Source organism: Cygnus olor, chromosome 16 (genome assembly GCF_009769625.2).
Source record: "Cygnus olor isolate bCygOlo1 chromosome 16, bCygOlo1.pri.v2, whole genome shotgun sequence".
In the NCBI taxonomy this organism is placed as follows: domain Eukaryota; kingdom Metazoa; phylum Chordata; class Aves; order Anseriformes; family Anatidae; genus Cygnus; species Cygnus olor.
The window spans coordinates 13,724,573-13,974,804 of NC_049184.1; the positions used below are offsets into that span (position 1 = coordinate 13,724,573).

The following is a 250,232-nucleotide window of genomic DNA, read 5'->3' on the forward strand; positions in this document are numbered from 1 at the left end:
GTGGTAATACTACTTCACTTATGTCAGGGACTGCAATATTAATTAGCCAAAATCAAGTTTTATTAATAGATTAGAAAGGGTGCAGGAAAGCTGTAAAAGAAGAAAATGTGAAAATGAGCATTCTTTGCTTTAAATCCTCTTCCAGAGACTTTTTTTTTTTTTCACCTAAGAAATTTCATAGCCATCATTCAAAATCATCAACTTACAAGCAAAACCACATGCTATGTAGGTTATAGCAATAAGCTTTCACTTGTGATTATTCTTCACTGCAATTATGATGCATGTATTTATGATTCTTTTTGTGAAATTGGACTTCAGTTTTCAGTGCTCTCAAATCAGACTATGCTTCACGTTTGAATGTTATCTTTTTGTAGCCAAGTAAAATCAGTTTTACTTGCAAAATCTCAGCATGGAATATAGCTCAAAGAGACTGTGCCTGCCTATTGCTTTATTATTTTATCCTACAATTTGTTTGTTATCATCGCATTTCATATGTGGTTGACTCTGGGCATAACGATTACAACAATGGCAGTTGTACTAAAAATATTTATAATTTCTGTTCAAGCTAGAACCAATTCATAACTAGTGAAAGGGAAGAATTGGGAATACAATGCGGGATGTCTCTGCAAATGTTTCTTGCTGGCATTATCTATTATCTTATAATAGATATTTGTCACACATTGCAGGGAAGGGAAGAGAGCTATGCACCCAGCCCAAATTCCGGGAACAGAGCAAACTGGAATGGCCAGCGAAAGGCGTGCATTTATTTGCTTGCTAAGAAAGGCAAGTGCCTGTGGCTTGCCTTCATTCCTGCTGAAAACCAGCCGGTCCCATCCTGCAGCCTTCGTGCGTGTAGGTAAGTTTTCTGTCTCACTGTACGTCGAGTGCTTAAAGGTGTTCAGGGCAAACTGCAATTTTGCTGCTGTTGTGAAAACAGAAGCATAAGTTGTGCTCCGTTGGTAGTAGCAGTTTTGGTCCCAGGAAGACAAAGCTGCCACTGCAAGGGTTTGCTGCCCAGAGTGCGAACATGCACATTTGGTAAATTAGGCAAGAACACAGAAGACATTGGTGGCTTAGCCCTGCATCACGATAGATGAAAAATGTTGCACAACACTGCTCCCCTGAGGCTGTGAGCACATGTATTGAATGCAGGATGCGAGCCCACCATCGCCATCACTGGACTCTCGACCAATTATACAGAAAAACTAAGATTAATATTCTCATTAGATCTTATAATTCAGTGTGTGCATAATGGGAACCTCATTGCCCATTAGTTCATGTTTACCAGAAAATAATGGTGCTTATCAGAAGAGACCACTTTGTCCTTAACTGGAAGAGCAAATTATTTCAGCAGAGTTTGCTTTATGTTTCGTACCCCTCCCTCTCTCCTTCGAATGCACACACATTTACGGGCCCATTATCTTGTTGATGCAAGGGGGTTATGTGTGTAGCTACCATTAACGGTAATGAAAATGGCTCTTGTTAATCTCCCATGCGCTGATAGTAAGATAATAGCCTACTTATTAAGTATGAAGGCCAGAATAGGAGTTGCACTGAAAATAAGCAGCATATAGTCTCCGTGGGATTCATATGTAAATGTTAAAGCCTTGCTCCGGACTGTCTACAGTTGATGATTAAAATGAAATTAGTGATTATTATCTATGTGCTCTCTGGGCACAGGCCTGCAACCATCACAAAGCACTTTCACGTTCTCTTTTCATATCTTCTGATTCCCCATCACCTTTAGAGCATCACTGGATGGCAATGAAACAAAATCTTCCTCCGGGCAATGAGGTCTGCAGGCCAGGAGTGCTCAGCCTCAGGTGCAAGCCCCCAAAGCCCCTGACCTCAACAGAATTCACTTGTGTGGCACCCACTGCCCAGAGGCCTGCAGCCCCAATATCCATTGGAACCCAAAAATTCCAGGTTTTCAGTTTGGAAGTGAACCAAACATCCAGGAAAAACAGATGCCCATGGACAAGGCTGAGCTTGGTTTTGGTTGGTTGACACAAACCTGTTTCTCTTCCCTTAGGAAAAAAATAAAATGTTAATTAAAAAAAAAAAAAATAACATTTTTAAATACCTCCTTTACCAAAAGCAGGATTTGGAAATAAAAAGTCTTGAAGTTTAATTTCGATGACCATTTTTTATTTGAAACACGCACATAAAACCTTCACATTAACACAGAAGGCCTGAAGTGAGCCCTCTGAAACAATAATTTCCCAGTATTTTCTCTAACGTTTCTTCTTCCCATTTTTTTCATCCAGTTTTCACGTCACGATTTTTACCCCAAGCCCAGCGGCGATTATTTTTTTTGCTCGAAAACCCCACGACGACGGCAGTAAGCCTCTCGCGTTTCCTTAAAACTCAACTCCAGCCCGCCCTCCCCGCTCCGGCCCACCCGGGCAGCCAGAACCGGCCGCTGCCCCCTCGCACCGGGGCCCCTCGGGGCTACCGGACCTCAGCCGAGCTCGGACCCAGCAACCCCGCTCCCGGCCCCGGCTTCCCCCCGGCTGGGTCCCGCTCCCGGTCCCGGTCCCGGCCCGGCGCGGGTTAAGGCCGGCGCCCACAATTCCTCGCGGCCCTGCAACGTCGCCGGCCGCGGCGGGGGCAGCGGCTGCGCCGTGAGGCGCCGGGCGGGACCGGGCTTACCGGGGGTGCCGGGGCCGGCTTCCCGGTGCGTTCCCCGGGCCTTCCCCGGGCCCCTTCCACAGCTCCGGGGCCGCCCAGGTCCGGCCTCGGGGCCCCGCTCCCCCGGCAGCGAGCGGCGGGCGGGCGGGGAGGCGCCGGGAGCCCGCTGGCGTGGCAGGGGGAGGTGTTGTGCTGCTGCGAGCGGCGTCCGGTTTTCATCTCTTTTATCTCTTTTATTTATTTATTTATTTTCCTAGAAAGGAGAAGCCGCGCTGTGCTCGCGGGGAACCTGGCCATGTACTGAGGCAGCTCTCCGGGACTCGCCGCGGATCCGGCTTGCTCGGTTCACGGTTAGCCTGAAAATATCCTGAAAATATCGCCAGCCCCTCGTCCTCTGGGGAGCTTATGGTAAGGTGGTGGTGGGTCTGAGAACACAGGACTGCAGGCCTTTGGTAACGGATTTATTGCCACGTCAATATATATATATACGTATATGTGAATATCTATGTAATATATATATATTAAAGTGAACTGTTAATATATAAACATAAATATATGTATGAGTGAATCGTGCCTGCACCATGGAATTTGGTTAAAAACTTCCTTCAGCCAGCAAAGCCCCTGTGGTCTTTTCCCCCGGTGGGACCCGCTGGGATCCCTGAGGCACGCGAAGTCACGCAGGCGGCATCGCACGCTTGGTGAATCACGGAGCTCGTTGCAGGCCAGCTGTGTGAATTTGCTGCTGTATCGGAGGAGCAAAGTCCCTTTACAGCTCCCTTCGACTTACGTGTATGGTGCCACTCCTGCCTTTATGCGTGCTTTTAGGGAACTAGACGTTCCTCAGATAGAAGCTCCTGTGGTGCATGTGTAATTTTGCTCTGGAATTATAGAATCGTTAAGGTTGGAAAACACCTCCAAGATCATCTGGTCCAACCATAATCAGGTTGTTTGATGGGGAAATCACAGCATGAGACCAATCGGTCTGAAGCTGGATGTTTCCACCTTGCAATCCTTAGTCCAAAATACTGATATTTTCAGTGAAAACTTATTCCTAAATTAACGTTTTGTTTACTGCTCGTGAGCATTTACATCAGATGAAAATGCTCAATACATATTTAGGCCGTCCACCAAGTTGTTACTTGGACTTTTACTGCCTGAAAGTTAAGCTGCTGTTAAGGGACGATGGGCCTGGTCATCTCTGTGGCTCAGGTCAACTGTGATAACTTGATCGCTTTCAATTTTGTGGTAAAATAAAATTGAAAGTAGGCTAGGCTCTAAAACAGTTACGTGCTCTTATAAAACTTAGAACTTGAGTGTTTTTTTTTTTCCCCCCCACATCCTTGTCCCACTTCCTTTCATTCCCAAATGATGGGGTAGAAGAAAGGTGAGAAGCTGATGGCCGTAGTTACCGTCTCCTATTCATGGATGAAGCGGTCTGGGTGAAGCTCTGCCATCCCACCAGAGACACCTGGGGGCTTGATTAGGGAAGCTCGTGTTTTAGGGATGGGCATGTGTTCAATCTGAAGTTGGCCAAAGGTCTTTTGATAAAAGGATTTCATTCAAAAAAGCAAAAAAAGCAGTTGTTTCCTCTGTCAGCTTGGAGGGTAATTTTACTGATTCATCATTAATTACAGTAACCTTTTAGGTCTAAAACAATTCTTTCACAATTTATCTGTTTTTGTTGAATAGAAGTTAATTGAAATAGAAAGGTAGCGTTATCTGAACTTCAGTGAAAGCACTGTCCCTTAAGTTATACAGAATTAACTGCTTGTCAACAAAATGTTTACAAAGGAATAAGTTCTTTAGATAGAGGCGGTGAGTTCTGCCGCAGATAACTTCCGCTTTTAATTGTAGTAATGCGTAGATAAGGTTTTGAGGATATTTCTTTCCAAACCGTGTTGTCTTAGCTGGTGATGCGTATAATTGTATTTGCGCTGTTCTATTGCACTGCTGTGGCTGGGATTCACAGGAAATCTGTTTCGCTTTAGAGATGTCTAATAAATTGACACTGTCACATTCTACAAATTTAATGGTAGTTTTCTTACTTGTACGGTTTTACTCTTTTTTTTTAAAGTCTTCCTTTTCTAAATAAAGATATATTCTCCCTCCTTCCTCTGCTGGGTTGCAGTAATTGTTTGTAACACTTAATCATTTATGTTTTAAAATTACTGCACGGTTATCAATCCTTTTTATAATTTGAGAACTAAGGACTTTAGTTAAATAGCACAGTGAACAAATGGCAAACGCTTGCGTAGAAGTGAAGATGCTTCTGCCTCTCAGACCAGGATTTGATAGAAACGCTGACCTGTTATTTTTTGCATTGTGTCTTGACTGACCAGTACGCTTGGGGTTCAGTAGTTGGTGCTGTTCCTAGTCAGCCTGGTGACTTCTGTGTGTTTTATTACATCTTAGAGGTTCCTTTATGGAGTAGAAATGGAAAAAAATCAACTGGAAGTAAAAAGGAAGGAGAGATGTTATTTAAAATTCATTTAAATATTGTACTACTGAATAGCTGGAAATGTGAATTCATTTTTTATCTTAACTTGCAGTTTGTGCTGCATCCTGCACTGCATTTCTTTCAATCATGAGTGTTTTGTGTCCTTTGTTTTTTCCAGGCTATATACTGTGAGTCGCATCTCTTTCTTAATGTGAATTTTATCTGTAGCTTACCATTGCTCCCTGCTGCTGCGTTTCATGCTTTGTAACAAATAGAGTAAGGTGATGTCTGCCAGCCAGAGATGACTTGCTGGAATTAAAATTCTGTTTTGTGTAAGAGACCCCAGTAATTGCCTTATTTTGTTAGAATTTCCTTGATAAGGAAACTCAATCCTTCTGGTAAATTAAGATTTTTTTTGTGTGTGTCTTCTAGTAGGGTGTTCTTTTAGCAATGTGTTCAGCACTATTAAGTGCAAGAGTCCCTGTTATTCTTTGCTTAGGTCAGTTTATTTGTATGCATATGATTCCATGTAATCATGAATGATAAAAAAAAAGTGCTTTCAGAAAGGGTGCTGGATGGCTCTGGAAGCAGCGTCAGTGTCTGTTTTGGTGGGACATATGCCATAGAAGGAAGAGTTTCCACGTTTATCCTCCCCCTGCCTTTTCAGCTATGGCTGAATTATAGCTTTCCAGCAAGTGAGGTAGGATGACTAAAATTCCCCAAACCGTATGAAGTAAATGGAGAAGTAGGATTGTGGGTTTTTCTTTTTTTTTCTTTTTTTTTCCTGTAATTGATTATGATTCAGTGGTTTTGTTTGTAAGCTCTTTTTCGTAGAGATCATGCTTGTGTAGCGCTGAACATCGTACCAGTATCGTACCCTTTAACATGACTCACATTTTGTTTTTTCCTTTGTAGAATCATGGCAAGTCCAAGAACAAGGAAAGTTCTTAAGGAAGTCAGAGCACAAGATGAGAATAATGTGAGAAAATTATGATTTTTAGTTTCCTAGAATTAAATTTTCTTTTTATCTACTCCAGGTGTATGTTGCTGTCCATAAGAGTTAGCCCATTTATAGCACTTGTATGTCTAACTAATGGTAACATATAGAAATGTGGCTATCTCACATTTGTTGGCTCTAGCAACTTTTATTCATCTGTATTGTAACGCATGGCTGTACATTTGGCGCAAGTCTTTCAGAGATTCTAGGAATGCTGTAACCCTTAGTTTCTGAGCAAGTGATGTCTTGGGCGTAACTTAATTAAAACTGCCTATTTCAAGTGGCTTGATAATCCCTGCCCACAGACAGGTTCATTTTTGTTTACGTATTAAATTTCGACTGGTGATTGCATTCATAAGAGCTGGAATTATTATGGTGTATGAGCAAAAAAACTATTACAAAAAAACCAAACTCCATTCTGATCTGCTATCATCTTGCAATTTACTGCCACGCTGTAGTACGTCTGAATGAATGTTTCGAACCTTAAATGTTTTATTTGTATTTTGCCAAGTAAACTTCAAGAATTCAGTTTGGTTAATTTCTTCTCCTTTAAAACAATCTGAGTATGATATCAAGATGACTTTTTTGTGCATTAATTTCAACTCTCTTATTTGTATTTCCTTACTGGTGTTTGGTACTTGGTAGAGTAATTTTACAATCCAGTTCAGGTTAAGTTAATGAGTGTTTCTTTCCATTCAGCATAAATAAATATTTAAAGAAAGCTTATACTCTAAGGAGAGGTGTTTCCAAACAAGGAACTCTCCCTTTTGAATTTATTTCCGGCGTGTGATGTTTTCATGACTTGACTTTTTGAGCTGTGCCTTGAAAACTTCACGTGGGCATGGGTCGATTACAAGGTAGAGATGACTTTATTTCCTGTTACAGGTCTGTTTTGAGTGTGGTGCATTTAACCCCCAGTGGGTGAGTGTGACCTATGGAATTTGGATCTGTCTCGAGTGCTCAGGAAAACACCGAGGCTTGGGAGTTCACCTCAGGTCAGCCCTTCAGGCTAAGTTGGGTTACCTTGGGGTGCGCTATGGCTGTGAACAGAAGGTGTGGTTTGGGAGGGGTGTACAATGTCTCAGTTTCAGTGTTCCACAGACAGTTTTGCCTTGTGCTCCTCTCCAAAGTGAGCTTTAGTCTATGGGCATTCTCTGTAATTAGTTGGAGCACACGCTGCATTGATGCAGCTGTGTTGTGCCCAGTTCTAGAACGTAACATCTCCAGCTACATCTTGAGGTTGTGCTGGGGTGTTTGACAACGTTGTGCTAGTCCTCCTTTTTTTTTCTTTTTTAAATCTTGTATAATCTTCATTAATTAAAACTGAAGTAGTACTAGAGCAGCTTGAGAGTTGTGCAAAAAAAGTCACAGTATGGTTGCAGAATGCTTCTGTAGTGTATACAAGTGTATAAAATCATTTTATTCCATTCAAGAGATTTTTTGTTAATATAAATTATTTTTTTTTCCAAGAAACATACTTTACTGAGCCTGGAAACCGTGGAATAAGAACTGTTAAGTGTTGCAGGGACTCACAATATGTAATAGGGGCAGAACGTGGCATAGCTTCCCAAACAAGAGAGATAAAGTCCAATAAGGAGACCACCAAAGCAAGGAGGCCATTCAGAGTTATGCACTTTGCTTTTCGGGGGCATGATCCTGAAGCTCATTAGTGAGTACAAATTGTGTAGGAAATGAGAGCGTGAGACACATTCCATGCGTTATGTGAAAGAAAATGCAAATTACTGAGACGAAGATATGATGAAGGGTATTTATTTTGGGACAAAAAGAAAGAAATTGGTCAACTTGCAAGTTTTAAAGAGCCTTGTTGAGGAGGATGATTCAATTTTTTTTTTCTCTGTGACTTATGTTTAACAGTAGGGTGTTTTTTTTTTTTAAATACAATTTAATGAGCAGTAAGTAGCAAGAATTTATGCCCCAAAGCAGAGTTGGTATGTTAACTGCAGTCATAAATGCCTGGGATGAGGTCATGGTAAATGTTAGTGTAGGCTGTTCGAGACAGTTGAGTTGTCAGTACCTGATGGTTATTATGAGCAGAAGCATGAAATGGGGCAGGAGGTGTTCTTGCAGATTACCTGAGTGTAACTGTGGAAACATGAAAACAGACAGGAAAAGGAAATTTAAGAATAAAGAAGTATGGGACAAGTTTTCTTTTATGTAGTGCACTAGGTTTCCAAGCTTGTTGGAGAAAGTGTTTTTTTTGTTGTTGCTTGCCTTCTACCGACAGTCTCCTTTAAGTGCCAGAAGTTTATTTTTGCTTATTTCAGTGAGGATTTGACCACCTTTTTAAGATGCTCTTTCTTTCTTTACTTTGCGAGTGTTTTATTTAACACTTCTGTACACCTAACCTTTGAGATAGGTTGCAATAAGCTCTTTTTTCTTTTTTTTTTTGTCCCGGACAACATAGCAGGAAATTATAACAATTTGTGATTTTTTTTTAAATCAATTTGCAGTTTTGTACGCTCTGTAACCATGGACAAATGGAAGGATATTGAGCTGGAGAAAATGAAGGCTGGAGGTAACAGCAAATTTCGAGAATTCTTGGAGTCTCAAGATGACTATGATCCCTGCTGGACAATGCAAGAGAAGTACAACAGCAAAGCTGCAGCTCTTTTTAGAGATCAGGTAAGTTCAGAGGTGTGTGTCCTCATCCCCTGCTATCTGAAAACCTCCAAGTATTTTGTCAGCACTTGGTCTTTAAAGGTTCCTGGTAAGTCTTCTTATGTGGGTGGTTTATAAAAAACAAACAAACAAAAAAGTTGAACTCATGAGCTTGGAGACTTACAAGGGTACTGCATTTTTATGCTGACCCTGCCAGTGAGGTGGTAGGAAGGTACATTCTGTGCTCACGGGACTACTTGTGCAGCTTTGAGGTTTGTTATGTGCATTGTCTCTCTGCTTCTTTAGAAGTTGCAAGGGATAAGAGACAGCTGTCTGAAAGTGGTGTGTCTTGGCGAAGGCAAATAATTCTGAAGTTCTGTGCTGTAGCCCTTTTAAGCATGCAAAGTGGGGGGTCTGTGGAATTTTTGTGGCAAGATCATTACTTGACAGCTATGACTCGTGTTGGGGGAGCAGTATAGGGGAAAGAAGTGAAGTCTGATTTCTTTCTTTGAAGTAGGTATAGAGAACATTTAAATTCTGCATATGTGTTCTAGCCACCCTAAAGAAGAGTGTAAATCCAACTGTGACTCCATTATTAGGAGATTGGAGCTTGATGTCTCTGAATTAACTTAGTCTTTGCTTTTCAGACCAAACAGGCCAGTTTGGAAGAAGGTGCTTGAAGTTACTTGAGATAAAACCAGTGTTCAATTTAACAATGCTAGGCTAACATTCAAAAGAAAAAAAAAATTGAGTTTCTATTGAAAACAAATTAATTGATCTCTGTAACTGGCAGTGAATCGACTTGTTCTTGCTTTATAGGACCAGTGTATATCTCTCATGAAAATTTGTACCCAGGATTTTGATTGTTTTCCTGCCCCTTTTAGGTTGCTACAGTAGCTGAAGGCAAGGAGTGGTCCATTGAAACTTCTCCAGCCAGGAACTGGACGCCACCTCAGCCTAAAACATCTCTCTCTTCCACTCATCGGTATGTATTCTTGTTATTTAATGTTGGTATAGCAACATCAGGATCAAAACCTGATGCTTGAATGTCTGCTGATTTTATTTTGTTGATAGTGTTGGCTGAACAAGCATTTCTTTGCTTCCTCATATTCCTAAACTTTAGCAAGAGCCCTAATTTCTGTAATTCCTACTCCTTCCACCTTAATCTTAAAAAAAAAATAATAAATAAAATAAAAAAAAAATGGCAGAGACAATTGAGTAAGAGAGGAGGACAAGACATACTGTTTTTCCCTTGACTTGTAGCGCACCTGAGATTCATCATTGTGTCAGTCATGCACGGTGTGTCACAGCCTTACCTTAACTACAGTTCTGCTCCAGTTCGTGATTGAGTACTGGTGACAAAGAAGCACAGGCTTTTCCTTAAGGTGCTAATTACAAAGAAGAGCATCAAAGCTGGACTGCAGTTTTGTGTTTCTGCTTCTGCATGTATGTTTGTTATTCCTTGCAGAAGGAATCAAGTTAACTGAAAAAGCAATTATAAATCAGATGGACGAGTGCTTTGTGCCTGGCCATCATCCAGCAGGTTCAGTGGGCTACAGTGGTCTGAGTAGCGTAGTCTGTGTTGCTTTATTCATTCAATACTCTAGTGGCTTTTAGTGGTTACGTTACAGTTCCCTACCTGATAGACTAAAGAAATAATCAATTTTGCGCCTGTTTTATGATGATATATGACAAGATGCAGTGCTGAGCTAGTGGTTTTTGCTTTACACAGTTTGATTCTTTTAAATCTTTCATTTCAGTAGTTCTGCTGGACAACCTCAGAATGTAACTGCCTCTTCTGACAAGGCTTTTGAAGACTGGTTAAATGATGATGTCAACTCCTATCAAGGGTAATGTAATATTTATTAACTTTTTGTGTGCCTGGTCCTGTAGTATTACAAAGAGTGGGACCTTACACTGCAGCTGGGCAACTGTGATGCTGATTCACTGGGCCATACTAGTTAACAGTTGCATCTTGTTTACTATTAAAAACATTTTGATAGTTTATAATGAGGGAAAAGAGGAAGGAAGAAGCCTTTTAATGTATTTTTTGTAACAAAAATATTTGGATAGCATTCAAGAAAGAGCTAGTAAATCCAAATATTACTGTGGTAGGCTCCAAACTAGGGCATTCTTAGTGTGTATAGCATCTTACAGTGTTTTGGGTTAAATGGGGGTATTGATAAAGCTGACACTTTTCCTCCTCTTCTTGTCCCATTTTCATATATCTTCATTAAGACTTACTCAGATTTCTGATCTGAGTGATGTGTTGGAGAAACATTAAGAAGACATTAGCTTGCATAGGAGACACCTTAATTTGCAAGGGTTCACCAGTGGACCTTTTTGGGTATTATGTCTCCATGAAGTGTGTGGTTTTGTGTTTTTGGGTGCTAGGTGACTTAGGAATTAAGTGCTCATGCAAATGTCAACGCTACAAGGGTTTTTTTTTTCCAAGTGTATTTTAAAGTCTGTTAAACAATTATTCTGTTATACTTTTGTTTAATGATTTTAATGAATGTATGCTAATATGGATCTTATGTATTCATTTTCTTATTGTAGTGGGCAAGAGAATCGCTACGTGGGGTTTGGAAACACAGTAACCCCTCCAAAAAAAGAGGATGACTTCCTGAATAATGCTATGTCTTCACTGTACTCTGTAAGGAAGTGTTTGAAGATTTCTGTGACCTGAAGTAGTATTTTATTCTGTTTCATCCTCTCTTACTGGAATATAAATGGAGAAAAACTAAAGACTGCAAGTAGATAAAGATGTAGAGGACTAGGATATTCTCAGTGTGACGAAAATACTGGAGGACTTTAAAAGGTGAAAAGAAGGGAACATTTTGAACAAAAGTTAAGCATCGTGTCTGAGATCAGTTCTTTGAAATGAGGATATAGCAATGAATTAGGAACTCATACTCAACAGCCTTTGGAGCACAGAAAAACAAATGAATAAAAGTTTAACTTGACAGGATAATAGTAGTTGGGGTGATAATGCTCCAAACAGATGAACTTTATTATGTTCAGTGGAAAACAATTGGAACGTTCATGTATATGGTGCTAAAAGCCCTGAACAGTGATGAGAACATTTGAAACACTTTTGGCAGGGCATGAAGACCTAACAGCATATGGTCGAGCAGTTGTCATGATTAAGTAGAGACGGTGAGAGATGTATTGTTGAAAGAACATGGGGAATAAAGTCAGGTGCTTTGATATGCTGGAAAGTAACAGTGCAGTACAAAATTTGGCATTTGCAATCTCTTTGAAATGTAGTAAGGTTTTCTGCCAGGATTAGTGGTCGGTAGTCTTCTGTAGAGCGTCTTCATATGATTTGGATATAGAAAGTCTCGTGTTAATGTGCTTGGAAGTTGTTATGGGTGGTTACTTATCTTTAAATTTGAGCAATTAGGCTTTGGAACACACTTCTGGTTGTCGTTAACAGTGAGGGGAAAAAAACAAGATTTTTAAAGATGTATCTGGTAAAATGTAAGGGTTTAGATGCTTGTGATAGGGGACTGAACTACCCATTGAGCACACTATAGTTCTGTCTTCCTCTGCAGCTGGGAGGCATGTGAGGAAAAACTACTAAATTCTTCTAACTGACACAAAACTTTTAAATAACTTGCTCAGAAGTCTTGACTAGTGTAGTGGAGCACAGTCTGAATATCCAGACCAGGCTCTGCTAGAACATAACAGAAAAAGATAATGCTTGAGCCTTTGAACAGTATTCCAGGTGATCCTATAGGATACTTATATGTCTGCTGAATATTTTCTACTTATGTCATAAACTGGAGGCCAGAGAGTTAAAATTAGAAACCACATCTATAATGGATTGCAGATGTGCTAAGACAGCAAGAGTTGGTACTGTGTTGTCTGAGTTACTGTCAACTATTACTTGAATACATGATCTTTTTGAAACTTACGATTAAAATGCCCTCTTGTGACCACAGATGCATACTACAGCGTAATTTTAAGACATAGTATACATCCTAGTGATGTGTATAATTATTTTTCCCCATGCATGCTACATTTACATATATACATTTATGTTCTACTGCTGTTGTATTGGAGCATTTCTGTTTTCTGTGTTTCTAATTCACACTCACTATGCTGTTCAACTCATTCTGTAACTAACAGACATAATTGCAATTTAGATTTCGTTTGTGGCCCATGTGATTGTGCTTTGCGTAAAAACTACAAGACATCGCCTTGTCTGCAAAGAAAAAATCCTGTTATGTGTTTCTGCGTTATTATAAACAAAGAGAACCACAGACGTATTAAATGTTTGTTTCTGGGTTTTGCCCATGAAATATGATTTATTTTCACTTGCTTTGCCTGTGGTGGTAGTTTTTAGATCTTCCAAGAACCAAAGAGGCATAATGAAGTTTTGCTTATTTTTAAAGCTGAAGTTTGCAAGAAATGAGCAGTTTGAAGCTTTATTTGCTGCTTCGTTTCTGATTGAGTTTGATTCTTTTTTTTGTTTTTGTTTTTCATTCAGTGCATATTGTTGAAGTGCTAATCTCTGTTTAGTAAGGTTTTAATATGTTTTTACATTCTCATACTTTTCTTGAGGGTGGAAGAATTTTTTTCATGTAGTCATTTGTAGCAGAATAACCTCGGAAACTCAGGTTCCTTCAAGTTGCAGCCATCACAGTGTTTTGGCACGAATAATGGAAGTTTGTTGGTCTGTTACAGACCAGTGTGAGACTATAATTTTTGTTCTCACTAGCAAGTAGTTCTTATGACCATGGAGCAGGGTGTATTGGAGAACATCTTGGCTTAATTTAGCATGTAATAGGCAATAACCAAGTGTTCACTATTAGTAGTATTCACATACAACTTACCACGTTCTTACTTTCTTTTAAAGGGATGGAGCAGTTTTACAACTGGAGCAAGCAAGATTGCCTCAGCTGCTAAAGAGGGTGTAAGTAAATACAAAACATTTCAGTGTAATTCTTGTAAGCTAAAAGAGGTTCCATTATTGTGATCTGACTTCTCAAAGGGATGTATCTTTAAAAGTATTACCAAGATAGATTAATAATTAATAGATTCTGCTCTATTTATCTTTGCCTATGCCATATGAAATAGATGCACAATGAATGTTCATCTCTGCCTTAAGTATTTCGCATGTTTCTGTATAATCGTTTTTCTAAATTGTAAATTTTCCATTCATCTTGGAAAGGATCACACAGCATTTCAAATGTGTGTGTTTACTAGGAATAAAACTTTTAATTTTAAAATTTGAATTTATTTACTTCTTTTCACAGGCTACCAGATTTGGATCTCAAGCAAGTCAAAAGGTGATCTTAAATTTAACTCGGTCTTATTGACAATAATTGGCTTTAAATGTCATGCATTTGCCTGTATCAATTTATTCAGATTTTTGTGTTTAGCCTTCATGGTGCACAGCAATTTTTAGGTTCTTGCTTTCATTTCCATGGGAATTGTAATCAACTACTGTGATCAAATTAAGCAGCAAACAAACACTGATAGTCTGCTGTATTTGTAGCTGTCAGGTGTATTCAGTAGGCAGTAGAATGAAATGCTTCAGTTCATGTTTGTGGATGTGAAATACCCATATTTTTGTGAAGCTTAAATGCTGTCTGTCTTAAAGTAGTTTTTTTCTCCAGGTGAACTAATGTAAAGCAAGCCATTCCTAAATCCTAATAAGATATTACGAATGTGAACTGCTTAATATTATTAAGGTAACTTGCTTGGGTGCATTTAAAAAAATTCCTAAAAACATTTCCTCTTTCAAACCAAAGTTAAAGCAGAGGCAGCTAGACTTGAATTATGCAGAGCTGTGACATAAGCAAGATCTGTTTGCACAGAAAAGATTTAAATTCAATGTGAAAATCTGGAAAATAATAGGATTCTTAAAATTCCAGTGTTCTGAGGGAGAGGGCTCATATGTATGAATATATTTTATAGGGTAGCACTTTGAACTGTGACTCCGCTTACATGTGCAGCCCTAGCCTGGCATGCTTTCTGATATGGCTAGGATGCTATTGTGCAACACGAATGTGAAACTGCAGGTGTTGGTGTTCAAACAGGAGATGTGTGCAGTAGGATATCGTTACTCTGCCAAACACGAGCATGTTTTTCAAGATTAACAAAAATGTCTCATGAATGCACCCAAACTTGATACTTAGAAGCTTCTAAAATATTTGCTGCTTGGCTTACCGAAGAAAAACTGTATAATAAGTCTGCCTTTTTCACTCCATCCAGCAGTTTCCCCTTTAGAAAACTGTTATTCTTTTGGTTTTATTAACACATGTAAATAAAACGTTAAGTGTAAAAGCTCCTCACATCTACTGACAAGAACCACAGCATTATGGTGCCCTGGAGCCTAAGCCGTGTTACTGAAGCTTAAATTTTGTTCCTGAAACATCTGTTCTGTCGCTCTGTAAAACAGATTTAACATCTTTTTGATGTAATACTTTGACTACAAGTGTATTTAGTGTGCAGTGACCAAACACATGCACTGTTTGTATTGTCAGTAGATGTTAAGTTGAAGAAGATTCGTGCTACTTAACTTGCCTAAAAAAGTGCTTCCAATTTTTTGCTAAAAGCTGCTTCTTCTACCTTCCTTGCTCTTTCTCTTTCGCTGTCTGGGTAAAGTTTTGGGGCTACAAGCAGCAGCCAGAGCCGGTAACGCCCTCACATATGTTCTTGTGCATGGACTCCTTGTCACTGTTCGTGCTGAATATGCTCATTTGCTCTTGAGCTGTCTTTTTTTTTTTTTTTTTTTTTTTTTTGCCTTGAGTCAAGTCTGTTTAGAATAATTTTGTGTGTTTCATCTGGTAATGTTTCTTCAAACCTACTTAAAATAGGTTAAAATGGGTAGAGATGTCCAGGCTCTGCGCTCTCAGAAAGCATTCTGTGCTTCTTTCCATGCTCCTCATAAACAGTGATTTCAGGATTTTCTTTTGCATGTCTGATCCAGGAATGCAGTATACACACAACTCCTCTGGGGTGTTGTTTGAAGGCAAATTCTTTAATAAATGCACCATTATGTAGTGTTTATAAGGGTGTGTAAGGTGCCATCCTATATTCAAAAACAGTAAAGATAAAGAAGTGATTCAGAAGGAAACATAACTACCTAAACCTCCCTTTGCTGTATTTATGAAATTAAGTGGTTGAGTAAATGGATTTATACGAGAATTCTTCCTGATACTAGCAATAATTTTAGTTAGCACAGCTCAACCACTGGTATGTTATACTTTTTGTTCTGTAATATAAACAGTCAGTTTGGCAGGTTCAATAGGCTCCAAGGGATTTATCATCTTTGAAAAATCCTATTCAATCCCCTTTCTTGTTTTTCTTGAATGCTTTCTTAGCCTCGCTTCCAATGTGAACAAGCCTTATGTGATCTACATTCATTTTTCTTACTAGATAAAATTGGGGTTACCTTTTTCCTTTGTCTTCTTAAATAATTTTTGAGCTGGTAAGGACCAGAAGTATTGGAGATAATATAATGGTGGCTGGGTGGTGGGAGATCCTAGCAGTGATGGGGCTAAGGGAAGGGCTTTTTAGACACCTGGGAATCGGTGGAGGAAGGATGTTCATAGCTGTTCTATCCTCAGAGAGAATATGGATGAATACTCATGTCCTAACCAATGTTTTTCAGGCATAGGATGTAAACCCGTAAGAAATTAAACATTATTAGTCTTTGCTAATGGTTGGGAATGATGTTTGTCTGGCAAGCAAGTTGGCCCTTTTGGACTAATTACTTGAATTGAGAAATTAATCTGTATAATGCAGCAATTCTGAAGAAAAGTTTAAATCAATCAAAGGCTTATTACGGTAGTAGGGAAAGGAGTGGTTTCAAATGAAACATTTGCAAGCCTTGCCGTCTTTGGCGATATCATCATTTTGTGACTTGCTCTGTGGGCTCACATTTTGTAAGATGCCTCTAAAGTGCAACATGCTTGTGCGTCTTCTTCTGGATTGGAATAGATTTCTGGAGTTCACGGTTTTCTCCCTCTGCATACCTGGAGCCTTAAAAGAGATTTTAAGTCTTTGTCACAACCTTGCCTCTTGTGTATTGCTTAGAAACAGTTGGGTTGTTATTAATAGATGACAACAGGCGCACTATGAGACAGAAGAATTGGTGAAAAATGGTCTGAAAAAATTTAATTCTACAAGTAATGTCATGGAGGGGAATGGGGAGAAAGGCAGCTGAGGTCAGTGCTTCCAAATTCTCAGCAGCAGGCAGAGAAGGGGCCCCTCTTCCAGGCTCTTGCTGGTAGAACCATTGCTTCTGCTTCCAGTGCAAAGTCAGATTTTGCTTGGGCTCTGGGCATCTCCAGCAACCTACTGCCGTGTGCATCTGTGTCTGTTCTCTGCAGCACCGTGCTGTGTGTGCTTTCAGCTCATTCTGCTTGTACAAATCAAAGCTTAAGGCTTCGTGTTCTTTTTGGAGACACTGCTGAGAAACTACTCTGCAGAAAACGTTGGCTGTGGTTTTTTGTTTTTGTTTTAAGGAAAATATAACTGACTGACTTTTTGTTTTTGCTTTTAAATAGGCATCAGAGTTAGGTCAGACATTAAATGAAAATGTTCTCAAACCCGCACAGGAAAAGGTAACTTTGGATCTAGTAAATTACTTACAGTACATGATTACAATGATTTAGGCAGTGATTGTTTCCTACTGACACAACTGCCCAAGTTGTCAGTGTCTTTTTTTTTTTCCGTATACTAGCACAGCAGTGAAGGGGAAGCATCAAATAACTCACAGCTAGTATGTCAGCAAAGAAAAGTTAATGGATGTATTTTCCCTTGGCAATATTTTCCATGTCCACAAGATTGTTGAATTCTTTACTATTAGATGTTCTTTTTTAGATTTCATGGTTTCAGTAATTGAAGATGGGCTAAGATGAAAATACACCCTAAATGGGTAGAGAAATCAGTTACTTTTTTATTATTAATATCTTTGAGTGTTAAGTTTATAGTATTTTCCCCATCTTCCTATCAGCATTTCTTTAAATTCAACTAAGCATCTTTGAGCGTCTATAGTTCATCTGCTGCCTCATCAGAGGCAATAGAGTTCAGAGCAAAGTATGTGTTTAGGATGAATGGGGACTGTTTATCAATAGAAATTAAAAATGTTTTTGCAACCTTTATTTAGTATTCGTTCAGAACCTTCTGGTAGCTAATACCAAGTTTTGCTTGTGTTCATAAGGAAAGCGTGGTCTGAAATAAAACCCTGTTTAGTTCTAGTTGTGCTGTTTCTAGGAAACTGAGATAGAGGAAAAAAAAAACCCTTCTTCAGACTATCTTCCCCTTAGAGTTGTTAGTGAGCACGAACATGTAGCTAATAGCACTTTCAACAGCAGTTATGTGGAAAGCACACATACCTGGGGAAATAAAGACAGTCAGTAGTGGGCATATTAAAAAAAAAAAAAAAAAAACAAGAAAAAAAAACAGGAAGGTCAGTCCTCATAAGTGATTAGTGATAGATGATCCTGCCATTTTTAATCAAAGATTCACCCTAGTGTCAAATGTTGCCTTCCTGTTTCATATGTTCAAAGAAAAGAAAAAAAAAAAAAAAAGATAGTGCATCTTTCCCATTTGTCATGCGTTTGTTCTGTGCTTCTAGAATTTTGGATCAGCTCCAAAATTTTGATGAAGGCTCTTCTGAGAATGTTGTGATCTACTTACCTACATACCTTTTCCCAAAATGTATCGTTTGATAAAAACAGATTCATGTTGCGTTCATAAGAGAAGTGATGCCACCACTTCAAGATGTGGATTAACTTTGAATTTGAAAAGTATGATTTAATCACATAACAAAATACTATTGCATTACCTTTATTAATTTAATATTCTTTACGTAGCATTTCAAATCACGGGAGAACACTCTAATTGGTTTTGTATTCCCTAGAATTATCCACAATTTATTTCAGAATGCTTAGAAATGTTATTTTTAGGGTGCATTTTCTTGAGCTGACTTATTTTATAGGACAATTTAATGAGGAACATTGGACTCTACATTAAAAAATAAAAAGGTGTTATTTCCTTTAGGAGGTTGTGCTGCTAGTTCTCAGTGTTACTGTCTGAAGTATGTATACAGTAGTTTCTGCCTGACGCACATAGGATTACGTGAAGTCACCTGCTTTGGAACAGCTGCCATTTATTAATTGGTGACAGACACCAGTTATATTCTGGTTAACCAAAATTCAAAGCCCTTTTAGTATTTACATAAGCATGTATAAAAGATTTTGAATAAAGTGGATCTAACAGGTTTTTAATCTCTCCAAAGTGGGTCTTCCGTTGTAAAATATACTTATAAAATGTCAAGTAGGCAGGTTTTTTGGTGTCTTTTTTTTATGCTCAGCGTTAGTGTAATGGTACCTTCCACAGGTTCAATGTATGTCAGTAATACATTCCCCCAAACTTGAAAGGACTGAGCTTTGCTCCATTGGAGATCGGTGGATTTATGTCACTTTCTTAACCTTGATAGCTTTGACTTTAAGTATATTTTGATTCACTTCAGTTTTTATTTTTTTTAAGCTTGGTTTTAGCTGTTACCACAAGTAAATTTGTTTTAAGGCTTCAACAGTACTTTGTTTTATCACTAATGACCAATACTTTGATTCGTGTAGGTGAAAGAGGGGAAAATTTTTGAGGAGGTCACCGTGGGGGTGTCACAGTTGGCCAGCAAGGTATGAAGAGGCCTTCTTCCCTTTAAGGAGGCCAGACAGCAAGCCAGTCTCCATATTCTTACGAAGTGTTTTTAGTGAAACAAAACCACGACACAACTTTAGTCTGTACTTGTGTTGAATATAGATAAATTTGGAAGATGCAACTTTCAACGTGTAGTTCAGTATTTTAACAAGTACTCCACAGGTATGATGCAGTCCTCTCCTCGTAATGGTTTCACTGAGGACGTGATGTAGAGCTATAAGACAACCAGCATCCTAAACACAAAAAGAAATGCCTGCTATAGAATATGGAGACAGCTTGCGTTATGTTTGTATGGTTAAACTTACTAATGCTCTCTACCTTTTTTCTTTGTCTTCTTTTGCAATCATTGCTTGGTAATGTGGTAAGTGCTCTGTACAACTGCTAGGTACAGAAGTCCTGCACAACCTAATGCATATTTTGATAATTTGTACAGTATTACTTAAGAAGGTTTGTCTTTCAAGCACTGGCAGCTGCATCATGTAACAGTTTAGTGTCTTGATTGTTGGGAATATGTTAATAAGATATGTTACCTGTTCTGCTTAGAGTCTGGCAACTTTAAATCTGAATTCTGGGGTTCTTCCTTCATATCTTTTGACTTAGAATGGTGACTTCCATGGATGTCACTTCAGAATTTGTGTTCCTAATCCAAAGCCACTCCAAAATAACAACCCTGGAATGATTCTCGTAGCATATTTGTTCTAGAACTCAACTTTTGGCCTGATCACATGAGCATTAAAATAATGTATGAAGGAAGTTTATAAAACATTAGAAATATAAATAATAGTTAAATGAAACATCCAAACACCACTGCTGTTATTAAACTTAATTTTATGTAAGATGTAATTTCAGCGTTTTTGTCAAGAAATTGTAGGGGAGAATTGAAAAGCTGTTACTGACAAAAGTGGGTGAAAATGCTGAATTTTAGCTGCTTCTCACAAGTTCCAGCAGCATGGTTCTGTCAAATGTGTTCTTTTCACATCAACCATGTAATTATCCATCAAAAATATTAGTAGGTTGAGGGAAATTTATCATGAAATACGTTATTTTCATCTCAACAAGTGATAGAATGTGCTGTGGCTTTTGCTGTTGGACTTGGATGTTGGCTTGGTCCAGATGAATAGTGTGTTCTTCCTCTCTAGGTTCAGGGAGTTGGGAGTAAGGGATGGCGAGATGTCACCACTTTCTTTTCTGGCAAGCCAGATGATCATTCTGAAAGGTATTTCCTTTGTTGTTATTTTCTGCATCTCTTCAAACACGTAATTTTATATTCTCTGCAACATAATAGCACTAGGTATTTTTTAAATATGAAGAAATTGTTCCGTCTTTTGGGAAAGCTTTGTACGTAGTCCTTCCGTAATGTCATTCAGGGGCACATGAAGCTCTTTTCAGTCTGAGAGCAAAACAGTGCGCTGCACTTTGATTTTTAAACGTATGCCAAATGCACCACTGTCTTTGTATTTTAGGCTTTTACCAAAATCTGTGAACTAGAATATAAGCTTATGCCATTCTGAACAGTACATCTAGTTCTTCTGCCTTTGTCTGTAGTTTTTGTTTGAGCAAAGGGCAGTAGCATTATCATTTTCCTTGTGGTCATTTCTGTTTACTGTCATGTTTGTCATAACTAATTTATTTCTCCTTTCCTTTTTGTCTCCGCCCCTGCCAATAAAAGACCAGCTGAGGGAGACAGCTACCAGAACAGTGGAGGGGAGGGCTACCAGAACAATGCTGTAGATCAAAGCTTCTGGGAGACCTTTGGCAACTCAGACCCACCGAAAGCTCATAAATCTCCAAGCAGTGAGAGCTGGACCTATGTGGACAATTCCACAGAGAAGAAGAGCTCCGATAGCTGGGACGTGTGGGGCTCAGGAACAGTCTCCAACAACAAGAACAGTAACAGCGACAGTTGGGAAAATTGGGAGACCAACTGGGAAAACACAGGAGGGGAGAGCAAGACCAAAAAACCTCCTAAGGCAACAAAAAAGGCATCTTCAGCTGATGATGGGTGGGATAACCAGAACTGGTAGAACTGTTAACCCTGTTTTGCACAGCTAGGGAAGGGAAACTGTGCTGGCTGATTGAGGGGAGAAAGTTTTACACACAGTTGGAGTATCTTCGTTGACCTTAATGATTTGTTACTTTTTGTGCTTTCCATTCATTCTCCTTTCCTTCTATCCCAGTTTAGGGGGGGAAAAAAAGTGTCTGAATCTTTTATTACATGAAGATGGTTCTTCCAGTTTTAAGGGTAGTGATTAAATATATATTCTCCTTGCACTATTGAAGCTGGGTACACTGACTTTAACAGCAACGTTCAAAAGAAAAAAAAAAATCAGTGCAAGCACACTTTCATGCCACAACCTTGCATGTGTAAGTTCACAGGTACCCATCCAGTCTTCATATAATTTGAGGTGACCTGAGGTGTTTAGTGCAAATAAAGGACAGGCTGTATCTTGAGAAGATAGCCTTTAAAAAAGCAGACTGCAGTTGAATAGATCTAGTTCAAATGCCTTATGGATTGCTGTGACAGTGTTAGGTCTGGCAATTCAAAACGGTCTTTAAGATACTTTTTATTGGAGCTTTTTTTTTAAACTTTTTGAGATTTTTAGACTTCACAAGTTATTTTCTCCCCTTAGAATTAGTAAGGAGTCTAGAGCTAGATGATTATTTGTGTAAACTCATCGTTCTGACAGCCTATCAAGGGATATTCAGAATGGCTGCTCCTTGCACTATGTAAACTCTTAACCCTTAAGCAAGAAGAGCAGCTCTCCTACACAGATATAATGCAATGGTATGTGTTCTCCTTCCTTGTCTACACCCTTCCCACAGTTTGAGTATTTTGTAGGGTCTGTCTTTTCTCTTTCTTCCTTCTACCCATCTATTTTATCTATTGTGATAAAAATGAAATCTTTCTGCTGCTCGTGGCCTTTTAGACATCTGTTTGGCAACTTGGCAGTGAAACAGCTTTATTTAAAAAAAATCTAGTAAGGAAAAAATGCATGGAAAATATGAGACCATTGAGGAGAGAGGCTGGCAGCAAGCCCCTTTCAAGATGAGTAGATGTCTGGATTTAATAGTAAAGCTTAATTTAAACAGATGTTTTCCAAATTAATCTTTAATATGTCAAACTGTGTCTCTCTCTGTCATGTACTTCTCCACGTTTTCTTCCTGGACCTTGTTATAGAAATACTATTTTGGAAACTTCAGAAACTCCTTGTCAGCATTAAGGGATGGAATAGAAGATTCAGTTGTCTCAGTTTTGACCCAGCAAACTGCTTTGCATGATACAAATCATAACATTTACAGAAGATCTGTGACTCCTTTTAACAATAATGGTGTCCTGTGTATTCCCTTTTATTTTGGGGGGTGGATTGTAAACGTGCACTGCCTGAAAATAATCAACTCACTTAAACTTTAAATCATGATATCATTACATAGTCTGTATTGGTAGCAGCATGGAGTTCTTTACTGTGGACCTTTTAAGTCTTTGTACCTATCCAAAAAGCCTTTCATTTTGTAAATTAGTTTATTGCTCAAGCAATTGATTGACCCAAGTTGTTGAAATTACCTCAAATGATGTTCCATTTTTTTCCTTGTTATAGAGGTTTTCAATCATATGATAATATCAGATGCCAAAAAGTAATAATAATCAGCAGATTAAAAAAAGCGAAAAGGTGAAAGAGAAGGGGAATCATGAATCGCCCCCAAAAGCAGCAGCTATTAAAGGCTTGCAGTCTAAGTGTCTGTAGCCTGATTCTGTATTCTTTTAGTATGATCTCTCAGATGGTCAACAAAATATTTTTCTGGTCTTCTCTAGCCCTGTCCTGTTAGGATTATTTTTCTTTCCCCCCTTGCTTCTATTGATACAGTGGTCTCCGAAGCTCGTGCAGCGGGACGTGGTGCTGCTCGTGACCCAGGCACTAGTTTAGGCTGAGCCATGCGAGTTTCCTGAGGCATCCTTGCTGACATGCCGGCCCTTTGGGAGCAGAAGAGGCGTGAGAGATCTCAGTTTACAATGCTGCTTGTGGTGCCATTGCAGAAGTTTACAGCCTTGACTATAACACAAGGATTTTGTTCAGCTTTTTCTCCCGTTATACCTTTGTTATGGCTGAATTGCATGTCAAACGTAACTCAGTATTTTTATGCGTGTACCTCTGTTGCCTACTTGTCATTTGTCTGCTGCACAGCACGGATCTGTAATGCACGTCTGTGAGGCGGTGCTGCAGGTCCTGGCTAACAGTCCAACTCTGTTAAATGACAGCAAAATGCATCTGATGGGTTGCGTTGTCTGACTGCTGCTGTCTGTCTGGAGTGATGCGAAGCTGATTCAGCTTCCCGCGTACAAATTCAGTGCGGTTTCTCTTTCATAAACCTCCTGAAATAGCTCGTAGCAGGGCAGGCTTTATTTCAGTCCAGCGGTGTTTATTTCAGTCGACAGTGGTGTGACGTGTTTGCGTATGTTGCAGCTGTGTGGTGTGCCTAGGAGAAAACTGGTTTATTTATACATCACTTGTAGCTATGATTGGTATGAGCCTTTGGTTTGTTCTTCTGGATTTATTTCTGCATTTTTGAGACTTTATCTTCTACGTTAAAGTAAATAGCCAGAGCCCTACTAAAGTATTGCTTTGGGCAGTGATTTTTCTTTCAGTTCAGGAGGCAGTGGCCAACCAGTTGCCTTCTCTCATTGTTGTCTCTCCACAGGACTGCAAAATGGTACAGCTCCCAGAAAGGTGCTAGTGGAAGAGGCTAAAAACCAATATAATGGCAGAAGGTGTAACTGCAGCCACAATGCTTATGTACCAAGTGGTTTCAGTTTGATGGGCAAATCAGTATTTTTTTATGACTTGTCTGAATCTGAATGTTTTATGATGTCTCCCAAAGAAGGGGGTGGAATGAGAGCATTTTCTGTTACAGAGCGCCCGTTTTACTGGACTTTTTTCTTCTCTTCTTGTTTAAGAGCACATAGTTCAGAAGCTTCTGCAGTTTGAAATTATGTATGGAGGGAGCATTTTTAATTGGACTTTTTAATCCCCCCTCCTCTCCCCAATTGGTTTTTTTTCTTCTTTTCTCCTGATTGCAAGCATTGTAAACAGAGGCACTGGTTACAGCTTGCTGAGGCTGCCTGTCTAACTGAAGATACAGCTGTTGAATCTGAGTGAGTACATGGATTGGAAAAGCTTTGGTGTCGCTGTGTGCACTTCACCTTTTTGGTGGGTGAGCAGCTTTGCTTTCGTTTCAATGCCACACCATTTAGTAAGAATTCTAAATCGTACAAGCAAATTGCCATGGAGAGAGTGCAGTAGGTGAAACTGATACCGGAACAACTGGACATTGCAAGGTTGGATTTAAATTTCCTAATGTTTCAAATTGTTTTATTCCTTTGTATGGCTTCATCTTTGGAAAATACAGAGCAGCTGGATTCCTGCAGGTAGACTGAAATCAGGGAAACACCAAGACATTCATACTACATGCTGCTTGCAGAGGAGTGAAAGACTGTGAGTGTTCCCAACCAGGAACTGGGGCTAATCCTGGGGGTTAGAGATTATTTTAAAATGTTTCACTGGTGTCTTGGTGCCTCTTAATAATCACTATGTTTTCAAGAAGTGCTTGGCCTACTCTTCCTGCTGGTTTAGACCTCAAGGGTAATGCTGCTGCTTTTGTTTTCCCAGCCAGACTATGTAACATTCCATGGGTTCATAATGTATTTATGAGTGTAACGATCTGTGCAATAATATAACAAATGTAGGTATAACATTTGTTGTTTAATCCAGGATACGCTTAAAGATACAGTGGTCCTCTTTGAAAATTGCAGTCAACCAAGGTATTTCAGTTCTCACCTTGTTTTGGTGATTTTAAATTCCGCTAATGCTGTCAAGGAAGGCTTGAGCCATCAGTGATTTAAAGAGAAATCAAGAAACGTTATGATGCCCCTTATCAGAGTTTGATTGTCGTGGTTCACAGTGATCTCTAGTCGTCGAGCCCTTTTTCGTTTTCATGCCAGCAGAAACCTGGTCAGTATGGAGTGCTGTATCTTTAATTTTCCTGATGTGTTTTATGTGAAGTTCACAGGAATGGCAATTTCAGTGAACACTATTCATTGTTCTGTAGAGTGGTACCAGGCTTGTACTGCAGTGTCATCTTTTAAAGAGCATTATAATAAAGCAAAAAGATACGGAGCAGAGTGGTGTTTAGCCTTTTTTCAGGAGACTTCGATTACTTTTTTAAAACCTTGGAAAACTTATCAAATTTCATTGATGTAGCTTATGTGGCCTTTTGAATGAAGCAGTTCTTAGTGTAGTTAGCATCACAAAGTCGCCTCAAAATGGGGTGCTTCACAACTAAGAAATCAGCAAAGTATTGTGCCAGTATCAGCAGGGAATTTCATGTTGGAGAGAATCATTGCTGTCATTCCACTGACACGCTGTGTCCGTTCCTGCCCTACCATCCTGCGTTGGGGCTGCTCTGAGTGCTGCATGCAAAGCGTCCAGCTGGGACTAAATCAAACAACAGGATGTGCTGGTTCTGGAGGGAGGGCTGTTTGGCCCTCTGTTCTGCAAGCGTAAGGAGGCCAATTACCTGGGAACGGGCAAAATACCATGAAAAATAATGCCTATTCTAAGCACTACCAGTAGAAGCTGATAGAAAAAGTGACGTCTGTAGACCACAAAAATGCCATGGTCATTGACCAGAGGGAAAACAGACTGCTACTGCCATTACAACGTCCAGCTCACTTCCACTGGGTGAACTTTTCTGTATCCTGTCCCAGCTGTCATTTGTGCTGTGATCCCAGCAAGGAGCAAATTCAGCTTCAAGCTGTTTTACTGGTACGTAGCTGTTTCTGTATGCTTCCACAGCAGATGCAGGCTCAGAAAGCAGCTGCCTGGGTTTCCCTGGGTCCCTACCTCACTGATGAATCAAACGTTTTGCCCTCCGAGGTGTCCGAGAGCCCGCAGCCGGGATGAGGCCTAAGCACGTTGCATCAGCAGCGGGCGGCATGGGGGGACATGGCTGTGTCCAAAGCCCCCAGCCCTGGTTAACAGCTTTGTGGCCTGGGTTTCCCTTCTCCTGTGCCGCAGCTATTCCAGTAGTTTCATCAGCAGGATCTATTCTGAGACGTGCTTTTGGCTCTTCCAGGAGTTGGCTGGGCACCTTTGCCTTCCCCAGGATGTGACCATAGGGTGAGAGCTGGAAGTCCTGTAAGGAACGTGAAGGGCAGCTGGGCTGTCCCGTTTGGAAGCGGTAAAACCCCAAGCTCCAAAAAGTGCAGCACGATCGTTCTTCATCTGTTAAGTCGCTAACTGGCAAGTGGGCCAAGACACGTTGCGGGGCTGTTTTGGCTCCAGCTGCTCGTGCTGTGTCAGCGAGAAGCTGCATCCCCTCGGTGGTGGGGGAGAAGAAAGGTTAGCCTCTTCTGATTAACGCTTGCTTTAGGTGATGGATGAAATTTTTACTGTTTTTGTTTTTTGTTTGGTTTTTGTTCTCTTTCTATCCTCAAATGATTCTCTGTCTCCTACTACCAGAACAGCCAGGTGTAAAATGGAAAGGATGAAATACCGAGAAGACCGCCAAGGAGAAACCTTGAACTTGCAGGCGCTAAGAGCCGAAGGCTGCCAAGGCTCTGGTTGTATTGCACTTCACCAGGATCGTGATCGCAGCTCAGGCAGGAAAATCCAGTGCTATCGGCTCTTGGCAGTTTGTAAAACTGCCTTTGTCTTTCCCTTTAAGCTCTGCCAAGCTGTGCGCCCTCAGGGAGGCTGCTCGGCTCTGCTGAGGCTGCTGAATTTTGCAATAGATAAATCAGCTTCTGCCAGGAAACGCAGAAAGGCTGGAGTGTGTCTTTCTGGAGGAAAAAATAATAATAAAAAAATGGTTCATTTCTGATTGAAGTGCTACTGCTTAATATCAGCAGTTCTTTATGGGATTGCTCAAGCTGCCTTAAATATGTGTTCAATTTTGGCTGTACAGGGCAAAAACTGCTTGTGTATAATTTTTCTACTCTGCTGATATGGATGTTTAATATATGTAACTGATGTGGCAGACAATATGAGGGATGTTGTGATCAAGGTCAAACCAGGAATTCTCTTCTTTACAGAAACCTGTTTTGCTCTAGTGTATGAGCTTGTTCAGTTAAGGAGCGAATTGCTGATTTAACTCTTTGCAGAACTCCTGCCACATTTGGGCTGTACCTCCGTGCAATTTGCTGAATCACAAATATATTCTGTATCCCACCTGGCCAAGGTTTAACCATTCAACGCTGGCTCCTCGGTGTCACCTCGGTACAGGCAAGTCCAGAGAGAGAGGCTGAATGTGAAAGCCCTGGCAAGTCTTAAGCTTCTTGTCCCAACCAAGTGTCTCTCCAAGTTGGTCATACGCCTCGTTGAGGCGCACAGATCCTATTCAAGTGGAATAAAAACTTGCTGTGTAGCCCAGGCTGCCAGTAATATCCAAGCTAGTTAGACAGAAGGGCTGCAAAACGCTTCTCTGGCTGCTGGGATGGAGAGGGCAATGCCCAGCCCCTGGGGAAGGCGGCCGGAGGGTGCTGCTGGGGGAGGCTCACCTCTCCTTCCTTCCTCTAGAGGGGATTGTGTCACCAGGCATGGCTTGGGGGAATCTAGCTCCAACGATGATTTGAACAGCTGGATGCGGGGCTGGAAATTTGTTTCTGCTCGTGTATCTGCTGACCCCCCATCCCAGCCTTTCCTCCACCTTTGACTTTCACGTTTCATGGTGTGCTGAGCCTACGGGGTGCGAGTTCCTCTCCCCCGACCTCACGTGCTGTGCTTTTCCCACGCGTGCTGTGATTTTTCCTTCCTGCCTCCCGACTTCGGCTCTCCCTTCTCGCCGGCAGCATTCACCACGCTGGATGCAGCACGTCCGAGCTCAGGCTGTGACAAACACCGGGCTCTAGAACGGAGTCCAAAAAGCACGAGGCTCATCCTTCCCCGCCTCCGAAGCCTGAGAATTTATGCTATGGGGAAAAAGCGGGGCCAGAATCACCCTCTGCACGTGCCGTGCTGCATTTGTCATTCCCTGACCTGACCCTGACCAGGATTTCGAAGCCATGCTGGAGAATTGCGGGGTGGCTGTGGCCGCAGCCTGGCTGCCGTGGGCAGCTCGTGGAGCTGGGGCAGCCCAACTTCATCTCATGGGGACCGGGTGGGAATTAAACTCATTTGACTTGCTGAGTGTTTTTTTCTGTTCTTGTTTTTTACAAAAATGTTGATTACTTCGTTACAAAATAAACTTTTTGGTGGTGTTTTCATTAAAGCTGCAGGTCCTGAAGCAATGCAATCATGGGAGTTGGTTTTTTTTTGTCTTTTGTTTGTTTGTTTTAGTGTGTTTGTGTTATTCTTGTTTTTCTTAATGTAAAGCTCCATTCCTTGTACATTTTGCAGAACTATAACCGAGTTGTAATTCTTCAAAATTTCAAGGGAAACAAAATTCCCCCTCCCCATTTGCTATTTTGAAGTCAGCCAGGTTTTGTTGTTGTTATTATTTTTTACAAAGTTTGATTGCTTGGGGTCAGTAGTTTTTCTTTTCTGTGGAAAGAAGCATGTATATGCCCTAACACCTCCTCATTTATTTTCTGGAACAAAACAAAGGACACTCAATGACACGAAAGCTCCATCTCAGTTTTATAACTGGCTAATGAGAAACTGTTGAATAACCCGCTCATTTTCTGCCGGTAGAAGGCAATAAATCTTCCCCCGCTTCCCAGACCCCGACAGACCTGCTGTCCGGTCCCATTACTTTACTGGTTCCAGCACGGGAACGGAGGCTGGGGCAGAGCCTTTCTACCGCAGTGCACCTCCACCACTTCCTTGGTGCATGCCGATCTCCAGGCTGGCATTAGCTCCGCACCAGGTGCCCCCAGTATTGCTGATCTGCCTTTTTTTTTTTTTTTTTTCCTTCATTTCTCCCTGCTTTTGCAGAGTTTGGAGGTGCTTGCTGTGTGCTGGCCTCCGTCCTCCAGTGGCACAGGCACTGCCACATGGAGCAGCGCTGCAGGAGCGCGGCCACAGCTTTGCAGCCAACCCCAGCTTCTTGCAGCAGAGCCCAGCTCCCGGCACCTCCCAGCCCTGCAGGCAAAGGCACCTTGCTGAGAGCTCCCTTTGGCTGCAAACCCCCTTCTTGTGAAGCTGGACTAAAATCGGGGTGGGGTGGAGGGTGGCTGAATGCCAGCTGCTGGTGTCTGTGCCAGCTCGGAGCAGGAAAAGCTGAGCCTGCCTGCAGCCGGGCTCTTCTGCCCTGCACGGGGGGTTTCTGCAGCTGTCCTGGGGAGGACAAAGTTTAGGCAAAAGACTGACAAAAGCTCCTGGTTGTTGACAGGGACGCCGGTGACAGCTGGCGGTGTCCCCCGTGCTCACTGCTGCAGAGAACTTTGCAAGTTCTTTCCCTTTTGGTAACTCGTGTGTATTTTAAATTTCTAAATGAGCTCATCGAATTTCCTCCTGTGCATTCCTCAGCCCTGCTTGGGAAAAGGAAAAAAACAAAACAAACAAAAAAAACCCAACTAGTGAGTGCTGGACCTTCTGCCAAGGTTGGGAGCTGAAAAGCAAGAGGCCTGGCTGTACCCACAGGATCCTCTCTCTTTTCTGCTCACTTAATGACTCGAGCCACTTACTGATCTATTGAAACAGAAAAATCAGGCACTACGGCTCTTCGGGAGAGGAACCAAATGGGTTGACCCCGCAGCGCTGTGTGCATATTCATGGCAGCCTTGACTCCAAAGCCTCTGTGAATAACACCTTTCCTCTGTGCATCCAGCTGATAACTGATTAAATCTAATTAATCCCTGCATGTATGGGGAGTGGGGAAGCCACGTCTGGGGATGGTTTTTCACAGCCCTGAAATGCCGTAACCTCCAGGGTGGCGGTAGCTGCAGTTTACTCACTGGGGGTTCCCTTCAGCAGCACAAAATGCTCGAGGGAAAGCATCAGATCTGCAAGGGGCAGCCCTGGGGTGCGTCACACTTGGGGCTGTGAGCGTGGGGCACGCGGGGCCTCATTTAACAGCCCCCCCACCTCCTTGCTCAGGGCTCCCCCTTGCTCCTAACACCCAGAAGATTGTGACATCCAAACTGCTGTGCTAATGGAGAGCAGAAGCTCCTCGGGGCCTGGGTCTTTGCTCCGATGCAGAGCAGTGGCAGATGCTAGGGAAGGAGCAAAGGAAACGGTGAGCAACCTCTGCACCAACACCTTGTGGCTTCCAGCAACGAAGGCAGCAGTAAGCATCTGGATTATCCTGTTCAATACCGAGGCCCGTCCTGCATGAGTGTACCTAATCCCTTTTTTAATCCCTTTAGACTTTGAGGCTTAATATCTAGCAGTGACAAATCACACAGTTTAATTTTATGCTGGTAAAGGGGGAAAAAATATCCTAGTTTCACTCAATTCTGCTGACTTGTTTCATAAGACTGGTCCTGGTCATTGGTGGGAGAATAACTACTCCATGGTCACCTTCTCTGGGACAATGACTCCATGGTCACCTTCTCTGCAATCCACACCGAGTACTCTCAGGGCTTGATAAGGGGAGAGAATATATTGTTGTAGCTTCTCTTTGCTGTTTTTGTGGCTTAAATACTAACATTAAGGTCTAATTTAAAGAAGTTTCTCCCCAGTCGAAGAGAAAAATACCAGCCCCAGGAAGAAAGCTAAAGGGGGAACCCTTCCTGTGCACCCCCATCGTGAGATGTGTGGTCATGGGAGCCATCAGAGCAACTCTCCTGGTCAGCATGCATTCGTGCCTGTGTTATAAAGGATGCTGCAGTGCTGCCTGCCCCGAGAGCACCTTCCAAGCCCACTGCACAGCCTGGGACAGGCACCCCATCATCGACGATGCTGGAGCAGCCATCTGTTAGCTGAGCCTCCCTGTGCACACAAGGGGAGCCTGTTTTCCCCGGGTGCAGGAGAGAGGATGCCTGGGAGAGCCTGCACAGAAGCAGCCTTGTTGGTGCTCCTCGGGCTACAGCCGCTGTTTGGCTTGGACGCGAGCGCCGGGGCTGAGACGTGGTCAGCCCCCCCCCCGGCTTCACCTCTGCAGCAGGGAGAGACGGAGGAAGGCCAGCTGCAGGGAGCCTTTACCCCATGTCTGCTGCTCCTTCTCGCTCTGCCCCCTGCTTCTCCATGTGCAGGTATTCCCCCATCTGCTCAGACTCAGCTCCGTGCTTGGACAGCTGGAGATGGGCAATGTGTCCCTGTGGTGGTGCCCCTGCAGGGTGCTCCCGCCCTGGTGCATGTGGTGGAATAACTTCTTGTGCAAACCAGTGAAAGCCTGAGGCAGGGCTCTGTTGTGGGGTGGGAAACCTAGAGGGCAGGTCAACCGAGTCCTTCTGCCCTGCTTGGGTGGCAGTGGTGGCCTCTAGATGGCAAAGCAGCAGCACCTGTACCCCAGCAAAGTGCCTCTGCAAACTGCAACCTGAGGAGAGAGCTGCTGGCACGTCCTCAGCCTTGTAAAGGTGGTTTAAGAACCCCCTCCAGACTTGGCAAGGATTAGTGGAGCTGTGCCTGTATCCAGAGCTGGGTGTTATGGGATGCTGTGCCCCAGCCTGAGCTCCTAAGAGCTTTCAAGACATCTGTGTCCCCCTCTGAAACCCTTCAGCACCCACCTCGTAGGAATCCGAAATCTCCCCTCTTAGGACTCGGTGACAAAAGGGAAGTGTCTCGGTGTTTGCTTTCGGGACAGAGGTCTGGAAAGGTAAGAAAGCCACTGGGGGCACAGAGAGACCAGGGCAGCTCAGCCAGCACAGGGCCTGTCCTGCCTGCATGCGGCCCTATAGCCACAGACAGCGAGCAGATTTTGGGACACTGAGCTCATTCAGGAATGTCGAGACCGTGTGGTCCCACGTGCCAGCTCGCTGCTCTTTCCAGGAAGGCGCCACACAGTTCTCCCTTTGATTTCAGACCCCGCTCCCTGCTGCGCTTCTTGAAGCGCAGACCTGAGCTTGTTTGATTTACCAATATTGTGGCGTGGGGGGGAATTTAAGCCTGGAAGGCTCTGCTTGTGCTAGTGAGGACGTGGATGCTGCTGCAGAATATGGGGTTTGTATCCTTGGGGTATTGCAGAGAGCCAGACGGTCTCTTAAGGAAAGGGAACAGACAGAGGAACTGCAGGGTGCTGCAAAGGCAGGGCTGGGAGTGCCTCCGAGTGCCCTGCCTGCTGCAGGGAGCCTGAAGACATCAGCACTGGTTTACCCCAAAACTTCCTCCTCGCTGATATCAAGGTGACTTTGTACAGAGCTTTGGCACTGACGCAGCAGTGTCAGAGGGTTTTAGTGTAAATAAATTCGTTTCCTGCAGTAACTAGCAGAGACCGCTGCGTCTCTGGTCCCAGCAGAGCGCTCCGGGCTGGTGTCTGCTGGCAGGGCTCATCCTGCTCCCCCCTGCCCAGGCTGGTGTCAGCACTGCTGAGGTGACAAGGGCAGCATCGGGGTGCTGAGAGGCAGCTTTGCTGGTTCCCTCTTCATCTTTCACTGCAGTACATTCTCTGTTCCATTCCAGCAATCTCTTGTGGACTGGGGGAACTGGTGGGGATATTGGCTAAAAGCTCCCCGCTGAGAAACTGCTGCTAGAGATGATCTAATTAATGATGGCATCGACTTTACTGATGCTTTATTACGCTTTGAATTGAAGTAGAGTTTCCTTAATTGATACAATTTCCTTTCCTTCCCTCAAACCCATCTCCTCTGCATTTTCTTTTTGTAAGGTGCCCCCCTATTTACATTGCAGGGATTTTGTCCTCTTTGCCAGCCGCTTTTTTTCCACTTTGCCTTTAACTAATGGAAATATAATTGCACATGCATCTGATGGCAATGACAGCTGTAATTAATCACCTCCATATCCCAGTTCCTCTGCTTATTGCTTTACTCAATATTATCATTGCAAGGTCAGCTTTGGCCTGCAGAGAAAGATCTCCAGTCGAGGAAAGGGCAGGCAGGAGCGGGGGCAGGTGTCGGTGCCTGGAGGCAGGCTCTAATGGCCCAAGCCAGGAGACCCATCAGCTCCAGCCCTTGCTAATTGCAGGCTGAGCTTCTCCATCCGACCTCTATGATGGTTGCTACCACGAGGAAGGAACCAGGCTGCCCTGAGCCCGCTTTTCAGCCCGCGTTGGCCATGGTGTGGGATGGAGCCGGGAGGAAAGCCCTTAGGGAAGAGGCTGGGACCAGCCTCCACTCTGGGAGTCAGCAGGAGACCTTCTTAGGGAAGGCACAGCACAAGGACGGGGTCGCTGCCTGGCTTTTCCTCACCCCCCAACCAAAAGAGCATCCTCCAAGCACAGCAGCACCCCGCACCCGTGCGGGCAGGGCGAGCACCCTGCAGGTGAGGCCAGCTCCGAGCCTCCGCGGGGCCGGCCTCGAAGGCGGCCTCGGCTGTCGGGAGGCTCCTCCTCCGGCCTCCGGAGAGGGGAGGAGAGGCCGGGAGCGGCCCCGGCGGCTCGGGGCTGCCCACCTGAGCCTCGCTTTGCAGCCGCAGGGACCGAGGGTTGGGACCGAGCATCCTCCGGCCCCGCAGCCCATGGGGGGCCCGGGGAGGGTGCGGAGCTCCTGCCCCGCTCGGGCTGCCTCCCGGCCGGCATGGAGAGCCTGGGCGGCAGCCTGAAGAAGAAAGCCTCGGAGCTGCACTACAGGGCAGAGGTGATGATCGCCGGGGAGCAGCTGAGGTAGGAGGCAGGGCTGGTGGGGGCTCGGGGCTGCACCCACCTGCGGGGGGCTCCCAGCTGTGCCCCCCGGTGCTCGGTTTGCCGAGCGCCCCCCCCCCCCCCCCCCCCCCATCTGGCACCGAGTTGCCGGAGAAGCAGGTCCTTCCCCGTGTCACCCCGTCCTGCTGCTCAGCACCGGGCAGCTCCTGCCCTCCGCCTCCGGGTGCTAGAGGATCGCCTGGTGCTTTTGGGTGGCAGCGGGTTTTCTGCTCCTCCGGCATCCTGCACCGTGTCCAGAGCCTGCTGCAGTGACACTGGCATCCCACGGGGACACTGACAGCTTGGGGACACTGACAGCATGGGGACACCAGCACTCTGGGGACAGCCCTGCCCATGGGGCTTGGACTTTTGGGGCGATGCAGGAGGGCATTCCATGGGTGCCGTGTGCCTGAATCCGAGCAACCTGAAGGGTCTTGTGAAAGTTACTTTTGGGAACTTGTGCTGTTTCAAGGTCCCGGTTCTCAAGCATCTTCTGAGCTCTCTTTTTATGAAGACGGAAATAAGTTCTGCTATGCAGGGAAACCCGTGTGTCTGAGAAGCATGCTCCTCGTGCGTCTGGGGTCGGAAAAAAAAAACCCTGCCTCTAAACATGCAGCTATAGGCTTTTCTCGCTCTCCAGCAGAGTTGGCTTGTTTGTATCTGGAGCCGTTCTGTTTTGCTTTGAAATGTGGGTGGGAACTAGGAAATATATCCTTGAATAATGTAAAGAGCCCGGAGCCCATGTCTGTTAGCACCAGAATCCTAAAAGTACCCTGTGCCACTGGGCTGTCCAGACTCAGTGTTCATGTTAGCCTTACCTTTATTAATTTGCATTGTATTAAGGACTGATAATTTCCATCTAAAGATTAGGGCTCCATTCTGGAAATACAGCCCACATCCAAGGTGGCTGGAATGTAAATGTGCAACAATGGTCAGCCACATTTCCGTTGTCTTTCCCAAATATTGACTGCATTGTAAGTGAGGTTTAGAAAATGAGCTTAACTTTCTTGTAGGGAAGAGCAGCAGCAGATCTAAGAGTGCGTTGCTTCATTTCAGTAACTCATTGCAAGTGACGCTAAATTATTGCTTTTTCCATCCCACAGGCAGGGCAGGCTTATTCATATTTATATTTCCAATGTTTTACTCATCTGGAGTGACTGTGGTCATGGGCGCTATAGCCTGGGCCAAAGGAAGGGGTCAGGTATTCAGAAAATAAATTAACTGAGCCATGTGTCAAAGCTGCAATGAGTGGGTGTGCAAGGGCAATGATGTGACTTCCTAGCTCTTTTTACAGGTCAGGAGCATGTCAAATCCTGGAGCATTTTGACATTTGTGACTGTAAAGAGGAGATGGGGGCACAATAAATCTATCTGTGAAAAGAGCTTTTCTACCATCCTGTGCACTGCCCTAGTTCTTATAAGCAAGGAAAAGATGCAGTGCAAATGGTACATTCTTCTGAAAACCCATAATACCAACTCATTTTTTCCGTCCAATATTTGTCTAGGAGCTTCAGTCCTCACTGCCAGTGCAAATGTGCCCTCAGGCTTTAAAAAAAAAAAAAAGTGCCATTTAGCTTTAAAAACACAGGACATATGTACTTTGGGGAACAAGATGCAGATACTTTTTGAGACACCCATATAAATATTTTTCCCTGTAGCTGGAGTGTCTGGGAGTTTCCTGGTTTGAGTTAGGGATCTCCCCAAATCCCAGTTTTCAGACCCCTTGCAGCAGGTTGCAGTCCTGAACTGAAACTTGCTCCTCTTGAAGACCTCGAGGTTCATAGCACAAGTCTTATGGGGAGCGGTGGAGGGAGCTGGGGTTCCTCAGCTTGGAGAAAAGGAGGCTCAAGGGAGAACTTATTGAGCTGTACAATTACCTTAAAGGAGGCTGTATTGAGGTGGGGATCGAGCTCTTCTCCCAGTCACTGATAAGACAAGGAAATGGCCTTAAATTCTGCCAGGGGAAGTCTAGGTAGGGTATTAGATAAAATTTATTTACTGCAAGGGTTGTGAAGTATTAGAACAGGCTGCCCAGGGAAGTGGTTGAGTCACCATCCCTGGAGGTCTTCAAAAAACGTGTAGACGTAGAGCTTAGGGAGATGGTTTAATGGTGGGCTTGGCAGTGCTAGGTCAAAGGTTGGACCAGATGATCTTAGAGGTCTTTTCAACCTGAATGATTCTGTGAGTCTAAGCTCTTTGTTTCCTAGAGGACAGCAGGTGGCTTTCATCCAGCACGACTGCACTGCTCTTTACTTGTGCTTTGCAGGTGATGGGTCTAAATGCTGGGGTCTTGGGCAGAGCAGTCTCATCCTTCTGCCTTGGTTTGGGCAGGAGCTTGTTCCCAGTGCAGAAAGTCTGGAGTCTGCTGCTGGGCAGGAAGGTGGAGAGCTGGACTCCAGCAACCTGCTGCCCAGTTAGTCCAGCTGAAGGGAGAACTGAGTGACAGCAGAGCAGGCTGCATGCTCGAGCTCCTCTCTTGTATTCTGGGGATCCTCCAGCCTGGCAGGTAAAGAGGATTTAGTGCCATGAATCTTCCCAAGGCCAGTTGGGTAGGTATTGATGGGGAAACGGAGGCACAGAGGCTGGATGACCTTGCTGAGGCAAGGACAGGACTAAATGCCTGCGTCGTGTTCCCCTGCTTGCCCTTGGATAAGGAATCACGGCACCGCATAAAGGAGCCTCGCAGACTTCTCCCATGCATGCTCTGTAAGCCTTGATCAGCAAATAATGCTGTTGTATCTACAAAAAAAACTCAAACATTTGTTTTCCCTGTTCTCCACTTCCTGCCCTGCCTCCTCCTTGCTATTGTATTTCGCCAAACAAACCTTTGTTCCATCTTTATGGTTCTTTGGCTTCCCAGCAAGTTTGCAAATCCCTCTCGGTTTGCTTTGGCTGGAACGATGAGTCTGTTCAGTGTCAGGATGCATTTCCCAGCCAGAAATAGCTGCACAAGTGAGGGGTGAGGAAATGCTTCTTGGGGATGGCCAGGACTGAACTTATCCTAAAGAAATTGGGGGGGATGCTGCGTGCTGTGCTTGGGGCTGGCTGCCTGCTGGCTGCCTTCGCTTCCACGCAGATGTTGCTTCCTGGTCCACGGAGGGGGAAGAGAAGTTTGGGTCCCAAGTCACTCCCCATCAGAAAGACAAAAATATTAATTTCCACTGATATCTTGGTGCTGCGTTTGACAGGGCTGCTGTGTCAGGCATTCCTCGCGTCTCCTGCTGTCGGTCTTTTTGTTTCAGCCGGGTAATCTTGCATGAAAATCCCAGTAGTTTTACTGGGTGTTGAGTGCTCTTGGGTGGCATTCCATAAGAGAGGCCCAATTAGTCATTTCTAATTGCAACAAATGGCTTATCTGCACAGAAATATCCGGGAACAGCTACTGCACTTTGAATTCACACCCTTCTGTAAGCTGGGTTTCTCAAGTATAGACAAGTCCTTGTGCACTCCTCTGGGGATTCATCACGGTCAGGTGAACCAGCTGTTCTCCAGTAACTCTGCTAAGCTGCATTAATCACTCGGAGATGTGAAATATACTCAGTAAACTTATGCCCGGTCTTGAACAAAAAAAGGGAAGGAAGGTTTTCTCCTACAAAGAACAAAGTTGTGATTTCAACTGCTGTCCAGGACTTTCCAAGGTGGTGTTTTAATTGGATACTCCGGCTGAGACGCTGTTATACAGAGTGCTAATACTTTGAGGCTTTGAAAATTGAGTTCGCTTCAAGGTTTGGAGCTGAACCTGCCCTAGTTTGTATCCCTGGCTGAGATAATGGGTCCACAGGAGGTGCTTGGTGTGGCAGTCACCAGGTGAACTTCTGGCTGTCATTCGGAAGATCATACAACATGGTCAGAAAGCCTGCTACTATATTTTTATTTTATTTTATTTTTAGTGCTGGTGAAAGAGAAGACTAAGAAGCAGAGTTGCTCTTGCTGGAATTGCTTTTTGAGGTTTAAGTTCAGTTTTCCTGTATGTGAATTTAGATAGAAGAAGGAAAATAAAACACCTCTACGCCTTTGAGTGGGCTGCCACAGTCATGCAAAGCTCTCCCCTCCCCAGTGCGCTTCTGCTTTTGCAGGTGTGGGAGTGCAGCAAGCTGGGTTCTGCAGTGGTCGATTTGTAAGAATGTTCCTCTCCAGCAGCTATTTTGCAGCTGCGCTCTTGTGGCTGTTGCTCCCTTTTACTGAGCACTCAGCTTTTTATTTTTTTCCCCTCTCTAAGGATAGGAAAATAAAAGGTCATTTGGATGATGTATCTTCAGGGTCGTTCATTTATATTTAATTTCTGTGGGAATGCAAACTTCAGTTAACGTCCTTGAGATTTTCACCTTGGCATTTGTGCTGCTCAAGGCCCGTTTATGCAAGCAGGAGGTGATGGGGAGCAATGAGCAGCGATTCCCCCAGCTCCTGGTGAGGGGTCCCGCTCTGTGCCGACACACGGGGCTCTTGGTGCAGGACAGCTCTCACTTCAGGGATTGCTCTGGATGTCCAGCTCCCGTGCAGTAAACCCAGCACCCTTTCCAATACAAGGAAGTGCTCGTGTTGCTGTACGTCTCTGATTCAGGCTCTTGGTTCCAAACTCTGTGAAATGTGAGTGCACAGAAATTATGGAGAGCGGAGCTGCGTGGTTGGCAATGCGTCCCAGCGGTGGGCATCCTTCAGTGTGTTGGTAACAACCAGTGGGACTTAAACTCTTGACTCCTTCGAGGGTTTCTTAGAATTTATTTTCTGTTTGTGCTGCTGCAGGTCAGCCTTTCAACAAGGTCATGCAGAGGGAAGGATGGTGTCTTTTTAGTGACCTTGACGAAGAAACAAGTCGGTTACGCAGCGCAGTCTGTCCAAAGCAAGTGCATGTGAAAGCAGAGTGCTGGCTGCCAGACCAGGAACGTTTCATAACAGTTGGCTGTCGTGTTCCAGCAAGCATCTTATCCTCGTATTGTGCCTTTATTTATTTATTTTATGTCCTTTTGAAGAAATAATATGTACATGGGAAAGGTTTTGGCATATAGAAAATTTGTAATAGTGCATTACATACGCTTCCTTAATGTTTTTTTTCACTTGGAAGCATGGTTACGAAATAGTCACAGCCCCAGTGACTTTGTTTTTCCAACATGGTATATAGGCTGCTTTAGAGAGGTGTCAGCCAAGCTGCTCAAAGATGCAGTTGATGTTATGCCCTTGTGTATCTGAAGGACACGATCTGTCTCCTCTTAGTTGATGGGAAACATGAGGACAGTGAACAAGACCACAAGGACACTCAAGCTGTGTGTCCTCCACTGCCTTGAGTCTGTGGGCAGCGGGGCAAACTTCTCATAAACTCCAAACAGCACAAAAGATCTAAGACACTGCTGCTCCAAGATGTTTAAACCCCACTTTATTCCCTTCCTGACAATTGTTCACAGTAGAATAGTTTCAAAATAAGAATGTATATGTATTTAAATCCTAGTTTTTAACAGTAATTCTTTTCTGAAAATCTTCTTTTTCCCCTCCCCTGAAGATCTGTGCATTTCCTGCAGTATTCTGAAATGTGACATTTTCGGTTTAGTCATTTGTGTTGCTTTCTTTGTGTCTCTGCATTGTCAAATCCTGCCATGTTTCTTCGGGTGTTACCTGGAAGGTCTGAGCCTATCTCTTAACAATTATGTTGGCTTGTAGTAGCCTGAACACTAATTGCAGCAATCAGTTACTACATTTTTATCCAATGAAGGTTTTATCTTAAGACTTTTGAGACCCTGGCATTTGTTAATCCTATAATGTAGGATAATCTGTTATCTGATAGATTTCAGGATATTTAAAATTTCTCATATGGTGCTTGCAACTATTGTTCAACAGGCTGCCACGTACGATGTGGTGTCTACAAAACTTCTTCAAAAAGAACAAAGGAACTTGAGGAATTAAACAAAGAAACACTGCAGTGATTAATGCCTTTGTAAAATACACTGGCTTGAGGCAAAACTGTGAATTGGAATAGATAATTTGGAACCAGAAATGTCCTGAAGTTACAGAGAAGATATTAATTAAGCATCTCCCCTCTGAGTCTGCTGCATGCACAGGGCGTTTTTCAGGGTGAGCGTTTTGAGAACAGCAATGACTACAGGGCAGAAGTTTGGCTGCTGGTCAGATCTCCTGCCGGGCTGGGTTACCTTTGGCATGAGCACACAAGATCTCTATGCTTTGCGGCTCGTTCTGTCGTTAAAGTCCTTTTAAATGTCAAAGCTGAACCCACCTGAGCGACCTTCACTTGTATTCATCTTTCCATCAGAGCTGCAGACCAGCCACAACGTCAGGGTTCTCAGGGTAGGACGCTTGTACTTCTGGTGAAATCTGTCCCAGTCTATCCCAGTTTGAACCAGAAAAAGTCAGGACTACCGCTGGACCGAAGGCAGCGCTATCTCTGAGCGAGCTGTCTTTGGCTGGCTCGTGGTTCGGATCAGTTTGCTTGTGTTTTCTGGGGATTATTGGTACAGGAACACAGGAAAGCACAGATCTGCCTGGCATTTGTCCTTGTTAGAAGAAACAAGGGCTCCCATTGACGGTCCCACCCTGAACTCCAGCCTTTAGGCTCCAGCCTTTGTCCTGGTGGCAGCGACGTTCCTGCTCCCATACTTATGGGGAAGGAGAGCTAGACGCAGAACCATGCCAAGAGGACAAATATATGTGCTATTATTTTGTGGGTGTGTTTTGGCCCTTCTTCACAAGCTTCAGTGAGCTGCTGTGTATTTTTCAGGGGCTTGTTTAGAGCAAAAAGTCTTGTGTGGTTCAACGTCTGGTGCAGGCAATCACCAAATCCACGCAGTGGGAGTAGGGAGGAGGGGATGTTGAAGAGAGGCTCCTTAGGATGGACCTATGCAGTCTAGCAAAGCGAAGAGGTTTGGTTGAACTTGTTAGCCACTGGGTGCTTGCCAGAAGTCCCAAATCAGCAGCAGTTTCTCTGGGCTGGGCAGGTGCTGGGTGCTGGACTGAAAGCTCCCTGCAGTGCCAGCTGGGCTCAGCAGCCGTCTTTCTCCCCAGGCTTCGCCTCCACGATGGGAAGCTCATTAAGGACAGACGCTACCACCTTCGAACATACCCCAACTGCTTCGTGGCCAAGGAGCTCACGGACTGGCTGATCGACCACAAAGAAGCCCCAGACCGAGAGACGGGCATCCGCCTCATGCAGAAGCTGATGGACCACTACATCATCCACCACGGTGTGTGGGTTTCTCCGCCACCCACTGAGTCTCCCCAGGGGGTGGCTGCCTGTCTGCTCACTAAGTGTGGCTGTCAGAGGCACGATCAGCTCCCTCTTTGTGGCTATCCCATGGGCGAGGGCTCCTGGAGGAGCTGGGGGTGGTGGGCAGGCTGGATGGGGTCGGATCAGAGTTGCTGCAGTGCTTTGGGGGATGCGCCAGTTCCCTGTCCTGCAGGAAGGGAATAGGGCTGGGTGTTGGTAAAAGCATCTCAGGTGGCTTTTATCTGAAGGTGATTTCAGTAATTCCTGACCTGTATTCACCTACAGCGAACGTACCAGCAGAGGGGTGGTTATTTTTACAGAAGCTAGTGTAGCTTGTGCTTGTGCCAGGCAGGAGTGGAAGCTGAATGATGATGCACGCTTCCTATCCGCAGAAAAGCTCATTTTTTTACTGTAGGGGCCCAGTATTCCCCAATTTCTCCATTCACGCCTGGGTGGGACAAGAGGGGGTGTGGAGTCCACACCATCCAAAACAAACAAACAAACCAACTGTAAATCTGGGGGCAAAGCTATCCCTTGAAAATTAGGTGTGTGATGCCATTTCAAAGGCTTTTCTTTGGAACCTGTTAAAAGGAAAAAAAAAAAAAAAAAAATGGTGGGGGTAGAGAGAAAAAAAGAAAAAGCTTCATTCCCAAGCCCAACTCGTAATATTCAGGCTTTGTTTTCTTTAATATTTTTTTGAACTCCCGACAGTTTTGGACTGACCCATGTCTCGCGCTGTGGTCTGTGCCCATCCCTGAGCTGCAGAGCAGTCACCGAGGTCAGCCCTGGCACATGCACCTGCTGCAGCCCTGCATGCACCTCTGCCTTCACCTTTCTCTCCAAAAACATGCACGGCACATCCTTGCTGCAGGCCCTGGTCCTGGGTGTGCAGCTGCTGTCACTTCTGGCAGAGAGAGCTGCTTTTTCCTCTTCCTTTTTTTGAGAGCCCAGAGCCTCAGCCCGCTGAAGGCTATTCAGCCTTTGATTTTTTTTATTTTTTTATATATTTGTAGGCTGTGCCTTCTCGATGGAGGCAGTGATGCTCCGACTGCCTACACGCTTCTCAAAATGTGCGGCCATGCTTCTTCCATGTTAGATGAAATATTGAGAAATGGTTGGCAAAGAAGAGAAGGGGCTCGAGCGGAACAAGGTTCCACGTTCAGCTTTCAGCCAAGCATCCAGGCAAGGTGCCCAGGTGTTCAGCCACATCTGGGGCTGCTTCCCCATGCCCTGCCTCTGCCTTTGGAAGGCATTTCCTACTCGGACAGACAAGGGCAGAGGTGCTTAAATAGGAATGTTTGCAGTTGCAGCGAAGATTTCCTCAGATTTCTCTTAACTAAGATTTTCCAAAGAAATCTTAAGGCTTCGGGCCTATTTTTTTTTCCTAATAAAATAATAAAACAGATTTTTTTTCTAGGAGAAGGGAAGCTTTATTTTAATATGAGATCTTTGGGACACGAGCTCCAGTAACCCGGTGTGTGGTGGCAGTCTGTCGTAAGCTGAGGAGATGGAAATGGATGCCAGACACCAAATTCAGCCCTCTCTTCCCCCATCTTCTAGGAGCTGCCTTTGGCCAGCGCAATGCACTCTGTTGCCATCTGCTCCTTGCTGGGTTCATGCCCTTTGCATTACGCTGCCTTGAAAAAAAATAAACCCCGCTGCTGTGCTTTATTGCAAAAGCATAACACCGAAGCAGTGAGTTCTCAGTTATCCATTAACGCTGAAAAGTGATTATTTTTCCATCTCTCCAGCCAACAATTTCAAATAAAGCCATTAGTTAGCTAAACCTCTGCGGCTGTGGCTGCTGGTGCTGCTTTGATTGCTTATCGTGGGCACGTCCCTCCTGCTCCCGCGATAATTCCTCGCAGAACACACACGCTAGCTTTCCAGCTCACCTCAGGACCATTAATTTTCATTAATCCTATGGAAATCGGGCTGTCTGCTAACCGCAGCACTGCGCTAAGTGCTTTGCTATTGGCTGCCTAAACTGTTCGCCCTCTTCTCCGCTGGGAACCAGAAGGCAATAATTATCTCGTGCAGATTGCTTCCCGTGCTGCCCGATGTGGTGCACTCTGGTGCTCTGTGACACACTGCAAACGTGTTAGGCTTCACACAGCAAAACGCTTTGGCTTCCTAGGGATGCTGTCCTGTAAGATTTTGTGCTCAATTCTCATCTATCACCCAATGGCAAAGGCATCTAAGGCACCACTCCTTTCAATTAAGATGTTCCCAGCTTTCACCTTTCAAAACCACTGTCCCGACCTGCCCTCTGCCTGATAAGTCACGGGCTTCGGTGTCCTGATTTCCCACCGGGACGACTGCTTGGGAGGAATTAGGAACTCAGGATAATCCGACAGGCTTTGGCATCGTTGCCAAAATGGGAATGAAGTTTTGCCAGTTTGCTCAGAAGGAGGAACAAGCTTTAAAGTTTTCACAAGAAGTATGTTATATCATTTGGATTTTGCTCTGGTGTATTACATTACTTCAGTGAGGAAATCAGTGTGGTTTTCTTTGTCTCTCTCTCTTCTCTCTGGTCTACTTTTCTTTGTTTTCTGGGTATATTCTTTATACCATTTTTATCAGTGAAGTTTTTCCCTTCTTCCTTCAGACAGATTGACCTGAAGCAAGGCAGGCTGACTTATCTGAGAATTGGACTGTGATTTCTATTTTTTTTTAGTTGTAATCTAGGCGTTTGTTGTAGGCAAGTTTATCTCAAAACTGTGTCCCAAATATTTGCCTGCTGAATGTCACATGAATTTAACAACTGTGCATTTACAGACTGTGATCTCATCCACAAGGTAAATATGAAAGTGGGACTTTTCGTAGTGATTGGTTTATTCCAGTTGTGTGCACCTAGCTTTGAAGGAAGAAAAGAAACAAAAAAACCTCTCTTGAGGTCAGCTTGCCAACAAATGAATTGGGCAGGGCTGGCAGAAAATGGTGTGGAAAAGTTTTTGTCATTATACCTTATAATTTGCAAGTAGGTGGTCTGGGATTTTGGATGCGGTGATGTAGGGTTTCTTTCCTCCCCTCTTCCAAGTCTCCATAAACACGGCAGTAGCTTCCTTTAGAAAAAAAAAAAATTGAGACAATTCTGTTTGTTTTCTTTTAGTCTAAACCTAAACACTAGCATTTAAATTAAAATCAACAATATCCCCATTCTAACGAAGCAATTTAGTGACCGGGTCAAAGTGTGGCCTCAGAGCCAAGCTTTCCCAAGGCCTCTTCCACGGGGCTGACCTCTCCCACAGCCCTTTGCGATCCCCTAATTCGGGGACCGAGGGCTTGGATGCTGGTTATTGCAGCGTGGTCGAGAGGTGGAGGTCAGAGCACTGCACAGCCCCTGGAGCTTCTAACCTGGGGATAAAGCTGAGCCTGTGCCCAGTGCTGCTGTCTGTCTGTCCCGTACGGACTGACATCCATAACACTCACGTCCCTGCCCTGCTCTCCTCCTTCCAGTGTGCGACGAGCACTCGGACTACAAGGATGCCAAGCTGCTGTACCGCTTCCGCAAGGACGACGGGACCTTCCCCCTCAACAAGGACGTGAAGGTGTTCGTGAGGGGGCAGAGCCTGTACGAGAAGTGCGTGAGTCCTTCCCTGCCCCGCGGCTCCCGGCGAGGGCTGCGCTCGCTGCTGCTGCTGCTTTGCGGCCGGGACCTGCAGCCACAGCAAGCTTCGCTATTTCTTTTCTGTTCCCCGTGCTGCAGCATTGGGAAATGATGTTTTCTGAGCCCTGCCACAGGACAATTTGGGCTTGCAGAGGTGCTGGGCTCTCAATTCACAGCTGCTTTGATGTGGTGCTGGGGGTTGGTAATGGGGAGCACGAGGGGCCAGGCTGCAGGCTGAGTGTCCCCAGCAGGGACACGTCCAGTGGCCGTTCCCAGTGCCCCCACAGCCCCAGCCAGTCAGATCTACCAGCCCTGCTCGGCTCTGTCCCAGCAAAATCGGCAGGGCACAGGAATGTCAGGGCCTTTCTGGACCTGGCTCCTTGCGCCTCACTTAGTGTGTATGCAATGTTTCTCATGGAAAAACATTTATAATAATTCTCGGACAGTAAAGGCAACTCCCTCCACCTCCAAATGTTTGGTTTTCTTGGAGTTGATTGTGTCTGGTTCCCAATCTGAATTGTCTTCCTGACACCCGAGGAATCTGTTTGTCAGGCTGGGTTCAGCCTCGTACCACCCTGTGGACCCCTTTTCTTTAACAGCCTCTTCCTATTTTCTTGATCCTCAAAGCAATCAGCTGCATGAAGTGGCACGGAGGGAGGTGTCCTTCAGAGGACGGGGGGGTTTCTGCTGTCCCCATCCCCTTTGGCCGTTGGGCATCGCTTGTGGTTTGCTTCTGCTCCCAGCAGCAGCCAGGGCGAGCATCCTGCGTCTCACGGCTGAGGCTGCTGCACCCTCTCGTGGAGGCACTGGATGTAGCTCTCCCATGCTGCAAAACGAACGTTGCCTTACCAAAACTCATCTTCTTCACCAGTTTGGCATCAGCTACTCGCGCACGCCTTGGGTTGCTTGCTCAGCTTTCCCCATAGGCTTTAGCCGAAGTCGCAGCCGAACTGATCTCCCTGAATCTGCCTCCACTGCTGCGCTGAGGATCTACAAAACTGCCTGACTGCAGCTCTGCCTTTCCCCCTCCCTTCCCGACGCCCCCCAGCAGCGATGTTTTTGGCAGGAGCGCTTTGCCCGCTGCTCTCGTCCTTGCCTCAGCCGGCTGCGTGCGGCGGCAGGGCTGCACGGCGTCACGGCGCCTTGTCCCACCTCCGCCAGGCTGGTCGGCGCCGAGGGGTCCATCCTGAAGGTGCGGGAGGAGAACTCGATCAAGTACCAGAGGACGTTCCTGGGCTGCGAGATGGTCGACTGGCTGGTTCAGGAGGGGGAAGCGGAGAGCCGAAAGGAGGCGGTGGAGCTGGGCCAGGCGCTGCTGGAGCACGGGATCATTCAGCACGGTGAGCGAGGGGAAGGAAAGCAAGCGATGAGCATAGCTGTCGTGCCAGGAACAAATCCCCTTTCATGGCACGCAACAAGTGCTGGTCAAGTGCCCACTCGGAGATAGCAATGGGGCCTTTCAGTTCTATGTTTGGAGCTGGTGACCTTTGAAGCCCGAGCAAGCCGCCACCACCCGCCGGGGCTTTGAGCTGGAATCCGAGCCCATATTTCTGCGGTTCTTCAAAGCCTCAGGCTGCAGGCCTGGGATCCACCCTGAGTTCTGAGGGCTGGTGGTGAGGATGTAATGTTCAGCTCCGCTCGGTCGGAGATCACACCCATCTGCGGGATTTAAACTTTCCATTTGGAGGGCAGGGAGTCCTCCAAGTGTCTGGGACAGGGGCAGGTTGGGGCTGTGACTCCGTGCTGTGCTTCTGGGAGATGACATTTTATGGAGAGGTGGCCCTGCTGTTCCTCTTTTCCTGCAGGTAACTTTCTCCAACAGTCAGAAAATCTGAAATATAAAACAGAAGCACCAAAAGCAATTCACCTGGGTCCCTCAGTATATTTTCCATATGTTTTTCACACCCCCTCAGCCTCCTCCTCCTCCGTTGTTCTCTCCAGTCTCCAACAGGCATCACTTCTTTGACGGTGACCTCCTCTACCAGTTCTGGATCAACTTCCGACGCAGGCGGCGTCTCACCGAGCTGCTCAACGAGAACTCTTCCCGCACCTTGTCCGAGAGCCCAGACAGCCCCTTCTGCCTCCGCAAGCTCAACCCAGACCCAGGCAACACCAGCTTTCTCTCTGGTAACTGTGCTTGTGTTGGTTGAGGGGGGTGAAACCAAAGGTTCCATCGCCAGAGCATCTCAGAGCCGAGGGATTAGCTCCAGCAGAGCATTAGGGATCCTATAAAGTGACTGCCCATCCCATGGACTGGTTTGTGGTGGAGGTCAGGGTGCAGAGGCAGTCTCTATCATGGCTCACCATCCCAGGAAAATAACTCATCAGCAGCTCAACTCAGCTCTTGGTCCTTCTTTAAAACTAGTTTTGTTCTGCCTAAACTCAAATGTCGAATTTGGTGCACGTGTACCCTTCAGACGTGGGTCAGGCTGGTGTGGGAAGTTTGTTAAACTGGTCTGTTCTTTCCTTGGATAATTGTTCCCTCTGCCTTTTTCAGTGCAGCCCAACAAGGAGATCAAAATTGTCTCAGCGGTTCGAAGGAGCAGCATCACTTCCCTCGCTGGAAACTCCAACCCCTACTTCAGCGTTACTCCCACGCTGGTGTTCCCTCCCGTGGCTGAGTGCAACCCCAAATCAGGTCGGGGCTTCTGCACTGCCCTCTTGCTGCACAGGGTGCGCCTCGTCCCTCTGGGCACGAGCTAGCTCGGGCCTCGAGTCCCAAACCCTCCACCTTGTGCTCGGTGACTTGCAGGAGGAGAGGGTCAGCTTCACCCCTGAGGCCTGATTTGAAAAGTTGTGAGGTTATTTTGAAAAATATTGATATGAATACAGAGGTTTCTGGGTGCAGATTCTGACATCTGTTCTCCAGCCCATGAACCCCAGGCTGCCTTATCTTGTGCTTTACTGCATGAACCCCACGATTCTGATAGGATCTGTCACCTTCTGCCCTAGTGTTAAAGAGACCTGTCACCAACGAAGAGCTCCTGTCCCCCGGGGCTCCCTATGTCAAGAAGACGCTAACTGTAAGTGACCGTAGCGAATGGTGTCGCTAATCTGATGGTATTGAGCTCCCTGGCTGCTCTTTGATCACTTTCTGCCTGCTGCTCTGACCTCTGCATGTTAAAACTTTGATTGCATGTCACTTCATCCCAGCTCTCCTTCCTGGTGCCTCTCGGCGGGTCGATGTCTTCAGGTGTTCTTGTGGCTGAAAGTGGCGGTGACTGCAGCAGCCTCTGCTTTAATGCATATCAAAGGGGAAAGAGAATGTTTCCTGGACAGGAAAAATCAGATTTGTTTCATCCAGCTCCATGCAAACTGTAGATTCAGTCAAGTCTTGTGACAGTTGGGGCTTTGACGCTCATCCTGTCTGCCACAGAAATGTCACCTTTATGCGCTGCTTTATTTAACTCAAATTTGGGTTCCTGTTCCAGAACAGATATATCAAGGCACTCCATCACCTGCTGATGGAGTAGAATTGAACAGGGAGCATTCAGGGACCACTGTTCCCTTATTATGATCGTTTTTTTTCATGAACAAAATGAGCGCACCACAAAATCTCTGTGATTCTGCAGACAGCCAGAGTTTGAGGCTTTTTCTTTTCAAATTATTTCTAAAGCTGTAGGACCAGACTGCTGCAGCTGGCCAAGGCAGCTCTGCCTTGAGTGCTGGCTGCGAATGCCACAGCTTCTGCCTGAGGATCCTAGCGTGCTCTGTTATTTTGGGGTAAATATCAGCCCTTCCCTGCTCACCTCCATGAGGGGAACCTGTGGTGGCCAGCTACGAAGCATGCTGGCTCTCCCCGTACTGGTTTCATGCAATTGGGCTCACAGAAGGGCTGAAGATCTGGTCCCCAGGGTAACTGGGCCGTAGAAGCCAGTGGGAAGGAAAAAGAAAAATAAAGCAGGTGATTAGTGTGGCATGCATGGGGACATGCCGTTTGTTCTCCTCCTGAATGTTCTTGCCCTGCCCTTCAACTCTGCCAGCCGGGGCCTTTCATGGCTCGTTTCCTTCTGCTTAGCTGCGCAGTTGCTGTTATTTATTTATATGGCTAATGTGCAAAGTCCTTTGAGAATTCCTTTTCTCCTTTAGTCACGTCAAATGGCCACAGCATTAGAGCACACTGCTTTGACAGGCTGAGATCAGAGTGGGAAAAGTTAAAATGGTGGCTGTTTCCATCCTGGAAATGCTTTTTGGTGCCAACAAAAGGGCACAGCATGCACGCACTTTGGAAATGCCCTCAGTCTGCTCCTGGTTCACACCTTGCCCTGGCTTCATGCTGCCATTAACTACACCTGCAGACAGAGAAATAAATAGTCCAGGAGGGCAAAGACCTCTGGTATGCTGGATTTTCAGGTGATTCCTGTTCAAAACCCTTTCATAAATTCAGAGTGGAAACCTGAAGCTAATCTCTGCCCATGGCTGAGCATGAGGGGAATGGGGAGAATGGGAGGGATGTGTCATTGCCGAGTGTGTGCTGAGAGACACTGGCACAGGTGAATGAAAAGGTCCACCAGAATTAAAGCAGAGAGAGAAATGGGCTGCCCTTGAAACCAATCTTTCCAAGAGCAATTAGTCCCCAGCTGCCATGCAGGGAGCTGGCAGAGACTTTTAACTGATATGGAAAGCTCCCTGGTGCCCAAGGATGTTCTCCTCCCATCTGGGAGGCTGAGAAAGAGCCATCGGGTGACAACAACTATTGCTAATGTAACAGAAGACAAAAAAATGAAGGTCCTTTTTTCTTACTGGTGTCAGAGGAGCCCTGAGGCAAACCCTGCTTTCCCTCCCCACCCACGATGGAGATGAGGATTGTAAGCAGAGCTCTCTGCATCAGTTGGAAATGTAGCATCTCCTCTATCGAGCCCATTCCTTTGTATTTAAAACCTTTTCATTCTGTTTGTAGATTGTGGGCGATGCTGTGGGCTGGGGGTTCGTGGTCCGAGGAGGAAGACCTTGCCACATCCAGGCCGTGGACCCAGGAGGACCCGCTGCTGCTGCGGGCATGAAGGTACTTTGCTCGTGGTGACTTGACACGAGGCAGGATTTATGTCCTGCTAGAGACTGTCAGGCTGAACGCATCCTCTGTGATATTCACACCTCCTGCAGCAGAGATGGAGCCTGCAGAGCGCTCTGGCCACGCTGTGAGAGGCCTCGGGAAGGATGCTGTCCGCAGGCAGAGCAAAGTGAGCAGGGAGGGAGTAAAGATTTATTTTGACTCACCTGCTGCTCTCACAGCTCCCGAGATGTACTGCTCTTTGTGTATGTCTGCTGTTAACACCATAGTTCTGCATTGAACTATTTTCCGTGTTCGTGAAAGATGAATAACTTTAGACTGATACCCTGATTTGATTTGTCAGGTAATTCCCAGTATTTGCGGCTCAGGTGAAATGATCCGAGGTCCTGAAAATCATCTCAGACCTGCTATCCAAGCATGTGTGGGTTTTGTGTATAGAGCTGGAGGCCTGGTTTTAGGAACGAATGAAAGAAATGGAGAGTTTCACAGTTCCCCTACAAGAACCCCAGCAGTGAGGGAGCAGTTTCTGCAGGCTGGTAAAACTCTACAGCCACGTGGATATTTGAAATAATGGGATTCTTCAGAGGCAGCGTGCGACTCCTTGTTTGCTTCAGGCAGGGTTGGAAGGAGATGGCTGAATACATTTCATTTGCTCCAGAGCCCAGTTCATTTCTCCTCACCTAATCTCATTTGCTACCAAATTACTAAATGTTATTATTGTGCCTCATTTCCATTTGTGAAATGAACCACTGCTCACAAATGAGTCTTTTCTCTCTCAGTTAGCTCAGTCTAAATCCCTTTGGCCCCTTTTTCATGATACAGTGATTATAGCCCAGTGATTATTAGCGTGGCTTATAGAGTGACAACGCTTTGGGGTTTGCAGCGTTTTGTAGCAAGTTATTTGCAGCGCAGCCCCTGGCTCCAGCCAGGCATGAGCAGAAGTTGCTGTGACTGCATCGGCTGCAGGTAACCAGCCCTTCCTCTCCCTGCAGGTGTGCCAGTTTGTTTTCTCAGTGAATGGCATGTATGTTTTGCACCTGGACTATCAGACCATCAGCAGCCTCATCATGACAGGACCACGAACGCTCGTCATGGAAGTCATGGAAGCTGTTGAATGAGCGAAGGAGCCTCGTCCCACCGCTGGGTGGAAAAGCAGGACAGTTTGCAAACAAGGACGGACTGTGGGGAGGGACCGAGCTTGACCTTTCAGTCTGAAATGTTAGGTATTCTAACACATTTTCAAATAAATACATTGTAAAGGACAAGTCTTGGATTTGGTTGATGTTGAAATATGTGGCTCTGCCTGCTCTTGAGAGGGTCTGAGCTCCTGCAGCCCCTTTCTGACACTGGTGGGAGAGTTCAGCACACCACGAAGCCAAGCCTTTGAACAAGCCACCCACACAGCGAGCTGCGAGGCGGGCGGTGCAGGCTGGTAAGCAGCAAGAAGCTCAATACCAAGCGAGTCTACCGAGAGCACAACGTGCTTTCCAGATGGCCCCATAAGCTGTGCCATCATCTGTGTTAAGAAAATAAGGAAACGACTGCAGTGATGTGCACTGCCTTGTAAAGGAAGACCAAGAGCCCTGCAACACTTTTAGTGTAGGTACACAGCCAGGACTGGTTGCTTTTCCCAGCTGGGTTTCCTGTAAAGGTGAGACTTCTGTAGCAGCTCTTTCTGTGCCCCTCATTCCCAGTGATGCTTACGTTAATTAACCAGAGTCGTCTTGGCATGGAGCAGGGCAGAGGTCCCAGAGGTGGTAGGCTGCCACCAACGCGGGGACAGGAGACAGAGGGAGAGGAGAGACCCGGAGCGGGGTCTGCCTGCAAGAAGGGCTGTGGTCAGAGCCCAACTCTGGGAGGGAAGGGAAATGAGTGAAAGCCACCCAAATCCAGGCCTCCTCAGCCCTGCTGCTCCCAGGATGACTTCATTTGTAGACAATGTGGAATATTCATATGCTGCCTACTGTGAAAGTGAACCAAATGTAGAATGACAGGTAATAACAAGAATCTGGAGAGGTTTCTTGCTTTCCAGTTCACAGAGCATCCGGCTCGTATGGATGATTTCCAGCAGTCCTGCTTAGGGCAGGTCCCTCAATGCAGATTTCCTGACCTCCACCCAAACCAAACAACCAAACAAAAAGCAAAAACAGCTGGTTATCGATCACTTTAATTTGTCTCTGAATGGGAGCTGACTTTGATGGAAAAACTGGTGCCAGCCATGTGTTAGGGATAGCAGTACTGCTGGCTGGCGTTTTTCTCTTTGGCGTAAAGGGCTGTGTGCTTCCTTAGAGCTGGTGGGGAGGAATAGGACTACTTGCAGCTCAGTCTCCCCTGGAGCATGGTCCAAGCAGGGTGTCTTTCCAGACCATAGGCAAAAGCAGTCAGTCTTTTAAGCCTTTTGTCAACATGCTCAGAGTTGTTCCATCTAGCCATTCTGTGCACAAAGCAGCATCCCTCTGCCTTTTTGTTTTTTGAATTAGGTTTTGTATTGCTGTTTAAAGAGGTGCTAGACACCTGTGATGGCCCCAAGGTTTTATCTAGAGTGACAGGGATTGAAGACAAAGCCAGGAGACTCTGGCATTGCGTGGGCACCTTGGAAAAGGAGGCTAGAAAAGAACAACACAAATGTAAGCACGGGACGCAGCTCTAGTTTTTCTCTGTCATAAGCAGCATAAATTTTGGCTCTAGGTTTGATTTTCCCTGAACTTGAAGTGCAGGAGGTGTGTGCTCTTTCCTTTCTCACCTCCTTCTAGTTTTGTAGTAAACTGTCACCAATCTGAGCAGCTGCCGAAATCCAGTAGGAATTACAGCAGAGGTAATTCGTGGTATTTAAATACAGGGCTGTGTCAGTTCTGTGTTTACAGGCTCCTGCACCAGGTGCTTTATGTTTTGTTTTAAAAAGACTTAAGTGCTTTTTTTTTTTTGGTGTTTAAAAGAAAAGTTAAAAGTTTAGTGTCTTTTATAGAACCCTTTGTCTTCTATATTCTGATGCTTTAAAATATTTAGTAAGTATTTTAAATTTAAATTTATTTAAATTATTTTAGGTTATAAAACCAAACTTCAATGAAGTACTAAATATTTGTTTAATGTGCAAAGATATTTTAAAATGGTGATTTTCTTCCATCTGACACTTTCAAAGGTGCCCGAGTTTCCCGGAGAACGGGCGATGCACGTTTCCTGCAGCTCACTGCTGCAGCGTGAGGCCGATGCTGTCAGTCCCCGGGGATCCAGCTGTAAATCTGGTCTCCAGTCGTAAGGAGAAACGCCGCTGTCAGTTGTTCCGTTCCTGGCAGCGAGGAGAAAATCTTTTTGGACCAAGCTTTGGCGCGGAGCGGAGCAGCTCTCCCGGGGCAGGAGCACGCGTGCTGCCGGAGGTCGGGGCTGCGAGCACAGCTGGAGCGCCAGCTCGTGATTCAGGCCCTGGGCTTGCAAAGCCTCCAGATGTGCTTAATTTCCTCAACCAAATGCAAGACAATTAGCCTTCAGTGCAAAGGCCGGGCTCTCAGAAGTATTTAATGCGATGTGAATGTAGCTGGGCTGACTTCATCCTTGAGAGCATGATAGTGGGTGGGAGCTCCGACTTGTTGCTGAGCTCTAGGAAATCAGTACACGGCTTCCTAGATGGAGATTTAGCATTTAGTTAGCAAAAACGCTGCGAGCCGTTTGCTGATTTTTACAGAAACAGGCTCTTGTTTCCCGGCCGCGCTTTATTTAGCTGCGTGTCCGGGCCACTGCTCTGCCGCGTGGTGGAGGGAGGTGGGGGAATCGCTGCCCCCCCTCCCTCCCCTTCCCTTCCCTAGCTGGCCTGACGTCTGGGGCTGAGATCTCCCTCACCACGCCGAGAAGCAGCCGAGGCGTTGGGGCTGCTTCTCCCAGGACCTGAGGATGTAGCAGGATCCGTCCCGCCTGCGGCTGCCTGCAGGAGAGCCGTGCCGCTGCGCACAGGTCTGTGGCTCGCTCCGTGTGCGGGGACGGGGGTGCAGGAGGGGCTGCCTTGTTTTGGGGTGGGTATCATCAGAGCAGGGAACTTCCACAGGATTTCCAGCTGTGGGAAGGCTGGAGCAATGTAGCACGGCTGCCCCGAGGGATGGCAGCAGCCCCGATGACCTTAGGTCTCCTGTTTGCTGCAGGCCAGGTCTGAATATCACCAGGACTGCTTTATAGAGAGCACTCGGTTCTTTTGGAGTGTGAGACATGCAGTCAATTTGTCTTTTTTTTTTTTTTTTTTTTCTTCTCTTTTGTGGTTCATGGTGTAAAGCTTGCAGGATTTTTTTTGCCAAAAGGACGGTGCTTGGAAGGGTTTGCTGGCAATGGCAACTCCGGGTGGGTTTCTTCCACCTGTAGGCATGGTTTGGGTTTGCACCAAGCAAAAGTTGCTAAACCTACCTGGGCTGTGGAGACCTGCAAGGCTCCACCTTGAAGCAGACCTTGTCCCTTACATTTCGGGACTGGTGCTGGGGTAACTGAGGACTTTTGTTCAATAGTGGAGCTGAAATACAGATTTCCAGGAGAGAACAGACAGTGTTTGATGAATGTCGGTTTTCTTAGGCTGTTTTAGGTACTTTAACTAGCAAAGTTCCCAGGGAGCCTGGGACAGGTTTGCTCCCTGCAACAGGCTGGTGGCACCTCGGGCAGGTGGCTGTGTGCTGCATGACGGCCCCTGCTGCAGCCCCTGTGCGTGGGCCGTGAGGTGACATTGCTTCTGCCAGTGCTTCTGCAGAGACCTGGTGGCATCCTCTGGGATAAGGAAGGACGGAATTGTCCCCAAGCTATGAGCCAGCTTCTGGGGCTGTGGAGGACAGAAATAATTTACAGCACCCCAAACTCCTGGCTTCCAGTTGTGCTGAAGTAAAAACACTGCAGGGATTTTTTTTTTTTTTGCATAGATTTTTTTTTCTTTCATTAAAGTGACTATTTTTAAAATTTCCTGCACAAATAAGGGGATCTCAGACTGCCTTAACTTCCAAATCCCCTCTGAGCATGCAGCTGGGACAAATGGGAAGTGGTGCGTGTCCCCCTCCCATTTTCCAGGCCCTAGAAATACTCACCAGATGCTCCATGTGTTGCTGTCTCCAAATTCCTTTCCTGAGCGAGTAACAGGAGAGAGGCATCGGCGTACCGGAGGCTCCCTGCACTCCACCAGGCTGAGGTCACTGTGGTCCCCCCCTTCCTGGGGACCACAGCTCGGCCTGGCTGGTGGTGGCATCAGCAGGGGCAGGAATTGATGGGAAGGGGCTACAGGATGCAGGTGGGGGCTTGGGGTCCAGCAAGTAACCCTGCTGGGCAATGAAACTCCTGCTCTCATCTTCCACCACCTCAAACAGGCTATTTGTTATACCTGATTGACTGGTAGGAAGATGAAACTTGAAGAAGAGGCAAAACATGGACGGTTTTGAAGTCCTTGCTTTAACCACGGTGCTGTAACAGTAAGGATCTCCAGCCTTGGGGCTCACTGCATCCAACCTGTGTTAATACAGAATTCACCCTTATTGGCACAGCAGGGTGGAAGCTCCTGGCTGGACGTGACCTTGCAGAAGCTCAGCTCAGTGCATGTTGCGGATGCCCACGTGCTTATTTCGCTGCCGTTTGGATCCCGTATAGCCCTGGTTATCCTGTGCAACCCAGTGCTTTTGCTGGGGGCTGGCTCCCCGTTTGCCAGCAGAGCCACAGGGAAGTGGCATGGAAGTGAAGAGCAGTTTGGTGGCATTGCAAGATGGCACAAATGAGCCTTTCAGTCAGGGTATTCGTCAAAAATGCAGACGTCTCTTCTGCCTGGTGCACGTACCTCTGCAGCAAGGGCAGGCTTTGCTCTTCTGAAGAACACAGTCAGATTCCTGAAAGCCACCTGTAATCTGCTTGTCTTTGAGCAATGACTTCACTTTATTAGCTCAAAAAAAAAAAAAAAGGCAAGTATTTCCCATGGCTAAGGGCTTCAGTTTCACTGCAGTTGTTCCATATAACCTGATCTTCAATCAAAAAAAAAAAAATATATATATATATATCACAGACTGAGTATCATGCATGAGCGTGTGTGCAGGGGGAGGGTGGTTAACATCTCTGTTACAACTTGCATATTTTTCCATTCATTCTTACAACAGTTTAGAACTGATTTAAAATGCAGAAGATCATGGCTAGGTCACTCATGTGCATATTCATTTTTCCTTAAAATCACTGACATATTGGAGGAGAAATAGGCATTTGCCAGGAGCTTGTAAATACCTGTCTGTCAGAATGAAGAGAAGTGAAATGTCACGGAGATGGCAGTGGAGGAAACTTGTGTGTGGTCTGATTCTGCCAAAAGCAATGAGGCTGAACTGTGCAGCACAAAAATGACGGATGCCAACGGTGCACTGCAAAAGGCCAACGTATTTTAAATCTGGTATATATTGAGGCTGAGGCAAGGGAGAGTCTCTGTGTCCATCTGTTAGGGTGGTTTTGTGCTGGTCTGACTTTACTGACCCAAACTGAATAAACCGTATATCCAGGCCAGCAAAGACAAGGTCCGTGAGCTGTAGGGTGAGTGCTGGGGAGTAGCTGTCCTTAGCCAGCCAGCTCTGGGAGCGCTGCAGAGGTTATTTCGAAGTCAAACTGATCCTCTGACATGATAAAGTCCATAACTGCATCTGTTTTCAGTCTTGTTCAGGTGAGCAAGTTCAAACAAGACCATCCCAACACGTCCTGGATATAACTTCGCAGGAACTCCACCAAAAAGAGCAAACAAAACTCTTGTTTTTAAGCTGTTGACATATAAACTCGGTGGCATCCTTTCTGCTGCATGATTGCTTTATAACAGCAACTGCTGGGACACAAAACCTGTGGTGTGAGGAGTTGTCTGCCAGCGAGTGCTCCTCTGATCAGCAGGTGCATTGATGGGACCGGAGACCAGATGTGTTGCTTGATCACCTGTATTGATTTGGATCATGTGAATTGGAAATAATTACTCCGTATTACTTAAAAGTTGTATTATACTTCTGCTGAGGTTGTGCTGCCAGGAGAGCCGTGCAGGACCAAGTGAGCTGAGCACTGGGATGAAGCCTTCTCCCCATCAGCTGTATCAACGCAATTTAGTTCTGGGCCAAGGCACTGAGCAGATGTACTGGAGAGACCAAGAACACAAAATAGTATGTAGGGATTGTAGCAAAATTCAGTACGTGCTTCTCTATCCACCCTCTTAGTGCTGTCAGTGCTGTATGCCTCAGCTTGTGGGCCCTTAACTGGGGACTGCAAGAGAAAATAGACTCTCCTGCCCCAAAATAAAATAAAATCACAGCAACAGGCTTCAGTTCCCAAGGCCATAGGAAAGCCCAGGTGGTTACTACATGGGGGATAGGTAAGCAGAGGGGATTCCAGGATGGCAGAATTAGTGCAGGTGAGGTTTGATGTGGTGAAATGTCACTTGCTGTCTTCTGTCCTGACCTTTGCTGTCTCGCAGGTCCTGGCCACCATGCTGATTCGCACTTGTTTCCTTTTTGCCTGCCTGCCCGTGGCGAGCCACGTCTGGGGACGAGGGGGCCAAGGTAAGGAGCTGTCTGCTCTCGCTCTGGGAGGAGTGCTGGGGGCATCCCGTGGGGTCTGGCTGCTCCCTGGGTGAAGCTCAGCCCCAGCCCTTGTGGTGGTGGAGCTCCAAGCAGCCCATTCCTGATCTCCTTTGGGGGAGGATCCCCATCCCGCCCACCCCGCAGTGCCTGTTCTCATCGCTGGCAGCAGTTCAGCGTGCCACTCCCTTGCACCGGGGATGCATTTCAGCCTGTGTAAGGAGTGAGGGATGCTTACGTGATCTGCAAATGGAGCTTGAGAACTAGGGAGAAAAAGTGGTGGTTTGTTAGCTGCCACATCTGTCCTGCTCTCTGAAACTATTGCTGTGGAGCTGGCTGGTGACACGTGGTGCAACATCGAGGTAAGAGAGCACGTGAGGTGCAATCCTCCTGTACCACATAGTGCTCCCACAGTGCCATAAATGAGCAGAAAATACCTATAGCATCTCACCATATCTTGTCCACCTTCATATTCCATATGAACCTCTGTGGAAGGGATCAGTACAAGGTGGTGAGTGCACGTCAGAGCCTGGACAGATGTATTTCCATGCCGTGCATCTCCCAGACGTGCCTGTGCAGTGTGCCTGGACTTAGCTCCCCGTCTGCCAGAGGGCAAGGTTACAGCATCAAACAGCTCACATCCAACACGGGGCAGAGAAACAGTGGAGCTTTCATGGCACCGGGGTTCATTTGCATCCAGCACATAATGGCGCCTCAGAGGATGCTGTCCTTTCACATCTGTCTGGGGACATTCTTGCCTTTTCAACTTCTGGGCTCCTAGAGCGATGGCTGAGGAGCTGGACCATGCTCGTCCAGAAGAAGGCAGCTCCATGTTTCATCTAACTATGAATCCCCCTCATTGTTCCATGATCTTTTACCGCTTCTCTTAGGCGTGATTCTGGGATTTGAGTTTGTCCCTCTCCCCTCTTCCCCATGTTTTCTTTCTTCCCCTTCATATTCGCCTGGGGTGACATGTGAATCTGAGCTTTGTTTCCCCCAGATAGTTACGTGCTTGTTGGGCAGCCTGCAGGAAGCCTCCACAAGGAAATGTTAGGGCACAGATGCGGGGCTGAGACAAGCAAGTCCTCGCTGCCAGCTCTCACTGCTTTCCTGGGCTCTGAATTCATGGCAAAGATGTCAGGAGATGGCTGGCATCATGCAAAACCAGGTTAGGGACCTGAGGAGTCCTGTGCAACACAAACGGTTTGCCAGTACTGAGCAGGATGCTCCGGGTCACCTTATTTTTTTATCATTATCATTTAATTATTTATTATAATTATACTTTTTATAATTTTTATAATTATAATTATTATAATTATAATTTTTATTATTTATTCTTATTCTTATTATTTATTTTTATGAATAATTATACAGGAAAAGTGATTGGTAACAACTGCAAGTGAGGTGGGCATTTGAGTGCAGATGTTTAAACCATGCAGGCAAAGGACGCGCTCACTCATGGCACATTAGGGCAGCCTTCTGGAAAGGCAGATGTAGACGCAGGACCAGGGAGGAAAGGAGGTGAATTTGCTGAGTTGCCATCCTATAGCCACTCAGGTGAAAAAGCTTCGTATGGTGACATTTGTGTGACAGTACGGCTGCATTTCACCAAGGAATCACTGACTCAAAGTGACACATGAGCTGAGACATTTAGCTGGACTTTAACAGATCTCTGCCAAATCCGGAGATGATAACAGAATATGCTCTTTCTTTGTTTTACCTCCTTGTTCTGTACTATTTTTTTCATCAGAATTTGCCATTTTAGTTTGCTGCTTCCTACAAACTGGTGCCCCTGAGTTACAGTTCTGCCAGGAATGGTCATTTGCACTTTATCAGGTTTTCTTTCTTCTTTTCTCCTGCCTTTTTTTTCTTTCTCCCTCTCTCCTATTCCCTCTTTCTATACCCTGCTGATCCTTGGAGCTGCCCCTGAAATGATCTTTCTGCAGAAGTATGGGATCCATCGCCTGGGGAACTTCTGTATTTCTTAGCAGCCCGAGCCCATTGAGGAGCCTCATTTTGTCCCTTTTATCTATTTCCTGCCTTTCCATTTCAGACACTTACACTAACACACTCTCTGAAACCAAATACACTGCATGAAAGCTTTCGGTGGTGTCCTTCAGGGTGCGAGAGGTGCAGAGAAACCCTCGCATGCCTCTGGGCTGCTTTTCCTGGTGGCGGCAGAGCGCGGTGAGATCTCACCTGGTGGCCTGTGGTGGGTTTCCTGGCAGAGGGGTGGCAGGAGAAGCTGGGTGGTGTCAAGGGATGCTGAGCACTCACATGGGATGGGGAAGGTTCCCTCTGAACTGCAGCAGACCCCAAGTCCTCAGAGGAGGCAGCATGTGGGGTGTTTTGTGCGGGTGTGTGCAGAGGGGGAAATCGCATCCCCAACAGCACGGACACCCAGGGGCTCCTCCTCCCCAGGGTCAGGCCGCCTGAAACTCACGGTCCTCTCGGAAGACAGGCTCCAGATGAAATGGAAAGAAACTGAAGGGAACATCAACGGCTACAAAGTGCGGGTGAAACCCATGGCAGGTATGCGCGAGCACGTGGGATGTCAGAGCCAGACAATTTATCTGTGTATAAGGGACTGAGGCAGCAGGACTGGGGGGTCTAAGTAGTGCTGGTACTTGAGGTGAGATAAGGCAGAGGGAATTATCTGTTGGTTGTTTTGGATTTAAGTGTTGATTACCTGCTCGTGCAGGGTGGATGAGGAGCCTTTCTGGCCACCACGGACTCAATCTGTAGTGCTTGTTCACAGTGTGGTGAAATTCAGCCCTCTTCCCCCTGGGGGAAAGCCTTACCCAGAAAGTGGTGTTACCTGGGACTGTGGGAGGAAACAGGTTAGGAAAGGATCATTGTCTGCCCCTCCTGTGGGAGCTGCCCCAGGACTGTGCGATGAGCTAGGTGCTCACTGGGTGCTTTCTTGCATGTCTGCACCATATTTACCCAAAGTGGAGCAGAAAACAGAAAATGGATCCGTGGTGCTATGGTTATAACTGGCAGAACAAGTCACTACTGCTGTGTCTGCCCTCATCGGGGTCCTGCTGGTCTTATCCGGGGGCTCTCTGCTCTCCCCCCACCTTTTAGGGATGTGGACAGGATGTCCTTGACCCCATACAGGGACAGCTCAGCCTGCTGGCTCCCTGCCCTGACCAAGCTCCTGTTCCCCCCAGTTCCTGGCGGTGGTGCTGGATGGACACCACGTCCCTCGGCGGGGAGAAGTGTCTGGCGGCAACCCTAGCCTCGGCTGGCATTTAGTTTCCAGTCGCTGCCTCTTTCTCAGCTGGGTGGGGAGAGCAGGGCCAGCAATGCTTGTGCTCAGCCGCCTGCTTTTAGCTCAGCCCCCACCTGTTTGCCCAGCCGGAGCTGGAGGTTTCTCATTCCTTCCCTGCCCTGCTCCTCCTCGGGCCTCAGCACGGCGGGGAGCGATGAGCATCCCGGGAACGCGGGGAATCCCCCAGCCTGCAGATGCCTGAGGCTATCCCTCTGCGTGGGCTGCAGAGCTCCGCTCCCAGCCCTAGGGACGGTGGGGTCAGAAACGCATCCATCCGCACGATTAAAGGCTCGTAGATCTTTCTTGATCAGAGGATTTTAGGGAGCTGCTTTGCCTCCCTCGCTTTGTTTTGTTGCTGTGGTCCCAGAGATTCCCCGCAGATGTAGTGCAGCATTTGGCTGCTGCTTTGCAGAGCTGCCTCGCTCCGTCTGCTCGCTGCCATGCCAAGGCAGAAATGTCCCAGTTTGTGGCTGCATCGCAGCCCCAGGACAAGGCTCACGGCTGTGAGGCACGGCTGGAGGACCCCCTGCAGCAGGAGGGGTCTGGAGGTAGTGCTGGCCCCCAAAATGATCCCTCTCCCCACAGAGGACAGCTTCTTTTAGGGAGACATGGGACTTGCAGAGAGAGCACAGCAGGAGCAGCTGGAATAAGTAAAAACGAGTTGCAGGTGCCACTTGGGACCTCCAGAGATGTCAGACCACTTCTTCACTCTGCCACACACAACCTCAAGCACATCACTTGGCTGGATGTTTTCCCAGGTGGTGGTGGCCCAACCTTTGCCCTCTAAAGATTGGGTTTTCAGGCAGCACCTCCTTGAGAAGTGGGTGGGAGTTGCACTAATGCTGGGTGGGAACTGGTTTTCCATTTTGGGCACGTAGCAGGGATTTTTAAAAGTTTTTCTCAGCTCTGGATGGGGGAAAAAGATTCAAAATCAGAGATCCGCAGAACTAAAAAATAAATTAGAGTTGACTGAGGTCCCCAGCCAGACATTCTCGGCATTTTAGCGGTGCTTTTGCTACTGTCAGCTTAAATTTAAGTTCTAGCAATTTCTGAGCTGTGGCTTCATCCCACCTCAGGGGACTCAGAGCAAGAAGTCATGCTGAAAACCAAGACTCCCAAAGCCACCGTGGGGGGGCTGAGCCCTACCAAGGAATACACGCTGCAGGTCTATGTGCTCAACGGCTCCCAGGAAGCCTTGTTTGCCAAGAGGAAATTCGTGAGTAAGTAGAAAGAGCTATTTTTTACCATTCAGAGAGCTTTTGGAGATACAGCTCTGGCATATGCCCTGTAGAATATGCCACAAAACTGAGCCTTTTGATATTTTGGTTGCAAGCTTGGACAGGGGAGTGGTGAAGACCCAGGGGATGAGGGATGGACCATGACTCACGGACCTGCCTGGAGTGACTCCTTATTTTTGTTCTTCCCACAGTAGAGGACCTCAAAAATGCATCCCAGACTAGAAACAACCGAAGGAACGCGGGAGCTGCGTCGGGAAAGAATCTCACCTCCACGGGGAGCTCAGCAGCTGAGCACAGCGGGAGCGCAGAGCCCACCCCACTGCCCCCGAATGCTGTCTTGGTGCAGCCAGGTGGGTGTCCAGACTGTCCTGGAGTCACAGTGGATGGATTTTGAGCCTCTGCCATGCTGCCAGAGAGCAGGAGATACGGAAGTTTTCAGGGGAATTGCTCTGTCAGGGACATTCTTTCATTAAGACACAGGTTGCATGGGGATAACACAAGGGACAATTTTTTATTTTTATTTTTTTCTTCTATTTGGAGCACAGCAAAGGACAGAGCTGAAAGGAAAAGGCAGAAGGGGACTCAACCCAAGGGCTCAGGAGAAGCCACGAGAAGCCAGCCCCATGCGGAGGCTGCTGTGACACAAACACCACTGCCAGCCCCAAAATCATCCCAGCGCACTCCCGCAAACTCGGAGCGAGAGTCTGTAGGAAAAGAAAAACCCAAAAAGGATTCACTGAGGAGAGGTGAGAGGGGTTTCAAACGTCCTGCTCCTTCTTCCCCACTGTTTTCTCTAATGGTTGCTATATACAAGCCTCCAGTCCTCTCTCTGTCACCGAGATTTTAAGAGTACAGGTGCTGCTGCTACCGCTCCTATTTGCTAAGTCATACATTGGAGAACTGCCAGGGATCACTGCAAAAGTTTGGAGTTCTGCAAAACATCGCAGATTTAAAGGCAAACTGGAGCTAGGACAAAAATTCCTCTGAGAGGGATTAATTTATTGATTTTTTTTTTTTTTTTTTCCCTCTATTCTCTCTATTCACATTGTCACCTCTCCTTGCTTCAGACAGACCCATGCAAGTTTGTGTTCTCCAACAGACTCCCGAGCCATGGCCCCTTCTATGCCTTCAGCACGGAGGAGCACATCAGTGGTGCTCCTTACCCAACCCGCTCCACCTCCTGGTCTCATCCTTCACGTTTCCCAGCTAACTGATCCATGCTAACCTTCAGATGCATCAGCTGAGGATGTGGCAGGGCAGATGTCTCACAGCACTTTTGAAGTGGTGGGAATGGCATTGGGCAGAGCATCCCCATTTGGTCCTTTGAGAGCAGCAGAAATTCATGGTCATGAGATGAGAGGGGAGAGTAACTCCTTGCCATCCACATGCAGTGGGTTGCAGTTATCCATTTCCCTCTACCAAAGATGGAAAAAAAAATATCTGAAAAATATTCAGGGAAGATGCGGTCGATCAGCAACATGCCCTATCTTATCCTCTGTTAAGCTGCAGGCCTGGGGCTGGGAGAAAGGCAGGGCTTGAGGAGCTGTGATGCCAGCAGGTTTTTACAGAGAGATGGGGTTTAATATAAAGCCACAAAATAATTACAGCCCACAGGGGATCTCACGATGGAATGGAATTAAGCAATCACCTGCAGTTCTTGGAGACTTAGGCTAGATAGAAGGGAAGCAAGGGCTGGGGCTGAGACGTAATGGAGCTGACAGCTTGCAGAGAGCAGAGCTTGGGCAAGACACGCTCTTCCTGGCAGGCTTAACCCTTTCTTTGTGGAAACGGAGCTGCTCACCACTCAACTTCTTGGTACTGAGGTGGTTGCCCTTAGCCAAGGGTTTCTTCCAAGGTGCTGGGATGTGTCAGGCTAGCAGACAGTCCGATCTGCCGTCCAGACAAGGTCTTACACTGCAGGCTTGCTTCTTATCTTAAAACTGAAGTGTTTTCCCTCCTTTACAATTCTTCTCTCAATGTCAAACTTTATTCCCCGCAGGTTCCCAGTTTCAGTGTGACACATCTGCAATGACTGATATCATCCTGCTCGTGGATGGATCTTGGAGCATTGGACGTAGCAACTTCAAGCTTATTAAAGAGTTCCTGAGCACTTTAATTTCCCCATTCAGCATTGCCCAAGACAAGATAAGAGTAGGTAGGACACTTCCCTGTTTCCTGACCTTGGGAAATCCCTCCATAAATACAGTCTGTGTTTGAAGGGACCTTGCTTTCCATTCCTGTGTTATCGTGCTGCTCTGATGAGCTTTTATTCCTTTAGGCTGGGGTCCTACATGCCGCTCTTGACACTTTCCCACCCTGTAGCATGCAAGAAACAGCTGCTCAGTGAGCAGAAGTGAAGTTGTATGGGCAGCACCCAGCTGGGTGCTCAGGGAGGGCTTGATGCTGAGATACATTTGGGGTTTGCTGCCTATCTCTGATGAAATGATCAGCCTACGGAGCACGGCACAGAAAGATGTGGTGGCAATGCCATGCTGGAATTGCTTTGGGCTCAGTTGATAATGGTGCCGCTTCCAGTTCTGAGGGATGCTAAACCCAGTGGATGGCACTGGCCAGGCTGTGTGTGAAACTGGTCAGCATAAATCCTTCCTGCTGGGTAGTTTGACCCTGAATAACACTGAAGCCTTATCAAATGTTTCAGAGTAGCACCACAAGGGTAAGTACCACCATGGAGAGAAGTGGAGCTAGTAGCCAGGTCTGCTCACACCAGTCCAATTCATCATTTTGTGTCACTCTCCCAAGGCAAGCTGACACCTCTTACCCAAAACAGGTCTCCTCTTGCAGCTTACCTTGACTTGCATGATGCCAATAGCTCTTGCCTTCCCCAGGGCTGTCCCAGTACAGCAGCGACCCCCGCACAGAGTGGGACCTGGGTGCTTACACCACGAGGGACCAGGTGCTGGAGGCAGTGAGGAATTTGCGGTACAAGGGTGGCAACACCTTTACAGGTAACCCCATCTCTCAGATCTCCACTAGACGGGATGCTAGACAAGGCAACTGAGGGCAGAGAGAAGAATAAGGGCTGGGGGTTGTCTGTGAGGCTGTGGCATCCCATCCCTCTGTCCTCCTCCCCAGGCCTGGCGCTGACACACGTCCTGGAACAAAACCTGAAACCAGATGCTGGTGCCCGGCTGGAGGCCGAGAAATTGGTAATCCTTCTGACTGACGGAAAATCCCAGGATGATGCCAACCTGGCTGCTCAGACCTTGAAAAACATGGGCATAGAGATATTTGCCATTGGTAAGGTCACAGCCAACGATCGGCTGTAGGACAGAACCAACCTGCTTCCACTCTTCTTCATCCTGAGGGCTATGTTCCCTCAGCTTGGATAAGAGCATCCCGACACTGTAAAGGTAGTAAGCAGGACCCTGTTACGTTGTGCGTGAGAAGAAAATTAAGCCATTTATTCAGCACAGGCAGTGTCTTCAAGGGGATTTAGTTAATTTAGAAAAGCAAACAAAAAGTTGTTCACAAGAGAGATTTTTCACCTCCCATCCGTAAAGCCTTTTGCCAGTCTCAGAAACCTGTGCCATGAGAACAATGTTCTCAGCTGTGGAATGAGATGAGAACATTGTACTGGGGAGGACAGAAGAGCTCCTTTGTAATTACTGCCTCTCAAAACTTCCCATTTCTCTGAATAATAATGTTATCTGCTCTTCACTAGCTGCCAGTAATAATGAGACAGAAAATGGTCTTGAGCAGCTCTGTCCTTGATGACTAAAGTCTGCTAAAGAGTAATATGTAGACAATAAAGTTACATAGAAAACTCTCCTAAAATTGCAATCCCCAACATTTTACGTGCTAATTTAAGTTGGGAACACAGAAGCAAGGGTTTATTATATGGGGCTATGTATCTAAATGGCTGGCACTGGGATTTCTTTCACGGACTGAGTGTAGCTGTTGAGCCTCAGCTGTGTCGGGCAGCATGATGGATTAACAGCTGTACACCTGAAATCTCTTGGAGGTCTGGTCTTGTCTGGGCTCCGTGGTTTTCCTCTCTGGCTAGAGGAAGAACATTGCTTGGTCCTTAGACATCAGGACTTGAGTTATCTCAAAAGAACTGCAAGAGCAAAGGGGGGAAGGAAACTAGCAAAGCTCTTAAGGTTTGGACGCAGACAAGCAAGTGGATCCCTGGGCAATGCTCAGATGACCTTAACGCTAGCACTGGAAGCAAAATCAACTGTCTGCTGCAGGGCTTGGTAGGCCGAGCAGGCCAATGTGCAAGCCAGAGGCAGGAGCTGCTCCCGGCTGAGGCCTGTGCTCAGCGTGGTGCTGTGCTCTGCTCGCAGGGGTGAAGAATGCGGACGAGGCCGAGCTGAAGCAGGTGGCCTCGGAGCCCCTGGAGCTCACGGTGTACAACGTGCTGGATTTCCCCCTGCTCAGCAACCTGGTCAGCAGGCTCACGCGGGTCCTGTGCGCCAGGATCAAGGAGAAGAGCAAGGAAAATGCAGGTGAAGTGAAACCTCTCAGCGAGGGCTGAGCTTTCTCCCCCTTGCCAGCCTCATTCTTTGCTAAATCCTCTCTCATACCTATCCATCCATGAGCTCCACCACCTTCTCAGCACCATCTAGCTCTTCTCCTCCCATGCTGATCTCCTTTCTCTGCCCTATTGCTGCCTGAAAATGGGCATGCCACGTCAGCATGTTGGCCATTGTCTTTTACAAGACCCTCTGAATGCAGCTCTTCCAATAACTAGCACTGTAGGGAAGAGTGGGCTTCTGTTCAGTTCCAATTATCCTTTTATGTGATAAATATGTTGTGACCATCTTCTTCCCCAAGTTTCTTGCAACTAACAGGAGGAAGAAAAGGCAAAATGACTAATATTAGGGAGAGTGTACAAAGAAAATAGGAAGAGATAGCAAGATATCTAACCATGATTTTTCCCACCCTTTACTTTAATTAATCTCCAAGATATTTTCAAGTTAAAACCAAGCAGTCTATTATTTTTATATATATATTGCTGGAGGGTAGCTTGCGTGATGAACGAGAGAGTGAAGAACTACTCCAGATGTTAGCTTATATTCCTCAGGAGGAATATCATGTACATATTTTCATCTCTCTCTGCTCTAAGATTTGCCTAAGGAGAATGAGAAAACTAAACTTTCAAGCATACTTTTAACACTCTGGAGATTCATAGAAATAATTTGATTTGTTCTTATTAATTTGTACTTTGATTTTTTTTTGAAAATATGTTTTGACATATTTTCACAGATGCAGGTTAGCCTAAAGAAAGATGTGTTGCATTAAAAAAAAAAATCAAGATAAAGTCTTATATTTAATTTTAACGGACCTTCATAATTGAAAAATCTTCTTTTGAATACAGGCAAAAATACAGATTTCTGTTGAAAAAATATTCCCAGCTCTCAGCAAAATGCACAGCCTGTTCTCTGTGGAGTATTTATGTTCTGGGTGCCCAGTTTTAAAATATTTATTTAACAGCAGTTTGGAACAGTTTCTGTGCTCTGTAGGAAAGGGGACTGCAACTTGATTTGAAAAATGTTACTCATATTTATGAGCTAGGAAGTATGTTTGGTATGAGAAGTCTGAATATGAGAAAGTAATTGTGTTTTTAATTACTAGGTAGCACTGTGAAAGATATCCCCACAGATATGGGTCCCCAGCTGAGCCCAACTGACCTTAAAATATCAGCTGTGACCTCTAAGAGCATGCACTTGACCTGGAGTCCTCCTCTGAGACCACCAAAGAAATACCGGATTGTGTATTACCCATCGAAGGGTGGCACCCCCAAGGAGGTGAGGGGCCTTTTTGGCCATCCGAGGCTGCAGTGTCTTCCAGGCAGTGGCTGGGAGTTTAGGTAGATGAGTAGACAGAGAGACGAGGGTAGGAGTGCAGTTATCATAGGGCATCAGCGAAAACCAGAGATGAAATTAAACAAGCACTGAATGCATAAGTAAAAAAGCTGATAGGATGGCAAGACAGAGGAGGAAATGGGATAAACATCGTGTTTCTAGAACTACTGCAAACTATGTTAGTGCGGAGTTTTCTCTTGCACAGTGTTATCCCCTCCCTAAAGCATCTGTTTTGACTCAGGACATATGGAAATAGAGATTTGTCCAAGGACGCTGATTTGTGAAGGATATAAAAATTTGGAAAAGCAAATCCAAATACTTGATGGATTTCCCTTAATAATATACTTTAACTTTTGGTTAGGCCTGATGCGATAAGACAATTGGTCTTGATTAGATTTGTAGGTCCTTTCCAGCTGAACTGTTCCATTCATTTCAGAGCATGTTTAGGGGCTTGTGCTCGGTGTTTGTACAGATCCAATCCTTAGAGGACAGGCAAGTTTACAGCCTCCTATCTTCTCATTTTGGGGAGGGCAAGAGAGCCTCCCCAGAGGTACGAGCTGTCAGAAAATTCGGAGGGCAATCAGACTTCATGTTTCTGGGCACAGGTGTGCTGCAGAGAAACCATGCTAGCCAAGGAAGGCTGTTCTCTTGCTAGAGGGCAGCTGACACATCCCTGTCCTGACAGCCCTCCTTTGTGCTTTCAGGTGATTTTAGATGGAGCAGTCTCCTCTCTGAGGCTTTCCAACTTGACCTCGCACACGGAGTATCTGGTGTCGGTGTTTCCTATTTATGACACCGCTGTTGGGGATGGGCTGAGAGGCGTCACCTTCACACGTAGGTCGTGAGTAGGGAGGATCACTCCAACGCATGGTTGTGATGGGTGAGCAAAGCTCTCTTTGCAACCACCTCACTCTGGAGCCTGGCATTGTATTTCCCCTCCTCCCTCAAGTTCAGATGGTACATCTACAGCTATCTCCATCCTTGGAGATGTTCAGAGCTTGACTGGACAAGGCCCTGAGCATCCTTCTGTAATCTGGCCCTGCTTTGAGCAGCAGAGTTGGGCCAGAGACCTTCAGGGGTCCCTTTCCACCCCTCTGGTGTCATTCTGCACCACCATTCACCACCACTGTGCTCAGCTCACCCTGTCACGGCAGTAACACACCATGCTAAAAAAAGTCTTGCAACACCTTGCCCCTTTGCTATCGCTGGGCTGCAGATGAATTAACCCTATTCCTTGCAAAGCGATCATCCCACTGTGTTTGACATGGGATGGATGTCCACCAGTTTGCAGTAGCTGTTGCAAACCCAGCTCTCCTGTGGGGTTTGAGCTGTCTCAGACCTCACACACTGAAGTTGTCCTTTTCTTTTCCCCCAGTGCCTCTGTCTTCCCCCCGTTCCCTGCGCGTCTCTGAGCTGAGCCACAACAGTATGAGGCTGAGCTGGAAGGCAGCCCCAGGAGCCACGCAGTACCTGGTGCTCTGCTCTGCAGCCCCTGATGGAGCAGAGGACTATACGATGGAGGTAGGGCTCATGAGAATAACAATATTGGTTTTGCTCTGCCTGGACTCTTCTCAGTTGCTTTAGGCCAAAATGAAACCCTGCCTCTATGTGGGATTTAAGTAGTGACCATTTTATATAGAGCAGATCTGAAACACAGAAATCTTTGGGACTTCAGGGACAGAGCTCATATCTTTTCAGCTTCCAGAGTAATTTCTGTATCCTCAAGGCTATACAGAAATGCCTTTGTTTTGTTAATTTTCAATTAACATTTTAAAATATGTTAGGGCAATTTTCACTGACCTTCTGAGGGAGAACTATGACACCATATAAAAGCAAAACGGTGCTCAAAGAGTGGAAAATCCTTGAACACTTCTAAGGTCCCTTTGTCATGTTGCATTTTAATAAGTTGTCTGCAGTACCTGTACAAACGTGCATCACCTGTTTGACTCAGATTCCCCTCCTGATGGCACAGTAATAGCTGAAATTAAGGCTTGTACTCTGCTTTAAATGTACAATTGCATTTTTTAAAACTTTCAGAACATTTGAATAGAAAACAACATTTAAAATGTTATTTGAGCATATAGAACGTTTCTGCAGTTACCTACATATGGGATGTCTGATAAACCAACATTAAAATGTTCCTAGCCTTTTATAAATCTGTGCAGACTCCTGTAAGTCCCCAAGGTGGATTTCTGCAGCGAGCAGGCTGTGGCTGTGCTGTGTTAGCGGCAGGTGGCAGCAATCCAGCCGCTATCGCCCTGCTTGCAGCAGGCAGCTCTTCTGCAAGCCTGGCTTTCCAGGCCCTCAAGGAAAATGGGATTCTCATCTCTCACTTAAAACCTCAACTTCTTTGCTCCACTTCCATCCTCTCTCACTGTGTGTGACTCAGGGATGTTGGTACCTCAGCGTCCTCTGGGCTGTGCTCTGTCCTGGGGGGGGTGTCACTGCAGAATGTCTACAGAGAGATCTATGCTAGCTTCCTGCTATGTTGCCTTCCTTCTGGGGGAGACTTTCACTAAGAATAGGGGTTTGTGATACTCCAAGCTTAATATTTTCAGTGATGAAAGCTGCTCCGCTTTCTACTTTCCAGTTCATTCTGATTTAGTGAATTTCCCAGGAAAATCACAGTGAGATTTTTCCTTAGAAGCAATGAATCACTTTCCGCTCACTGCAGATAACTCGAGATCCACCCAAAACAATAACACCTCTGTATAAGACACTGATACCTCTGCAGACCATGGTGGGAGAAAGTGATGTGAACCCCAGATGTGCTTGGTGTCTCTTGGGAAGGGAAGCAGAGATGCCCTGAGCACTGTGAAGCACCCGTCTGAGTGTGCAGGTGTCACTAGTGATACAAACGGGACCTTGGCCTGTGCCTCTGTAAGGTTTTGCTCTGCTGATGGTATCAGAGGGTGCCCCAGAACTGAAGGGTGCCCCAAGGCGGCTCTCTGTTGGCAGGTGAAGGTGGCCCAGCCTGAGGTCCTGCTGGATGGGCTGTCACCCAGCACGGAGTACTCTGTTGCTGTGTATGCGATGTATGGGGAAGATGCAAGCGATCCTGCCAGCATCCAGGAAACCACCTGTAAGTTTAAGCTGTTATTAAATTGTTCAAGCAGGATAAATTTGTTAGATGAGGTGCTTCTCGTATTGGGCATGTGGCTTGTATGTAAACCCTGCCTTATATTAAGCGAATATCAGTCCCTGCGGGGACCTTTAATCCCTTGGTGAGCTGTGAAAAGGAGTGATTTTCCCCTGGTAAAAGAGGACTCCTGAAAGAGCTGTTCCCTGAGGTCTTTTTCTGGGGGGGAGAAAAGGGAAATTACTTGGTTGTTTCTCCACCTAAAGCCCAGGTAGCCTTTCACGACACCCCAGAGGCACCTACGGCAGTGACATGAAAACAATATTTTCCTCCGTGGTGAAAGAGTTTTTTAGTTCAAGGTGGAGTCCTCTAAGCGCAGCAGGAGGCAACCAGCGGGGTTGCCTTCGTGCAGCCTTTGAAACCCTGGGGTGCCGTCACCAACTGTTGTTGCAGTGCCCTTGAGTCCCCCCCGATACCTGAGCTTCTCCGAGCTCAGCCATGCATCCGTCCGCGTCAGCTGGGAGGCAGCGTCTCGGGCGGTGAAGGCCCACCACGTCACCTACGAGGCGAGCGGAGGGAGCAACACTGGGGAGGTGAGTCCCTGAGGTGGGAGGCCAGACACTGCCCTCTTCTCAGGGAGCACTGTCTGCTGGCAGGATTTTAACTCTGAAATGGGTGTTTTTGAGGCAGTTGCCAGCTGTGTGCCCTCTGCAGCCTCCTCCATGCTTCTCTCCTAACTCCTCCTCCTCCTCCTTCACAGGTCGAGGTTCCTGGCACTGCAACATCCACAGTCCTGAGGCCTTTGTCCTCCCTTACCCAGTACTTCATTAGTGTCAGGTCCACATATGATGAAGGCGACTCCTTTCCGATTACCGGCAACATTACCACCTGTAAGCAGGGAATGGAAGTGGTTTTTGTCCTTGTGTGGGACATACAGAAGGAAATGGTTTTTGTCCTTGTGGTAAAAGATGGCAAAATTGGCTAGCGAGTGTGTGTAAACTGGGATGTTTTGAAGACTTGGTCCCAGCATGTTATGACCCAAAGCCTTGCACAAAACCCAAATGTCTGTTATTCTTTGTGTGGTACATGCCCAGCTCTGTTTAAAATGGAGCAGAAGGAATAAAAGGAGGAAGCAAATAAGGAAAAAGCACTGTGTATTGCTAACCTCCATGTCCTTGGGAGCCTTCTCCTCTTTACAGTACCAGAGCGACACATGTCCTCTCCACAAATGAAATAATCCTCCTTAATTAGGGCTTTAAAAGTGATTTACCCTCTCTGTCCTGATGGCTGTTGTCATTTGGGTCTGAAGAAGTGAGACAGGCTGGGTTCGGACATCTGCTTGGTTGGTGTGTTGCTCCCCAACCATCTGCTCCCCACCTTGGCTCTGATGAGGCGCTGTCAGCGCTTCAGCTCCATTTCCTTCTGAATCCCTCAGTAAAGGTCCCCCTGCCGCGGGCGCTGAAGGTGACCGAGCTCTCTGGGAACAGCCTCCGGCTGCAGTGGGAAGCCGTCGCTGCCTCCGACGTGGTTGTCTATCAGATCAAATGGAGCACAGCCGGTGGGGAGAAGCCTCAGGAGGTACGGACCTGCGCACAGCTGGGGAGGATGGACTGGATTTGGGTCTGCTTGATGGCTCTGCGCTCACCTGCAGGAGTGTCAGGGAGAGATGCAAATCTTTTCGGGTTAATGGGCTCAGGAAATTCAGCAGATCACCACCACTGCCTATGCAGTAAAGACAGGGTCTCGCCTGGGCCCGGCTCTGTGCGGTGCAGTTGTCACCTTGAGTGCTGGAAGCAGGAGGGACAGCAGGGTGGCAGGGTTGGAGTCCTCCAGGCTCTTTGAAGATTGCAGAATTGTTCTGGAAAAAACCTCAAGGATGAAATTCAATAGGGACAAGCAGAAAGTATTAAGCTTAGACAGGAATAATTAACTACAGGTATACAGGATGTCGAATAAATCGCTAAGAAGCAATTCTGTAGAAAAAGATCTGGGGTTGCAGAAAATCACCAGCCCACAATGTCAAGTTGTTGTGGAGAAGACAAAGATAATACTCAAGTATTTATAGGGGTGTGATAAGCAGTGACTGCTTTTGGGATACTGCTCCTCAAGAAGGATGAGGTCCAACTGAGGAGCTTATGGAGGAAAATGACCAGGTCCAGAGCTTATGCAGCAGGGGAGGGGATGAACCAGGTGGCCTCTTTCATCTCAAGCCCTTATTTTCAGTATGAGTGCAAACAGCAGTTGAAGTGGATCAAATATGCATGAGTCTCCCATAAAAGGCTTCACATTTGGGCTGGAATAGGGGTATACTGGTACTTGTGTCCCCAACACAGCTAAAAGATGGAAGCTGAGCAGATGGATTTTGTGCTCGTGGCAGGTTGACTATCTTGTATCAGAGCACTGTGCTGTGGTACTGATATAGCTGTTAAATATAACTGGCCAGCAATGCATGGGCATCTACCCTGCATTAATTCAGGCTGGAACTTTGCCTTTGCTTAGATTTGTACAACCCACAAGAGTTGACTTTGTCCCCCAAAGCCCTGTGCTAACTCATTTGTGCCTACAGGCAGTCTGTGAGCCAGACCTTCAGGTGGTATGAACTAGACTGGGGAAGCCTGGGGATTCAAATGACTCATTTCTTGCCCTGCTGTAGCTCTCCATCGCTGGAAATGTGGCAACTGCCATCCTGCCAGGCTTGCGGAAGAACACAGACTACAAAATATCCATCTGGGCCTACTACAAAGATGGTGCTCGAAGTGACACGGTTTCTGTTCAGCACAGGACCAGTAAGTGATCAGTGCTTGGTATCCACAGCCCGGGGATAACAACGAGGGCATGGGATGCCTCAGATCCAAGCACAGACCGTCAGCTCAGGTCTGTTCTTCTGCAGCTCTTAAAACCCAAACCTGAATGTCTAAAAGTGGCTAGAGATATTTGGGTTCCCATCTTAGCATTCTGAATTTCTCCTGAGGAAAAATAGGCTGGGCAAGCATGAGCTGGCTGATGCATTACTTTCCCCTTCTGTATCGTGTATTGATGCAAATGCATTGGCTTTCTGTAGGGTGCTCAGCTGAATGTGCTGCCATGCTGCCTAATGAATGTTTCCTGTTAGTAAAATATTGTCTGCTAAGGAGGGTGAGGATTTCTTTAACTACATCGTTGCTGAGCTGTGCATCATCTGAGGGCACTTAAAGAATGAGAGAGAATCCTGCAGGCAGACTCTGCATGGAAGCATTATCTAAATCTCACTTTGTACAGGCTGGATATGAGGGTTAAAAAGTGGTGTTCCCAGAGGTCCTCTTAATTAATATTGCCAGTATAATGGCTTTGTTGGCAGTGAATGGAACACAATTCATTCAGCAGCAGCAGTTCTCTCCTTCATCTCTCGGCTCTCAACCTCTTTTGCAGAATAAAGTCTTTTAGCCTGGTGTTGAGCTGATGAAGCTCAGAGTAAATGGCAATACTGGAATAAGAAGCTCAGGTTTTATTAACAATGAATAACAATAGCATTTGTTTACAGAAAGCTAACCTCAGGCAAGTACCTGGGAGCTGCATGTCAACAAGAAAAAAATAATAATGAAAGCATCCCACAGCTCTATAAGAAAAAAGGGAATATTAGAGCTGTTTAGAGGCTTCAGAAAAGTGAATGACTATTTTAAAGCATAAATTGCAAAATGTTAAAGGAGCTGCCTCAATCCACTGCAAATGCCATGTGATGGTGCTCTTCTAAGAGTATTTGGGCAAGCAGTCCTTGCTTGGACCCAAGAGCGAGCAGCCCAGGATTCCTCCTGTGGAGGAGCAGGATGCAGAGGCTCAGGAGGCAAGTGAAAGCGCAGATGGTGTCCTCTGTGCCAGAGATGCTTCCTTCCTCCTGGGCAGCTTCAGGAGCTGACCTTTCCCCTGGCTGTCAGATCCATGCCGTCAGATTCTGCAGGGCCTGGGGGCTTTCCAGAATAAACCCGACTTGGAAGAGTTTACTTAACTTTCCTTTTGTTCACTTAAACAGAGCCTTCACTTACGTCAGCTGAATGAAATAGCCAATGCAGACAGCAAAGATGCAGAGGTATAGCACAGCACTAATAATAGCACTGTTGAAGTGACTTTTCCTCCCACACTTGTTTTCTTCCCTGCTTTACCTTGTGGTGATGCACAGCAACAGCCTCCAGCCTGATTCAGCTCCCAGCAAAACTTGGTTCAGCTTCAGGAAAAGTAGGCTCATTTTGTCCAGAAAAAGGGAAGGAGGATCAATGAAGATGCAAATAATCTTCGTTCAACATGTGCTCTAAGGTCACCTCAGACTTTGCTGGGTGGGCAGAAGAGCTTGTTTGCACTGCAGGTAAAACTGCAGAATAGAAACTTCATAGCCTGGGTGTGTGTCCTTGGCTGTCTTTAGGCCTCACCCATCATTTTTAGTCTCTTCTGGAGGAAAAAAAAAAAAGCTGCTTTTTCTCTTTCCAAGACTTCTTTGTCTTCATATCAGTGTGGGTTTAAGGCCAGAGATTTATACACACCAAGAAACTGCTTGGAAACAAACTCCTGGAGTAGGTGACCCCATGCTCTCGAGTCCCGTGTTTGAGCAGCAGATGGATTTAACCCCCTCTGTCTTTCCCTTACTGACCCCCAGCCCCTGCCCAGAGAAATCCCTCCAGCATAATAGCCTCTGTTGCCAGGTCCAGTGTGCTACACACCGGGACCCCAGGGAAAGAAATGCATTTACGTAATTAAAAGCTGCTCAGCTTTCATCTCTGGCAAACCCTGTTCTTGATGACCGTGTCTCAGCCCATCACCCATTTGGGATACATCCACACATCATGGTGCAGGGCCAGGAAAAGGGGAGTAGCTCAGGCTTTGTACCCTCCCCAAGGCTGTGGGTGGTGGTGTGTGAGAAGTGCTAGGCAAAAGTGCTGTGTGCTGGATGCTTTGTGTATTTTTTTATTTTTTTTAGAATGATTTTAAAACAAAGGAAAAGCTGAGAAATAGTAGAAATGATGATACGTGAGCTTTGATCCAGGCTTAACCAGCAATCAAGCTATTTTTACACTGTTTCCAGATCTTTGCTGAAATGGTCTTTGTGGAGCGTATTCTTTGGTGTTGGTCCATGATACATACAAAGGATCTCTTTTCCTCATGTTTCCAGAACTCTTCTCCCCATCAAAGATTTATTTATTTATATTCTTTTTCTGGTCCTAGGCTTTGAATTTCTGAATGCCTGAGCTGTACCATGTTGTACTCAGGCAATCCTCATCCCTCCAGGCTCTGTTTCCTCCCCTGCCTGATCCCTGAGGTGACTGCTTCTGCTTCAAGCCCTGGTCAGCAGCAGAGCACAGAATCATTCAGGAAGGGGCCTGGAAGCATGTGGGGCTGACCCCATTTACATGCATCGCTACCAGACTTTCATGCTGCTCACCTTTAATCCCCTGCAGATTCCCGGAGCCCACCCACCAACCTCTTCATCGACTCCGAGAGCCCCACCAGCCTCCAGGTCCATTGGAAGCCCCCCGAGGGCCGTGTACAGCACTACAAAATCACCTACAGCCCCGTTTCTGATACCGGCGCCCAGCAAACAGTAAGACTCCAGCTCCTTTGCAGGGGACAGGCACCAGAGCAGAGGGACATGGGGACAATTTCACACCCAAGGGAGCCCTGCTCACTCCAGTAGGATGTGCCCTAAGGATAAGTGGTTTGCAGGAGTACAAACCCAAATCTCTTCCCTTTAATTGCTGGCATGTTGTTTTGTGAAGAAGACTTCCAGGCTTCGTAGTGATTGTGTTATTTTTTGTCCATCAAAACTGCTAATAACACGGCTTTCTCCACATGGACCGGGGGGGGGTGGGGGTGGGGGTGCGGAATTCTCTGAGTGTTAAAGGATAAGTCTAGTGCCCCTCTCACTTGGGGATGTTATACATGAACCTTTTAAAATGTACGTTTGCTACTCTGACCCAGACAGGTTACCATGTTATAAGGATCTTTTGACCCATCTGCAGGGGGAGTATTGGGGTATTTACACAGGAAAATGCTCTTCCCACGGACACGACTGGTCTGATGGCAATGCATAGTCAAGCTTCTTTGTTTTACTTTTACCATTGCCTGAACAAAGTGGGGATGATGCCCTGAGCATGTCTGTTCTAGGACTCACTGCTAGAAACCCTCAGTGTAATCCCAGGGTGTGAATAAGTTATAATGGGAAGCCGGCCCAAATGCTGAGCTCTTTTTTCCACTCTATTGTAGATCATGGCTTCTGGGAAAAGCAGCAGCGTGACCTTGCAGTCGCTGCTGCCTGACCGAGCCTACAAGGTGATCGTTTCGGCTGTCCACTACACAGGAGAGAGCGAGAGCACGTCTGCAACGGGTCGGACAGGTGAGTGAACCCATCAACATGTGCATCTTCATTGCCTTTCTTCCATCAGACCTGAGGTAATCTCTACAGGGACAGCAATGTCCTCACACTGGGCTGTGGTTAGGGCCAGGGTTTTGCTCAGCAGGGCACACTGCTAACCTGGAAAAGGGAAAATCCTGCCCCAGTTTCTGCTCTCCTCCCATGCTTTATTTGTAATTCAGGGATGAGCGAGAAGGGCTGGTGGCCATGCAGATCCTGAGCCAAGCGTCACGGTTCTGAACAACAGAGCTCATGTGTACGTTGCTTTCTCTTTCAGCTCCTGTGATGTCTAAACTGCCTTCAATACGAGGATTCGTCCCATCTAAAACAGAGGGTAAATCACCTATAAAGGCTGGCTTTGCTATTTTATTTATTTATTTATTTTCCTGGAACACATCACACAGCATGGGTCCTTCAGGACAGGCAGGAGCTGGTATGGCACTTCTTGACAGACACCCCTGGGGACTGTGAATCAGTCCAAGGAGAGATTGGAACCACATAACCTTAAAAGCAGGCTCACCCAGTAAAGAAACTGATAGAGTATTCAAAGGATTTCTGCACGACTTGACCAAAATGGAGCAAGGAGAATGATGACATGTTTTAAATTAAAGTTCCTTGTGAAGTCCCTTATTAAATTTAATGAGCATATGTTCTCCTCGTTGATATAAAGCAAACTATGAAGTGGACTAGTTGTTGAATTAACAAGGTTATAAAAAGCTCTTAAGAAGGAAATATTGGAATACAGATATTGTGGCATTAATGCTTTTTCCTGTCTACTTGAAATGATTCTAAACAAAACCACAGCTTTAAAATTTACTGAGGGAAGCCAAGAAGGGAGAATGAAGCAGATTAGATGAGTAAATTTTAGTTTGTACCCAACAAAGAAAATATCAGACTTGGTTTTCAAGTGGCTTATTGAGGAACTGTGCAGGTGTTCAGATCACAGAGGAAAATGCTGTGAACTTTCAAGTAGAAAACAATTATCCCCTAATGTTGGTGTAGAATTTATTATAGCATGCATAGCTATGATCACTGAAAAGACCACAGGAGAAATACTAAATTGTGTAATTTATAACATAATTACTCTTTGAAGAAGTGGAGATGATATGTAATAATTTTGGCAAGTATGTTGGATGTGCAGTAAAAGACTCAAACATTGATATATAACCAAGTTACTGAGAGAAATAGTCTGACATGGTGCAGGAGTGGATGATTGTTGTACAGTGACTGCATTTGGCTGGGATTTGGGGAGAAAAACAAAAAACAAAGAGAACAACAAGACAGCAGGAATCCTAGGCTGGGAGTCAAGGAAAAATCTTCAAAGCAGAAGTGCACGCTGTCAGTGCCAGGGTTCCTTTACCCTGACTCTGATACGCTTTTTCTGAGCCGAGCATTGCCAGATCAAAGAGCTGTGAGCAACCCAAGTGCTGGAGGGAGGTGAAGACCCCCAGGGCACCAGCGAGATGGACACTGGGGTCTGGGCAAGGGTCAGAAGGAGCTCCCTGACCCCCAGGCAAGGCAGTCAGATACCTGGTGAATGGGCAAGACCACAACCTGTTTATATGAGTTTGGAGGGAAACTTATTTTCTTCACCTTGCTTCAATTCTGAGCAATGGTTTGCATTTGGAAAGCTGTTTGGTTTCTGTAAGGGGGAGGAAAAGAGCAGATGTGTGGCTTGTAGACCTGGGATCGTCCTGCATGCAGGACATTGCTCCACAACCAGGGGTTGTTCAAGTTCAAACAGGTTGTTTTGAGGCTTAAGCTTCAGTAACTGATTTCTTAATGTTTCTGTAGATCCCTTTTAATAGATTTATACTCAATTCTATAGGAATTATGTTACATGTATGTAAACCTATGTGTTTGGTCAGATAATGGAGGTCTTGGGATCTTGTTAGCCTTTGTGTTTTAACTCTTGGATTCAGCAGTCCCATGACCATCAAAGTCATTGCTTTATTTTCCCTTTCTTTTTGTGTATGACTTGATTATGAATAATCACATTGAACCTCCAGTGGACTTAGGAAGCTCATGTGCCATGGGGAGGATGGGACACCACCTTTACATTTTTAGATCTTTTAAACAAAATTAGTTATGGACAATTGGAAGCCTTGCATTTCTGATTAGGTGTGAAATGACATGGATGTAAAAATAGCAATATAAAGGTTATAATGAAGCCTCAGTATAATGATCTGCTAGATTCTATTATACAGATGGCCTAGAAAATCACTTATGAAATAACCCATCTTGTCAAGTGTCCTTGATTTTTCAGGGATGTTTCTCATTTTGCATCAAGCATTCCCTTTGTCCCAGCTCCATCTGGCATCCATGGCCTGGGATTTAAATGGCAGCAGATAACTGAAAGTAGCATTCGTGCACTGGTTTCTAAAACGCTCCCTTACCCGAACCATTTATGTGGAGAGTGCTCGTAACCGTGGTGCCTCACGTTACAGCCTGTTTTCCCCAGCATCCTCAGATTTTGCTTTCTGTGGCATATTAGAGGATTTACCAAGTGAGTTTCTGAAAGGGGACCTGCAAAACTTTGCCAGAACTCTTCATGTTTCTCAAGCATGAAGAAGAGCAAAAAACTTGGCATACTATAAGGATCCATGTAATTGGAGTGTGCGACGACACAAAGCCATGTCTTATACCATGTCAAAGTGCATGTGCAGCACTGCGTCTTTCCTCCCTTCCTGGCTATTATTAAAGCAAACAAACAGAAAGCAGGTTGATGCTTGAATTTTTACTAAGTGTATTTTGAATTTCAGGTATAAAATTTGGAACTGAAGATATGTTTCTTTATTTTACAGCATCGCTAATATGCGTGTTTAAGTAAAAGAACTATTAAAAAAATGTGTTTTGATGTCTGTTTTTAAAAAGAAGCTTGCAGAACATAATGCTCCCTTTTATTTCATATTGCAAGGTGCTAGGTGTTTTAGTCAAAAGAAAGTGATCACGAAGATGTTTGATGATGAAAGACAATCTTTTTATTTGTTGTGATGGACAAGGCAAGGAAGAACCTTTATGTCTGCATAAACATAAACTTTGTACCTGTCTCCATATATATATATATATATATATATATATAAAAATATATATGAAGGTTCAAGACCAGACTGTAAATTAAGTTGTGTAATATTATAACATTCACTGTTTTTTGCTGTGTTTTCCATTGCTCAGCCCAGAGGAATTGTTTGTTTTGCTTTAGTAATCCCCTACTATCTTTTTTTCCCTAATTTTTTTTCCCTTTTATTTTCTTCCCACAGCCTGCCCCACCATCAGCTCTGCTGCGGGTTCCATACGAGGTACGGTATCACACCAAGCCTACATGGTGCTGGGCTGTGAGGGTGCAAACAATATCTGGTCTTGCTTTTTGAGAAATAGGCAATAGCTAGTCGGGGAGGGGGGGGAATGGTTTTCCTGCCCTGAGGGAAAGGGGAGAAGTCTGAGAACGAAACAGGAAAACAGCCTTTATCAGGTAAGACCTGAGACCCTTCAAATGGTGACAGTGAAGACCACTTTTCAAGCTGAGGGCCAGGAAAGAGAAAGATACTGCCCCAGGCTGAATGGCTGGATTATATTTATAGAATATGGAAGATGTGGGTTAAATTGCTGCTCTGCCAGGGACTTGACCTTTGTTCTCATCTGCATCCAGGGTGATTGCTCTTCCCATCAGGGTTTGGCTATTATTTCATGAGTCTGTCTTTCCTGCTCAAACAATCTGGCTATATATGAATAATTATTATTCATTGGGTGCAAGACAGAATTAATGTGTTGCTTAAGGCTTGTACCTGAGGCATGGGACAGCCTGCTCATTTCCTTGCTCTAGTGAACACACAAAGTTAAATGTGTGCAGTGGGGTGGGACCAAAAGGGGTAGAGAGCAAAAAGAAATTGCCGAAATCATTACATGGCAGATTCACAATATATTAATATGGTTATGTTGCAATATGATTATAATTGTGAATTGAGTTTTGTTTTGCATCTTTACACTACTGTGTTTCATGCATGTTTTAATGCAACTCTAGTGCCGTGAGACCTGTATCAGAAATAAATGGCTCAAGTTTATTTATTTTAGAAAACACCCTAGTAATATTATGGGGAAAAAAGCGCCCCCTGGACCAACTTCCAAAAACAAAATAACTCAAACCAAGCAACTGCAGGTGACAGTAAATAGAGGAAGGGTGAGGGAATCCAGACTGAAAAGCTCACATTGTAATGAAGTTGTAGCCCTTCCATTTGCTAGAGAATGAGCTATCTCCTTCATCCCACCCTGCTGCAAACTCAGATAAACTAAAAAAAGAATCCCAATTGCAAGATCTTGTCTTACAGAACAGAAAACTGAAATGAGAAAATGACTCAGAGCTTTAATGATGAGCCAGGGAAGTGAGATGAAGCTGCTTGAGCTGGAGAGCCAATGTCAGAGATGTCAGGGGAGAACCTCTGTAGGCTGCATAAGGCAGGTCACCCCTGGGTGCCTCATGAAAATAGAGAAATGGAAATGCTCATATTTTAAAGTTCTTTCCCTTTTTCTGTGACTCTTACATATACAGCATTTCGGAGCAGAAATAATTCTCTCTTCCTGCCAGCAATTACTGGACTGGTTCCATGTCTTCTGGAGATAATATTTTTGCATCTATTTGAAATGGAGAATTTTTTTTTAGAGTAATTTCTAACTTGTTTTTCGTTCGGGAGATTTGAAAACAAAATTGTGGCAGTCTCCGTCTTTAGTACATCCTTCTCCAAGAGGCAATTACAGCAAATGTATGCAGAGGGTACAGACACAAACTGTTTTCCTTGGCTGCCACTTGTGGAACATGCTCCAGGTTTCTAGTGAGTCTGTTCAGCCTTGCTGATGTCTGCTGCTGTGGCCTTTTCTCCTGTTGCTCCATGCTAGCCAGAAGCTCATTCTACCTGCTCTACCATCACGCTTTTTTTTGGCCACTCTTCTCTAACCACTTATTTTTCCGCTTTTCTTTCTGTTCCAGGGTTTGATATGATGGAAGTGTTTGGCTTAGTAGAGAAGGAATATTCCTCCGTTAAAGGCGTAGCCATGGAGCCATTCATATTCAGCGGATCCCGCACCTTCACGCTGTTCAGGGACACTCAGCTCACCCAGAGGACCAGGTGGGAGCAGAGCTGCAACCAGCATTGTGCTTGCTGTTGGGTTCATGCATACATATTAGCTGTGCTCACGGCAAGGGGAGATCACTGATCTGTGTATGAATGATGAAGCCCCACCGGCAACTTCAAAATTAAATTGTAAAGATGATGAGCTAAACTTTTCATTGTCTGAAAAGAATGTCAGATGTTTCTCCTCAATACATGAAGAAATTAACCTTGGACTTGCCTCAAGATGGGTATGGGATACATCCTGCAGACGTTAAGAGGACACAACGTGGGTATTCATTATTCATTTTTGTGCAGCCAAAAATTTTCACATGTGGAGGGTTTTCTGTTTTACAGAATCACTTATTTTGCAGTGTTAGTTGCTGCGATGGACATAAGGCTTGTGTCATGTACAGGCACTGCACAGTTCTTTAGGCATTCTGCCCAGAGCCACGCACACTTCAATGATGGCATTTTGAGGTCAAGTTTTCATCTTCAGTCCCTCCTCCCAGCATCTCTGATTTGCAGACAGAGCTTTGCTTTAGAAGATATTTGTCTCCTGGCTGCTCTCAGTAGCTTGATCTTTACTGATGAGAAGGAATAACCACCGAGGGTTGTGGCTTGACCCTGTTTGCTGTGTACGAGGGTTCTCGGCAGGGTCCCAGGGGCCAGGCAGCTCCCATGACCTCACTCATTTTTAATGATAATAAATCAGGAATGATCTGACTCTTGACATTCAGTGCTACTTTGTTTAAAGCCTAATTACTGAGGCACTGGCTCAGCCTAATCTTAGTTAAAGAAGCAAAGCTTCTTAGAGTACACAGAATGGGGGAGATTCAGAGAGCTCTTTAGTGTAAATACTTGGAAAATCATGGGCAAATGCTTTTCTTCAGCTAGTACGTATGCCTCTCCAAGGATATTACACCGTCAGAAGCAGAGGGAGAATAAGAAGCTGACATTACTTATGAATCAGTCCTGAAAAGATGCTTGATGAGTTCTGTATATGCCCATGCAAATGCATCTTGTTTCAGATTACAGATGTATTTCAGGCATAACCAATCTGACCTTCTTCGCCTCCCTGCATCCTCCCCCTGCAGTTCTGCCCAGTGCTCCCTGACGAGCTTGGCAGCGGCTGCAGACGAAGCCAGGCCCTGCCAGCAGCTGCTGATGGGCTTTGCTGCATGCTCAGAAGTTCCAGAGCTGAGCCCAAATTTTGCAGCTGGGACATGGGGAGCAGACAGCTCTTTCTGGGGGCTCTGTGCTTATCCTTCCAGGGCATTTCTATTGATTCCTGATCAGACTTAAAATTTTACCCCATGGTACGCAATAACCCTTCTTCCTTCATTTTGAAGAGGATGCTTGGGCAAGAGTTTTGGAGCTTGACAGGTTGTCTGATCTCTTGTAAGCTCTATTTTGACAGGCATTAGATCTGCACTTGCTGTGTCTTTGGCGCTCTCTGGGGCAGCTCTGGCAGTGATGGACTGACACCGACTGCTCCACCTGGGTCTCCCCGTGGCACCAGGGGAAGCACCTCGAGGACCTCACATCGTGTGCTCAGCACTCAGCTCACGCTTTGACAGCCTGAGAGGGGTGCACAAAATAGGGCCAGGCTCTCTTGTGGCATATCACGTTCCAGTCCCATGGCTGAAGCTTTTCCAAGCTGTCCAAAGAAACGTGACAGGTGAACCCTGTCTGAAGGATGTTGTCTGCTGGCTTTTACTGCTTTATGCAACTGATGTTTCCTTGGCTTGTCTCATTTCAGTGACATCCACCTCTTTGCAATCCCACCTGAGCACACCATCAGCTTCCTCCTGCGCCTCCTGCCCGAGACCCCCAAGGAGCCATTTGCCGTGTGGCAAATAACAGACGAGGACTTCCAGCCCCTCCTCGGTGTTAACCTTGACCGTAAGGTTTCATGTTGAATACGTTAACTCCAGGTATTTGCATATGTTTCTGCAGGCAGCAGAACTCGTTTGGGTATTCACTTGGATATTTGTGGGGGTTACGGTTTATTTATTTATTTATTTATTTTTATTTTTTTATACAGCAGCAGTTTTCAGGAAGCTTCGTTGTTGCTGTCAACATCACATTTTAAATGCTTCCCTGTGCAATTAAAAGCTGTATTTTCATTTTTATTCTACTTGTAATATATTCTTTATTTTTACCTGTTATCTTTATTTTCCATTGTTTAGAAATATTTGATTATAACACATGAAGTCTTTCACAATGTTTAAGCTTATTTACTTATTTATTTTTCAGTATGTCGGTGAAATCAAATTCTCTTTTAATTCTAAGTTGTTATTTGTCCTATTTTCCCTGTAGCCAGTAAGAAATCCTTGACCTATTTCAACCATGACTACAAGGCTGACTTGCAGGAAGTCTCCTTTGACCAACAGGAAGTGAAGAAGATATTCTATGGGAGCTTTCATAAGGTCCTTATCAAAAAAGGGAGAAATGTAGCTCACTATCTCATTCCTGTCTGAGAGTATTTTGCCATCAATGTGTATTGTGCAAAGTGAGGAGTGATTATAAGTGCTTTGCATCCAGATTGCTAGGGAACCAGCAAACCTATCTGATGTGCTGAAGTTTATGATGGTAAAGAGTTTAGGTTCATCCCATGTGCAAAATGCAATTTTATTGATTGCTTCTTAAAATGCATTGCACATTGACTCATTTTTTAAATGCTAATGGGGATGGGTTAATTATAGCCACACAAAATGGCCATCATTTTTATATGCAATATATGGTAATAACATGAAATGGCATAGGAATAAAATACACAGTGCGTATATTAAATTAATTCCTTGTAAAAGACATACATTTGCCATTTTGGTACTTACTTATATAGCACGTATTTTCATATATGTGCTTTACCAAGGAATCTGTGGAAGAGGTGTCAGAAATGCCTGAGAGGGGGCAGCCAGGGACAGTTTGAGAGCCAAAGGCAGTGATGAGCTCTGTCCAGAGGCAGGAGGGAATGAAGGGTGCTCACAGCACCTGCAGGTGTATGCTATTTTCAGGTTCATTGGCCACAAAATGTTTATTGTCTCTGCAGATGCTTCCTTTCTCCTAGTCTAGTGCCCATCCACCAGGGCTGCCTGTTGAAGAGGCTGTGACTTCCCATGGGGATGGCTGGCTGGTCCCTTGTTTTTACCAGGACTCTTGCTTAAATTTCCAACTCTGGGAATTCGGTAGCAGGCATTAATGTGTTTAAAAGTCTCTGTGTTGCATTGCTGAAGTCCAGCCTGGCTCTTTCCACCCAGGTGCACGTGGCAGTGAGCCGCTTCAAGATCAAACTCTATCTGGACTGTAAGAAAATAGCAGAGAAACCTATCAACACCATTGGCAGCATCTCCACAGCTGGCTTCATCATGCTGGGAAAAGTGACAAGGACCAGAGGGCCCAGGAGTGGGTCAGCATCGGTGAGTCCCAGGAGGGGCACGCTGTGGAAACTGGGGGCTTAAATCTGGAGCTGGCTGGCGTGGACAGATGGAGAGATGTGCAATCTCATGTCGTTCTGGCTCTGAACACCTCCAAAGGCTGCTGTGACGCAGGACTGTGTCCTGATCCTGCTGATCTCTGCGATTTAATGAGCTTTCCTGGCACAGCGTTTCTCTTCCTCTCCCCTCCTACCTCTGTTTGAGGTCTGTGAGCGGAGGCAGCAGCGCCAGCAGGTCCCCTGCTCCAATGTTACATCCTCTGGGATGGGGAAGTGCAGACCCTGCCCCAGCAGGCTGCAGCGGACAGGAGGGGCAGGAAATTGCTCCTGAAAGGGAAGGTCGTGGCATCTGTCCCCGCTGAGTGGCACTGGGCAATGCCAGTGACTGAGGGCAACAAGTCCGGAGGGGCCTCGATCTCCGTCGTGCTTGGGCTTGGGTGTCTGCATGCAAATGATGTGAAAACCACCTTCAGGATAGAGGCTCTTTGTCAGCAGCAATTTGAATTAAAACAACCCCAACACTCAGTGCCGGCCTGCAGGCATGCCCTTTCAGCATTGTAGAGCCCTCAGAGAGCCCGCTCCCTATAGGAGAACGGAACAAGGGGAAGTTTGGGCTCACTGCTGTCCCTGTGACAGCCCCGTGCATTGTCCAAAGGCAAAACCAGCCATGTGTGCCATTGCCTGGGAGTCTGTTGCCATATTTACCCTACAAAACAGCAATGTTAAATGTGCAGAATTAGGGGCAACTGCTCAGTGGGACTGTAGGAAGGAAGTTACTCGTGGCTGTGAAGATTTTTCTCCTTGGTTCTGCTTCTAGCCCTAGGAATCTAGGGGAAAACAGAACATCAGTTGGTCTGCAACTTCCCTTGCTTCAAAGAAAAGAACAGTTTGTCCCATGTGCATCGCCACCTGCCTCCTTTCAAAGAGGGAAGCAGAGGTCTGGGATGTACCAGGGAAAAAGTGGACGTTGGAGTTGCCTGTAAGATATGGGATCAGCTATATAACAAACCTGAGGACAGTGGGATTTAAGCAGTATTTACTTATTTAGGAAATAAGTGTTAGCAGTTTAATAAGCAGTTTAGACTGATCACAAGCCTGTCAGACAGCAGCCAAGGGGGCAGGAGTCTGTGCTCTCCCTATCCCTCCTAAATTCTCCTTGCTAATGGCTAGCTAGCGAGGTGTAGCTGACTAACGAACAGCTCCATGCCATCTCTGCTCCCGATGCTTTTCAAGCCCGGCAAAGCTTCACATCTTCCACAGCCCTGCTGCCCTTGAGAAGACAGTGTCTCATAACTGGTTATTGTGGAACCTTGTTTTATTTAAGATATCTTTAAATGCTGCTCGATCTGTGGGGTTCACCTATCTGTATGCTGTGTGCCACGCTCCCTCAGCTTGCTCGTTGTTAAATGCATGGAGTGGAAGGAAAAACAGATGAGAAATTGTGTTAAGGAAATTAAAAAATCCTCTCTGCCTTGTTTTTTTTTTTGTTGTTGTTGTTTAGCTTTCTGCAGTGCATGCTCCTGTGTTAATCACAATGGGAAGATGTGGCAGTTGTGAGGGATGTGGTGAGAAAGACAGGACAGGATTCCTGGGAGAGGAACGCATCTCTCCTGGGAGCTGCTGCCATTGTATTCTTATGTCTATTCCCCTGAAGGGAGCGAAGAGAAGTTTGTTTTCACATTGGCAATGCTGACACCCAATTACTTGGGGACCTGCCTGCTGCTGTGGGTTTGCGTGAAAAATCCGAGACTTGGCTTTTGCTGGCGTGAAGCTGCTTGGCGACCGGCTTAGCAGAGACCTGCAGGCTGGTAAATCGCTCAGTGGCCAGGGCTACTACTTATGGTATGGCTTTTGGGGCACGATTACTGTTGGGACTACGTGGCAGAGTCTGTCAAACCATCACTGAAGATTATTTCTAGCACTTGGACATCATGAGGTTTGGGGATGGATCCTGTGTGCCAATGCTACCTTCTTGTCACCTCTCTTTTCTCCCCTCCAGTTCCAACTGCAGTCTTTGCAGATTGTGTGCAACAGCTTAGGGGCAGAGGAGGACAGATGCTGTGATCTTCCTGCAGTGGTAAGACAAGAGGGATGGCTCTGCTAGCTGAGATGAAACTGGGGATGATGGAACAGTGCCATGGCACTGGAATGACACTGCAAGTGATATTGGTAGACACAAGAAACAAATCACTTTTTCCTCATTTCTTGGGAATATCAACAGGATGTGTCTTGGTGGAGTGAACAAAGGTGTCTGCTTCTAAAAGCAAGATGACTCTGAATCCCAAAGCAGTGCACATCCCTCCTGTCCTGAGCCCATCTATGACAGCACCTTGATAATACTAAAGTTCTGCTGCCAGCCCTCAGCCCTCGGGCACAACATCCCCTGCTCTTCCCTTCAAATCCCCAGCACAGAAGGTTGCTTTGTGGGGCGTGTGAATACTTAGCAAGGAGCAAATTATCTTTCTGTAGGTCATGCAAATTTAAGGCAGAGCTGGTTCATATACACATACATGTATATAAAGTCTAAACGTGCTATTTGATAGAAAAATAAGGCACTTGATTTTTTTTTTACAAAAATCTCTTTGTGGTAGAGAAAATTTGTGTTTTTCTCCACTGGAAAGATTGAATTTTGAAATACTGAAAATGTTACCTGTCATCCATCCCACTTTTGCTCCATAGCTGTTCATGCCACCTCGGCTTGCTTTCCTTTCAGAGGGACGAGGAGACCTGCCCGACCTTAGCTCCTGCCTGCTCTTGCACTTCTGGTCGCCCAGGCTTGCCAGGACCTCCAGGGCCCCCTGTAAGTTCACCCTTCCATGTGCTCCTTGAAAACAGCATGTATTTCATGCACTGGTGTTGCTTTGTGCTGTTCAGGCACCCCAGGCATAAGGATAACATTTCTGGGGCTCAGTGAGGTCTTCATCCCAGGTAAAAGCAGAGAGCAGCTCTTTGCTGCCCAGCACAGACCCCAGAGCTTTGTTTCTCTGTGCTTGTTGCAGCATTTTGGGAGTGCAACAGCTGCACTGGGAGCAGGCTGAGCGTTTCCCCGTGCCACATTAATCCTCTTAGGAGAGGGGGACAGGCCACCCTCAGTGCATGTGCATGCAGAGATTTCGTGGATCACCAGCTCTGAAATTCTTTGTAAATGACAAGACAAAAAGAACAACAACAAAAAAAAAGGCAAAAGCAACAACAACAAAAAAAACCTTTCCTGTCTGGATTCTTTGTTAAGTGGGAGCCTGATAAGTGTCTGCACTTATGGGCAGCCTAGAGAGAAAGGGGAGACTTGGCAGTCCTGCCTGTCCACAGGGCTCGCTCTCTTCACAGTGAGCATGACCTCCAAGGAAACAATGAAGAAAACTAGGAAAGTGATAAGTCTTTAAGTATGCAGTGTGTTCCAGGAAACAGTCTAAATAGATGCTAGGAAATGGTTATCAAAATAAAAATATAAATCTGTGTTTTATAAGTTTCAGGGAAACTGTTTTATGTGCGCACAGCAGCCAAAACCTGACAGCCTGCCCAGGGCACCCAATTTTGGCCACTCCAGGTGCTTTTCTTGTGGAAAGCAACCACGAAACCACTTTGGCCTCCTTGCTCATGTGATGAGGCTTTAAATCGCCCCTCACATAGCTGTGGTTTCACTGTGACTTCAGCTCCATGCTTTGCAAAGAACAGCTCCTCGATGCAGAGTAATTACACGCTCATTCCAGTGGAAGTTTAATTACTCAGCACACTCCGCTATTGCAGAGTGCTTCAATATCATAAGTGCATAATTACCATCTCACATGCCCTGTGGTTTAAACATCTCTGCAGTACGACTCTTTAAAGAGCAGGATTCTTTTAAGCATTAGGGAAAATACAGTTTTGACACACAACCTTATTCTCACACCATCAAGCCCTTGGCAATTTGCTGCGGTTACAAGAGCACTCGCTGCTACATTTAAAACTTTTTGCTCGAAACCAGCAAAGCTGTGTCCCACCTTGTGTGTGTTGCTGTATTTTTTTATTTTTTTTTTGACCAGGCCCTGCTGACTTCTGAAATGAGCTTCTGGGTGCTTCTGAAAGCACTTCTTGCAAAGCTGCCTGCTTGTGCTTCTTAATCCAAATCCATTGTTTTTTTAGATTCAAGAATAGAAACTTTCAGATTAAGTTCACGTGTTATTTTAAGGTTCAAATGGTATTGGTTCATACCAGAAGATTAGTTTCCTGTCTGATCCAGGAGTTCTGAGGATGCAGAGCTGAGCTGGTCTCCCCAGCACCAGATATTGTCCCTGATCTTAGCGTCTGTCTCTTGGGATGACGTTACAAACACCAGCCTAGTCCCGAAGGGCTGCGGGCGTGAGCCCCTCTTTATTTCTTCCCCAGCACCTTCCCATGTTCACGTGTGAACCCTTCTCCATTTGTTGCATGGATTTGCTGGGGGTTGAAGGGAGGAGGTTGAAGAGGTTAAAGCTTCAGCTCTCCTCGCTGGTGGTGAGTGCAGTGCAGCCACTGCCTGGCACCCAGGGCTGTGCCGTCCTTTCTCCTCCCCTCTTCCACATTTGGTAGGTGACTCAAATTATTTTTTTCTTGTCCCCATTGCATGTGAGCTCTCTGGGTCAGGAATCATCTTCCATTGTTTGTGTATAGCAAACTGAACCAACTCCCGTCCCTTAGGCTCCTGTTCACACTGCTATAAGGATTACGATATTATTAACAACAGCTTTGTGTCTTGCTGGCAGGGCAGCCCTGGGAGGAGAGGACCGCAAGGAGAGCAGGGGGAGCCGGGACCCAAGGTGAGTCCTGGAGCTCAGCACCACCACTGGCCTCCTTTGCTGCAGGGTGCATCAGAGGCAGGATGCGCAGCTGGGTGTTCTCAGTCCTGGTGTGGGCTTGATTCCCTGGGCTGGGATCTACCACACTGCAGCACAGAGACTTAGAAAGTGATGCACTGAGGAGGATGGGATCACATTAATTAAATGCTCAGTTGGGCTATGGAAATTGAGATGATGGGCCTGACGGTGTTGAATTAATGCAAAGTATGTGGTCAGCAATTTTCTTAGAAAGCAGCTTTGCTGGGGAATGGTCAGTTTAGTGCTGTGCTTGATCTGCAGCTCTGTCATTTTCTCCCATGGAAGATGCACCAAAACCTTGCACCTAAAAGGCAAAGGCAGCTGAGGTTACTGGAGACTCCCTCGCTGCCCTGACTTCATCTTGAATCCTGGTTCATGCTGACCCAGGTCATGCAGCACAGCCCATGTGGAGAGCAGGAGCCAATTGTTTTCTTTCTTTCTTTGATTTCATGTCTTTGGCTTTAGGGTGAACCAGGCCCACCTGGACAAGTGGGGCCAGCGGGCCCCAGTGGACAGCAAGGTTCGCCAGGCTCCCAAGGAATCACGATTCAGGGTCCTGTGGTATGTCATCTCTTCCACTGCCTTTTTCTGTCTCCTGCTCTTTGCAGTTAGAACATACCCCAGAAATCAGTGTCCCAATAATCGTCCCACTCTATCCCCCCCAAACCTGGCCTACGTATTGACATCATCCTTATTAACAGCTAGACAGCTGTGCTAGAGAGAGGTGGTGATTGTTTTCTTCATGCTGATGAGGCCCTGGATTTAGTCATTCTGGCAAAAACCTGCTTCTGTCCAGACTCTCCCTAGTGTGCCTTTAATGAAAACAAGCCCAGAGCAGAATTCAGGCATTTCTCTTTGCAGCGATCGTCATCGCTTGGCAAGGAGCAGAGGTGGAGGCTGCTGCGTGCGTGTCTCGGACAGCAGAATCCCTACGAACGTGCTGTGGTTGCAAAGCTCCACGTAGCATCACACAGGAGCAATATGGGATGTGGACATGTAGCAGCAGGATGCTGCTTCCCTTAAAGGCTGTTGCAGCATGCTTAACCATGTGCTTTTATTTTAATTCAAAGGGACCACCAGGTATAAAAGGAGAGAAAGGAGACACTGGAAGTCCTGGCATGCAGGTAATGGCAGACACCGTTCTGTTTAATTGTCTCAAAGATTTGCCCATTTTCTCCGTTAACTAATTAAAACAAGGCTGAAAACCCATAGAGTTGTACCTGCTGTCTGCTTGGAAACTGTTTCATTGCGGAGTGTCATCAGCACTTTCCCAAGGGAAACTGAGTCAGCTGCTGGGAGAAGGAAAGACCTGTCTGGAAGCTAGAGATAATGCAATTAACGGTGGGGTGACAGTGACTGCTCTGTTTCATGAATAACTCTGTTTCTTCTTCCATCTTTTTCTTATTTCCCGTGTTACAAGATGAAGTAGGGCAATGATAACCTGATGCCAACTTTACCCAGCAATTCTGATTTACAGGGCATTCCTGGTGTGCAGGGAGCTCCAGGCAGGGATGGTCTTCAAGGTGCAAAGGTAAAATACCTCATCTTTCAGTTTTCATTCATGGCTGCCTAAAGTCCAGCTTTGAGTGTACCCCAGACATCCAGGTCTCCTAATGCACTGGTGCATAAGTGACTATTTTCACAAAGCTAGAGGCCTTGGAGTTAAAAAAAAAAAAAATAAAATAAAAAAAAAATACTGGGTAACATCAGGTTTGGCCAAATTTGCATGACTGACCAGGTGCCAACACTCCTGCCTGCTTGGCAGATGTGTTTTTTACCCATTTCTGGCAAGCTCCTGGTAAAAGCATCACAGGGAGAAACCACCTCACTGCTTACTGTGTCTCTTTGAGTCCTCTTGATAATGTTTGACTGGATTTGGTTTTGCAGGGAGTGAGGGGACTAGAAGGCACCGCTGGGCCTCCAGGACCTCCTGGACCAAGGGTAAGTACATGGGCCATGCAGATCTCTTTGGAATCTCTTCCCCAGCAGGGGCTTGAGGTTTCTGCTGTCCATCTGTCATCCAGGGGTGTCAGGGCAAAAACAAGGAGCTTAAACATAACAGCTGGAAAACAATAAATGAAAGTATTTCTAGTGGTTTTTTTCCTTCTTTTTTCTTCCCTTTATAGGCTCCAAAGAACACAAACTTCACAAAGAGATGACCAAGTGAAGTTCGCTTCCCACTCTCTAAGCTGCATTTACAGTTGTAAAGTTTTAAAGGCAAACACAGGTCTCAAATGGGGAAAAAAAAGGAGAAAAAAAAGAAAGGAAAAAAGCCAGCAGCATGGTATTGGCAGACTGAAGAAAAGGGTTATGCTCTAGGCTGTCTCTAAATCTGAATATGTAATGAAGGAGCTAAAGCCTGTAGGGTAAAAAACACGTTGCAGTTTATTGGTGAAACTCAGCTTTGCTGGCCTGACTGTAGTTGAGATAGTAATAGGAGATGATGTGAGGATGACTCACACATGATACATTCTTAGCATTGCACACGTGGCTGGATGAGGTACTCACAAAAACCTTAAGGCTACGATGCTCTTGCTGGAGTCCTCCAAACTCAAGCTGCTGGTGCCCCTGGAGCTGTAAGGAGACGTCAGCCTTGAAGAGAAAGAAAAAGAAAGTTAGGAAGTGTCTGGACTTTCATCTGCATCTTGTAATTAATGTCTGCAGGGTTTCCAAGGAGTGACAGGCTCCCGAGGCAGCAGTGGCGAGAAGGGACCTCCGGGTGATGTTGGGCCAACAGTAAGTTTCTGCTTGTGGGTCTCAGGGAAGGCCAAGTCGTGAAAACACCAAGTACAAGCAACCTTGTACTCTTCCCATGGCAGCTCTTCCTCAGTGTCTAAAGAAGAGTTTTAATTCACACTCACCTTTCATAAGGATATGCAAAGCCCAGGCTACTTAATTATTGACAAAGCATTTAATGGACCCTACCTCCCTTTGCTCTCTGTACTTTTACAGCTACACAATATTAAGCATCTAACAGCCAGCACTGGGCTTTTAGGGGCAACCTTGTGTCTAGATGTCGGATGTTTATTCTCAGAAGTTAAAAACCACCCACTGCGTTAGGAAACCTAAGTTTGTATCTATGGAATTTCTGCATACCCGTTGATGGTGCATGGTGCCACTGCTCCAGCTGCTTTATTTTCTTCTCCTCTTCCTAGATGTTGACTTTTCCTTTTGCTTTCCTTGTAGGGGCTGCCAGGTCCAAAAGGAGAAAGAGGAGAGAAAGTAAGTTTTTCTGCTACTGGGCAGCTACACAGCTACATCCTACACTCAAAAGAGTGGATGTGATAACCTGCTTTGTGCTTACAGCACATAAAGACCTTTTTAGCGCTGAATAGCCTAATGTACCTATAGCTTGTGGCTTTCCACTCACCTGCTCTTCTGATGGGACATAAATAATAAGCAGCTGCTTAGTGCCAACTGTAGTAGCGAAGAAGAAAAGCCAATTGACAATCCATTCATTGCTGAGATGTTAAAACCAAAAACACTGGACTTCACTGTTTTTTTTTGTTTGTTTTTTTCTTCTGTATTGCATAAGAGGGGGCTCATTTGTCCCAAACCTCTGGCATATTCTGGCACAGTCTTTCAGGTCAGGAGAGCCACACTGCCTTTGAAGGGTTTTTTTTTTTTTTTTTTTTTATTGTGAGAGGAAGCTTTGCTCATCCTGACTTATGGTTAAAAAGAAATCCTATTTCTGTCTAGGATACCAAGTCTCGTTGCCAAGATTGACTTAGGTGAATTAAGCTTCAGACAGGAGCAAGCTACTTTTGACAGACAGCTTTTGTTTCAAGTTAATTCCTAAGAATTATAATTTTTAATATCATTCTCCTTCCATTCCCACCAGCTTTTCCTTTTCTGTACTTCTCCCCCACAGTGGAACTTTCCTTGTTACCTCCCGTGGGTGTTTTGCCAAGCTTTTGTATAAGTCCCGGTAATTTGCACAGTAGTCCAGCCAGAGATATATATTTTAGAAATGGTTCCAGAAATTTTCAATGTGTTAACTATGAATTTTCAGAAATAGAGTCAATGTTCATTTTGAAGCAGCTTTTTACATTTTTATTGCTTTTCCCTGCGTTACTAAAACTTTACAGAGAAACCATCAGATATAATTTATTTGGAATACAGGAGGAGTAAGAATAAATATTCATAAAAGATTTAGACAATGATAGGACGTTGTAATATCTGATCATGTTTAAAGTTTTACATATCACAGAATATTAAGTTAGACTGTCTTATCATTTTTGATGAAATTTGAGAGAGAAATTTACTCTCCCTCTTTTGGTACCTTCAGTTATCACAGCGATTCAGTCTATGTTTTTCTGTGCTTTTCTATGTGGGAGAAAAGCAATTACAGATGCTTTCCAATCACAATTTCACGGCTTCAGAACTTTGTGATAAATAAATAAAGCCGCATTTTTTTAGTGATTAATATCTCTGTTAATCAAGCTGATAAAATAATAGGCAGAAAGCTATCCTGCATTATGATAAAACATTAATAAAAGATATTAATACTTTGTGTGTGTGTATATATATGTGTATATATACACACACACACACACATATATATATAATGCTTCACTTTAGGGGGAACCACAGTCCTTGGCCACAATTTACCAGCTTGTCAGCCAGGCTTGTGAGCGAATGATCCAGAGTGAGTATAACCAGCCTGACTCCCAGGTTTGTCAAAGCCTCTCTGGCAGTGGTGAACAAAAGCACACTGGAACATGGCATGAAGCTGTAGTGAGCTGGGGATCTCCTCTGTCCTGTGCCATGATGAGCACCATGCACAGCAGGTGTCCCACCACAGGTTCTCAATGCTACTTTGGTTTATTGGGTGGTATTAGCACAAAGACTCATGAAATATTTTTTAGGAAAACCCTTTTCTTCCTTGCAAAGTTCCATTTTCTCTCAAAAGGCAGAGGTTCAGATATGAAAGAAATGATTCTTTCAGTGATTTGTGCTGATTCCTCTTGAGATGAGTCAGTTTTGGTAAAGCTCCTGTGCTGTGATGCACAAAGAGAAGCGGTGGTTTGCCCAAGGTCAGACAGCAAAACAATGACTCAGCTGTCCATCCTCCTCCTCAGCTTCTGGCTTTCTCAGTTTGAGCTGATAACATTTTCACACTAAATGGTAGTTTTAAGGAACTTTTTAGGCAACATCCTCAGATTTAGTCTCTCTTCTGAATTCCCGGGCAAGCAAACTTTCATTTTCTGTCTTGCCTTCTCAGCTCATGTGTTGAAATTTGACTCATTCATCCATGAACACGCAAGGAAGCCAGTTCCTGTTTGGGAAGAAAAATTAAAGCCAGGAGAACCAGGACCACCAGGTCCTCCGGGCCCCCCTGGGGGCAATGGAGAAAGAGGAGAAAATGGCATCCCTGGCCAGCCAGGAAAGGATGGATATCCTGGAGAAAGAGGTATGGACAGAAGCGTTTATAAGGCTTCTGTCACAGTATGAGCAACAAAAGCCTTGTATATAACCAAACAAGGGGATTAATATAATCTCAAGAAGGGGCACCAGTTATTGCACAAGATAGTGAGTGGTGGAAATATATTTTGTTTGGATTTGCAGATGTTTGCCTGTCAACATAAAATAAAAAGCCTTGGTTTCAGCAGTGACCTAACACCTCTAAATAACTAGAGACACTGTTTCGCTCCTTGGCAATATTCAGATTTAGCTGGGACCTGTGGAGCTTATCAAAATGTCACTGAATAGAAATGGGAAGTAACAACCTGCAGATGTTTCCAGCCTGCTGAGTGAGGAGATGGCAGAAGACAGATCTCACCGAGAAACAATCTTAAGGACAGAGCTGATCAAAATATTTTCATCTTAAAAATACCATAATAACTGTGTTTTGTCAAAATGCACCTTATCTATTGAGATGTACTACTTTTGCTAGCAATTTCTTGAGAACACAGCAAAGCAACTTGACTTACTAGCATGTGGTCAATGAGATGATTCATGAGCAATGTGAATAACATGAGTGGATCTCATACTCAGCCCAGTGCAGTGATAATAGTGTTTTGAATTTTTCTGTGAAAAATCTCCTTTTTCAGCTACTTTAGGCTGCAGATCAATGCTGGATAGAGTACTGTTTGTCATGGACAACTGTTTGCTCTGTAAGAGAGAGTAGGTGAGTAGGTACATTGAGAAAATTCAAAGAAATGGGTATTTCTGTTTCACGAGAGTTTGTGACCTTCTTTCACTTCAACTTCTAGGAAAGAGCCTGGTGGGGAGGCTGCAGGAGCATTAACTCAGGTTGAAATGCAAAATGCAGTGAAGTGCCACTTGTCTGTTTTCTGTGATTAGGTGCCCCGGGACCTAAGGGAGAAAAAGGGATGTCTGGAGTCAACGAGGAAGGGATTCAGGGACCCAGAGGCAGAACAGGTAAACGCAACCTCTCTGTCTTGACCCCAGGGAGCCACTGGAGCTCACCGGCTGCCAGATTCAAAGCATCTTCAACCTAAGGACCACTGTGGTGGGACTGATCGACCTTCCCACCGCAGCATCCTGGCTGGTTCCTCTCTGCTAAGACACGAGACTGCTCCAGGCAGCCTCCTTCCTTTGGTACCCATTCTTATGTAATGATGTATTTTAAGGACCTGAAGCACATCCAGGGAGTTTTACTGTTACTGCCTTTATGCATGCAAGAACGGATGTTCAAGGAATAGAATCTCTTTGAAAATTCAGCTTGTGAAACGCAAAGGTTTCCAAGTAATCTGTTAGGATTTGGCATGCTCCTCCGTCCTGATCCTTGTCACTTGAAATCAAGGTGGGGTTTACCACAGACTTAACAAACAGGTACCAATAAAGAAAGTGTGGCCGTACATATTCTTCTGTATTTAAACTTCTATAGTTGAGATATAAAGTTGCAAAAACAATGACTCTGAGATGGATCTTGGAGTTAATGTGACTTTCTGCATTGACACTTAAGTGAGCTTTCTTTGGATTCTCATAACCGGGCTCCATTTTTAGCCAAGCTGGTCACCTTTAAGGTCAAGGATAAGACCTCTAGTTACTGAGATTCAGAAGAGGCCCAACTTTTTCCCCTAAATGAGGAAACAATACTCAGAAAAGTAGGATGGGGAAAGTATAGAAGAGGTGTTATATCGAAGCAGTAGATGTTCTATGGCTTACTGTGGTTCTTCTTTAGGCCCACCAGGAGAAGTTGTGCTGGGGAAACCAGGTCCAAAGGGTTACCCTGGGAACACTGGTCCTCAAGGTTTTCCTGGTGTCAGGGGACAGCCTGGCCAGTCGGGATATCCAGGGGGTTGTGATATCTCTGGATGTTATGGAGCAGGTAGAAGAGGTAAGTTTTGACTATCTAAATGCAAAAGTTATGAATTTAGAACTGATCTCTCTGGTTACTTCTCTTAACTTAAACTAGGCAGAGACCTTTGTTCATCCTTCAGGCAATGTCAGTCCTGCAGGAGCCTCCTTTGCAATCAGAATGATTCATGTGCAATTAGTCTATTAATATGGATAAAAGCCAGCTCAATCGGCTATTCCTCGGCCATCCATCATAGATTAACACATAATTGCAGTAGTAGTTGAGCAGGTGGAGTGATCTTGAGATGTCTTCTATTCTTAATGTCCCTGACAGTGTTTCCATGTTGGATAGAGAGTAAAAAATACCTCAGTGCCTACATATATATTTCATGGAGGCTCGATTGTACAAAGTCCTGGAAAATGAATTAAACCACTGGCACTAGACAAAAGATTTACAAGGGAAAATAATTAATTCTGCACCATTCCTTCTCAGTATGTGATACTGATTTATTCTCTTGCTCAGTGGCCTCATCTCGTTTCCCCACGCAGATTTCATCCCCTGATGGCTGATGCAGAGGCAGCCAAGGACAGTTCTCTTCCCTGGAAATCTCTGGGTGAAGGCGCCACGTGCTCCAAGAGAAGCAGCAACCTGAACACCAAATGCCTTGTTTGTTTTTTTAATGTCCCATCATTTTGATATGGACATGTCAATCAAACACTGCAGCCAGCAAACCAGCCTGCATACAGATGAGTCCCAGGCATCTTGCTCTGTTTTTCAGCACTGGACAACTGCAGTGTTCAAACTCACATTGCATGTCCAACAGCAAGGCCAACACAGCCAGAGGTGCGGGCTGACAGACTTGTAAGAAAAAGAAATAATGTATTGAATGATTCTGATTCTACAAAACACTCAGAAATAACAGATTTTTTCCCATTTGTCTGTCTGTGGTTTATTTTTGTCACTTGTTATTCTGGGTCCCCAGCACAGAGAAAAACAGCACCTCATGCCCAAAGATGCAAAAAATCCACCGGAGCAAAACTGAATTGAGTGTTGGTTGACAAGGTAACAAAATCTAACGCCATTTGGGCTGTTTCTGCTTTTGGCAAAGGGCTGATGGCTTCCTTGCAGTAGTGTTACGTGCACGAGCGCTGCAGACAGGGTGATAACCTTCCCGTTATGTGACAAACCCAAGCATTTAGCCTCATTCTCTGGAGCTTGATGACCGTCAAGCAAAGCTTTAGAACAGGCCTGCCTGTACACAGCCATGTACAGCCAGGAGCTGGAGATTAACCTGCTGGCTTTTTCCACCTCTGCCTCCTGCAATCGGAGTAGCTACTTTGCATTTTATCAGGTAGAATATTGAATATCTCTGAGTCAGACTTTTATCTATATGACATGGAGATAATTGCAGTGTTACACCCCTTTCCTTGCATGAGCCGTAGTCTAATGTGGATCCCCAACAAACTGTACAGATTCTGATAGAAATGTATGTCCTTTGCAATCACTATGTTAGGATGTGCCCAGTCCCACCACCCGTGGACTGCCCCTGCTACCAAACGACTGCTCCTGAACTGGAGTCTACACATGGAGGAACATAATATTTCATGTTTCTAAAAATAAAACTGAACACAACATATCAGCATAATTTTTTTAAAGATACCAAGAGGCAAAATATAGAGTGTTATGCATATTCCTCTGCACCTGATTTGGATGTGCAATTTCTGCAGCTACGTGCAGCTGGGTATTCATATGGCAGTAGCCAACCTTCAAAAATTTAAACACATTTACATTTAGAAACAGAATTGTCAGATAAATACTGCCTTAAGAAAGTTTGCCTTAAGAAAATGAAGCTGTTTGGACACTGATTCCAAATGTTGTTTCTTGACATTGTGGACAAATCCTACAGAATTAAGAAATTTTGCTAAAGAAATACTTGAACATATCAGATGTGTATAGGTTTTACCCTAGAACAAAAGTCACATAAAGGTACAATTACTGCATTCTGTAAGTATTTAAAGTAGTTCTTGGCTTAATTTATGTTAATTCTCTAGCAACTCCCAAGAATTAATATTTTCAGTATGACATATGGTCCCTTTGGGAAATATAGGAAAAACCAGAGAACTACCATGCTGATAGAATTAACATTTCTGTTCACTTTGGAGCTTTTCAGACTTGCATTGAAATATAAAATAGAAATCTTTCCAGCTTATGCTAGATGTTACCATCGGCAAGGCTCCAGCCAGAACGAAAAGGAGAGGTCAGAGGAACTGAAGCATACAGCACGTTGTGAGAGCTGCAGTTATTGGGATAGACACCTTGTGTGCCTGTTGTGGAGTTGTAGGTGTTTCCATTTACACAGGTCAAAGAGCTTTTGACTTGTGCTTTTCCCATTCTTTGAAAAAAATGAAGACACTCTGAAAATAGACCTATGAAACCTACATTAAGCTGCGCGCAGAATGCTTCTGCATTCGTGTCTGGATATCAGACCTAACACCTATGGAACTGAAAGATGCAAAATAAAGGGCAGGAAAAGCAAGGAGGCAAAAGGGGTACCCTGCATGGCAGAACCTAAACCTGGTCCCATAAAACACCCACAAACTGGAGAAAACAAGTGGTTCAGTGTGCAACATCTGTGTTTCGTAGATAATTATGCTTTTGATGTACATTAGGGCGGCCAAACTCCCAGTTCCAATCTTGTATTTCTGTCAGCTCAAACCTACTAACTGGAGGTGATTTGTCACAGGGCTCCTTTATTTTTCTTGATCAATTAGCTCTGAAAGTGACTAACATCATCTCACTGGACACCTTCCCCTCCCCTAAATTTCACTTCCCTCCTCTGTCAGTGAATACAGAAACCAGCTGTTTGTGGATATTAGAATTACCATAGCTCTTTGCTAAATACAACCTGTTGTTTTCCCTGTTGTACAGTTCCTTAGTATGCTTCAGACTTTTCTGGCCCAATTTATCACTTTTAATGCAAGCTGCAGTTAAAAACAGTGGCATGTAGCAGCAATGAAGTATTAAAAACTCCCTTGCAGGTTTTTTTCCTAGTAGGGACTTCATTCTCAAAGCTTTTATCACTACAAATAAAAGTTTGGATATTAGTTTTTCGGGATTTAATCCTGTTTTCTGGACAACTCTGATTTAATCTCAGTGCATAAATTTAGCATGTCCCTGCAAAATCCCACCGATGCCTACTCTTTCCTCACCTTTGCAAAATAATTCCTGTTTACCTACCTTTCTGTTCTGTCCTTAAGGAAAGCTTTTGTGCTGATTTGCTCATTCTTTGTACTACCCTTACATAATCTTTTATACAGACTTTCCACATGGTGTGTAGTGTGATATCACAGCATTAGAGTTTCTTACATCTTTAAATCTTTCATCCTCCAGCCCTTAAATTAAGATACATTTGGGTTTTTTATCTTAACTACAGCATTTGACCTGCCTGGTACAACTGGATTCTGTCAGAGGCTAAGGACCTTTCAGAGACAGATTATTTTGCCACAAGCATCATAATAAGGCATTAAGCCAGCCTCAGGGGTAGGATGCGATAAGCACAGAGGACTCACTAGCAGTACTGCTAACAAGCAGCTCTGAGAAAGCTTTCTCCAAGACTCAGTAGCTTGGCTTGCCCAAATTTAAAGGGCTGGAGACCAAAAAGATTTTATGGGTGGAGACAAAATACCTTACAAAAAGGCGTCACTGCAGTGAAACAGAGCCCATAGGGGCTATCAAAGCAGGTGGGGCTGTTACAGGAGGTTTTCCTTAGCACTGGATATGTTTTACATCTCACAGGTGTCTGTCTGTCTCTGCACAATTGGCTTTGTTTGAGTCTAGTTTCTAGAGAAATGTCTGGAGAGAAACTTATGCAAAAGGGATGTGCTATAGGTTATGTGAATTAACTCACTGGAGAATGTGATGATATCATGGACGACAGCCCTGAAAACAGCTGGGGAAGTGGGAATTACATAGCTCATCCTACCAGCCAGCTGCAGATAAAATATCCTGAGTGCCTTATGGCTGGGAAGATGGTCCAGACAAAGTGAGTATTTGGCAACCAGAAAAAAGGGGATGGAAGGGGAATCAAAAAAAGAGGTTGTAACTGAGGTGATTGCAGGCAGGTTTCTGTGCCTTTGATCTTCTTCCTCTTGTGGTCAGTGGAGCTGTTCTGGTGGGAAAGCACGAACCACCATGGTGAGGATATGATCTCCACAAGCACAACAGCAATCAGCCTCCGTGTTTGCTTCTTGTGATATCTTTGGGGTCTTTAGTTTTGCATTTTCAGGTCCTAAAAATCGGGTATTTTGCTCCAGGTTTTGCCCAAGACAACTTTAGAGTTCCTGTTGTATCCATCTTGCTTCCCCACCCTTCTGAAGTCAGCTTGGTCAGTCAAGTCTTGGGGATCAATTCTGAGCTGGAAACGTTACAAAACAGCCTGGCTACACACATTTTTTTTTTCCCCTGGAGCCTTTCATATGTTAAAATCTCTTTTTTTGTTTCATGGGTTTTGAATAGCAGAATTATTCATTTTTCTACACTTACAGTCTGATTTATATCCCAGTTTAATTCCAGTTTCTGATCATTGAATCCTATGGAGGGATACCATCCTCTTTAGTAACCTCCAAAATGAAATAATCTGTCCAAGAGAGAGAGCTGGGGCTTGGTTCTTATTTTCCTCCCTTGAATTTTACCAACAGGCACATCAGAAGCAGAAAGCAAGACTTTATTTGAACTTTAAACTGGGGGAATATTAATGCTATGTGAGAAGAAATGGAGTTGCCAGTGTATGAGAAGTGTTACGATGTTAGCAACACCAGTGGAAACCAGTGACCTGCATTATCTGAGCTTCTTCCCAAATGCCAGCAACATCTTGGTAACTGGTTTCAGCTGTAGCTTTTCATCTTGTTCTGCCAAACGCTGTGATCCCGCAGGGGTGCTGAGTCTTCAGGGACGCAGCCCCATCCTTATTATCCCTAATGACACCTGATATGCTGATGTGCTAATGGAGCAGGTGTGTGCAGGCAGCCCAGTGCGGCAGGACTGTTCTGCCAGGCTCAGAATTACGTTTTTGTGCCCTTGCCAGGCCGTCCTGCTCCTCTGCTGTCACAGTGCGGTGCTACCCTGGAGATGCTGCTGTTTGCACGGTGCACACCGGTAATAACCAGGTTTGGTTATCTTTGTTTGTGGTGTTTTTGTTTTTTTTTTCAGAAAAGGTGGTGAGTTGGGATGGTCTCTTTGCTGTGAACAACATGCAGCCTATGCCTTCTCCTACAGAATTTCACAATATGCCACCCTAAACATTTGGCTCTTATATCTGCCCTTAAACCTTTATCAGCTCTACTGCTACCCCCAAGCCCTTCCTCTCTGCTAGGCAGGGACCTGATCGCAGCTCTTGCCATACAGCCACCATCACCCCCGCTGCTGCCCCAGCCGACCTGTGCTGGGATACAAGAGCAGAGACCCAAGCTGCTGCCCACTCTCCATCCTCTCTCAGACAGCCTGGGTGGAGTTACTGCTACAGGTGTGCGTGCACAGCCGAGCCTCCCACCTGTACTGCTGTCACTGCTGCTCGGGGGCTGGAGGAGGAGGTTGTACAGGGAGTTCTTTCTGAGCAGCCATGGTGGGCACAACAGTGCCCAGGGTCAAAAATCCTCTCACTTTCCCTGATTATTTCATCCGTGCACTTGAACTGTGAGCTCAGGCTGCCTGTGCAAGAGCAGCTTGTCTGCATACAGACCGCAGCGCATCCCCCTCCGCATGCAGCCGCCTCCACGCTGGCTGCAGCTGTGCTTGTACATGGATGCACTAGACCTTGAAGATGTTTGACTGTTTGTTTTCCTTTCCTTGCCATAAGCGAGCTCACTGACTGTGAAAAGGGATAAATTAGCATCTCCAAAGAGCGAGTCTCTTTATTCTGAAAACAAGCAAAGAGGCAGCAGGCTCGCTGGCTGCCGTACCAGTACCAGCACAGCTCCTGGGGAACTTGCCCATGCCACGGCTGGGCTGTGTTGGGATCACAAGTCGAGGATGTGAACAAGGAGGTCAGCTGCAGCTTCTGCCACAAGAAAAGCAAGCGGGGTCAGCAGGCCAAGCAGGCTGAACACTTTGATGGTCGCTTTGATTTTTAGCTTGTACTGCTTGAACTGCGTGCAGTGTCTTGTGTTTGAAAGAGTCTCCTTAGGGCATTTTATTCCCATTCCAGTGCTTCTGTCCCAAGCTAACACAGCTGAGTGTGAGTGAGCCTCATGTCCCACCCTCCCACATTGGGGTGCAGTGAGCCCCCCACCCCAGGCTCTGACTCGTACCAGGACCTGCAGATAGTCTGCTGCACTGGGCTTTGGGCTTGAAAAATAAAATTAATCCAGAATAAGCATCTTCTAGGAGAGGTCAGCAGCAGGGTGAAATAGTGCCACTCTGTTAGAGCAGTCAGCCCATGCCTGCTGGTTTCTTTATGCTGTTTTATTTAACTGGCTGGTTAAAATCTGATCAGCCAATGAGACATTCAGACTGACTAACTGAATTTAAAGCCCAAATTCCTGTAATTTCTGCAAAGTGCCATTCTGAATTCCCAAGTGCCGGTGCCTGTCCTGTTCAGGTTTTCACAAGGAACGGCCCATTTCTTTGTTACACTGACACACTGTCCCAGATTTCTGCCGTACCTTCTCCACCTCTTGTGTAACACCAACCACATTGCCTACCTACGGTAAGGATTTCACAGCCCAGGGTGATTCCCAGCTATTCAGCAGCAGCCAGAACTGGGATCCAGGAAATTTCCCATGAAAGCACACCAAAATCCTACAAACATGGTCTGAAACTCAGCACCAAACACTCCATTAATTTGCCTGATCCTCACTTGCTGATGATGTCCCTCATCCCCATGGCTTCTGAAGGGTGTTGGCCAAAGAAAACTCTGTCAATACGATCACTGCAACCACTGTGTTTTGGGGGCTAATGATCCCTTTTGGTCCTAGAGAGACTGAGCTGCAGTGAGCAATTCCTTCAGCCTGTCTGCCTGTGCCAGCTGACCCCTGAACGCACAGCACACACCCTGCACAGGTATCCCGAATTTGGAGCTTTATTTATCAAAGGACTCGTACAGGGACACGCGGTCCTGAACCATTCAGCTGGACAGGGCAAGGTTACAAGGCAGGGCACGCGGAGAGCTCTGAAGACGAGCGGAGCTGATCTGCCAGGGGCTGCTTTGGATACACGAAGCCTCTGTTGGTGCTGCTTTAGGGAGCAAGCTCGTGGGCTTACATTGCTGAGTATATGCCAATGAATGCCACCATGCTATGTACAATCTTTAATGAGAACTTTTCCCCGAAATTAGATGGAGGAGATGAAAATGGCTCGGCAAAACGATGTGACCTTGGAAAGTGTTCCCAGAGTGCTCTGGAACAACTCATGCGCAGACACGCAGTAAATTATTCAAAGGGCTGGCTCCATTTCTCTGCTCATCTCCTTCCAGGTGAAGAAAAATCCACAGAGTGGGATAGATTTTCTTCTTTTTGTGGCTATGCTTAGATCATTCCTGCCAGCCACGGTGGGAGGAAGAGCCCGACAGTTCCCAGCAAACACACAATGATGAACATCCAGAGGAAGATCCTGTCAATGACCATCGCAACGTACTTCCAGTCTTCCTTCACCTGGCAAGACAGAGATGAAAGGCCGATTATTGAGGCTTAATTGAGATTAATAGCGTTTAAAGATTAATAGTGCTTTATTCCCGAAGGCAGTATTTTAATTTAAGTCCTGAGATAGGAGGGGAGGATCTCACTTACATACAATGGCCATGTACAATGGCAAAGGTTTGCTCTAACGCCTGCATGGGAGACATTCCCAGGCTGCGTGGGTGTGCTCGTGCGATTGCAAGCCCTGTTCAGAGCTCCCCAGGGATGACGTATGCCTGTGGATAATTCAGCTTGTCTGCACACTCACGATCCCATTTTCCATGAGCAACAGCTGTAACTGGGTGTGTAAATGAGGCTGAGATTCAAGCTGAGGGAGGAAAAGGAATTGCTCGTTTCTTCGTGCTAGTAAACAGATTTGCTTACAGATTAATGAAGCCAAACTCATTCTGTGAAGGGATTTACAGATTTGGCTGAGTAAGCAGTGAAAATGAACCAGCAAATAAAAGAAGCGGTTTTCCTCATCCTTTTTCTCCACTTTTGTCTTGCTGTGGGAGGATTTTCCAGCAATTCCTCCCCGGGGAAATCTAGTACTTATTAATACCAGCAGGCAAGACCTGTTGTAAATGGATATTTCATCAAGTAAGAAACCACATACGTATGAAAACTTCTTTTATGCCTTTGCTGTTATTAATTTCTTTCCCAGGAAGAGGACTGATTAGATGGTGAAACTTTATTTGATATGGCTGTAGTCATTATAATTCCCTACAATGTACCACTTGGTGATTAATAGCCCTGATGTTGCCTTGAGCTCTGGGCTGAAGTTTGGCAGGCTGCCTTCCTCTTTAGGGAAAACAGCTCAGCGGGAGCTAGCTCAAACCTCTCCAGTGGTCGTTGCTGCAGAAAATCAGGAGTGAGGTGGTAAGGAGAAGGAGAGAGCAAAGCCAATGCTGCACTTTGCTGGGGCTGCTTTACTGGACCCACTGTTCTGAGATCCTGAGCAAACAGAGCTTCGCTGTGCCCAAAGCTGCTGCATATATGGGGCTGTAGCATGCATGAAAAGTGCAGTGCAATAATAATATAGCACTAATGGTGCAGGCCTTTTCATTCTCAGATCCCAGATTTGTTTTAAACACAGTTAATAAGTGAGTAACCCAGCATATATATATATATATTTTTTTTTTTTTTTTGTAAGAGACCTTGTTTGAGATATATATATATATATATATATAAAGGAATTGCTGATAATGCTGAATGATCATTTTGGTAAAGGAAGCAGTCCAAATATCACTGAAATAGCCATTTGCAGGAGATGATATTTTCACAGGTATAGTGGCAACTTCAGGTCCTAAAATATTATGATTTTCCAGCACCAAACAAGCAAGCTCTGAGCACAGCACAGACTCTGTAAACTCACCTAAACTCACCTTGAGTTTTCCCTTTCTTCTTCAGTCATGGATGCACCACTAAAGTTTATCTTACATCTTGTGGATGGTACACAGGAATCATGATGGGTCAGAGGGAGAGAATATACAGCCCTGGCTTCTGGGACAAACGTGATGATTTGTTGTGCTAAGAAAACTATTCTTTGCAGATAACGTATGTGAATTTTCTTCATTTTGGCTTGCTGAGCCCTTCATAAACCCGTCATGAATCATCCAGTGTATTTGCAAAGCACCCGTCTTCACTCTGTGCCTCAGCAGCGATAGCACTCAGCTGAAGCAATGCCAACAGTGAGCTCTTTAACTGCTCCCTCATTACTTGCCTTGTGAACTCCCTTTAAGGATTACAGTATTGCTCTAGCTCCTTGGCTCAGTACGCAGAGACATGCTATTTTTTTCCCATAATTTGTCCTCTGAACAAAGAATCTTAAATTTCAGGAATCCCTGGACATTCTCAGAAGTGTAAGAATCAGCTAAATATTTTCATGCAATGGATAATTTTGTTCACTTTAAAAATAACATCAAGTTAGCAGGTCTTTACTATTCAACAAAGGTAAAAATAAAAATAAAAATTGAGGCTCATCCTGAAGGTAGTTATCTTCATGGGGGAAATGAGCACATCTTTCTGTCGTTAGGGTAATCATAAGAAATAGTAGCCCTTGAAATCAAAAGGTATTCTCTCATCCCAAGGATGAAGTCACAGTGGATAATTCCCTTTTGCTGTACCAATTTTCTGATCTATTCATCATTTGCTGAGAGTTGGAGTGAGTCTCTGATGCTTAAAATTTCTGGTGAGAAGGCCAGCTAAGCAAGCTCTGGATGACTATATTTAAAAGTTTAGCATCTCATGAAGCAGCCAGTGTGTAAGAAAAATCTGAAATTTGCCATCTGATGTCCGACTGGAAAGCTGGGTTGAGAGAAATAATTCCTCATTCTGGCAAAATAGGCTTTTTTGAATATTTGTATTTGTAGAAATAAGTGTAGATCACTTGAAGAAAAGAAATAAACTAGATGAATTTCTCTTTGAGAAAGGAACGGGGAAATGGAAGAAGAGAAACAACTTTAAAAGTCCAACTGAGATTTGCTCTCAGATGTGGTGTATATAGAAATACTCAGCCCATCTTTAAAATGGTGCCTGGGAGTGCATCAAAAGTTTGCAAAATCAGTATCCAGCTTCAGAGCAAGAGCACAGAGGGATGGAATGAGGCGTTACAGAGAGACAATGAAAAGAAGAGGAGGAGGAAAAGCAAATGGTCTGGGTTTTGTTTTGTTTTGTGTTCTGACAGCTTGGTAGCATTTCCCTGTGACAGAAACTCTCCAGCATCCCACGTGGAGCGTGATCCACGGAGACCTCTATGGCAGCATCTATGCAGCTGCCAACATCTGCCATCCCAACTCCTGAGCTGTGTTCTGATTAGTTTTTAAGAGGCTCACTCAAAACTGTATTCGGGAAAAGATCAGGGGCAGGAACCAGCTGACATCTCCACCCCCAAATTCCTGCAAGATCAGGGAATTTGTGGCTCTTTCTTGGTTCAGCTGCCTACAAGTCCGAGCAGTGGGAATAAGGCACTGGGCCCCAGGGTATGAGGGAAGGGTTGAGGTGCCTTGGGGACCCCCAAATGACATCTGATTCTCAGGAGCCAGAGCCTCTAACACAGATTAGAGCAGTCCCGAGGGGTTTTATTGTACTTTGTTAAAAATAAACCGGTGAGATTATCCTGTGTTCCCTCCCCCTCAGCTATTTTATCTCCTATTTTATTTTTTAAGCTGTCTTCAAAGACTTCTTATTAGAGTAGTCTTGAGATGCACACAGTCACGAGGACAATGAGGCTTTCCGGACGGTGTGTGCTTATTTTGGCTTTTGTGTGACATGCAACTTGTTTTGCTTCTCAGCCTGCAACTAATTTCTAATGGCATTTCTATCATATGCTAGGACAATTCCATCTTGCATTTCCCCCAGCAAGCTGTTGTGCTTGTGCTGTTTGCAGATACCTTTTTGTAACAAACAACTGCCTCTTGCATTTCCCATTTTCTCTTTGCTGAAGCACTTAATTAAATGAGCTATTTACTTTTAATTTAGAAACACTGCCCCTGTGGCAATGGTGCTTTAGAAAAGAGAAAGTTTAAAAGAAGCTCTGCTCCCATTCTGCGAAGGTACATGTCTGAAAATATCACCCAAGAAGCACTGAGCTAGGTCTCAGGGCTGCAGCTGCATGAGAGGTGTCTGCTGAGGGGTTTGTTGGAGACCTCTGTCTCTGGTAGAAATGCCACAATTTGATTTTAAGATGATAGCAAATTTTTGAGTACTTATTTTTTTTTCCTCAATAAATTCTTATTTTATTAGATCATCTCTGCTCCCTACAGTAATTTTCAATTCCATGAGAGCACATTTCCTCCAGAAAAAAAAAAAAAAGTCAGGGCCAGTAATTATTCCCCCAGATCTGAAAACCCAACCTCCGCCTATCATGCAGACCACATTTGGTATGAAAGAACAGAAAGCTGTGGCAGGGAGCCCACTCTTCCAGGGAGCCCGGGACGTCGACGGTGCCAGGGTGACCCTTCTCCACTCACTGCTGGTGGTTTTCATGGTGCCTTTGCTCGCAGGCTGTCCTGGCAAGAGGTCTGCTTAGAGCCCACAGAATTGCCCCTTTTTCTTCTGCTTTTTATGTCTAATAGCTTTCTCCTTGGGTTAATTGCCTCAGTTCAAGAGGCAAGAGTAGTAGAAGGTGTAAGACTCTGGAGGCCATTTTCATTTTGAAGAAAGTTGCAATGATGGATTAAAAGGAAAGGACACAAGATATTCATCAGCCTAGTTCTTGTTGATATCAACAAGCTTAGCAGAAAGAGAATCAATCAAAAGGAGAAGTATTGTCGATGTATTATTCTTTCATTTGCACCACCGGGAAATATGTGAGTTAAAATCAATTGACTTCCATGGGTTTACTTCTTATTATTACCAGTCGGAGAGAGCAGAGTTTAATTCCCAAAGTCCTAATGTGCTTGCAGAATATTTTAGCCCACAAAAGGGAGCCGGGCTGTCAAGTAATGAAGGAGGGGGTTCATAGCCCTTCTCTGCCACAAATTTTGTTCTGCGACCTTGAACAGGTCATCTCATCCCTGTGGTTTGGCTGTCACTCCTCAAAATGAGGAATAAACAGCTGCTTCCTCAAAGGGATGTTGTGGAGCAAAATACATTAAAGAGCAGAGGCCTCTCAAACTGTGGCACCAAGGAGCACATAAATGGACAGCAGCACTTAGTCCTTTGTTGCTGCTGCTAAGTGCTCAGTGCTGTGAAAAATGCAAATATAAAGATACTCTTCAAGCCCAGGAAGTCTTGCGTAAAAGCACTGCGACTTGCTTTGACTGTAAATCTGGAGACAATCGAACTGTAAGAACAGCTGAAAAGGTACTGTTGCTGACTGGTACCTCTAAGAAACCCAGATAATGTCTTCTTTAGGAAAAAGCTTGTGGCTTCCCTCAGTATGACCATAATTAGCTCGCATGCTGTATCCATAGTATTGTAGGGGCAGAGCAGTGAGGTGTAATAGGATGTGGCATTTGTATGTGCATCACCATCTCCACTAAAATAAATTCTTTCAGCCTCTACTTCTATTTGTAGCCATATTTACCCCCTGAGAGTAAGTGTGAAGTTTGTCTGCCCGTCTGCCCACCCGCCTTCCCACAAACAGAGCCAACTGCTCCATGGAAGTCCACTAATGAGGAATCGCAGCATGCAGAGCTAAACATACCCTGCAACATCCCCACGCTACTACGCGCTTCCCACAGCCTCAGCCTATTTTGGGAATTTGCTTTCCCAGGCTCAGTAACCACAGTCAATGCTGAATAGAAAACCAAGTGCAAATTCCCTGTCTGTCAGAGGCTCAGCTATAAAGAAGTCTGCTACGTTCCCATCAGATCACTGCTTTTCTGTTCTCTCTCTCTCCATCTTAGCTGCTTCCTACAGATGAGGGGCTTTTTGCTCCCAAGTAGTAATGTTGGGAAAGGGTTTTTATGCACAGCAATGTGAAGGGGCTGCTCCATTGAGGTCCTGAGTTCCCTGACTGCTCACAAGGGTCAGCGGCACTAAGCATCTCGCAGGAGACATCTCACCCTTGGTGGAGGCACAGGTCAGAGCCTGACCATCTCAGGAAAGTCAGCATGCACAGCTGGCTTCCAGGGAGGATTCTGTTTCTGCTCTATCTCATTATAATACAGTTTTTGGCTTTTATCTACAAAAAAACTGAAAGCATAACTCAGAGCTGTGATGTGACCTCTCGTGCTCAGAGCAGGGCTGTGAACCGCTGAACTACCAAGGCAGGGATGCTAGGGCAACGCTGTCACAACCAACGTCAAAGTGCACTCGCTGATACTGTTCTCAGGAATGGGACAACAACAAATTACGCTGGCACTTCCTCTGGCTGTTCCCTGTAGAAGAATCATGGCATGGAGCCCAATTCTGCAAGGTGCCCTCTGGCCTCAATTAAAATCACATCCTTGGCTGCAATTAGAGGTGTTTTAAAATGGTTCAGGCTTTAGAGTACTAAAGGATTTCTTTTTTTTCTAGCTACATTTTGATCCCCTAAAAAGGAAAACAAATTAAATCCCCTCCTACACACCCCAAAAAAGAAGAAGGGTTGGGGGGAGGATTACTATTGTCTTTTACAGCTGGTCCTACTTGACAACAACTTTACTCCTCTTTCTTTACTGCTGGAGAACCTTATTGCTCTAGAGCAGCCCAGAGTGTGGCTTGGCCCACATGCCTGCCAAGACCCCAAGGACAAACTCTCTGTTCATATCTATAGTGCCAGTGTGTCCAGGAACCATGATGATTATACTTACTGAGTATACTTTCATAGCCCTCGTGTTTAGAGGGGCTTCCTTAGCAGGTGATTTTTGGCTTACCCAAGGAGAGCAGGCTAAGTTAGCATACTCACCGAGAAATCTGCATCTTCTGCTCGCAGGTGGTCTGCAATGTAGTGAACCCCTTCCACTGCCAGCTTCAGTGCTGGGGACATCAAGACGAGATGTTCTCCTTTGTTGCTGTGAGTCTTGCTTCCTTGAGCCGGTGTGCCGGCCGCCTCGCTCTTTTTGCACTTACACTTGCACTGGTGGGGCTTGTGCTGGGGCTGCTCTTCATTTAGGTGGCAGCGCTGGGATGCTGGTGAGGCACTGGACTGGCCGTTGGTCTGGGAAGAGTCCTCCTGCAGGTAACAGTACTGGATGCTTCGGGACCGACAGCGGATGCTCCCTTCCTCTGCCTTGTTGGGGCTGTACATCTGCTGAACGCTCAGCGACCTGCCTTTGGAGATGGATGTGGTCTGGGTGTCACTCAGGAGGTGGCGTGAGGGCTGCGGAGAGGAGCAGGTCACCTGTACAGGCTCTGGGTGTAGCACGGAGTACTGCCCAGAAGGAGATTTGCAGATAGGCTGGGGTTTGGCTGGCTCCTCGAGGTGGGCACAGAAGGAAGCTGTGGGTGACGGCTCGTTACTCTGGGGGCTGGGGGAAGATGAGGTAGTGAAGTTGGGCTCCATGTCGGTCTCGGACCAAAGTCTCGGTGAGTTGGTTATTTTGTGCATAGATTCAATGAGCTTCTTGCAATTGTCTTTCACCGTAGAGGGACGTTTCATGAAGAGGAGACGTGGGACTATGTCGAGGAAGATCCTCCTCACCCAGTCAGGCATCGTGTGGGTGCGCGGGGAACGATGGTGCACGTTGAGCACAAAGACGGTGATGATGATGGACAAGGTGACAAATATCATGGTGAACAGCAGGTACTCCCCAATCAGGGGGATGACCAAGGAGGTAGAAGGGATGATCTCCGTGATGAGCAGCAGGAACACAGTGAGGGATAGCAGCACGGAGATGCACAAAGTTATCTTTTCTCCACACTCAGAGGGCAGGTAGAAGACCAGGACAGTCAGGCAGGAGATAAGCAGGCAGGGGATGATCAGGTTGATTGTGTAGAACAGTGGCAGCCTCCGGATAATGAAGGAGTAAGTTATGTCGGGGTAGATCTCTGTGCAGCATTCATATTTCTTGCTGTTGTAATTGCCCACAGCATTAATGATGACCCATTCCCCGCTCTCCCAGTAGTCCAGCTGGTCCACATGGCTATGCATGCTCACCAAGTCTATCTTGGCTTTGTCATACGTCCAGGAGCCAAATTTCATTGTACAGTTTTGCTGGTCAAAGGGGAAGAAGGTAACATCGATGCTGCAGGAGCTTTTATAGATAGCAGGTGGCATCCATTTAATTCTCCCATCATAGAAGAGGTGAGCCTTGGTCAGGTGGGTGACCGCAAAGTCACCATCAGCACTGGGGAGAAAGAGAAGAAAGAAAGAGACTACAGTTGTCTGAGACTTCTCAGTTCTAAAGAAATACGATATTTAGTGCTTGGCTTCCAAAACTGTACTCAGGGCACCTGGGAGATGCATCATGCCCTAACACTGGATCCATCCACCCTACCCAGTGGTTTTTGAACTCTGTTGGCTTATGCAAGCACCGGATTTGCATACAGATGTCAGGCCTTGCCTTGCATAAGCCATGCCCTGGAGGTAAATGCACACAAGTTTTCCTCGAAGGTCTCCCATAAATGTCCTGGAGAGGGTTGAGTTTCCTTTGCTTTAGAGGTGGGAGGAACCAGGCGGTGTGGCTGTGAGCTCTGTAGAATTAATTGTGACAGCCACTATAAATGAGAGTGTTGGGTAATCATTCAGTCTCTTACATGGAAAACAGTAAGAGTGTTATATCAATAGGAATAATAGCAGTTAATCTCTTGATTTCCCCGTCAGGGAGAGAGCTGCCATTTTCAGTGTCTTTTTACAGGGATGCTCAATTGAGAACTGTATGCTGATATCAGATGCATGGATAACAAAACAAGATTTTATATCAGAAAACTTCAAAGTCAGAGAAAAGAGGGAGACCAAGGAACTCTGAGGCCTGGTCCTGGTGCTGGGACCTCAGGGACAGCGCGTATCGTTTGGGGAAAGATTGGCAGGATCTGGCCCTTAGTGAGCTGTCTAACACATACCCAGGCAGAGATGGAAATGCCCCTGATCCCCAGGATCACAACCCAGATAATTGTTTCTTGAAACAATTTTCCAGTTTGCTGGAATTCATGGAAAAATAAACCCAGAATGATTGTGTAATATGAACTAGGCTTTTTAACTCAAATCTTGCTGCTATAATAGAAAATATTTGCTTTTTGCTGCAAGTTTTTTTTTTTTTTTTTTTGACAGAAAAGCTATAAATATGTACAAACCCAGACTGCTGTCCCAAGGTGTCAAGGCAAAACCACCATTATCTTTTATTCTATATGTTGTACCATGCACCTAACTCCTTTCTTGACTCTTTTTCATATCTAATTTACACTCATGGACTGCTTTCTCTGGATGAAAACCATCTAGTTTCCTCCTGGGTTTTGCCTGCCCTGTAGAGCCAGATTGAGACACGAAACATGCACAGCAAGAGACATTCCAGCATTTGCTGTTCTTGGTGGTTTTCTTTCTAAATCTCAGTAGGAATTTGGAATCCAATTCAGCATTTAATGAGATCTCAGAGGCATGATTAAATTGTTCATTAATGGAACAATACGTTTATAATTGGACTTATATTACAGCAAAGGGATAATGAACATTCACCATTGTTTCTTTCTCAGGTAGCACAGTATGTAAGTGGCTGGGTAAACAATATGGGTGCCTCTTTATCCCTTTTAAGGCTGTTGGAAAAGGGCACGAACCTCTTGCTAAAAGCCCACCCAGGAACAATAATAATTCCCCTATGTATCATGTAGCTGGTTTGTGCAGACATTGTGTTTCATTCCCACAACTGTCTTGTCTGGCAATTTTGCCATCTTCCCGTGCCTACCCACACGCCTCTCTTCTGTAGGCATAGCTGTAACCAGAGGGATGCTGCAGAGCTTGTATGCCAATTATTTCAGCAACTGAGCTGCTTCTTTGAGGAGGAAGACTTTTTTTTTAATTGTTTGCCCAACAGCCCAGGCTCAGCCTGGGTCCTCACCTCACACACTACTGCAGGCAGCTGTGGCCCTCCTGTCCATGCTGGATTTTGCCTCCAGTGCCATGGTGGGAACAGATCCAAGACAACTGTGCCTTGCAGCTGGGAGTCAGGTAATGACTGTGAGGGGCCATGAAACATCCTGGAATCCTCCTGCTTTTCTCTTAGCCACATAACAAGGCTGTGAAGTAATTCCTGACCTCAGATGGGTTTTACTGGGGGTGTTTGGACTTCTCACTACAGTTCCGTATAGAGATACCTGAGCAATTTTTAAGAAGCTGCTGTGGATAGAGGGTATCTAGGCCAGCTATATTGTGCAAAGGTAGTGTTAGCAGTTGTCTTAACCCTTTGTGTACATATATATATATATTTGCCTATTTTCCTATTTTCCCAGGCTTGCCACCCACACTGGACCTTCAAGCATATGCTTACTGAGTTGGAAGCTGTGCCTGCTGGCGTGCTGCCGATGCAGGGTTCTCATTCTGCTTACCTTGACGTGAGGGAAGGAGCAAACAAGGTCACCCATCTTTTGACAGTCTCCAAAAGCCTTTCCTCAATCTCTCCAAGGTATCAAGCTGCGAAAACTATCTATAAATGAAGTCTGCACTTATGAGATTGGGGAAACCCTGTTTCCTTGTGGAAAGCTTTGTTGCACCGTTCTTGGCCAAGCTGTGCCAACTGTCACTGCATAACGCGAGTGATTCCTTAGACAGGTAGGTGGGAGATCTGCAGGGAAAATCTCCAGTCATTCCTTTGTAGAGGTAGCACATTTTCCTCACTCAGTCTACACCATTGTGTTGTGACTGTTGTCATGAAAAGCCATTTGGAAGCAGGAGTGAGCGCAAGGTAAACGTCACAACAAGAACTTGAGAATTAAGATAGTCAGGCTCTCCTGATTACCCTGACCTGACAGCTTGAAAAAATCTGTCAGTAAAGTTCTGGAGCTCTTGTATTTTCATGTCAAATACAACAGTGCACGCCAATAAAGAGAAGAGAGTTGCTTGTTCCTTTTCTGATGGAAATAGTGCTGCTGTGTTCTGCAGCCTTTGATTCCTCATTTCTGGAATAAAGTCTGCTCTTCTAAAATCTTCTGAGTTTCTAAGGGTTCAAGGATGGTATTGTTTTACTGGCAGCCATCAACTGCATTTCATTAAAAATCTCTGCTGATGGAGATTTTTTTGCCAGTTTCTATTTTCCCTGCATTTGGGAGATACATCGTCTCACGAAATTAAATGTTTTCAGAATGCATGTAAATGAGGCACACATTTATTTTAATTTCTGATGATACAATTTAAATCCAAACAGAGCTTTAAAAGCTTGAAAATTAGCTATATCCATGTATGGATATAGCTAGAATGTCCTCATTTAAAGCATTTTTCATCCAACAACAGTAACCAAGAAAAAAAGGGGTTTCGAGACCCCATTAAAATATCAACTCTGCACCCTTTTTGTAGATATTAAACAGATGCATCCGTAATGTTCAGATTAAAATGCTCCAAAGGCAAATCAAAGAATTTTTAAATGTTCAGCAATTATTTTTCACTAGCAAAATGATTGCTCTGAACTCACAGGTTGGTAAGGGCCTCTGGAGAAGATCAAATTCTCTCATCAAAGCAGGGTTAGTTACAAGAGGGTGCTCAGGACCTTGTCCTGTTGGATTTTGAATATATCCAGGCTCTTGGCACCTGCTCTTGGTACAAAGCAGATGTGTCAATGCAGATCTTGGGTGCATAGATGGAGGTGTCTGTGCACTGATGTCAACTTCTGCAGGTCTCATCCCAACATTTGCTTGTCTCAGATGCTGGGAAATCATTGGTTACAGAAATTTCAATAATTCCTCAGTAAAATAAGCATCTGTCCCAGAATTGGTTGCGCTACACTGATGAAATAGGCTCAAGTTTCTCAGAAGGCTGTAAGAGTACTGGATTTGTGCTTTTGCTTCCAATATTCCTTTTGCCAAGCATCCTTATCAGCATTTTGGAAGTAAAACGGCTCCATCCTGAACATTATGGCAGAAGCCTTAGATGCTAACTCAGCAACAGCCCGTGAGAGAGACCCCTCTTGGAGATTTCTATCGGTTCGTGTATTACAGGAAAGAGCTCGGTGGCAAATCTCAAAGACATCTACAGAGATAATTCCTCTCTAAAAATATTTCAAACTCCCAGGAGAATCAGGAAAGCTTAAGTGTGAAGTAGCAATTATGGGCCTATTACAAGTACAATCTGGTGCAAAATGACAATATCTAGGCAAGCATGCACACAAATGAAGAAAAATGTCAAGAATGTTTCCAACATTTGTAAGGTTAGACTGGGGCACTTTTGGGCATTTTTCTTTCAAACAGCTTTGAGATGAGTCAGGAAGCCAGTGTTACTCCATAAGCCTCACTAGTTGCAAACATCATAGTACAGTTCAAAAGAACAAGCCACTACAGTGTAGTTCAAAGAACTCTTTGCTTTCTCATGATTTTCAAAAGCTGCCTGCCAGATGAACTTCTAACCCAGTACAGTAATCCTTTTTGTCCATATTATCACTGGGTGAGTTCCTGAAGATATTTCCTCCTCTTAATTATTGAAATATTTATTTGCATTCACATCATGCATGATCCTGTCTCTCTCTCTCTTTTTTTTTTCCTTTTTTTTTTTTTTTTGTGACTATGGAGACTAATGCAGGGATTTTCTTTTTGGAACAGTTAACACCAGAAAGTATTGAGAAAAAGTAAATGATGAGGTCTGAATGTTTCCAATAGCCTTTTCCCAGGTTTTACCATCACCAGGGTAGAGAAAAGAAATGTTACAATGCTATCCTGCGTGTCTACTTGAAAGTTAGCCAGTGAAGCTCACATTTCAATTTCTCTGTCTATCCGTTAGGCTCAAGGACATGTTCTTGCATTCCTCTTTAGCAGCTGGACCACTGGCTGCAAATGTCCTGTTTCTGGGTTTTCTCCACTGAAATTTCAGTGATGTACTGGATTGGAATCATTCAACACAATGGTGGAGCAGTGAAAAAATCAAAACGCAGCCTCAGGGGCCGATTAGACCCCCCAAAATATTTTTTTTTTACTTCAAATATACACAGGAAAACTAAAGTGTGTTTAAAGTCCGTTCATGAATGGGAAACAAAGTCAATGCAGAAGATTAGATAATCCATTTGTAAATGATTTGGTGGTGTCTGAAGAGCCTTTACAGCCTCAGATAGAGAACAGCTGGCCTTCTTGGCAGAGAAGAAGAGAGGCTTTGTCATTTCACTATTAACTCACATTCCTCTGTTATACATATGTTTTGTCACATCTAGTAGAGACTATTTACAGAGTCTTGGAACTTATCTCATCAAGCCTGAAAACCCAGCAGCATATTAATTTCCCTGTAGGATATTAATTTCGTTTTAGATTCCTTATGAATGTTGACAACTACATACACTCTCTAGGCCAAACCGGCTGAGTTTACTGATTTAATTTGAGCCTCTAGAGTGGATAAATGGAAGTTTTTGATAATAATGAGCTTAGATATGAGAATAATTCACAACAAGGGGTTAGGTTTCCCTAACAACGTAAATCTCAAATCAATTTAAATTTTGCCATTTCTATAAATTCCCCCACATGGAAACAGGAGAGGCATTCATGTAATCTCCTGTCCAGAAATTCTCTTTTCCAAAGGATATCATCCCAAACAGAAACATCATCGTTCTGCCAGAGTACATGGTAAGCAGTTAATAATTCACATTAAAAAGCTTGAAGAGTATAAAAGGCCAGTGTGGCCGCTCTCCCTCTTCCACCAAGGTCCATGCAGACATTTCTGTTGGTGTTAGTCATACAGAATTATCTATATGACTTGAAATTGCCTCTAAACAATATATAAAATATGTGAGGGAGGCTTTATTTGTATCACCCTTGACTATTCACTGTCTTTGCAAAACCTTCCCAAAACATTTCCAGCTGAAATGAGAAACATAAAAAAGAGAAGCATGGTGGGGTTAAGCAGTTGGTGAGGCGCCGTGCAGAAGAATCTCATCCTGATGTTCCCTCAGGCTACATGTTTTCCCTTGCCTGCACCACATTTGCCCTGCCTTGCCCTTGCCGTGCAACCCCTAAAAACTGTGAAACTGGATCGTTAGAGTAGTGCAACTAAGATGATGACTGCAGCTTCAGATGTGTTTGGTAAGAAGCCAGATGGAAGAGAAAAGTACATCCGGGGCAGAAAGCAGGCTACATAATATGTGTTTGACACTATATGAAAGAGCATGGGCAAATATTAGCACTAAAGAGCTACAGAATTAATGGAAAACCATTACTGACTGGCTAGTGGTTGGCGTCTACAGCCATGTTTAATTCATGGATAAAGAAAGCAATTAAAAATGTATGATAGACTCATGACAACCATCGGGAGAATGCATGGTTGTTGATGATAAGTATGGATAAAGGGAGAGTTGTAGCTTCAGTTTAGGTGTCTGGGGCACTACATTTCACAGCATGGTAGTAGGGCACCAGGACAGAAGGACTTGCTACCTACCATAGGGATGCAGCAGGATGCTGAGGTTTCCTCCTTTAGTGCTAGGGCACCCCTTGCATTGCCCATGCTCCATCAGCCACAGTGAGCATGCTGAGCCAAGGGGGTAGGGACCATGAAGATCCCACAGACAAGGAGATTTGTTAATCTATACCATCGTCAGTAATTAGACAATGAGAAGGACAATGTTTTGTGTTTTTTTTTTTTTTTTGGTCCATTGGAAACTGTGAGCACCTTTCTTGGCTGCAACATGAGGCATTTGTCATATCATATTCGCTCTCTTTCCTGTAAGATGGGAAGGTCCAAGTGACTAGGAACTAGTAATTTCCAGTGGCCTAATCTCTAGTGATTTCAAAAGTTTTGCAATTACCACACCACCGAGGATCAGAGGCAAGCTAACAGGAAAGATAACAATTTCAATAGTCTCCAAAGCTCGCAATCCCCCAAACAGATTTCTCCTTCAGTGCTTTTTTTTTTTTTTTAAACAAAAGCAAAATTATATCAGAACCAGGCAACTGCTTATTAGAAATGAGCCTGGCTTCTGTTCTGAGTGTTTTCTCTGAGTGTTAGCCACATACAAAGATTGGTTTATTTGATGCTCTCATCAAGTGTTTTCTCTGGAGCCCGTGCAGGGAGGCAGCTTGGGGTATCCTGCACCCTAGGAGATGGAGAACTCTGCTGCGATAAGCAAAGGAGAAATCAGTCCTGGCACTTGGACACTCTTTCTAAGAATATCAGCAAGCTGCAAAAGAAAGAAAGAAAACGACCACTTGGTCCCCGCAAGGTGTCCATGCAAGAGAGAGATTTCAAGCATTTGGGATCAGGAGAAAATACCTATTTAGGAATAATTCTAGAATTCCATTGGTTTGACCTGAAACCTGTATTTGTAGACATGCAAGTCTGACATTTTTTGGGCATATTTGCCTTATTTAAGCCCGTCTTGGTAATTGGCTTTTCCAGTTGCTGGTGATGAATGAGGGGAGAGCTCCTTGGTGAAATGAAGCTGAAAGGGACTGAAAGCTCCTATCCAGATTAATTGTCTCTCCAATATGTGAAGAGAAAACAGTACGTGGCATCCCCCACATAACTCACTGTTAGAGAAAGCGTCGTTTGGTGAACAAAGCCCTTGTGATGAATGTTAGTCATGGTATTTACGGCACATCTGAGACAGATTTTGTGAGAATTTAGGACAGATATTATGAGACTCTACTTAGACCTCGACCAAAGAGAATTAAATAAGGAGGGACAATTGGAAGAAGCTCCTTGATGCCACAGGCAGAGAAAATTTGCAAGGATGGGTTTGCCTTCTGGCCACAGTGCTCACACTCACTTGTTGTAGAGGACAATGTCTGGCCTCCAGATGAGCTCCGAGGGGATTCGGATGGATGTGACATTTTCATATTCCTGGGGGTCCCAGCGCAGCTTGTAGTCATGCCACTCCTGCCAAAAACAGGGCAGTTACAAACCTGGGAGACCTCAGATTGAAAAACTGAAATGGAACATGGAAAAACACATATTTTGGTGCACTGACCTGCTTCACCCACACATTTGTGGTCATCATTTGGTTCTTCTCATCCTGAAATGCAAGATCAGATATCAGTTACAGGAGCAGGGGAAGTGCCCCAAGGAACACATTACATTTCTCTTAATTGTACTTAATTTTTGTAATTCTAAATCACCTCTGCAATAAATATAAGTTCCATCTTGGAAATAAAGAGCAGATGTTTCTGTCATTTAACACGGGACAGGGCACAGCTGTCTGATACCACTGAACAGCTGAGCCTGCACCGACGCAATCTTGCAAGCAGACTGACTTGAATTTACTGGGATTTTCCTGGGTGCTGATGGGTTCAGCCTAGGATGATGAGGACAGGCAGAGGGAAGAGCTCCTCAGCTCAGCTTTGTCCTGAGCACTGATGGAAGAGGATGCTGGGCACTTTTATTTTCATTCACGTGCACATTGCTTACAATTTTCATTTTCATCGTCAAGTAGTGCTTAGTATTTCTGTGTAACATTATCAGTGAGCACAGTTCTGGAAACATGAAGCTCAGTGGTGTTTCTCCTTCTGCAAAACACACAAACTTAGAGCACCACGGATTGAATTTTGTGAACAAAACCGAGCTACTCTGCTGATACATAACCCTTGGACAGCCTTGTGTATACCCATGGTGTCAATTTGTAGGCTTTTTTCCACCTCTAAATAGATATAGCATGAGAAGGTAGAACTACATATACACTTTTAAATAGTGTGAGGCAGCACCATAGTAGATTGATTATTATTGCTTCTTGCCTTGCACACAAGTTACAAACCCTGTGTAAATAACCAGGATGAATTACGGAGGGCAGAGTTTAGTCCAAGAGCTCAAAGCTTGTTTGTATGTTTGTTTCTTTTCTCTCTCTTTGTTCTGGCAACAAAACCAGCTCAGTTGACAGGGCTCATTTGGAAGCAAGCTGCTCATCATTAACCTTGCTCTTGTGCCAGTTCAGGATTAGTTCGAACACTAAAAGCTGGGAGATTCACGGGGCTGTGCCTCCCCCTCACTGAGCCTCCTCACCACAGTTGTGGCACCAAGTGCAAAACCCAACAGGAGATATCCTCATCCAGGGGCTGGGGACCAGGAGCATGAGGAGGAAGGAGGAATACAAAAAAAAAACATTCAAGTGAGCAACAAAGGAAGGAAAATTCCAGCTACTTCCTCGGGTGGGAGATCAGGATTGCCACTGGTGGGGGCTGCCATGCCCTGCTCTGGACCACCCTGCTTCTCCTACCACTGCAAGCCAGGTGCCCAAGGGTCTCCACCACGTTCCTTGTTACTGTCTGGGTGCTGATCCTTGTGGCAATTCCTGCCTGTTTTCCACCTCTGGACTGCACCCAAGGGCTCTGCCATCCTGACCCCAGAGAAGGGTGGCTCTAGTCCTGTGGGTTCCTCTCGCAGGGGGTTGCAGGGTGCAGTGGTGGTGGAGCTGCACGGCCTGGCCTTTTTCCTCAGGGTGAACACAGCACACAAAGCCCCACAGAGACATGATCTGAGGAGCCCAGGTGTGTTTTTCAGTGGTTGCTCCCAGACAAGTGCTCGATCCCCTACCACCTCATCTCAGAAAACCCCCAGCACAACGGGGTGAGCTGAGGACATGTGGGGCTGTCAAGTTTCACATTGATTTTCGTTTCCATCCCAGCTTTTGTCAGCAGGAGCTGGCATTTGAATACAGCTCTGATTTCTCTTTCAGACTTCTTGTTGTTGGGAGCTGCACTCCGGGTCTAACAATTGCACCGGGGTTTGCACCAGAACTGTCACTGCTGGGAAGGGGCACAGACAGTCAAAGTGCTGAGGTGGCAGGGGTATCACTTGTCCCCAGTGTCGGAGGGGATGAGACCTCTCCTCTCAGCAGCCCTGGCACAAGCTTGCCTGGTGGTTGCACTTCTAACCACTGACATGATTTTAAGAAGATTAATTCTCCTCCAGTAGGCTGGGAAAAGCACCACGAAGCAGGTGTATCGATCCCACCCCTCCGCGATTCTGCAGCTGCATAATGGAAAGTCTCTCATGCCTTCACAGTCACTAATGTCTCATCTTCACCCTTATCAATTATTCAGATGAGAGCCGAACAACTTCAACATTAGCAACTGCAAACAGCTCCGGATCCCTCAGGCTGACGTAAGGGAGTGGAGGACCGCAGGGCCCTTTCTGTGCTGCAGAGCTGGAAGCTGGTGTCTTGTGCATGAGGACATGCAACTCTCCAGCAACTGGTGGCTTCGATTTCCCACCTCCCAAGCCAGTTTAGCTGCACTTCTTTTGCATTTAAGGTCTCTAAAGCTCTGGGGCTGGTTGCATTTTTCATTTATTGCTCACTCTGGCACTTGGCTGCCTGTTGTGTTTGGACTAGTTCTCACAGAGATGTAGCAGCCTCAAGTTCTTCTTTCCCCTGTAAAAATCTGTCTATTTTTTTCCCATAAAACTACAATGCTGTAAGCCTCTATGGACCAATGACAATATTCAGCCTGAATATTTTGGGATTCATTGAGAATGAAGGTCGTAATGCCACACCATTGAGAAGGAGGCTTTGACTGTCTCAGGAGGGCTCCTGTGGCCAGGAGGAAATGGGCAGGCTCCAGCAGCACTAAGTATGGAAAAAGTATCGAGGATGATTTAAGATTTCTGTTTATTGCCTTGGCTATTTCAGCCATTCCTGGATGAGATCTAGATACTAAAAAATCTCATCATCTTTAAGAGAACTTCTAAAAGTTTTTTTCTCCAGTTTAATGACTCCTATCTAAAAAGACAAAGTGTAGAGAGTCATCTGCTGTGATTGGCCTGCACCAGCAATGTCCTTAATTTGCATCATACTTTCCTTTATCACTGCCTTTTCATCTGCCATAGGAGTACAGTAAAAGTGACAGAGAGAAACCTCCAAAGGCATGACCAACACCTGTGCAAGAGATGTTCAAGGGCACTAACAGAATTGTTGTGCCAACTCTGTGCTGACAAGGACTGAGAGAGGCACACAGGAGCAAGACGTGCACAAGCTAGATGTGTGTGTGTGCGTGTGTGTATGCTTCCCTCGGCCTGCAGGAATCGCCTCTATTTATGACACTTGATCCCAACACACTGTAAGAGATTAATCCTTTAAATACCATTTCAATACATATCAGCTCAGAGTGCAGACCACACCGTTTTGTACACAGCACACACAGTTTGTACGTGTGACTTTATTTAAGCAAACATTCAGGAATAATTTTTGTAAATATCTGCCAGAGCAGCTAACAACCCTCAAAACTTCCATTTGCAGAAAGCTCCTCAGGCCAGCTATCTTCCAGAGATGTATAAAATACTATTCCTCTTAGCTTGTGTCAATTAGTGTTAACAATTATGGCTTAAATTCTAAATCAGCTGATTGTTTTCTCCTTAGCCAGGACCCTCTGGCACTTATACCAGCAGCTCCACTGCTGTGCTGTGATCAGTCCTACTGGTTTTGGTAAGGAATTTGGGATTTTGGCTCTAGTCAATGAAGAACAAAGGATCCAGTTTGATGACCTGCTACTCTCACAAGTCATCTCGTTCCAGCAGAGCTGTCTGTGTGATAACTTTCCTTGTGAGAGCAAAGGCTTCCCAACCTGACCCTGAACCAGCCTGCAAAACCAACATGCACCTGGAGCATCCCCCCTGAGCCCCAACCCCGTTAATCCTGTCTGCTCATTGCACAAATGGGTTGCACTTACAACATCGATGAGCTGCGCGATGGACAAGCCGAAGCGAACCAGGACCACGTCGGAAATGTTGGCGACGGGGCGGGACCACTTGTTATACCCGGAGAAGAGTTTCTTCAGGAGACGCTCCTCCGCGTGGGCTCGGGTTTCGACGTGGCCGAAGGCTGCGGGGATGGCACGGGCAGGGCAGGGTGAGGCACGGGAGCTGCTGTGCATCCCAGGGTGAGGTGCAGGATCACCCCAGCCCACCCCCAGTCACAGCAGGGAGCAGAGCCTTCTCCTACCAGGACCCCGGGGATGTCCCCAAGGAGGGACACACGGGAGGGTGATGCCACCCTGGGGACCTGCCTACCTGCTCCCCCAGGCATTGCCGTGTATTTCTCCCTCCATTCACCCACCGTGGCCAAATCCTGTGGGGCATCACTGAAATGACTTTAAAACCACCACATGGGTCATTTTCCCCTGAAGCTGGTTTAGTTTTTACGGCCACTTTGTGGTAAGCTTCTAGCAGTGAAGTCTGCAAGCAGTAAAGGGGGATATGTGAAGGGTAAGACAAAAAGGAGAAAGCAGCCTTGTCAGTCAAACACTGCTGGGGGATAGGGACCTCGGAACAAATTTACACATGAAAACTGGCATCCAATGCATCGGAAAAAAAATAATAATAAAGGAGAGGTTGAAATTCAGCTCTTCAAACTGAGCTTCATAGCTGGTGTTTCACAAAAGCAGTGGGTGAAGGAAGAGGAAAGGGGAGAGCAGAAATTGCACAAGAGTGCAGTTTCCCTCAATAATACTTTAAAAGTTGGATGCTGCAAGGAACAGCTCTGACTGTGCACGTTCACTACAGGAGCTGTCAGTGGTGCCTGCTGGTAACTAAAAATGAAATCCTCCCTTCTTCAGGGGGCTGCCGGGGGCTGTACCCCTGTGCAGGATGCATGCACATGCATCCTCCACCAAGGATGGAGGGGAGAGGGAGCAGGGTCTCTCCCCACGTCCCTCGTGGAATATGGCTCCTACTTAGTCTTTAGCCTGCCCTGGATTATACAAAGGGAAGCATTAGCTGAGAGCTGGCTGCACTCTCCCCAGCCACAGCTATCGCCCCCGAGACACATTAACACACTTCATCCAGGGAGAAAAGCCAAGGCAAGAAGCAGAGGCTGAGCCCCTCTGTGTCCACTCCCCGTCCCCTTCCACACTGAGCTTTAACCCTTTTGCCATCTGTTCCGGCGAGGAGCAGAAAATAAAAGCAAAGCACTGCTCAGCAGAGCAATATTTTTAGGTGAACTGCTACAACAGGGCAGGGGGATGCAGGAGTGGGGGAAATTCCTCGCTGAAAGGGACTGGGCTTTGCAGCATGCCTTAGAGAGGGCTAAGGGAGAAAAAGAGCTAAAGAGCAGAGCAGGGGAAGAAAAGCCTCTCAAACTTACCGGGGAAGGTGCTGGCACACAACAGGAGGAGGAGGTTTCCTTTAGCCACAAGAAATCCCATTGTGGAGCAAAGCTCAGGCTCTAGCACACAGAGGCTCCCGTCAGGGCAACTTTTCCTCTCTGAGTCTCCGGATCCTCCAGCTTCATCCCCCTGAACTCCTTCCTCTCCCTCTCTCACCTCTCTTCGGGAGGCAGTAATAGCTGATTTACATCCTTCCCATTCTCTTCTGCCTGATTTCCAGCTCTCGCTCCTAGAAAGACGCTTTTCCCTGGGATGCAGATGGACGCGTGCTCGCAAGGGATGCGTGAGGGCTGCAGAAAGCTCCTGTAAAGAAGCACGAAATGCTCACCCTGCCTGGGCTCTCCTCTCCCCTCTGCTACGGGGCGCTTTGCCTGCTCCGTTTGCTCGTTGCTGCTGCTGCTGCTTTCTCCCTTCCCCCAGCCCTTTCGGCAGCTTTCGCTCAGATTCTGCTGCTGATGGACCACCGATGCCAACGCCGGCACTTGACGAAGCAAAGAAGGAGCACGATGTGTTTGTATATTTAATGTGCTTAGACCTGCCCACCTCCTGCCGAGGAGGAGGAGGGAGTCTGTGCACTCCAGCAAACGGGCTGCAGGGAAGGAAAACTTTCAGCACGAGAAATAAAAAGGGAGATCCAGACCCGGCTGCAGCCAGAAGTGGTGGACTTGGGGCCATCTGGGACCTTTATAGCACCTGAACCCCAAACAGTTCTTAATTAATAATAGTTATTTATTTCATTTTGCCCAAGTGCTTTTCAAAATTGCTCCTGTAGATTAACAGGGTAATTAGCCTGACAGGTATTTCTGGCCCTGCATGTAGCTTTGCTGTCGACAGTTATTGAGCCCAATGAATCTGCCCATGAGCATGGGTCTCTGCTGTGCTTGGTGCTGTACAAAGACAGAGCAAAAATACAAACATTACTCTTTGTCCAGAAGCAACATGCAAATCAAAGTTGAGGCTGAGGCAGGGACTTACTTGAATTTATCTGTATATGTGACTGTACCTTAAATATACCACAAATAGCCCTGCTGAAGTCTTGAACAATATCATCTGTGGAGGAAAGTGTTGGCAAGGAATTAGCACTCAGCCCTTCATCATGCAGCCCTGATTCCTCGCACGGAAGGCACGGAGAGGAGCCCTCTTCATTTCATTTTAAAACCAGCTTTGATATTAACACAATTACTTCCACACGGACAGTAAATGGATTTCTTTTTCAGGCAGGGGTAATTTTGCCAGCTGCAAAATTAATCAAAGTCTGTTCTAATGATACTAGCTACATATTTTATGTATAATAATTTCCCTACTCTGAAAGCATCTCAAGTATCTTCCAATATAATAGATTGCTGGCTGAAAGTGGGGAGGATTAAAGCAACAAGAGAAATTAAGTCTGTAGTGATATTATAAATAATATCAACATAGTACCAAACTCATTTTTTTTTTTGTTCCTTCTTCTCCCATCTTTTCCTTAACAGTTGTCAGCCTTTCGGGATGAGAAACCCACCATTTTTCCTGCTGGGTGCATAAACTTCTGCATGGTTTGCTTTCCTTCCTTTTGGTGGCCTGGCCCTCACTGCAGCACCTGAGCACCGGTGACGTGCTATAAAAACCCACAGTGCTCGTTCCAGGGAACCATCCAGCATTAATTCAATAAACAGCAGATGCAAGACCAAATTAGCTTAAAGTTGCCCTGCAGGTTGCATCCCGACAGCCAGGTCCTGTGTGGCACTGAGCACCCCTTTGCCCCATCCATCACTGGGGGTGCAGATGGGCACTCACTCCTCCCCAGGGTAAGAACGGGGTCGCTCAGTCTTGTGTTGTACACTGCACGTCGCCTCGAGCATCGCGTGTCAGCGCGGCGGCACCGCCGTGTGTCTGCAGCAGCTCATCATGGCTGCAGACAGAGCAAGTGAGGAGCCCTTCTGCCAACACCACGGGCTTTCTGCAGTGGGATCAGTCCACAGGGACACGGGTAGGGGCAGAAGAGGACCTGGAGGCTGCGGCTTCCCAGGCTCTGACTGCGCTGTGCCAGGGCTCCAGGGCTTGGGTAGTGGAGACAAGTCTTCCCTGGCTCCTTGACCATTTCTCAGCCAAAATACTGTTGTTGGTCCTTGAAACAGCAGTGAGTCTTCCTGGAGGAGGTGTAGGCTGAGGCACAGGGCAACTACAAATTCTCAGACACCCATGCAGTACCAGGAAAACCCATTCCCTTACAGCCCTTTGCTCTATGAAAGCCGGAGGGAGAGGGATGTCACCTGAGTTTCCACACTCCTCTGCTTCTCTCTGGGTCCAACGCTGTGCATTTTGTGCCAACAGCATTAACAGGTGAAATTGTAGGATCACAGAAACCTCTAGGTGGAAGAGACCTTCAGGATCATCAAGTCCAACCATCACCCTGACCTTCCCAGTCCCATCACTAAACCATGTCCCATGTCCTTGTTTTCAGCCCTTCCAGTTCCAACAAGCACCAGAAAAGACAAGTCTTAGAAATTCCCAAAGGGGCATGGTGGGAGATGGGATTTGCAAAGGCCATTTTTCAAGGGGCTGGTCCTCTGCACAGGTCACACATTGGACAACCGAGCCCAAGGGATCCAAGATGAGTTTTTTCCTTTTGAAAATCTTGGCCATAAATAATACAGGTACCCTTGACTACAGGCCTTCCTGCACAGAGCTGATTCAAATCCCATGGACATACCCCATCCGTCTTCTCCTTGTCTTGTTTTCTGCGCTGGTGTATAAGGAAGCTGGCTAGCAAATACTGCCTTTAGATTAACCCTATAAATAATTTTGATTAAAAAGAGTTTCCTTCTTTTGGAAATTAATCGTAAATCATCATTTCCAATAAATGAAAGGTTTATCCCTCACCTCCCTGGCTCTGCTTTTATATGATGTGGAGGAAGAACATATTTTACAGAGGTTTCTGTGCCTTGAAGTGACCTTGTTAAATCTCACTGCTGGTTTCTTTCTGCATCATTGGGCCATAACAAAATTTCCATCAGCTCCTGTATGTAGTTGGAAGGCAATGTTTTCCACTGGTACTTGTGCAAGGGACTCAGTCTGACTTGAACAAAAGATGCCATTTAAGGGTTTTAATGATTTTTTATTGTGGGAGAAAGCTGTAACTCCGGCCTCATTCCTAGGCACCCAGCTCTGAGCCTCCTCATTATTATTATCTTCCTTTGTCTGAAAAAGATGTGAGTAATTTGGGTAATCCAGATGTTCACAAAAACTGCATGCAAACATCCCAGCCACTGAAGACTGCAGACTTAACTAAACATAATTAAGGCAGTGTTTCCCCCAAATTTTTCAATGAAATCTCAGACTTGTCCTTGGAATAAGGACAAACCAGTAATGGACACTTGAGCTCAAGTGCTGGGGGCCATTTTGTAGAATTCCATGAATTTGCAAGGACTCAATAACTCCTGAATCCACTGTCTTGTTATCTACAGTCCTGTAAACATCTCCCTCCTTTTAGCACTTTCTAAAACTATTTTTAGCCTGTAAAAGGCACTGAAGGGTGGGGGCTGGAGGTCCCTGCGAGTTGGGTACTTGCTTATAAACTGTGCCTGAGACCACCCCCTCCTGCCATCACTGGTTTAATACAGAAAAATTTCAACTGCCCGAGGAACAGGGGCATGCTGCATGAACAGGGAATCCTAGGACTAGCTGTTTGCTTTGAATGTGCCCAGTCTCCCTTGGATGTCACTGTCAGCTCCCCAGGGCAAGCCCTTCGCCTCTGTTCATCTTGTAAAATGTCATCTGCTTGTTTAAATGTTCAGAGATCTAATAATAATAATACCTCCTTATTCCTTTGCTGTTTGAGCTTCACACAGCGGATGAAGCCAGTTAATGGGATGCTTGAGAAATATCACCTTTGTATTCAAAGCTGATATGAATTATTTTCCTTGTCTCTATTTCTTCAATAAAGAAGATTTCCCTCTCCCTTTCCTTACTGGCTTGTCATCAAACACAGGCTTCAGGTGAAACAAAAGCAGTTGAAAGAAACTCAACACTAAAAGGGTGAGAGATCTTTTTTTTCAGTGAACTGCACAGTGAAATGAGCTGAGCAGAAAGACATGCGAAGCTGTTTCTCAGAAGAACAGGCTCAATCTGCCTCTGGGGAAATCTGCAAGGTACTGCTGGCCTCACAGGAGTGACTCTGATTTATCCAGATTTATTTCAGATTCGCTATGAAGCGCCAGAAGACTTTGAAAGACATTTTGAACTAAATCAAATGTTTACTGCATAAGAGACTTTTGGCCATGCAGGCAAGCTAAGGCACCTGAAGGGAGTAAAAACAACAGAGAAAAAGAAAGCGTAGTAATGTTTGTTTCCAACGCATTAAATAGGGATATGAAGCTCAGGCTTCTCCCAGGTTTATTCCTTTCTTACAAGCTGGTTGTGGAGGAGGTTGGTTTCCAATCCTATAATACTTCTGGAACTTCTTACTTCCACCAGCATCCTCATGGTAATGATCAGACTCCAGGGACCAGGGCTGTGTCGCGGCTGTACAACGACAACCACAGCACGAAAACAGCCTTCCACTGGTGACGAGTAGTGCCTCTGATGTGAGGTGCTCCAGAGCTGCCTCACCCACGTGATTCCTTTCTAGACGCGTTTCCATCACAGAGTGCATGCAGGGAGCAAGCAGAACTGGCAGCCCCTTGCCCTGGAGCCCAGCCCCGGGAGCTCGGGGCCACCGCAGGCTCTGGTCCTGACCAGAGCAGTGCTGACCCCAGCAGCCCCAGGGTCCCAGCCATGCGGAGATGCTCAATGGGGCATGCAGCAGATAATAAATACACCTCACAGCAGGGCATGATTGTTAATTCAACCTCTCTCCCTCCTCTCTGCAAGCTGATTAAGATTTGAATCCAAGCGCACGAGCCCTAATGCAGTAACCTATTGTGTTCCCTTAAAATCCTGATGTTTTACTGAGCTGGGAGTTACAGGAGCTCAGTGCCCTGAAGGATTAGCTCTGTAACGAAGCTCTGGGAGGCATCCTGTTGTATTTACCTCTAGACCTCTGGGGAGCATCCGGTTATATTTACCTCTAGGCAGGCTGTGCTGGTGGAGAGCAGGGGGAATTTTCTCACCACCTTTGTCTCCTGGCTGGTTCCCACCTCGCACTCCTCCACAGCTGTGTAACACGCTGCTGATCTTTGTCTCTGACCAGTGAGTACCAGTGACAACAAAATGCAGTAATCTAGACATCTCATCCTTTCTATTCTCCTCCTCCAGTCACCCAGATATACCTTGGGAATTCCCAAAGTTCATTATTAACAAAGCAACCAGGGGATCTGTGATTCTGTCTATGCTAAAACAAACCAATGAGCAAAGTGAGCCAACCACTGAAAATGGAAAGGCAGCAACACAGCAGATCATGGCCTCATTAAGGTCTCCAGCTCTCCAGCTATTAGAGAACTCTTGTAGCAGATCAGATGAACCTCAACATCTTATTTGTAAATGCCACACTTCATTGTAAGGGACCTATAGGCAGTGTTAGCTTCTCTTGAGATTCAAGAAGATGGATTTTTAAATTAGAGAACAGAAGCATGTCTCTCTGGACAAGTTTGTTCTGTAAGAATAGCTTTGGTTTCACTGCCTAGCCTTGTAGATCTAAATTAGGATCTTGTCCTTCCCCACGAAAGGGCAAAAACTGCCTGATTTATTCACTAAAGAAATCTGGAGTTGACCGATTGAAGAATCCTTTCTCTTTTCTCCCCATAATCAGCACTACCTACAGATCTCATCTTCCCAGTCAGTACAAGCCTGTCCGAGGGCCTCAGTGCATGCTAAAAACAAGGCAGGACCTAATCCGAGCCACAGAATAATTAGCCAGACGCTGTGGCTAAAGAAATTACAACCTCCCTCAAGCTCCTGGCCTGATGTCTCAGTAAGAAGTGAGATAAATCTGTGTGACCCCCCCAAGCTGTGAGTGCCAGGGGCTCAGGGGTGCACGCAGCGACTGGCCAGCTGGAGAGCAGGAGCTGGGAGCTTCTCCAGCCCCCCATAGGGAATTGGTGGAGATAGGAGGTGCCACCCTCATCTGAAGCCTTCAGTCTTGGTGCACAGACTCAGTCTAGAACAGCACTCGTGCCTGAGCAGAGGGCATTTTAGCCAGGCATGGAGAGCAGAGCAGAGCAATTCAGGTCTTTTGGTGTCTACTTCAGGTGCCCCCACTGAGGCTGCAGTGAAGACAAGGATGAGATTTTGCAGAGACAGACCTTCACCCTGCTCCAAGCTCTCCTTGGTGGCTCCAGGCTTTGGCTTCACGATCACATCAGCATGGAGGTGATCTGTGTCCTCTGTGCAAAAATCAGCACTAAAAAATGCTACGAACTTGGTCATAAATATTGTGCTTGGCACAAAGCTCTGGCCATAAATATTTCCTTAGTTAACCAATAGGAAATGATAGCTTTTAAGTCTCAATTACAGTTGAGTAGCAACTGGCTCGCGCTCATTGGCACTGGGGCTCTGCCTTGCTTGGGCAGGAAATAAGGGCAGCTTTCCTGCAGCTTCTTTGCCTCGTACAAGGAACTCTGAAATGCTGATTTCTGGTGATTCCTGGAATTCAACAGCATTTTGTCCTTCTTGAGTTTAGAATGGAGAGGGTGAAATATTTATATAAATATATTTCATCATCTTTTTGTGGCTGTCAGATGAGCTGTGGCCACGCGTGTCATGCAGGCACCAGATACGAGTGCTGCTTCTCTCCAGTGTGCACCTAAGCAGGGGGAAAGCAGGCAGTCCAAGAGCTCATCACCCAGAAAAAATACCACAATAATCTCAATTAGGGTCAAAGATCCTTTACAGACCCCAGCACATCTCTTTCCGAGCAACAGATAAAGAAGTCTTTCAATAACCAGGGAAGGTAGTGCCTGTTTTTTTTTTTGCATCCCTCTCCCACATTACTGGTACCTTCAGGCTCACATCTTCTTTCTTCTCATTAAAACACAGGCGTGTATTATTTTGCTGCTGACTGGCCTACATGAAAAGAAACATCAGCCATCTGTTACACCCACTGTTTTCTGGATCACAAGGGTTTCGTTGATTAAGGAGGAAGTTTTTTAAAAAGGCAACCATCTCCCACTGATTTCCAAAAACTTTACTATCCTTCCCTAAAATTACAGCTTCTTTTCCTGCTTTCAAAGCAGAAGCTCTGCATATTAATAACACCCAGGCCTTTACTTGCGTCCAGACTCACAGACAGTGTGTGTTTTTCCACCACAGTTATTTGCAGCACTACTCACTGTTCTGTCTGAGTAGAGGAACACAAACACTTGACTTCAAGTGCCTGAATATCTTTGGGTATCTGGACTGTGCCTATTCAAGTATTGTCTGCAAACCACAGAAATCTCTTGCTACATAAGAGCTCAGTTATTTTTTTCCACTTCTATACAAAAATATTTTATCTTGATGTCTTTAAGTCTCATCCTGCCACTCTAAATATCAAAAATGTCGGTATATTTATACCTGTGCCGCTCCTGATTTTGCCAACAAAGATGCTGAGGCTGGAATGACGACAATAAGTCCCCTCCTATCACGTTGACTATAGAGCTTGAAAATAGGCTAAAGATACTTTGATGTATTTAATTCCTGATGCAATTCTTCTCCATTTGGCATGGACTAACGTCCCATATGGCCTATTGTTGGACCCTGCACCAGCTGAAGGGAAAGCATGTTTGATTGACACATGAAAATACCAAGTTGTGCCTTTGGGCTGGCTCAGGCTGAAAATGCTCTTGGCAAATGGAAATAGGCATGTCATTTTTATTCCACTGTTCAACAGGAAGAAGACATTTTCTACATTGAGCAATAGACATAAAAGTTTTTTCTCTAAGGGGATAAAATAGTCCTCTTTTGATCTGCTCTACTATACCTCCAACTGGGAACGGGTTTCCAATCAGCCATTCTGCTCTGAATGGAACTTGGAAATGGAAATCAATTCCCACCTCTGACCTCCAGATGTAAAAATTAAATGTTTCCTTTACAGAACCATCCCCTTAGCCACAACAGGAGTTTGAAACCCTTGTGGGGGATATCCACACCCAAAGTACACAAGATCTAGTACCTTCTGTCATCACAGATGATGGAAATTCAACCAAACTCTTGAGAATGAGCTGGTGACAGAGATTTGGAGGAAAGAAGACTCATATTCTTTTTTATATATCATCTCCAAAACCACAGTGACACGTCCCTACTTACTTTGTTTGAAGTCCTCAGGACTAACCACACCATCAGGAGCAAAATCTCAACCATTCTTTCAAATTCTGTCATTATGAACAATGAGAGAAATGGAAAAGGACTCCCCAGTTTATTTCACACAGAGATAATTGTGGATAAACAAGCTGTAAATAACAACAACAGAGCTTTGTTAGTAGCAAGCGTTGTGCTAATGCTAATGTTTTTTTTTTTTGCTTGTTTTTTTTTTTTTTTTTCCTTATAATCCCGATGAAAGCATTTCAGTGCAGGCAGAGAGGAGCTGACTAATTTGTGGGCTGCATCGAGAAGTACGGTTTGTGTAAAGGAAGAAAAGACAGGGGGACCTCACTGCCTTTCCAGGAAGTGCTCACAACAGAAAATTTGCAACACTAAAATCTTCTTGGTCATAATCCCGCTTCTGGCAGGGGAACCAAATCAGGCACCTGAAAGAGGAGAATGCTGAAATTACAGATTATGTCCATTATGTGGGATGAAGATTTTGATGGATGCAGAGCCTTTCCCATGTGGGAGTGGTTGAGTTGGATCCTACGGCCTGAGTACGTATAGCACGACACACAAAAACTCCTAAAGCAACAAGAAGCTTTTAAACTGAAAGGAGACAGCTCCACACAGCACAGAGTGAAAAATCAATCAGCTATAATAGGAAATATAAAAGGCCATGCCGCCAGGAGCTAAAAGCAGTTTTCCTCTCTGTACTCAAACATCTCCAGCAGAAGAGGTTCCTGCCATGTGCTCTCTCTGCCAGAGACATCTCACATCTTCGTCCTTAATGAAGGCTCAAACCACTGAGCTGAGCTTTGCTTTCTGTGAACAAGAAAGTCCTGACTACTTAATGCAAAAAAAAAAAGTGTCTAAAAACACGAGTCATACTCCAGAAAGCAGGAGGTTTTCTTACCAATCCTAGAATTAAGATGTATATTTGAGGTTCTTTTCAATGTTCATCTGCCTCTATGCTACAAGAAGCATAAGCTTTTTTTTTTTTTTAATTTTATTTTTTTTACAGCTACAAGAAAGAAAAGAAAAAAAAAGCCAGACACTTCTTTAACTTCAGACCCTGAGGCTGTAGATGACACTTCACAAGCCCTGAGATATAACCCTGAGAGCTGGCAGCCGTGCTTTCAGCCCCCTGCCCAGCAGAAGCGTGCAGCCTCTGCTGGGGCTGGTGACCAGCAGCAATGTGCTCAGCTCTGCTCACAGGGGCGGATGGTATTCATGCACATTCACCAGACTGCTGTGTCTTTTCAGTGGAGAAGCTTAGAAAGCCAAATCTCTGACCACATTTCAGCATGGCTTGTTCCAGTCTGGAGAACATTATTTGCTGGAACAAGAGAAAACTTTCTCGACTTGAAAATCCACGTAACATTGTTTTGTTGCTGGGATTTGAAATCTTTTGATTTTCTTCTCTCCCAGGTGAAGGAGCTTTGCAATTCATGAAAGTGTTTCGCTGAGGGATATTTGCTTCAAAGGACTGTCTCTGTGAGCAGACCCAGACACTGTTTGCTCTTTTATTCACTGAAGGCAAACAAAAATGTATAATTTACACAAGCATAAATCAATGAGGCTTCTAAAGGGGGATTCACTGAAACTGGTTTGAAGGCAGAGAGCTGCTCAGCTCTGCTACAACCAGTGACTCATAAGTACCTTCCACACCAGCCTTTCAGTTTATTAAAAATCAAGTCAGGTCCCATGCAGAAATGATGTTATTCTAATAGCGCAATCATTTCAGCAAGGTGTAAATTGCTAGCTTGCAAGGAATGACGTTGCCTGAGGCAAGCTATCGGTTTTGTGGAGGGGGGTAGGAGATCACGTCGTGTAAAAGACAGCATGAGAAGAGGCAAGGGGCTGCCTGAGTATTACCTTCAGGAGCCCAACTGTAGCAAGCAAAGCTTCAGTAAAGACGATCATTGCTAGGATACAGGAAAATCTGTCCACAGCCATAGCAACTACTTATTGCGAGCAATTCCCCAAATATTTGAGGGGATGGTTCACTCTCGATCAGCACCTCAACTTCTGGGTGTTTATCCAAGATGTAAACATCTCTACCCAAACAACCAAGCTGGCAGCCATGAAACCAATTGACTGGGCAAGCAGACACCTGCAGAAATGGTCCTGAGAAGATCTGTCTAAGTGAGACCCCAGTAGGGGGTCAGCAATGTTGATCCCAACATGGGAGTTTGGAGCTGGGCAGACCCTTTTCCTCTGTGTACTTCAAGCTGTGCAGCCCTGGTGAGGCTCTCCTTGCCCTTCAGACAGCATCACTGCTTTTGGCTGCTACTCGGAAACTTTAGCCACATTTAGGAAAATGCTGCACTGAAATTTAAACCATCATCCAGTGAAGCTGTTGGCTCTTTAATGCAGTCAAGGCTAGAGCTGGCCCTCGGTGGCTAGGAGCATCCCTCACAGGGTAGATGGGGGTAGGAGCCGTGCCACCAGATCCTGCTGCACGGCAGCAATGATCTCCTCTTGGCTAGCAGCATCAGCAGCTAACAAATGCCAAGGCCGTAGTGCAGTGGAAGCACACCAGAGGCAGAGCCAGAGGAAATCAATTGCAGAAAAAGACATTTTCTTAGAAAGCCTTTCCTTTTACCACCTCTGGAGACCCAGCCAAGTTTTCCAATACCATTTTGACCTGTCTTTTCAAGTGCTGCTCCTTGCTACATCCTTTCTTTGTTTTCTGAAGCTAAGTTGCCACCAGACCAGCCCGGAGCAGTACCTGGTATTGCTGTCTGTATATGTTATCCGTTATCAGTATGGGAACATGAAGCAAGGTGTCCACCACGGGACAGTTACAATGGTCAACATATCTTAATTCGGTCAACATATCCCAATGGTCAGCCCTGAGCAAAGGTGAGCCTGGGAGGCAATCGGGCTGGTGGTGCTTTGAGACAAGGCAAGGGAACCACACACTTCTGAGGACCCTCATCCAAATGCTGCAGAGCTGGAGACAGAGATTGCGGGAGTAGGGACAGAGCTACAAGCACTTGCTCAGAGATGCTTTCCTAGGTTTATTTTATGTCTAAAAGGTTTTCTTGCTAAGGAAGGCTGGCGTGTTATCCACAGGACTCCCTCTAGCTCCTTTGAAAGCTCCCAGCCTGAGTCTTTTTAAAAAGCATCCTTTAAAGTCAAATTCAGTGATGCAAGTGATTCAGTGAGAGGTAAAGTCAGGGAGAAAGATGACTACTGTAGAAATTCAGCCCTGGCTCAGAAAGGTGATGAAGTCTCAGAGAGACACGGAGATCCCACCCCTGCCAAGGCTAGCAGCAATGCTGGCCCTTTGGAGCAAGATGCTCGACCTGACCCTGGGACTTCTGAAGGGTGCCTCCTGCCTGGCTCCAGGCATTGGCACTGCTTCCATTAGCAGCCAGTTCAATGGTTATTTTTGTTATTATTTTTGTTTGTTTTGCCCCAAGGCTGTCAGACCTTCATTAATCACATAGTGACAGGTAATGTTGCCATTGCTGTGTTGGGGTTTGACTAATTGCAGCACGTTGAAGGCCCAGGAAGGCTAATTGCCCTGCACGAAAGCCACAAGGAAATGCCTCTGGTGGTGGCTGATGCAGGAAGAAATTACTGCCAGGGTCTGGTTCCCAGAAAAGCTGGGATGCTGGCTGGGCCATAGCCCTCCCAGGTGGAGCTCAGCTCAGAGGCTGGGGTTGTGCCTGTGCCTGGTGCTGCCCACTGGGGCTGCAAGCACGGTGAAGATATTAAAAGGAGAACTTCTGTTGTCACCCCGCAAAGCAGAGGGGCATTCCTGGGACACTGGCTGGGAGTAGGGACCAAGGGAAGGACCCACGGTTGGTGCTCAGTGTGACACAGCTACCCACGGGATTTCTTAGTGAGCCTCAGCTCAGGGCTTGACTCTGACTTCAGCCCTTGGACAGGGAGAAGCCAGGTACAGGGAGCTGCTCCCATCTGAAAAGCAAAAGGAAAAACAAACAAACTAACAAACAAACAAACAAAAAAACCAACAGTTGCTGGGGAAGAAAGGCAGGAAGAAAAAGGAACTTTTCCCAGGCTTGGTGCTTGTCCCCCACCTCTGTCAGGACAGTCCCTATTCCTCGGGTCCCTTTGTAATTCCCCACCTCCCTTCCCTGCTCTCCTGGTGGAGGATGCTGTGTGTGAACGGAGCAGGGAGCTGGCATTTAAGGGAGGAAAAAATGATAACCAGAAAAGTCTGAGTTAGAAAAGTGGGCACAAGGGAGGCTCTGTAAGCCTAATTAAAGATAATTAGAAATCCTCCAAAGCCATTCAGCAAAGCCATGCTGAATATTTATTGCCCTATTAGGGACTGTCTGCAGGTATTCTCCAAGACAAGTGGTAGTTTTTAGGGGGAGAGAGTGATATATAGTATTAAAGCAATTCATTCCTGAATTGTAGCATGCTGTGACACTTATACGATGTTCTTATCTCTTTTTTTTTTTTCAGCCCACAGGAAAGGACACTGACTTTCCTGAGCTTAACGGACGTCATGTTTCACCTGCTATTTCTACAATGATTTGGACATACACTGAGGAATTCTGTTTGTAACCTGGGCTGTACATGCAATATCATGCAGGCTCCAATCTCTCAGGAAGGATCCAGAGCATGCAAGTCAGAATGGCAACACACATCACACAGTCACAGCTGCTGCAGGTTTAATGATGCTTATGTGTTTGGGATATGGGCCGTGAGACCTTCAGAAGAGAGAAGGCAAGGCTGAGTTGCTGGCATTTGGGCTGGGCTATCAGGGCCAGGTTTTGAAGGTCTTCAGTGATACCTGCATTTCACCTGTAGAGAAAACACTGCACTCATACATAAAACTTCCTGAGTCCAGCATCAGACTCAGCCAATACTCACGGTCTTGTCATGAGACTTGCTTTTCAAATGCCCTTCCTCTAAAATTACAGGTAGTGGAGCCAGAAGATCTCTCTCTCTTTTCTTTTTTTTTTTTTTTTTTTTAGTGTGAATTTGTAAATCTGATATTTGCAGAGAAAATCCTGCAGCTAAAGTCAAAAAGAGGTTCAGAACCAACAAGCAAATCAAGCATGAATACATATCTCAGCATTTTAAACTTTTCTCGGCATTTTGGAGGACCTGACGCATGGCTTTGGTGACAAGGCATGATGCACAAGTCATTTGTCCCTCTCCTACCCACCCAGCAGCACAGGCTGCCCCCAGTAAAGGTGGTAACTGCCCCATCTGTGCTGGAAACCAGCACATAAATTCCCACGTTGGAAAGACTGAACAAGTAGCATGGGCAAGGAGGAGATTAAGGGAGGGAGAAAGTCAACATCACTAAATCCAGGCAAGAATTAAAGTTGCTGCAGGGCATGTGCTATGCAGAGGGATGTGGTGGGATTTCAGGGGTTTTTGTGCTTTATTTTAAACACAGTGGACGTGATTTGGAAGTAAAGATCATTTACCAAAGTTGTTTTTCATGCTCCTGATGCAAATACCAGCAGAGCTCATATGTGATGCTCAGTCTGCACATGCAACAGCTTCACTGCTGTGATTTCAGCATTAATAGGTTTGACACATCTGACTGTGCAACTGTAGCTAAAATTATGAGACTCCTATCTCTGAAACCATGCAGGTATTCTGAATATTCAGGTTCCATGCCAAAAATGATGGCACAGACCTTTCCACAGCACCTATCCTTCCAGGGAGATGAGCCAAAAAACTTCTGCACGCTTGTGGTTGCATAACTTGAAAATCAAACCTCTTTTCTACATGCATCTCTGGAAGACACACAAGATAAATATAGAGAAGGCACAATCTCAGCTAATTAGGCTCTCACAAAGGTGAACGGCTGAAAGTTTAATCAGCTGAAGCACAGCTCACGGATGTTCCTTCTGCAAGGGTGTTTAAATCAAAGTCAGCCTCATCTGGATCCAATTTGCAGGATGCAGGATTCCAGAGGAGTGACCAGTCGTTCACCTTTTGCTGGAAATGGCACATCAGCACAAGCACAGGGACCATGTAATGACATCGTCAGGGCTCCTCTAGGCAAGGTGTTACATTTTTCTGTTAAAATTATTAATCTGTTATTTAGCTTAACATTACAGCTATTTTTATTGAAGATGGCCAGCTCAGAAATCCTGTTCCTCCATTCACTTCAAGTTTCAGTGTTGGTTTGGCAGGAAAATACTTACAGAGGGGCAGCATGGGGCCACAGGGCATGGGAGACCCTTTGCTAGGGGATCGTAACACCATATTGGAGTAATCCAAAGGCTGGCTGAGCTCCTGATTTGCTTCCAGGCCTCTCCAAAGGATTCTCCAAAGAAACAATTGAATGAACGTGGAAAGGAAGGAAACAAACAAATAAAACCAAAACAACAGCAACTCACCCCACATTATAACTATTAAAATTAGCAAATTATGTTCTTCACTTGCTGTGTTAAAGCTTTCTTCTCTCAAAAGCTTAAATGCTGGGATGGGTAGACAGCTGGGATGTCCCCTGCTGGCACCCAGCTGCCTCTCTTCCTGTCACCTCTCGTCCCACAGAGCTCTGGGCAGCCTGGGCCAGGGCCTCACCGTCCTCAGAGGGAAGAATTTCTTCCTTGTATCTCATCCAAATCTGCCCTCTTTCAGTTTTAAGCCATTACCCCTTGCCCTGCATGGATTGATTTAAATATACGGCAGTTAAAACAAAGTTCTCTTCCCTCCCCTCCTCCTTAGATTTAAAATCAAATGTTATCTTAATTCTGTCTCTCTCTGTCTGAACACAGCAGCTGTTCTGGTCTACCCATATGTGAGCCCTTACTCCACAGTAAGTGAGAGCTAATTGGGAATGATTTTAAATCATCCATGACAAAATATTTTTTTTTGAAAAGCAAACCTTGAGAGTCTGAGGTCAGCCTGGGCTTGAGTAATTAATATAGTGTTTCTCCCCCTCTAATTTAATATCTTATCTACAGACGCTTATTCCCACCAGTATCAACAAAATCAGTATTTCTTTTTTATGCTTGCCTTCCTTTAAAATGAGCAGAAGGTATGGTTTCTAAAATAGAAAAAAAAGAAAAAGAAAAAAAAAAATAGAGACAAATAGAATATGCCAGTAGAGAGGAATTACATAGTGCCTGGAAGAGAACAATTAATATCCTTTGCAAAGTTGAATAAGAGCCACAAAACTCAGTTGATTTGTGTCCTAACAGGATTTTCCTTTTTAAAGCAAAACATGAACTATAAATTAGCGATTGACATTTCTCCTTGGGGAGTAAGAGCAAAAGAGTGACATATGACAGATGGCAGAAAAGTGACATTACACTTTGCAGAGATGCTCAAATCATTTGTTGACAAGGAGAGTTTAAAAGCTCGAATAAAATGAGATATTTCTGCTCATGCATTTAGTCAGCCAGTGTTTAACCGCTTTAGTGATGAAGGCAGAAAAATGCTATTTAAAGTTTATGAAGATTTAAGGAAACAGCACATGGATGATCATTTTTTTTAAAGTCCAAGTTGTGAAAAAATGATAATGCATTGGCATAACATTTTCTCCAGGATAAGACTTGAAAGCCAGAACAGGAAATAGGTTAAAGAAACATAACTTTCCTGTCATAAAAAATTATGGGTTTGCATTTCCCCTAAAAGGTTTTTTTTTTCTTTTTAAGCAGGCAGTAGAAACTCTTTAAAGCTTGACTTAAAAAAAAGTGTGTATATATATATATATATATACACACACACATAAAATGCATAGGGTATTTTTACTCACTGAGTTCTGTCCATAAAGTTCCCTGCAGGCTCCACTATTGCATGCAAAGAAAAAAACAGTAAGATGGTTTTGAGCAGGACTCTGGGGTATTTTTTATGTGCCTGTTCAGGAGCTTTGACTCCTGTCAGCTCTGCATGAGCAGGACCATGAGCAGATGGTTTCAGCAGAGCCGATCATGCCTGAGGGCAGGTGAGAGGACTCCCAAAGTCTGGAAGAGTGTGTCCTTCTCCCTGCCCATGCAGCAGGTTCTTCCTGTCAAATGCAGACAACTGTACGTAAGCCCCCTCCTTGCTGAGCATCTTCCCATCCGATTTCTCTGTTCATTTTCTCATCCTCCCCTCCCCAGTGTGGAGGCTCTCCCATCCCTCTCAGCCACCTTGCACATCACTACACGTAGGGTAGCAACATTTCAACCTGATCGCAGGGAATAAAGCTTCCAGCAAAGGCTGCCAGCTACTAAAATTAACCCACATTATCATCTCTAACCTTTCTCTATGATGAATATATATCATTGCACACTAATTGGACCTCAGAGAACAAAAAGAAACTTACCAATGAACTAGAGAGTGTAAACTCCTGCTAGGAAACTGGAGCAATTTCTTACCCTTGATGTCTAAGTCAACTCTGAGCCACTGATCTGAGCAAAACCTTTGCCCCAAACTATACAGACAAAACTAGCAATGTCAGGATAAGTGCTCAGGATTTCTTCTGGCCATATTCAGACCTACTTTGGAAAGCAAACCTTGTAAAACATATTTGGGGGAGCAGTTCATAAGAACAACAAGGAAAAAAAGTGATCTATGTTGTGTTATGCTAATGTCTCAGTCCCTTCCAAAAGCCTGGCATGCTGTGATAGCTTTAAAGAGAATTCTCTTCTTGATAATTGTTAAATCTGTCTGAGATCTGTCAGAATTGTTTTTTGGCATTGGAAGCCCATCTTACCCACCCAGCTTATTTAACAAGTGCAAAATAGGGATAATAACCCTATAATAACCTCATTTCATTCTTTCCTTTTTGAATGAAAGCCTCAAAAAATTGTTTAAATGAAGTTGGATGACGTAACCCACCGGACCCCTCACTTAGGGAAGGTTATTGAACAAACCCACAGACGTATCCGTTGCCATCCATCAGCCTCACGCTTGCTATGAGACATTAGGTTTTATTTTTGTGGAAGTCTTGGCTTTAAACCATGTCTCCATTATCTGTTTGCTGTGATTTAGCAAGGAAAAAATAGGGAAGCCAAACCAGAATTTTCAAGAGAGTTTGGGCAGCAATAGATAAAAGTAGTTCTTAAAACCAGCTAACCACATTTCTGGCTGATCTCCTTTGGCAATCCAAAACACCAAAGCTGTTTGCGAAGCATCTAATTATTTAACCCACAGTTTGTCAGAGCCCGGGCCTTAAATTTCAGTCAGTTGCCAGAAATAGATTAAGGCTGGCTCTGATGGATTGGTTGACCCATTCCACATGCTCAGCGCTAAAAACAGGAGGTGATGGATGGAAACTGGTTCAGCTGCTCCCTTCCTCATGAAATTTAAAATTCCAAATCACAAGTGACCAAGAGCAGACTCCAAAAAGAACATTTCTCAGCTGTCAACACAGGTCTTCTGCACTCTTCACATAGCAGAGAAAAATATTTTATCTGGATACTTTAACTATAATGTGCTGCAAGCTGGAAGTACTCAGACAGGACAGGGTCAGTGAAATGAGCACATGGAGACCAGAAATTAGTCTTTTTTCCCTTGACAGCTGTATGACCAACTTCCTTGACTTTTGCAGCATGATCCAAGTCTAAAATCTAGACGTTCAAACAAATAATAATGACAATAATCTCTGTTCTCTTAATTTTTCCATTAGGGAAAGGAAAAAAAAAAGGGGGGGGGGGGGGGGAGGCAAGACTGGAGAACAAAATTTTCACGGGGAACAACAGCTTTGGTGGCATGAAGTGAAGGCAGGAAACATCTGAAAAGATGAAATCTAATGCTGTAGAGCTTTTCTTCCCCTCCCTGAATCCCTTGTAGGTAGCTCACCAACTCAGGAGACTCAGCTCGGTGGCGATGAGTGCTGAAAGGAAAGGAGAAGGAAAGAGTAAAGAGACTGGGGGATGGAGGAGGGACAGGCACCAAGGAGAGAGCTCTTTGGTTACTAGCAATGGGCTGCACTAAAGAAAATAGGTCATACTTGAAAGAAATGGGTGAATTTATGGCAGGAAGGAACAGCTGCTTAGCCCCTGTGCTTGTGGCTCGGCATGAGGTTACAATAGGGGTTGCTAGCACCACTGGAAAGTTATCCTCGTGTTCGCTGCATCTCATCAAGGTGACAAACATCAGCTTGCTCCTGAGCACCACCATCAGAGGGAAAAAGTTGGGAGCCTCTCTCAGCCCCGACAGCCTGCTGCAGGCTCTGCCTGTGTTTACTGCAGGGATAATGACTCCTTGTCAGGACTGATTCTGTAAGGGAGTGACAGCCATTTAGGGGCTGAGTGGTGTCATTAGACGTGGCTTGCGCTCTCTCCAAGCCACTTTTGCTTGCAATTTGTGCCATGTTGGCTTTCAAGATGTGCAGGAGAGGATGGGAGCTGAGGGAGGAGAGGAGGGGGAGCAGTGGGTTATCTGTTCCCAAACCTCTCTAACAGCATTTGGGCAGCGTCAAGTTACTACAGACTTGAGGATTCACATGGGGAGGCATGGAGAAGAGAAGCATGCACATGAGGAATGATGAAGAAATCCCCAGATGTGCTCTTCGTTACAGTGTGAAGGTCCCAGAGCTCCCCTGTGTTCTTCTGAGCATCTGCAGGTGTCAGTGGGCATCTGCTCTCGGTGGGCAGCGAGCTCTCTTCCTGCACAGCAGCACTTAGAATTTCTCACACACCCAGCTAACTGCTGGATCCCCACCTGCCTGTCACTCCTGTGCTAGTTTTTTACACCTAGCAGTATCATTTTGTACAGGGTTTTCCTCACCGTGTTTGTTTGTTTAATATTTATTTTTTTATTTTATTTTATTGTATTGTATTTTATTGTATTTTATTGTATTTTATCTTATTTATTTTATTTTATTTTATTTTATTATTTCTTATTTTATTTTATATTATTTTATTTTATTTTATTTTATTTTATTTTATATTTTATTTTATCAGGCAGTTCACGTTATAGGTACCTGAAAACTTCAGCCAATATCTCCAGGCAATTTCCCAGGGACCTACAGCACCACTTTGGAGGTGTGCAGTCTGCTTGCATACATGTAATAGTTTCTTTTCAAGTTCTTTAAGGCTCTGAAGGCATTGTTTGCCTTGAAGGATGTCATCCAGTGGGCCTGTCTTGCAAGCCAAGCAGAACACCACCGAGTCGCCTGCCTGCACAAGGCCACTCTGGTAGAGATTACTGAGAAATCTTTACTCCGTGTGGCATAATGAGGTCTCACAAGAGGAGCCATGCCGGTTATTTATGCAGGGGAATGGCAGAGGGGCACTGGTAAGCCCATTGCAAACGTTTTTTGACTGACAGCTTAAAAAATATATATGTATTCTGAAGTAAACTGCCCCTGGTCAAAAGTTCTTCACTTATCATTGACTCACCTTGGAAAATAAAGACTGTGCTAGTTCTCAGGTCCTCGTGTCTCAGTGCTTAGCAGGAGGGTTGTTTTTTTTTTTCTCAAAAAGAGTTTGATCAAGAGCAAATAAAATAGGGAAGCAGAGCAAGCTAGAAAAGCTGGAAATGCAGTTACGGTTTCATTTTGGGGGCCCAATTTTTGGCTTTTGCTCTGAAGCAGCATATCAGCGTGGGGTCTGCTGGAACAAGTCTTCCTATGTCATCTGGACTGGCACAAGCTTTGCTCATGTCAGCTTGCCAGTGGGATAACAAGGCATGCTCGTCCTGCAGACAGAAGGAAACCGAGTTAAGGGAAGAAATGGAAAGGGTAAAGCCCAACCAGACCCTGAGGCAGCCGAAGCAGCACCCCCTTGGCTTTCAACGCCAAGAAAAGTCTTTTCACACCAAGAAAAGTCTTTCAAGCAACGCTCACCACAGGTTGACATCGCCTTCAAAAAATCCACGTGGTCCCAGCGGTTGGAGAGTTGGCCGTGCCCTGACCGCAGGTGTCGGACAGCATTAATGCCCAGTTGAGTCTTTGCCATCTACTAGGCAGCTAATTAGTTCCAGCAACAAATGAAGATGTTTCCTCCTCTTCCCCCATGGTTAGCCAGTCCTTAAAATAAGAGTGTGTGTGGCTTTTTTTTTTTTTCAACTGTCATGCTGAAAAGTGGCTAAAGTGAGATGACTGAATTGATTTGGGGAAGCTGGTTAATCATATTTAATTGTATGACACGTTTAAGTCTTGGTGCAGTGATATAGTCTTATGAATCATGTTCCCCTGGGATATGAAAGAGTGGCACCAATTTTATATAGCAACATGCTTTTGGACAATACATCCCCCATGTTCTTTACCTGGCTGGCTCTAAAAATTCCTGTAAAGACTATGTGCTGTTTTTTTTATTTTTATTTTTATTTTGGATTCATTTGCAGAGACAATTAGTGTGACTGGTGTCAACAGGAACTATTCTTAGCAGAGGGCAGGCAGGCTGGTGTTTTAAATAAATACACATATGTTAGACAGAATTCATGTCAATCAAACGTTTCAGCTCTAGTCTTGGCAAAAACAAGAGGCAGCAGCAGATCATTATTTTTTTTTTAGTTGTTAGATGAAAGTTAAAGCTACGTAGTACTGAAGCTAAATGGTGGAAGAGAGACTCCGGGCTGTGTCAGCAGCCCCAAGTTCTCCCTTGGCAGAAATAATTTATGGTGCTGACATGCTGTGGACAGAAACCTGAGGGCGAGTCAGCTGTGCGAGGGGAAGGACGTGTCCGAGGGATGTGAAATGCGACGTCCACGACACCATGGGTGCTGACGTGTGTGATGGATGGGCAAGAGGCTCAAGGAAGTGTAAAGACGGATTATGAAAGCTGTCCCAGCTGTGGGTAGAAGAATTGCCCAGGTGCTGAAAGGAGAAACATCCAGGGTGCCGCGGGAATGAAACCCTTTGTTTGTGTTACTGGAACCAGGCCAGATGGCTGTGCTCAGGATCGGCATGTCAGAGAGGCTCTGCGCTGTCCAATTCCTTCTCTGCCTCCCGGACGGTGATTGATTTACTGACCTTGAGTCTAACTCCTTGCCTTGTAAGCGCCGCACATCTTTCCTTGTTCCCCTGCTCTTCGTGCATGCTCTTGCCTTTAAGATCTCTTTTCGCACATAATCCAGGAATTTCATTTTAATGCAGTACATAATAACAGTTTTATGCTACTACATAATGTACGAAAGGCTGAGGCAGGTGGCAGGCCTATTGCAGGGTACTTGGGAACATGCAGGCAGGGGAGAACCAACTCTAGTCATTTATTTATGTCTCAAGAGCTGAAAGACAGGTCTAGGCACCATGAAAACACACAGGGAGAAAGTCTCTGGTGTAAAATAAGCCTGCTGCTACCTCAGAGGCACACAGGGCTCAGCTGCCCCGGGGGTTTGCTTCCAGCCCTGCCTGCTATTGCTGGGCAGGGGGTTCGTTTGCAGGAGGGATTCCTATAAAGTCTTCCTTGATCTTCAGGTCTGGCCTCCTGCATGAGGTGTATGGATGGGGCTGGAGGCACTTTTGGGCCTGCTGGGTTCCCCAGAGATCTTGCCACAGACCTATGGCAGAAATAATGCTGGAGAAGGAGCTGCTTCTGCTGGGAAGTGAAAGCAACCTTGTGCTTTTGCTATGTTAAGTAACCTTGCTCCATTACTGGAGAAAATAAGCAATAATAGAAAGGGAAAGGTTGCTCTCCTTTGACTGTCCCCCCATTACACTGCCTGTGCTGTGCCCCAGCCCTGCTGCCAGCCCCACGGGTGGGGGGCACCTCACTGCGCCCCCTGCTTTGGGCAGAGATGGCTTCAGAAGACGAGGGGGTCGTGGATTTCCCTAGGAAAGCAGTGGGAATTAAGCTCTGGCCTCCACATTGCCCTGCAGAGCCTTGAAATAGAGGTCTCCAGAAAACAGTTGTTGCCCTGGCTCTGCCTACAGGCCAGGCCGGGCTAGGCCTCAACGGAGGTCATCCCCAACCAGATGTACTTGTTGGGCTCTGTCTGCTGAAATACTGGATCTTCTCCTCCCCCAAACACAGCCTTTTGCCTGGCTGCTCTTAATCACTCTGCAAATTCATCTTCCTTTGCCTGCCTGCTCCCCCACCTTCCCTTCCCTCTCTTTTTTTTCCCCTCTGCCCCCACATTTTTCCCCCTCTCTCATCTCCCCTTCCCTCTCCTCATCTCCGATCGTCCTTCCTTTCATTTCCCGACCGCTCTAAATCCTTTCTGACGTCTGAGCTTTTGTTCTGCCTTCCTCCTCACCCCTGCTGGGACCAATGCTGCCTTTTCTGTTTACACGCATGTCTATACAAATCCTGTGTCTGACAAAGCGTAGAAAAATGCCCCTCCGAGACCTGTTTTCCTTTTGCAGAACAGACTGTCCTTTATGGCGAAATAATGACTCAGCACAGCCGGGGGAGAAGGGCCGTATTCACTCCTCGAGTGAGAGAGGGATGCAGATGAGCCGCCCAGGCTTCGGATGGATCCATGCCTAGGAGACGGCCTGATGTGAGCAAACAATACCAGCAGCGAGTCAGGGAGATGAGGAGGAGGGAAAATGATCCGACAACATAAAATTGAACTTTTAATTTTCATTTCCTCTGCCTGGATGCATGGAGAGGACGGACGAGACAGCCCCTCTATTGCTCCTGCCCACAACATGCAGGCAAAGAAGTTTCTAGGGGTTGGCTCATTCTTTGCATGTAACCTGAAGCGTAATTCCTTCATAAAAAAAGAAACTGGGGCATTTTGAGCTTTCATCTGTGTGTTCTGAAATGGTCAGTTGTCACCTTGACTCCAGCATCCTTTGTCAGTCACTTTATTCCACAGCATTTTACCTTGAAGCAAGCTGTGGCTGCATCTTTCAGCATTGCCCACTTGAACTTGCTGCCAATTTCCCTCTGACTCACAGCATTTTATTTTAAGCAAACAGAGTCATGAAATATTTATCCTTTTTTTTTTCCTTTTTTTTTTTTTTTCCTTTTTTTTTCTTCTTCTTCTCTGGAATCTAGAAATTGAAAGGAAACAATAACATGTTCCCATTTCTCATCCAAGTCTCCAAATTCCCCCCTTCATTCTCACTGGGATGAGAGAGCTGCTCAGGAGTTACCAGCAGTGGTAGGTGCAGCTTCACTTTCCAGATATTGGGGCTTTTATGTGTGAGAAGTGAGAGGGAGTATCCCCTGATGATGCTCCTGGTGACATGAAAACCCTCTCACCTTCTGTATGTCCCAAAAATTCACCCTGGCTCAGCTGGGGTTCCCCAACACCAGGTGGGAAACTAGTAATTGCACTTTCTCTGTGGATTTCTTCTCTTATGCTAAATAAATAAATAAATAAGGAACAGAAAACTCTGTTGTCATGAATTTGGAAATCGTGAAACCATCCACTCACCATCTTTTGTGCAACCTGTGAGCTCCTGACCTTCTTTAGAGATGGACTGCCCTAATCTGCCACCAGTGGGAAAAGCCCTGCTGGAGTTTCTTGGTAGCCCTGTGCCGGGATATACTGGGAACAAGCTGATTTTACCCACGCAAGATAATAATAAGCCCATGGGAGGAGGTGATTAGTGGAACAGATTCACAGGGTGCCCTGCTGAGTCTAAGCTGGCTGTTGTCATTCTGCTGCTGCTGTTGGCCTGAACAGCCAGACAGTGAGCTAGCTGCAAATATCTGTATTTTGTGGGGTTTATGTCAATCTTCCAACTTTTCATTTTAATAGATTTTTTTTTTTATTTGTTTAATGTATAGTGTTGGGCCTCGCTTGGGCTGTGGATAATCTCTGCTTAGAGCTTTTTGATCCATTTTCCAAAAAGATTATTTTAATCTCCTCCTCCCTTCCCCCAGACCGTCTCACCACACCGAAGGATAATTATTTATCCCCTTGGCCCACCTCACTTCCACAAGGCCACCGTTTAATAGCCACCAGATGCTAGGAGCAGAGGAGTCAGGGTCAGTTTTTGTGCAAAGATACAATATGGTACAGTAGAGATGATTTGAGAGAGCAGGGCAAAAGGACTAAGTCCCTACTTCAGTGAACTATTGCAATACACGGTTTTCTTCCTTTTCTGTACCCCAGGCTGAACGTGGCACAATTTAGAGCATCCCCCAGGTTGCTCTGGTTTGCTGTGACAAATTGTTCTGCCAAGCAAGCAGAGAGCAAGCAAACATTCAGGCAGGTAGGTCGGCAGCACCCAGCACTGCCTCCGCTCCCTAACTTCTGCCTACAAAAAGAGGCTACAGCAAACACCTTCTGCATCTTCAGCTGCTTCTCAGCACTGTGCTTGCTCTGGAAGAAATGACCATATTCATGTGCAAAACACTTAACTGCCCCAAAAGGACAGCCAGTGTTATTTCCTTCAAAGGCTGCTCCAAAGCTGGGAAATGGCTGGGTTGGGTGTTCAGGCCGATGATTAGGGTGAATGTCACCAACCCCAGGCCAAGTAAAAAGCTGGAAAGTTTTTACAGGCAGTACAGGTAAATTGGAAATTTCCCATCAGAAATATCACTCAGAATATTTTATTTTCCTTTTCTCCTCCTCCTGCTTTCGTCTTCAGAGATCCTCCTTGTCCTACTCAACCAGTCCTGGAGGATAATTTGTCTCTTTGTGGCTTGTGGAGGCTACTTGAAAAGCTTCAATTAGCAAGGAAAGGTTCTCACCCTGTATTTGCAGCACTTCCATTTCTTGGTTTTGCTGAACTTCAGTCCTCATGCAGATTACACACTAATCTTAATTAGGAAGTGGAAGAGGAAAAGAGGGGCTTTTTGGCCTGCATTAACCAACTTTGATCTGACTCATTCCCTTTCATTGTGGAAGAAAAATATTTCAAAGACTTCCAGGAGCCTTAGTCTAATGGCATTGACCAGAGACACTGCCACTCTTGCTGGAGAAGAGAAAATGCATGGTTATATTGGCAGTTTTTTAGAGAGTGTAATAATGCCCTTCTTAGCAGCTAGCTCTGATTAGACATATTTTTAAATTTAAGGTCATATGCTTTTCCTTAGGTGGCTCTCATTTAAGATTCTGTAATGAGAATGACGTGTAAATGAGCACATTAGAGGGAGGGAACCAGCTTCCCAGGCTGTCCAAAACGTGGAACATCTCATAGCTTTAACTCTAAATTTTCTATCCTGGCAAAACAACTCCACACCTCCCTTCAGGGACATGCTAATACCAATTTCTGATCTGGAGATGCTCAGGCAGAGTTATGGAGTCTGGGAAGGAGGCCGGGATCAGCTGTCTGAAGGGTTAGACTAGGCTCTTATTTATAGGACAGTTCTGGTAGCAAATGAAAAGTGAACTCAGGTAGGGGTTGAGGGTAACACCTGCCCAGAAGGGGCTGTGCAAAAGTCTGAGCCCTCCAGGATGCTGTCAGAAGGACGTCTTATTATCAGTACTGTGGCCATGCAGCTTTGTATGAATAAAATATCATACGAACACATTCATTCTACCTGTAGAGGCAGATCTGATTTGTCTGACATCCTGAGAAACCATTAAGCTATGTACAGTAAAGGGTTTCTATTGGTGTTTCAAGGGACCTAGGTTACACGAATCAATTATCTCTTTCAAAAGTAGCCTGAGATTTGATATCCTTTCTTCTTTTTATTTCAACATGGCCCAACAAGACAGAGAGTATCCTCAGATAGTGCTGAATTTTAGATTAGCCCCTCTAAAACAGGAATATTAACTACATTTCTAACTATAGCAGGAGAGATTTTGTATTTAGGCAAGGGCAGCAACGAGTGATTCTCAGCATAGCCTGGCTGAAGGTGGACAATGTGGCAGTAAATAGATTTCCGAGTTGTAATGAGGAGGAAATAATTGGTAACGGGAAGTGTTTTTCCTCGCAGAGCTGCCTGAAGAAAGGAGAACCTGCTTGCTGGGCACAGACGTGCTGGGCACCAGCGCTGTCACTTTGCAGCACATCAGCGGAGCAGCGGCACTGGGGGCAAGGCTGCAGCACAGCCGGGGACACAAACCGCCCCAAAGGTGCTGGGGGTGGAGGAGAAAGGACAAATCTGTGATGGAAAAAAGATGAATGTTTTATCCAATTCATGTCCCAACCTAAAACCAGCTGAAGGCAGGTTGTTCCTATTTCTGGAAGGACTCCGGGGCTCACTCCTGAATTTAGCTCCAATGAACAATTTGGGGGAAGGAGCCCTGCTCCTAGTGGTGAGAGATGCTGTGCACATCTGTGGTGTTCCTTGCTTCGGGCACTGAGCAAGTTTCTCCGTTTTGCTTTAATGGGATGTTTTTTCTCCCCTCTGAATGAGGTGTATCCAAACCAGGTTTGTATCTGACTTTTTAATTCTGCCCCTTTCTTCGTATCCCTTCAGGACAGGATGCTCTCCCTGTTCTCTGCCTGCCTGATTGCCTCGTTAGCTTCTGGTATTTTTGTCTTATCTGGATTCCAGTTTTCTTGAAGCATCCCATCACTTGCTCCAACCCCTCTCTGCCTCATGCCTGGCATAGGTATGGCCAGACCATCAAAGGGACAAAAGTCAGCATCATCGCCATGAAAATGATGAAATCCAGCTGCTTCCTGACAACTTGTGGATGTGACTGAGATCTTGCTGTAACCAAAGGAGGTTTTGACACACCTTAGGTTGTATATATCAGAGTGACTCAGAGCTTGCGGAGGTGGGAATAGTGGCTGGGAGCAAATAAAATTTTATTTTATCTTTATTTTCTTTGCTTAAGGTAAAAGAATGAACCCAAACCCTTTTGAATATTTTTCCCCTCACATTATAGCTACTGCTCTCATAATGATTTTTATTCCAAGGTGTCAATAAGGGCATCATTCATGACAAAATATCAATCAAAAGGAATCTGGTCAATTGTTTCATGCAAACCTGCATGGCCCAAATGAGCCAATGCACTGAGTGCTTTTTTCCTCCCTTTTGTTTTTTCATATTATGGGGTGGTCAGCACTTAGGGGCAGTGTTTATAAGCTAATAGCTGATTAGGACTCTAATCACGTGCCATCAAGAATGAAAGGAAAGCACCAGTCAGAAGCAAAATACAGATTTAATATTCCTGCAGGAGGGAGCTGCTGCCCTGCATCCCCTGCAGCTTGGGGACGTGGAGAAGTGCACGGCAGAGACTGCCAGGCAGGGCTATCCTGGGGACAGGGATAGGGACAGGAGGGGGACAGGGACGGGGACAAGTGAATCTTGCTTCCCCTCCCACAGTGCTCCTATCACCCTGCTGCACGTGCAGGAAAGGCAGAGCCGGTTTTGCTGCATGAAACCATTGCCACTTGCCTTTGAAGTGTTTGGTGTGTATAATCTTGTTTTTCCAGACTCTTATCTACCTTGTATAAACTAAGAATTGGCAAACATTTCAGCCCCGCTCAGGAAGGTGTGAGAAGAAGATTAATATGTTTGTTCTTTCAGCCCTAAGATGGGTCCCGCCTGCCTTTTCCGAGATGGGCTTTGGGTCTTTGTGCTATAAAATGCTTCCAATTTGATGACAGACTGTAACCCTTGAAAGACAGACCCCCCAGCTCATCACAGGCTTCCTTTGGGCCAACCCAGACAGTCAGGACCACGTGCTATGCCTCGAATGCCATAACCACAAACCACTCCTCTTGCCTGTTGCTTGTGGGACCGTGGTGGACACAAACATCTCAGCTGCACAGTCCAGATCCACAAAGCACCTTCTCCCTGGGATTTGGCAGAAAACCTCTTCAACCTCTCTAGCATGCAACTCCAGCCTAGAAAAAAAATCATGCCAAAAATTAGACATCGTCTGTAAAAATCCTGTGGACTTTTCTCAGAGCACAGAGCAAACTCAGCAATTGGTCCCACTGGGAGGAAGGCTGCATCCTCCCCTCTCCCAGAGGGATGTGCCCAGCTAAAACACCGGGCCCCAGTGGTCTCTGCCACTAGGAGAAAGGAAACCTGCTTGGGCTCAGGACAGAGTGCAAAGTGAAGTCTCCAAGGCAGATTCCTTGACTTTGACCTGTTTACAAGGTGGAAAAGGGCTTCTTTTTTTCTGATTCTGAAAAAAAATGGCTGTGAAATAAAGCCTCTGACATTTTATTTTATTTTATATTTTATATTTTATTTTATTTTATATATTTTTATTTTATTTTTATTCCTCACATGTCTAAGGAGAGGCCTGCAAGGTCGTGGCAGCAGCCAGGTATCTGGGGGTAGCCCTGTTGGTGGGAGGGACAGAGAGGCACCGACTGCAGCTGGAGCCTGCAGATAGCGGAGCCCCGTCTGGGGAGCTGATGGGAGCTGTCGGTGACCAGAGTTTTGATGATGGAGATCAGCATCATTCTCTCCAAATAGAGGGAGAAACGGGCACAGAGACCTGGGAGCCATTGTGAGCTGCCTGCCTGCAACAGATAACTGCTCTGCTGGATTGTGCTGCATGGCCAGACAGGGCTTAAAGGATAAATGCAGAGGCTTTGTATTTGGGTAACTTAATGCACATGCAGAAACAGAGGAAGCAGGGATCTCAGCCAGTGACTTTCTCACAAATGCAGGCAGGATTTTCCTTCCATGAAGTTGCATTTTAATGGGTGAAGGAGGGATTTTTTTTTTATTATTTTTTATTTTTTTTCTAAGTGGGATTTTTTTACTTGCCACTAAACTTTTTGTTTGCTTATTTGTTTTTACATTTGGGTAGCTTATCCAAACAATTCTGCTGTCTACTTCCTTTTCCCTCTCCCACCCAGAACACCTCAGCATCTCACAGCCTTTAGAGTAGATGGAGAAACGATGTCATTTTTAATTTACACAGAACTGAGGGGCCGAAAAACAAAGTGATTGATCAAAATTAATCTGCAGCAGAGCAGAGTGCCCTGGTCCCCAGCCCTGAATAACCCTTGTGGATTATCCTTGCTTTCAGCCCCTGTAATAAGAACAGATTTGGACATCAAAATCAGGCTGCATTCATGCTCAACACAGCATGAAATCTTCCAGTATATACGACATCTCTGGAGATTTGGGTTGCTTGTATGCAAGATCTGGCTTTCAGTTCTGGCTCCTGATTTTAATTTCCGATCCTGTACAGGTGCTTGGCTTGGGAGCCTGAGTTGCTGCTAGTCCTGAATGCTAATTCCACCAAAACCATACAAAAGAGCTATTGTAAATGTGATAAGGAAGCACTGGGAGCTAGTGTCAGAGTCTCAGCTGATTGTAAACTGATATTGCTCCCTTGCTTAAGTGGAAAATTAGCTGAAAAAAATCATTAAAATATGGTAGGCATTTTCTTCAGGCTGTTCTGAGGGCTGCTGTTTCGTGATGCATTCAAATAAGGTCTCTATTCCCTATGCCCTTGTAATACAGAGCTGCTGTCTGTCAAAAAGTACATGGCTATCTGCTATCTATTCTCTGATCTATTGTAATTAAGGCACTAGGAATGTTTATGGGATTTGGGCCCTTGCATTTAATGAGTGTTGGACTTGTGCCTCCATTTTAATCAAGTGTGGGACTGGTTATTATTAACGTAGGCCTTGGGATGCACACGGCTGCTCCCAGAACTAATGAAGATGGATTCCTTTCCCGGAGTAAATTACAAGCCAGGTCCTGCAGCCACTGATTCTGAGGGGCTTTGGTGAGTAAAGCACTGCAGAAAACCATGGGCTGCTGTAAGGTGACATAACTGAGCAAGAACTGCCGTGGCTGAGGATGCAGTTGTAGTGGGAAATGAGTGGGAGGCCAATGGGATTTTCTTGGTTTGAATGAAAGCTGCGATGAAATCTAGGAGACAAGAGAGAGCAATGGATGAGTCTTGCAGAGCCACGATGATTTCCGACTCTGATGAGGCAATTTGTTCCAGGCATCAGGATACTGAGGTCTCGACACTTTGTGTGCGTGTTCCCCATCCATCACACCCACCAGCAAGTCTGTGTCCCGAGACACAAGCTCAGTCCCTTGTTTGTCACTGCCTTCCTTCTTCTCCTGTCCCTTCTGCCCTTCACCTGGCACGAGTCACAGAATGCATGGAGCTGTACCTTCATGTGTCTCCACGTGCAAAATGAAGATAGTGCTAGATTTTGCCAGTTTAGATGGTTTTCAGACAAATCACATCTATTATGTATCTGTGCATCTTTTTTTGCACAGTGGTGCATGATGTCAGTAGCGGTTCTTGGGTGAGAAATAATACAAATACTAACCGAGTGAAAAAAATATGGGGAAATAGGACAGTGTGAAGGGCAGGGATAAAACTACAGAGGTCAGGGATTTAAAGCCACGGCTGGCCTGATGAAGTATTAGCCGTAGTTCTGCCTCAAGCTGGAGATTTGATTAGAGATCTCCAGTAGCCCTTTCCATCCAACACTGCTATAATTCAGTGATCACTAATGAAGTTAGCACATTCCAAATTTTGCTGCTTTTAAACCAGAGCAGTTAGGTGAAAAACCTCTTTCCTGAGAATGAAGAATTGAGATGGAAGAGGTATCCTTGGTGTTTAACCTGTTGTAAGGCAGCTCAGCAGCCCAAAACCTGGAGACACTGTTTAAATGGTCTGAAAAGTTGAGATGGATGGACGGATGCCCCAGAAGTTCACAAGGGAGATGGAGCCACACGTTACAGACTCCTCTTTAAATCTAAAAATTAAGTCTAGGATTCTGAATTGTTAACAGAAAAGGTCACAACATGTACTTTAGGCTAAGAAAGCAGAGTTTAAGGCATCTGAGAGCTTTTCAGGTTCCTTTGGCCAGCTCCAAAATGCTGTGGCAATCCCAGCAGCCAGTGCCTGTAGAGCTGAAATCTCAGTTCTTTCGGGTTAGATATTATCAAGGTTATATTTTTTGTCTGTCAAAAGTTTTTGTTTTCTACCCACAGGGGATGGGTTTTGACCTTTGACTCAGTTCCTTTGGATTCCCTCTGAGACCAGACCTGTCAACCATAATGCTGTAAAAGGCTCGAATGCAATCACTCTTGGTATGACAAAATAACTGCATGCTGATTATCATAGTCTGAAATCACATCATATTGTGGTTTTCAGGACAGTAAAGTATCTTCTTCTCCTAGCAGTCTGCCTGAATTATATTATTTGTGTCCAGATGCTATCATACTGGATTGGATTGTGCTATCTCTTGCAAAAAGCAGTAAATTAAAGCTCCCAAATCACTGCTTACTTCCCACAGGCTATCTCCTTCTGCCATATTCAGTGCTTATCATCCTGTAAAAGGGAATAGCACCTACTTTTCCCATGATCCTGACACCTGACAAAACTACATTATTTTTTTGCATTATTTGTCTTGTTTTGTTCTGTGTGGAGAGGAAAAGGGAAGGACAGAGGGGAGAGTGCTGATTTGTTTCCATAATCCTAACCTCTGCTTCGGGATAGACTGGTGCGGGTTGCCAGCTAACACGAGCGCATTAGATTGACTTAATGAGAGAAGCTTAAACAAACACATTTCGCCATACGATGGGATAAAAGCACATATAAGGTTTCCTACTCTGCTTCAGCTGGTGAGCTGATGCCTATTTGGATGAAAATGGTCACCACGGGGTCATTGACAGAGTCAGCTTTTTGTCCACCCTTCTGCTGTTCAGCTGCAGGTTCCCTTGCCCAGGGAGGGCTGTGAAGTCTCCATCCCTGGAGACATTCACTAATTGTTTGCAAAAGAGCTCGAGCAACCTCCTCTAACTTCAAAGTGGGACCTAACATCATGGCCAGCCTTGCCCTGGGCAAAGGATGGAGCAGGAGGCACCCAAAGGTGCTGCCAGCCTCAGTGGCTCTCTGCGTGGTGTCACAGAGGTGAAGGGAGCTGTGCTTCCCTCTGGAAAAGCTCTCATGTCAGCAATTCAGTGCTTACAGGGACAGCGCCCATATAAATTACATCAGGAAAGGTTACCAAAGCATGAAATTCCTTCTTCACCCTGAGTATATTGGAATTGATTCATTTTCATGAGAAATGTGCTCATGCTTGGCACTAAATCCTTTCACTTCGCTTTCAACCCGCACTGAACACCCACATGCAGATGTTGCTTTTTTTCCCCCAAAGAAAGCGAGACATTGACATGAGTTTCTGTGCAGGTTTGTAGTAACAGAGGGCCCTGGTAGACTTACAGTAAACGTCCTTACAAAAGAGAGTGACGAAATACCCTTTAACTTTCAGTCTTGTAAGTCTGTCTTCATACTATGAGCAAACATGGTAAGCTTTGTGCAATCAAATCCTTATTTTCATATATAAACTGGGTTCTGTTTTCAAGCAAATGCTGGCATGTATAAGCCTGGAGATGAGCTGTCCCTTGGAAACTTCACACTCCAGGTTGTTCCTGCGCTGAACTGTGTGTGACTCCCTGTTTTTTTGTCTAGATTTAATCTAAACTTTCGAGACTGATGACACCCTTCTGCATAAATACATTTATGTTAGCTGATAGTAGCACCCACCTTCCCTAACATCACTGATTTGTTTAAAACTCCAATATTTTTTAAATGTTGGAAGAACCTGATATGAAGCAGAACCACTCTATCACCTTCCATTTCTGCTTTATTCTTGTGGTGGTCTGTTTCCAAGCAGAGGAGACCACGTCTGTTTGATCAGCTATGCTATAACTTGTTCTTACTGCAGGATCTAACGCTTGATCGATGTTTATTCATGCTGAATGACCAGCCGTTCTCATGCACTTTTGAGAAAACAAAATGGCTTGATTACACAAAACGTAGAAAGGGAAAAAAAGAGATTAGGAATGCAAAGCATGCCAGAAAATGGTCCTTTCCCCATCCACTGGTTTATGAGGACTGAGTTTTTCTTGGGGGGATGAATCTTGGCAGCGATGGGGAAGGCAGCAGCATCCTTTTACTGAGGTGCTTCAAGACCTGCTCATCTTGGGACCCAGACAAAGCTTCCAGGGACAGCCTGGCATCTTGTATGCTCCTGCAAAATTACAGAGTCTATATAGCTGCAGAGGGGGCGGCAACAGAGTTAAGGAAATGCAAACTCATTTCAAATGCAAATACCAAGGCAACAGTTTGCATTAAAAATTAGCAGCTCTGAATGTCAGAGAGAGTTTTACAGGCTTCATCTGCCTCCTTTCAGGCAAGGTGTCCAGACATGGGCAGGCTGCTATTTCCAGGGACCTGGGCTGGAAAGGGAGGCATTGTCTGGGAGGGTCTCCGATCACTTCTGCAGGAGCGGTGACCTTGGGGGACTCTGACTTCCCACGAGGGACCTTGCAGGAACCCCCCAAGGCTGAGCTGGGGATGACGGGGTTCCCAAGGATGGACTGCAGCAGCAGAAGTGGTCAAAGGACGCTCCAAATGTATGGAGACAATAAGAGGATGATTTGAGAGCGGGGCTGCAGACTTGCTGAGCAGCAGTGGGAGACCAGGAGGTGTCTGGCAACATGGGGAGGCTGTGGCTGGAAAAGCAGCAGGACAAACAGCATGGGTGGGCCAGCGTTCACGGGGCTTTGGAGGAGGAAGGCCCAAGGGTTTTGTCTCAGCTCGTGACCTGTTCTTTCATCTTCTTGTGCTTTAAAATCTCTTGATTTTTTTTTTCAACAGAATTTCAGGTTAAAAGGAAAAATAAACAGAGCTTTCAAATAAAACAGAAGCTGATGTTATCTCAACAGTTTCAGCCACCACTTGCCAAGTCCTGCTCTGGCACGAATGGGTCCCCTTCCAACTGGCGCGTGCTTCCAGCTCTCTAAATTGAAGAACTGTCCATGTGATCCATTTTCTGTAACAGAAAACTTCACGGGCCATTTCTAGCAGCTCTCCCTCTCTGGTTTTTGGCTGTGCAGGGGACAACAGGTTTCCTGCTGCCAGCTTGGGCCCCCAGCTCAGGATGCTCTGAGCACAGGGGCTGGGTCCTGCGGGAGGTCCCCGGGTGCCACTTTGCAAAACACAACCCCACGTGGAACAGCATCTGCAGCACGCAGAGGAACTAGGAGCTGCAGGGTGCTGGGGTCCTCCCAGACACCCTGCTTAGGTCTGGATGGGGGGGACTCAAAGCTTTCAAAACTGCTGCCCAATTCCTCTTTCTTTCACTTTTCTGCCTTCGCCACATTTACAATTAATAATAGCTGCAACCGTTGTTGCTGCACACATTGTTAGCCACATGCTTTTCTTTACAGAAAGGCAAACTTGCACAGAACTCTTTTAAAAGAGAAGCTTGCTACTGAAGGAAGCCTGGAGGCACTGGATAACATTTTCTTTAAATTGTTCAATTAAAAACAAAGTGTCCAAGAGCTAATAACCAAAGCAGATGTTAGCTCAAAATCTAAACCAATTATTTTTAAAATCTGCTCTTGATTGACTTATGTTAATGCACTATTTTATTATCATGAATAATTGTAGCTTGTGCTGTGGTTTAACAGTCTAATTACGTAGATAACATTTGTTTTGTGTGCCCACGATAAGGACAGACTTTTAATTGACTCGGCAAATCATAGCATGACAGCAACTGGGCAGGGCTTTGCATCTGCAGCTCTACAGAGGGCACGAAACGGGAGCTTCGACATCTGAAGAAGCTATTACAGTTCGTGCATGTCTTGGCTACATGGGGAATTAATGAGAGCATCTCCAACAAAATGCTTCTTTCTGTTCTTGCACTAAGTGTCCCCACAGAGACCCTGAGGAAAATTTGCTTGACTGCATGCACCTGGTGGCTGGGGGAGCCAGAACTGATAGGTATTTAGGATATTTGTTTCTGTGCCCCACCTTACTGCTCCAGAGAGGGTGATATGCTGGAGATGTTGTTCTTCGGATGTGAAGAGCAGGCCTGCACAGCTGCGATGCTGTTATGTTGGCATACGACTTTTGCACAGGGAACTCATTAAACACTTTACAAAAAGCTTTGCAAAGGAAGCAGCTTCTTCAGCAGCCCCAGACAAGGGGCAGGTCCCTGTGCTGAGGAGGGAGAGGGCACCAGCACTTGGGAGCCTTCTTCACAAGCCTCTGGTTGTCTGCCCCCCGTCCATGAAAAAGAAAGCTTGTTTTTTGGCGTTTTTTTCTTTTATTTTGCCAACATTATTATAGATACCTTAGACAAAGGCAAGAGAAAATAACCTCTTTTTTCCTCTGTACAAGTCGCTGTTTTTTTTTTTCCCTGCTTAGCACAAACAGTGTCTTGCACAAAAATAAAAGCTAGAGCTCAAGGACTCACAAGAACAAGAATTTCCAGCAGTCTGATATCAATCTCATCAACAACCACATCTGTGAGCTGCCTAGAAATTTCTGACTGCACTTTAACACAACTTCCTTAACCAGAAACATTTTAAGACTTTTCCAAAACATTGTGAGCAGGAACCTGTGCATTGCCTTTGGCAGGCTGGCTGTATCAGGTGCCTTACCTGCAGGAGCCCCCAAACCATGGTTATGCTCAGTGATGGTCACTAGATCACAACAAATCCATGCAGGTATCTTGTTATGCCCTTGATGTACCACAGCCTGCTAAAGGAAGTGCCTGGTTTATTTAGTGGGATGTGAGCAGTGCTTGGGACTGCTTCCCTTGTCCCACAAGCGGCATTGCAGTGTCCCTGGGCACATCCCAGCTACGTGACACTTGCAAAGGACACCGAGTGTCCCCCGTGGTGTGGGTTAGGGAGCAGATCTGGGTGGGGATAACAAGGGACTCATCAGCACTTATAAACACAAGCAGCTCCAGTAGAGATTACCCACTGGGCAGCAGACAACCAAGAGACCTATTAATACAAAAACAGAGATCTGAACTCCATGTCCAAAGAGCTGAATAGGACAAAGAAACCCCTCCATGCACTCTGAAATGAGTCTTCCCTCACATTACAGCAAGTTCTGTTGCAGGCAATGCCCTCCTGCTCTGCTCCAGAGCAGCCGGAGAAAATTGCTAGCCTATAATCAAGATATTTTTCACATGCCTCCGATCGTTAAATAAATGTGAAGGTCACAGGGCTGTTTTCTCCCTTCCTCTTTGCAAAATCCATTTTTATAGAGATCAATATCTGTAAAGATTGAAAGAGAAAACAGACTTTGAGAAGCAAACCTTAACTACTTGGAAGCAGGGCAAGAACATGATGCTCTCTAGCAGTATTTTATTTAGATGCGGGGTTTATCATTGCAGACCAAGGCTGACTTCTCTTCCCTTCTGCAGCCAGCTCCTTTCTTTCAGTGTCTCTCATTTCTTCCCACTGCAGCATGAAGGTGAGTGGCAAATAAAGCTTAGCACCTGGCACATCCATTCCCCACATTTCAAAGGGGTTTTCTCCCTGCACTGTGTTTTCATCCTATCAGCTGGAACAGGCTGCTTTCTTATTACTGGAAGTCCTGGAAACGAAAGGAATGGGAAAGGTTCTTGCTTTCCTTTTTCTTCATCAAGTCTCCTCTTTTACAGGCAATGTAGTGAAAAGCCTATTTAAGATTTATTCTTTAAAAAGAAAAAAGATCGCATGGCAGATAAAATTCCCAAATGCTGCTGATTTCTGTATTAGTGATCCAGCACTTGGCTCTTATTCCTCCCTTCTCCAAGCTAAGTTTCTGTGTCGGGCAGTGGTCAGAGCCTTCCCACATCCCTGTGCCTTGGTGCAAGCTCGCAGGGTGCTCTGCAGCGGGAGGAGGCAGCCTGAGAGCTGCAGAGGAGTGGGGGAAAAGGGACCAGTGAGGATCTCCTTTTTCTGCAAAAGAAGAGGTATTTACTCCCATTTTTGGGAAACTCCAACCTGTTAAAACTGCTTCTCTGGTGTTCCAGATAAAGCAACTTTGCCCACTTTGTAGGCAGCTCATTTTTATATCAAACACCATACCGATATCCATGGCATAGCATCTTTTCAAGGGCCAGCCCCAGCCTCCCAACCCTCTCTCCATCAGGAGGAGATGAAGTAAGTCAGCTCTCAGCCAGTCCCAGAGGCTTCCATGCCATGGTGGGAGATGAATTGCATCGCTGTCTTCTATGACTAATGCAGAGTAATCATACTAGGACTTTACAAAGTGCTATACATCTTCGAAGCTCTCTATGTCCATTAGCTAAATAGCTCTACTCAGTGTAGGCAAAGAAGCAATAATGCAAGACGGGGAAAATAGTACGTTTCCCTCCCTCTGAAACACAACTGAATCCACATGGGAGCTTCAATCCCTTTCCACAGGTCTGTGCCACAGTCTTTGGGTCCAGATGAGATGAGCACAGCCCCTGCTCTCTGCAGGACACAACACAAGTGAGAGCAGGCAGGGCCAGTTTACCACCGCCATGCTAATGAATATCCCAAATTAACCAAGCCATGTGCTATCGGCTCTGGAAATAAAGCTCCTGCACCCTCTGCTGGGAGAGGGTCGCGGATGCACAGCCCTGACACCAACGCCACCCTTTCAAAGGAGATGAACGTAAAAACACTTGTTTTACCAGGAAAATACCAATTACCTACCAGGTAATTCACATCTGAGAGATTTTAGGGAGTGCTTTCAGAATGCTGCAGAAATCCCCATCCTGCAGACGGGCGAGCAAGGAGCCCTGAAGGCAGTGCCATGCATGAGGACAGGCTCAGGGTGGGCTCCTGAGGGGACGTCTCTGGCCACCAGCCCAGGGACAGCCCTTTCGGTGTCGGGCTGTCCATGGGGAGCCCCAGCCCGACCTTCTCCCCATGCCTGTGTTACCAACCTGAAGCCCATGCAAGCAAAGGGATGTGGCTGAAGCAGGACAAGGCGTGACATGCAGCTGGCCCTCACACCACCCCTGAGCCAGGCCCGAGGAGCTCTTAACCCCTCATTTTAGAGACAGCTAGCTTGAAAATCAGGACAGACCTGTGCATGCCCCTGGACTGCTGGGAGGGGTCATGCCTATGGCAGGGGCAGGAACTGGGTGGGCTTTTAAGGGCCCTGCCAGCCCAAAGCATCCCATAATTCTGTAATTGTGTTAATACTCAAGTCTTTCGTGGTTTCCCCACTCCCTTCATTACAAGAATACACGTTTTGCCCTGTTTAGGAACCCAGTCTCACTGAATGCCTTTATTTTTGCCAGCAATGCTGCTTCTCTTCTGCAAACAGTAAATTTGGTGGGAGACCTCCTAAAAGCAGGGGCGAGCCCAAACTGGGTGTGATCTCCTGCTTCTCCCCAGAAGAAGCAGCTCTGAGGTGGACGGTCATAAGAGGTGCTTTCCTGAGACTCCCTGGAAACTCCACTGTGATTGTCCAACTGGTGTTTAATTAACATTACCGAGCAGCTATCAGTGGGTCTCTGGACTCTGATGGACCCAGAAGTTTAGCTGCAAAAGACAGCAAATTAGTCTGCTCCTAATTAGGTGATGAACTCTGCCACTGCTTCCTAGCAGCCTTGAGGGATTCCCCGAGGAAATTCAGACTGCAGAACAGCAATGTAATTTCTCTGGCTGTTCAAACAAACAAGCAAAGAGGCTTACTAGCAGTGCTTCATCCTGCTGTCAGCCCCTGGAAACTGAAGGCTATGCGCCACGACTCCTCACGGCAGCAACAGGACGGGCTCGCTCTGCCATCTAGGGTCCAGGCTCTGTGGCCAGCTCCAGCACTCCTGCAGCACGCACTGCAGAGAAAACTGCAGCTCTGAGGAGTGCACTTGATGCATGCAATGCATCCCGGTGTGCAGCTCCAGGATGAGTTAACGCAGGTGGGTGTGAAGTGGTGCCACTGCCTGGCTTGCTGGGAGAGGGAGGCATCACCACCTCCATCGCTAAGACAGCTGTTTTGTCTAGGGTGTTTTTTTTATTTGCTATTTCAAACCCTTTCCACCCAAGGACAGCACGCATCTGTGCGTTTGCTCTTACAAAGCCCCTTTTGTGCAAGGCAGGGAGCTGGGACTGCTCAGCACACCACTTTCCTGGCTTCTTCACACTGACTTGGTGCATGTTGTTTAACCACTTTTAATTAAAGTTGCCTTAACTGATTAATATTCACTGGCTCCTTCATGCTCTGATTTCAGTAAAAGCTTCAGCTGAGTCACAAGTTTAAAAAAAAAAGCCACTCATTTTAGCATTTGTCTTCTAAAGAAGAAATTAGGACATGAGGAGATGTAGGAACTTCATTTGTATCTTAGTGGGGAGAACCAGCCCCAAACCTACACATTGCTTTTATGATTAAAAAGGAATGCAACAGACAATTTGTTTCAGCAACAAGAGACTCACAGCAGTGCTGAGTAGAGGGAGACAAAGAAACTACAAGTATTCCTACTCAGTTTAGGTACTCAAAAGTTGGAGTGATAATGTGTCAGTGAAGCTAAAGCATTCGCTCAATAAAACATTAAAAAAATATGTATAATTAAGAGGCCTGGTCACAGGAGAGTACCTGGTGTTTTGTAAAGAATGGCACTGACTCAGGTGAAGCTGACAAATTCCTGAAAACCAAGAAAGAAGAGATGGGGAACATTTCCTTGTTTGCTTTAACAGCTAAATTCATTGGTTTAAAGCATAGCCACACAGGCTACCCAGTTATAGCCACAAATCTCACCTGTGAATTGCCTCCTGTTAAGTGTCTATTAAGGGCAAGGAGATAAAAATTTGCTGATGAGTTTTGTGTGAAAGATCACATTCAATGAAATCCTTATTCATGCCAAATTACATTAGCTTTTAAAGTGTCTCCCTTGCCCTCTTCCTTCCACTCCATTTGATGTCTGTCTTTCTGTTCAGCTATGCATTATTAACTTCCTTATAGAAAATGGGAGTGCAGCTAGAAGAAAACAGCAACCACCTTTGCTAAGAAGGTTTTGCTTTCCAGAAAGATGCTTTATGTCCCAAACCACCATTATGTTACTATTGATGGAAATAGGAGATTGCTGCCAAGAAGTCAATAGAGGGAAGTTGTGCTCCAGAGCAATGATAAAGTAATACTAAATGGACTGGTGAGATTTCATTCATGGTTCTGCCACTGAGTTATTGCACAGTTTCAGAAAGGAAAATTGAGTCCATCACATAACAGTGGTTTCTGCCTGGGGTTGGAAACCAAAGTGCTGGGCTCAGGTACGTTAGTGGGATCAAAAGCCAAAGATGCCATTTTCACCTTAAAGTGCTTTAAGCTGTGTGCCCAAAATTAAGACTGACATAGCCCAGCTTGATTCTTCCTCTAGTGAGCAGTTGTACTTGCTCAGTAAGCAAGGAATAAATCTTTCTTTAACTGTTAAGAATAGCATATAGTTTACTTAGTCAGTGAATGAGGCACAGAGATACCAGCACTGGGATCTTGTTAGGAACAGCTTTAACCTTGGCACAGTTCATGGCAGTAAGTTCATCCTGCAGAGTTTCATGCCTTGTAACTGCAGGGTGTTTAAATAATGATGCTCATTTGGGAAAACAATTTTTACTTGTCTTCTCAAAACAGCTGCTTTTGGAGTCAGCAGGCTGTAAACTCACACAGGAGCACCCCTGAGTTACTGCAATGTCTTTGTGTTACTGGAGCTGTGAGGAGACCAGGTAGACATGCTCATATGATTGCCAGGACAATTGTAATCCTAAGGAACTTGGATGGTTTGTGTTTTCCTGAGAATTTCTGCTAAGGCCCCAGCTTCTATTTCTGCTCCACAACAAGTGGCACTTACCGCATCATGGGAAAGGATCCCGCTGCTTTTTCCTCCAGTCCAGGTGAGCAGGGCGCTGGATGCCAATAGCCAAGGACTAGCAATACCTCCTCCTGCATGCTCTGCCTTGTTGGTCTGCTGAATGCATGAACTGCTCCAAGGACTCCAGCCCTGCTGCTGCTTTGGGCACAAACCAGCTTCAGGTGCAAAGCAGAACTGCCCTGGTGGCAGCTGAGATTCCCATGCCACACGCAGCAAGGACAGGCTGGCACTGCAGGTACCACATGTGCCACCAGCACCCCTCTGCCAGGGAGAGTTTTCTACCTTCCCCAAAGGTGGGTTCCAGCACAGCCACCCCTCCTCACTGTGATGGGGGCAGTATCTGAGCCCAGCCCACAGCAACCGGCAGGCTTTTGAACAGTGCATGTGATGAGCAGCTGCAGGTGCTCTCTGATTATTTAAAGGGATGGTATAAACCCCCGGACACATATTGTATGTGCAAACCTGCAGGAAGCACACTGTGTATACATTACAAAATGTTTTTTGACTGCATCAGGGAAGAGGCTGGCGTTAAGCCTGTTCAGATGACAGGGGAATGTGATCTAGCAAGCTGAACATTTTCCTGTTATATCTCGCTGGTGAGAAACATGATGAGATAAAATATAGCGATGTTATTTAAGTACACCTTAATTTGCCATATCATCTGAGAAATGCTCGCACCTGGGTTTCTGTAATAACTTCGGGGAGGATGGGCGCTGCTAAAGGCTTGGAGCCAAGTCGTCTGGTGCAAGCAGGGGCTGCCGTGCCCGAAGCCAGCCGTTTGTTCTGCCAAGCTCGTTTCCCTGCCTCGTCCAAGTGACTGGCAGGCTTTTTAAAATCCAAGCGCTCATTCCTCTTGATTCTCCTGCTTCATCTTTCTGGAAAAACATCAGTGTGGAGGGATGGATTTTTTTTTGTCTTTTCTCTTGCAAAATGAAACTGCTGTTTCATCAGCCAACCTTGCTGTGGAAAATACCATTAATCCATCCACTGCGTCCATAGGGAGAACACTCCAAAATCCAGCATGCGCTTTCTTAATTTAGGACTGATGCCTGCTAAGCAAGATAACTCATGAGACAGATAAAGGTGTCATTTGTTGGCTCTGAGCCTACTTTGATGACGCCAGCCTCAATTTGAGCATGGTTATAAAAGGCTGGCATGGGGGGTGAACAGCTACAGGAACCATCCCTTATCTGTCAGAATATGGCTGATGTCAGGCTTTAAGAAAATCAATAATTTTAGAGGACTCAAATGGCCAGTGTCCTTGTCTCTGAAGGTACTTGAAATTTCTGAGCTTGATTATAGACATCAGAAAGAAGAGTGTTGTCTACAGTTAGAAATAAGAGAGCGAAGTGTGGAGGTTTAATGTCAAGTCCCTTGGTCACCATCTCACACCTCCTGAATATTTCCTATATTAAAGATGTCACCAAGGCACTGAAAAACCACCAGAAACAAACAAATGGAGTAAACTGGAGAAGTGCAAAGAAAAATAAATGTGTATTTCATCTCATGAAGGTTAAATCATTAATCATTAATTCAGTATTTTTACTGAATGCAAATTTTCCATTCTGATGCTTTGAGGCTTAAATTAATGAGTGTGATTATTTAATTTTCCTCCATTTCCTTTCTGATTGCCACCGTTGCTGTTGTTTCTATCACACGTATACAGTTTTGCAGCTGCCACAGTCATTCGTGTGAAGGTACACTCTGTGTCGTGCTCAGTGCTTCTGTGCAAAAGTCTGGGATATGTTGCTCTTCCACAGTGCTAACGTAAAACCATCTCTGTCTGTGTCATTCGGCTCCTAGCTGTTCCCTTAGAAAACTACAGGTCATTCCCTTGGCATCTGTCCCTATAAAATGTACATTGCACAAAGTCATGTTTGAAATGTACAGAGGAAATTACACATTCACCAAAAAAAAAAAAGTCCGATTGCTATATTACAAGAGAAAGTGTGTACCATTCAATACATACAAAATGTCTGAAAATCGTACATAAGTACCAAAGGCATTATGAGAGATTCTTTGGAGATGAAACAAAAGTGCAAAAAAAGCCAAGGCAACAGAGCAAATTAAAGGAAGCAAAGCAGCAGCTGCCTTTGCTTTCTAAAGGACAACCAAATTTCAGTGCTCAACTGAGCCTGAGATTTTTACGAGCGGGAGGCGAGGGCGTGCAGCACCTGCACTCACGCCACGCGAGAACAGCCCATCCCAGCCCAAAATTCACCTCTTAGCTCATCATCAGGACAGGGGCATGAACCGTTTCTAGCCCAGTTAAAGCCAAATGAGCCAGATCCTGCTATAAACCGTGATAATATTAGAGAAGCACACTCCAGCAGGGAGCATATTATTTGCTTAGGAAAAAAAAAAAACATTCAGGACTTAAATGGCTCTTATAATTGATAACTTTGGAACTAGAGATGAATTTTAGGCTAAAGCAAGAATCGGATTACCATTTTTCGAGTGGCATTCAGCAGAATTTAACTGGAAAAATTAGCTCTTCCTGCTTATGTCTGATATAGGTTAAACACGGAAGGAAAAATTCTACCCAATCTTGTATCTGTGAAAATAAGGGCAAATTTAAATCCTAGAGGGAGAATCTTTTGATGAGGTTGGTGAAACCTCAGTATAGGGGCAATCGGAATCTTCCTTTTTCATAAACAAATATATCAGAAGTTTTTTATTTGGTTTTACCCGCTCTCCCGCCAACAAAGAAAGAACTTTTCCCCTGTGCATCTTAGATGCAAAATTGTCTGCCTTAAGGCTTGTATGTGCATGTCTGTACACACCTACACATACAGCAATATGCACGTGCATGTGTGCAAACAGCATGCACGCTTTTGCAGCCAAAGTCGCGTTGTCCTTTTATCTTGCAAGTTATGGCGAATTGTGAACTTCATTCAACCTGTACAGAATTTACAGTTCAGATGAACAGCAATGAACAATATATAGAAATGCAGCAGTTAAGTATTTTAGGGCTGTGTGTTTTTGTTTTGCTCCGGTAGTTTTTAAGTAACATTGCAGAAACAATCTTGTTTATTTTAGCTTCCTGGTAAAATCTGGTTAAAGAAGCATTCAAATGCAGTGCATTTCTTCACAAAACAGGATCTACATTTTCCTCTTGTCCCAGTTATGTTAAGTCACACCACTAAACAGGCAGGTAATGCTTTGTTTGGTGTCTCTTCAACACACATAGGCTCATTCATGTAAGGATACCTATCAGCATTTGGCATGTAATGTGCAATGTGTGCAGTATATGTGGATACTGTGCCAAACTGACACCAAGCAAGATAAATTTCATAAATACAATGGCTATACTGGAGAAACAGGAGTATAGTTTTAGTGTACGGGGCATTGCTGTATAAGAACAGTGGCACCCACCTATAGGAGTTACTGATAAAAGAATAAAACATTTATGAGAATAATTTATTGAATCTCCTAAAGCATTTGATATAGCTTGCAGCAACTGCAACTATGTTTAAAATCTGCTCTTGAGTTAATTAATTATCAGCTGCATCTTGTTTTGCCTCTGTTGTTCCTGAAAGTCTCAGGTTCTCTACATAGGTATGTGATTTTTTGGAGGAAAAAAAAAAAAAAAAAAAGGAAGAAAATTCCTAATTCAGAATTTAGGGTATGGGGTCAGGTAGTGGGGAAAAGTAACCAGTGCAGAATGGTCCACGTCCTGCCTGCTGACAGGAGCAACTTCAGCTCCAGGAAGGTGCTGGACCAGTGTGGGTAGCCAGGCAGGACAAAAGAGACCTGTCACCAGTTTTGATGACTTTTTCAGGCTATCAGCAAGGACTGAACTCAATGTCTACAGAGATGTTAGAGGAATGAACCCTCTGCATTCCCATCTGTAAAAAAAATGCTCTTCATGAGCATCACTGCACATGTGAAATACCGGGTCATGCTCATTGTGTGTTACAGTGAAATGCTGCTTCTACTAATGGGAAGTGCCCATGGCATGCTAAAATGTGGAGGGATTTTCTCATCTGGGCTTTTGAGGTTTGTGCCAGCCTTTTCTTGTGTGCAGTGGGAAGGAGGGAGCTTACCCCCGCGTCCACAGTCAGCAATGTCAAATGGAGATGAAATTCCAGGGGAGGCTTCACCGGCAGCGTGACATTCAGCTCTAGTTTTGGGCCAGAACCATCTCAAATAGAGTTTGGCATGGTTTGTACCTGAAACCATTAGCCCTGCCCTAATGTTATAGGCATAGCTGCAGGTGAAATCTAGCCTGAGCTTGGCACTGAGTTTCTGAAAGCTTTGTAGCTGCAGTTAGCTCAAGTTTCTCAGGACTAGGCAAAGAGATGCTGCTTGAACAATTAATCTGAGGCTGTATTTACAGAAATCAGAAGGGAAGATGCTCTCAGGTTCGCTGGCAGCTTTGGAAATAGCACAGCTTGGACTAGCTGCTTTCTGTATCTCCCTCTCACCAAGCTGGAGCGTGGCAGGCAAAGCCACACACATGCACTGCTGAAGGAGACCAGGGTCTGGACGGCAGCTCTTGCTTCAGGGACCAAAAGCATCGACACTGTTAGTCTGTGAGCTCTTCTCTGAAATGTTCAACTTGGCATGAAAACCAGAACTCAACCCCCATCCCTACTTCATTGTAATTGTCTCTAGCCAAAGGGACAAACCCTGACAAGGTGCTGTACAGAGGGGCAAAACAGACCCCATCCATCCCTGCGCTGGAGGCTCCAGCAGAACAAACCAGGGATGTGTTGAGGCCATGGTGGCTCAACAGGGAAGCAAATAAATTGCCAAGAAAAAAACAAAACTGCCATGCTAACAAGACATAAAGACTTTCTGGGGCATCTAGAGATGCCAGGCTGAAAGAAAGCCTCGGAGCAGAGTTCTGGCATTACATGTTCGCTTGTACATGGTCTGGACAAGGAAGGTGAGGACACAGGACCAGTGTCAAACTAGATTGCAGCAGCAGCACAAGGGACACAAAAGACTGCAACAACAGCAATGTGGGCAAACCCTGAAGGCCTTGTGAGTCTGCTAACACAGCGGGGAGAAGAGTGGCAAAACTTTTATGGCAACAGGGAGGCAGCTCAGTGCCCCTCCACAAGGAGAGGAAGAGATGCTTCCATGAAGTACGGATATGGCACAGCTGCAGGGTCCCCAAGATCCCCGAGTGCTGTAGACAAGCATCGATAAAATCTCCAAAGAGGGTTTCCAAAGTCTGGGAGTCACATCCCCCTGCCCCTTAGACTGGGCTGTGGGCACAAATGCACACGTACACCAGGGCTGGGTGCAGGTGAGAGAGCCCTATGGGAATTAGAAATATGGCAAGTCCCAAATGTGTGGGATCAAATGGCACCTCTTAAATGAAGGCCAGGTCTCTGCCCTTGGCATTGCCTGCGCTGCTCTCCCTGCTCCTCCAGCCTCTTGAGAAAGTGTATCTGAGATGCTCTTCTTCCGAGGCATCTGGGAGGAAAGGAGCTTGTTATGTGCAGTCAATGCAACTCACATTATTTTCTTATTTTATCCCCATGTACACATTTCAATGAACCACAGGCGACAAACGTGGTTTTTACCCCTTATTAACAAGTAGTAGAAGTGGAGTTTGTGCATGCTGTATCAGAGCGACGGGACAATGATCGGTCGCAGCATGAAAGACACTTGGTATATCAGTGTTACCTACAGAAGCACCGCAGCACCCTACGTGATGGGTCTCTGGGAGGATGGCCTCTCCCCAAAGTGATACTTTTGGCAATGTGACTTCTTCAGGTACTACAGCAATCTGGGAGTGCAGATACAGCTGGAGCGTATTGCTGTCTACTCATCTCAGGCTGCATGCAGTAGCAGGCAAAATTGAGAGTACAGTCAGTGAGATAGTCTGGAAAGCACATTCATACATTAAAAAGGACCCGGCTGCTCCTCCTGCAGCAGCCGCTCCTTGCTGCTACCTAAATTACAAGCGTGATTAATACTGTATCAAAACATGTGTAATCCCTCTCCCTCTAGACACTAATATAAGGCAAGCAGTATTGTGTCACTGGGGCATCAAACACTAAGGATATACTAAAGAAGATTCCTATGCATTATTATTATCATTATTATTTAAAAACCCCTATTGTTATTGTTAAAAAAACCAACCAACCCACAGCCTTGCCCTAAGCAGCTTTTGCGCTGCGACGCAGAAAAGTTTGTGTGCTAAAAGCAAGAGTTTGCTTTTACACTGCCATGCCACATCCCTCCATGTCGCAGCCTCAATGTTACGTGCAGGTGAAGGAGCTTTTGTATCTGATTTCCTTGTTCCTGGTTCATGGAAAGGAAGCTGACCAAAACAGAAAATGCTGACCCAAAAGAGGGAGCGGGTGCAGGAGGAAGAGTGCACACGGTCGAGGCTTGGAGCACTGCTGGCACAAGGAGGAAAGGACAGAGGCGAGTGGCTCGCTCAACCTGAAGGCTCACACGAGCGTGGATGGAGAAACAGAAAGACTCAGCCTGCTCCTGGGCTTTGTAATGGGATCTTGATAAAATTCTCGACACTACAGGTATTTATATGGGATAACTCATATATATTCCTAAGGAATTTCTTCTTAGGGGAGTCCTGAAACAAGCCAGTATCATCTCCTGCTCTCCTGTAAGATGAATTTTTCACAAGGCCATAGCAGTTGCTGTTCAGGCAAGAGGAAGCCTTTCTGGGTGAGAAATAAGAAAATCCTACTTCACACCACCATCTGAACACCCATCTGGAGCCTGGCTGGCCCCGATGGGGTGGCTGTGCCCGTGGGTACCTGCTGATTCAACCTAACCTTGGATTTCTTCCTCTGGCCTCTTCAGGACAGAAACTTCAGTATCTCTTTTAATACTTTATTTTGTTTTTAACAATAATGTTGCTGTGGTCATAATGGCCTGAGGATATAAGGGAAATGAGGTTTGCAGTAGCTCCCTCCTGAGAAATATATGAGCAAATATGTTTTTCCTTTCTCTTGGGTAACTGTTAGGAAGGGGAGCACTTGTATCTGCAGTGATACTCTGGCTTCTCAGGTAGATTATACAAACTTGTTCTAAAAATTCACATAATTTAAAATCTTAAAAATCAATTAAAAGTGTAAAAATAGACCTATTTATCTGTAAATAGCAACGGCCCTGCAGGATTTAACTGGATTTATTAAGCAGCGTTTGAAACAAAATACATTTTTAGAAAACCTGATCTGTCGCATAGTCTGTCTAAAGAAAAGTAATGGCTTTCTGAGCTGAACAAGAGTTTTTTTTCAATGAGTTCCTTGATATATCTGTTTTAAAAATTACTAATAAGAAAATGAGTCAACAAGGAAATTCACATACAAAATCTGCACTTGAGTAACATTAAAGTCTCTTCCCAAATGTTGGGAAATTTGACTTATGGCTAGTGCTTTGTTCTCATGTCTCAGGGTCACGTTATGAAAGGCCACCTGCACAGAGCTTGCAACATCTCTGGCCACATCTCCTCTTCAGAGACACGACCTCCTCAGACAACTTGAACTCACGCTTGGACTTGAAGCACCCAAAAACTGACTGGGACTTCAGGTCCCGGTCTCAGGGGTTGCCCCATCCCACAGGCAGGGTAGTCTGTAGTATTTTACCCAGACCCAGATTTTGAAAAAAAAAAGTCCAGAAGTTTCTCGGAGACCAGATTCTGGGCTCTGGTTCAAGGCCACAGCTTCACCTCCTGCATTTCGAAAGCAGGCTCTGTGCACATGCGGGCACCGACACCCCTGGAGCAGTTCAAGACGGCCTGCTGGAAATTTGGCCTTCACGTGTTCTTCAGCTCTCCTGTGTCCACACTTGGCATGTCTAAAACTTGTTTTGGTCCTTCACTGTCTGCCAAAAAATAGGGAACAGACACGGCAGGAACAGGGGAGCAAAGACCAGCCCAAGAGAGGCTCAGTAGAAGGACAAAGTTGGCCTGCACATCTTTTTAAAGGTCTTTATCACCGGAACTGCCTTATTAGCAAAACATAAACAAACTATTTTCTTCTAAGCTAGTGGTTAAGACTTTTGGGAGGGAGATTATCGCCAGGAGTGTGTGATATGGACATGGGGAAATTGAGGGACTGAAAGTGAAGATTTTGCAGGGAGTATTGGACTATGATTTAGAGCAGGAATAAAATGACTTTTGTTGATAAGGAACAAAATCTTTAGTTAGAGCAGGCTCTGCTCCTATTCACACAGGCACGAATTAATTCTGGTATAATTTAACCCAAAAATCCAGGTCAAGCCTTTTTGCCTGGATGAATAAGAAGTAGTGATTTATGGCATGGCTGTGGATGGGGCAGGGGGGGTCAGAATTTCTTTGAAATGATGCTGTGGATAAGGGTGCAATATTGCTTATCTCTTCCAAACAATTCTCTACGCAATTTTTAGCAGCAAGATGCAATCTGTGCTGCACAGATGTAAAACCCATTTTCTGTTATCATGTGGGACAAATCTAACACCTTTTTAAAGCTACAGGTCAGGAGATCTTTATAAACTTTAGTGTAGTAACTTACTTGAAGAGGGAAAACACAATTCTTCCTATGCAGTCCCTAAAGGAGGCAAAAGATAGACAGATTTCAGCATGTGGAAGACTCGGAGGACACAGTGGAACTGCTTCTCAGGACACACTGGCATTATATGTGTTCAAGGGTGTAACATCAGCTGGGCAAGAGAAAAGGGTATTGCAGTAAGAACTGGGAAATGCACATTCAAAATAGAGCCAATAAAGCTTCAAATTTCGGACATGATGAAAATTATATCCCACAGATATTGTGCCTTCATGTCCTGTTGACTTTGCCTCTTATATTAAAGACAAGGCATTTACCTTCATGGTAATAGGATGGCACAACACCATCCTCATCCTCATCCTCATCCTCATCTGCAGCTTCTGCCTTTATGTTGTACACTTATGTGCCAAATTTCCAGCAGGCCTTAAAAAGTAGTTGCAAAAATATAAAAAATAAAATAAAATAAAATAAAATAAAATAAAATAAAATAAAATGAGATAACAGATGTTTGTAATCTCTGATTTAGAGAAAATTCACAGCGAGCAGGCAGGCTGGACCAATGTTGATTTTTGCCTCACCCAGTGCCATTTCTGTTCTTGTGGTCACTAGAAAAGACATGCCTCCAAGTCTGATGTGGGACCTGCTGACATTTCTTGTTCTACCAGAAGGTATCTAATTTTGCAACATGCCAAGGGCAAATCTGCACAATTTACAGCCATTTTGTTCTCAAAGACGAAAGGTCTCAGTACTGGAGTCAAGGACATCACTGGGTTCACTTTGCACAAAGAAATCCAGAGCCAAAAGGAGTCTGGGAACAAAATCAGAGAGGGAAAAACTGCAGAAGGAAAAGGATCAAGTTGGAAGGGAGGGAAATAGCAAGGCTGGAAATCAAAGTTCCCTCTAAGAAAAATGTTTTTCCCCTCTGAATGACAAAAAATGGCAGAAAAAATTGTGCAGAGCCTTTCCCCACTCCTCAATCCCATGTGAAGACCTGTGTGTTAGGCCTGAGCACTAGCAAAAGGATGGTTTTATTTCCCGTCTGCAAGCTCTCATACTGCTCCCATACCTTCTCTAGGGCCAAAATAGTCCTGGGTCTCCCCTGGTTGCTGCTAAACAAACGGGAGGAGAGAAGGCTGTGATTCTCCTTTCTGCCCAAACAAGTTCAGCCTCTCAAAGGCCATGCAGAAATGAAGCTGTCACCTAAATATCCTTAACAAGCTTTTGGTACACACGGGAGAGATGGGGTTTGAAATTGCAGATACAGCCCTGACTCTTGCAGAAAACACACATGGGATTTGGGCTGTAGGTGCACGGGAGGGTTCAGAGGCACAACACTGGCCATGGTGTCCCAGCCTTGGAGATGGATCCCACAATACACTTTGTCTGATCCATCCCCTTGCAAAAAAAATAAAAAATAAAAAATCTCTATCCATGTAAAGGATCACTTGGTGGCTTTGTTTTGGTCCCAAAAGCAACTCTGAGCATCACTTTTCCCCTTGCCTTCCCCCAGCTGAATGCACTGCTGAGGTTCCTGATAGCAACACAATGGCCTTTCCAAGACAAACAAAACCAGCAAAATGGGACAGACTTGGATTGGCACAACTTGTGGGCACACACAGAGAAGAGGCTTCTGAAAGATCTTGAAGAAATGAAGAAGTACCTCTTAACTCGGCTTGAGGGATCCAAACAACCCAACGATGTCCAGAGGACATGGGTGTGTGATTCGTGGCAGGGCAGAAGAGGAAGGGGAAGATTTTCATGGGGCTTAGTGTGTGCAAAAGTGTTCAGGCACAATGCAAACTTTAAGAAAAGGGCCCAACTCTGGCCAACAGGGCTTCAAAAGGATGGAGCTCAGCACGTAACTCGCAGCAATGCGGGGACCACAGCATCTTGCATATCCACCCTCTCCTTTCGGGCTGGTGCTGCTGGGACTCCAGCACAGCACTGCTGGCCATGAGAACGGCTCCACATCACGGCAGCCCTCCAGAGGGGTTGTCTTTGATTTGCCTTTGCTTCCAAAGCATCTCCAGGTCATGTCAACAGGAGGAGAGATAATTAAATATAATACATGGTTTAAAATACAAAATTCCAGCCACATAGTCTCTTGTCCTCTGTCTCATTTCTCTGCTCTCTGGGTTTTCTCAGAAATATGTATGAAATATGAGCATGCAAGCTCTTATTTCTGAGTTTTTCAGTTTCCTAAGCTGTTTGACAAGGACAATTTCCAAACCATTCTGGTTCAGAACCTGTCCCGCTCTGAGGCCGTGTCTTCTGATCATGCAAATATTCCAGCCCCTATCCCTCTCCTCAAGGGGCCTACGCAACATTTCCATGTATTATATTGGAATTATACCACCTGCCTGATGGTCAGTGAGGAACCACAGAATAAAAACACCCCAGTAATTTTCAAGCGACCTGAAGTCTAAGCCAGAAACAGACAAATGTTCATTCCACGACTCCAAAATACCTAAAGGTGTCATCACCAGTGCCATGGGATGACAATTCCCACATAACACTGGTCAGCCACCAGTCACTGCGACCTCCAAAAGCCCTGACCGGGTGATTTATTCCTGCCCTGCATCTCTGAAAATTCCCAAGAAATGCAAATTGCCTATCCTGCACCATGAAATTATTTCACCTAATGATCTCAGAAAGAGCATATGAAAGAAATCCGGACTTCCCGGCTCCAGTTCGCTCACCACCGTCACCTCTTCCACAACTGCAGGCTTGGACCTGCTCATAACCCCCCCAGAGTAAGCTGCAAGAAAGTCTCCGCCAGCTAAGGATGTCCTAGATGGAGGAAACCCTTAGCTGTCTATCTCCTTGAGAAGTTCGACGTGTGGACAGCCGGAGCGGGCAGCTGCCGGTGCTCGGACGTGGCTCGGCGGCTGCGAGGAGGCCTCACTGGCGGGGGGCTGACCAGCCCATGTCACTGAAGGGTCCCTCGCCCGTGGCTGACCTGGGAGGAGGCCCGCAGGGCGTGCAGAGGTCAGAATCGGTGTCCGATTCCCCTTCTGCGATGTAGGGTCTGATTTTGGCCACGGCTGCATAGCAACCGTTGTTAAGGATGTCCAAATTCTCTTTGGACTGGGAAATGCTAAAGCCGCTGAAAGAGCGCTCCAGTTCCTCGTGGTCTACCGAGGGGATGGAGATGGAGGTGTCGCTGTCTCTCAGGGCACTCTCGTGGTGTTTGGTTGTAATGTCTTCGTTCCGCAGGTACTCCGCGCTCGCCCTGTGCCCACCGCTGTAGGCTGACAAGGAGCGCTCGTGGGAGGGTGGTGGCGGGATGCGGACGAGCGAGCCGGGGTCTCCGACGGGCGAGGAGCCGTGGCACTGCCGCTGGTAGGCCTGCTGCTGGCACGAGGTCGAGGGCGGGCACGTGTTGGTCGGGGCCGGCGGGGCAGAGAAGTTCTTCTGACCCATGGAGCTGGTGGACCTGATGATCTTGATGATGCAGCCGTTCTTGTCAATGTGCTCCCTGCTGTCTTCGGGGCTGTGGTAGGGAGGTGCCGGGTCGGGTTCTTTGGACCCAAAATAGGCCTCCGTCTCCGTTGGTGGGATGCCCATCCTCTGCATATAGATGTTCACCAGGAAGTCCAGCTTCTTCTCCATCGACTGAACCTGCAAAACACCACAGATCCAGTGCTACATGCTGCATGCAGGCTGAAGCAATTTAAAAACCTGAGCATGAGCAACTTCCAGTCAAAATGTAGGCCTGGACTTCATAGATGACCTCTACCTACACTGACCTACACCAAACTGGCACTTTTAGTAAATATTTAATTGTCCTATTCTGAAACAACCTTTCATTCTCCACCTTGTCACAAGGTTTTCCTTAAGCTCCTATAATCTTTTTGGCATGCACCAAATTCCAGGAGAGCTGGAGGACACTCGCATCCTGCCGGTGGCTTTCAGCTCCTTACTGCATCTGGCACTCGCCTGGGCTCAGCTGGTCATGGGGATTGCTGGGCCTTTTTTTTCTGGGAGGATTTTCATCTTCAGCGAGGCTGGCAGCTGCAGCAGCCAGGCTCACGGATTCATTTGGAACATGTCTAACACAGTGGCACTGTGCCATTTTCAAAAATAATGTAGACTTTTGGTAGACTCATCAAAAAAGAAAGTCAGTAAGGAACAGACTTCAAAGTGTCTAAATCTGCTTTGAATGTAGTACAGGGGTTTCTAAGACATTTAGTGACCTTTCATAAAATCCATCTTGATTCCTGTTTAAAATATTCTTAGCTCTTATTTTTTGTGTGTGTGTGTTTTTTGTTGTTTTTTTTTTTTTTTCTGAATGTTAATATCCCACAGGAACAAAAAAAAAACAAACAGAAAAGCATCCAGAAAAAAAAAAACAACCACAATAATCCCACAGTGCATACCATGCCCTCTGATAAGAACCCCTCTTGCCCCAATATACCTGTTTTTCAACTTTTCCAAGCCTGCCCATCATGCTGGGGTCTTCGGGCATCTCTCCTTCGGCTGGCCCTTTGGTCCGATCCTTGTCGGTCATGGAGGATCCTCTCCCAACGATCTGGTCAACTCTACCGGGATCAGAAAATCCCCCCGCCCCCGGAAAAGGACTGGAGTCAGTCGGAGGCAGCAGGCAAGGGGGGGGCTCCGCTTGTCGTGCCTCCGGGGGACAAAGCAACAGCCTCTCTCCCAACTAGCACTCCAAATTACTCACAGACACGCGGTGGCACTGAAGTGTTAATTCAGATGCAAAATTCGGAGCAGTATTAGCGGAGTTTGAAATTATCCATTTCTGTTTATACAGATAAAATCTGGCACATTATGCACAGTAAATTTACCCACTGCAAAGAATTTCTGTAACTGGCCTTCTTCCAAATCAATTAACTTTTTATTTGCACTGAGGCTTTATTATCTTGGGGGAAGAACAAGTTTTCTGTCTAGCGTATGTCAATGGGATTCTGTTCAGTTTTTGCAGAAGTTTCCTCTCCTTGATGCAAATGTGTGTAATTCCCGTGTCCATGAAAATGAGCCGCTTGCCCTAAGACCCAAACAAACAGGCGTGGTGCTAACTGTTTTAGTGGAATTACATTGTGGCTGAATTTAGTCATAACCCACCAAACAGTACCAAACTGTTTTCATCTCAATTCTACTGCAATTCACACCTGTATCATTAGACATTTTCTATTAGCAGGGCTCCAGGCTGCTAACAGCAGAGGATATTCTTGCAACATCAGCAGCTAAATTTACCGGGCACCATGTTTGGCACCAAGTTATTTACACATTTTACATTTGCAGTTCCTTCTTCCCAGTCTAGAAGCACCTGAGCTGATATACAGCTCCCTGTGCAGAGGAAGAAGGAGGGCAGAGCCACTCTCGAAGATGGAAGTCAAATTTTTTTGAGGCACCAAATGAGTAATTTTCTAGAGAGTAAGCCCTGAGGCTTGATCCCTCCAAAATCCAGGGAGCAACCCAGTTTTGGAATAGCTTGTTATTGACAGCCCAGTTTATAACCCAGTTCTACACCAGGCAAAATTTACTCTTGCATAATGCACCAAAAGTAAGGGTGGCAGGGGAAAAGAAGGGTTAATCAATCTGATTGAAACCAAGTTGAGGTATCTTGAGTGGAAAACTCAAAATGCTTCTTACGCAGTTCTGCTGTGTGGGCCATGGGTCCATGCACCAGGAGAAGGAAAAGGAAGGAGCTGAACACAGACAGACAGGGGAAAATGAACAAACAAAAAGCAAGGAAAGGAATGAGAGAGACGTGAGGCTATTTCAACACAAGAGCCATCTGTTTTCGTCACATGTGACGGGGACTTACTACATATGTTGGCTGTTGACATAAAGGGACAAATATCAGTGGGTATAGACCAGTGTGGCTCCCTTGGCTTATATTAAAGCGACAGCAGTTTACAGCACCAGAAGGTCTGGCTCAAAGAGATGAAGTGGGTGAGCACATCACACCAAAGACAGAAAATGTAAGCCAACCATTATTTTGGAGTTTAGCTTTGATCCCAGAAGATACTTCATTTGGGCAGGGATGCGATAGAATACCATTCAATTTAAAAAGTCATGTTTGATCCTTTGCTTAGCAATATAAGCACAGGAGTACAAGGAGCACCAAGTGCTATAATTACAAGTGTGAGGAATATGCATGCCTTATTTCTCTCTTGTAACGGGAGAAGCAAATTATCGACATGTACAGGAACTCCCCACAAGGGATGCAATTACTGACATGACATACAGCACAAGGAATCCTAAGACAATGTTGCTACCATGTAAGCAAAGAGGTATTAAATCGGATACCTCGGGCTACCTTGGTTTGGAATCACAAGTCAAGGCGTGGTACAGCCACTGTACGAACTCCTCTCCTGTATGCACAAGCAAGTAAACTAGTAAAGCAATGAACATGCATTTTAGGAGGCTCAAAGCCTAATCACTACTGAGTAATTCAGAAGGCCAAGAAAAATCAGGGTGCTCTGTCCCACCTAGCACAATGCTACCACCAAAACGTGTGCACTAACGAACATGAGATGTCCTTCAACAGTTGCTGAGTAGAGCAGGGAGGCAGGAGAGACTGTTAACAGAGAGGAAAACTGAACATAGCCATGCTACTGGGTATCCTAATAGCAGAAAGAGCCTCTTGCAACCCTATTTCTAGCCTTGCAGAATTTCAGGAAGGACTTCTGCTCTCTACCATGTCCTTAAGAGAAGAGCTCTCCGTACTGAGTTCATATGACCCATGTGAAGCACGGTGGGCAAGGTGCACTTCACAGGCAGAGGGATTGACAGTATCGTGTAGAAAAGCACTGACTTCTTCCATCAGAATGGAGACAACTTGCCCCTAGACCTGCTGTGATTTAAAAGCAGGACCGAAGCCCTTCACAGAGCTCACCCATAAAGCATTCAGAAGCCCTTGCCCATGTGCCCTTGATAGTAGTGCCTAGGGGAACTCCTCCTGATGGGATCGTTCCCTTCCTGGCTGTACCGTAACCCAGCCCTGAGGGGGTCATCTTGTGCAGCTCTGAGAAACCAGAGCCAGATTTCACCTTGGAGGCAGGGCCTGCACCAAGCACGGTGCGGTGGGCAGCTAGGGGACACTGGCCTCAGGGCAGAGAGGGGCAGATGAAGGTGACCAAGCCCTTCTCTTGTTGGCTGGGTGGGATATACCAGGCCCGAGGTCTCCCACCTCATTGCTTCCCATGGAAGAGGCTAGAAACCAGGGGAGAGTGCTCGTACCCTCAGCCAAGGGCAGAGATTTCATTGTGCCTTGTCTGATAAAAGAGAAGAGAGAAATTTCTCCATGAGCTCACAACCTAGCTGTGCCTATCTGCGCACCACAAGGACACAGCCATCAGCAAAGAGCAGGAGGCCCTTTTAGCCATTATGAAAGAGTCTGGGGTCTTGTTCAAATTGGGCAGCAAAGCTCACAAGATGAAGAAGGGAGATCATATTCCACCTTTGCAAGCAGTGAGGAATAGTGCATATTCCTACTGCGTGACAAGGGACCACGAATCTTCCCAGAGACGCCAAATCCCCCTTCTGCACTACACCTCGCTGGGAGCCTTGTGCCTTCCCAACACTTATCTGGGATGTGTTGAACACAAACGTGTGGAGGGAAGCCTTCAGCTGGGGCTTTGGAAGATGCCCATGCTTTTCCCTTCATGGCAAAAGAGAATTCAAAGATTTCTGACGACGCATGACAGCATGCCATCTGCTGCCTTCGATATATGCTTTGCTGGGTCTTAGCTTAGGAGGGGGAGAGAAGCGGGTTGCTCCTTAAAGTGAGCTTTGATATCTTTCCTTCTTTCTAATGATACAAAAAAAATGTAAATTCTTGCATCAGCCACAGTGCAGGTTTTCTCATGCTTCATTATGCTTCATGCTAACAGTACATGCAAAGAGGTGTAATATGTCACCCTCGGGCCAGAAGCAGACATCAAAAGGTCAAACAGCTCAAATGAGATAAAAATGAATTGTTTGGGGATATATATTCAGTTATTTTCTGTTTTCTTTATCTTTTATAGTTTGTTACACAATCCAGGCATTGAAGCCAAACCCCCTTCATCCATGTCATGTGACTGGCTACTTACCTCCTCATTTTTCATTAAAGTTTGCTCTAGACATATTTTGACCAACGTCTCTTGTCTAAAAGCTCCAGCTGAGGTTACACCTATTTCAGAGCAGGTCCATGCTACACGAGCAGGCCAGGTGAATTAATCCAAATTCTCTGTGTGCACAGCACGGAGCAAACACCCACGGCCAAACCACAGCCACGGACATCCACTAGGGTCCAGCTGCCTTTGCTGGGAGCTATTTGCAGAAATAGTTTGGCTGAACTGAGCCCTCATCACTAAAGTACCACAGTGCAATCCATGGGGCTGAGATAGCTCAGGGGACATCACCGGCTTTGGTTTCTCTTCCCTCACTGGGTGTTTTCGTATAATCTGGGCACTGTTTGGCTAAAGCAGGGATGTGCAGGCTAAAAAGGAGAGGCTGCTGTAGCCCTGGGGACCCCACATCACGCTGAGATGATGGAGACGATCACAGCAGCTGACCCAGGGTTTTTGGGCTGGGGCTGCTGAGAGCTCTGGGACACATCCAGACTCTTGGAGCACCTTGCAACTCCCACTGGTGTCTGTGGGAGGATGCAGCTGCCTGAAATTAAGGACAGCATCAGTCCTTTAATGGGCTGGAACAGATTTCAGCAGCCTCCTGTACTCTGCTGCCTGCTGGAGCCTCTCAGCCACAGCTCAGTAAAGAAATGGGAAAATTCCTTTAAAAAGGGAGCAGTTATAAACCAAAAATCTTAATGTCGCAGGAGCCTAGAGGGCAACTGGAAATAGATCTTTAATCTGGCAGTTAGTATTAGACACTGCAAAAATAAAGGGGGAGGGGGAGAAAGTCATTAACATTAAGCTGATAAAGCAACAGGCTTGGAGTGAATAAAAATAAATATCTCAGCTTGGGACATTTTGGATCTCCTCCCCTAGTATCCATCCATCACCTTTTCTGTGTGCTAGGCACTAGCTTTCATGTGGAAACCTTATCTCTACTGAAGGCTTGTTGCACACCTAACCTTATCGGTAAATCAAAAAAATGATCATCCATCTGAATCTGTATTTTTATTTTAATTTTAAAATGTTGCTACAAATAAGAAATTTATTTCATTTTTAAAGACCTGTTTGAGGCATCATCATTTGGGGAAAGGAAATTGAAAAAATGCTTTTCTGAAAGCATCTTTTTCCCAAGCACAAAGCTTGGGGCTTCTGGAAAATTCTGTACTTAATTTTATTTAATCTTTGAGCTGGCTGAGTGGGAAAGGTAAGCTTTCAATATTCCTTTTACTCACATTCCTCTAGTGAAGGTTAGTCAGAGAAGCTTAAATAAAAATCAAGAGATTTGTCATGTATTAGCTGTTAGGGAGGGCAAGTATATTTAGAAAAAAAAAAAAAGGCTGAGGCTAAGCTTGCTGCATTTAAAATCACCTACTATTTGTACACAGAAAATAAGTTTCTGGCAAGTATTTATACCTGCCCTGTGATCCAGTGGTTCGATACGTGGTGAAATTGCTACTCAGCTCTCTGCTGTCCAGACCTAAGAATGCCTCTGAAGAGGTGGTTCAGCTTTGGCATCAGTTTCGGGTACGGTTTTATCTAAAGTGAGAGCTTAATAAGGGCAACAAGAAAATCTCACTGAGTGGCTGAGGGCTTGGTTAGACTCCTTTTCTTTTTACATGCAAAATCGGGACCTTTTTCTGAATGCGAGTCTCATGGTGGTAACTTTTTAATGGTTTTTACCTCTGTGGTCACTAGAGTTGCATCAGCAAAATGGGACCACTGCATTTCTCAGGCATGAAACACTTCATTCTTACTTTGCCCACCGAGATGAACTCATTTCACAGTCCAAAGAGCTGCAAACAGAGCCTCCTCCACTTGAATGTAGGGCATTTGTTCTTTTGGAAAGTAGATGGTCTCATTTATATTGGCTTTGTGGGTAAATATTCCGCTTTTTATATTTGAAGATAGTCTGATAAAATATGAGATTTTAAAAAGATAAATTTCACCAGCACCTAGAAGAAGACTGGAAATACACTAGTTGAAGAAACTGATGGTTATTAATGACAGTATGGATGTCCCTTTTTTTTTTCTTTGGCTTGCCTAGTGTGAAAGCTCGTTACTGAAAGTAAATCGGAGCACACCCAGAGTAGCGAGCCCTTCTGAGTCACGATTTAGCAAGCTGCTAAGTGATAAATGCCGTCATATAACTGGCATGAAAGGGGTTTGACATTAAGCAAATGAAAAATCCAGAGAAAGCGGCATTTTTGTGAATCCTAACCTAGGCGAGTATTGGGGAGATTCTTTGGAAGAATACATGGGTCCTTTGGTTGGATACTTCTTATGCCGGGGAGTTGAAGGGGGCGGGGGACCCACAATCATATCTATCCTGGCAAAGTAAATAAGAAAAAAGACACCAGCAAAATGCATAATGAAGCAACATGTAGAGAAAAGTTGGTCAGAAAGTTGCAGAAAGAAACAACTGAAAAACAGAACGACAGAGAGAGAAAGAGAGAAATTGAAAATATATTCCGTTGGAAACAGAGGTTTCTTTCCTACCACCTGTCGTCGGTGAAAACCAGAATCTTACCCACCCTGGGGTAAGATTTGGAGATTTTTGGCACCACGGAAACATCACTGCTGATTAGGAGACCCCCCCCATCCCAGATATTATAGGTAACATGCTTTACCCTCTGGAATATATTTGCAGCAATATCCCATTGAGATGGTTGGACAAGAAACAACAAATACTCATTCTCCTTTCAGTCACACCACTAGATAACACATCCTCAGCTAGTTCAGAAATGCACGAGCCGTTGGGGTCGGCGAGACACGCTGTAGGACCGTGCAACTCAATGAATGGGAGACATCCGTGGCTGGCAAGGTGTCGGGATGAGGCACGAGACGGTGTGAACACAACACTGAAAAGAGCACGTTAAACACACACCACGGTGACAGAGGCATTCATGGTTAGAGGAAAGTGCACGTCAACACGCCGGAAATTTGCTCGACTGCAGCTTTACTCCGCAGCCCTGGCTGCGGGAGGTCCCAGCTGGCCCCGCAGAGCTGAGCAGGCAGGGAGAGCACAGCGCTTTGGTTGATGAAGGAAAGGGGAATAAAAATATATGTTCTCCTCTGAAATGCCCCCTGACAGCCTCCCTGGGCTCCAGTATATGGGCACACCACACTCCAGCACCAGCTGGTCGTGCCCCAGTGCTGGCTATGGGCACCCCAGGCACACACCTCTCCTACAGGGGGGCCCTTTCCGATTGTTCTGGGGTGGTGAGCAGCCAGGGGATGTGTCCATCTCTCTGCTACGATGCAGGCTTCAAAAGGTCAGCCCAAGGGGCTCTGGTCCTGTTACCATCACTGATCTCCTGCTTGGGGGGGACAGGAAGACCACTGAAGCTACCCACTAGCCCTGGATCCCAAATCCAGGTACTTCACACGTGGCTTTTAAACAGCTCCTGGTCCTCCTGACGTCCCTGCCGTGGGGTCGGTGGCTGTCCCAGCCTAGTCCTGTCCCTGAGATTTCTGCCTCACAATCCCACTGGTGCAGTTTTGGGGACAATTCAGTTTAGTCTTTCAAAAGCTTCAACTCCTTACCTCCCAAAAAAAAACCAACAACTGACCAAACCACCTTGCCTTTACAGCACACCACCTCAGTAGGTCAATAGGACACCGGCAAGGCCAGCTGGCAGACAGCTGCACCATCCTGGGGGGCTGAGAACTCCGGAGACCCCCTGGAGCCAGCGGAGATGCCAACCCCACTGTCTCGCCCCCAGCTGCAGAGGCTGCCTGGAGGCTTCATGCTGCAGCTTGTTAAAATAAGGAATATCAATCTCTTCCTCCTCCTCTTCCCCCTCCAGATTCAGCTGCACATCTCAGATCCATAATCACTGAATTTGTACTGAATGGGGGTGAGAGGCTCAAAGAGAGGAAATTCTCCGGGATATTTTAGTCTTCATCACAAGGGAGAATTTACCTTCTGGCAACAGAGCTGGAAATAAGAAATGTATGGTGTGCAGCAACACTGAGAAAGTTGCCTCCACCACTTGAACATCACAAACAGCAGCGTTAAAAGGGTCTCTGAGAGATTAGGAGGAGAAGAGAGATTCCTCTTTTACATAAGACAAACTTCCAGTTCTTGGGGTACACACCTAGCTGCTTGCGTACCTAAAAACATTTATTTTTTGCACATTTTCAAGGACCTAAATGGGCTGGAAATTAAATGAAAACCTCCCCAACGGCTTCCAGAGGAAGCTTGGCTGCTGCAGCCATCAAGGGAAATACTTTTGTTATCCAAGTGTAAAAGTAAATGGTGAACTATTTCGATCGCAGACAGCCCGAGGCCAAGCCCTGTCTCCTGTTCTGGGTGTCCTTGTGCTCAGCAGAGCCGGGGCTCCTTCTGCTGAGCTGACACAGCTCGGGGTGCTTGGGCTCAGGGTTTGGTCTTCAACACAGGACATGGGAGTGGTGGTTGGATGAAACTCCTAAAGTAAAGCCTGCAGGGGGATGACCTGCGAATGCTGTGGTTTTCAGAAGAGGGAGAAACCTTGCTACGAGCTGCCAGGGCTGTCCTGGGGTGGGCAACAAGGCAGTTTTATTGGTATAACCAGAGCGCTTGCTCTGCGTGCTCTCCCTGCCCTGCTCATCCCCGTGGGTCTCAGCCATGAGCAGCGATGTTTCCTCTAGGCTCCCTCTTAGGAAGAAAATAATTCAGTTTTAGCTGCAAAGGAAAGTGTCTCTCTCTCATGGCAACGTCCCCGTGGTGAACAAAAAAGCAGGGAAAAAGTGAAGCAAGCAGAGGGGTCTCTTGCCTGGACTGAAGGTTTTTAATCCGGGAGAGCATGTCCAGGTGACCGGCTGAGTACTGCTCGATGACGTCCATCACGTCGTAGGGCCGAAGGCTCTCCTTAAACTTGCGCTTGGAGACGAGAAATCGCATAATGCTGCAGTAGAGGGAGAAAAAAGGGAAAATCAAGTCCCTGGGCTGGAGCCTGGCCTGCATAGTGGGAAATAAAAAACACGAAGGGAGGTGAGGGAAACTGGAATGAATCCCAACCCTGTGAGCTTGGGGGAGGATGCAGCAAGAGGAGAGGGATGGGGCTCGTAGCTGAAGTCCTGTCTGCACCAGGGGACACCGATGCCCCCCCAGCCTATCAGCTGTGCAAGCCTCCCCTTTGCACCACTTTTATAAATGTCAGCATTAAATCTCAGAGCTAGTGAGAACGATCGCTTGGATGCATCCCTGCAGGGGATTTTCCTGTTTCTGCATTTATTCCTTCCCTCAGCAAAAATTGCCCTTTCTGGCAGAATTTTCTGTAAAGGAGGGCAGGCCACCCAGGGGAAAAACAGCCCGCAGCACAGGCATTTCAGCATTTGCCATCTCTGCATGGACTTTACATTTCTATTTCTTTTCCTATCATTTCTTTTTCTGGACCATTTTCCCCCTCTCCCTCTCTTACCACACTGCCCTGATGCTGACTTTCAGTCCTGGCGTTAAATCTTCCGTCACAAACTCACAGTTGCAGCTTTTGTTTTCGTCGGGAATGTCTTCTCCGGGGAGGCTTGCTTCTGGGTTGGGGAGAGGCAGGAATAAAAGACAGCATGTTACTATTCCCCCATACCAGGCAAGGAAGGGGGAGTTGGATTGCAAACAGCAACCCCGGAGGAAGCACCAGAGAGCTCTTTGCTGAGCATCCCAGTGAGAGCATCCCCAGCCACGTTAAGGCGACATCCAGCAATGCAGGACCAATCCACCTCTAGATGCTTGACTCTTCCTCCTTCCTCAGCCCTACATAAATATAATATTACCATGGATGTCAGCAAGAGGTTTCCTCTCTCACTGTACTCCTGTACCCCAGCTAAAGGGCTGGAAGGGGTCACGGACCTATTTAAGCACCCCAGGTTGCAGCTCTGCCCTTCCTAGACGGTGAGAAGAGAGTGTCAGTGTTACCCATGGGTTTCAAGGTCCCAAAGGACCCCAAGCCCACACCTTCCCAAGCCCACACCTTCTGAGTTTTGCCGCGACGCAGCTCCCTTGATGCGGAAAGCCTGCCGGGCTCGGCTGCGGTCTCCGAAACTCCAGCTCTTGGGCACCTTGCTCGGGCTGTCCTCGATGCTCTGGTCAGCGCTGGGGGACCTCCGGATGCCCTGAGCCTGTGGAGAGCCTTTCCCTTTGGTGCCAGCACCGCGGGGACTGGAGAAGACACGATCTTTCAAACTGACCTTCTGACTGTTCAGAGAAACACGTTGAAACAAAGACAAAAAGGAGACAGCAGGAGGAGTCATTCTGGAAACCACGCAGTCCTTCCCCACCAGCCATTAGAAACCAAGAGCACTTCCAAGCAGCAGTGAGATGTAGCTTTGCTGTTGGCTTTTCTTTTTTTTTTTTTTTTTTAAGATATATATTTATTTTATTTAATTATTGTTGGTTTTTGTTTGTTTTTTTTGTTTTGTTTTTTTTTAAGAAAGCGTTGTAGAAATGTTTCCGCCATAATGAGTGAAATGGGAATGATTATTAAGAGAGAAAAAATAATGAGGACTTGAACAGAAGCCCCTCGTGGGATGCCAGGGCTGGCGGGACAGAATGACGTTAAACGATGAGGTTATGAGTCCTTAAATCACTGATCGGCTCCGATCATGAGCAAGGAAGCTTTTCTTTCACAACTGCCTTCCAAAACCCTATATCTGATAAGAAAATACCAATAAAAAAGCCTTTACCTTAGATATTTAACTTTACTTGGAAACACTTCATTTCTGGTGCTCAAACCTGTCCTTCCCCCTTCATTTGCCCTTGGCTTTCTGCCCTCCTAAAATATGATCTGCCCCTTTTAGATCTTCCAAAGAGTATTTTTCCAGTCATATGTTTAAATACTTAAATATGAACACTTAAATATACAACTCCTTCATATCCTATAAAGATTCCATCCCAAAGCCAACTACCACCTAGCTGCAGGTCTGCTACAGGCTCCATAAATATGCAAAGCAGAATTTTACAGCTTCAAAATACGGCAATTTATTGATGTTTTTCTATTAGAATCCAATTTCCTTAATAATGTGTAATAATTGTTTGAAAAGAAGGTCACTGAGAAACAGTCAGCTTTAATTATTTTCCAAATTCTGAAATTTGCAAATAAAAACTTTCGTCCAAATGAAGATGACAAATTTTCACATCAAAATTGCAAACAAAAAGCTAGTATGAATCTTTATGAAAGGGCCATCTCTTGAGAGACAGCGTCGGGGGAACCCAACTGCAAAGGGTTCTGGATAATTCGATATTCTCTGAACACTGATTGATTATTAAAATCTACGAATAGAGGTTAGACAACCAGTGCAAGGCACTTGTGCGTGGAGCTAATATTTTGTAAACAGGCGAATCAAAACAGAGCAAAACCAAGGATTTCATTTCCAATACTCTGCACCATTGCAGCAGCCTCTTATCCTTCTGCTGCACACGCTCTGCCTCAGTTTGCAGGCACAACACTGCTGGAATTTTGATTTCCATGTCAGCTTTCCAGGTCACCAACCAAAGGCCTGTTTTTTTTCTGTCTCTCGGCAGTGCCACCTTAAAACTCAGAAGCAAACACTCCTCCTTTGCCTTCAAACCCAGCACGAGGTTCCTCAACCAGAACTTTGCTGCTGCTGTTTGAAGCAAAGCAAACTGCAGCTCCCTTCTCCCAGCTGTACCAGCCGCGCTGCGCTGACAGCACCAGACATTTGTTTTTGTCAGGAGAGGAAGAAGGCGTGACTTGAAGACACACGGGGAGCAGATTTGTTGAGTAAGAAGGTGCTATTTTTACAAAGTCACTTCACATTGTGAGACATGGAACATTTACACGGGCAGAAAGGTGCTTAGGCAGCATTTGCTGGCATTGCCCAGTGCGGGACGGGGCTGTCTCTGACCGTTGGCTGGGCAACAACTCCAGGCTGAAAGATGCAAATAAAATCTGCTCATGATCAAGTTTCAAGTAGAAAAGGAAAAGTAGAAAAATGCATCCAATTAACAATGCATTTTTAGTTCAGTGAAACTGCAGAGATAGGTGCTGGAGATTTTATTTCCAGCACACTGGCCACCTGCAAAGTGCAAAATGCATCTGAAAGCCAGGGGCCAGCAGACATTCAGCACAGCTGAAAATCAGATGGGAGGCACAAATCTATACACGACTCCAGGAGCAGGCATAATAAATAAATACCTTTCTGGATGTAAGCTTTAGGCCCTGATGCTACCAATAGCACCATACACAGCAACCAAATGTTGAAAAGCAATTCTCACTCTGCGTTTCCTGGGTGAGAAGCCAGATTGAAATTTTGTTTGTCATTTCATCCTAAATAGGCCATTTGGATATTTTTCTTGATTTTAGTTGATTTTAAAAAGTAATATTCCTGGAATCTACTGCATTTCAGTGGCAGTAACGCATTGAACTATACAGCCTTTTTAAAAATAAGTTTTACACAAAAGAATCAGCAAAACATGAATATTCAGAATTCAAAGCAATCTCTTTGTGCCTCATCCTTGATGCTCCCATCACCAATTTCAGCACAAACCCAGTTGCCTATCACTGAGTAAAGCAGGACCTTTTCTTTGGGGCCCCTTTCCATTTCCACAGTAAATGTGCTGCAGATGACTGCAAGACTCACAAAAGGCCAAAAAGAAAGCATTGGACTCAGGGAGGAACCTGAGGGAAGGGTTTCAAGCCTGATAGCACGAGGTGCAATACTTTTGTGTTTTAAAAATTCTCGTAGAAATCTGATGAACAATTAGGGTCTGGGTGGGTTTTGTTCCTGAGCACTCACTACTCAGACAAAAACCCGACACCTAATGGAACTCTGTTGTTTCAACAAGGACAACATGAGACAATATGAACAATTCACTGCAGTTTTCCTTCTGCCATGCAGTTCTCTCATTGGAAACGACACCTGGAATTCACATGCAAGTCCAATCCCTGCAGAGGGGGATGCTGTTGGGGTCTGCAGGAGATGGCGGGCAAGAGTCCAAAAGAAACAAATACATACAGAGAGCTGTTGTCAGCTAATCCAAGATCATGTTCTCGTTTAACCAGGAAGCCATGCAAAGTGACACAGAGTGTGCCAGAGAAGTGGTATTTAGATGTCACTCAATGGTAAATGGACTTCAGTTCTGTGGACAGCACATGTGTTGGTGACATGAACACAAGGAGAACGGTAATCCAGGCACGCACAACACGAATCAAAGCTTGCAATCATGATGGTGAGAGCAGCGTGAGCACACTGCCCGCACCTTGCTCGTTCCAGGGGGAAGGGAAGGGAAAGTAAGCCATGGCTTTGTAGTCAGAGATTATGGGAAGCTGTAACAGCATAATAGGATGTGCTTTACTTCCTGGATCTTCGTAACTACTTTAAGTTGGCAGCTATTAAAAGCATATTCAATGACCAAAAAAAAAATGTTTCCGGTCTGACTTCAGGGAAGGTTCACAAGACTTTCAGCTTTTGGCTTGGATTTACAAAGGATACAAGCTGAATTGACTTTTTCTCTGTGGCCAGGCAGAAAAATGAGAGCCCCCAAGGGAAGAATGTGTAAGGACCGATCCCTAGCCCCAGCAGTTGACAGAAGGGTGCTCACTGCATAGTGGCCTTTGCATTTAGGTTCAGTTAGGTCCAACAGCCCAGCACTCAGCAGGAAAATGCATGACAATTAACCTTTAAATGAGCTGCCACCCAGCCTCCTTAGGATGCTGTGGGCTTGAGCTCCTGTCTGAACCCCTCTCTTGTACGGGGGTTCATTCCACAGTCCTCTGTGGTATTAAACCAGCACTTTTCAAAATGTGGATTACAATATTAGCAGAAATTTTGGATCAATGAGAACAATCACCTGTAACTTCTTGCCATTGATTTCAAACTGCACTTGAGCAATTGTTTCATTCTCTTCTTTCATTTTGTAGGCCAAACTGAGTTAGGTTGTCATGGCTCAGATCCACCTCTGCATAGAAGCTCAGCCAGGAAAAGTGTTTCTTCTCCTGTAAATCTATGGCCAGGAGAAGCAGGTTATCTCTTGCTGGGAAATGAGGCTGTTATTCCATCCGGAGCTTGTGCTGAGCTCATGGCGTATGAGAACAGCTTGTTAAAACCAGGCAGGAGAGCCAGGAGTGAGTGATAGCCTTTATGAATCACTGGGCAGAAACCAATTACTGGGGACATTAAGGCAAGGAAAGTATGTCTGTGTGTGCAAGGCTTGCCATGGCTAGAGCAGAAATCACCAGAGGAGCAGGCTCAAGCCTGATTTACCTCCAGTGATTTCAGAAATGCCATTGCAAAGGTGAACTCAGCCCTGCGAATGCAGTTTCTAGAAGCAGAACAACCTGGGCATAAGAAAAACAAAAAGAAAACTCAGCCAATGATCAATGTCATGGTGAGTAATCCTATTCCTCACAACCAGGGTGTTGGGCTTGGGTTGAAGGAGGTCACTGAAATCACAACTGGAAAGACTGGCACTGTCCCTGAAGCCACCACATAAGCCTGGCCAGATGTGGGACCCTGGGCAAGGAAAAGAACACCAGATCCAGACATGTCATTAATGCTGGTCTTTGGTATTTTGCAGCATCTCTGTTATGCTCTCACCCTTCTCTTCCTAACACAGGAAGGTTTTTTGTTTTAGTTTGGTTTGGTTTTGGTTTTGGTTTTCCCAAAGTGGTGTTGGGCACTGTTAAAACCCACACTGCACATGTCCTGCGTCTTCCAGCAGCCTTTAGCTATTTGCCAGCTCAACCAGTTTGCATTTCAGGAGCAGAGAAAAACAGTTAGATTGCGTCTTCAAGCTTGGCTGATTATTTCTTAAATAGGACTTTAAGAAATGCTGCACCCAGACCTGCAGGCCAGTCAAGGGCCCTGCAAACACCTTTCCTTAACTGGTCTGTGTGCCATTTCCTTCTGCCGTCAGGTACAAATGTCTCTTACAAAGCAGAATATGATAGATTTACTAATCTGGCTTGGTATAGTTATACTGATGTCTAAAAATGCATGCATTACTGCGTTTATTGACCAGAGATCATTGGTTTAGTACATTACAAAACCATGGCTCCTAAAAGGTTCTCTATTAATTTACCTACACTGAGTTTTCAATGGTTGCCTCATTGTTCACTGTTATTTCATTATATGCATCCTAGATGAAGTCTCCTTAGCACTCAGCCTTAGATGCATCGAAGCGCTGGCATCTGCCCCTAAGAGTCTGTGCAGTGGCTGACTGCAGGCAGGTAGGCCAAGGATCCAGGAAACCCAGATATTTGAGTTATTTTTACGTCCCTCTAGGGTTGACCTACAGTTTTACTAAAGCACAGTGTGTACAAAACTATATTCAGAATGCAGGTAACAAAGATGCCCTTGTAGATACTCCAAAATTCAAGACTCCTTTGTGGCACGAAGAAGCACAGCCCGTAATTCCCCTTTGCAAGGTCTCCAATGGATTAAGAAGATCTTGAGATAATAATTTGTCTCATCCTCCCTTTCCCTCACAGAACTCAAGATGGAGGAGATGAAATGAGGACCACAGAAGGAAGGAATTCAGTAGAACATAGGAAAACTGGCTTTACCAATCAAAAATTCATGCCTAGAAAGACATGCAAGAAAGACATTAAGATCAGAGTGGCTGATTTTCCAGAAAACAGAACTGGACACAGACAGGTGAGAGGAGAGCATTACGAACATCACTGCTTGTCTTAAACTCTGCCCAAACCAACCTCAATGCTAAGCAATGAAAGGAGCCTTTCTCTGGGAGGAGTCCCTGCCCGCATTACATTTCATCCTCCAAGGATAAGCAACCTCACCTGGCAAATGGAAACACTACAGAAGGTATGATAAACTTTCCAACTCAGCTATTAAATAAATCTTTGCCTTTTGGAGATGTATTGAAATGTTGTCTGTGCAATTGATAATTACCCAATATTTAAACCAGTCCTTTCAAAGATAAATTTCAAGGAGTGCTAAAGTACCATCAAAACACCTAGCAGGAGGCTAACTCAAAGATTCAGGCTATTTATCCAGGTACAGCAGAGTTTCCTACCAGAAACCTGCCATCGTGACTATCAAACAAGAACTGCTGTCATAAAATCTAGATCATGCCCCCTGACTCTTTGTTACCCATTCAGAGATGGGATTTATCACACTACTTCTGAGCTTCTGGTACACACAAGTCTCAGATATGAGTCTTGGCCTCTAGTCTGACACATAATAAAAGTAACCAGCAAGGGAAAAAAAATAGCAAGGAAGGAAAAGATATAAGTTGGAACAATTAATGGAGAAAATCAGAGATACATATTTATTTTTTTTTGATATAACTGCAGTTTATCGGCTTTCTGACGGAGACAGAGACTGGTGATTTTGAGAATTAAAATGGACTCCAAGAAAGAGCATGCAAAAATCCAGTTTCACAAACATGCTGCATCACTCAGTGCCCTGCCCCTCCTGGGCTTTCACCTGCCTGGCCTCAGGGGAAGAGCTGATGGGGTTCACCTGCCAGCATTCAAAGCATGCAAACTCTGGGCATTGGTAGTTCAAGAAGGTGCATGTCTGCTGCCGAAAAGCAACGTCTGGGGCAGGGGAAGAGACTCTTCCAGTGCAGGCATGAAAGTAGATATTTTTATACACAAGGAAAATAATACATGTATCTGTGTGCCCTCATGGTGATCAGATGGGTGCACTAAGGGATGCTCATTGGGAGTTCTCTGAAGCCACCTAGCAATTGTCAACTTCATGAAAAAGATGAAAACATGGCTGATACAAAACGTTCTGCTCTAGCTATCTGTTCCCCACTGAATCTAGAAACAGACCCATTCACAAGGGCAATGTCAAGGCTAAGGAGAACCCGTATCCCCTATGTCTGGTGGGACAGGCTAAGATTAGTCCTTCTCTAGCTGCGTAGTAGAGGTGCTAGATAGGCAAGCCGTGGCTTCTAAAGGCCACACGACTAGGAAAGGTCAATTTGCAGTGTTCAGAGAGCCAAAGGGATGGTGACTGAGTGGAGGGGGAAGCTGGCATTTCTCATGCTACTAACTTCGTATTGCTGTACAGTGCAATTCAATTTGCAAGGATTCTCTGGACCCTGAGGAGGGATGGAGTGACAGGGAGGAAGGGGTCTTGTTTTTTTTTTAAAAAAAAAAAAGATTACTATTTTTTAAATTTTTCATCATTTGTTAAACTTCGGTTCCTCGCCTCCTTTGTTGCTGAACAGTCACTGGCTTGCTAGCCCAGACCAAATTCCCCATCCTCATCTCTGCGATTCAACAAGTTCTGCATGATAAGCAGACAAGGAAGCCGCTAATTTCTGAGCGGGCAATGGGGAGGCTCTTTCGCTTTTATTTTACTCATCTAGTACCTCTATTAAGCAGAGAAGTGATCAGAACGGGTGGTAGCAGGGTAGAGGGAGAATGAGCCGTGCAGCTTTTGATTAGTTCCGTGCGACGCATTTCCCGTGGTACCTAGAGTTTCCTGAGCAGCATCCGCAAAGTGACTCCCTGCACGGTTTGCTTTTACTGGAAATGAGGGGAGAGTAAAAATTAGACCTGGAAGCAAATGCCAGACAGGAAACTTTTGATTACTAACTCTAGGTTTAAAAGACAGCTGATTTGAGGGCCAGGTTCATGACAGGATTTTTATGCTTGAGCATTAAATTTTAAAAAAAGTAATTAAGGGGGTGTCTGAAACTTGTCTTGCTGTGGTCAATAAACGTCATTATTAGAAATGACACATCCTGCTTTGAACTGGTGGCATCAGTTCATCTACAATTGAATGAGTCCTGCAGGAAGACAATTTTCAGCTGCATTGGGAACAAAAAGTATGTTCTTCTTCCTCTAAATAGATTAAAAAAGACCATATTTTAATTTTCTAAAGTATGGAGAGCCAAAAATTTAATTTGTATTCTCCAGCAACACCTGAAATGTTTGAATTTATTCTTAAAAAAAATAAAAATAAAAAAATCTCACCAAGTGAGCTAGTTAATCTCTGAATTATTTGCACTACTCATAAAGGTAATAGCTTTACTTTAAGCCTGGCATTAAAAAAAATCCATATATAAAAATGGAGTGTGGTGCAGTCCTTTACAGGAAGGCATTTGAACATCAGCGTTCACACGCTTGGTTTTCGTCATGCTTGTCTGATGGCCCCTAACACTTTTGGGGTGATCCTGGCTTTGTGGACACCCCACCACGGCTCCGTGAGCCCTGCCAAGAGATTGCCACCGATGAGGGTTCTCCAGGCCACGGAGCAGCCCTCTGCCTGCGGCAGGGTGATGGGGTGGCCCCAAATCGCCCCCCCGGCCACCAGCACGCAGCCGCCCACTAGTGTTCCCTGCTGAATTCACAGGCAGACTGAAAAGGCTGAAGGGCACAAAAACCCAGTGTCATTTTCAGCTTGAATTCAGCAGTTGGAAGAGCTCATGGGCATGCACAGAAGGAATTTGTAGAAATTCCTACTGGTTCGTGGTAGGTGCAAGCTCAGGCGATGCCACTCTCCCCTTCCCGGGCACTCCTCAGGTGCTCGGAACAGGACCCCACGTCCCCAGGACTGGTGGCATTACCGGGGCTGTCCTGGAGCTGGGGTCCGGGCATCGCGGTGTGGGAGCAGGATATAGAGCATGCAGAGCCCAGGGGGGACGGATGGGTTACCCGGGCTCTCAGCCTCCTCTGCAGTCCCTACAGAAAGATGTAGTCCCTTCTGTGCAAATAATCCGCTCCCCTAAAGGCAACTGATTATTTCCAGATTACTGTCAGTCCCAGCATGAGTCTCTGACACCGGTTTAATCGGTTAAAAGGCCAAACACCAACCCAGGCTAACACAGCCCTGCGGGCTCCTAGGGTTGACACCGGCTCCCATGGGCAGCAGTGGTTGGTGCCACCCCAGGCTGGGGGAGCATGGGCCCAATGAGTCAACCAAAGGCATCCTCCAGTGCGTACAAAAGCCTTAATCACACCCCTCAGCAGAGCTATTAGTGTCGTGTGTATCTCAGACAGACATATACATACACTGATATATAGAGATATATACGCACAGAAATACATACACATTACAAAGTAGCCCAGTCCAGCATTCACTCAATATAACGGCCAAAGTCCTGCTGGGTTCATTAGGGTCGAGGACAAACCACAGCTGAGGACAACCTTTGAAAGAGGTTCCTCCCATTACCTATAGAACTTAACTCATGCTGGACAAAGTAATCTGACTTTTAGCTTCCTAGTTCCCTGGAATCCTTCTGTTTCTTTTTTTTTTTTTTTTTTTTTTTTCCTGAAATGAATGTATTACTGTGATCATCTGGTTCGTTAATTTTTATCTTTTTGCCCAGTCACATTTTGGAAAACATAAGAGGAACAAATCTGGTCATGGATGCCTTCAGATGTGTACCAAACCATCTGGGAAGGAGCATCTGGAGCACACATTTCATACAGGAGCCTCCGTAGCCCTGGCTAAGCATCCGTTTGCCTTTTTGACATTACAATCAGAAGACAAAATAAACAGAGACAAGATGCCACAGTAAATTTTCAGCCCGATTAGCATATGAGTAACCAAAACCCCATCAGCCTCTCTGAATTGCTCACTTAGTGCAGCAGGCGGCTGCTCCTCCCGGCCAATGCACACACAGCACTGGGTGGATGCAGCGCCCAAAGCAACTGCCAACAGGGGAGGTTCTGTAAGCAGTTTTTAAAAGTGGGAGGAAAATAGGAAGGGTGAAGGGGTCCGTAGCAAAATGCCAGCATCTTTTCTGCTCATGGCAGCCTGGGCTCCACGTCATGGGAGCTGAGCTCCTGTCCCCCCGGAGCAGGCCAGCACACGGCTGCCCAGCATTCGGTCAGAGATGGATGCTTGCGGTGGGAAACAAAACAGAGATGACAGAGAAAAGTCGTAACCTGTCTCCCAGACAGGCTGCCCCAGTGTACGCCAAGACCCAACCAAAGGCCACCGGGGTCATTCCAGGTGACCCCGAGCCTCCGCCACGCTAACCCAGTCACCTCCTGCTGTCTTCCCAGCCCAGGCAGCAGCTCTCCCAGTGCTGCCTCGACAGAAATCAGCACAGCCACAGCAGCATTGGAGTCAGAGGGCAGCATCGTTGCTGACACAGAGGCAAGACCCTATGGGCTGGCAGGGCATTGGGGATGTTCCCGAATCGGGCAAGGCAATGCTTGTTCTGCACAGTGTGTTCCCACGAGCCAGGCCAGCATCTCTGCTCTGACTTCAAATGTAGTAAGAATCAGCACAGCAGAAAAGCCATTTCTGTTCTGTTTGCTGTAAGGACTTTGCAGGGTGTCTGCTGTGGATATAGGAAATCAGCCACTCCCTACACATAGGCACAATCGGAGGAAGATGCAGCTATGCCCAGATGAGAGAATATACATTTCACCACTTTAGTGAAATGGAAAGTGGTAAATCCTTCACTGGCCAAAGCAGTAATAGCATGGTGCTGGGGTCTGCAAGGAGAGATGACTCAACCTGAGGAGTTTCCTATATGAAATGGTCACCACGTGAAACAGACCATGGCTGGGTGATACCCTGTTGGGTGGGCTGGCAAAGGGGATGAGTTTTCTTCTATACAGGCAGGATGACACACTGAGCATCACTGTGAGGTTGCTGGAAATCAAAGCGGGTGGGACTGTAAAAGATTCAGAGATTTATTCAGGAAAATAGCTGGCCTGGGCCCCCTGTTTATACAGGGACCTGAATATAAGGACCTCTGTGAAAAATGCTTTCCTGAGGTCTGAGACATTATCAGAAAGAAATGGGCAGCAGGAACAGGTAGAAGTGATGTTGTCCTAATGAAGCACAGAAGGAAAGAGCTTTTGCTTTGTTCTGTCAGCTGAACTGAACAATCTGGAAAGTCCTCTATGGTCACATATATGGCAGCCACAGACCTCAGTTTAAGCACTCCTGGATTCAGGTTTAGCATCTTACAAGGGAGGGCAACAGCACCCATCGGTGTCACCAGAGAAAAATACAGGAGCAGGAAAGCAGCGTTTGGAAATGACCCTGATGAAGAAGCTATACATAGTAAGAAATACCCTGAAAAAGGGCAGTGAAAGGTTATTTTTACTTCTTTCTGTGACAGAAGATTAAGAAAGCAATTTTGAAAATGAACAGGAAAAACCTGCAACTTCTGTGAAGAAATATTCCATCTAACCTATTGTACTCAGTGCTGAAAATGAACCCTGTGAGACAGGGCAGAGATAAAAAGGGAAATGCCCGCAGAAGTAAGACCAGTGCCTGAGACTGCAGGGACGCAGGCTAGTGTGACCCTATGAGGGACCATCCGTTCCCAGATTTCTCCAGCTATGGAGCTGATCGGGTTGAAGAGAGATTTCTTCTCACTGCAGTCATGTGGCTGCAAGAAACGTGGATTTACCCTTTGATGCAGCCAGTGTATGCACTGGCTGAGATGAGGCAGCAAAGCAGCCAGACCCTTGGGTTAAAATTTTGTCCCTCTTGATGCCAAGGGCGGGTGGCCAAGATTTCAGCCTCGCTCTGCTCCCAGAGAGCACCTCCTTGTTTTAATAAAGCTGGATGGGGGCTGCCTTCACTCTCACTGCACTAGCAGACACCTCAAATAAGAAAAAAAATAAAAATTCTGGCTAGTTGAAACATGATCTTGGTGATTTGATTTATTTGGCAGGGAGTGTACGGAGTGCTTTGGAGGTTCTGCTTGCAAAGAAAAGCTCAAATGAAAGACAGAAAAAAGAAAAGGGTGTGGGGAAGGAAGGGAAGAAGGAGGGAAACAAGGAAGGAAGGATGAAATTTCTTTCCTTTAGTTGTCACTGTATCTGCCCAGACATCTTTGGTTGGATTTTGTGCTAGGAAAAAATTAGTTTCTGTCCTCTGATAAGCTAAAATGCACAGCAGAAAGTTACATCTGCAAAATGCCGGGTTGTAGTTACGCTTCTGAAAAACATATTCAGTATCTGCAATATTTAAGCTGTAAACTAAGTTTTGAGATATGAGATGGAAGATCTGAAAGCCAAGCAGATGACCTCCACAGATCATCAGTTTTGTGACTTGTTTCCTAAGAGGGGAAAAAAAATAAAATAAAAAAGAGATTGAATCCCAGAATTGCTTCTTGAAAGAAGTGGAAAAATAAAGGAAAACCTCCAGAATTAAATAGTTCTAGCAGGACAAAAAATATCCCCGAAGTATCCCAAACGCCTGACCCGTTGCTTTCCCTGGGACATGTGAATAGACAAAGCTCTCCCTGAGGTCAGATTCGTGGCTGCTCTGGGAAGGTGCTCGCCACATCTCAGAGGCGCCCAGCTGAGCACGCTCTCCACGTGGACTCAAAGACAGGGCAGGGGCTGTGCTTCACCCGCAGGTTGGGAGGCCAAAGGGACGGGCAGGGCAGAGTGTCTCTGCCACCCAACGTGGTGCTGTGTCAGAGAGCCCTTCTGTGCCCTGCAGCCAGAGGGTTCAGGAGCTGCCAGCTCAGTGGGGTGGTGATGGCTTCATGCTCCCACATCCCCTCCACCGGGCACAGCACTGCGTGCTGGGGACACAGGCAAGGCATCACCCACTCCCTGAGCCTGCATTAAACTGTTTCAGCTACAACTCCAGCAGCAACAGAAAAGAAAAGCAGCGTAAAACAGAGCCCTGCTGTTGCCCCGGATAAATGTCTGCCAGCTCCCCCCGTGCTGCCCACCGCTGTCTCTCTCCCCCTACAACCTCGCTATCCTCGTAGCCACAGCCCCAGGCAGACTGGAAGGAAGATATGATTTAAGGTCCAGAGTTACACGTAGGTACATTGGACTGCCACAGCACAGAAAAAGCACGTCAATACCTAGAATGCTTCCCTCGATGGCGCCACGACATGGTACACACACGCACACACGTACATAGAGATCTACGGGTAATGCATGGGGATGGCGTGCTGGCAGTGATACAGACCTTGGCGATGGTTCGGGCTGCTGCTCTTTCCTTTAAACAGAAGCAATAGTACATTAGCATGGTGTCAGGTGGCAACAGATGTTGCTGCTTCACTGTTAAAACATAACGAAAAGACAATACCAAACAATACAACTAAGTGGAAGTTGTGGACAGAAGAGAGGGAAAGGAGCGCTTAATTCCTGGAGTTTCTGGCCTGGACAGGAGATCACTGGAGACTCACACAACCTCAGAGAAGACACATACAATGCACAGGGCTGAAGAGTTGATCCCAACCCACCCTTGTGCCTACACAGGACTGAGACACCTCACGGCTGTGTGATTTGTGTGAGCACAGGAGGACTTCTGTGGGCTCAGAGAGTGGCCCCTTCCTTTGGAAATGCATGGCCTTGAGTGGTTTCTGCACGTAGGGAAGGATTTGAACATCTCCTGTGACCCTGGGGTATCTGTTTATCCTTCCTGGCCATCAGGACAGAGCTAATGCCAGACCTGCTGATGCACAGCTTCGCTCCCGGTGCTAACGCATAGTACTGGGGGGTGTTGGTGGGAAGGGGTACAGACCCCTGACCCCAGGCCCTGGCACCCCTAGCATCCTTTCTGCCTCCAAAGCCTTTGGCAGGTACTTTGCCAAAGTAGTTGGCAAAGGCACTGTGGAGTGAGTGGGAAGCCACAATTTTTACAATCATTCTCCTACTGAGATCCCAAACCACTTGATTGTCCTGAAAAATCATCATCTGCAAAAGGATAGACATAGCACCACAAGCCAACATAGGGCCACATTAAAAAAAAAAAAATCCCTTTTACTGACCAGGCAGCTTAGTGGCATTTCACTGCAGCAATGAGGAAAACTTTTTCTGCTTTCAACTGTTCGCACCTTCACAGTAGGAAACTGCAAAAAACAGCCCTGAACCAGCCTTGCCCTTGCAACTCCAGAAGAGAGGGAACAGATTGTGTGTCTCAGCAGAGAAAAGTCTGCTTCCTCTGGCACCTGGCACAGACTGTCTCTGGTGGGGACAAACTGGACTGGACTGCAAGAAGAGCTGGGCAGAAGGAGCTCGACTGCCTCGCAGCGTGATGCTTTACAAGCCCTGGTCCTGCCTCCACCCTGAGCTTAGACCCTGAGATCTGCAAAGACCCCAAGCCCTGTCCCTTCTGCTGAAGGCAGCAGCCTGTAGAGACTAAAAAACGCCCCCCTGCCCTCTGCTCTGTGCTCAGCCCAGCTTCAAAGCCTGGCCCCAGGCACTAGCTTAGATACTCACACTTTAAAGTTTGCCATCAGACCCATGGGCCTCCAGATCTCCGTGCCCTGGAGGGACACACAGCCCTGAAGCAGGTCCTGTCCTAACCCAGCAGCCCTACTGCAGCAAGGCCAGCATCTCTGCTTTGTCCCCAGGGGTCTGCAACTCCCCTTTCACCAAATGGGGCACCCTAGCCTGCTTGAACCACAAGAAATGAGTCTTCCTGAGTACTTGTTTAAGCTGCAGGATGCCTTGCCTTCTGGGGCAGTAATTTATACCTCACCACAGCAAATTCAGCAAAAATGAGGTGATGCTTCTGGCTGACATTGATTGATATCCCCCCACAGAGATGATGTGTGATCAGCAGAGAGCATGGGGCATGGCTACGGTGGCTGTTTTGCCACACGGACACGTCAGGCTTGGCCTGATGGATTCACAGTGCAGGTCTGGAAACCAAGATGGTTTCCCAGAGGATGCTCACAGCAGCGCTGCGTGTTTGACCCACCGCCACGATGTGCTGTGTTCCAACTCAGTGGGATCTGTGATTTTTTAACCTGGTTATGAAGTCATAGGAAATCAGGACATGCTGTATGGGCTGGGGCAAGAGACTATGAGGGTGTCCCTTTTCTTTTTCTCACCACTAACATCTTGCCTGCTCTCAGGGGGAGGTGAGGAAAGGTTGGAGGGAACAGGGAATGAATTAGCACATCGTGGGCTTGAGTCTCCTCTGAGGGTGGTGAAGAACAGAAAGGTCAGAGGAAAACTGGGAACACTACCTTGATTTGAACCTCTGAAAATACAACTTTGCATTTTCAGCCAAGCACTGTAACATTACTCCAGAGACAAATTAGGCTGAAGAAATGCATGTGCAGCATGGAAGAGGGATAGGAAGGAGGTCGCTGAACAACCCATGGGGATCAGCTGCCAAAACCTCTCACATCTTCAAGGTTGTCAATATGCAAAAGGCAGGAAGGGAAAAAAAAAAAAAAAAGAGGAGGAAAAAAAAAAAAGGTAGTGAAGCGTGAGCTTTCCAAGCTCTCCTAACTCCGCTGCTAACCTGAATGTTAGTCCCGATTTGCTCTTCAGGTTCCTCAGGAGCTCCAGCTGGTTCAGAGGTGGGATGAGTCTAGAGGGAGAGAAGAAAGGTGGTTAATATTCAGGCAGAGCTGATTTCAGAGCCTCCCACCTTGGAAGTTTTGCCTGCTGCCCCATCCTTTCAACTAGAACCAGCTTTGTGCCACCGACTGCAACTGGGGACAGCTGGGGAAGGCTGGAGGGGGTTTGCCTGCTGCTTCCAGCAGTGCCCTGCAGCAGAGAGGTGGGGAAGAGAGAGAGGGACAGCAAGAGAGAGAGAGAAACTTGTCTGCTGCACCGGGCTCTTAACCTCCCAAAGAGGCTGCCAGGGTCTCTGAGCAGCACCGCGGTGTTTTGGCAGGAGAGCTGTTTTACTGCCTGTGGGCAGTGGTTTGTTTGGAGGTCAGTGCTTTGGCTGTGTATCAAGTGGAAAGAGACTCCAGTGCTGGGGGCAGATGAGAAAACTCAACCCTGCTGCTCTCGGGAGCAGGGAGATGAATGAAAGGGAGCAGTTTGAGGGGCAGAGGAGACAGGGACCTGAGGCCAGGAGCATCCCAGGAGAAAAGGCAGTGTGCTCTGGGTGAAGATTAGCTGGTTCCCTGCTGTCAGGTTTTGCCCCAAAAAAGAGGCATAATCACATATTATTGCCATCTGGATCTGGGAGGAACGCAGGGTTTCTTTTCTTTCTCATTAAAAAGAGACTGACAATGGAAATCCTGGTGAACAATTAAAAAAAATCAAAATAAAAACAATTTACTACACTGTTTTTCTTTTCCTTATCTTGTGTTGAAAGCCACTAAATTAACTCCCTTTTCCACCTTTGCTTTCTTTGGTTCAGAAGAGGAAGCCTGACTGCACAGAGCAGAGGGTGTGCTGCGGCCTTCAGGCCTGAGAAGCCTGCTCCATAAACATTTTGCATTGAAATATCCTTAGTCAGGCCCCAGCTGGGAGCGATGTGAGCTGGAGGTGTTGGGGAAGGATGGAGAACACTGCACATGGCGGGGAAGAGCAGCACCGACTTAAGAGCTTGCTCGGGGACTTTGCATTTGGGGTCAAGGCCTATGGGGCCCAGCCCATGGCTTGTTGCAAGTTCCTTTCTGTGCCACCAGCTTGCCAATGTCAAAGTGCTGAAGTGCTACACATCATGACTTGGTCCAAGGGGGTGCGAAGTCAGCAGAGCTGTTGCCTCTGGCTGTGCTTGGGACAGGCGAGCAGAAGGATGGGATGTAGCCTGGAGGGGGTGTTGTGTGCCTAGGGTGATGGCCTAAAGGGCCACAACTCCCAGGTAAGGTCTGCTTCTGTCTGCTGGAAAATAAGTCACGCTGGTTTTAATGAAAGCAAGGAGGGTCTACTCAAACTGCCCCAAAACCGTAGCTGAGGACTGGAAGGAAAGGGTTGCAAGCGCTTGCACTCCCCTCGCAGACTGGTCTTGGCTGCGGTGCTGTAAGAAATGGGGCTGTTGCTAACCATAAAATAAAGGCAAGGATATTTATACCCACATTTTTCCAGCCATTAAGACACAGTTTTACAGTTTTCTTCTAACTGAAAAAAAGCAACTGGAAAAGCCTTTCCTCTACATGCGCAAAGCACATACTCAAAATGCAGTTGTTCAGCAGAACAGCTTCGGTGTTCACAAAATTGAGGCAATCAAAAAAATTTCCAATCCTAAGTATGGAGAAAAGAATAAAAATAGGCTTGAAAATTTTGGCTCAGCTCCCCAGTCCAGCTCTGTTCACTTCCACCCAGAGAAGAGCACATCCTGATCCGATGAATTAATGATCCTCTTCACTCGAGACGCCAGGAAGAAGCTGACCTTGGTGCACTGGCGCAGTGTGCAAGTGCTAGGCTGTCACCTCCATTCAAACCCACCACAGGGCTTGCAGCTTCATTCCAAGATGGGAGAAGGTGGTACATAAAATCATGCACAAAGTGCATGAAGGGGACACAACTATTTTTTTCAGGGAGTTAATTTCCCAGAGAAGTCCATGCGCAGCAGAACACAGGACAGCAGCCCTACTTTCTCCAGCTGGGATCACAAATACAGGGCTCCGATGCAACTCAGAGCTCAAGACCTCATTAGCTACTAGGCTGAAGGATTCAGGATCCCAGATGGGTCTTTTCTTTGCGTTAGCCCATAACATGAGGTCTGCCCTGTGCTGAAGGTGACAAGCTCTCAGGCCACCACAGAAGCTTCTATGCAAAGGTGATGACACACAAGCAAACATGGAAATTCCCTGTTTCTGCAGTAAGGTGGTGGGCATTGGAGATGTGTGATGGAAAAAAGAATGCTTTACTGAAAATACGGTTATTAAAGAAGTGTGTTGATTCAGCCACATACTTGACCTAAAATTTAATCTGAACCGAGCACTCAGTCTAACCTGCCATTACAAGAGCAGCTTGGAAAACTGCTATTGTATTGCATTAATTCACCAGAACCTCAAAGAAAAGACTGTTAACTAAGCCTGTTAACTAAGGGCTCTGCAAGGCACTTTAGCTGAGCCTTGCTGTAACACGCTGGACAGAGCGCATCCTGCACTGGTGTGTGCGCGCTCAGGGACAGGTGGAGCAGGCGTCATCGTGTCCTCAAAAGGCATGGAGAAAGAACCTCCAGCTGGGGCGGCTCACGTTTTCTCTCTCTCCTCCCAGTCCGTGTGTTAATTGTTAGCAAGGGAAGCAAGTTTCGGTTAAAGGGGAGCTAGGTGAGAAGATCTGCACACCACAGGAGCACACACAGTTCATGCTACCCACCAGAGCACACATCTGCATCGCCGGCTGCTGCAGGGGACTCAGCGGTACCTATAGCTGCTTCCCATCACCCACCCCAGAACCGCACAGAGAAACACCACACTAACTCCGGTTACAGGCTCGCCCAGCCAAAGGGAAGGCAAACTTGCTATCCCTGGTAGCACAGATAACGTTCAAGCATTTGGGGACAGTGGGGATATCATGCCTCCGGCCAGGACATCATCAAAACCCCACAACACAAAGAGGGCAGCAGCACACGACAGTGCGCAGGAGCAAACACAGACACACACACAACACGCACACAGAGACGATGATGATTTTTTTGAACAGCCCCAGTATGAGCGATTAAGCAGAGGGTGACAAGGAGATGGATACTGGGATGGGAACTAAAATGAGTCTCCATGCTGTGCTGGAGTTCCTATGAGGAGCCAGTTATTACCCTCACCATGACTTTATGTCTCCAGCCTAAGCTATTCTTCATAACTGGGAACATTTATGAAGCTTATAAAATATTTTAATATAAGAACTGGAATGGAAGAGTTGTGAAGAGTTGTGCTTTTATTTTCCTTTCAGCAGTAGAAAAATGCCCAATTCTCAAAGCAGGCTGCTGTTCTGCACAACATAGTATGCATTCATAATCTTATACTTGCAATCACTGATGCAATTTGCTGTAAATTAAGCACACAGACAAAGTGGTAAGTACAGTTTACTAAGGTGGTAAAACTTGCATCTGTGAAAACTGGAACCAGGTTTGGAAATCGGGCACTAAATCACATCAGCCTTAATGGTGTTAATGCATCCAGTGAAGATTTAAACTGCTCTAGGAACAGAGCTTGGCCCACAGTCTTGAAGATGTGGAATTAATGGCTTGCATTTATTCCACATCTTCAAATATTGACTTTACTACACCTTCAGATACCTACTACCTCATATAAAATATGCCTATCATTTGATATACTCTTTTCTGCAGAACCTGAGATAATGTTATTTGTAATAAATCTTACCCAGCCATTTACACATCTTTTCGACTGGACAGATCCCAAAAAGTTAAGTCTCAGAAGGAACACCTGGGACTAATAACTGCTTGGCTCTGGGTCTCAGAAGGAAAAACTAAAACAATAATCCTGCTGAGATGGAACATCCCTTTTTCAAACCTCAGATTGGATTACTGGAGGAAATCCTGAGTGATCATTTCAGTTAGCATACTGGACCTGCATTCAGTCTCTCCCTCCTCCTCAAGAGCAGGCATGGCTACTGCTGTGATTTTATTCTGCACTACCACTGATGTGTCCCACGGTGCCACCACAACCTTTCACAAAAACAAAGGCAGCAGATGTGGTGTTACCTGGTGGGCACAGCTCCTACAGCATGAAGTGAGATAAATGGTACACTGATGGATGGGAAAAGAAGGTTGGGGGAAGAGGAACACGCTTGAGTGATGGAAGAAGGGAAATAGAAGTATGAACAGGGAAAGTTTCTTGTTAAGCGTTGTTATGATTTGGAGGAGGTTGGTAAGACCATCAAGAAATCATCCTTTAAAAAAAAGCAAGCTTATCAAGCACTCTCGCATTCTCCTTCCTTAAATCGACATTTTGGCAGACAGTTTCCCAACACTTGTGTGTACCAATAGCTAAAATGTGCATGGAGGTGCATGGAGTTAGTTTGCAGGCAGCAGGATGGGGAGCCTGGTTTGCACTTTCACTCATTCCTTTGAAAAAAAAATGATCTTCAGAGGTTTCTGGTTTCGTTTTTTTAATTAAAAAGGGCTTTGCATGTTACAGTCCCAAACGAAGAACAAGGAGTGACATGACACACAGCTTCAGTCACATGCACTTCATACCTGGAGGCACCGTACGTTTGCGTTTGCGTGCTTTTCAAGTGTTTTCACCAAAGAAAACCAAAGGGACAAGAGAAAGAAATATAGGTTCAGAGGGGAGGGGGGGGGATGGGAGTGGAGGGGAGAAAAGAAACAGAATAAAGAAAATTAGCATATGAACGAAGAGTATCCCCTGGTGCAGATGCGCTGGGACCAGGCGTGCAGGTGAGCACTGAGCATGGGCTGAGCTCGCTCCCCACTGCAGCCCTCGCGCCACTGTCACCCTTGGGCACAGGCTGCTGGCACCTTGCTCTGAAAGCAGATGGACACCACAGGGCAAGGAAAATGTGGGGGCCTCCGAGACCTTTTGGGAAGCATCCACAGCCCTCAGTCCCATCAGCCAGGGACTCCTTGGGCCAGATGGATGACTCCAATGTCACATTCCAGTAGCTTTTTTCCAGTGAAAACCAATATATCAACAGAGCTGAGATCAAGGCCTTGTTCTCACAAGTGATAACAAAGAGCAGATTCTTTCCTGAGCAAGTCCAGTGGCTGATGTGTATCAGGTTAAAATGTGCAGGTGCACCAAGCTGTGTGTGCACCACGAGCCCAAAGGGAACCTGCATACACAGGAGCCACACGCACGTTGCAGGTTTGCTTCTACTACGTTTTGAGTTGAAAGATCCAAACTGAGCTTCTCTCGGAGACCACCATATTTTCCCCAGAGGAGTGAGACCAGCTCTACCGCAGTGATCTGAGTGATGTTCTGTGGAGACGTGAACTCCTCCAGGGCACGTGCACCAATTTTGGGATACCAAGCAGCCAGTCTTTTCAGAGGTGCCTTGGGAAGACAAGTTCAAGTCACAGGGCTCCTTCCAAGAGGAATAAGCAGCCCGATGTTGAGCAGAAAAGGTGCCGAGACAGCGGTGACTGCAGCTCACCTCCAGAAGCTGGGAGGGAGAGGGGAGCACTGTGTCCCTCCTATCCACATCCCAAGCACGGCGTGCACCCCAGCTGCATGTCAGCAGCCATCACCTTAAGGCAGTGTGGGGCTCACGGCTGTCAGCGCACGCCAGCTGGCTTAGGGAAAAGGGTAGGAAGGGTAAATGGACAGTGTGAGAGAGATGGAAGCGGCAGCCAGAACATACAGTTACCCCCTTTTTCTTTTAATTAGGAGAAAAATATTTCCAGTTAATTTAGCTGAACGCATCCAAAATGGACTCAAAAGATATTCACTCCTTTCTTGGTTAAAAAAAGATAAAAATTGCTAACAGCTGAAGCCATCAGTGCAGCTGGGGCTCACCCTCCTGGGTGTCATTCCTGTTGCCTGTGCACAGACAGGAATTGGGGTTTTGGGATGAAGCTGAGAGCAGAGAAGCCCGTGCTCAGGAAGCGCAGGACGCACTCATTCTTGGGCAAAAGGGTGTCCCTGTATGTCTGGCCACGTGGTAAGTTCAATCTTTCAGAGAACAATAACACCTGACAAAGCCCACTGAAGCCAACCCTGGCGCTTTGAGCTTTGCAGTGGACTTTGGGCCAGGCTCTGGTCCTCATCCTCCCCAGCAGCTGACCTCAAGCAGTGCCCCGAACGGAGGGCGAGGAGGTCAGACACCGAGAGGGAGAGTCGGATGAGTGGGCTTAATGCTATTGGGAAACAATTTGGTTCTGTTTCATTGGGTGGTTGGGACTGGTTTTTTGTTTGCTTTTTTTCTTAAAGCAAAATCTTGAAGTCAGTTCATAAGTCTCTTTAGGGAAAAAAACAACCGATCAGACACACACTGGGAATGAATCCAATGAAAACTTACTGACCACGACAATGTGACTTCCAACAGGCTTTTAAGATGGATTAGCAGACTGGCCGCTGCATTTGAAATACAGGCTAATGCTTACCCTGGGAAATATATGCACATCGTCTGCTGGAGGGCTAAAAGGCACCGCACAGATAAAACACAGAGGGATTTTGAGTCACACCTGCACTGACACAACCCGGTGCTGGACAACAGTTCCACACCGCAAGGAGTAGGGGCCACAAGGAGCCCCATCACACTCCCCCCCCAAAAAAAAAATGAAGCTGCAGGAATACCTAACCAACATTGCCAACTCATGTGCAAACTTAGAGAGATCCGGGCAGCCCCCCAAAACACACCAGAAAGGGATGCACAGCCCTGCCTGGGCTGCAGCACGGTGTGAAGTGGAAAATGAAGCGCCACGTTTTGCTTTGTAGCATCCGGGGAAAACCCCTCGATGCTGCTGACCCTGAGAACATTCCCTTCTCCATCAGGCTCTGAACTCCCAAGCCCCTGCTCTAACCTGGGTCCTTTCAGCTGACAGAGCTGCCTGGGTACAACAACAAGTTCCCCCCACCCTTGAAGGAAGCAGGACGGATGCTGGTAAAATGCTGCGGTGTTTTATCAGCATCATCCGTCATGGCGCTGCCGCCCTACCCTACTCACGTCAACACTTGGTGATGGATAAATGAAATGCAAGAAATGGGAAAACGCTCACTGAATCCTGATTTGGTTTTTCTCCTCTTAGAGGAAAAAAAGGAAAAGGAAAGGAAAGGGGGACCGAAGCCAGATGCGCCTGGCCAGCCCAGAGGGACAGGAGTGTGCTGAAAGGCAGAAGGACCATTAGAGACCGGCTGGAGCAGCAGGGAGAGCCCGAGCGGGCGCGAGGAGCTGCACACAGGGCGAGGAGAAGATTACCTACGGTCCAGGGCAGCTTGGGAGTCTTCACACCTGGGCACGGCAACTGTCACAACCCAACGCAACTACCCCCGGGCGTGGAGAAATAAGGGTGAAAAGAAGAGCACGTACACACACACAGAGACGGAAAGAAAAAAAATAACAGGGAAATTAAAATCGAGTCAAAAAGAAACACAAAATAAAACAAAGAAAAAAAAACTCCAAAAGAAAAAGCATATACCAGCTCTTAGGAGCTCTTGAAATCAATTTTTAAAAAACTTAAATAAATAAACCAAACTGTATATCCAGATAACAAAAAAATTAACATGGAGACAGCGGTGTGACGAGGCGGGCAGCATGAGGAGGAGGTACCTGTACATGGGGACGGTGACGGTGCGCTCGTAGTACTGCCAGGTGGAGTGCAGGTCTGTCCGGGACAGGTTGGTGGCGTAAAACCTCCAAGCCGCCTGTGGAGGAGATCGGTGGGATGGAGGATGTGGGCACAGCTGGAGGTGCCCTCGGTTTGATAAACCTCAGCCAGCACTGATTTCGCCCCTTGTCTGTGGGATGGGTCCAACATTTTGCTCTCTCCTTGATTTGACATATGAGAAATCTGGGGTGCTACCATGACACAGCTGATCCCAAAATGCTGTGGGTACTGGGCACTCGCTGTCAGGAGGAGGTCGGGTACCAAACACGTGCTGCTGCACATTAGGAAGTTAAAAAAATGTGAAGAGAGGAGCAGGGGAATGTAAAATGACTCTCATTTCAAATCTCCGAGATAGACAGCAAGGCCAGCCTTCTGTGCAGACATCTGTTATCATGAAGAAAATGCTCCCAATTGTAACTTTATATCAGTATAAATATTCTCTCTAAAAAAAATAAAAAATCGGTGAAAACAGACTGTCCTAGTGTGTTTGTCTCACTGTACTGGGCTGGATTTCGTTCCTTTTCTCCCCCATATTGCCTACCACATATGCTATTTTCCCATGGCTGACTTCCTGGCATTTATCCCCAGACAAGACCAGCCACCAGCTGCTGTCTCACACCTTACACACACGGCCCCATTTTTCTCCTCCCCTGCTTCTAAACATCCATTAAGACCCCAAAATCAGGAATATACAACCTGTCTATGGTCCTAACCTGAATCAGGCCCGCTGCTGGGTTCCGCCTCTTCTCGAAGTGTTTTTGCCGATGCTGCTCTTGAACCTTCAGAGCAAACCCTGAGCCTAAAATGCCCTGGGGAAAAGGATGAAAATTTGCAGTTAGCGGAGCATTAGGTAAGCTCTAACCAAGAAGTTGCAGCCAGCTTTCCCTCCAAAGGCTTGTTTTGTCTCGTTTTTTTGCTTCAGATGTATGGGGAAAGGAAGGAGCAGCCCTAATCTGAGGCATCCCCAAAAGGGAACTTTGCTGGTGCTGGCTGAAACGACTGCATTTACCAAACCACCTCCAGCCAGCTGACAGAATATGAAAAAGCCACACCATGCTGGCAAATTATCCTCATCGGGAAAAATCAGATCCATGCAACACACTGAAACGCACTGCGAAAGGGATGGGGGTAATTTGCTGAAATGGCACAGCCACCCCTAGGAACAGCAGCAGAAATATGGTTTCACTTCAGTAAACATTTTCCATCTCATTTGTGCGGAACCACATCCAGATTTTCCATCTCATTTGCTCGTAGGCACGGTGCCTGCGCTGTGGCTATTCAGATGGGGTTTCCCCTCTGCTCCTTCTCTGTTTGACTCGGAAACAACAGCTGGGAGCTTTTGGGGTACATTAAGCTATGGGATGGAGCCGTTGGGTTGCCAGCAGCCCCAGGGGAAGAGCTCAGCCCCCTCGCAGTGACCACTGCAGCCTCTACTCACGGCCGGGAGGGCGAAGAAGGAGACGCCGATGAGGGTGAAGGTCGCCGCCAGCAACCGCCCATTCCAGGTCTGGGGGTACTTGTCCCCGTAGCCGATGGTGGTGAGGGTGATCTGGGGAAGGAGACCACCCCTCAAGTCACACAGCTCTTTACTGAGCATAAAGCAATGCCACCAAAATTCCCCGATAAGAGAGCGGATGGTGAGGGCTGGGGTCCCTGTGCACCCCGAGCAGACAAATGTGGGGTGCAGCAGGGCCGGCTTGCCTCCAGCACGCCTCGGCAGACAGCAGGGTTATTTGCATGCATAAAGAGCTGGTGCTGTTTATTCCCCTTCTTCCCAGCAGTGTTTATTAGCCAGCCTACCCTTCCAATTTAAAAACATCACATTAGCCAACAGGATGAAGTATGGCTGCTTCCTACAACCTAATTTAGGGATATTGTCCCTCTCCTTGGTATTATTGTAATGCACCAAGAGATGCTGGCAAGCTGGTGTGTGTGTTTTGGGCAAGGAGCTGAGAGACGTGGTGGAGACAAAGAATCCCCTGAGGTTCAAACTGCAGGAAAAGGTGATTTTTCTGCTTCACAAATGGAAAATTCCAGGCATCCCTTCAGGTTGTGGAAAGGATTTGGAGAGCCTGAGACCCACAGGACAAAGCAGGGAGGGACGGCCTGATGAGGGACATCTTTTTGGAGATTTCTGCCCAAAGGACCCCGAGGGTCCCCATCCCATAGACAGAGCTGTCCCCAGGGATTGGCAGAGCCCCTGCATCATGCTGATATGCCGTTGCAAACCTCATGCGTTTAACTTGGAGCAAAATCACTTGCAAACAAATGGAAGTACGATCCCAAAGCACTGTTTAATGGGACCCACTAAAAGCCCTATCAATTAGATGCCATTTTGACAAAGCGTTTAGTAAAATGCATCTATGTGGCTATTTCGTACTGAAACACCGAGTTGAAGCAATGTTCTCTCCTTAATCGCTGTGAAGTTGGGGTTTAAATTTTTATAGTTTATGTAAACAACTACGAGGATTTGGAACCACCGAGGTGAGACCAGGAGACAACCTCTGAATGTGAAATTTGACTTTTTTTGTCCTTCTCATAGCATCTGTCTATACTGGACCTGTGAGTTGGACAATGACAAAACCAGTTCGTTTTAATGAAGCTGAAATTTCACCCTAAGACAGTCAGGAGCGACACAATTTGGTGTATTTCCATGTCCTAAAATAAGGAATATAAGGAATGTACTCCCCTGCAAGAGGCTCTCCCAGCTTGGGAAGCAGGGACAGATCTGCACGTGGCTTTCCCCAGGCTGAGCTCTGATCCGGGCTATCAATTTTCCCTCATTGTTTATTTTCTAGTTATGTCAAATTGGGCTTTGTTTTTATTTTCTGTTACAACCAAGGGGCTTGAAAAGCAATTTACTGCCTTAACAGTGTTTCTTTCCCTTTGTCGAAAGAGAGGAGCTGCTTGATCAGCCGATTCCTCCCCAAGCCTGTTACTGGGATTTGATCAGATCTGGGATTTTCATTACATGCTTTGTAATCAAGGCCAAACTAGCACTGCACTGTCAGAGCAGAAGAACAATAATGCAAGAAGATTAGAATGTCATTAATTCTCTTTGTTAATTGGGTAATCCAATAATTCCCATGCATACACAGAGCAAACTAAAAGTATTGCCCTTTCCTCTTTTGTCAGCAAAGATTTGAAAAGGGAGCGCTTTCAGCACTCAAGTCTTTCTGGTACTCAGGCCGCATTAATTTTATAAAATATAGCCTGGTGCGTTTAACAGCACGCTGCCCAAGCACAATTATAAATAATGAAAAGGCAGCAATATTGTATTTCTCAAAATGATGATAGAAGCCCCCAGTAGCATGGGGTCCTTATTAGATCTGCCTCTATTGTCGCGCTGGAGCTGAGGCCTGTGGCTGAGAAGTGTGCGAGTTCCCTCCTGCCTTGCAGCTCCAGCTAATTCAAGAAACGCGATCCCATAGCATTTTCTACCAGCTTTATTTAAGGAATTTAGCTAAATGGAGTAGCCTGAAGCCATTTAATAAAAATGTTAACTAAGCAGCCTGTAAGTCGATTCCTCACATAAGTGATAGAAGATGGAGGGTTAATGGACATTTTATTTTAATAACCAGCAACTGCTCTATGAAAATTACTTACCAGACCCCACCAGAGTGCATCTGCGTATGTATCAAAGTGCTCATTTTCTCCTTTCTCGGCCAAGTATACCAGGAAAGAGGCCAGAATGAGGCACAGGAAGCCAATATACCAGGCAGTAATCAGCTCCTGCAAGATCATTAAGGGACAGAATAGAATAATTGCAATCCTGGTGTGCATCTCCGAAAGCCGAGTTACTTGCTTGCGGTTGGCCTCAGAGCTGAACTTTCTCTGCATTTGTGTGTGTTTAGGCTTTGGCTGGAGATCTGAAGCGCCAATTTTTAATGTAGTGCAGAAAGGAGAGGTCTGAGATGGGACCACGTGCTGGTGGTGGCCCTGCAGCGCACACGGGGTGACCCCCATCCTGAAGGCCCCATCATCTAAACACGCTCAGCAAAAGGAGAAGGAAAAGGCGTATTCATTGCTCCATTATTTAAAGATGTGGAACAGAAGCGAGGAAAAAAAAATGATTTCCCCAGACCACACCAAGAAGCAGGCATAAAACTGAAATGTGAGCCCCAAATCTCTGGGGACTCTGCATAGCGCACTTCCCTTCTGCTACCTGGGAGGAGCTGCAAGGCTCTGCTCTAATAATATCCCCCAGTTCAAGGGAAGTTTTAATTCATAATTCAGAGGATTGAAAATTTTTGGATTAAATTAATACAAGGGTGGACAAAAGAGACCCACAGATTCCCTGTGACTTTTACAGAATTTTGGATAATGTATCTAAGCTTTTCAAGAGAAAAAAGTGCAGAAAACAGGAGAAATGTCATAAATCCATCAGGAGAAAACAGAAAAGAATCCTCAACACCAGGGATCGGTTCTGTGGTTGGTACATGGCCTCACGTTGGGCAGAGGAGCCTGCCACTATAACTGTGCCTGCTGGAGGCTGCTGCTTGCAGGGCATGCTTTCAGAAGTACATCCTCTTTGAAGTGGGCATCCTAGACAAAGCACTTGCAACACCTGTGCTTAACAAGGCTGCTGGCTAATTGCTAACTCTTTGAAATGAGATAAATGTGCAGGTGGCCACCACGCTCAAGATACTCCTTGCAAACACCTATGCAGACCTCGTGCATTGCTCTCCACATCACCGCATGGTGTCCTCCCAACCTCCCAAGCCTGGGAGATGTTTGGGATGGAGAACCAAACCAAGGCAGTATCCCTGGTGGGGGAAATGTGAAGAATGGCAGTATCCTTGCTCACCTTGCTGTGTGCGTAGACCACGGAGCCCAGCAGCTTCCAGGTGCCGCCGCGCCGGTCCATGCGGATCATGCGCAGGATCTGCAGGAACCTCAAACTCCTGAGCGCCGAGGTGGCAAAGACGTTCCCTTGGGACCCCGCTGCCAGCACGGCGATGGACGCGATCAGCACCATAATGTCTGCAGGAAGAGAGGGCATCGAAAGCTGAAGAAGCACTGCCGAGCCACTACCAAATGGGGTGGCATGCATCTACTGCTGCTGGCAGCAGAAGTTTGTGCATGAAAGTGGCACTTCATGAGTTGTGTCTTGTGCTGGAAGGGCACAGCAGAAATCTTAACCTGGACAAAAAGAGCAACTGCACACCTGATGCAACCATTCTAGTTTTCTTCTCCACAGTCATCCTTCCCATAGAAAATACCTCCAATACTGCACGACTGCATTTTGATATGGTTCAGTGCTAAACTGGGCTAAGTCCTTGCAAGGTACGTGCCTTTTTTATTTTTATTTTATATATTTTATATTAACGCAGCTGCCTGTTACCCTGCGCTGTCCAGAGATGTGAACTCCCATCTAAACAGGGAACGAGAATCCCCAGGTTCACCACAACAATCCTAGGGTGCTCACAGAAAGTCCAAGAAAGAGGCCAAGAAAAGAAGCCTTGCTCTACATATCCCAAATCCAAGGATCCTGAAAGCCTCCCTCTATTAATTAAATCTCACAATTCCCTTGTGGTGCAGCTCAACAGCAAAAGGGAAGGCAAAGTGAGACAGGGAGAGTTGCAATGACTTGGGAGTGACTTGATGTTGGGGTTGGACCCCTGCCATGAGACGCCAGCTCCTACACTCAGCTTCTCCTGGCTAAATCCCCTCTCTACCCTGCACTGATGGCTGTGGACAGGTGTTGGTGATGCTTGGGGTACCAGGGCGACGGGATGGCTCCCAGCTCTGCAGAAAATAGGGCAGCCTCATGTATAATAATAACAAACACAGCTGTGAAGTAGGACTTTTGCCTTCACCCTCTTTCCCTTCTCCAAGTGACCAATGAAGCAGCTGAAGATCAATCCACAAAACACAACCAAGAAATTGGAGCGTTGTGCAAGCAAGCTCTTCTAAAAGCCATTTTAGTTCAGGAAATCCCGTGCAGGACTTACCGATGACGCAGAAAGGCTTGCGGGCAAATTTTAACCTCCCCCTCCAGCCCCGGTACCGGCAGCAGCAGCCAGCCGCCCAGATCCTTACAAAGTACTCGACCCCAAACACCACGATGGTGACGATTTCCTGCAGAGAGGACAATGCCGTTAGCCTAGAAAGAAGTGTGGTGAAGAACATGCTCCAGAATTAATGACAAAACCACAGCTCGAACCCCGCAGACCCCAGGAATGATAACGCAGAGCTGCCTGCAGCGGGACCATTAAATGGAGAGCCCAGCCTGGAAAGATGGTCAATTTTTTTTCTGCTGGGTTTTCCCTCGCCGTTTCCTTGGGAGGGGGGTGAGACAGGCTGAACACCTCAAAAATTAAAAAAAAAAAAAAAAAGGGGGGGGGGGAATTCTGGAAGTTTTTTTTTTTTTTTTTTTAATTTTACTCCTGAGTGTCCTGATGCATATTTCTCCTTTTCCTATTTCTTAGCTGTGTGTCCCAATAGATGCTGGCTCGCAAGTGACACTAAATTCTTGCCTAAGTTAAAAATTCCCAACCTAATTTTTTTTTGTTGTTTTTGACTTTGTTTTAACGTGCTATGGACCACTTCATTTGCAAATCCCAACTTACCAGAATATAAAGGGCCCCTTCCGAGCTGTTCTGGTACTCATCGATGGTTGAAAAGACAGACAGCACCAGGCAGGAGAAAACTAGTAGGAAACTACAGAACACAAAAATAAAAAATAATAATAATTTAAAAAAAAAAAAAAAGAGAGGGAGAGAGAAAGAATGTCAGTCTTCTGAGCAGGAATTTTTTTGCACTTGGTTAAACTGGTCCAGAGAGCATTTTTAGATGTTTTCCTATAGGAGTATTTACCACGCTGCTACAACACTGTCCTTCCTTGCAAGGAGGCTTCTCGCTGGCTCTGGAGTGACAAGAGGTGACAGTAACGAGGCCACCCAGGCCTCTCACAACCGGGGCTGAGACTCCACTGCCTGCACTGAGCTCTGCAGATCGGTCGCAGGGTTTGTGCTTGGGCAGCAGGGGAGAACCGAGGTGCAAAGACAACACAAAGTCCCTCACTCTGTGAGCTAGAAGGACTGTGTGGGAGGACCTGCTGGACTGCTCCCAGTTTGGCCAGTACTGACCCAGTTCCCCTTCCAGCACAGGACTGTGATAACCTCTGAGATCATTCCCCCATTGTGTCAGCTCTTACTGCAGCCTGCTTTCAACAAGCACAAGACAAGTAGGGAAGAACTCTTTTCTTTTTTCTTTTCTATTTTTTTCTTTTAACTCTTTACTGCCCGGAAAGGCTGGCATCCTTCCAGATTTAATTCAGCTGGGAGCATTCCTAGCACTTCTTGCCCAAAGATTACACAAAACCAAGGATTTAACGACATGAACATCAAATAAAATGCACTTAAGCTCCCACTGACATGCTGCAAGCCCAGTGCCACCCCGGGCTGTCCCAGCAGCAGCCCCAGCAGTGCCACCCCCCGTCCCCGCCACCGTTCCCAGCTCTGTCCCCACTGAGCTGCCCATGCCACAAAAAAAAAAAAAAAAACAAAAAAGCAGCGGATGAGTGACAGGAGCTCGACCCTCTTCTGACATTTGATGCCCAGCTCCGCAGCTACGGAGGTGTCCTGGCATCTGCTCGTGGCCAGAGAAGGCTTCCACCAGCCCACGCTGCCCACTGCTTACTCAAACAAAAAGAAGGGAAATTAATTTCCTGACGATCGATTTGCTGATACAACGAAGTAGGCCAGCGCAGGGAGGAACTAAGAGCCGCATTCTTTAAAAGCATTAAATAATTCATCTGTCTGGCTTTGTCTCACATTCCTACAAACTGAATTTCAAGTATTTATAAGGCACGGTTCAGCTGGTGGGCGCAGCTCCTTCATATAAAGAAAAGGAGTTTCACACCACCAGGTCATGCTTGTGGCTTTGCAATGGCCATTAACATCGTGGTAACAGCAGGGGGATTTGCAGTACTTATTCCAACCACAGGCAGGACTAAAACAGGGACAGAAGGGACAGACCTTCAGAGCCATCTCCACGAGGGCTGAGCTTCATCAGCACCAAGCCCCATTCAGCACAGACCAGGTAAGGAAATTCCCCAATTTCTCCCTGCAGATTTCCTCTGCTCCGGTCTGGTACTTGGGGACTTGAAACAACCCCCAGAGTGTAAGGAAATGTCCCTTGCAATCCCACTCCTGACGGCCCCTGATGTCATCTGTCTCACCCAGGGAGGTTTTTGTAGACAATGCTGGTACAAAGGGAAGGAGCTGCAAATGGGTCAGGCAGCCCCGCTCTCGGGCTGGCCCAGATTTTGTTGCAAACTCCTACGCTGGGGTGAGAAACAAATGAATAATCAATGAATGAAGAAAGAGAAAAGGAAAATAAAAATACATCATGGAAAAGGATAGAGGGAAAAGGAAAATCCAACATATTCTGCTTGAAGAAGTAGGACATTGTGGATGTATTTTGGTGACCGAACACCACAATAAAATGCCCAGGGAGGTACTGAAAGTGAAGTGCTGATATCAGCACTTCAGACTTGCACACCCTGGTTTGCTAAGGTGGGCCAGCAGCTCCCCCATCCCATGCACTTTGTCTCAGGCCCGATGGGTATGTTCAACCAGCGGGTAAGGAATGGCCCTGCCACCAAGGGATGCAGGCACTGGTTCATCACAGGGTGAGCTGCACAAGCATCCCAAAATAGCTCCATGGTGATGCACAGCTGCTCTGCTCCACCCTGCGGTTCACACACCTCTAGGACACTTTAAAAGAGGACCAAGAGAATGAAATACTTTTGCAAGAAAACTGAATTTGTGGTGTCTGCATGGAGCTGCATCCATGCCAGAGGTGGGGCTCATCCTCTGAGCCCCCATGGAGGGCAGGCAGCGAGGCACAGGAAGGCTGACTGCTTTAATTTCACCTAATCTGCCCAGACAGCGCAGGAAAAGGGCTCCAGATAATAATGGATAGCTAGGGAAAGGGAAACAGGCCAATAAATAGCATAGAGGTTGGGATGAATCTAATTTTTTTAGCTACATATCTAATCAAAGCAAATTATGTCTGCAGCCTGACTCTGGGTAATGTTAATGTGCAATAAGGAACGTTAATTATGTCCCGCCTAATGATTTCCACGTTAAAGATGCCAATTCTGCTTAGAGCTTTGGAGGAGACAATGTCCTCCTCCCGAGCAGACGGGAGCTGGGCCCTGCATGGCTAGGGCTGGCTCCGAGCTCCCCGGGGGGAGCTGCTGGGGACGGCACCTCGTGGCCCTGCGCCTCCTCGCCCACCACCCAGACCTCATGCCTGGTGCCTCCACCTTTAAGCTCAGCCAAGATTCAGCTGGGAAAATCTTGTTGCTAATAGTGATAAACTCAAAGTCTTCCAAAGTCTGGCTTCGCATCCAAAGGTTTGACTTAGAACAGCCGTGGCAAACTTATTGCAACTTACAAATCCTGGCACAAAATCTGCGTATCGATTTCATAGCCGCTGCATGTCATGCTAGCAATAGAAAAAGAAATGAGTGATCACAAAAAAAATAAACCACTTAAAATGATTTGAAACAAGATTTTTTTTTTTCCTCTTTCTCATAAAAGTATGACCAAATCCTTGTAAGGCTTTTCAGATTAAACACCTTATTTTCCTTCCAAAAGGAAGCTGCTCAAAGAAAGCCCCTTGGAATCTACACACTCATTTACATCAGATTTAAAAACAATTAAAAAAAATACATTTATTCCTGAAATACTTGTGTTGAGATAGCATTTGCTGACATGCAGGGACTTTGAGCTGCCTCTGGTGGAGCACCAGCAGAATAAATCATCAGCAGCTGGATTCCTGGGCACAAGGGGATGGGTATGACACAAGGAAGCAGCACAAGTGACAGTGTTTGTAACATGCTTTGCTGCCTTCCCCTGGAAGTGGGAAAATAATTAATGATTTGTTTAATTAGGAGGAGCAAAGCTGGAAGGGAGGGAGCATTTTACTACAGGCAGCTGAAGGCCGCACAATAGAAAATAATTTAAAACATTTAAAAGACTCTAAAATGACTTTGGGGACGTAAACAAGGCATTGATAATTGTGCTAAAATAAAACCAAAATGCTCGTGGGCAATCCGCCTGTAATCCCAGCAATCCATTTGCTGTGGTCTCTGCAAAACGCTGGCTTTCAAGTGTCTAAAACTGGTGCAAATCAGAGGCCATGAAATGCAGCAGTGACAGTAAACCAAGGTGAAAAGACTGAGGATAAACAGAGTCCGCAAAACGACTTTTAAGACTGGGAAAGCCTCGTGATCAGAACTGGAGCATGTACTGCAGAATTTGAATCTCCAGTGAACCAGAAGCAAACCTCTGACCATGCCATGACTTCCAAGGGCTGACGAAGATGCTGCACTGCCCCCACCCTTCACCAGGAGCATCCCTCATCTTTCTTCACATGAGCAATCCTGCCGTGATTTGCAGCCCAGCTATTCATTTCTGAGGCTAAACACGAGCCTCGCTCCAGGTTTCCACATCCCTCAGTCTCAGCCAAAACCATCTCCCAAGGCGACTTCTGTCACTAGCAGAGCTGAAAATAGAAGCGGGGATCCTGCCTTTTGGTCCTGTGCCTTCAGAGGCGCTCTCCTTTCCAAATGCAGCTCTTAGTGGGGGCTCGGCCGAGCCCAGCTGAGATCTTGCTCCCCGCAGGATGAGGCTGGATGCTCCCTGGGCACCCATGCCGGTAGAAAATGTTGTTTACGGGTGACACAAAGGCTGGCTCCAAGGCTGGGATTCTCGTGGTGTATGCACTTTTAAATAAATCTTTGGCAAAGGCCTCCCTGGGACAGCGTTAATAGCTCCAGCGCCTTCTCAGCGCGCTGAGATGGTGGCTGAACAGCCCTGATAACAGCACCTTGTCTGTACATAGTCATAAAGCATACTAGGGACAGCAGCATCCCTAAAGGGAGCCCCAGGCAGCGGGGCAGGATAACAGAATCCATCAGGCTGCAGAGAAGCAGGTCTTAGAGACCCCAGACAATGTTTTGGGAAGGAAAAGCAGAGGGGTTGCATTCCTGATCAGCCTGTGCTGCTCTCCCAGTGAGCCCAGTTCCACCACTGCCACCAGCAAGCCCCAGGACACGTCCCCAGACACTGTGAAGGGATGCAGCATCCTGCTCTCCTTGCTGCATGACAGGGGCTTGCCCCCAGGACACCTGCACATCACCACAGCTTTATCCTATGAGCAGCACGACCAACTCACGACACAATTTCGCTTCCTCTGCGAAGGCATCAGGTTTCTCAGTTAGAAAAAGGACAGAATTTGGGCTCACACTCCTTCAAGGGCAGGATTTGGGGCTTTTTCTACTTCAACATCCATCACATGTGAAGAGTTGCCACTCGAAGAGCTTCCCCAGCCTTTCCCTCCTGCTTGTAAGGCAAACAGCAGAAACGTCATCGTCCGCCCCGAGAGCCCAAAGCCAGGGAGAGACCCAAGCTGAACCCATGCACTGCAGGAATCTGAGCAGAAAGGGATTTTGCATGACATATCTTGTCCCTCGTCCAGCAAAGGCTTAAGCATCTCTACATTTACAAGCAAGATTGACTGTAAGAGCATTCCTGGATGGAAGCCTCAAAGAACAAAGCCAGCTGGAGAAGGCGGGTGATGGAGATCAAGATCTGAAGGTTTGCAGCAGGAAAGGGGTTAAATTTCAGGAATCAGCAGTCGGTTTTATAGGCTCTGATTATTTAACATACTCAAGGCACCTCAAATCAGAATAAAAGCCATGTTAAAAACAATCAACACACACACAGTTCCAGCTCAAACGTTCCTCTTTGTCCTCCTCTAACATGAATCACGGGGAAATGCTGGGCTGCGTCGTCTCCCCGCGCTGTGCACGCAGCCTTGGAGGAGCCAGCTGTCTGGAGGAAAACCCAAAATATTCATCACAGCGGTGCACCTGCCAGCGGGGCCCGTCCCTGCTGCAGCTCTGCTGGCCTGAGGTTTTCTGTGAAAACTCGGTGGGGAGAAATAAATTCGCGCAGCTCCAGGAAGGGTTCGCGGGACAGAATCCTAAAGACCACGGCACAATTACAGTGCATTAGGAGGCAAATTAACGGTATGAAGTATTGGAGATTTTAGTAATTCTGAAAACGACCACGCAGGCATTTACTCAGAGCATGTTCATTGATTTTAATGCAAGGGAAAGTTGCTGTCTCATGCAATACCGGTATTATTCAGATTGAAATCTGAGCACTGCCTATGTTTTGTTCCACAGGGTATTCCCCGAAAAGAGTCTCTGCTTCCTCCCTACCTCTGTGAAATTATTAGCAGTGAGTACAGGAACACAAGCCTTCCGAACGTGACCTTTATCTGTGTACGACGATTAAGTTATCTCTGCTTTTACAAAGCAAAGCCCTGCTATTCTGCACTACCTCGAGAAAAAAAAAAAAGCCAAGGGCTACACTGCATGGTTTGAGCATGCAGGCATAAAAAAAATCCTCTTGCTGACCTGGGCAAGTCACTTGACCTGACTTAACTGTGCTCTCAAATTGGGTTAAAAGCAAGATGTCCCTGCAAAATGTAATGCTGCATCTCATCTAAACATTCCTCAAGGGAATGGGATATACAAAAATAGGCTCTGGTCTAATTGCAGATAGGAAGATTGTCTCAAAATGTGCAGGGCTGGTTCCTGCTGCAGACAGGAATAGTAGCCAGTTTTTCAAAGGTCTGTCCCAGAATCAGCTATTCAGCTGAGCCTGAGGTTCCCTGCCTGCGAAGGACAAGCTGTGTCTTTCTGAGCATCTTGAGCTTTCTTCTCCCATCTCTGACTTTGCGCTACTTTTACAGCCAGCAGAATTAAAGCCCCTCAAAGTCCAATAAGAGGAAAAAGTAAAAGGACAGTGGCCAGTTCGGGAGTTCTGGGTCCATGTCGCTTCCCCACATCAGCAGGACAGCGTGCTTCTCCATGGCAGAGGTGGCAGGATACAGCCCTCGGCGCCTTTCACATCCATCAAACAAACCCAGAGCTCCAGAGGGCTCAGGCTTACAAGGGCAGTGCTCTTTAGCCCTAAAAAGTTGCTGGAACAGGCAGTTACACCTCAGGGATGGAGGGAGGGGAGAGCATCACAGCAACTGCTTGCCAAGCCCTGTGTAACTTCTCTGCTAACACAACTGCTCTGGGTCCCCCAGGAGCTGCAGCCCCTCGCAGCCCTTCTCCATCCATCTCTGCACTACAGCACCGAGCAGCTTCCCGGGGCTGCAGCCAGATTTCCCGAGGTTTTGCAGGGCAGCAGGCAGAAAGGCCTTAATTCCCCTCTTCCTTAACACACAGCTGCCAGTAAAATGGAACAACTCCGCTCTTTTGTGTGCCTTCAGCCCTCCACACCCCCAGGGAAGTTGTACAAGGCCGCGGGATTTGCGTGTGCAGCGCACCCAAGTTCAGCACGAGGGATTCCCCAAAACCCTGCGTAGCATCAGCAGGAGAAAGGAGGATGTTGAACATCTTCCCCCATTCCCTGCAGTGCAGATGCTCACAGACCAGCACCATTTAGGGCCGCCCCTCCCAGGCCCACAGCCATGAACAGGCTGGGCAGGAGCAGCCGTGTGCCAGCAGCGGCCCCAGCACCACCCCGCCACGCGAACCGGGCGCTCTCGCTATTTTCGTCCTAGTTCCTAAGGCAAGGAGCCTCATGTGACCGCCCTGTCTGGCTGCTTCCCTCCGTTCCCACCTAACATTTGGCCATGTTGGCCAAATTTCATCGTGTTCGCCAAAGCAGAGCCTTCCTCTCCGCTGGGCGGCAGCGAGGAGGAGGATGCACGAGCTCGGCGAAGCCGCAGAGCCCCCAGCTCCTTGCCCAGCAAAGGAGAGGTTTTGTTCCCTCTCCTTATTTCCCGGTGCCAGTAAACACAACAATAAATAGCAAGCTGCTGGAGGCAGATGATTGTGTGGTGAAAGGTGGAAAAATCTAAAAATGATTTAAAATAGGGAGGGGAATAGGAAGAGAGGACTGCAGGTTATAGTCCCCGAGTAGGAGGAACTGCTCAGCCAGTGAAAGGCAGCAGGGACAGGAGGTTTTCCTGCCCACCCTGCTCCGGGTGATGCTCTGGTCCCTCCTTGCCAAGGTCCCCATACCCAGCCCAATGGGGAATCCTGCCAGTTCCCACCCCAGGATGGGTTGGAAGCAAGTCCAGCACCACAGGGACCGGACCCATGGTCTTTGAAAGCTCACAAGTCGCAGGGACACGTGAAAGCTGAGGAGGGATGATCTCGCTGCCATTTCAACACGCCGGTAAATCAAAGTCGATGGAAGCCATATGCTCTGCTGGGAAGCATCCATCTCGTTGCCAGGGAAACATCCTTCCCATTTAAAATGGCAGGCAAAGGCTTGAGAAAACCTGCTTTTAACCCGCTTTTCTCAGGCACGCTCTGAGTCCCCAGGCACCGCATCAGACCGCTGCTCCCAGGAGAGCTGTGGCAGCTCGGTTCTGGGTGGGAGCAGGGCACAGGGCCTCTCCCACCCGCTCAGAGGGAATCAGCCCCAGCCTGGCAGCAGCATGACCCTATTTCCAACATCCAGCTCACTCTAAAGGGAGGTCCCGTCATTTATTCCCTGGGAATTTTAGGAGATTGCCTGGGTGATACAAAGCAGCGCTGCTCAGGGATGCTGTAGGTGCATGGCACAGACGGTGCCCGGCCAGGTGAGGACGTGCCCTGCAATGGGGCAGGGCATTGCTAAAGCAAGAGAAAAACCAACAGCAGGGCCACAGCCCGGGCTACTGCTGCCCAAATCCAGCCTCTGACGAAGCAGCAGATACCACCCAACTTCTTACAAGGAGCAGGCAAAATCTGACCTCGGGAACAGCAGCAACCCGCAGGCAGGGCTCTCAGAATTAACCAGAAACCCGAGGAACCCGTCACCAAGCTTGGGTCTACGACTGCCTCTGTACCTCCTTGGGGCTTTATGCTGCATGTATGGTCACTGCCCAGGATGGGGAGGTTGGGAAGGGGCACCTCCGGAGTGCAGAGGGCAACCTGTGGTCCAGCATCATGGAATTCACAGCAGCAAATGCTCTCCAGCCCATTTATGCTAATGCAATTGCCTGTGATGTTGGGTTAGTCAGAAGATAAAGGATACCAACTATGTGGATACCAGGACACAAAACTGCATATCCTTTTGGAAAACACTTCTACGTATCTACTTCCAAACTCAGCCTCTCTGCGTGTTTGTTTTTTAATTAAAAAATAAAACACTTGCATTTATTGTAAATCCCACAAGCAGATGAAGTCAACTCCTAAAGTAGGGAAAATGACTATTTTCTATTCTGATAAGTAGCTGTGTTCTAACAACCTTTATGATGCAGAACAGAGACATTATTTAATAATTCAAAGCCAAGGAAGGCCTGACGGGACAAGGATACACACTGAAGTCTCCTTGTCTGGGTGGGAAACGCTTATTGCTGCTGGAGGAGGGAGAGGCTGGGGTAGCTGGGGATACTGGATGATGCCGCAGGGACCCTGTGCTGCTGAATTCCTCCACACCTCAGCTCCCAGGCTGGAAAAGGGGGATAATGATTCCCCCCATGACACAGGGGCACTGCTGTGTTTAAGCCCATGTGTAACTCGAGACACAACCATGGCCAGCAGTGACTAATAAATCCTCCTGGAGTGGAATAAAGCTTGGCACAAAGACACTGCACAGCACACAACAGTAACCGGGGCTTGCACGGAGCAGAGCCAACAACAGCATCACACACAGCAGCTCAAAGGCAGGAGCAACGTCCCGCAGCGTGTGACACCAGGGCATGCCCAAAACCACGCCGAGGTGCACGTTGCCCCCGTATGACATCTCTGGGCACTTGCTACAACGCTACATCCCCTTCCCAGCCGCTCACTTGGCTGCTAACCCAGCAGCAGCAGCCGGTGCGGAGCCCGTGAGCTGCCACCGCAGCACGACCGCTCCATCAGAGCATCCTCTGCTCCTGCCCGAGCCAGGAAGGAGTCACCTTCACTCAGTGGCCTCATAGCACGACCGCCAGCCAGCTCCGAGATGTGCTGGAGCTGCCTGGGAATTGTCACCGTAAATATCGAACGACCCTTCCACAGTCCCCGCACGCTCCTTCTTGCCTCCTTGGCTCGGTGCCTCGCGAGTGGTCTGCACCGCACGCTGAGGACACCAGCAGCGATAAAAAGCACTGAATGGATAATAGCCAGGTAGTACTTTGAGTTACAGCATCACCAGCCTGCTGCTGAGCCGGAGCAGCAGCAGCTCTCCGTCCTGGTTGTGTAACCCAGCCTCGCAGGACCTTCCCCGTAATTACAGGGCCTTTCCCTGCAGTCCCATGGGGGCCATATTCTGCATTCGTGAGAGGACGCTCAGAGCTTCGCTTCCTCTTTAGCGCATTTTTTCGGTCTTCCCTAGAAACGGCAAGAGGAAGCAGGAGGGAAAAAAAATAGGTTTAATTAACTTTTGTTTAATTTCTGCTGCGCTTTCAGCAAGTGAACAATAACTGAGCCACCCCACCAGGTCTGCACCGAGCCGGCACCTCGCTGCCTGCCCCAGGTTTTGTTCCCCTGGGCCTCGGGGTGCTGGCAGGGCTGGGAACATGGCGCAGTCTTGGGCTCGGCTCCAGCCACTCTTCCCAACTCCCATCACGCAGGGATGTGGCTGCGGGGAGGACGGGCATCCTCAGCCACGAGCAGGGGCTGGCAATCCATTAGCTTAATGAATTTCCCTGGGGTATTTTTAATAGCAGCTGCTCCGGTGGGGAGAAGGGCCAAAAGAGCAAGGACGGGTAAGAAGGCAGCTCATTTTCACCCGACCTATTCGGGCACATTCATTACCTTGCCATATAGTCACTCCTCAAATCATTCCTCCCATACCGAGGCAGATTAAGCCATCACTGGCCTAAAACCACGTCTCAGATCTGCATTTAGTGTTTTCTTCCTCCTGGCTCAGAGGGGAGATCTGATTCACAGACTGAGCCCCAGCAGCTCACCCTGGGCCACCCAGTACAACTCGAGATGCTCCCACCTCCCACGAACGTTCATCGCTCAGGGCCTGGAGGGGCAGCTCAGAGGAGGTTTCAAATTATATCCGATTTCTGGTGCAGAAGAGAAAAAACAACAGCAGGAACAGAAGGTCAGTGTGGGAATTCTCCCTACCCCTCATTATCTGGTATATTAAGAGAGAAGATAAATAAGAATTGCATTAAAAACGTCTACGTGTTGGAGGGGAAAACGTGAAAAGCAAGAACAATTCAGTGCAAAATTCTATATGGCTGCACGTCGTGTCTGACAAATCACAGAGAGAGTTTCCCGACCTCTTTTTTCTCCAAGTCTCTTCCCTTCCTTACAGGAATAGCCATAAGCAAGAAACAGACCACAGCGATGCGCGCCCAGGAGCCACGAGGATCAGACCACGAGGTGACATTAACAAAGCTGCTTCAGCGCCGATACAGATTAAATGCTCTGGTCCCTCTGGCTATGGAGACAGAGCCCTCATGAAGTGCCAGCAATTTAGTTCAAGACGTGACGACATGAGGAGCTGTCCCTCTGGCTCAGGGTGATGTTTAATTGGGTGTGAAGTCAGCTTTGGACAAACGCTGCCATTAGCCCTTCCTCCGTACAGAGACTGGCTTCTTTGCAGCTCCCTGGGGAGCTGTCTGGCAAGGGGCTGTCCTTGTACCCCAAATTCATACACAAGGCAGCTGTCTGCGAGGCCACTGAGCAAGCACAGGATGTGTCTGAAAAGGGAGACGTTTCTCCATCCCAGGAGAAATGACACAGTGAAATTCCTCCAAGCCTGGCAGCTCCTGCTGTCAGTGTCTCAGAGGAGCCCGTCTGCATTTGCCCATGGCACCTCCAGTCTCTGCTGTAACACCAACCGAAAATTACAGCCACTCGGAAATGTCTCACCTCTGCTAAATAAGAGAAACACACCAATCAAAAACCCAAAAGCATCAGCAAATCAACCTCAGGGGAGAAAAGGAGGTACAGACCATGCTTCCCCCTTGGTTAGGAGATATTGCAGAGCAAAAACTGCTCCAGGACACCAGCACACTGTGCTCTGTGTCCCTACAAGCTGTCCTAGAGACCCCAAGATAGACAAACATCCCATAAAAACTCCTACCCATGCTCCAAACGGCCATGCTCCTTCAGCCAGGGAAAAAGGGGTCAGCAGCAGGCATCTTCCAAGCCATGGAGCCAGCTTTAGGGTTGGTTTTGCTGCTCATTCAAGCTCGGAGTCTTTATATAGAGTCAGGGCAGGATCCAAAAGCGGAAGAGAGACACCCACTCCCATGGAGTGTAACACACACACTGAAATAAATAGCTCCCTGCCTAAGGAGATGACTCAGGAATCTCACCAGTCCTTAAAGCACAAATCAGTGCTAATAAGCCTCAGGAAACTTGGAGGAAGGCCCAGCAAGGGGGTTACTGGACAACACATGGCATTTCCAGCCTTTCCAGACATTCAACAAGAGGAAGGACGAACGGCCACGGAATTAAACCAAAGGCCAACACCGAAGCAGTGGCCACACCAGCCTGAGGTCTCCATGCAGCTAACCTGCTTCAAGAGCAAGGAGTGGTCCTCAGCACTGGGGACAGGTTTTGGTTTTCACTGCCTCTTCTGGAAACATTCAGGCTTCACCATGTGGCTTGGAGTGGCAGCAGGCAACGTAGCCTCACTCCATTTGTCCAGCTATAACAGAGGTATTTATATTTAACTCCTTTGCTCTCCTCTTGAGTGAAAGACAGAAGGCTCTTACATCCCTTATTATGTTCCTCAGACCAGGTAACGAACCTCCGAGCAAGCATAAACTCAATTAACGGCCACTCTGAGACTCCGAGTTGCGTGAAAGCCCATAAACATGCGGCAGAAAGCCTCCCAGCGCTGTCATTTCGCTGCCACATATAACACCCAACAGCGAGAAAGCCAATAAGCCCAGCTCACAGCCCTCCGCACGCTGCATTCGTAATGAACAGCAAGATCACAGCAAGCAGCCAACTGCCCCGCAGCGGGGGAGCACCTCCCAGGGAAGATGCTTGCCTCCTCCCAGACTAAGTTAACTCTGCTGAGCTCCTGAATCTATTGCATTTCCCCCTACCACAGGCTGGCCATGCTTTGAACGTTTTGCCCTAGGCCAAAGCCAACCCCTGATTTCTTTTGCAAACCCAAGGAGCAAGAATAGAAGCCAACCCACTAATTCAAAAGCAAATAAGAGGCCAGGTAAACAGCATTAAAAAGATGACTGGAGCAAAGCTACCACTTGCCAGTGGTCCCCCTGCAACTGCTTCACAACTTTCACCTCTCTTCTGTTCAATACAGTAAGCTGTTACGGCAGGGACTGGCTCTTTTTGGCCTGATATACAGAACAGAGGCTCGTAGACTTCATTTCCATTAGGGCTGCTCGCACACTGCTATAATATTAATAGAGTATTGTTTTCCACCCGGTATTCACTTTAACTGTTATTTGACTGAAGTTTTCCTTTTTCTTCTGCACTGCTTATTAGTTCCCCAAGCATATCAAACAGGAGTTGTAACAAACACACCCAGCAGGTGCCCAGACACAAGCTACTGCATTCCCACAGGAGACGGAGGAGAGGTGTACGTGAGTCACCTTTGAGTCAGGATTTTTTCTTTTCCCCTGGGCACCACAATAACTTCACAGAGAGTGACAGCGTATCTGTGGCAGCTGCATTAGGATCTCCTGTCCTGCTGCGCTCATCCATTGCGGCGTGCGACAGCAGCTCAGCGATCGCCTCAGCCGAATTTTGCTTCATCGCTGTCACCTCCCCGGGCTGGCAGAGCTACGCACCAGAAGGCAGGGCTTCCAGGCACATCAGGGCTTGCTTACAAATGCAGCAGCTGTGAATCCCTGGGAAAGACTGTCCGAAGGCAAAACCTCCTCCAGCCTTGCCCTAACGAGGCCAGCCACAATGGATGGATGGCATCTCCAGCTGGAGCCTGGCCCTGTCCCACCCTCCTGGGGACACATTCAGAAAGGAGAGTGCCTGAATGAACACTGACCATCCCACTGGGCACTCTCCTCTGAGAGCCTGAACACAACCTGCTTAGGAACTACAATTGGTATTAATAAGGCTCAGTTATCATCTGATTTCCTCCGGGTCTTGGGTTGCAGGTCCACAAGTTGACTGGGGTTTGCTGTAAAGGCTCCTTTCTCAAATCCACTTCTCAATAGTTGCTGGCCAGATGTGGGTCTCAGATGCTGGTCATCCCATTTCGGTGTGGATCAGACCCATCTCTCACCTTCACCTTTTCCTGTTGGGATGTCCACAGCATAGTTCTGGCTCTGAACATCACAGATCCTACTGGCTGTGGCAGGAGGTGGGAAATGCTCAGTGCTGCCCCAGCCCACTCCAGTTTTTGGTTTGCAAACTGATGCCAGGCTCTGTCTTCTCGTCTTGTGGTCTGGACTCATCCCACCCAGCGTATACAAGGGAACTTAGATTCCCTCTGTCTTCAAAAAATAGAAATGGGCATCTCCAGAAGGCAGATGTGCCCGCTTTAGATCTGCACTGAGGTTCCTACGGAATGAGATGTCCCGCAAGGAACCCAGAACATAATATTCCATCCTGGAGACACCCGAACATCACCAAATAGACAACTCCACCCATAATCTCTGGGCAATGTAGGCACTAAAACAAATCAATAGGTTGCTCAGTCACTGGGCTGGCAAAGCTGAGGGTGCTGCACCCAGCAGCCCCAGTGACCCTGATGCAGCTTTAAGTCATCCCCCTACAGCAGGGAGGGAGAGGTGAGAAGGTGTCACAGATCTTCCAACCCCCACACATCACAAAAGTCACCCTTTGGGTGGGTTGGCTGTCAGGCAAAAGAAGTCACAGGATGGATGTTTACCAACACCAGGGATTCATACACTTTTAAAAAGCACATCAGAGGCCAGAGTGATATGAAGACAGATCGGATAGATGGAGGAATGCTCCAGTTTCCCTCGCTTAGTGGTGGTTAGACACTCAAGAAACCCAGAGGCTGCAATAAAGCAGCTCTCAGCATCCCAGCCAGTGACTTCTGCTCAGGATACTCCAACAGACAGCGCTGTGATTAACGCAGTGCTTCAGAATAGATGCAGCGACCTCCCCAAACACCTTCAGCCTGTGTGCCATAGGCCGCTGCCCTCACAGCCTGCCCAGAACACGGCTGGGAGAACCGTGTGGGAAGCTGAGGGCACCCGGAGCCTCCGCGAGCGGATGGTGCTGCGCAGCCTGTTCTTTGTGGGGGAAAAACAACGTTTGTCCTTCAGCCTGGGTGGCTGGGCACATCCACCAAGGAACCAATTTAAATACCTGCTCCTGCGGCGGCAGCAGGGCCATCTTTTGCTACAGGATGTCAGAGCAGACATCAGTTTAAGCATATGGTGTGAAGGACCAGCCGTGCCCAGCACCCTCCTGCATGACCTGGCTTTGCTCTCCTGTGCTCGCCACTCAAACCGCCTTGCAATACAGCCTCCCTCTAAATGCACTCATTCAGGTGCATTTAACTAATTTAAGACCACCACAATAATTACATTTTGAAGTGTAATTAATTCCTTTTTGACCATTTGGGGCCTAAAAGCCGTTGCATTGTCCTGTAGCAATGTAAACTTCATGGAAAGAAGGGGCTTATCCTGCTCAACGCTGAAGAACTCGTCTCTCTGATGCACAGGGGACATTTCACACAAACAGGGACTGGCTTATGTTTGCACAAAAACATGCCATAAACAAAGCTTAATCCTTTGTAGGAATCACTCCCCATCTTTCTCTGCTCTCCTGCGTCTACTCTACAGGAGGTTACATATCAGGAAAAGGGACTGGCACCACAAATTTAAAGAGGAATCTATCCCTCTTCTGTCCCCAGCTAAAAGTCTGGGCTACCTTAACAAGGATTAAGTGGGGCTAAGTATTTGTTGCTTAAATCCTAAATGCCAAATACCAAAATTCTATGCATTTTATGCTGGGAAGCCCCATTAATGCCTCACTGATGGGCAAACCCTCTGTCCTTCTCCCCCTGCCCCAAACAAATTGCAGGGTATCACCCCACTATGTCCCCACCATCTGCTTCAATGCAAAAAAAAAAAAAAGGAAATCTGATCTTCACAAACTGCATTTTTGTTTACGCAACACCCATCTTCCCTTTAGTTGAGGATTTGGGGCTTCTTTTGGGGTTATTCCTTCTAACAACAAACAGACTCATCTGGTTGAGGCGTGATATAGCACAGAAAGGAGGTCACCTGGGGGATCGGCTTGTTTTTCGTTTCCATAATGTCAGTGTGGGGTGAACGTGACGGCTGGAACGTGACATGTTAAAGCGAGTGAAATCAGGTTGCTCCCACCAAGCTCTGACTAAGCAGCTGGAGAGGAGTTCGTGAGGCATCGCGGCGCAGAGGTCTCCTAGTCCCCAGGACCACACAGCTCCAGAGGGGACAAATTGCATGGATGAGGGCATCAGAGGCCAAAGCCCAGCAGGTCCATTAAACTCAGCACAAACAGGAGATTTAACACTGGCATCTTCATCCCACGCACACTAGGATGTGGGGAGGGGGACCCAGAAGGTCCCTGCCTACCACCAGTGGATGGGCTGGGTTTGGGGGCTCCATACCTGCCAGCAAAACCCCTGAGTGTGGACTTGCTAGTAGGAAACAATCTTCAAATTGGGGATGGATAAATGAGATAGTCAAACTAAATTTACTCCTAATTAGTCAATCCCATAAAACAAGTACAAAAAATGAAGCGGTGTGAAAAAAAACAAAACACGTGAGCTGCCTGAAAACCCAAGCCAGGCAGCATTATCTGAGAAAGGATCTGCATGAAATAACCACGTTAGCTCCTGGAAGGGGCCACAAAAGAAGCCACCTCTGCACCAAGAAACCCCAGACCTTTGGGGAAGCAATTGCACCAACACTCCGTCCTCCCAGCGCTGCCATAGCTGCTGCCACCGCGAGCCGTGCCAGGATGCGGGCAGTGCAGAGGGGAGACTTCCTGGAGACAGAGGTGGCTTCTGGCTGGGTTAAAAGGGAAGAACAATCAGAATGGGGATGGCACAAGGAAATTTTAATAGAATTAGACAGGGAGGAAACATTCTTCCTTATAATAACTTAAGTCCATGCACTTGCTTAATTAACTGAATGTACGGTGCATGGTATGCAGATAAAAAAATGCACCCAAACAATTTTTATACACAGTTAAAAGACAAAGGTTGTAAATTCAAAGTAGGAAATGCAAGAGCCACATTTGCTCTGGGTATACAGCTTTAAGTGACAAAAAAAAGGCAGGGACAAAAATCACTCAAGCATGACAGCCCTTCAGACTCAGCACCACTGAGCATGGGACAGACTACGATAACCAAAGTAAGAGGACTAGAAAAAAAATTTAGCGTTATCAAGAGAAGTAAAACTGAACAATTTTTACAAGCAAAATGCCTCCCTGTGCAGAGAACTACCGCAAGACCTAAGTGCTGCTGCATCCCTCAAAAAGCCTAGCCTGACATTTAGACAGGGCTCAACTTTTCAAGTTTCAGCTCAACCTTGAGCAGAATGAGGCCACATGCTGCAGCACTAAGGCTCTGCCAAAAAAAAATAAATATATATATATATAAAAGCTGAGAGATACAGGAAAGGCCCGGACCTCCAAGAGCTGGAGTCTGCTTTGCCATTTCCAGCCACACTCAAAAATGGAACCCATCAGGCTCAGACATTCATAGGGCTGCGCAAAACATTATATTCGCATATATATAATTTGTATACAAATACATGTACCATGGGCAGGTCACCCAGTTGTGTCAGTGTGGGAAGAGCTAAGTATAAAAATGAATCACAATACAGAAATATAAGATAGTGCTTCTGCTCCCAGGTAATAGCGCCTTCACGGAGGCAGCATCTGAGATGAGACCGAGTTAATGAGTTTGGGGCTGGAGGGGTGGGAACTGCACTGAATGTCCCATGAAATGGTGCAAAGGGGAAGGAACGACAACAACAGAAAGGAGAGAAGGAAAAGAAATCAGTTGGATTTGAGCTAGAATACAGCACTGGATCCCAAGGCAGTGCATAAACTCATTCCTCTTGGAGATATTTCCTAAACCTTTGTACATGGAAGCCCCAGGAGCAGGGAAATGGGGATGCTGGTGGATGGGGTCACTCGTGGTGGGGCTGAGTTAGGGGCAGGATGGGGCTCCCCACCCGCAGCCTCCATCAGCGCTCACATGCCTGCAGCATGGAAAATAGAGGATAAAGGAGCTTCTGTGGTCAAGGCTGTGGCACAAAATGGGGTCTGGGGCAGGAGGGGACAGCGAGACCTGGCCATGTGGGTAGGACACAGCATCAGGCCGTGGGGACACCAGGGGGAGTCCAGCTCTCCACACAAACTTCATGACCTTGAGCCAGTCCCTTCGCTCTCCCATGTCTGTGAATAAGCAGCCACTAGGCTTTTTGTCTGTCCTCTCTGGGTTACAGACTTTTAGGTGCAGAAACCCCCCTGCCAGCCCCATTCAAACACACACAAAGCTTGCACGGGTGGTTCCAGGCTCATCCAGGCAGCACAAGGGGATAAAGTTATGCTGGGCTTTATCCTGGTGACTTTGGATGATGTTTATCATATCCTCCAGCTCTTTAAATAACATATTAGTAAACTGCCAAGGCTAACCTCATCATACGTAAAGTTCAGAAGACCGGAATCCACATAACATCCCGACACACTAAAAAATTAATTGCATCAACGATGCTTCACAGACCTCGGTGCGGTTACCACCTCAGCCCTGGGCCCAGCCTCCATTTCCCAGCGGGTGCACGCACGGGGGTCAGGGGATGGTTTTGGAGCATTTATATTGCCCAGCTGCTGGAGCATCTGCCCCAAGGTGAGCCAGGGAGGCAGCCCGGCTCCCAGCGCATCCCAGACCAGCAGTTTCTAACCAGAGGGCAGGGCTCCACGTGGTGGCACAGCGGGTACGAGTGGAGTCACGAGCCCAGGAGAAGATGCAGCTGCTGGGGCTGCGGAGGGATGCGGCTCCATGGGGAGAGCCAAGGGGCACCCCAGCCTGGCAGCCTGCGATTGTGCTGGAAACGGGGGCTCCAGTGGAAGGCGAGCCCTGGCAGAAGGGTTTTTTTTGGGGGGGGATGCCCCTGCCCCATGAGGATTGCTGTCTGCCCAAGCAAACGGCACTGCAGAGAGCAATGTGGGTCAGGAGTTAAGGCAGCACCTGAAGAAGCCAAAGATGCTTGCAGAGCTCTCACAGCTGGGGTTACCCCTGCTGCCTGCCATTTGGCTTCCCGCCCCTTCCACTGCTGTTTTTGTGGCCCCAGCGTCCCCAGGCTGGGCTTTCACCTGTATTTAACAGCATATGGTAAATGTTATACACATCCCCCATCCTCGGGGCACACGCAGGCAAGCGCCCAGCTCACCGTGTGAATGCTCAGCTCAGATTAGGGAGGATTTTGCGACACAAAGCACCTACAACTCCAGAGCATGGCCCTGAGCGCGTGGAGGATGCTCAGGACTCTTGGTGCCAGACTTTGCGCCCAGCACAGCCACAGCGGAGCTCCGCAGAGGCTCCCTCTCCTCCTCTCCCATTTCCCAGGAGGACGAGCTCGCTGACAGCACCCCAGCCCGCTGCAGTGCAGTACCAAGCTCCCCCCTGCACCCAGCCAGCATTTCACCACCCCGAGTGGTCCCACCAACACCTCCCCCGGAGGCCTCAACGCACAAAATGGCTGAGGACCAAAAAGCGCATCCCAGCACCTTACCCGAGAATAGCATTAACAGCAAAAGGAGGGAGAGAAAAATAACAAAAGGCCCCAAAAATCCTCTTGCTGGGGCTGACAGAGGCCCTAGCCACGTTGAAAAGCACGCAAACAGAAAAGCCATCAGCACCAAGGGGACACTGAGCGCCCAAACCTGCACTGTGCCCGAGCCCAGGCCCGCAGAAGAGCCTGGTGGGACCATGGAAAGTCCCAGAGGGAAGGGAGTTGCAGTAACACAGCGATTTATCTTGACCCTCCCTTTGCAATCCTCTAAACAACGGGAAGTCATTTGCCTTCCTTCTGCAGCATTGCCTTCAGAGCTGGGCATTTCTCCGCCAAGCGATGAGGGCAAACGTGGTCATTTCTGGCTAAAAACAGGGAGGCAGAGGGGAAACGGGCACCCTGGGACTGCTCCTTTGTTTACCGCTCCATCTCCCAGCTCAGGAAGCCCCAGACACTGATTAGCATTTCCTTCTAGACACATCTCCAATCCTGCTCCTTCCCACGGGGTGCGGGGGGGACAAGAAACACCCCCAGGACCCGGTGCAGGGCTGCAAAACCACCCCTGGCCCCGACCCCTTCGCAGCCACCCAGCAAAGATGGGGCTGGAGGAGAAGGAGCTGGGGGGGGGGGGGGGGGCGGGGGGGGAAGGGAAGGAGAGACAGTGCCTGAGCAGAGCTTTTTGTTCCTCTGCTCGCAGCATTGCTATGGTGATTTCAAGCAAGACGGAGGAGCAATCCCTACCCATCACTCCCGCTGCTCCAGCCCCCCTGCACCGACCGCATGAGCAGCCCCTTCCCCCGCAAGCGGGAGCGGCCGGGGGGGGGGGGGGGGGCCGGGGCCGGGGCATTGCATCTCCCCGGCAGAGCCACCCCCCAGCAATGCAGGGACAGCTTCTCCCCATCCTTTTGCATCGCCCCCCCCCCCCGCCCAGCACCCCACACATCCCTTCCCCAGGCTCTGCATACCCGAGCCCAGGCACCGGCCGTGGATGCAGCAGCTCCCGGGGGGGGGGGGGGGGGGGGGTCTCAGCCTCTCGCACCCCCCAGGCTCCCCAACGAGCATCCCCCCCTTTCCCTGCACCCGCTCCGCAGCATCCCCCCTTTCCCCACGCATTTAATAGGATGGGGGTTGGCCGCAAGGGCAGTTTTGGGGTCGGGGGGGGGGGGGGGGGGCTGCCCCCCACCCTCTTTCTTACTCACACGTATGCGTGGTAAATGAAAGCCCAGCCCCGCGGTCTCTCCAGCACGTTGTAGAGGAAATTCTGCAGCTTGCGGTAAAAGGCATTCCTTTTTGGGGGCTTGCCGCTCCCCGACACCCCGGAGCGGGGCTTGCTGAGGATGCTGCCCCGCTTGGTGCTCTCGGAGCCGGCGATGAGGAGCGCCCCGTCCCGGCTGGAGTCCGGAGCTCCGGGATCCAAGCCCACGAAGCCCACCTTGAGCTTCTTCTCGGCGGCGGGCCCCGGGTAAACGCCTCCGTTGCGGGATTTCTGCACCATGGTGGCGACCGCCCGGGGGCCGGGGGGGCGCTCCGCGGGGGCTCCCCCGGGGGCTCCACCCGCGCTCCCCCGCCGCTGCTCTCGGCGCCCGGCGCAGGCGAAGCCGCAGGAAGGGAACGGGATGCGATCGGCTCCGCCGCGCCCCGCCCGCTCCCCCGCCCCCTTAACCCTCAGCATCCCTCGTCCGCATGGGGGGCGGCATCCAGAGCCACCCCCCCACCCGGATCGGGATCTGGAGGTCCCCGCCCTCAAAGAAAAAAAAAAGAAAGAAGGAAGAATAAAAAAGCAGATTCTGGTCTCCCCCACAAAAGCAAGCTCTGGCATCGTCTCAAGAAATCAGGATCTGACTTCCTTTAAAAACACGGTCTGGCATCTTCCCCTGCCCCCGCATCACTCCCCCAAGCCGAACTCTGCCTCTCCCCCCCAGAAAAAAATTACCGCAGGTGTGTTCCTTCTGGAAGGCCCCACGAAAAGGGCTGGGCAACAGCCTGTGAGGTTTTGTTCCCTTGCCACAAGGAGAGCTGGGAGAGCTCTGACCTGGTCCCAGGCTCACAGGGGGGAGCCAACTCCACCTTGATGTGGCCACCAGGCCAGACAGAGGACCAAGCTCCCACTGTAGCACATCCATCTCTGAGTGCGCTGACCCAAATCAGCTCCGAGACACCCCAGTAGTTATGGTCCAACATTAATATTTTCCCCTATACAGCATGGCTTGCTCCTGCCCTAAGGAATACTTCCTCCTGACGCACCTCCACAAGACTCAGGAGAAGACACAGCGTGGAGAACCCTGAGAGAAGGTAGATATACCTGCCTTGCACCATTATCCATCCTGGAAAATGGTTATGCATGGTTTTCACAAGTTTATAGTGCTTTGGCACAGGGATTTTTGTACGTGGATAGAACTGCAAGCGCCAGTGACCTGCTTCTTTCAGCACAGAGCACCTTGCCACAACGTGCTTCTCTTGGAAGCAGCAAAATGGTTGCCCAAAGTTTTATGGCATGCAGGAACTGCACAGGGCTGTGTTCCAGTTCCCTCTCTTGTGAGGGTCAGCAGCTGCCACTCTGTTGTTGGGAGTCTTTATGACTTTTTATGACTTTCATATTTACATGAGAAAAATTAGCAGTCTTCCAGAGCCCATTCCCCAAGTCCTGGCTTTTTGTGCCTCAGCGGAATCCCAACAAGTGATGCACGAGAGGCACCCCGAGACTAAAATTGCTGCTGTTTGCTCTCCACATCCCACCACATACATCGAGACGAGCCAGCATGGAGCAGCCCTACCCTTAGGTAGGTTTCCTCTGACCCACATTCTCTCCAACACCTGGCTAAAAGAGAAGACATCTCTGCAAGGCAGGCAGAAAACTAAAGCTGGGTTAAATAAAGGAAAAACAGATCTGCAAGTATGTCAGTGAATAAATTACTCAATTCAGTGAGGGACCATCCTATTCATTATTTGTGAACACTTCTAAGATCATTAGTGTTCTTTAATAGGGTAGCCAATTACAAATGTGCCTGGCACTAATGTACAAAGTGCATTATTATAGATCCAGCGACGCAGTCCAAAAGCAGGAAATATCCCCCTCCGCAAAAAGGCCAACAACAAACAGAGGAAGCAATTTGCAATTAACAAATTCCAGATTACTAATAGACTGCGAGCCCTAAAGAAGAATCTAAATTCATCACACTCCTCTCTGCTTAATTAGGTGGTCATCCGCAGTGTCACACTGCAGCACAGCTTCGGGTGCCACGCGTCTCCCCCCAAGACTACCAAAAAGCAGGGGTGGGCACAGGGAGGGGGGGGGGATTTCATCCTTCCCAAGCCCTGGGGGGCTGAGTGAGATGCCAGGAAAGGTGCAAAGTGCTTATGGCAGCTGGCAGGGCTCGCTGCTCACTTGAGAGGGAGGTGAAGCCTCAGATGAAGGCAAGCAGAACCTTGCGAACAAGGGGCACCGAGGATGCTCCTCTTGTACAGACAGAGCAGTTTTGGGGAGGTAGAAAAGACCTGAAATTGTGGATGAAAACCCACTTTAGCCTTGCTCCTTCCCCCTCTTCAACTTTGGCCCTTAAAATATCACTAACTTTTTTTTTTTTTAACAAATATCTCATGGCTTGACACCTCAAGTTGCAGCACAAATGGAAAGGGAATTTCCTGGGGCAGGAGGCGAGCAGGGCTGTAGCCCCTCCACGTAGCAAATCGCTGCCCTCCCCTGCTCCCAGGGCATTCCCACAAGCCGCACTCACACAGACATGCTCCGAGCCTGATGGGAGCAGCATCTTTTGGGAACGGCTGGAATATAACTACTAATCAGCTGCCATGTCCTGCCACAGAGCCTGAAACAGGTAATTTCGAAAGATGAAGGGGGGGGGGGGGGGCAGAAGGACAGAGCCAGCCACTAACAAGCCACTAACACTATGGGAATTAATGAAGTACATAAAAGCACCTTCCCAGTACTGCTTTTATCTGATCCAAGGACATTATGTCTCCACACAGAATTACTGAGTCAGTTCTTTGCTTTCAACACGACTGATGGCTCGAAAATGTGAATACCATGGCAGATAGCTTAGACCCTGAAGGTAAGATGAAATCTATCAAGCTATGTGAAGATACAGAAAGTTCAGTGTTCTGTCCTTTGGCAATTTTTGAGATGTAGTAAAAAATGACTGGTGTGAAATATATGGAATGACTCCAGGGATGTGTTTCTGTTTGAAACACGGAGCCAGAGCCCTTTCTCCACGCCCGCCCCACTGCCAGTGGTTTGTGCAAACTGCGCTGCCGCAGCCTGGGCTTTGTCACCCTCAGCCTGCTGCCTGCTTTCAAACCCCAAAGCAGATGGCTCCATCTCTCCCTGTAGAGGGCTATAGACAGCTACACTGCCCAAGCAAAAATAACCCAAAGCTGCAAGCAGGGCAGCCTTTCTGCAGCCTGCATCTACCCATCTCCCTCCTCTGCTGCAGCACCTTCCCTGTCACCTCCCACCACCCCATCCTCTCCTTCTAGCAGCAGCCAGCCCTCTGGAGCCTGTGGTTATTGATTAGATGTCTTTGCTTCTTGGATAGCAAGGAGTCTTCCCAACATGTGCCAAACTATTTTGGATTTTGCAAACAGGAACCTAAGGGATAGGTTGGTTCCTTGGGTGCAGGTGCGCTAACCTAGGAGGTTCTGCTTCTCTGGCATTATGGTTTGGAAATGCTTCAAAAAAATAAATTCTTGTGCCTAAGTGGAGAAATCTGCAGATTTCCAAAGGAGAAAAATGAGCACGTCAAGAGGGATGCGTATTTCTGGATAGAGCAAGAGCCAACTCTCAGCAGAGGTTTCATCCCTTGGGATGGGGAGAGCTGGGCACAGCTGCAGAAAATTTGTAGCATGATGGAAAAGTGGTTAGATGAGACAAATTAAAGTAAATTGGAGGGAGCCTGCTTATCACTTCTGTTAATTGAGCCACAAAGAAATGGGCCTTTAGTAAGAGAATTTGGCTGAATAGGCTCATAATAGGTTGAAGATCTATGCCCTGCTTATGGGATCAAGGAAGGGATGAAAAGCACATTATAAATCTGGAGCTACTAAGGTCACAGGGTTAGCCACAGGGGTGGTGGCTTTGTCTCACCGACCTGAAAATCTTTCCTGGAGCTCCCCATGGCTTGGCCTGAGCCTTCTGCTGTGGTTATGTCAGCCCCTGGGGCTGCAGCAACCAAGAGCAATCCCCCCACCATGGGGACACCTGTGCAGAGGGACCACCTCAAGAGCAAGGGGGCTCCAAACTGGGCACAGAGCAAAAGCCTTTCCTGGCACTTGTATTCAACCACAGCATCACCACTGGTTTTCTTTTCCTTTTTTTTTTACGGCCTAAAATGACGAGACACCACATGGCTGTCCAGTTTCAATCAAATTTGACAGTCATGAGCCTTGAGGTTAATTAAGTTTGCGTCAATTTTCATGACAATTAGAAGCCTAGAGAGAGGGAGAGGCTCCCTAGTGCTGCCTCCCTTGCCATTCAAAGGGGATCCTGAAGTGTGATCTCATCTTTGCTAGACGCCAGAGAAGGTGTCCATGGGGACACCACCCCTCCCAGGCACTAAAATGCTCCAGTCCGAATTTGCTGTCAATGCATTGATAAAAAGCCAGGTTTCCTTCCATCTGGTGCTGACAGAGCTACTTATTTTACATTCCGTATTTACTGGATGCAAAAATTCTCTGCCATCATCCATCTTTGCCCTGTTCTTAGACAGCACCTACCTTGTTGGAGGCTGCTGCAGCCAAGGCCAGGACAAATCATGCTCTGTGGGATGGACTCAAGCTGCAGCAGGGAGCATCTGACTGCATGGGCAGAAATCTCCAAGTTGCACTGAACACACGTGCTCTCTCTTCTTAACCATAATTTGTATGTTTTTCTTTTCTACGGGTGATTAAAATTGCTGAGGTTTCAGTATTTATTCATGTTGTGGAGGCTTGACTGGAAAGAAAACCCCTTACTGGAAGGAATGAGAGCTTAACTAGGTGCACAGGAGGAGACAACAGGGGAAAAGCAAAGGTGGGGGGAATTCTGTTGAATCAAACTGGGTTTGGTTCAGGGTATGCACAAAGCTGGAAATAAGCCTCTTGGCTGCACGGAGTGACCAAGTCCTCCCCATTCCCCCCAGCACCTCATGGTCACCCTGCTCAACCCCTACAGCCACTTCCCCTGACAAATTCTCCACCGACCAGGTCTTCCCCTTTTCTCCTCTGTAGGTCTCCTTCATTAGCCTCCAGCTCTGGCTTTTGCCCTAGCCTCCTTTGAGGCCACGCACAATTCCCTTTCTTCATTTACATCGTTACCTTGAAGGTATTTTTAGCCTGTGACCACGTTGCCCCTGAGCCTTCCTTTTCCCAGACTCTGTAAATTTAGCTCTCAGTCGTTCCTCACGTCTCTCTCATTGCTCCTCTCAGCCTCCTTTGGCTTTCTGCCTCCTCCTGCACCCACGAGGACCAAGGCCATGCAGCACAAACTGCCATCACCTCTGCGCACTGAGAGCTCACCCCTTGAGACAAGGCAGCTCCAGGACCTCATCTCCCCATCGTGGGGCCACCACGAGCTCCTGACGGGACAACCCCATAAAGATGTGACTTGGAAAGCTTCCCATGGGCAGTCCCCTTCAGGTTCCTCCAAACCAGGGCCTTACTTTTTGCAACTTACAACCTCATAGCAATAAAACGAGCCTGGTCTTGCATAGGAGCTCTTCCAGCCCTACCAGATCCCACAAGCTCGGGGTCCAGCTCCAGACCGACCCCGCTCCCAGCCAAGCACCTCCTGGGGCTGTAACAGCACCTCCACAAGGGCCCAGCCCCACAGAGCCCACAAAGCACTTTGATCCCACTTGAGCACCTACCTCCCACTGACTTCAAAGCTGAATTGAAACCCGCATGTATATTTAGGGACTGGAGGTTGTCACCATAAAAAAAAATAAATTAAAAAAAATTGAAAAATCTACTGAAATAGCTAACAATGCTGACACATCTACCTTATCTGAGACGAGCAGTGCAGGAGCACACCAGATTCCTCTGTTGCTCATTCTGCAGTGAAGAAAGAAGGAGAACATCCCAGCCAACAAAAATAAATAGGCTCCAAGTGATCCCAGGTGTCCTGGGTTAAGAGGGGAGTGACCTTGCTGAGCTGGGCTCTGCCAAACCTTAGTGAGCTGCTGTAGGGAAAAAAAAAAAAGGGAGCTTGGGGTAGGAGAAGAGAGGCTGGTACAGGGGGCAGGAGAAATTCCTGCTTTGCTGGGACGTGTAAGGGTCTTAGGGAAGAGGCTCCAGGTACTGGATCTCAGAGGGGGCTCGGAGGAGGTGAGCCCAGCTCAGCCCCTGGGGAGGAGCAGGGGCTGCTCCAGGCCTGTGCATAGAAAGGTTATTTTTGTTTCTGCTGCAAAGTGTTTTCTTTTCCTTGCTGAAATGTCAAAACCTCCAGGTTCGACAAGTAAGACAACCAGACCCCGTCACTACAACAGTGAAAAGACTTAAAGCTAAATCCTTTATCTTTTCATTATTGAGAGATAAGAGAACTTCAGATGTAAAAACTCGCTTTCCCATTTCCCATTTAATCTTTCCCTTTTCAAAAAATACTGAAAATCAAAGTTTAGCTGGTGGCTTTAATTAAGAGGGTCATTTCTGATCCAAGTGCCAGGTGAGAGACCTGTCCTATAGCAGTGAAATTTAACCACACGTCCCCTTGGGAAGCCCCCAGGCAGTGCCGGCTGTCTCGTCGCTCCTGCCCTGCCTGTCACAGCACACGAGCTGGCAGATGCAAAGACAAACTCCTGAAGGAACCGAATTTGTGGTTTCTGTGCTCTGTGAGCCTTGCTGCAGGCCTGCTTCAGTCTTTCAGCCGGGACACTTGGGAAATCAAGAGAACATGAAGGGACGAGGGCTTATGGTTTATTTATTTTTAACCTGAAGTCCTAAGGAAAGCTGGTGTACATGGCTCAGCTCTGGATCTGCCTATTTCTTCCCTCCTTTAATAACTGTGGAGCCTGTGGGCAATTTTCGTCTTAGTTCATTAAAGGTGGGGGAGACATTTCAGGTTGCTGCAAGTGAAAAAATGTGATCAGAGGGGACAGAAATCCTGAAATCCCTCCTGTGAAGGAGATGGCGATGCAAACATGCAGCATTATTAGACATCAGAGAACCCAGCCACGTCTTTCCATAACAAATCCATAGGAAATCAGACTCCCCTGGTCCTGCTGTTCACAAACTTTTTATCTGTGGGCTCATTTTGGATCCCACATGGGGAGCACTGGAGAGTCACCGAGCCAAATGGGTGCTCAGCAGGGCAGGCAGGACGTGCCAAGGGGCAGGTTCCTCCGGGTGAGCCTGGTGTTGCGTTTGCAGGATGACTTTTCCTCCCTCCCAGCCTTATTTTCATGCAATTTTCATTTTGTTCCTGCAACTCCATCCTGCGCGCTCTGGTCCGAAGGATGTTCCTGTCCTCTGGGCAGCTGCGTGCTCTGGCTGTGCCTGCAAAATGTCTCGTTCAGCATCGCCGTGCGCTCGCCTGCGTGTGCAGACAGTGGGCAGAGCAGGGCAGGGAGGTTGTAAAAAACGAGCTGTGTTTGTAGCCTGACCGAGATGGCAGCCGGCAAGGGCTCAGCTGCCCAAGCCACCTTGAAGGGGGCTTCGCCTCTCCCCAAAACTGCGCATCCTGGGAGCTGGCACACGGCGGAGGGGATGTCCCCACCATGTTCGTCACTCTGATGTGTGAGCAGGGGCTGGGGGTGGCAGCAAACCCCCCAGCTCCAAAACAAGGGCTCAGAAACCTGCAGCAGTGATATTTGGGGGTCATATTACCCCCCTCTTTGCCCTTGTTGCTGGAGCCCCCTGGCAAGCCCTGTCACGAAGGCTGGCCGCTTCCAGCCTCATCACTCCTAAGTGCTCAGCAGGCAGGCGCTCGCTGCGGCTGGCCAGGACTGCAAAAAGCATTTAGCAGATAGAAGGCATGAAGACAGTGCCAGACGAGGGGAGATTAGGAATCATTTGGGCTAGGCAAAACCAGGCCATCCGAAATTTGCAGGCGGGCTGGCACATGGAAGGAACGTTTGTGAACGAAGCTGAAATAATTTATCTGAAAGATGCTGCGGCATCTCTCCGTGAAACACCCGAGTTTTGGCTGAACGGTCTCAGGGCACTCACTGGGGGGGGGGTCACCAGAGGTGGGGGGCAGGTGTCTGGAAGGAGCTTGGCCCTGGGCTCTGTTACAGCTCAGGTTTCTCCTTCAGATCAGCATTATCTTTGTGTGGGGCTGAAAGCACAGGCCAAGAGGACTGGGCACGGTGCAGCGCCCTGGCAGAGGGCTGCTGCTCTGTGTTACCCCAGCTGCAAATGCATCCCGGGCTCATGCTGAAAATGCAGCTCTTAAATACAGTGGGGGAATACAGAGGGAGTTGGTTAAAGGAAACAAGCAGAAACTCCCTGCTGGTGCCCTCCTAGGCTTGTTAAAATACGCTGGGAGGGCTGGCCCTTGCCTCCTTCCTCCTGGAGTTGTACCTCCCCGGGAGAGGGCTTGGCCAAGGGGGGGCTGATGCACTTTGTGAGTGGCGCATGGTGGAAAAAGGACAGGGAGAGGAGACACAAGCAGGAATGGGGGGATTTTCTACGTCCTGGAGAGGTGGGCCTGGGAGCAGAGCAGCTGCCAGAGGTGGCTCAGCACCTCTGCCACTGGCAAGCAACGGCAGGGCCATTTTGGGTGGTGTCCCCTGGGGATGCTGCAAGCATACATACGTACCTCGGCCTCCGAGGGAGCAGGAACAGGACCAAGCTGCCACGTAACCCTCCACTCGGGCGTGCTGGAGGCCGGCAGCCTCCCTGAGCGGTGCTGCCCGTGCTGGGCTCCTTTGGAGAGGCTGCAGCCGCTGCTCGAACCCGCTGCCGAACATGGAAGGGCAGCGGGCGGCTCCAATTCACCCCGCTCAGCACCTGCAGCGTGGGTTCCACTTGCAGCCTTGCACCAGCCTCATAAATTTTTTAGCGCGGCCCGAAGTGCCTGCTGAGCCGCCCAATGAGCGGCGGATTAACAAAACTCGCCTTAAATTATTAACAGCTCACAGGCAGCCACCAGGCCCGTCACTCATTCCCCTTCTCCAGCGGGTGCCACGAGGATGGGGCCAAGCAGCCATGGCTCACGGGGTCACCCCTTCCCCATCTGCAAACCCCACCGGGGCATCAAAGCTCTGCTGTGCACGGGCCGTGCTGCCTCCTATTTCTGGCATTTTCCCCCTCGAGCTTTACATTTCAGGTAATATAATCACATTTACAAATTCCAGCCCCCAGAGAAATAATATCAAGTACTTTGCAGCTCCCGAGGCCGTGTCCTGCTCAGGCTGTGGGTGCTGTGCCTGCCCGGGGCCGGCTTTTGCAGAGGTGGCACCCTCGGGTGCGTCTCCAGCCCCTGCAGCTGCTGCGGGAGGACTTCGGGGCTGCTTCCACCAGATGGCAGCGCTGAGGCTGCTGCCGGGGGGAAGCAGGGAGGACAGCGACGAAAAACGCCTCGAAATAAATAAATAAATAAATAAAAGGAAATAAAATAAAAGGAAATAAAATAAAAGGAACTAAAAGGAAATAAAATAAAAGGAACTAAAAGGAAATAAAATAAAAGGAACTAAAATAAAATATAAAATAAAATAAAATAAATTAAGGTAAAATAAAGTAAAATAATAAATAAAAAAATAAAAAATAACATAACATAACAATGTAACAAATAAAACAAAATAAAATAAAATAAAATAATAATAAAATAAAATAAAGTTGCTAGAAAAAAAGTATCCCTGAGTTTTCGGCGAGGTCCCAGCCCACCTGAGCATGGCAGGAACAGGAGGAGAAGTGTTTTAAGATGCCTCTCAGCAGCACAGCCCTACATGTCACCTGCCACAGGCAACGCAACACCCGCCTGCTTTTGTTGATGGCTCTCGAATCAGCTTCACTTTGCTGCAAGGTTTGCTGAAAGCCATCTGTGGCCCAGTTCAGAGTGATGTCGGGTTGCTCACAGTGTGGGTAGAAGCCCCAAGTGGGTCAGCCCCCAGCCCCAAAAGGGGCATCATCCCCCTTGTCTGCGGGGTTGGGCAGAGATCGGCACATCGGTGACTGATCGGGTCACAACAAACAGGCCTAGCCCATGATAAGTCTTCAAACCCCAGGTCCAGGTGGAGGCAGGTCATGGCTTCATTTCATTTTGAGATTCCTAGAAATCGAGGATACCTGATATTTTGGAACCTCGTGCTTTGAAATGGGCCTAAATCAGAACATTTCTGTTTACTCTGGCTTTCTACAGAGCCCAACCCAAATGTCCCAGACCAGGGGATGCTGCCACTGCAGACGTCTCACTTCAGGCCACATCTCTTCTTCCAAACCCTGCAGATTGCCTAGGGTACCAACCCCAGAAATCGGGCTGAAAACTTGAACCTGCTGTTGAGTTAAATCCTCAGGGTTTTGAATTTTTCCTTTTCTGCAGCTACCCCTTTAATTACCACACCGCTTGTGCATCACTCCCAAAGCATCCTTCACAGTTCCCCTGGCGTATTTCTATGGAAACGTAGCTGTGGTTTTGTCAAGCTTGTTTTTGCTTTTAAAATAGCGATAGAGCACCAGGTGCAGCCTTGTGCCTGCTCTTCTCTGTCATCTGATCCCAAAGTTGTCCCCATTCCTGCTGCACCAGGGACCTGCTCCTGCTGGGGACCAGCGAGCTGCAGGTACCTGCACAGAGACGTCCCCAGGGGAGCTCCTGTCCCTGCTGCTTGAGGGATGGAGAAGAAAACATGCACATGGAGATGTTCTCCTGCCCAGCTTGGAAATCCCTGTGGATGAAGCTGGTGGGTGTTGGGGGTGTGAGGGGGAACCCCGGTGGTCTGTGCACGCAGTTTTGGGGGAGGCATCTCGGTGAGCTGTGGCATGGGGCTCTGCCTGGGGCACTCAGCGCTGCAGAGCATCAGTTGTTAATTAGGACCAATAAGAGCTCCTGTAACACAAGCAGGAATGATACTTATGCCTCTGGAGCTCTCCTGGGAAGGGCCTGGCATGGTGCCGTCTTTCACAGAGGCCGCACGTGGCGTCCTCTGCCCTGCAGCTCCCAGCGCTGTTGCTTCTGAAAAGTGCTCCATGAGCCCAGGGTGCCCCGGTGTGCTGCTAACCCCACCTTCGAGGAGGAAACCTCCCTTGGGAATGTCCCCAGGGCACGGTGGCACACTGTGAGCAGCACCCTCGTGCCTCCTGCAGCCTCGCACTCAGCATCCCACCCTTTCCCCTCCGAGCCACTTTGGTCACCCCTCAGCATCTGCACCTGCAGCCTTTGCATTCGAGCAGCCTGTGCCGGGTCGGTACGGATCAGGGCATCCTCACCCTCATTTGGGCTTGCAAAGGGGTCAAGACGTGGTCCTGGGTGGGCTCCCTGAGGTCTGGGGCTCTCGGCAGCCCTCGGGCACCTCTGGGCTCTGGATCATGGCATCACCTGGGCAGGAAGGTTTCTGTTGCAGTGGGGGATCTGCCGTGCTTGAGGGAAGGAAATGTGTAAAGGGTAGGCAGCTTTTTCCACTTTTCCCAAAATTGGGGGTTATTATATAGTTTAACATGGAATTGCTAGCCCTTCAATGATATAGGGGTATGCTATTT

The 250,232-nt window shown here is 46.4% G+C and overlaps 5 protein-coding genes and 2 long non-coding RNA genes across 28 annotated transcripts; 4 read left to right on the top strand and 3 right to left on the bottom strand.

Moving 5' to 3' along the window:
* Positions 1-2,425: 2,425 nt before the first annotated feature.
* Positions 2,426-25,540, top strand: ARFGAP1 (ADP ribosylation factor GTPase activating protein 1). 10 transcript variants are annotated; one of them, XM_040575753.1, is made up of 15 exons: positions 2,426-2,677; positions 2,889-3,039; positions 5,984-6,047; positions 6,951-7,060; positions 8,537-8,708; positions 9,569-9,669; positions 10,448-10,534; positions 11,244-11,340; positions 13,549-13,605; positions 13,949-13,981; positions 15,303-15,332; positions 17,210-17,266; positions 19,289-19,348; positions 20,510-20,586; positions 21,040-25,540. In XM_040575753.1, the coding sequence occupies exons 3-15, from the start codon at positions 5,988-5,990 to the stop codon at positions 21,392-21,394; spliced, it is 1,296 nt and encodes a 431-aa protein (XP_040431687.1). In that variant the 5' UTR covers positions 2,426-2,677; positions 2,889-3,039; positions 5,984-5,987; the 3' UTR covers positions 21,395-25,540. The 10 variants fall into 10 exon arrangements, with proteins under 10 accessions (XP_040431687.1, XP_040431693.1, XP_040431685.1 ...); XM_040575749.1 differs by having other exon boundaries at positions 2,435-2,677; positions 10,445-10,534; XM_040575752.1 differs by having other exon boundaries at positions 2,610-2,730; positions 10,445-10,534.
* An 8,208-nt stretch (positions 25,541-33,748) lies between these two features.
* LOC121079135 (DEP domain-containing mTOR-interacting protein-like) lies at positions 33,749-51,135 on the top strand. The gene is made up of 9 exons (XM_040576012.1): positions 33,749-34,022; positions 41,048-41,226; positions 44,709-44,832; positions 46,021-46,199; positions 46,801-46,986; positions 47,357-47,497; positions 47,812-47,882; positions 49,760-49,864; positions 50,863-51,135. The coding sequence occupies exons 1-9, from the start codon at positions 33,937-33,939 to the stop codon at positions 50,986-50,988; spliced, it is 1,197 nt and encodes a 398-aa protein (XP_040431946.1). The 5' UTR covers positions 33,749-33,936; the 3' UTR covers positions 50,989-51,135.
* Positions 51,136-53,373: 2,238 nt separating this feature from the next.
* COL20A1 (collagen type XX alpha 1 chain) lies at positions 53,374-98,773 on the top strand. 3 transcript variants are annotated; one of them, XM_040575918.1, is made up of 40 exons: positions 53,378-53,815; positions 57,303-57,387; positions 59,827-59,937; positions 61,756-61,899; positions 62,109-62,267; positions 62,463-62,663; positions 63,917-64,072; positions 64,764-64,883; positions 65,011-65,175; positions 66,225-66,386; positions 67,516-67,688; positions 68,450-68,579; positions 69,121-69,266; positions 70,704-70,827; positions 71,278-71,417; positions 71,585-71,714; positions 72,260-72,402; positions 73,478-73,610; positions 76,248-76,390; positions 77,053-77,182; positions 77,478-77,534; positions 80,461-80,499; positions 82,182-82,320; positions 84,065-84,207; positions 84,625-84,734; positions 85,566-85,724; positions 87,741-87,818; positions 88,455-88,541; positions 90,463-90,516; positions 91,039-91,134; positions 91,644-91,697; positions 92,051-92,104; positions 92,461-92,514; positions 93,238-93,309; positions 93,760-93,795; positions 95,155-95,221; positions 95,798-95,986; positions 96,880-96,957; positions 97,724-97,879; positions 98,389-98,773. In XM_040575918.1, exons 2-40 carry the CDS (start codon positions 57,315-57,317, stop codon positions 98,400-98,402), a joined length of 4,419 nt encoding a protein of 1,472 aa, XP_040431852.1. In that variant the 5' UTR covers positions 53,378-53,815; positions 57,303-57,314; the 3' UTR covers positions 98,403-98,773. The 3 variants fall into 3 exon arrangements, with proteins under 3 accessions (XP_040431854.1, XP_040431852.1, XP_040431853.1); XM_040575919.1 differs by lacking the exons at positions 67,516-67,688; positions 68,450-68,579 and having other exon boundaries at positions 53,383-53,815; XM_040575920.1 differs by lacking the exons at positions 95,155-95,221; positions 96,880-96,957; positions 97,724-97,879; positions 98,389-98,773 and having other exon boundaries at positions 53,374-53,815; positions 95,798-95,923.
* A 4,018-nt stretch (positions 98,774-102,791) lies between these two features.
* On the bottom strand, positions 102,792-126,604 carry CHRNA4 (cholinergic receptor nicotinic alpha 4 subunit). The gene is made up of 6 exons (XM_040575921.1): positions 126,060-126,604; positions 124,648-124,799; positions 120,960-121,004; positions 120,759-120,868; positions 111,845-113,225; positions 102,792-105,486 (listed from the first exon to the last, which is right to left on the bottom strand). Exons 1-6 carry the CDS (start codon positions 126,118-126,120, stop codon positions 105,361-105,363), a joined length of 1,875 nt encoding a protein of 624 aa, XP_040431855.1. The 5' UTR covers positions 126,121-126,604; the 3' UTR covers positions 102,792-105,360.
* Positions 114,522-115,909, top strand: LOC121079063. Its single transcript, XR_005824850.1, has 2 exons — positions 114,522-115,039; positions 115,321-115,909. It is a non-coding gene; the product is annotated as an uncharacterized LOC121079063 (long non-coding RNA).
* A 32,574-nt stretch (positions 126,605-159,178) lies between the features above and the next one.
* Positions 159,179-166,887, bottom strand: LOC121079144. Its single transcript, XR_005824898.1, has 2 exons — positions 166,538-166,887; positions 159,179-162,312 (listed from the first exon to the last, which is right to left on the bottom strand). It is a non-coding gene; the product is annotated as an uncharacterized LOC121079144 (long non-coding RNA).
* Positions 166,888-168,029: 1,142 nt separating this feature from the next.
* On the bottom strand, positions 168,030-239,188 carry KCNQ2 (potassium voltage-gated channel subfamily Q member 2). 11 transcript variants are annotated; one of them, XM_040575835.1, is made up of 17 exons: positions 238,811-239,188; positions 218,501-218,591; positions 217,883-218,009; positions 216,736-216,911; positions 215,535-215,660; positions 213,367-213,477; positions 212,642-212,737; positions 211,871-211,965; positions 208,839-208,868; positions 204,237-204,305; positions 201,945-201,974; positions 189,074-189,297; positions 188,528-188,636; positions 187,880-188,011; positions 185,341-185,448; positions 179,450-179,573; positions 168,030-178,653 (listed from the first exon to the last, which is right to left on the bottom strand). In XM_040575835.1, the coding sequence occupies exons 1-17, from the start codon at positions 239,104-239,106 to the stop codon at positions 177,934-177,936; spliced, it is 2,664 nt and encodes an 887-aa protein (XP_040431769.1). In that variant the 5' UTR covers positions 239,107-239,188; the 3' UTR covers positions 168,030-177,933. The 11 variants fall into 11 exon arrangements, with proteins under 11 accessions (XP_040431769.1, XP_040431770.1, XP_040431771.1 ...); XM_040575836.1 differs by lacking the exon at positions 185,341-185,448 and adding an exon at positions 196,511-196,564; XM_040575837.1 differs by lacking the exon at positions 208,839-208,868.
* Between the last annotated feature and the right edge of the window lie 11,044 nt (positions 239,189-250,232).

Excerpts from the sequence above, each read along its gene's own strand:
- LOC121079135 (XM_040576012.1), top strand. The coding sequence starts at position 33,937 with ATGGAGAGCCTGGGCGGCAGCCTGAAGAAGAAAGCCTCGGAGCTGCAC. Across the intron at positions 46,200-46,800 it reads GCACGGGATCATTCAGCACG|TCTCCAACAGGCATCACTTC; the intron begins GTGAGCGAGGGG and ends TGTTCTCTCCAG. Across the intron at positions 49,865-50,862 it reads CTGCTGCTGCGGGCATGAAG|GTGTGCCAGTTTGTTTTCTC; the intron begins GTACTTTGCTCG and ends CTCTCCCTGCAG.
- ARFGAP1 (XM_040575751.1), top strand. The coding sequence starts at position 5,988 with ATGGCAAGTCCAAGAACAAGGAAAGTTCTTAAGGAAGTCAGAGCACAA. Across the intron at positions 17,267-19,288 it reads TCAAACCCGCACAGGAAAAG|GTGAAAGAGGGGAAAATTTT; the intron begins GTAACTTTGGAT and ends TGATTCGTGTAG. Across the intron at positions 20,587-21,039 it reads CCAGATGATCATTCTGAAAG|ACCAGCTGAGGGAGACAGCT; the intron begins GTATTTCCTTTG and ends TGCCAATAAAAG.
- KCNQ2 (XM_040575835.1), bottom strand. The coding sequence starts at position 239,106 with ATGGTGCAGAAATCCCGCAACGGAGGCGTTTACCCGGGGCCCGCCGCC. Across the intron at positions 213,478-215,534 it reads ATGCACTCTGGTGGGGTCTG|ATCACCCTCACCACCATCGG; the intron begins GTAAGTAATTTT and ends CTCCTTCCCCAG. Across the intron at positions 179,574-185,340 it reads TCTCCCCAATACTCGCCTAG|AGTTGACCAGATCGTTGGGA; the intron begins GTTAGGATTCAC and ends TGATCCCGGTAG.
- CHRNA4 (XM_040575921.1), bottom strand. The coding sequence starts at position 126,120 with ATGGGATTTCTTGTGGCTAAAGGAAACCTCCTCCTCCTGTTGTGTGCC. Across the intron at positions 124,800-126,059 it reads GTGTGCCAGCACCTTCCCCG|CCTTCGGCCACGTCGAAACC; the intron begins GTAAGTTTGAGA and ends CCATCCCCGCAG. Across the intron at positions 121,005-124,647 it reads TCGCGCAGCTCATCGATGTT|GATGAGAAGAACCAAATGAT; the intron begins GTAAGTGCAACC and ends CTTGCATTTCAG.
- COL20A1 (XM_040575918.1), top strand. The coding sequence starts at position 57,315 with ATGCTGATTCGCACTTGTTTCCTTTTTGCCTGCCTGCCCGTGGCGAGC. Across the intron at positions 82,321-84,064 it reads CAGCTCACCCAGAGGACCAG|TGACATCCACCTCTTTGCAA; the intron begins GTGGGAGCAGAG and ends GTCTCATTTCAG. Across the intron at positions 90,517-91,038 it reads AGGGGGAGCCGGGACCCAAG|GGTGAACCAGGCCCACCTGG; the intron begins GTGAGTCCTGGA and ends CTTTGGCTTTAG.